This window comes from Cynocephalus volans, chromosome 8 (genome assembly GCF_027409185.1).
Source record: "Cynocephalus volans isolate mCynVol1 chromosome 8, mCynVol1.pri, whole genome shotgun sequence".
Taxonomy (NCBI): domain Eukaryota; kingdom Metazoa; phylum Chordata; class Mammalia; order Dermoptera; family Cynocephalidae; genus Cynocephalus; species Cynocephalus volans.
Window position 1 is genome coordinate 12,131,958 of NC_084467.1, and position 285,263 is coordinate 12,417,220.

Here is a 285,263-nt window from a genome sequence, read left to right on the forward strand (position 1 = left end):
AGAGACAGGGTAGTCATCGCCCAGGCATTTCTAGCCCTGGAACAGGGGGCCAACCCTGACGTTTGGCTGTCCATGCTTAAGGATTAGCCTGCTCTGACTCCCCTTCCCCCTTCCTGTTGGCTGGCCTCCCTGAAGCTTGTTCAGAGGAGTTCGCCCTTGCTCAAACAGGTCTATGTGTAACAACAGGCTCCAGTGTGTCCAGAGACGGGCAACTTCCCCCAGACTTGAACCAACCTAAGACATGGTGCCCGGTGGCGATAGGGTCAACCTATGACGGGTAAGGTCAAAGTCTGTGGAGGGACGACCTAGGACAGGAACGCTGGCTAATTTGTCCGCGACCGCCGAGCTTGTACCAGCCGCTTTAAATGATAAAAAAGGGGGAGATGTGAGGAGCTGCCCGAAATCGTCATTACAAGATGGCGCTGATTTCCGGTGGAGGGCAGGGCTGCTCGGTAACACGCCTGGGCCGATTAGGCAGCCACCAATAAGGTAGGAGCACGTCCTAGGCGAGGAGCAGTCTCTATATAAAGGGCGCGGGTTCCCTCGCTCGGGGTCTCCATTTTTGGCAAGCTTATGCTCTCCCTCTCAAGATGCATTAAAGCTGATCTGCAGAAGGATCCTTTGTGTGCCGCGTCGTTCTTGCTGGCGAGACGGTAGCGCGGGACAGCAAAGACTGCCTGTATGTGTGTATATTTGCACACCGGGTAGGGCAGAGGTTCTCTGCTGGGAAATTTTGCCTCCCAGGAGACATTTTGTAACACCTGGTGACATTTCTAGTTTTCACATAGGGTTTCCACTGGCGTCTAGTTGGTAGCTACCATCATCTCCTACATCGCACTGTCTCATGCCTGGCAAAGAATTATCCAGCCCAAAATATCAAGATTGCCAAGGCTGAGAAGTCCTGATCTAGGGAAATCTACTTTTCTCCCACATTTGGGTACTGTCATTTTTATGTCATTTTTTAATAGAACACCATTTCTCTAATAATGTGAGGTGCTACTTTTTTTAATCACGAACCAGTTTCCACAGAATGGTGGGCATGGGAGGAAGAATTTTTAAATGGCCTGATGACATCTGCACCCTTTATTCTCTGTGTCACCCTCTTCTTTTAAGTGTGGGAAGAATTTGTGATTTTTTTCAATCCAGTTGAATAGAGTAAAGCTGACAGGCTGCTACCACCATAAATCTGGTCTGTTGTATAAGAAACCATGGAGCAGCCTGGAGAGACACCCTCTAGCTGAACTGTGGAAAGTTTCATGAGGTGGGGAACTGCAGTGGCCCCTAGGCTGAGGGCAGCCCTCATTTGCCAGTCAGAAGCTGGAGCTCTCAGTCACACACCACCAGAAATAAATGATGCCAACACCCCGAGTGAGGTCAGAAGCCCATTCTTCCCTGGTTGAGCCTTCAGATGACAACACATTTCAGGTGACTACCTGACTGTGTCTGCTGTCATCACTTCTCACCCCTTCTTTTCCAGTGCAGGTACCCTTCCTTCTCTCCACGGCCTTTTCTTCCACCCCAGCACAGCCCAGCTGTATCGCTGCACCCATTACCAGGGCTTCCTGCCCCCCAGAAACCCCAGTGTCTGTGCACAAACACATCTCTATTCCCATCAATCTGGACAAGTCTGACATTTTTCACAGAAACATTCAGGGGGAAAGCTAAAATCACCACCAGGCAGGAGCCCCTTCCACTCTCGCCCTGTTCCTTCCCCCAGTCACTCGCCTATCCCCTCACCTCCTCTTTACTAGATCAGTACATTTCTGCTCAATCAGTTGTCTTTGGCACACAGCTTTTGAAATTTTGGGAAGCTTTTTTTTTTTTTTGGAGAGGAGAAAGAGGAAAAAGTGTGAATAATGTGGAGTTGTGTGAGTTCAAATTCCTTTAGTTTGAAAATCCAAAGAATTCCCATTGTCTGGATGAGAGTTTCCAGCTGGGTTTCTCTGAGTCCTAAGGGCTGCGTGGGACTGGGGAGAGGAGCTCTCATGTTGGTCACCTGGGCCCCATCCCCACTTCAACTGAGCAGCTCTGGTTTTAGATTTGAGATTTCAGTTGGGCAAAGAGTTCCATTGCTGTTAACAAACATTTGATAGTGTCCAAATGGCTCCAGCCTGTGCCTGACAGTTGGTAACACTGAATCCTGGGGCAGAACTGCTGGCCTAAGGTCCCAGAAAGACTTACAGGCCTCTCCAACCAGCTCATTGCAGCCTCCAGTGTCCCTGGTCCCAGTGACTTCCAGGCTCACTAATAAAGCAATGTTTAGCACAACAGAGGTCCCTTGTAGTCCCTGGTGCTCCTTCCCTGGTAGGGGGAAGTCCTCCCTACCTCCCAACTTCTCTCCGTGTCTTCTTCAGACAGTGAGCAGAGGTGCCTGGCAGGGTACAGACAATGGCAGAGAGTGAGAAAAATGTCCTAAATGGTGGCACTCCTGAGGAGAAACAGAATAATCTATGAGACGGAAAGCAGTCCCTGGGCCTTCCAGCTGTGGTCCCTGAAGGAGGTGGTGATGACACGGTTGGCCACACTGTGGAACTGGGTAATGGTGGTATGGACAGTTGGTGCCAGGTGCTCCTTGACCTTCTTGTTCTACTGGGACAAGGGGGAGCCCCAGTGGTAATAGGGCACCACTTTCTTGCATAGCCACTGGGGAGGAGAGCATTACAGGGGCACGGCCCACCCCAGCTCAGAATCTGCAGTATCCCACAGTCCCCTGGCAGGTGACAGTGGTCTGAGCTGGAGCTCAGGAAGCTGAGAATGTAGCTGGAGGCTTGTAGGAGTCCCTGGATTGGGTTCTCTACCCACTAAAGGCACTTGATACATGATGTCCCAGGCCTACCACAGCTGAGGAAGGGTCTGTAGCATTGTAGCCACGTTATTCTCACCAGCCCCACATCCAGAAACTGTCCCAGGCATGCACATCTCAAGCTGGCATCTTCCACATCCTAATGAGCTCTCTGGTCCATTTCTGCATTCAGATTCACATTCCCTTTGGAAGCTACAACTAGGGGCTCTACTTGGGCATCTGCTACAGGGTCTAGTCCACATCAGGTGTTAAATAAGTGCTGAAGCTGGTGAAGCCTCCTGGGAGGGTGGGTGGGAGAGACCCATGGACCTGCCTGCACCTCAGTGAGCACTCTCCATCCCCAAATAGCCCAGGGCCTGGCCCTGCTTCCCATATGTCCCAACTCATTTGATCTTCACAGTCACTCAGTGCACCTGGTGCTGTCAGTGTCCCATCTATACTGTTGACATGTGGACAGGAATGTCACAGGCATTATAAAACTAGTTCAGTTCACGTGGTTAGTAAGATGAGTAATTGATACTGGACCCAGATCACTGGACTCTGGTCAGGAATGGCTTGTCTGGGACAGCAGGTGCAAGAAGGACAGCCTGTCTAGGCCCCACCCTGCAGAGCTGAGCTGCTCACCGTGTCCATCAGAGTCACCTGCTCTGCCAGCAGCTTGGGAGAGAACGCCATGATGTCACACATGTCCACACTGGGCTGGTTCATCATATCACAGGACAGGGGCAGGAGGGCTCTGGAGATTGCTCAAGTTCCAGCTCCATCACTGGAGGTGACCACTTCCCTGCCCCTGGTGTGGGCTCTAAAGATGGTCATGGATCCAGTTCTACAGGTGACTCTGAGTGCAGAGCAGGCAAGGTTGGCTCTAGAGCCTGTGTGGGAAGTACCTGTTGCTCTGGAAATGAAGCAGGTGCAGGAAAAAAAAAAAAAAAAGCTTCATCAATATCACTTTTCACTGGCCTTCCCAAACACAGAAAAAATCTCACTGCATTAAAGGAAGATCTAGCCCCAAACACCACCCCTGAAGTCTTCCAGACTGTAATCATCCTCACCATCTGTGTCTGCCTCACCTCACAAAGAGCTTTGGACCCTCCAAGTTGGCAAGAAGAACATGCCACTGGGGACCCATGTCTGATCCAGGCCAGTTGACCTGCATGTGAGCAATCCTAACTTTTAATGATGGAAAGTGAAAGCACGCCCAGGGTCCTAAGGCAGGAGCCAAGGGCTGCACCCTCTGCCCAGAAGTAGGCAAGCAACAAAGCAGGCGTGGGATCCTAAGGCAGGAGATGAGGGCTGCATCCCCCAACCAGAAGCAGGCAAGGAGCATGCTGTAAACACCACTTCCATGTGCATAGCCCACCATAGCCACTGCCCCAGCCACAGCTGCTGCAAAAGCAGCTCAACACCAAAGCAGTAGCCACAGCCACCATGCAGGCAGCCTGACAGACACTTGATGGCATTGACACAAGGAGAGTCACCAGCAGAGACCAGAAAAATAAAAGGATGTCTGTCTCCTCAAAGCCCACTCCAGAGTAACAGAAAATGCAACTGCTCTAACAGCTGATGACCAGACATCAAAATAGAGATATTAGAAATACAAAAAATCCAAGAAAATATGACATCACCAAAATAATACAGTAATTCTCAAATACCAAACCCTATAGAGCAGGAAATGTTTGAAATGACTGAAAAGGAATTCTAAGCAACAATCTTAAGGAAACTCACTAAAATATGAGAAGACTCAGTTAGGCAACATAATGAAATGAGAAAAACAAAAACTCAGGATATGCAGGAGGAAATTTACAAAGAGATTAATACTTTCAAAAAGAGTGTAGCAGAACTCACGGAACTGAAAGATTCACTCAGTGAAATAAAAGGCACAACTGCCAGCTTAAGCAGCAGGCTAGACCAAGCAGAAGAAAGAATTTCTGATCTTGGAGATAGTCTTTTTGAAATAACCCAGATGGACAAAAAAAAGGAAAAAATAATTTTTAAAAATGAAGAAAACCTAAGAGAGATAGCTGACAACCTTAAGTGCACAAACATTCAACTCATGGGCATTACAGGAGGGGAGGAGAAAGGAAAAGGGATGGAAAACCTATTCAGAGAAACAGTAGTGGAAAACTTCCAAGGTATGTAGAAAGCCACAGACATTCAGATCCAGGTGGCTCAAAGATCCCCAAACAGATTCAACTGAAAAAGACCCTCTCCAAAATACATTATAGTCAAACTGGCACAGCTCAAAGACAGAGAATCTTAAAAGAAGAGAATAGTGTCAGGTAACCTATAAGGGAGCCCCTATCAGACTAACAGCAGACTTCTCAACAGAAACTCTACAGGCCAGAAGAAAATGGGATGATACACTCAAAATACTAAGAGAATCCTTTTCTCTTGAAGGAAAAACCCAAACCTCAGCTCCCTCATGGGAATTATAAGTTGTATGGGATTTATGGTTCTTTCAGTCTCTACCCAGACGTAGTCCACATATTACCCACCCACCCCCAATTTGGAGTACAGAAAGCTTTCTTTCTGAAACAAAACTCCAGTATTTTTTCAGTTGGACCTGGGGTCTGTTATCCTAGTCAGAATATGGGAGAATGCACATACACACTGAGATCATGAGGGCTTCCCATCTGACATGCTGTGGACATGACCCACTCATGATGTCTACTGGGAGTATCTGACTCCCTGACTAAAACTGACACCCAATGACTGTCTCCTTTGATCACTAAATTATGCCAAATGTCTAGAAAAGTGACTGTGCAAAGTAAGTTCATTAGACATGTGTCGAATGAGTAAACCACAACCAGCACCTTCCGAGACATCTCAGTGGTCCTAGGCCTCTCTCCCAGTGCCTAGGGACCCATTTTTCTTCTATATCAAAGAAAAAGACAAGCTAAAAAAAATTTCAAACCTCCTTTACAAATGGGAAACTGGAATTGCATTCTATGTGCTTTCCCAAACACAGAAAGGCCTCAGGCCATTGAGGCATGAGGCAGAAAGCTACTTTAGTGAGGGGGAGAGAATTGTAATAAACATGAACTACAGCACGTGCAGCGTGTGCTATACATAACTCCAGGCATTAGGTACTCACTTGTTATGTCTTATCCCATTTAGTCCCCACAAAAACTCTGATGATCATCTTTTTCCACTTTTCAGAGGAACAAACAGAGGCTTGGAGAACTGCAGTGACATTACACAGCTAGGAGGTGGCAGAGTCACCACCATGCCTTGGAGGAGTCAGATGCTCACCTACTGAAGAGTTGGTCCAGGAACTGTGCAGCAGTGGTGAAGTCCTGGTAGGAGCACAGGCAGGTCATACAGTAAGGGATGGTTCTAACCTGGAAGGCTGATCCCAGGAACTCCACCAGCTTCTCCCCTTGTGCCTGGCTGGAGGGCCCACATCACGCAGATCTCCTCTATGTTTAGGGCAGATGCACTTTCACACTAGGGCAAGGAGGGACATACAGTCAGTAGCAGCAAAGTGAACCAAAGATATAATTGTCTGTGGTGTAAGAGTCCATTTTTATTTTTTTGCGTGTAGATTTCTAGTCTCCTCAATGCCATGCATCAAAGTATTATTTGCACGTTATGTATTCTTGGCATTTTTCTCAAAGATCAGATAGATTTCTGGGCTCCCTATTCTGTTCCATTGTTTTATACAAAGCTACCAGGTGCCAGCACCATACTGTTTTGATTACTGTAGCTCTGGAATTAGTTTTGAAATAAGAAAAAAATGTGGTATCTCCAGCTCTGCTCTTCTTGTTTAATATTGCTTTAAATATCCAGTGCCTTTCATGGTTTTTTATAAATTTTAGCATTTTTTCTATTTCTGTAAAAAATACCATTAGGATTTTTATAGTGATTACATTGAATCTGTAGATGACTCTGGGTAGAATGGATATTTTAACAATATTAACTTTTCCAATCCATAAATCTGAATGATTTCTCACAGATTTTTATCTGCTTTAACGATTCCATTAATTTTTTACAGTTTTCAGTGTACAATTATTTCATTTGACTGTTAAGTTTATTCCTAAGTATTTTATTCCTTTTGATTCTATTGTAAATGGGATTTTCATAATTTCCTTTTGGGAAAGGTTATTGTTAGTGCATGGATATGTGAATGATTTTTATATTTTGGTTTTGCATCCTGCAACTCTACTATTTTGCTCAGTAGTTGGTATGGGTCAAATGTGTTCTCCAAAAGTTCATGTTTTGGAAACCTGATCCCTACTGTAACAGTGCTAAGAAGGTGGGAAATTCAATTATGATATCTGAAAGTTGGGGCCTTTAAAAGCTGAATGGATACTGAGGACTGTTCTCTCCTAAATGGATTAATCCATTCATGGAGTACTGATTTATAATGGGTGGGCTGGTGGCTTTATAAGGAGTACATGAGAGAGCTCTTGTGACTCTCTCACCATGTGCTACTCTAAGTTGCTATAGGGAGTCACCACTCAAAAACTGTTAGAACTAATAAACTCAGTAAAGTTTCAGAATACAAATTCAACATACAAAAATTAGTAGCATTTCTGTATGCCAACACTGAACTAGCTGAAAATGAAATCAAGAGAGTAATCCCATTTATAATAGCTACAAAAAAAAAAAAAAACCATAGGAATAAATTTAACAAAGGAGGTGAAAAAAATCTCTACATGAAAACTATAAAACTCTGATGAAAGAAACTGAAGAAGACATTAATAATGGAAAGATATCCTGTATTTATGGATTGAAAAAATTAATATTGTTAAAATGTTGATACTAACCAAAACAATCCACAGATTCAATGCAATCCCTTTTAAGCTACCAATGACATTCTTCACAGAAACAGGAAAAAAAATCCTAAAATTTGTATGAAACCACAAAAGTCCTAGAATAGTCAAAGCAATTTGAGTAAAAAGAATAAATCTGGAGGCACCACACTACCTGACTTCAAAACATACTACAAAGGTATAGTAATCAAAACAGCATGGTACTGGCATAAAAACAGACACATAGATCAATGGAACAGACTAGCGAGCACAAAATAAAACCACGCTTTTTTAATACTTGAGAATATTGTTTTTATTAATAACATTAGCCTGAGAAAAGTCCAGAAACGCCACATTTCTTACTCCTCTTGTAGAATTCTCACTAATTTGAACCTAATAGCAATTACATAGTAAAAATTTCTCCACAAACATGAAATGTCAGCATAGAATTTAGGAGAAAAACCGAGGAACAGACTTTTCCTTATTTCTTTCATCCACATCCAGACATACAGGCCTCTCAAAGAGCGATAAATAAAAACAACTAAATTTAAAACAATTAATTTGAAAAATATTGTTTGTTTTTCTTCCTTCAAAGGAATCCTAATCCATTTAGAGAAGAAAATAAATTAGGACTAGAGAGTATTTGGGATGACAAGTACTTGGTGACACATGGAGCCTTTTTCTGGTCATTATTATGATTGTGCTCACAAATAAAGATACTTAGCAGAGTGACATAAGATTAATGTCAACTTTATAATGTAGTGGAAAAAAGAATATTTTTATTGTTATTATAATAGCAAAGCTGAATTTGCCTATTATTGTAAAATAGGAAGCTAGATTTATATTAGAAATCTGTCTACAGTATATGAAAACCCGGCCATGGAGGTGATGGGGGGACATTCTCTTAATGGAGTAAGAATTCAGTTATGCTTTTTTTTATTAAATATAAAATAAACACATATCAAAGATTTTTATTTAAAACCACACATTTTTAGCTAACGGACTTTCAACAGAGGTGACAAGAATACTCATTGGGGAAAGAACAGTCTCTTCAATAAATGGTACTGGACAAAACTAGATATCTACATGTAGAAGATCAAAACTACACCCTTATCTCACTCACATCATATACAAAAATCAACTCAAAATGGACTAAAGACTTAAATTTAAGACACAAAACTATGAAATTACTAGGAGGAAACATAGGGGAAATGCTACATGACATTGGACTGGGCAAGGAACCTACCTAAATGTCCATCGATAGATAACTGGATAAGAAAAATGTAGTACATATACTACATAGACTATTACTCTGCCATAAAAAGGAAAGAAATTCTGCCATTCATAGCAACATGGATGAACTTAGAAAAAATTATGTTAAGTGAAATAAGCCAGGCACAGAAAGAGAAATACCACATGTCCTCACTCATAAGTGGTAGTTTAAAAAAGAAAGAAAGAAAGAAAGAAAGAAAGAAAGAAAGAAAGAAAGAAAGAAAGAAAGAAAGAAAGAAAGAAAGAAAGAAAGAAAGAAAGAAAGAAAGAAAGAAAGAAAGAAAGAAAGAAAGAAAGAAAGAAAGAAAAGAAAGAAAGAAAGAAAGAAAGAAAGAAAGAAAGAAAGAAAGAAAGAAAAGATAGAAACAACAATCACAATAATATGTTGAACTTTCAAAAAAAAAGAGAGAGAAAAGAGCTGTGGTTATTAGTGGTGGGAAAGAGGAAGGGGACGGGTTAGCAAAAAATTGGTTAAGGGTCACAAAGATTTTGTAAACATGAATATACTACCTGATTTGATCACCACATACTGTACACAGGTATTGATATTCAAATCTGTACTCCACAAATATGTCTGTTGGCCATCTGTACACCTTCATATGAGAAATGTCTGTTCAGCTCCTTTGCCCATTTTTTAATTGGGTTACTTGTTTTCTTACTGAAAGCTGGACTTCATACTATACTACAAAGCTATAGTTACCTATGGAGCATGATACTGGAATAAAAACAAACATTCAGACCCATGGAACAGAATAAAGAACCCAGAAATCAAACCACAGACTTACAGCCAACTGATCTTTGACAAAGGCAACAAGAACATATATCAGGGAAAAGACTGCCTCTTCATTAAATGGTGCTGTGAAAACTGGACATCCATAAGTAGAAGAAGGAAACTAGACCCGTACCTCTCACCATCCCAAAATCAACTCAAAATGGATTAAGGACTTGCATATAAGACTTGAAACTATAAAACTCCTAAAAGAAAACATAGGGGAAATACTTCAGGAAATAGGACTGGGCAAAGATGTAATGAATATGACCCCAAAAGCACAGGCAACAAAAGAAAAAATAAACAAATGGGATCATATCAAACTAAAAATCTTCTGTACAGCAAAAGAAATAATTAACAGAGCAAAAAGACATCTTACAGAATGGGAGAAAATATTTGCAAACTATGCATCCAACAAGGGATTCATATCCAGAATATACAAAGAACTCAAACAACTGTACTCCCATTTTTATTGCAGCTATTCACAATAGCCAGGAGATGGAATCAACCTAAATGTCCATCAGTGGATGAATGGATAAAGAAAATATGATATACATACACAATGGAATACTATTTATGTATAAAAAAGAATAAAATCCAGTCATTTCTGGCAGCAGGGATGAACTTGGAGAACATTATTTTAAGTGAAATTAGCCAGGCACAAAAAGACAAATAACACACTATCTCACTCACATGTGGAATCTAAAAAAAAGTTTTTCTCATAGAAGTACAGACTAGAAGAGTGGTTACCAGAAGCTGCGAATAGCAAGAAAGATACAGAGGAAGAAATGGGGAGAGGCTGGTCAATGGGGAAAAAGTAACAGTTAGAAAGAAAGAATAATTTTTGGTGTTCTATTACATACTAGCATAACTAATAATATATATAAAATATATATATATATAACATAGCTAATAACATTGTATATTTCAAGATAGCTAGAAAAGACAAACTTGAATCTTATCATCACTGAAATAAATGTTAAGGTAATGGATATGTTAACTATCTTGATTTGATCATGATATAATACATACATGTATTGAAACATCACACTGTACCCCATAAACATGTACAATTATTTTGTATCAATTACAAGCAAAATTTTTAAATGGTAAAAAAAAAAGGCAAAGAAACAAAAATAAAGCTCTAGCTGTTCTGAATGCAAAAAAAAAAAAAAAAGCCCTCTTTGGAAATAAGGCACGAATTGAACAACTAAATAATCATAAATAATTGAAGTATAAAGTAAATAACTATGTAGGTATAAATAATACCTTACACAAATATTCATAAATGTTTTAGGTATTTGGATAAATATGTTGGATTTTATTAGCTTTCCAAAAGCTTTTCTCTATTCAAAATATTTGGAAATTTTCCAAGAATTTAACTCCCACTTGTTCTCATGAGAAGCAAAATTAAATTAATTTTCTAAATCAATATTAAATTAAGTATACTATTTTTGAAGTCAGGATCCACCTGCACAGATATTAATGATGAAAATACAATAGAGATGGTGCCAGATCCATCCATTTTATTCACATCAAATGGCTTCCAAAAACAAATCACATTTTTATGTGCTGACAAGTTTTCTTATGCAAACTGTAGAATGGACAAGGATCCTGTCCAGTAACTCAATTACTGTGATTTTTTCATAAAATGTGGATAAATAAAACTTATGCAAGTAAAGTAGGTTTTATTGGAGTTTCTTAATATTTATTTTAGTAACTTAAAAACATTTGAAAAATGTAAGTTCCTACCAGTAACGTGACACGTTGGTTGTCGAAGGACCTTTGCAGCTCTTGCGATGTGTTCTATGGCTTCCCTGAAGAACACATGGAATGAGAAATTTAGTGGCGAAAATGTGACAAACTGTTTATTGGTATAGGTGCTTTGTGGTATTACATACAAGGATACAGAAATGAGAATGACCCCTTCTCAGAATAATTTTTTTTTTTTTTCTTAAAGATGACCGGTAAGGGGATCTTAACCCTTGGCTTGCTGTTGTCAGCACCACGCTCAGCCAGTGAGCGAACTGGCCATCCCTATATGGGATCCGAACCCGGGCCCTTGGTGTTATCAGCACCACACTCTCCCGAGTGAGCCACGGGCGGGCCCCCAGAATAATATTTTAAAATGCATAAAATAAAATACAAGAGTTACAAAGGAAATCAAATATACTGACAGCTCTATTTAAGAACTCTTTGAGGGTCTGTGGACCCTAGGTTAAGAACCCCTTTTATTGGAAATATCTTGCAGTTCCACTGACAATCTGAGAAAAAGAATCTTCCCTTATTCAACTGCTAATTACCACTACAGTTCTGCAAATTTCCACACCTGTTTTCCTGGTCCTCCTGGCAAACTCTTGCCTATTTTTCTTACCAAGGTCATGGGCTACCTCCTTTTTGAAGTCTGACCATTTCACTTTCCCTTAAAACCAGGTAGACTAAAATACTCTTTCCCTAATTGTTCCACACTGTGGTATGTGCGTAGGTTTGTCACAGCCCTTACAGAAGCATATTTCTGTTAGGTTGTAAGTGTTTGGAGTCAGAGCTCATGCTAATTTTATATAACCCTCAGCACTCACCTCACTTGGTACCTGGCAGTGAGCTAACCTGCTAGCCCCATTTCTCTGATTTTTAAGACCTTAAGTGTAGTAGGATTCTATTCCAAAATCATTAGTGTAAGATGTAGATGATGGTGACTTGGACTAAAAGTGGCATTGAGAAAAGAGAAGTAGAGGAATTCAACATATATTTGAAAAAGAACAGACTTTACTGGTAGAAGATTGGATGTGGGACAGGGGAAAATGGAGACAAAGGGATTGGAAGGAATCAGATGGGCTATCAGAGAGAGGCTGATGACAGAAAAGGGGTGAATTCAAGGATGGTTTCTAGGTCTCAGGCTTGAATAATTGATCTTATTTATTCAGATGAGAAAAACTTGAGGAAGAATCGGTTTGGGAGAGAAATCAAGAGTTAAGGTTGAGACGTTTATGAGACTTCCAAGTATATGATATATAGACATATACTTGGAATATAGTCATATACTTGACATATAGGCATATACTTGGAATATGCATTTGGACATATGAGTCTAATGATTAGAAGAAAGATCTGATATGGGCTTTTCCACAATTTTAACAACACATTAAAAAGATCATCCACCATGATCAAGTGGGATTTATACCTGGGATGCAAGGATGTTCCAACACATGAAAAATAATAAATGTGATATACCATATTAACAGAATGAAGGACAAAAACTCTAAGATCACCTCAATAGATGCAGAAAAAGCATTTGACAAAGTTCAACAACTTTTCATGATAAAAGGTCTCAACAAATTAGGTACAGAAGGAATATACCTCAACACAATAAAGGCCATATGTGACAAACCCCCAGCTAACATCATAATCAATGGTGAAAAGCTGAGAGCTGTGGCTCACTCGGGAGAGTGTGGTGCTGATAACACCAAGGCCACGGGTTCGGATCCCATATAGGGATGGCCGGTTAGCTCACTGGGTGAGCGTGGTGCTGACAACACCAAGTCAAGGGTTAAGATCCCCTTACTGGTCATCTTAAAAAAAAAAAAAAAAAAGCTGAGAGCTTTTCTTCTATGATCAGGAACAAGACAAGGATGCCCACTCTCACTACTTTCAATATAGTAATGGAAGTCCTAGCCAGAGCAATTAGGCAAGAAGAGAAATAAAAGGAATTCCAATCAGAAAGGAAGAAGTGAAATTGTCTGTTTACTGACAACATGATCTTGTATATAGAACAGAAACACCTAATGATACTATCAAAATCTGTAAGAACTGATAAATAAATTAAGTAAAGTTGTAGGATACAAAATGAACATACAAAAATCAGTCACACTTCTATACATGAACAATGAGCTGCCCAAAAACATAAGAACACAATCCCATTTACAATACCAGCCAAGAAATATTTAGAAGTAAATTTACCCAGGATATGAAACATCTGTATATTGAACACTATAAGACACTGACGAAAGAAATGGAAGAAAACACAACTAAGTGAAAATATATGCTCACATTTATAGATTAGAAAAATTAATATTGTTCAAATGTTCACAGTGCCTGAAGTGATATACAGATTTAATGCAACCCCTATCAAACTTCCAGTGTCATTTTTCATTTTTCTTGTGGAACACAAAAGACCCTGAATAGGCAATCTTGAGCAAAACAAACACAGCTGGAGGCATCACACTACCTGACTTCAAAATGTACTACAAAGCTGCTGTAGATTGAATTCTGTCCCTCAAAGTTCATGTAATAGAAGCTTAACTCCCACTGTGACAGTGTTAAGAGAGTGGGAAATCTTATTATGGTAACTGAAAGGTGAGGCCTTGAAGAGGTGATTAGATTGTGAGGACCATGCTTTAGTAAATAGATTAATAAATTGATGGTTTAATGGTAGTCACGGGCATGGTTCTGAGGGCTTTAAAATGAGAGCACATGAGGAGCATGCCATCTCTCTCTCTCTTGCTCTTGCCTTTCTCACAATGTGATACCCTGTGTCGTTGAAGTCACCACCAAAGAAGATCTTCACCAGATGTGTCGCCTGGACTTCGGACTTCCCAGCATCTGAAACTATAAGCAATAAATACTGTTTCTTTATAAATCACCCAGTTTTGGGTATTTCTGTTATAAGCAACAGAAATGGACTAATATAAATGCTATAGTAATCAAAACAACACAGTAGTAGAATAAAAACAAGCACGTCAACCAATGAAACAAAATACAGAGCCCAAAACTAAACCTACACACTTACAGTCAATTAATTTTCAATAAAGGTGCCAAGAACACACAATGGGCAAATGACAGTTTCTTCAATAAATGGTGTTGGCAAAACTGCGTATCCACATTCAGAAAAATGAAATTGAACCCTCATCTTATCTTACACCATATACAAAAATCAACTCAATATGGATTAAAGATGCAAATGTAACACTTGAAATTGTAAAACTACTAGAAGAAAACATATGGGAAAAGCTCCATAACATTGGTCTGGGAAATGATTTTTTGGATATAATCTCAAAAGCAGGGCAACAAAAGAAAAATAGACAAATGGGATTGCATCAAATTAAAAAGCTTCCGCACAGGAAAAGAAACAATTTTAGCAGAGTGAAGACACAATCTCTGGAATGAAAGAAAATACTGGCAAACTATACATCTGATAATGAAATAAGTATCCAAAAATATATTCAAAATCCAAACAACTCAATAGCAAGAAAACAACCCGATTAAAAAATGGGCAGAGTAATTGAATATACATTTCTCAAAATAAGACATACAAATGGCTAACAGGTACATGAAAAAATGCTCAACCTCGCTAATCATCAGGGAATTGCAAATTAAAACCACATTGAGATATTACTTCATACCCATTAGACTGGCTATTACCAAAAAGACAAAAGATAACTAGTATTGGCAAGGATGTGGAGAAAAGGAAACCCTTATACACTGCTGCTGGGAATGTACAGCCATTATAGAAAACAGTATGGAGGTTCCTCAAAAAACTAAAGATAGAATTACCATATGATCCAGCAATCCCACTTCAGGGAATATACGCAAAAGAATTGAAATCAATAGGCTGAAGAGATATCTGCACTCCTATGTTCACTGCAGCATTATTCATAATAGTCAAGATATAGAATCAACCTAAGTGTTCATTAACAAATGAACAGATAAAGAAAATGTTGTATACATACACAATGAAATACTATTCCGCCTTAGAAAAGAACAAAATTCTGTCACTTGCAACAACTCAGATGCATCTAAAAGACATCATGCTAAGTGACACAAGCCAGGCACAGAAAGACATACTCCATGATTTCACTTGAACGTGGAAACTAGAAAGGTCAAACTCATGGAAGTAGAGAACACAATGTTGGTTAGCAGAGTCTGGGGCTGACGGGGAAAGAGGGGAGCAAGGAATAAAGGAATATTGATCAATGGGTACAAAGTTTTACTTTGGAGAAATAAGGTATGGTGATCTATTGCACAGCAAGGTGACTACATTTAATAATAATGTATGTTTCAGAATTACTAAAAGAGTGGGTTTTCAGTGTTCTTACCCCAAGGGAGGAAGTATGTGAGGTCACGAATATGTTAATTTGTGTAACTTTCTCACTGCACAATGTACACATGTATGGAATTATCACATTGTACCCCATAAATATATACAGTTGCTAGCTGTCAATAAAAAATAAAAATTAGGGCCGCGCCTGTGGCGCACTCGGGAGAGTGCAGCGCTGGGAGCGCAGCGACGCTCGCGCTGCAGGTTCGGATCCTATATAGGAATGGCCGGTGCGCTCACTGGCTGAGTGCCGGTCACGAAAAAGACCAAAAAAAAATAAAATAAAATAAAAAATAAAAATTAAACTAAAATAAAAAGAAACACAGTGAAGTACCAGCATAAAGTGTACATCAGAGGAACAGAATTGAGAGTCTAAAAGTAAGCTCACACATCTATGACAACCGGATTTTCACAAGTGTTTTATGATCACAACAAATGGTGCTGAGACAACTGAATAGCCACATGTAAAAAAATGAAATTGAGCCCCTTTCTCACACTATACACAAAATGAACTCCAAATGCGTCATAGAGCTAACTATAAGAATTAAAACTATGGCACTCTTAAAACACAGGAATAAAACTTTGTGATGCTGGATTTGGTGACGGTCTCTTAGGTAAGATGCCAAAAACACAAGAACCTATATAAAGAAAGAGTAAATTGGACATCATCAAAAGTAAAAACTGTTGTGCTTTAAAGGATGCTATCGAGAAAATGAAAAGACATCAGGCTGCATAGAAAAAAAATATTTCCAATTCATAGATTAAGAACAACAATATAGAATGAACTCCTACAACTGAATGATCAAAAAGACAATTAGCCCAAATTAAAAAATGATGGTCAGAGGAAGAGTCGTCCAGTTAGCTCTGTTGGTTAGAGTGTGGTGTTCTGATACCAAGATCAAGGGTTAGGATCCCCACACAGGCCAGCCGCCAAACAAACCAACCACAAAACTGCTTGGATAATTCAAATAAACATTTCTCTAAGTGACATATACAAAAGGCCAATATGCACCGAAAAGATATTCATCGTCACCATAAGAAAATGTCTATCAATACCGCAGTGAGATAATATGTCGCACACATTAGACAGGCTGTAATCAAACAGACTGTCAAGGCAAAGTATTGATAAGGCTATGGAGATATCACAACCCTCATATATCGAGGGAGGGATTGCAAAATGGTACAGACTGTCAGGAAACCAGTTTGGTAGTTTTTCAAAATGCGAAATGTAAACTTACTATGTGGGCCAGCAATCCTATTGCGGGGTACATACCAATGAAAACTGAAAACATGTCCACACAAAAATTTGTACATAAATGCTCAGATCAGCCTCACTTACACCCGGTGGCTCACTCGGGAGAGTGCGGCGCTGGTAGAGCCGAGGCCGCGGGTTCGGATCCTATATAGGGATGGCCAGTGCGCTCACTGGCTGAGCGTGGAGCGGACCACACAGTGCCGGGGAATGCGATCCCCTTACCGGTCAAAAAAACCCAAAAAACACAAAGAACACGCTCAACTTGTAACGATGACGAGAACACCGCTCCCCGCCCTCCCCTGGTGGCCTCGTCCCCGCCGCCCTCGCACTTGCAGCGGCGTTGGCTCCCCAGGCCTGGGACCCGAGGCCAAAGCCCCGGGCCCAACAGGCCACAGCCCAGCTGCACCTGCCACTCCGGTCCCTCCCCGCGGGCCTCCGCCGCCCCTTCCCGCCCCACCCTCCGAGAGCACCCGAGGCTACTCCCCTGCCTCGCTCACCCGGGCCCCACCTGCTCCGCCGCAGCGCTCTCCTCGCAGGTCTCCTCAGTCGGCCGCTGCTGCCGCTGCGTTGCCCCGCGCTCCGGCCCGCGCAGACCGAGAAGCCTCTGGTGCGCCCTCCCGCCGGCGTCTGGGAGACGTGCGCGCTCCCGCCTCGCCAGGCCCTGGTGGGCGGGGGGGAGTCGACACCGCAGAGCGGGCAGCGCCAGGCACGCGCCCAGGCCAAGGCGGGTGGGGGCGGGGAGGCCGGGGAAGAAGGCCCGCGGGCGGTGGGGTAATCACTAGGGATATTCTATAAAGATAAACAGGTCATCCTGCAACTACACACAGTTTTATTTCTTCTTTTGCAAACAACGTGACTTTTTTTTTCCCTCAGCTTATTTCAGTGGCTAGAATTTGCAGTACTGTGATCAGTGCAGAGAGAGCAGGTATCACTGCCTTATGATCTTTGAGGGAAAGCATTCAGTCTTTTATGATTAGGTGTGATGTTAGCTATAGGTTGTTACAGATTTTTTTAAAATGAGGTTAAGGAAGTTTCTCTCCATTCCTAGTGTACAGATGGATGGATTTCGTGAAATGCTTTCTCGCATTTTTTCTTCTCGGTGCTATACACACTGGTCATTCTTCATAGAACATGAATTCCAGTCTTCATCTTTTTAATCATTCTTTTCCAGATACCCTGAAGTCTGGAATTTATTACACCCACGATGGAGGATTACTGACACAGAGTGCCACAGGCCACTCCCATGTTAGGTATTTTCATTTCTGTCCATTCATCTCAGTACATCTCTGGTCTTTTTAGTAGTTACTTGAGCTTGCAGTTAAATGAAACTGCTGTTTTTCTTTTACATGGAATGTTGGCATACCCAATATTCAAATTTTCATTTGTTCCACATCAAGAAAATAAATGTTTATTGAAATTAACTATATGCAAGACACAGTTTTTTGTCATCATGGGGGACAGATACAAAAATGGTTTAGAGTCACAGCCTGCCCAGAATACACTCACTGTGTAGTAAGGAAGATGAATCAGAAACAGAAGGCAAAGTAGCTATAGTATACAGTAGAACATGGTAATTTCCATAATTAGCTCACTGTTGTATTTTGTTGACGTGAAAAAATTGAAGAAAGTAATACAGACAGAGTAAAAATTTTAGAATAATTTTGAGGCAGAAACAATTTTGGCATTAAAAGATGAAGAGTATTTGGACAGGCAGAAAAATAGGAAAGGGTGCTAAGAGAGAGGAAAAAGCACAAATAAACGCTGGGAAAGTGGACTGCCTTGAGCACAGCTGAATTTGAGTAGAACAAGTCCAGCTAAGATTATTTAAAATCCAGATGTTGTTTTGATTCTAAATTAAATTTTAAAAGTTTTATGCTGATGTTTTGACTTTTTAACATTGAAAATTTCACTGCCTACTTCCCTGTGTGACTAATAGATATGCAGGTTTGTTCTTTTTATTTTTGCAATCGTGCACAAATGTGTGAAGGGCAGGAATCAGTCTCCATCCTGTATGCTGGTTCCTGATGCTTCCTCCGCCCTCTCGACTGTCCCATTTGCTGTTTAAATAACTAAAACATTCCATCCTGCAAAGAGATTTACACTTTGGCATTTTCTGGAAGCTACAACCAGGCATAAAACAGTGAGTGATAAGCCTATGCAAATACTTTTTGAGTTCATAAATGCACATAATGGACTCTATTTTACTGCAACAAAATGATAGGATTATAAAGTGTGTATCAAAAATAGAAATGTTTTACTTCCCACAATGGAAAGAGTTATGTCTTTGTAGCATATAGTTTACATTCATTAACTTTATTTCTGGTATTCATCTTTGTAAAATGTATGTTAATTGTAATACAAAGCAATATAATATTGTTTTTATACACTTTATTATTAGTTTCATAATTCATTCATAACGGTTACTAAAAACTGTAGGTAAGAAGGAAGAAACAATTTCCTATGGGCTGAAAATGTTTTCTAATACATTTGTTAGTATTTTGCATTTGCTTTAGAAATAGTAATATTAATATCTAAGAAAGGAACTAGCAATTTGTCAGTTGTTTATGATAGTTTGTGGATCATTTATATGGATTACACATGTATAATTTTCTGTTTTTCTTTTATAGTACGACGAAATAAAACAACAACAAAAAAAAGCGTCTAGTTTTTTTCTCTTTCTAATGCACAAACCTGGCTCCTAATTCTTGTGCCAAAGTGTACAATGATTGGTACATTTACTAAGCACATGTGAGCAAAATGGCAACTGATTGCACATTTTGTTTATATATAATCTACATTTCTTTGCTCACTTTTTCTTCTTTTGGCTAGTGATATTTTTATTGCTGATATTTACTTTCATCTGATAATTAAAATATTTAATATTTGCTAATTATTCTACTTATTAGAACTTCTAATAAAATATTTCCTGGAAAGGGAGCTAAAACTCTCAATTCAAATAGAAAATTCAAATTTTCTTTGGACTGTAATACTGAATCATAGCAGTCCCAGGAATGTAGTAATATGTTTACATTTCATGAATTCTTCCTTTTATTTCTTTTCCATAGCCTCCTGTTCTTCCTTAATGGATGTATTAACTTTTCAAATTCCTTAATATTGTTTTAAAGTTCTCTCTGTTCCCTGACTTATATTTGTTTCTTCTTTAATCAGTTATTTTCTGGTTCTCTATTTCTATTCTATTTTATTTTATTTTTAGTAGTAGTTTTCTATTCTTCATATATGTAGTGGTCCTTAGTTCATTTATATTTAATAACAGAAGACCGGTGACTGTTGTCACTTTTTTCTGCTGTGTATTTCCATTTTTCTGCTAGGTCTCTCCCACCAGTAAGACCAGGACTGGAACTCTAGTATGAAACATGCTTGTCACAGTTAGGGTGAGCAGACGGAAAAACCATTCTTTGAATGTTGAAGTGAGGAAAGGAGGAGAGCTTTACTCTGTGGCACAAGAAGCCATTCCAACAACTTCAAAACCTTAATTCTCCTCATGCAATTAATTAAAATTCTCTAAGAGTGCTACTTTTGGATTCCCAGGAGTATAACGCTGGGCTGCTTGTGCTCAGGGTTCACTGGAATAAGAAAGGGGTTAGAGGTGAAGTGGGTGTGGGGCACCTGACTAGCATAATATTTCATTAAACAGACTTTCAGTTCATCTGTTTTAGACATTGTTCCTATTCTCACCTTGCACTGTTGTCTCTGAGCCAGATTACTCACCAGGAGAAGGGCTGTTCTCCATCGCGGACTTTTCACGTGCATGCTGGGCTGCCTTGGCTGGCTCCGTTTAACCATCAGCATCTGCATTTGCTGTACTTTTATTGGGGACTTGGAAGAGAGGGGAGACAAGTTCTCATTTTTAATGTGTTGTTTTGAACTGGAAGATACATTTTCAGATACTTGTTTTAAAAGATCAATCTAGGACTTATATGGAGAATGGATTGTGGAAAGCAGAGGCTGGTATTAGGGCTCAGAAATAAGATAGTGACAGTATAAATGGAGATGAAGAGAGAGAAGTAAAAGGTGAAAAGAAGATAGAGTTCATAGCATTTGTTGACTAATTAGTTCACCACGTGCACAGGAAGAAATAATTTCTTCCCTTAGCATGACAAACGGACATAATTTTAATATAGATACTATCTGTAAACTCCAGGCTACATTCTCTTCTGAATTATTTTCTAATTTTATGATTAGATTCCAAGTTATTAAAATTTGATCTACCGTCTTTAATTGTTAAGTTATGTCTCTGAAATCTAATATGGACCCATGATGTCTGAATTTATATGTAACCAGTTTGGAAGAATTTATTGAAAAGTTAGAAGTTGTAATTCTACATCTAATTCTCTCTTTTTTTTTTGTTTTGTCCTTTTTTATAACCCCAGAAAAATAATATCTGAGGCTTATCCTTTTAACTCATGACTAATCAAATATCTATGCTTTTGAATCTAGAAGGACTACACCACTCTATCAGCATAACAGGTTTACCAGCCTGTTTTTGCATATTGCTCTCTGGGATTTGCTTGTGATATTTCCAGTAATGCTTCTGCAACAAAGTAAAATACTTCCCGTCTTATTGTGGCCTGACAGTGCCATCCTCTCCCAGATCCTCATGGTTGGTGATATTCGTTATTTATGTTAATTCCAAGTTATTTTTGTTACATAAAAAAAAAGAGAGAAGAAAAAACTTCACTTATTTTATCTGCTTCCTGGTTTTTCATTTTGCCCAAATGCATTAAATTAAGACCCTCAACAAAATCCATTTAAACTGCCTTCTCTAAGGTCTAGTAATATTCTAAGGCATAAGCCCAAAAAAGTAACCACAAAATTATATCTTTGTGTTAACTTACTGTAGTATTTAGCATGGTTAATTACTCCTTACTTTATAGAAATCTCTCCTCTTTTAATTTCTATTGCATCATACTCTGTTGTTTTTCCTGCTGTTCTCTATTCTGTCTTTTGTGGACTCTTCTTCCTCCTCCCATTTTTAAAGTACAGTGCCCCAAAGCTTCTTTGACCTTTGACACTCTTCACTTTTCATACTAATGTAGTTTCAATGAGTTATGTCGTGCACTCATGGCTTCAATTCCTAGGTTTAAAACTTTAAGCTAGAACATTTTCTGGGCTGGTACCTGCTAATTTTCTTCACTTTGATGTTCCATAAGCACCTCAAGACCAATGCATTAAAAAATGAAGGTCCCTCTCGCAAAATCTCTCCTTACTGCACTTCTTATGGGAGTGCAAAATAAAAATTACACTAAAATAAAAAGAAACACAGTGAAGTACCGGCATAAAGTGTCCATCAGAGGAACAGAATTGAGAGTCTAAAAGTAAGCTCATACATCTATGACAACCGGATTTTCACAAGTGTTTTATGATCACAACAAATGGTGCTGAGACAACTGAATAGCCACATGTAAAAAAATGAAATTGAGCCCCTTTCTCACACTATACACAAAATGAACTCCAAATGCGTCATAGAGCTAACTGTAAGAATTAAAACTATGGCACTCTTAAAACACAGGAATAAAACTTTGTGATGCTGGATTTGGTGACGGTCTCTTAGGTAAGATGCCAAAAACACAAGAACCTATATAAAGAAAGAGTAAATTGGACATCATCAAAAGTAAAAACTGTTGTGCTTTAAAGGATGCTATTGAGAAAATGAAAAGACATCAGGCTGCATAGAAAAAAAATATTTATTCATAGATTAAGAACAACAATATAGAATGAGCTCCTACAACTGAATGATCAAAAAGACAATTAGCCCAATTTAAAAATGGTCAGAGGAAGAGTCAGCCAGTTAGCTCTGTTGGTTAGAGTGTGGTGTTCTGATACCAAGATCAAGGGTTAGGATCCCCACACAGGCCAACCGCAAAAACAAACCAACCACAAAACTGCTTGGATAATTCAAATAAACATTTCTCTAAGTGACATATACAAAAGGCCAATAAACACCTAAGAAGATATTCATCGTCACCAATAAGGAAATGGCTATCAATACCGCAGTGAGATAATATGTCGCACACATTAGACAGGCTGTAATCAAACTGATTGTCAAGGCAAAGTATTGATAAGGCTATGGAGATATCACAACCCTCATACATCGGGGGAGGAATTGCAAAATGGTACAGACTGTCAGGAAACTAGTTTGGTAGTTTTTCAAAATGCGAAATGTAAACTTACTATGTGGGCCAGCAATCCTATTGCGGGGTACATACCAATGAAAACTGAAAACATGTCCACACAAAAATTTGTACATAAATGCTCAGATCAGCCTCACTTACACTAGTCAAAGAGTCAAAACCACCCAGAACGCCAAGAAAGAATTCTGAAAGCTGCAAGACACACACACACACACACACACACACACACACACACACACACACACACACACACACACACACACACACACACACACACGCTTACAAGAAAGTCCTAATACAGATTTCAGTAAATTCTTCAACAGAAAACCCACAGTCCAGGAAGGAAAGAGATGTTCTAGTCAAAGAAAAAACTAAACAACAACAGCAAAGTCTTTCAAACAAGAGTACTGTACCCAAGAAAAGTATCCTTCAAACGTGGAGAGAGAAAATCCTCTCCCAGACAAACGAAGGCTGAGAGGATTCATCACAGCAGACCACTGTCATCAGGCGCTAAAGAGAGCTCTTCCATGGAAAGATGATGCTGACATGCAACCACCACATCTGCAGGTATACAAGTCAATCAGTTTCCAACACTGCCGCATTGGGGATCAAATTTCCACATGACTTTTGGAGGGGACAACACATCCAAACTCCATCATTCACCTTCCCCATTCCAAGGACTAGGACCTTGGGTCTGAATCCTGGTGCAACACAGAGTACATCTTGGTTATGGGGATGTGATGAAGGTGTACTGTTTCTTGGGTTTCCTTTCTCTTAACTCAGGAGTCATTCCTCCCTCTCCCTCATCCTCCAACTCCAATTCCTTAGGAAGTCCCGGTGACTTTTCAAAATACCTCCCTAATCTACCTGCTTCTCTCTGTCTCAACTGTTACCTCTCTAGTCCATCATTTCTCCCACCTAGACTCTTGCTGCAGCCCTGTAAACATTTTCCTGTTTTTGCTTTTGCCCAATACAACCCATTCTCCACTCAGCAGCCAGTGTGAACTCAAAAAAATTTTTAACAGCTTTATGAGATATAAATCATATACCATACAAATCACCTGTTCAAAATTTATAATTCAGTGGTTTTTAGCACATTCACAGGGTTGCTCCCCATATACTGCCAATCAGCCATTACCCCCATCCTAGGCAATCACTAATATACTTTCTGTCACTATAGATATGCCTTTTCTGGATGTTTCATATAATTGGAATCATACAGTATGTGTCTTTTGTGGACGGTTTCTTTCACTTACAATGTTGTCAAAGTTTATCTATGTCATTATGTTGTAGCATATAGTAATACTTTTTTATTGCCAAATAATATTTCATTGTGTGGATATACCACATTTTATTTATTCATTCATTAGATGATCGATGCTTGGGTTGTTTCTAATTCTTCTTTTTTTTTTTAAACAAAGTCGGTACAGAACTATCTACTTTTTAACTATTACTAATAATGCTGCTGTGAACATTTGTGAACAAGTTTTCGTGTGGATGTATATTTTCATTTCTCTTGGGTTTATTCCTAGGAGTAGAATTGCTGGATCATATGGTAACTCTACATGTAACTTTTTGAGGAACTGTCAAACTGTTTTTTCCAAAGTGGCTGCACCATTTTACATTCCCACCAGCAGCGTATTAGGGTTCCAATTTCTCTACAGTCTTACCACCACTTGTTATCATGTCTTTTTAATTATAGCCATCCTGGTGGGTACAAAGTGATATCTCACTGTGGTTTTAAAATGTGCATTTACATTTAATATGCTCACAGATTCTGTGGGTCAGAAGTTCAAAAAGAATACAGTGGAGACAACTCTGTGATGTCTGGAGCCTCAACTAGAAAGACTCAAAGACTGGGAGGTGACTCCACAGCTGGGGCTGAAATCATCTGGAAGTGTCTTCACTCATATGCTTGGTGGCTTTTCCTGGTAATTAGCTTTGATCTCAGCTGAGCTGTTGCCTGGAACATCTACACATGTTTTCTCCATGTGATCTCACTGCATGGGGTAGTTTGGGCTTCCTCACAATATGTCTGCTGGATTCCAAGAGCAAGTGTCCTAAGAGAACCAGGCTGTATTGCTCTTTGTGGCCTAGCCTCAGAAGTCATACAATATCACTTATGCCAATCAGTCTGCCATGATTCAAATGGAGGGACATACACCCCACCTCTTAATGGGAATATGTCATGATCATGTTGTAAACAGGACATAGAAGATGGGTATTGCCATGTTCATCTTTGGAAAATAAAATCTGCCAGACCTGGGAACCACTAGGAAAAATATAATAGAAAAATTAACCAATTCATGATTCCAACCTCAACTGATTCCTTCATACCACCTGGCAACCCTACATCATCTCTCTGCTCAACTTGCTTCAACTTGCAATGGTTATTTCAAAACTTCTTTACTGTAGAAAGCACTATATATGTCTTACCTAATACTTATTCCTAACCCGTTTTTCCCATCATATCCTTTGAAGAAGCTGGAAAGCTAAACACTTTCCTAGCCTCTCTTCCACCTATGTGACACAGTTCTACCCAGTGAGATGTAAGCAAAAATCTGCTGAAGGACTTCTGGGCAAGCTCCTGCCTTGAGCAGGAAAATGATGCATGTAGTGGAGGCAGCCAGCCATATTGTGATCCTCAGGGAAAGTCCAAAAAAACTGCAGAAGCATTGGCCCTGATATCACTGAGCCACTGAACCAGTGCAGCTGTCTACCTCCAGGCCTCATATCCTGGGAGAAAATAAACTCTAGTTTACTCAAGCCACTGATGGTCAGGCTTTCTGTTACTCGTAGCCCATACAACCACTCTCCTCAATCCTCTGCTCTATTTTCTCTATAGTTCTCTCTTTTCTGCCTCCCTACCTAGCTACCACCTGCACCCATAGCCATCCTGTTTCCTCCTTCACTCCCGTTATAATAAAAAAAGGGGTGCATAACCCATGGATCGGGAGTTGGAGTAAATGAGGAGATGCTAATCTCACCTCCATTTTATAATCATCTTTCAGGTTTGGTTTTCTTACTCATCCTCACGTTCTGGGCCTCTACCACTCATCAGCTATGTGGCCTTAGGCCATCAAAGTAGTAAATATTTATTGAGTAGATTCTAAATTGTACCCGATAAAGGCACTGTGCTAGATGCTGGGGATTGCCAGGGCTAGGAAACAGACACAGTCCAAGAAGAGAAAAAACTATTTACAAGGCAGGGGAATGGAGCCTTGGAGGAAATGAGAGTGAGCATAGTGGCTGGAGGGCAGAAGGTGAGAAGAGCTCAGGAGGGGGGGCTGGAAACTTAGGCAGGGGCCAACGCGAGCTGGCTTCTTTAAAGTAGGCATGGGAAAGATTTTGGTCTGAATCCTAAATCACCAGGACGGGAAATGAATTAATCCCTTTGTGCCTCAATTTCTACCTCGAAAAATATGGTTTAGAACTATGCGCTTAGTTATCAGTCTCCTGTACTAGATTGAGAGTGAAGGGCAAGGACTTGTGTCTTTAATCATTTCTGTATCTCCAGCGCCTAGCACCTGGTAGGCGCTTGATAAATGCCTGATGAATGAAAAATGACATTGTGGAGTCCTCCGCAGTTTCACTTACAAATTCAACCATCTAATACATCTTTCTTCCTCCGCACTCCTTCCCTCCCCTCCTCTTTTCCCGCCCTTCCTCCCTCTTCCCTCCCACGCCCCCTTCCCACTCCTCCCCCTCCAATCCTCTCCTTGCTTCCCACCTCCCCTTCCCGGCCCCGCCCTCCCCCTCCCCCGCGTCGCGAAAGCGGCGAGCACGAGGCGGGCTTTACGGCAGCTGCGTTGCGGCGGGACGGGGCGCCAGGCGGCTGGCGCGCTTGGCGGCAGCGGTGGGAGGCAGGCCGGCAGGCAGACGGACTCGCAGGCGGGTGGCGGCGGCCGTGCCTGCTGGTGAGGGCGGGAGAGAGTGAGTCACTGAGCGTGTGTGAGGGAGGGAAGGAGCGAGCGGGCGAGCGAGCTGCCCTCGCCGTCCGTCCGCAGCACCAGCCAGGCCCAGCCGCCTCCCCTCTGCCCCGCGCCCAGGCCGGGCCGAGCCGAGCTGGGTCGGGCCCGGGCCATGCTGCTCACCGTGTACTGTGTGCGGAGGGACCTCTCCGAGGTGACCTTTTCCCTCCAGGTCGACGCCGACTTCGAGCTGCACAACTTCCGCGCGCTGTGCGAGCTCGAGTCCGGCATCCCCGCAGCCGAGAGCCAGGTACGCCGGGCAGCGAGCGGGGTGTCCCCCGGAGCTAGCCCTCCCCGCCTCGGGGCCTCACGCCCTCCCTTTGCTACTGGTGAAAAATTGGGGGTGGGGGGGCAGGGACGGCCATTCCCAGCTCGCCTCCGCATCCGGGAGGGAGCTGGAGTCGGGAGCTGCCCCCACACACCCCGAGGTTGGGGTGGGGTGTGAGGAGGGGGGGCGGAGAACCCCACCACAGACGCACCCTCTGCAGGGTGAGGGGCGCTGGACTGTTTGTTGGCAGCCCTCCCCACCCTCTGGCTCGTTGGCCTCTTCTCCCCTACTAATCCCGAGTTTGGGGTGTCGCCGTGGACCTAAGAAGGAGCTCTGGGTTTGTAAGGCTTCCTACATCCTGCTTCCCCAACCAGAAATTCCAGTTTGGGTCACTGTAGATGTTCATCTGCCTTTTTGAAGTGGGTTCCTTAAATATATGCAATTTACCTTTAAAGGTACAGATTTGTACTTTAGGTGAGGGGAAAAGTTTTCAGACTTGCACTACGTCGTTTTGAGGTCTTTGGAAATGCTCTTTTCCGTACTACTTGCGTTTCTGGTTGAATTCTTTTTTTTTTTTTTTAAAGTAATTATTCGGCCGGCCCGTGGCTCACTTGGGAGAGTGTGGTGCTGATAACACCAAGGCCAAGAGTTCAGATGCCTATATAGGGAGGGCCGGTTAGCTCACTTGGGAGAGCGTGGTGCTGACAACACCAAGTCAAGGGTTAAGATCCCCTTACCAGTCATCTTAAAAAAAAATAATAATAATAATTATTGGAACAGCTCAAGCTGTTTCTCTCGGTTCTTCCTTGGTAGTAAGCCAAAAACCCATTTCAGGTCACAGTTCAGAGTCTGAGTCAGTTTAAAGCCCAGTACTTTGTAAAGGATATTTGCTTGAAAATAGCCTTGTATCTTAGTGCAATTTGGTGGTTTCATTTCCCTACCTACCCTGCTTGGAAAGAAGTCCAGCCAATCTTACGTCTTAAATAAGCAAAGTAATTTATTCTCAAAGTGCTTTGGGGCTGCTACTGGTCTTTATCAACCAGAACGGGTGGCAGTAACTCTAGCCTTTATACTAAAACACTTAGATCCTGACTTGATAAAGTGGGCCTTGGAGGCCATAGTCTAAACATTAAGAAAATTATAGACGTCTTCCAAGGCCCCAGAATGTAAATCTTGGTTTCCTACTGCAGTTATGAAATAGTACCAAAATCTATTGCCCAACTAGTTTGTTCTGCCCTGTCTTATGGTAAACAAATGTGTCAGTATTTTGTTCAGAAGTGGGTATGATTCCTTTACACAATATGAACTTTAGAATCTTGATTGAAAGCTTTCAAAAATAATTTATTTCAGGGCACAAAGTGTCACTCAAATACACAGTCTGGCAAAAGCTACAAAGAAATTGACAAAACGGTTTTTTGGTTTTTGGTTTTGCAACTTCTATAAAAATTTAATACAGAAAAACTCAGGCACTAGTTCCTGTCAGTGAATCCTTCATGTGGAGAACTAGGAAAGGAGAATTTCAATAGAGAGGGAAAATCAATTCAACTTTTGAAGGTGGCTTTTTCAATTGTTCTTTTCCTCTAGTTGTTATATTACTCTGGTTATAATCACCAGCTAGTAGGGGAAATAAGAAAGTAAAATGCAAATTGATTGTTATTAGGGTTTGGGAAAAGAAAGACTGTTTCTGTTCCTGAACGTTTTGAAGTGGCTGTAACAAAAAAATGTAAGTAAATTAAAGAGGGTGTCAGATTGAAAGACAATTAATTAATGGTCAAGGCAGGCACTGTCCTCTGCCAGTTCAGAAAGTTAGGAATACTTGGGCCGAGCCCGTGGCGCACTCGGGAGAGTGCGGTGCTTGGAGCACAGCGACGCTCTCGCCGCAGGTTCGGATCCTATATAGGAATGGCCAGTGCACTCACTAGCTGAGTGCCAGTCACGAAAAAGACCAAAAAAAAAAAAAAAGAAAGTTAGGAATACTTTATTAATTGAACGATTAGGCTAACTCCCAATTCTTTACTGTTCATTATGTCATTGTTTTTGCATTTACTTTTTTCCTAAACCAGATTAGCATATAGAATCTTGGGCTCCCACTAGTGTTAAGCCTGTATTACATAGCTGTAAACAGCTCCTGTTTTTCAAGTTTGTTCTGACTCCATTGTAACCTGACAACACAGTATCTATTTTAAGACATCTGGTGGTCCATTTTCTTTCACTTGCTTGTCCATTAGGCAGGAACAGGATCCACCCTAGACACTTGAGTCATTTCCTTTCATCGGATCATAAAAGTAAACATCATTATAGTTTTTACCCACAGATAAATCATTTTCACTTACTTGACACCCCCCCCCACCACCACCATTTACCTCCCAGGGTTCTCCTATGTTACTCATCTTTCCTTTCTCTCATAGTTATGGTCTGTTTACCTCACTCCTCTTGTTTGCTTTTTCTATTCTCATTTCTTCACCTTCCATTTCTGACTCCGTTTCTTCAAGGGAATATATTTTTTTACGTTCCTGATTATTCTTTCCTGCTACTATGTGTCCAGACCACTGGTTTCCAAACTTTGTCTCATGTATTCCTATTAGTAAAATGTTTCAGAACATGCTCCTGTTATGTATATGATACTTTTAAAGTACATGCACTAGTATCTTATATGCATATATATAAGCATGTGTAATATGAGGGTACTTCAAAAAATTCATTGAAAGATTTGTATTCTCTTTTAATTGTTTTTCCATGAACCTTTTTTTTTTTTTTTAAGATGACCAGTAAGGGGATCTTAACCCTTGACTTGGTGTTGTCAGCACCACGCTCTCCCAAGTGAGCTAACCAGCCATCCCTATATAGGGATCCGAACCCGTGGCCTTAGTGTCATCAGCACCACACTCTCCCAAGTGAGCCATGGGCCGGCTCGTCCATGAACTTTTTGAAGTACCCTTGTACACTATATAATATATATAACTAATATGTTATATGCATTATATATCCATATATAATACACTGTATACATCAATTATGTTATAAACAGATATGAAATAGAATTTAAGGAAGGATGAACTAAATAAATGGGAATGAAAATTCTGATATTGTCTTTAAAGATGTAGGAAGAGAGTAGAATTGTCTTGCATGCCTGCCCCACATTGGGGATCGTTAGTATAGAATTCATCTTTCACATCAACATCAATTGTACATAAGCATACACATGGAAAAGGTGTTAATTTTTTAACAGCTCTAGTCTGATTATAGTAGTTACATTGCAGTGATAACAAATTTAGAATAGAAATTATCTCTACCTGTGTATGTGATTTAAATTGGTCATGTTCTGTCTTTTAATACATGTGTAGGCTTTGGAAGCCAGCTGTGGCTCTGTTGCTTTGGTGTAGACTTCACTGGGTGAACTTAACAGTTATCAGAACTTAGCTTCACTTTAATGTCTTTGTATTTTTATCTTTTTTTTATTTTTTTTTTTTTTGGGCGGCTGGCCAGCATGGGCATCTGAACCCTTGAGCTTGGTGTTATCAGCACCGTGCTCTCCCACTTGAGTTAACTGGCCAGCCCTTCCTATTTTTGAAACATTGTTATAATTTACCAGGTGGCATGTGGTAGAAGTGTGTGCAGTATGAAAAACATGTTTAAATGCCAGATAATAGCATAACCGTATGATCCTGGAAATGCAGACCTGTACACAGCATGCCTTGTGGTTTGTAAAACACTAAATCATTGGAAACTGAAATTTTCTATCATAGCTGGTTTTGGCATGTTTATTTTAGCAAGTAATTTTCATGAATTTTTTTTTCTGGTAAGTACTACATATGTACTATGGAAAACTTGTAATACATAGAAAAGGATAAAGAACAAAACAGTCATTTACTGTTATCATAACTGGGAGATAACTGAAGTTTACTTATTTGGGGAGGAGATGGCAGGCTGGTACAGGGATCTGAACCCTTGACCTTGGTGTTATCAGCACCGTGCTTTAACCAGGTGAGCTTACTGGCCAGTTGCTCAGTTTGCTTTTTAATGTATTTTGTTCTAAGTTTTTTTTACTTCTTATTGTGAATGTATCTTTTAAACATGATGAGGCCTGAACTATATAAACAATTTTGTGTCTTACTTTCTTCAGTCAACATAACGTTGTTACATGCTCACTTCTGCAGCACATACACTGAAATTGGAATGATACAGAGATTAGCATGGCCCCTGTGCAAGGATGACATTCAAACTGGTGAAGTGTTCCATATTTTTTTTTTTTTTTTTTTGTCGTTTTTTCCTGACGGGCACTCAGCCAGTGAGTGCACCGGTCATTCCTATATAGGATCTGAACCCGCGGCGGGAGTGTCGCCGCGCTCCCAGCGCAGCACTCTACCGTGTGCGCCACGGGCTCGGCCCTCCATATTTTTTTTAAAAGTTACATTATCAACATTTTCCCACAACACTTCAAATTCTTCAAGTATATATATGTTCACACACTTTTTTTTTTTTTTTTTTTTTTTTTGGCAGCTTGCAGGTGAGGGGATCCGAACGTATGCCCTTGGTATTGTAAGGCTGTGCTCTAACCAACTCAGCTAACTGGCCAGCCCCAAATTTATAATTTTTAATGGCTGCATAATATGCCATCATATAGGTGTACTGTAATTTATTTAAGTTTCCCTATTGCTGGGCATTTGAATGGGGGAATATTGGAAGCAGTTATGAGTAACGTTGCCATGAACATCCATGTAATTAAGGGTTTACCCCTCATTCGGATTATTTTTGTAAGATAAGTTCTTAATATGGAATTGTCAGGTCAAAGGCATAAACTTCTAAAAAAGCTTTTAGTAATTTGCCAGATTGCCTTCCAGAGGGTTGTAAAAGTCAAAGTGGCTATGACGTGGGATAGTATATGTAGATAACTTGGCATATAGCAGGTGCTCAGTTAATGGTAGTACTATTTTGAAGCCATTCAGATGTGATAACGTTGGTTTTGTGGCCAGTTCATGGTCCTTAATGCTAGAAATGTATTGTTAGGATTTCTGTTACCAGCTTGGGGAAGAGACCAAGTTTTAGAAGCAGCTTCTCCCCAATGAAAAAGAAATGAGACTGACGGTGTCCTGGATGGAAAGTGCAGGTCACAAATTTTGAGGACTAGCACATGGTATCTGGTTCTCATTTTTCCCTCTTTAGGGAAAGGGCTTCAAGCTAATTCTCTGGAGCCTAGTCACACTCAGAAGACCTCAGTCCTTTTGTAAAAACAGCATGAAAAAAAAAAGATTTCTTTTCTTTTTCAGAGAAATGAAAATTTCAGAGATCAGAAATGATTTGACTTCATGCTTAAAGGTTTTGGAGTTCTATTAATTCATCTGTTGTTAAATGTTGATTAAGATTAGAATTCAGTCTCTAGGGTGCCACCTCTGGAGTAAGTCCTAGCAGTTGTGCCAGTTCTGCTGATTAAGACTTGTAGCTGTATAAATTTTCTTGTTGTATATGTCCTTATAACTGGCAAAACTTGAATTTTGAGCATTGTAGCTATTGACTTGTGTACTGTGCATGGTGGATAGCATCACCAGTGCCATCACCAGAACTCCTTTTGTTTTGATTGGTAGAGATTCAAAGCTATTGGTCTAATAGATACTCATGTTCAGTTGGAAGATCACACAGATTTATTTAGGAACTTACGCTGCAAAAGAAAGACTCTTAAGATTATTTTAACAAGAAGAAATCAGTACTTTGTGGCAATTATAATTTCTGCTAAGCTTTAGTTGATCTCATTGTGTCCTTAGACTAAAATAGAGTACACCTGCTTCTTTGTCAGTGTGAAGAGTGTTTGCTCCTCACCTAAGTTCTCCAGTGTAGTATTTCTAAGAAATTGGGACAGATAGTAATAGTCGATATTTCACGTACGTGCTTGATGTTAGTGATTATCTGGATCTTACATATTTATTGTTAGATCATGATGCCTTCCTTTAAAAAATGGTATTGTCTGCTGACGAAATATCATGGCAACTAAACAGTGATGGATTGAGATGTGTGGCATCTGTGAAGTGGGAGTCCAAAGAGTGAGGAGGTGGTAGTGTTCCTTCATGTTCAGGGCAAGGGGAAACATGAACAATCATGGACAGACAGTATTTTGGACATAGACCCTTAGTGGCGATGGATGGCTTAGTAGCTCTTGTTAAAGTCAACCAGCTAATTTATGAGACCACTTTGGGGTTATGTTGGGGAATTATATAGTACTAGAGAAGAATACGGAAATTAAAATCAGGCAGATGTGGTTCCGGTCCCAGTTCTCTTCTTAATAGCTGTGCGGCCTCAGGTCACTGAACTGTATATATATATATCTGTTTCCCTGTCCATAAAATAATGTCTACCCAGAAAATGACTGCGAGACTTAAATGAAGGGATATGAGGATTAAGCAGGAGACTGTGAGAACCTAGCAGGGTGCTGACTCTTAGTAGAAGCTCACTCGGTGGTAGCTGGCAGCTATTTTAATTTGGCTTTCCAGGTAGTATTTCCACTTGGAGAGAATTCGATGATCTTGTGGATAGGATCATCCCGGTCCTCCCAAGTTTTATTCCTCGTTGTAAATAAATAAATTTTCTTTTGTAAGTACAAGTAGAATATGTCACTGCTCCAGGAGATTGATCGTGTATCTCTAAATATACTGAGAGTTGAATTTCTGAACCTGGAAAATTGATACCACCTTGTAAGAGCCTGCCTATCTGGCATTTCTCTTGGCATGGCACTTTGTTGTTGGACACCTCAACCTGTGACCCTTGTCACTTCTGGTTTATGGTTGTTTTAGTTATAATATGACTCTCAGTTGTTTTGCAAAAAATCTGTTTTGATTCTGATGTGCTTTCACTGAGGTATGTGCTTAAATAAAGGCATGTGAATGGATTGACAGAGTGACAGTTGCAGTCTGTTGAAATGTATTTTAACTGCAGGTTTAGGGTGAGAACTTAGAATACTTTTTCTAGTCATATATAAAACTTGTAAAGTATAATTGGACTTACAAGTTCTGTAAATCAATTTTTTGCTTATCCCGAGATGGATTTGATTTTGGAGGGAAGTAAATTCAGTTTCCTGTTCAGTTCTTCATGTCAGTGCAAATTCTGAGAGCAGATATGGCAGAGTCACTTTTTTCCAGTTTCTGTGCCAGGTATGAGAGCTGAGGACATGTGAGGAAATGATAGAATGATAGTGTAGCAGAAAGAACTGTAAGAGACAGCTGTAATGATTAGCTCCAACTGCTTGTTTGACAAATGGGAAAGGAGACCTGGACCAGCTGATGACATGCCCCTCTCAGTAAGTTATTGGCAGAGCCAGGACAGAACTCAAGTTCTTCAGTTTGAATGTGGCCCAGTGAAAAACGAATTGTTAGGGCTGGCCTATGGCTCACTCAGGAGAGTGCGGTGCTGATAACACCAAGGCCACGGGTTCAGATCCCTATAGGACGATGGCCGGTTAGCTCACTGGCTGAGCATGGTGCTGACAACACCAAGTCAAGGGTTAAGATCCCCTTACCAGTCATCTTTAAAAAAAAAAAAGAAAAACGAATTGTTGTGAAGAAAACCTTTCAAAGCCTGAGTTTGTTCTGAAAGCCCTTCTAGAGTATATATAATAAGGCAGGGCAGATTTTATCTTCTTTTCTGGTAAATTATAGTATGCCTTTGTGTGTTTTCTTCACATTATTTCATCTATTTTTGTGCTGTTTTCTTCAGTGCTTGATTACATGTTGTAAAAAATATTTTTGTTAGTAGTATACACCTGAGCCCTTTCCCCCCCACTTCTCTTTAATTGTTCTTTTCTGAATTTCTTTCACTTTTATTTCCACTCATAAATATAACAGTGATAAGACAGGGGATAGTGGAAGAGAAGGAAGAATGCAGGAAGGATGGTATTTGGGAACATTTTAGATCTGAAAAGTGTACACATTGTTTAATAGTACTGTAGTTAACATACCCAGAGTAAATCATTCCCATTTCCCTCCCTGCTCAAAATTTAATCTAAAATTATATCCAGTACTTTCAAAAATTCATTTATCCTTTAATTCAGCAAATATTTGAACATCGGTTACATAACAGTCTCTATTCCAAGCATTTATGATATGGTGAATGAAACAAAGTCCTTGTCATTGAGTAGCTTACAGTTTTTTACTGGGGCAGAAAGACCATAAACAGATAAGTAGGTAAATATATAGTATGTTAGGTGAGGGCACATTTTAAATAGGGTAATAGGAAAGGGCTCTGAAGTTGTCATGTTTAATAAGAGACCTGAAAAAAAAAAAAAAAAAAAACTAGAAGAGGACATTCCTCAGAGAGTAAGTGAAACAGCCCTGAAGGGAAAGTTGATCCCCGTTATTTGAGGAACAACAATCATGGTATGAGGTAAAGTCAAAGAGGGAGCCAAGGGCCAAATTGTTTGGGCCTAGTAGGTGATGGGAAGGACGTTGGGTTTTATTCCAGGTGTGATGGGAATGCTTTGGAGAGTTTTGACAGTGAGTGACATTATCTGATTAAGAGGAAAACTGTGGTCTTTCTTCTTTGTACCGTGTTATTTCTCAGTGTTTTATACTGTTAACTCTTTTCTTGTTGTAGATTGTCTATGCTGAAAGACCTCTCACAGACAACCACAGATCACTGGCTTCTTACGGCTTGAAAGATGGGGATGTTGTGATTTTACGACAGAAGGAGAGTGCAGATCCTCGACCTCCAGTGCAGTTCCCAAGTAAGACATCTCCTGGTGGTTTAGCATCTCCTAACACAGGCATCAGTAGGTAGCACAGCATAGTGTTTCAGGGTTTTGGATTCTCTTTGGGTTCAGATACAGGATACAGATCCTGACTGTGCCTCTTGCCTGCTGTGTAATCTTTGAGAAGCTGTTTAACTTCTCTAATTTGGTTCCCTCTTCCATAAGATAGAGTTGACAGGAGAATAAAGCAGGTAAAACCTTCAGCACGTAGCAAGCCTTCAATAAGTGTTAGCTTCTGTTGTTATCTATGATAATTGTACAATAATTTTTATCCTTGGGAAGGACTTGAGGATTACACAAGCCTGTGATTTCTGACTGACTTTTGCTACTTTGTGTCTGGTCTTGAGTGGCTAGTCTTTGTAGAATATTTTATAGGCAGCCAGGCACTGGTACCCACATTTCACATGATTTCATAACTTGGTTGTGGGGGAAGAGATTTCTCTGTACAATTATTTATCATTAACAAATGAAGCTCAGATTTTAAATGATGTCGTCAGAGTTACATAGCTAATAAGTGAAGGCACAGGAATTGAAACTTGGTGCTTTTTCCCTTATGCTGAACTTGATAAACATTAAGCAGCTAGGCCACCAAGTCCTGGTTCTTCCCTACCAGCTGTGTTAATCATGTAAAAAGAAACTGTTAGCTATCTTAAATGCTCCATCCGGAATAGTTGTTTATAGCCTGGAATCTCTGGTGGGATTTGAGAGGTTTCTGTGTCCCTGAATAATATGCAGAATTGTGTGGGTGTGGGCATGTGTGTGCATTTGGTTTGAGAGATGGTCCATCACTTTCTTCAGATATGCAAAGGGGTTCCTGATCCACAAAACGTTTATAAGGTCCTGATGTTGAACTCTACATGGTGAAATGTGTTAGTTTTTTTCCACTCCCTGCCATATTTTGGTAGATTTCTTCAAATAGCGTTTAGTCTCTAGGTCACTGCTTTTCAAGTTTATGGTAACAGATGATAGGTGTCTGGGTGATGACAGACTCCAGATTAAAGCTCAGTGCTTCCATTCAGCCTGAAACTGGAGCCATATGAGACCATCAAACACTGGCTCTACCAGATCTGTATTACATTACTCCCTTGGAGCTACTGCTAAACTTTAGAAACAGTAGTTGTTCAAATATGCCAGTCAATAAAAACCAAATCTTCCCTTGGTTATTTTGGTGAGATTGTTAGTTCTAGAGATTCACTGGTTTTTTTCTGTGCTGTCCCATGTGGACAAGAAAGCCAATAGATTGGGAGCGGGAGGGATCTGGTCAATAAAGTAAACAAGCTTTTCAGAATTATTCCGAAGTGAATGGACTCTCAAGATAATGTTTAAGAAGGTCCGCCCATATGTGTTTTGCCAGCTGGTATAGATTACCTCAGAGATCATGTCATTCACTGTACCATTTCATTGGTTGGGAATTAACACATACTCACTAGCTGCCAGCTGAAGTCCCTTTGAAGAAAGTGGATAGTTTGAACCTGTGCTAAGGTGCAGAAACCTTATGTCTTGAGTTTAAGCATTCCCCTTTTTCAACTTGAAGTCCAAAAAGCTTCAGGATAGTCCTAGATTTGGGACAAGCTTGACCATCAAATATATTTTGGGATTGAAGAAATATGGATTTACCCAGGGCTAGCCCCTCATTCTGGCTCTGCTTGTTTGCTTTTCTCTATTTCTTTTTCTTTTTAAATAACAGCTTTAGGGACCGGCCTGTGGCTCACTTGGGAGAGCGTGGTGCTGACACCACCAAGTCAAGGATTAAGATCCCTTACCGGTCATCTTTATGTGGTGGGCGTGCATGCGTGCGTGCGTGCGTGCATGCGTGTGTGTGTGTGTGTGTGTGTGTGTGTTAAGTAAATAAATAACAGCTTTATTGAGATATAATTCACATACCATACAGTTCACGCATTTAAAGGGTACTATTCAGTGGTTTTTAGTTTGTTCACAGAGTTGTGTAACCATCACCACAATCAATTTTAGCGCATTTTCATCCACTTTAAAAGAAACCCTGTACCCATTAGCAGTCATTCCCCATTTTCCTCTAAGCTCCCTAGAACGACAAGTCTGTTTTCTGTCTCTATATATTTTCCTATTCTGGACATGTCATATAAATAGAGTCATACACTATGTGGGTCTTTTGTATAAGGATTAAAGCTCCTTTTTATTTTCCTTTCACTTTAATAAGGTCAGCTCAGCCTGGAATATAGAACCTGGGAGTTGTAGCTTCTAAACCTGTGATAGCTTTTGGTGTATTCAGCACTGAGAACTTGTGCAAATCCCTTTTCTTCTGTTTTCCTGTTCTGTAAGATGATTACACCCGCTTAGCTCCCCAGGGGCATGAGAAGAGTTAGCAGTGATGCCCGGGTGAAATGGTACATTAAAAGAACTACTAAGAACCTCCCTTAGCAAATATGTTTAGCTCACACTTGTAGAATTTAACATCACTTTTATGCTGTTCACTTGATATGTGTAGTATTCTTTACCCCAAGTGTCAGGGTTCTTTGAAGCATGTGTCAAGCCACATAGGATTTTTCTTAAGAACCACATTCTCCAAGGTCCAGGGTCCAATACCTGTACCAGCCATCTGCCCTCCACACCCCCAAAAAAGAACAACATCCAGATTTATGCATTTACATTTATTGAGACCAGCTTTAATTTTTTAAAAAACATAAGTAAATAAAAATTTAATTCTGGAATATTTTATAAGCCAAAATTTGGGGTTGCTACTATTGCATGCCCCGCCTTCTGTTCTTTCCTATCAATCACTCTCAGACTGCAGTCTTCATATTCAGAGTGGACGTGAGAAAGAGCAGAGGAAGAGGCATTAGAGTGTCTACGATTACCATTTGCTACTATTACATATGATGTGTGAGCACATCTTCTGCTGTTTCCTTAAAATACTTGTTTTTAGGAGTCATATGAGTAAACTTTGAATTGATTTTTCCCAACAGATTTACCCCGGATAGACTTCAGTAGTATAGCTGTGCCTGGCACCTCAAACTCCCGGCAGCGCCAGCAAGCAGGAGCACAGAAGTCGCACTCATCCCCTGGAGAAATAGCCTCATCTCCTCAGGGCTTGGACGATCCAGCCTTGCTCCGAGACATGTTGCTGAACAACCCGCATGAGCTGTCCTTACTTAAGGAACGCAATCCACCCCTGGCAGAAGCTCTGCTCAGTGGTGATCTTGGTAAGCTTATAAATTTGGAAGGCTGTCAAGCTGACCTGAGGTGAAATAGTTGTGTCACAGTAAATGCGAAGAGACTCAAGCAACTGGTACATTCAACCCACTTTGTCACATGATTTTTTGAACATTTCAGTCAGTTGTCTGGGAGTGGTATATTAGTGCTAATGTAAAAGGCTCAATTAACATGCATTAGGGATAGAATTTTAGGACTGAAATCCATCTAGACCGTTTCCTCTGTTTACTTTTTTTTCTCATTGTTTTTAGCTGCACATACGCCAGGTACTGATATTTTGATCTATTTAATTAGATCTTTAATTAAAAAAAGCCAGCTCATCCCAGCTGAAATGCTAAAGAAATAGGTCCAGTGCCATCAGCCAGTATGGCAGAATGGAACTCACTTATCCCAATTCACCCCAGGTTCAGGTGGTAGCAGGGTTGCTGCCAGAAGTTTATTCGGAGCTCATTTGAGTGATTTTTTTTAAATTAAAACATTTACTTTTAGTTATCTTTATGAATAATTTTCTCTGTAAATTTCTCCTGTATTTATTCTTGGGTTTATGAAGCTTTACTGATTAAATTTTAAAATGTAACAAACACATAATAACTCATTCTTCAAGTAACATTTGCAGGATTTTAAGTATACAATTCATAGTATCATATTTTAAGTATACAATTCATTGAGTTTGGACAAACTCATGTAATCCCAATCACGATACAGAATATTTCCCTCCAGAAAGTTCCAGTGTGTTCCCTTCTAATCAGTTTCTTCCCTTCATAGGCTGCCACTGTTTTGATGATATTATAGATTAGATTTGCCTGTTTTTGAACTTCATGTATAAGGAATCATGGAGTCCGTCCTCTTTTTTGTTAGGCTCCTTTCACTTAATGTTTTTTAGATCCATCCATGTTGTATGTATTCATAGTACATATGATCATTGTCTTGGTTACTTTAATTTCTTATGTCAGCACATCTAATTGCCAAGACCATGATAATGGTACATTTAAGTTTACACATTTAAATGCACCACCAGGGCTGGCTGGTTGGGTCAGTTGGTTAGAGTGTGGCGTTATAACACCAAGGTCAAGGGTTCGGATCCCTGTACTGGCCAGCTGCCCCTGTCCTCCCCCGCAGACAAAGCACCATGATTTAAGAAATAGCAAAATAGATTCTTATTGTAACATAAGTCTTGTAGTGTTTTCTCTTTACTAATTTTCCTGCCTATTATCAATCAGGACACACAAAAAATAGGTAAACTAACAGTAGTTTGCACTTACTTTATCTGGTTTAAGGCAGAGAGTGTTACACAGAAAATGAAACTAGTAAGAAGAAAAGGGGGTTATGTAGCACTCTGTTTTGTTTCTAGGTAATAGGATAATGAGGGCAATGGGGAAGGGAAGAGTAGGGACATTTATCTACCACACAGATAGTCATTCCTTGCTGATTTAAATTGGAAAGTTATCTCTGAGTAGAAAGAGTGATGGGTAACTTTTTTTTTTCTTTTTTTGGTGGCTGGCTGGTAACTTCTTATGAGAATAAAAGATTTTTGTGAATACTTTGTTTCTTTACAGTGAATAGTGTAAATAGAAATAGTCTTGCCTCAGAGAATAGAAAGTGAATGTAATTGCTCATTTCAAATAATTTTTATTTTTAATTTTTATTTTTTTTAATTTATTTTTATTTTTTGGCCGCTGGCCAGTACAGGGATCCAAACCTTGACCTTGGTGTGGTAACACCGCAGTCTAACCAACTGAGCTAACTCTGGCTAACCTTCAGATGATATTTAGCCATCCTCTCTGCATCTATTACAATTATATTTTGAGAAATTGCTCACTGTGGAAAAGTACTGATAAAGTAATGAAAATATAGTGGTACTTAAGATTTTCCTGTGTTATTTTTGTAGAGAAATTTTCTAGGGTCCTTGTGGAGCAGCAGCAGGACCGAGCCCGGAGAGAGCAAGAAAGAATTCGTCTCTTTTCTGCTGACCCCTTTGACCTTGAAGCTCAGGCAAAGATAGAAGAAGATATAAGGTAATGTGCTATTCGCCTGAAGAGCAAGACTCAGAGACTCCAGATTTCCTAAACTGCAGGTCATCTGGCATTAGTTAGGCAGCTGCTTGAAGGTAGCTTTCTCATTTTGCAGTTGAAGTAGTAACCTCAGACTTCTAGGTTATTCTTTCCTCTTACTTTTTTCTCACAGTTTGATTCAGCATTACAAAGATACAGCTGCCTAAGTTAATGACTTACTCTTCTCCTAAAATTTTAATGATGAGTCCCTGACTAGCAGACATTATTAAAGCAGCTCCAGGTAGACGAGCCCAGTACCAAACAGAAGCCCCCATCTGGTGAGACATCTAGGCTGGTTGGTTACACAGGCTGATTTGAATCTCTTTCCTTAGACATATTGTGTGAATTCTGATTAAATCCAGGGCTTGAACATGATTGGATTAGAGAGACAGCTCTGCACAAATGGGACTCATAGTCCTAAATCTCTTTTCCTTCTGTAGTTCTTGTACTGGCCTAAGTGGATAAACTGACAGCTCCAATTTCTGTAATGCAGTGAGTGGTTTTCACCTGGGGCTGCATTAAAATTACATGAGAAGCTTTTAAAAGTGCAGATGCTTGAGCTCTTCTCCTGAAAGAATCTGGTGGATCAGAATCTTCAGGTGTGGAGCCTGAGCAAGTACAATAATACTAATGCCGGCCTCAGACATATCACAAACAAGATGCTGTTCAGTCATTCCTTTTGAATAAGACAGCTGCTTTTTTGGCCCCTAGATTCAGTTTTTGTTGGTGATTGTGAAGGCCTTTCTATAAGTAAAAACGTAATTGCAACAATACTACTTTTACATGGAGTAGCCTTTTAGGGGCTGTGTTAACATCTTTGGCCACTTTTTTTTTTTTTTTTTTTGGCATCTGGCAGTAGGGAGATCTGAACCCTTAACCTTGGTGTTATCAACACTGTAACTAACTAAGCTAACCAGCCAGCCCCCTCCTCATCTTTGGTTATCATGAAGCCTAACTTGGTTGTTATACTGTCAGCTTGGAAGTCAGATAATGCTTTTTTAATTTCTTATTTCTCTGACTACATTTGAAATCAAAGAAATGTAAAATGTGTGCCAGAATCAGTTGACATCCATAAGCCAATCACTTGTGTTCTTGTTGATTTAAGTGTTCTTATTTATTGTATCAGGTATTAGTGAATATCTTTGAGAAACATCTCACTAATTAAATCTTCCCGGAGAAATAGGAACATATGTGTGTTCTTTGAACTAGATCACATTGCAGCTATAAGGGAGAACTGACATAAGTTTCAAAAATAGTTGTATTCAACCTAGAAAGCAGGGTGGGGGCGGAGGGCATCATAGGCAAACCATAATACTGAGCTATCGAAAGAATAGAAATGAAACGAGCATATCCATATGGTTTGTTTCTTCCTCAGGGGAGGGGGTGGGGGGTATAAAGGGAATAGGGTAATGCATGCATGCTTTTAAAGGAGAAAAACTCGGGGCCAGCCCGTGGCTCACTTGGGAGAGAGAACACCAGGGCCACGGGTTTGGATCCCTATATAGGGATGGCCAGTTAGCTCACTTGGGAGAGCGTGGTGTTAACACCACCAAGTCAAGGGTTAAGATCCCCTTACCGGTCATCTTTTAAAATAAATAAATAAAAAATAAAAATAAGGGCCGAGCCCGTGGCGCACTTGGTAGAGTGCGGAGCTAGGAGTGCTGCGACGCTCCCGCCGCGGGTTCGGATCCTATATAGGACTGGCCGGTAAACTCACTGGCTGAGTGCCGGTCACGAAAAGGACAAAAAAAAAAAAAAAATAATAATAATAATAATAAAATAAAGGAGAAAACCTTGTGCCTCTGAAGAGATAATCTACAGAGCCCAGACTAGCCAAAGCTACTGGTGTTATCTCAAAGGATTTGGGGGGGAGGGGAGAAGGCAGCTGGTCAGTATAGGATTTGAACCCTTGGCTTTGGTGTTATGACACTGCATTCTGACCAAGTGAGCTAACTGGCCAGCTCTTTAAAGGATTTTTCTACTGAAACTTATTTGGGTTGAAGTCATTGCAAGCTCGGGTACACAGTTAATTTTTGGTTATTTCTCAATTTAATAATGTGTAGTAGGATAAAAGCTGTATAATTATATCAAATGTCTTTTAAAGTTTTGGGTTTTTTTAACTGCTTTATTATCTTTAATGCTGCATTTTCTAAAAGCCTACCACAACTATTTACCATATCAAGTTTCTTCAAGTTTTATTTGGCATACCATACCAGTGATTCCACAGGGTATGTGTACATTGATATTTGCCCAGCTAAATTAAGTGAGAGTGCCTTTGACTTTCTGAGAAGTTTAAATTTTATTACAGAATGATAAAGTCATGAATTCAGTTGAACTAGAGTATTATTACAAAAAGGTGCTATAGTTTTTTTATTTTTATTTTATTTATTTATTTTTTTTGTCCTTTTCGTGACCGGCACTCAGCCAGTGAGCGCACCGGCCAGTCCTATATAGGATCCGAACCCGCGGCGGGAGCGTCACCGTGCTCCCAGCGCCACACTCTCCCGAGTGCGCCATGGGCTCGGCCCAAAAGGTACTATAGTTTAGAGCAGGGGTCAGCAGACTTTTTCTGTAAGGGGCCAGATGGTAAATATTTTAGGCTTCATAGGCCATATGATCTGTGCTGCTCATGTTCAACTCTGCCACTGCCATGTGAAAGCAACTATAGACAGTCGGACAATATGTAGCTGCGTGGTGTTGCTGTGTTCCCATAAAAATTAATTTACACAAACAGATGGTGGGCTCAAGTTTGCCAAACCCTGGTTTATAGTGTAGTTCACCCCAAATCTTGGATCCTGTTCTGTTATTGTTTCAGTTTTCAGGTAAGTTGCCCAGCCACTGACCTGGTTTACATTAACGTTGGTAATGTATTTAAAATGAGATCGGGAATGAACATGTGAGATGCTGGAAGCTATAAATCCTTTTTTAGGGGGGCTGGCCAGTATGGAGATCCAAACTCTTGACCTTGGTGTTACAAGGCTGTGCTCTAACGAACTGAGCTAACTAGCCAGCCCCAGCTAGAATTCCTTTTTATGTGCTTTTCTCATGTAATAATTAGGCATGTTGAATTTTTTTTTTTTTTTTTTTTTTTTAAAAGATGACCAGTAAGGGGATCTTAACCCTTGACTTGGTGTTGTCAGCACCACGCTCAGCCAGTGAGCAAACCGGCCATCCATATATGGGATCCGAACCCGTGGCCTTGGTGTTATCAGCACCGCACTCTCCCGAGTGAGCCACGGGCCGGCCCGGCATGTTGAATTTTTGAAGAAATGATTTGATAGACCCAGTGAACTGTGATACACCGTATGTAGTTTTAAGTGATAGATGGATGCATTTTTTTAAGCATCTGCTCTTATGTTAGCACTGTATACTAGGTGCTTTATACTTCTCAGCAGCCCTATGATAGGAATTACTCTCATTTTACAGATTAAAAAATTCAGTCCTGGAGATGAAGCAGCAGGTTCAGTAGAAGCAGTTGAAATGTTTGTATATTCTGTTTGCAAACTATTTTTAATGTTCTAGGCATAGGAAATGTACCCAGATACCCAGTAAATCCTCAGTTTAAATTGGAGCATTCATGAAACTCTGATATTCTACAGGATAAAAAGGCATGTGACCCTTGCTTTCCAGAAGTTTATTTTTCTATTTCTGAGCTTGTAAAGGGAGCATAATTGTTTAACATGAGGGTAATTTCTGTCTTTAGACTTCCTGCCACCTGTGTATCTTGCTACCTCCTGCTAAAGCACCTATTGCAGGATAGAGCACCAGTTTCCATTTCTGTGACTCAGCTGCTGTAGTTGGGGCAAAAGATATGTACAAATCTGTTTTTAATATTGTGACTTTGAAACTGGTTTCTCGGGCCGAGCCCATGGCGCACTCGGGAGAGTGCGGCGCTGGGAGTGTGGCGACGCTCCCGCCGCGGGTTCGGATCCTATATAGGAATGGCCGGTGCACTCCCTGGCTGAGTACCGGTCACGAAAAAGACAGAAAAAAAAAAAGAAAGAAACTGGTTTCTCTTCATGGGAATAATGGTTTTGGTGTACCTGGTTTTGGTTTGTTACAGGCAACAGAACATTGAAGAAAACATGACAATAGCTATGGAAGAGGCTCCGGAAAGTTTTGGCCAAGTAGTGATGCTTTATATTAACTGCAAAGTGAATGGACATCCCGTGAAAGCCTTTGTTGACTCAGGTGACGTCTCTGTCTTTTGTGTCTCAGTCTCCCCCTCCAACATCCTGACCTGACATGGGAGAGTGGGAGACTCTAGTGTCTGTTCAGATGACTGTAGTCCTTTGGACTGCTACCTAACAAACCTGGGAGTTATTGTTTCACTTGCCAATCTTCTTGTTGATAGTAGGCTTATTTCTCTAATCATTTCTTACCGGTTTTGTATTTTGTGCTGTCTCCTTTATCTTCCTACCTCTCCTTATTTAGTATCCCGAATTACCTGGCTAATTCTGTAAGAAATTGGGAGTAAGGAGATTTAGAAGAAGGGCTGTGTCGAGAATAGGTCAAACATATTTCAGCCTGTTCTATGTGCCAGCACTTTGCCTGGAGCTGTGAAGAGTATAAGGATGTATAGGGAATGGTTCTTGCCCTTATAGAACTTAACAGCAAAGTAAGGAGACAGGGAGTTTCCCTTTTGAGGGTTCAGGCAATCCATGTACTATCTGGCACCTTTCTGTCAGTAACAACTCTTGCTTTTTAGTAGGACTACACTGTGCAGCACGGCGTGGGTGTGTGACTAAGAGGTCTTATGCATCTTAATTCTGGGTATCTCATTAAAAGCTGTAAGATAGGGTGAGTTCCTAGAGTAGAAAAAGCCCCTGCTGAAATAATATTTTCTTCCATTTGTTCATCAGCAAATACTTAAGTACATGCTAGGTTTCAACTGTTGTTAATTTGTATCTTCAGAGAGGGAGGGGGGAAGAGGAACGGATAAAGGGTCGTGAAAATCGACTACAATGTATATTGAGAAGTTAAAAAATAATAAATAACTAGTAAAGGTCTCACATCAAAAAAAAAAAAAAGAATTTGTATCTTGAGATGCATATACTTTTCCTGGGAGAAGTAAATCTGCTGATTACTCAGTTTTTAAATGTCTGTTGAGTGCTGTGTGCAGGGCCTTGTGCTGAATTCTTAGGGTTGAGACTTACTAACTGGAACTTTAGAAGGCTCCTGAATGAGTGAGAGAGACAAATACGTACGAGACCCTAATAAAATATTCAACATGTATTAAGCCCTTGCTAGGTGCTTAATATATATCATATTCAATTTCATTTCATCCTCAGGACATCTCTCTGAGCTAATGTTCTACTAGTATTCCTATTTTACAGGCAGGGAAACTTAGATGTAGAGAAGTGAGGTCACTTCCAGGTGTACAGAGTTTGTGAATGGTGAACTTTGAATTCAGCCCCAGGTCTGCTTGATGCTAGAACTCTTACATCACCTTACAAAAATCAGGTGAATGTTGGATGGACATAGAGACCACATTCTCACTCTGACTGGGGTGCTCAGGAGTGTCTTCTCAAAAGAGAGGGCATTTGAACTGAGGTGCCGCCACGGGCAAAAGGTTTGAGGCTTTGATCCAAAGCTTGAGAAAAGGCAGGAGAGCTGTGAAAGGGCCCTTCTCAGTCTGGGTTGCTTGCTTTCATTACAGCAATAACTAGCTTTTGTGGATTAAAGTGAGGAGGGAAGAAAAAAAGAGACAGTTGCCTTTCCAAGTTCCCTTTCCCTTTATTATTTCTGGGCCTTCTTGAATCTAACCTGCCTCTCAAATGCCAGGAGCTTTCAGTGCCCATAAAGTGTAGGGTACCTAATGAGTAATATGAACAGGAAGTGTTGGAATTGAATGAAAGATGAGATCACTGGGAAAGGGCAGTCAGTTTGGGAGGAGGTGGATCTTGAGCTGGCCTTAAAGCATAGGTGGAATTCAGAGAAAGTGAAAGCAGGGGAGGAGATACTTTACAGGAGGGTCAAAGTGAGTGAGAGGCAGAGGGACACATTCCTCCCGCCAAGTGGAAGGTTTAAAGTAGTCAGAATATGAGGATGGATATAAACAGGGGCCTGGATGAGGTGAGATGTGAAGCTATTGTGATGTGGTTTGAAACTAATTTTATAAAGATTAGAATCCATTGAGGACTTTTGAACTGATGAAGAAGTGATTTGAAGAAGGTAATATTTTAGGATCCTGCACCCCTAAGGATCAGAACTATTTCTTTGCCTTAAATTATACATCCACAAAATTGTTTGAAAGCCAGAAAAGTTGTTCACTTGCATGGGGATAGGGTGTGAGCTAGCCTGATTGCTAAGGTTAGAAGGAAGGTCAGAAGTAGCAGAAATTTTATAGAACTCATTTACAAGTTTGGGACAGAGTTCGAGAGCAGAGAGGCTAAGAAGAAAGGACTCAAGTGAATGTGCCCAGGTTTATGACTTCATGAAAACAATTCCATTGTCATAAGACAGAAAAATCCAAAGAGAATGATTTGGGGAGAGTTTTATACCTGTTGACTTTGAGATAGAAATGCCCACTACATGGGAATGTGGAACTAGAGTTTAACAAAGAGATTAGGACTGTAGATAAAGATTACAGAAGTGTTTGTCTTCTACACAGGTTGATTACAGCTGAGTACATGTAACTGGAGAGAAAACACCCTAAATGCCCTCATCTTTAAGGACAAGAGGGTGTAATTGAGGGAGCAGAATATGGGGAGTCCACTTCTAATTTTGGGGGAGACTGCAGGATATGTCTTTTAACTTGTGAACTATAATGTCCCAAAGTTTGAAATAAAAATAACTTGATAAGGGCTGGCCCCATGGCTCACTCGGGAGAGTGCGTCGCTGGGAGCGCAGCGGCGCTGGGAGCGCTGAGGCCGTGGGTTCAGATCCTGTATAGGGATGGCCGGTGCGCTCTCTGGCTGAGCGCGGTGTGGGCGACACCAAGCCAAGGGTTGCGATCCCCTTACTCGTCACATAAAATAAATAAATAAATAAGTAACTTGATAAAATGCTTAGAGATATTCAGTGAAAACTGCTCTTCGTGTAAAGTCGTGCTTGATTTGACATTGCCATATGTAGATATAGTGGTCATCATTTGAACTTTTGGGAGGTCTTTCCCAGGTAGTTTTGCATTTTCTTGGTAAAGTTTTAAAGTATTTCATTACTACGTTGCAACAAAATATTCTTTCCCTCAATGTCAAGTTTCCACACTATGTTTTAGATTCTAGTATGGAACTAGAAGTTGAATTAAGTGGAACAGGACACCTCCTATGTAGGAATGATTTTATAGAAACCAAAATTTTGAGGTATAGTAGCTTTCTGCCTTGTTATTAGGGCAGTATTTTGAGTCTTGCCACAAATGTGGATTTCATTTTCATTATCTGATGTTTCTCTCCCCCTCCAGGTGCCCAGATGACTATTATGAGCCAGTCTTGTGCAGAAAGATGTAATATAATGAGACTGGTGGACCGTCGGTGGGCAGGGATTGCTAAAGGAGTGGGCACCCAGAAGATTATTGGAAGGGTACATCTAGGTGAGCCAAAGGCCCTGGAAGAGTTGGTGTCTTTTTGTAGGGAATTTGTAGGGTTTTTAAGGTTTTGGGTGTTTTTTGTTTTGTTTTGTTTGTTTTTTAATTTCTTTTGTATTTGGGTACATCAGATATAGCAAGTCTAATTCCTAGGAATTTTAAATCCTATGTTCTATCAAAGTTATATGTGTATATGTTTTTACTGATTATAGAAAAACTAGTCTCCTAAACACATCTGTTTCCTGCTTCCCAGAGATAATCCCTTTCAATTATTTTAGCTGATTTCTTTTGGTATTTATCTCCATATTTCTGAATAACATGTTTATATTGCTGCTTACTGAAATGACTATGTAAATTCTTTTCTCAGAATTAATAATTGGCCCTTTTTTGGTCATTAGGTTTGTTATGTGCTGTTTATCCCCAAACACTTCCCTAGTTATATAAATCTCCTTTAAACATGTTCAAGCAAATCAAGTATTCTACACATTTTATCCTTTCAAAGATTCTTCTTTCTGAGCTAGGCCTGCTTCACAGCTGTTGTGAAGATTCCTTTCTCCTCTGTCTTGTGTTGAATTACATGAATTTCATATCTTCCTCTTTTTTGTCTTGTTTCTCAGTTTATTGGAGTGCATCTTCCAGTAACTTCCTGAGAAAAGGTGCATGGGAGTAAATTGAGACCTTAAATCTCTGAACATGTCTTTTTTTTCTTACAATCTACCAGTCTGGCTAGCTTGGAAATCATTTTGCTTCACAATTTTGAGGCATTGCTTGCCCCTTAACCTTTTCACTGTTAATGTTGCTGTAGGGAAGCTGGGTGCTATTCCGATTCTCGAACCTTCAGGTGGAAGTTTTTTTTTTTTTTTTTTGAAGCTTGTAGATCTTCTGATGTACTTGGATGTGGATCTCTTTTTATCTACTGTACTGGGTGCTTGATGACCTTTTAAATCTGGAAATTTATGTCCTTCAGGTCTGGGAACTTTCCTTGAATTATTCTATTTTTTTTTTTCCCCCTTGAATTATTCTGATGATGATTTCCTCTCCTCTGGAATGTCTTATTCAGCTAGGATAATCTCCTATGTTGGACTTGTCTTCTAATTTTCCTATCTTCTCTTTCTTTCATTGTGTTCTGATTTTTTGTGAGATTTCCTCAAGTTTGTATTCCATCCTTTCTGTCACATTTTATATTTATTTGTATTTTATTTTAGGTGGTTTTCAAAAATGTCTGGTGATCCTTGGCATCTGTTCATATTAAAGAGTGGGACACCAAAAAGCTGTTTGGAAGGTGTCTTGGATGGGGCAACCATGGCACTTGAGGTCTCCAGTGTAGGGAGGTCTGGAATTTAGCAGGGAGAAAAAGGCTGGAGTCTCAGTAAGCTTTCACTCCCCTGGTTTTCAATCAGGTGCTTATTGTTTTGTCCCTGTCTTCTTCCATGCCCACCTTTATTAAGAGAGCTTTTGTTTCACCTTCTCCAGAAAATAAGCCTCTAGTCTGCTGCTGGGGTGAAGGGTCACCTGGCCAAGAAGAGTGCAGAGAGAGATACCCCAAGGTCTAACTATGCCTAAGCAGACTTGGAATCAGTCTTCCTGCTTTGGGCCTACCTCTGCTCCCGATTGCAGAGGTTCTTGTGACCATTTCCTAGGCCTGTTAGGAGTTCTGTGATGTAAATTGGGTTGCTTCTCAGTTTTCCTCATTGTCATCTGCTTTTTAGTTCCAAAATTTTGTTTCTATTCTGTCTTCCACTATTTTAGCCTTAGGAACTGGTGCCTTGAAAAAAACATAAAACTTTATTATAATTTTTTAGGAGTAAAAATAGATAAATGTGTGTGTTTAATCCTTCATCTCTAATCAAGACTGTTGTTTACTTAGTTTATTTTTGGCAGCTGGCTGGTAAGGGGATCTGAACCCTTGACCTTGGTGTTATGAACACCACACTCTAACCAACTGAGCAGACCAGCCAGCCTAAACATCTTTTTTTTTTTTTTTTTTTTTTTTTTTTGCAGCTAGCCAGTACGGGCTCAAACCTGTAACCTTGGGGTTGGTTGTAAGGCTGTGCTCTAACCAACTGAGCTAACCAGTCAGCCCAAGATTGTTGTTTTTGTTTTCTTTCATTATCTATTTAATTGACGTTCAATGTAGAGAACTTTGAAAGTACAGAAATGTGAGAAAAAGCTAAAATCCCTTAAATTGCTTTAGGGAGAATCAACTACCAGTATCATTTGGGTATATCTCCTTCTGGTCTTTTTTCTGTGCATTTTTTCTTGTAAAGATGGTTATATAATGTATAAAATGTTATACTCAGCTTTAAGAAAAAGTAACATTCATAGCATTTACCAAGTGCCACTTTAAATTTCATAAGCATCATTTAAATAAATGCATAGCATTCTGTTATATGGGTTTAATGAGCAACTTTTGAGATATGTTTTCTCCCCGATATGTTGTCATTATAATGTGTCAGGTTTGTTTTTTTTTTTCTGTAGTTTTGTGCATATTTTGATTTGTTTTCCTTAGTCGAGATTTTCGTAAGTGAAACTACTGAATCAACAGTTAATGAATAATTTAAACCTCTTGATATATTGCTAACTTGTACCAATCTGGTTTATCCAGCACTGAATGAATATTCATCTTAATGTCCTATACTATTAACTGTTCTTAGTTTTCCCCTTAAATTTGCAAATAAAAAGTGGTTTCTTATTGTAAGTTATTTTTCTTTCATTGCAAATGATAGTTTTTCTACCCATTTTCCCTTTTCTTTCTTCCTTTCTTTTGAAATATATTTGTCTATTTATTAGGGTCTTTGTGTTTCTTTTATTGATTTGCATGACATAAGGGTATTTTGGATACCTTATTCTCATACTTTCCTAAACAGTAAAATTTGAGTGTTGGGCAGGAATACCACAAACTGGTTGCTTCAGAAGCTAAGTTCTCAGATTTTTCCTGGTTTTAAGTGAAAAAATAATAGAAGGAGACAAAATATGTACCATTCCCTTGTGTTCTTCCTTGTGGATAGACAAGGTGTACCATTTTACAACTTTGGCTATGATAGGCATGAAGAAAACCTTGTAACAATAAGGGAAATCTAAATGAAAAGAGACCTACATTATGGATTAGAAGACGTAGTATGTTGAAGGTGGTAATTCTCCCACATTCATCTACAGAGTCATTGTAGTGCCATCAAAATCCTAGTAGATTTTTTTGGTGAGACAATGTGCTGATTTTAAATTTTGTATGGGCCCCTTGTTAGAGTTGTCAAGACAGTCTAGACTAACTTCCCCTTCTAGATATCAAGACCAGACAAAACTGTCTGGAAGATATCTGTATAAACAGACCCACACTTTTATGAACCTTCATAAATGAGAGAGGAAGTCTTACAGGAAAGTTTCAGGAAATGCTGCTGGGACAACTCGGTATCCTTGTGGAGAACTGATTTGGTAATTGGACCCTGCCTCATACCACATGCAAAAAGTCATTTCAAGGCAGATTAAAGACCTAGATGTGAAAGGCAAAGTCAAAGCTTTTAAAAGAAAATGTAGAAGAATATATTGCAAAGGAAAGGAGTCCTTTAAAAGATATTAAAGAAATAATTTGATATATTTGGCCACGTTAAGATGAGCTTTTTTTTTTTTTTCTTTTTTTGGCAGCTGGCCAGTATGGGGATCTGAACCAAGATGAAGAATTTTTTTTTTTTTTTTTTTTTTTTTAAAGATGACCAGTAAGGGGATCTTAACCCTTGACTTGGTGTTGTCAGCACCACGCTCTCCCAGTGAGCTAACTGGCCATCCCTGTATGGGTCCAAATCCGTGGCCTTGGTGTTATCAGCACCGCACTCTCCCAAGTGAGCCATGGGCCGGCCTGAGATGAAGAACTTTTTATCGAAAGAAAGTGAAGAGGGGCCAGCCGGTTAGCTCAGTTGGTTAGAGCGCAGTGTTATAACACCAGGGTTAAGGGTTTGAATCCTCATACCGGCCAGCTGCCAAAAAAGAAAAGGAAGAAAGAAAGTGAATAAACGCAAACTGGGAAATAACTTTAGGAGCACATACAACTAACTAATAAAGGACCCATATTCAGAGTGTATGTGGGTGAATGGGGGTGTGGGTGTGGTGTGTGTCCCCTTCAACTCAATAAGAAAGACAGTATACAAATTTATAAAAATACTTGAACAGGCATTTGAAGAGGAAATCCAGATGGTTAATAAATATATGAAAATTTGCTTCACCTCATTATTAATCAGAGAAATGCAATATTACTTGCCAGATTAGCAAAGATTTAAAATCCAGTTGGTGAGAGTTCACGTTGGTGAGAATATGGAGCAGTGGGAACTCTTGTACATTGCTGAAAACATTTTGGAAGATAATTCAGCATTGCCCAACAAAGTTGAGCATAATATCCCCTAGAACCCTGTGACTGCACTTTCTAGAATAGACCTGAGAGAGACTCATGTGCACAGGAATGGTGATGATCCCATTGCTTATAACAGTGGAAACGAAGCTACCCAAGAAGTCCAGTAGCAGTAGAATGGATAAATCAGTTGTGATATATTAGACGCTGTAGTACTCTAAGGTGTGATTTAAAGTGAGAGAAATATAGTCACATGCATCCATAAGGATATATCCCAAAGAAATTTTTGAGTAAAAGAAGCGAGCCGTAGTTCAAAAACACAAAACTAAACAATATGTTGCTTAGCAGTATACACAAAACTGGTAAAAACTGTAAGAAAAGTTGAGAGTGATTAACACAAAAGCCAGGATAGTTGGGAAGGTTGAAGGAGGCAAAGAATAAGTCAGGATGAGGAGGGCATACAGTAGACTTTGTGTGTTTTAACCTGAAAAATAGATACATGGGAATTTATTTTTTTGTGCTTTATAGTATAATAAAAGTACTTTATTATACTATATTTCATACAGTTCTGTTTATAACGTATGTTTGATAATAACAAAGGTTTTTTTTTTTTTTTTAATCTGAATATTTGAAGAAAAGCAATGTGGGGAGGTTCCAAGCAAACCTAGACCTTGGTATTGTCTCTGGTTTAGCAAATAGAAACTTGATTATAGCAGGCAGTCATAAACAGTTTTCTTTTTGGAGGTTAATTGGAAAGCTTAAAGGTGTTCAGGTTTTATTTCTCTTTTAGAAAATCTTTTGTAAGTGTACAGGAAGCAAGTTGTGGCTAATATTAGAGGAATTCACCCTATTCTTTTTTAAATCCTTTAATGTTTACTTTCCTTACCAGCTGAGCATGTGTATTAATGGCATCAAATGTCAAGCCAGGTATTCTGGATAGCATTTTTACCTGACCCACTTTATGAGCTGGTGCCTTCATTAGCTTTTAAACTGATCATTGATCTTACCTGATTTTTATACTTAACTCACCTCTTTGCATGCTTTGCCTAGGCTTTGATTGATGGCAGGAAGCAAGGCACAGAATGCTAAGCACATTTCCAAAGCTTGTCTGGAGCTTTTGAAGTAAACATCAGTGTGATAGTCCATTTCTGTTGCTTATAACAAAATACACAGAACTGGGTAATCTGTAACAAAATGAAATTTATTGCTTACAGTTTTAGAGGCTGGGAAGTCCAAAGTCCAGGGAACACATTTGGTGAAGGCCTTGGTGATAGCAACAGTGACCCGGGGGTCTCACATGGCAGAAAGTGGTTGAGTAGAGAGAGACTAACATGTCATGTGCTCTTCTTTTAAAGCTCTCAGAACCACATGTGTGACCACCATTTTTAATTTATTCACTACGCATGGTCCTACAATCTAATCACCTCTTCAAGGCCCCACCTTCAGTTACCATAATAGGATTTCCCACCCTCAACAGTTACAGTGAGAATTAACACTCTAGTATATGAACTTTGGGGACACAATTCAATCAATCCACAGCAATCAGTAACCTCCTCTTCTTCCTGTGCTTTAGCTCAGGTTCAAATTGAAGGTGATTTTTTGGCATGTTCCTTCTCTATTCTTGAGGAACAGCCTATGGACATGCTTCTGGGACTGGACATGCTTAAACGGCATCAGGTAATTAAAGAACTTAACTTTCTTTTTGCATTTGCTCTTTGTATGTTACATGGTTATTATTGCATCATTTCTATTGGCTACTTATACTACAAAACAAAGAAGTGTGACTTCAAACATGGAAATGTCCTTAATTATGTTGTCATGCAAGGAAATAATGATGTATCAATAAAAATAGAAAATACAAAAAATAAACAGAGGGCCAACCCTGAGGCGCACTTGGGAGAGTGCCGCGCTGGGAGCACAGCAGTGCTCCCGCCGCGGGTTCAGATCCTATATAAGGATAGCCGGTGCGCTCAGTGGCTGAGCACAGTACGGCCGGTCACAAAAAGACAAAAAAATAAATAAATAAAATAAACAGAAATCTCTCTGTAAATCTGAAATCTTGCCACCTGCTTTGCGATTATAATGGGAAGTTTGGTTCCTTTGTGTAATTTTAAGATTCTGATCAGAACTCCAGTAGTTTTTTGGTGATTTACTGCAAGTGTAAGTTTAGTAAATCTTGTGATCGGATACTTTTTTTTTTATGGCAGCTGGCCGGTTGACGGTGTGTTATAAGGGCTGTGCTCTAAGCAACTGAACTAAGTGGCTAGCCCCTAAGTTTAGTAAATCTTTAATAATTCTTAGGTACTTGGGAAAAAAACCTTGTCTCTAAGGAAGGTATAATATGTTGAGAATGAAAATTGTTATTTAGTACAGGGAAAACAATTTGCAAATAATTTGTGGTGATATTCATATTTCTGCTCTGAAGCCTAATAATTTAAGATATATCCCCCTCATTGAAGAAGCAGTTAGTGTCTACTGCGTAATAAAAAGTTTTCACAGTAGGGTTTCATATCTAGTCAAGATTTTTATGTTACTTTTTTTTTTCTTAATATTAAATTCCTGTAAAAGAATTTGCTGGGCTGGCTGGTTAGAGTTGGTTACAGTGCTTCCTTGTAATACCAAGGTCAAGGGTTTGGATCCCCATACTGGCCAGCCGCCAAAAAATAAAAGAATTCTTATTGATAATAAAATATAGCATTCTAAATAGGATTGAGTGACTATGTATAAATAAAATATAATTTATTAACTTGTCACTGTCTTTCCCTGTTTAGTCATGGTGTAGACCAGCAGCCTCCAACTTTATAGATATAAATCATCTGTGTGTACAATTGTTCTATATTAAGTAGTTATAAAAATGCACGGAAAAGGAGAATAGCCTGAGTATGAAATAATACTTTTGTAGAGATTGCCTGGCACATCTACACTTTTAAGAACATTGGCATAGAGTTTAAATATAACTTGTACTTTATATAATTAGTAAAAGAAGCAAAATATAAAACTATAAATAGTATGGTCTCAATTTTATAAGAAAAAGTCATTTGTATGTTTCTTTGGGGGGAGTGGCTGGCTGGGATGGGGATCTCGGAACCCTTGACCTTGATTGTATGTTTCTGAAAGCAGGGACTGCTAATTATGCCTGGCCCTTTTCAAAATTTTGGACAGTGAACATGGTATTAAATTTATGATCAGAGATGAACAGATGTTGTAAAGACAAATAAATGTAAACTATATTATAAAAAGATTATTCTGAGGGGCCGGCCCGTGGCTCACTTGGGAGAGTGTGGTGCTGATAACACCAAGGCCATGGGTTTGGATCCCTATATAGGGATGGCCGGTTAACTCACTTAGGAGAGCATGGTGCTGACAACACCAAGTCAAGGGTTAAGATTCCCTTACCAGTCATTTAAAAAAAATGTATATGTATATCTGTTATAAACTCTGAATATTGAAAAACAATTCTAAATTAACAGTATTACCCAGATTAAAGTGTAAATACTCTCAGATAAAGTTTTTTGAACCATCTCTTTCCCTGTCAGTGTTGCTCTTTGTGAATGGAGTTTAAATTCATGATCATAATTTTTCTGCATGGCATTTTATTTGCTATCATTCTTTGGTTTCTTTCTTCTAAGTGTTCCATCGACCTCAAGAAAAATGTGCTTGTGATCGGCACCACAGGCTCACAGACCACCTTCCTTCCTGAGGGAGAGCTACCAGAGTGTGCCCGGTTGGCATATGGGGCTGGGCGAGAAGACATGCGGCCAGAAGAGATTGCAGACCAAGAATTAGTAGAAGCCCTTAAAAAATCAGCAGAGGATGCAGGTATTTGGAATGGCCAAGCTCTTAAATAATACTTGCGTTATTGGTGGGTGAGCTAGGGAAGTGTGAGCATTAGAGGAGGTAGGGACCTTTCCAGTGTGTAATCAGTCTCATTGTCCAGTAGTAGTTGTGTCCATTGTTTGTCTTCTTACCTCCTCCTCTCATCTCTTAATACAATGAGGAAAACTTTGTGTTCCAGCAGATCAAGAAACAACAATCCATTTCTATGTACAAGATAGATTGGGGAGTTAGTTGCTTAGGCATTTTTTTTTTTTTTTTAAGATGACCGATAAGGGGATCTTAACCCTTGACTTGGTGTTGTCAGCACCACGCTCTCCCAAGTGAGCTAACCGGCCATCCCTATATAGGGATCCGAACCCTTGGCCTTGGTGTTATCAGCACCACGCTCTCCGTAATGAGACATGGGTCTGCCCTTGCTTAGACATTTTTTAGGAAGCCTAAACTTTTTGTTAGGCTTTCTAAAAAAAAAAAAATCCTGTTTTTTTACTAAACAAAGTTATAACAGTAAGTAAGTAGACACTCACTTTTGAATTTAGCGGTATTTTTCTGAAAATTTCTTTTCTTTTCTTAGGCTCTTTTATTTTGTGTGTTTTGTTTTGTTTTGTTTTGTTTTTGGTGGCTGGCCAGTAGTACGGGGATCCAAACTCCTGACCTTAGTATTACAAGGCAGCACTCTAACCAACTGAGCTAACTGGCCAGCCCTGGCCAATTTATTTTGAAGGATAACATTGTCACTGTGACTAAGCAGCCCTAACTTTTAAAATATTTACTGCAAGTGCTTCCACCAAAGACAGAAGAACCAACAATAAAAGCATAATTGAACATTAATGAAAATATAGTATTTTATGCTGTTACTGAGGTCACAGTGGTGTCATATTAGAACAGTATATATACAGGGGCTGGCCGGTTAGCTCATTTGGTTAGAGCGTAGCCTTATAACCCCAAGGTCATGGGTTTGGATCCCTATACTGGCCTGTTGCAATGTATATGTGTGTGTGTGTGTATTTTTTTTTTTTTCGGGGGGGAGGGATATATATATATATATACACCAGATGGCTGGCTGGTATGGGGATCCATATCCTTGACCTTGGTGTTACCGACACCATGGTCTAACCAGCTGAGCTATCTGGCCAGCCCTACAACATACAAAATATTAAAATCGGGTTACTTAATACTTTTTTCTTTTTTAAAAAAGATGAGCGGTAAGGGGATCTTAACCCTTGACTTGGTGTTGTCAGCACCACACTCTCCCAAGTCAGCCATAGGCCAGCCCCTTAATACTTTTTTCTAAGTCTCAATTGTTGGAACCTGTTTACATCTAAAGACAGAGCCAAGTTTTCTGGATAAAATGGAGCAACACAGTTTTGCTGAAATCGCTTATTTGTTATAGAACAGTGACTCTGGGATGCATTTTCTAGAAGCTGAAAAGAATTAACTTTTAAGTTTGGGTTATTTTAACGTCTTAAGCTGGAATTATTCATCAGTATGACTAATATCACATATCACTTTTTCTAGTACAGTAAAATGTATGAGTTACAAGTTCAAAAAATAGCTTTCCCCTAAAGACAAAAGAGATGTGAGCTTTAAAAATAAGCAGCCAAAAAAATAAAAATAAAATGAAATAAAAATACTAAAAGAAAAAAGCAGCCAAGTTGTGCCACTGTTTTACTGGAGAACCCTTCAGATGTTCAGCTTTGAGCCTGTTTAGAATAGGTATAGATAACAGATGGAGTTTTCTAAGCTGGCCTTGTTCAAAATCTACTCCATCACCTTTGGGCTCAACTTTACATATAAAATACAGTTCTGATTGTGACTTATGTATTTTGTAGGAAGGGGAGAATTTTGAACAACACAGGGAGAGCCTACCTTAATAGTTGTTTTTTTTTGCTTTTGGAGTAGTACATTTATTTATTTTTTTAACTTAAATAGTTTTAATCTTCCCAGTAAGATAAGCATGAATAAGTTTGACATACCTACTTAACAAGGTTTTTCATTTTGGGGGTAATTTGTCATCTTAGTCATAGTACTATGTATTAATAAGAGGATATATTGCCATTTTGTGAAAAAAAAAATTTTTTTTTTTAATACAGTCTTTGTGCTATTATTTCGGAAACACTAGCTTATGATAGCAATGATGATAGCAATGTTTTCTAACCTACTAGGGACAGTTATTCTCTTTGAGTAATTACCTTAGTTTAATAAAAAGTTTAGGAGATTCAAATAGATGCCACAGACAGGTGTCTTCAGGCTTAGTGAAGGAGATGTACCAATTTTAAAGGATTAAAAGGAAATGACTTTTTACTCATGTAATCTTTTGTTACTGATATGTATGGCTTGTGCTAATTTTTGTAATGTTTAGATAGTGAAATAATTCTGCAACATCAGGTCCTATTTGTTTGGAACATTAACTTCCCAGTATCATCAAAATCAAAACTCTGGACACAGTAGGTAAAAGTATTTTAGTAAAAGCTGTTTCTTTGGTAGATACTTCATATCAAAGTATCTTTATCTTTTCTATCAATTGAAAAATAATTCGGAGTAGGAGCTTTATCTGATATGTTTTCTAAAAACTGATTAAAAGGTAAAGAAGATAAAACCAGGATAGAATTTAATCAGGTTTGGTTTGTTTTCTTCTAAAAGTGAATCTCCAGTGAGAAAGAAATTTGGAAAGTGACTGTTAGATATATGTTCACTCACCTTTACTTTATTAGAAGATTTTCTTATGTAATTCCATCTGATAGGTCTATTTTTTCATGTCTCACGTGTTTGCCAATGGATTCTCTGTGTGTAGATTTGTAAAATTAATTTCTTTCCAAGTTCTATTAAAAATCTTTTGAAGTTGACACATTGCTTTATGTTTTGTGAGAGAATTGAAACAACCAACAAACCTTTAGATGTCCAAACTACAGAAACATTCCCCAATTTTGACTCTACCAGTTCCTGATTTTAAAGATGGCAAAGGAGTGGAGACTATAACCCTGCATGCTGTGTGGTTTGCGTTGTTAACCCAAGTTTGCTTGTCTGTTTCCTAATTCAAACAGAGCGTCAGAAGCCATGATGCATGTAGTGTGTGTGTTCTGCAGCTGGAGTGGGCCCCAGACCAGGTATTTATAGACACCACCTTTAGCCTTCCATCCAGTTGTCATCTTTGGTCTGAAAGTCTCTATATCTGCAGCAGTTTTGGAAGTTAGCCTCTGTCATTCACCATTGCACCTTGTTTAATCTGGTTACAACTAGCCTGTATGTACATTCGTATATTGGCATACATACATATATAAGTATAAATTCCTGTTTAAATTTTTATCAATTATTAGAACAGTCCAAGGGAGAAAAAAAATCCTAATAAAAAGTGTCCATCATACCTACCACATCTGACTATTATGAATATCAAATTAAGAATATTGGCATCACAGCACTTTGTCATTGGAGGTAACTGCTTTTATGGATTTCGTAATCTCTTTCCTCTGAAAAACTGAAAGCTCTTTTTTCACATAAGGCACATGACTACCTAGAGTTATAGAGGGGCAGAAATTTTTATTCTTTGAAGAAGAAATAGGAACTTAGGCCAGGTGACTTGTCTAGGTCATAGAGTCAATAACATAGGCAGGACTTATATTTTAATCTTCCAACAACAAAAGCTGAGACTTTGCTTTTCCTTCTGTCCCTGGCCTGACAGATTTTCCCTGGGAGGTACTCTACTTCCATTTCCCTGTGATATAAATACGGTAAATGTCAGCCTGAGTATATTGGCTGATTCATCAAGAGGAGGAAAGGTGATATTTTAAACTACCAACCTAGGACTTTATAGATGTTTGCAGGCTGGTTGTAATTAGATACATAGCATTTAATTTATTTTTTCTTTTTTTTTTTTTCCTTGTAAGGATGGGATAAAAGCAGATATAATTTAATTATTCTTAATATCCATTATCCTTATCTCCTATCATCCTGTAGTGCTGACCCAGTCCTCCTTACATTTAGGACTTAGGTCAGTGAAACTGCCATCTCAGCTGCATGAGGACTATATGCTGCTTTCATAGTGAGTACAAAATCCATTGAGGCCGCATTCACCTTGACCTCATTTGGTTGTTTATAACTGGCGTTTCAGTGCCAGAAGGCCATTACCATACCTCTCTATGTTGCTAACGTGGATATTTCATTACAGTGCATTTTTTCTGTTAGCATTAGTTCAGAATTGACCCTAAGTCAGCCTTAGGGATTGATAAGTAAAACTAATAGCTGTTTCTAGACTCTAGTGGATATAGTTTAAACTGAAACAAATACTGTTTTCCTGTTTACCTCTAAACTATAGTAAGGTAAGATTGTTTCATAAGAAGTTAATTGCTTCCTGACATAGTGCTTTATCTTCTCGTGCTGTTAACCAGTGTTTGATTAGAATGATTTATAGCTGTTTCAATCATAACTGCATTACTGTATGACTTCCTAATTCAAATTAAGCCCTCACATTGAGTGTTAACATTCAGCATGAAGCATCCGAGTTGCATCTTCCCTAATAGATTGTATTGTGAAGTCATTTTTACCAGCCTTTTGACTTTTAATTAAAGATCTTAGAGTGAGTGCATAGAAACCAATTTTTAACTGGATCAGTGGCAAAAGGAATGTTGAAACTGATGTTTAATGATATCATCATGATGTTTACATTTAGCAAGTGTTTAAGTCTGCCATCTTGTTTGAGAGGTCATTAAGTTGCAATGAATTTAGTTATTGAAAAACTGTTATGAACTGTCTTCCTCCATTGCCCCCTATTCCCCTCCCCTTAAAGTACTTCAATGTTCTTAACTTAGTTGTACTCTATTAATGTAATAAAAATAACTGATAAACCTTTTAAGCTGCATCATTTGATAGGATCATGATAGGGATTTAATCTGTTTGATCTTTAGCTTTACCTTTGTTCTCTGAATTAGATGCTCAAACAGTGATTTTTGTAAAGCTGGGCTAGAAATAAAATAGGTAGAATGTTTGTTTCTCTCTCTTCTGGAAGTCCCTGAGCATTACATATATTCTTATTTTGTCCCAGGTATACCTGGTTTTAGACTTCTTATTTATAAATTCAGTGTTCACATTTGAAACATGAAAAGTGCACTGGCATGAGAATCATTCTAGTCCAAAGATTCCGAAGATCTGTAATGTGCTTAAGAATCACCTGAGGAGCTTATTGAAAACACATATTCCTGGCTTTACTCTCAAGGATGGTACTTCAGAGTCTGCATGCTTAACAAGCATCGCAGGTGATTTTAGTGGTAGAGAAAACACACTTGGAGAAACTATTCTAGAGCTCTGGACATACTGGGAAAAAAGATACGTAAATGTCCTTCAGCCCTGAGCACTAACCCAGCCTTATGTGAATGCGTGTTAATGGTACGATATTGAATTACAATATGCATGTTTTATTAAGAACATGCCTACCTCTTATTCTGATACTGTGATGTTAAGTTGTCTACCACAATGAGAAAGATTCTTGTTTTTTTTTAAATCAAAAAAAAAAAAAATGTGAGTATGAGAGAAACCAAAGTTTAAGGACCTGATTTTTTTTTATCCTGTTTAAATTTGTCTCCTCTGATAATTTAGAAGCCTTTGTTACCTGCTAATTAATCTTTCTTTCCCCTTTGTTCCATATAGAGAAAAGTGGTAAAGAATCTACCTCACTGGGAATGTCATCATTACCAACTTCAGATGGATTTAACCATCCAGCCCATTCTTTAAGACAGAGTCCTGAGATTGGTAATCCTATGAGTCTTGCTCACTCTGTCTCTGCTTCAGTCTGCCCTATCAAGCCCAGTGACCCAGATAGCATCAAACCTAATGCTGTGAAGGCTTTGAAGGCTTCAGCTGAGTTCCAGATAAATTCTAAAGAGAAAGAACATCTTCCTTTACAGGATCTTTTTGATCATGCTTCTTCAGCAGACCAGAGTCCAGCTATGCCTTTGCAGAATTCATTTGAAGAAGCAGTTGTTGCAGGTAATCTGGAGAAATCTGCTGAAAGAAGCACCCAGGGCCTCAAGTTTCTTCTTCACACAAGGCAGGAAGCTAGTTTATCTGTCACAACTACTAAGGTGCATGAACCAGAGGTGTTTCTAAGTGAAAAGGGTGGGCATACCGAAAATCAGAACCTGAGTCAAGTGAATGGCCTTCAGCAGCACGAAGAACCAGGGAATGAACAGCATGAGGCTGTACAAAACAATGTTCCATGTGACCTAGAACATCTTTGTGACATAGGAGACCTTGAACTTTCTGGAGAAAGGCAACAGAACCAACCAAGTATTGATTTGGAAGTTACGATGAAAGGAGAAGATAGACTACAGCAGAATGTGGATCTTCCAAGTACAGAGAAAAGTATTCTACCTTCAGGATGCTTTGGCTGCTCGAATTCAGAAACACTTATGGAAATAGATATAGTTGACCAGTCCCTCGTTGCTGTGCTTAATTCATCAGGCAATCAGAATGCCAATGTCAGGAACATTGGTGCATCTAATCTCACTTCAGATAATCCCTTGATGGAAGTAGAAACATCGAAATGTAACATTTCATCTGAGATTTTGAGTAATTCCATTTCCACTCAGGATTTACAGCCCCCAGAAAGTAATGTCGAAATGTCTGAAACAAGTAAAGAACATGGCAGTTACTCCCCACCTTTAAGTCTCAGTGGTAGCTGTCAGCCCTCTGTAGAGTCAACAGAAGAATCTTGTTCATCTATAACAGCAGCCTTGAAAGAACTTCATGAACTTTTGGTTATTAGTAGGAAGCCAGCTTCAGAAAATACATCTGAAGAAGTTATTTGTCAATCAGAAACAGTAGCTGAGAGCCAAACAGGCAGTAAGGACCTTTCTGAATGGTGGACCCCAGATGAGCATTTTACCCGGGATAAGCAGTGTCCACAAGTCTCCTTTCCTCAAGCCACATCTGTATCAGTGAAGACAGAAAAATCAACAGGGACTTTCCCTGGCACTGGAATTGAAGATGTAGAAAATATTAACTGCAGGGGTCCAGATGATGGCCTGTCAACTGATAAGGAAGGTGTCCCCAAATCTAGGGAATCAGTAAGCGAGAGCAGTTCTGTCACTAAAACCTCAGCTAAAATGTCTGATCAATTACGCCACACCTTAGGTGTAGAAATTTCACCCAGAATTTTAGCAGGTGAGAAGGATGCACTGAGTCAGACTTCTGAGCAAACTAAGTCTTTGTCATCCAGTTTCATATTGGTTAAAGACTTGGGTCAGTGCATACAGAATCCAATAATAGACAGGCCTGAAACCAGAGAAAATGTCTATCCTGAGGATGCAAGGCCATTTCTTGAATTTGAATCACCTGTCAGCCATTCATCATCAAGTCCCTCCATTCTTCCACGATTAATTTTTCCTGCTACAGATATTGACCGGATTCTCCGTGCCGGCTTTACTTTGCAGGAAGCTCTTGGGGCTTTGCATCGAGTTGGTGGAAATGCAGACCTTGCACTTCTTGTTTTGCTGGCAAAGAACATTGTAGTTCCTACGTAACTATCGGAAAGTGGACTAGATCATACTCCATTCCCTTAAAAAAAGCTCTCTCTAAATACACACATATGCACACTCACCACATATACAATATATGTAGAAACCTGCAAGCAGAATGTTGAGCCAGATTTTTTTTAAAGATTTTTTTCGGCCAAAGTAATCATTTATGATCTCTTGTCTGGTGAATTTGTCTATTCTACTTGTTAAAATTTGGGCCTTTTTTAATGTATTTGGCAGTATGTGCGTACAAAAGCTTTTTATTCTCATTGAGACAATGTATTCTGGAATAAAATGGAAGGTTTTGTGTATAGCATTACCATTTTAGAATGAGAGTGAATGCTTTTGAAAAGCAGAAGCCATGAGAAATCCCACCACCCATGCGGCAAAACACAGATCAACTTCACATCATGGCTGTGTGTCTGTGCAGTAGGCAAGGTTTGGCTTGTTGACTCAGTTGTCAGTTTAGAAACTATTGACCACATAGTTTGGTGTTTGGAATTATACCCAGTGCTCTGTGTATTATGATTAATTGATTTATAACAGGAAATTGAAGAATAATTGAATAACATAAAGTAGTATGTTTTTATTTGTGTGCTTAGGATTTGACATTTTCATAGGGTGAGTGGTGGGAGGATTTAAAACTTGGACTACTTTGTTCATCACAGGCTGCTGCATGAATCGCCAAATATCTTTTATTAGTTGGGTTGAATGTTGTGGGGAATTAACATTAGAGTGAAACATGGTGCTACCCAGATTAAAAAAGAAAAAAAAATAACCATAGTTCCATTTGCAAATGTCAAGAACTGTGATTGAAAAGTAATGGCCTGAACACTGGAATTTACTAGAGATTGGGTTTGTTAGCATCTCATTGATAACACCTCAACTTTTAATGACTTTAATGAATTTAAGTTCAGCTAATGAGTTTTTTGCCAGCTTATTTCCTTTCTAAACTCATCCTGTACTAGGAAGTTCTTTAAAAGCTCAGTGTGAGCTGTGAGATGAGTGAAATACTGAAGTGTGATAACCTTGTCCCTGGTTCATCTTGGTTCTTGGACAGTCGGTCTGTTTGCTGACTGTCCTTCATGGCAGTGGAAATAGTAATTACAGTTTCTGACTCAAGTGGCCTTGGTAGAGTTTTCCATCTCTTTCTTTCCTCAGGAGTTTCTTTTTTAAGCAAAATTCATTATATTTGTGTTTACCATGTCAAGTTAGAGTGGGGCATAATATATAGATGTATTTATTGTGGCCTTTTTTTATATAAGGACTAGCCCTTGGAAATCATTGTCCTGTGGGCCCCACTGTGCAATAATCCTATTGGATAGGTTTTAGATAATTCTTTCCTGGAAAATAAACTGCTCTCTTAGGTACCTAGAAGGAATCTGAAATCTTGGTTTTATTGAAAAGAATTCCTGATTCCAAGTTATAGTTTGCAACATGTTTGAAACAGAAGTTTCGAGAGTGATTTCTGAAATTAGTGTTAAATGATTTTGTCTAAAGTCTGACTCTTTGAAACCTTGTTCTTTCCACCAAAATTTAAATCATTGAGCACAATCAAAATGGAGGCTCATATCTCAGGAGTTTTTGATATTTTAGAGACATTTCTCTTCTACCGTATCCCAACTTGTTTCTTTCTCTTAACTATGATGTTTGTATGTGTACTACAGGACGTTAGTGATGTGATGGCAAGTCACATAGATTCATCATGATCCTTCCTGAAGTTAGGAAATGGTTGACGGAGGAGTTGTAGTTTACCACTTTCCAGAGGGCGCTCAGAACAGGTTAGCCAGGTTGTCTTTAAGATGTTCTTTTAGACAATTACGTGTTGTAGACCCTTTTGCCTGCCCTACACCAAAGATGTAAGATGCACTAGGAAACTACTTACAGGATTTCTGTCAACCAACTCGTAGAGCTGTGATTGTAATTAAGTAGTTGGTGCTATGACTGAAGAAAAATCTAGTAGCAATGCAATGTGGCCCTGTATTTGCTTTATGGGTGGTGGTTTGGGAATGTATTATAAGTTTATAAATTTTGGGGGCCATGGGGTGGGGTGGGTGGGGAACTCTTATCAATGACAATAAACTCCTCCTAAAAGACCACCTGTGTGAAGATGGGCCTTACAGTTTTCTGTGTGAGCAGAGCGACTTTGGCACACTGCTCAGCAGCATGGCCATTGAACTTTCACAACGTGGAGGTTCGGAAACGGTCCAATATGGGATACATAAAATCAGTCTGGAAAAGATTTCATAACAATAGCTTTTTATGTATGTGTTTGTATATTTATTTTTAGGAGGAAATTGAATAGGCCTATAGTTGTACACGTATTCTTGTTAGGAATTTTTTTTTTCTTTTTTTTTTTTTTTTGGTAGCAGAGGATGGTTTGAATCCTTGTTAGGAATACTTTGAATGAGCTTAACCCACTTGCCAAATATCCTTGTTCCTTTTTGTCATTTTTTTTTCCAACATATTATCGCTTTTGATTTTTAAAATCTTACTTCCTTTTCATCATTTATATAAAAATTAAGTTGTCAACATTGTTAGGATTTTCAATACTTTAGCAGTTCTAGAACACGAAGGGTATTTAAGGAATATTACACTAGTCAACCTTCATTGTCAGTTTTTATTCAATATTTAACACTTTGAGAACTCCAGAAGTGCAGATATTATAAATTGACTTCTAAGAATGAGAGCAAATCATTGTGAACTACTCTGGTTGTCAACACAACTGATAACAACCGGCCATAATTAGTAATGGGCAGCTTTACTGGACAGCTCCTTTACCATAAGCAATAGGGGGCAGTTCTGTGGTCAGCACTTACCTCCACTGGTGGTCTCTGTTTATTCACCAAAGAAAGGAGAGGATTTTCCTGTATAACCTGTGCCGTTTCTCTTGTTGGTTTCTGTGTAGAAGGATGTGCTTGGTAACCAGACAGCTATAGATAGGCTATAGATTTTGCTCATTTATGTTAAGAGCTATTTCCAAAAAAATAGCTATTTCCAGTCGTATCTGTTCAGGCCTCCAGATAGTCAATAGCCTTCATTCCACAGTTTGGGCTTAAGCTATTAACATATAAAGATAACCCTTTGCTTGGCAAAGGAAGCTGGATAGATGGTGTGTGTGTGTTAAAACTTGCAGCCTACAGCACTTTCTAAAGCTCCTTTCCATATGTACTAAAGGGAGATACAACCCTGGGTCTTTTTTCCCAAAGCATTTTTTTTCTAGCAAGAGGGTACATAGAAATGGAATATGAGACTTTACATCATTGATTTTATGATAACCAGTTAATGTGGAATCTGCCTGTTTTTCCCTTAATACAGCATTCTACTCTAGTGAAAGCCATAAAAATTTAGTTGGTTTAACTTTTCAGCTTATATCTATATCTAATCTATATCTATATATACACATATGTGATCTATCACATAGATATGGTGATTGACAAAGTTAGTTTTACATAGATTAAAAAGCAAGCAATTTTTATATCTACAGACATATTCTTCACTTCTGGTGGCTTTTATCACACCATGTGTATAACAAACAGCCTTGCAAATAACTGGCCCAGAGAGTTGAAGTGCATTCTGATTGCCTTTTCCTACCTGTTTACCACCTGTTTGCTCACCTGAGGGTGAGCAGGATGATTGAACTGCATATTTCAAACTTCCCATTGCAATGCATCATAAGAGGAAATAACTGGATTATGCTTTCTGCCATTCTCTAGCACAAGTACTCACCAAAAAGCCAAATTTCTCCTCTGGATTTGATAACTTAGTATATAGTCTGTGGCTGAACTAAAAAGACAGAGTTATCAAGACTTTCCCTTCCTAGCAGGTGAATGTTAACTTTCATGTTGAGTTCCATAAAATAAAAATAGCTTTTTTTCCCTGAGAATTAATGCCAATTCCTCTTAACAAAGTAAATTCAAAGCCTGTTCTTGAGAACTGTAAATGTAAAATCAGGGCTCAAGTTTTATGCCTTAGTGGTCCCTCAGTAGGTGTTACTAGGAGTTCATTGAATAAAGAACTTAGGGTGAACCTTTGATGTACTTGATTTTCTTTTGTGCCTTAATTTCTCTGAATAGCAGAGGCATCAAATTTTGGTGGAGAATAAAAGTGGGAGTATTAAGGGAAAGGTTGAAAAACAGCACTCGTGGAGATGGGAGGGCACTCAGAGTGGTTTCAAGGTCCACTTGTATTGAGTTGATTCAGAATTATCCCACATCAAATCATTAGATTTCCCTGGATAGAAGGATTGTAATACTGATTTTTGTATCAGACATACCAAAAAGGTCTCTAGATGTTTATTATCTTCTTTGTTGTACTATCAGTGTTATGATGGTCAAGAGAGGAAAAGATCAAGAAAATCTCATATGTATATGAGAGGAAATCTACTCTCTTGAAGGCTATGCAATATGAGTCTTTGAATAATAATTCATTGCTGCATTCATCAAACATTGTGTGCCAGGCACTGGTGAACTCTGGGGATGTATGGGTGACAGATTTAAGACCCTCCCCTGATAAGCATTCAGTCTAGTGGGGGGTATGGAACTAATTTTAGCTTCAAAAACAAGATCTGAGGACCGGCCTGTGGCTCACTTGGGAGAGTGTGGTGCTGACAACACCAAGTCAAAGGTTAAGATCCCCTTACTGGTCATATTTTAAAAAACACAAAAAAAATCTGTTTTTGCCTACTAGCATGCTTTTATTTAAAAAGTCATATCAGAGTTATTTGGTTCCAATTCAGAGCAGATTAAGAAAATCAGGCTCACAATGGATTCAGATGTTATGAGCCTAAAACTGCTCTGTAAAAAATCTATTTTTAAAAATATGGAATCAGAAACCAACAAAAAATATAACATTTGGTGGAAATACCTGAAAAGATCAGGTATTGAGAAATCCATGTGTAATGCTGGGGTGGAGGACAGGGAATGGGTAGGGTAGAAGTGCTGCAAGTAAATGGGAGATGACCCTAAATACATACCGTGACAGTCAACCTTTCCTTCCATCAGGATCTCCCGCAATGCGGAGACATGGAGTGTGCTGCAGTATCTTCCCTGCACACAACTCCTGTCAGCATGGCTGCTCTGGAGTTCTGACCATCTGGGCTAACAGGACTTAGCAGAGATCCTGCAGGATGTGCTATTTTAAAGCAGCTGAATGCAGCATGTGAAAACAGGAATCTAGAGCAGAAAGTGTAGCAAGCAATAGTTCTGGGACCAGATGGTGAGTAAGATTGATTTACAAGAGGATTCAGGGCTCTACTAAGTCTTTTCTACAGGACAGCTCCATCAAAGGGACATTCTTTAACCCATTACTTAAAATGTCACAGTATATGTTATAATACTGAAGCATACAGGTAGAATTTCTGGATCTTAACTAGTAACTTCTGAGGTTTATACTTAGAAAACTTTCTCAAACGTTTACCAGTTATGTATTAGTGATTGGTAATCTAGACCCTCTAGGGGCTGTAAAACTTGAGAGGACACAGCTGATAAGTTTTTAGGGCATCTTAACGAAATCTGCAAAGAAAAAGGTAAAAGGGCATAGGGGTTAGAGAATGTTTAAAAAAACTGCAGGAAGATCTGGGGGGGGTGTCATAGAATACAAAATTAGGACAAGTTTTTCAGAACTGTATTCCTTTAAATATGTACTTGAAGAAGGTTTTCATTAGCTAACTTGGGGAGCAGTCATAGTGGGGTATCTTTTCCTGGGAAAATGCATCTCTGATGGGAAATAATTTTGTTAACAAGAGTTTGTTTTACATGCAACTTTGAATGAATGCGTCTGTAGCCTAAAGAAAGGTAAACCTGTGTTTCCTGCCGGGGCAGGTGAGTTTGTTTCCAGATTCCTTCTGCCTGAGATTACCTGATGCTGACCAGACTTGTTTTTTCTTCCTTGAAGGCCCCACGGCTTTCTGAGTTTGTGCCACCCATCCAAGACTTCCATTTGAATGATTAGATTTCCAATCTCTGCTCACCTGATCATCCTTTTGAAATAGTTCTGGTGATACCCTCAGAGCAATTCAACATATTGATTGAATTTGCTTTTTTCACTGTGCACGTACAATGAAAATTGATTTGCTCGTTTTTATTCAAATCTTCATGGCAAGTTGGACTAATGGCCTTTGCACTCAAGAATGGTTTGTTTACCAGTTTTGTACCCATATTTGGCAAATCTTAGAAACCTCTTTCTTTCCCCATTTATTTGTTCTTGAAGTTGTTCATGTATTACAAGATTTTCTGGTTTTAAGTTCTGAGACTACTGCATCTTACAAAAAGAACTAGACTGATTAGGCAAATAGGCTTGCCAGTGGCTCATTCACTCTTGTAATTCTTTGGTTTTGAGAGTTGTGGAAAGTTTGAGAATTTAAGGGAATGAAACTCAGGAATCCCAAAGTTGGTTGCATTGTGCCATTGGTGTAGGGGCTGAACATAAGACCTGTTGCAGCTGAGTGAACTAGATATATTTGGGTTTGAATTTTTGTCACATACTGAAATGTAAATCAGCCCTAAATAATCAAAACACTTTATTTTATTTTTCTTTTTTTAATAGGAACTTTCTGAAGAAAAAGTGGTGTGTAAAACATTTGATATTTAAGACAATAAAGTTTTTATCATAAGACTTCTGTTTGATCAGTTTCTTTTAAATCGAGGTGGTCACTTTTGTCCTTGTCTCATCTCCCTGCCCCTTTAGATAACTTATACCCAGGTATGGTGACTTGCAGCCATGTGCCTGAACCCCAAAAGAAATGGGCATCTCAGAGCCATTAAATTAACTTCCAAGTAACCATTGCAGGAGGATGACCATCTGCTTATGTAAAAAATGTGCATTTTGTAATGTAGCTGTTGTGCAGTATAGAAATAACACTGGCAATATAGTGTGGTTAAGACTAGTCTAGAGGCAGACTTATATGGCTTTAAGTAAGTTGCCTAACATTTCTGTGCTTCAGTTTCCTCATCTGTAAAATGGGTATTATCAGAGTGGCGGTAGGGATTAAACAAGTTAATACATGTGCTTAGGATAGTACCTGGCACAAAGTGATGTGAGCTAGTAGTATTATTCATTGTATCACTTAAGGGGTTTGAGAATGCTAAATGGGATTTCCAGAAGTTGAGTAAACTCATCAGTCTGATGTGGGGAAAGGGCTCTGCCCCACGCAGTCAGTCATTCAGGGTCCTAGGCTGCCAGGGTTCTGCCCTCTTCAACATGTGGCTTCCAAGATTGCCTTGGGCCAGGGAAAGAGAACGAGGGTTGTTCACAGTTTTTATGTACCAGGCCTGGAAGTGGTGTATATCACTTCTATTCTCATATGTTACTGGCTGGAACTCAGTCACAAGATCACATCAAACTGCAAGTGGGACTGAGAAACAATGTACTTGTATACCCAGGAAGATAAGGGGCACGGTTTGGTGGTCAGCCAGCAGTCCTTCAACTTCACCTCATAGATCACACATACCCTTTCCCCAAAGGAGATGGCTGCATGTCCCATCCAGGTATTCCATTGACCCCAATGTCCAGAGTCCCCTTTGATGTCCTCTCCTTCAAGTCTTGATTGTGACTCCTTGTGGTCTGGCAAACTGAGCTTGGAGGTAAGTGATGGAGCAGGGACAGAATAAGTGCAATAGCAAATCCCACTTGGAAAAGGGAAGAGCAGGAAATACATGTCAGTGGCCCCAACAATGAGAAAGTCATGCTGGACAGGCATTGGAAGGGCTTTATTTAAGATTCTGTTTATAAAATAAATAATTTTTTAAAAGATTCTGATTATACCCTTTGAAGGAACTCCCTTGTCCATTGTCTGTGGCCCATCTGAGCAGGTGTGAGTCTGCCTTCCATGGGAGCTGCACGGCTTTCCTAACTAGTGTACTGCTGGTACAAGTCCACGGGCCTAAGGGCTGTCTAAAGGCTTGGAGAAGAATCGGGGCCTTTAAAATCTGGGTTTGTAGTGTCTGTCAAAACAATTTGCTTAGTAACACTTGGTAGGCTTCTGATTATTCACTTCCAGTCAGTTCTGCATGCCAGTAGCCACACTTGTAGTTCTCTCCTATACACAGTTCTCAAGCCTGATTCATTTCTTTGCTTTTGCAACTCTAGTCCACTCAATGGCACCTACCCTGAGTTCATCTGAAATATATTTGAGTGGGAAAACCTTAATATGATTTTTGCTGGAGGTTTGAGTCTTCTTGGACCTTGGTATTCAAAGCCTATTTCCAACTGGAGTCTAGGAGAAGGAAGTTGGTTTTTTACAAGTCTTCAAGGTCCCACATGATATGGGCTCTATGCCTTTTCATTTCTGCTTATAACCAGCCAATTCTTTTCTAAGCTTAGGTCCTTGTAATGTAAAAGCATGCTAATATAGAGACAGTTTTTCCAAATGTTTTGCCCCCTGAATAACATGGGTCTCCATTTTTCCAGCCTCCTATATTAGTTTCTTTCTTGATCACCAAATCAGTATCGTATTTTAGATTTTTGTGATGAACATCCTACTTCAGTACCACTTCTATATTAGGTAGGCTAACTGCTGCAACAAACCAACCCCAAATATCAATAATGTCATACAAAAAATCCTTGTTTCGGGCCGAGCCTGTGGCGCACTCGGGAGGGTGCTGCTCTGGGAGCACGGCAACGCTCCCAGCGGCCGCGGGTTCGGATCCTATATAGGAATGGCCGGTACACTCACTGGCTGAGTGCCGGTCACGAAAAAGAAAAAAAAAAAAAAAAAAAGAAAAAAAAATCCTTGTTTCGCCTTCACTAACAGTCCAATGTGGGTCCAAGTCAGGCAGAATTGGGGTAGGAGGGCTCTTCACCCTGTCATTCAGGAACCATGCTTCCAGCAGCTCTGCCATTTTCATGTTGCTCCAAAGGTTGCCCTGGCCTTCAGCACTCAATTGGAAGATGATGGAAGAGAGGAGAGTCAAGCTTGAGAGATTTTTATGGGCCAGACCCAGAAACGGTGCACATCACTTCTTGCAAAATCAGCAAAAACAATTACCTGGCCACACCCAGCTGATGGAGAAGCAGGTATATGTAGACTAGCTGGAATCCAATAAGGAGAGGTAGGCTAACTTAGTGTTTGCCTCAGAAAGAATGTCCATTTTCTGGGAGTAGAGTCTTGTCTTGACTCCCAGTGAAGTATTTACAAATAGAGACCCATAATTCTGAACTGTTTAGAGGCTTCCCTTATTTCTGAGTTTCAAGACGTCTTTTGTGGCCTAAATCTTCTAAATGATGTGTCTGTGCTTAATTCTTTTTAATTTAAAGTATTTTTAAATTAACTTCTTTTTTTTTTTGGCATCTGGCCAGTATGGAGATACGAACCCTTGACAGCAACTGAGCTAACCAGCCAGCCCCCAAAATTAACCATTTTAAGACTCTTGAGTAACTTAGAAACACCCTAAGTCGGGTGTAAACCAACGTACAATCATTGTTTTGTATATAGGTTTGTACTGTACATGGACCAGCTGGTTTAAACAGGGAGTAGCTTACACAAATCCCGCTTTGTTCTTTTTTTTTGACCGGTAAGGGGATCACAACCCTCGGCAGGGTGTAGTCTGCACCACGCTCATCCCTATATAGGATCCGAAACTGCGGCCTTGGCTCCCAGCGCCGCACTCTCCTGAGTGAGCCACAGGGCCGGCCCAAATCCCACCTTGTTCTGTCACACTTCCTTGCCTAGCTTAAAAGAATGATGACAGCAAAGTCTACTTCTAGTTGAAAGGAATAAGTATTATTTTGCCATTGTTCAGATCTCAATCTTTTGATATTCAATTTTATTTGAAATGAGATTTCTAATAACTTAATAGAGCTCTGATTTATGGTGGTAGAAATTGTGAGACATTAACTAGTTATTAGTGGAAAGAATTAGGGGTTCTTGACAGCAGAGAGAAAGGCAAATTCACTGCATCTTTACTAAAAAGAAAAAAAGACTATCCATTTTGTGTTATAACAGAAGATGAGGAAGAAGAAGGAGAAAATGTAAGAAAAGGGTAGAAATACAAGGAAATAGAAAAAAAGTTAAAAAGAACATAATTCTAAACCTCAAAATATGTAGCAAGCAGAACATGTGCCATCTCATATAAAAGGACTAAACTGTTACCAGATACTGCTTGCTTGTTCAGAGGTATATTAATGGGACTAACAAACGACCAATCCTTATCTATGGAGTTTGTCCTAAAATAGAGATCTAGTATGGCTTGGATCCTCCTAGAAAGTTACTAAAAGCCAACATTTTCCCTGTTTAGCCCCTGATATATGAAACTCAAGGGACCTGAGCCAGAGATTCTCCATCACCCCCAGCCTGCTCCTCTCAGTCTTCCCCTGAGAAGTAAATGACAACTTCATCCCAGTTGCTCAGTCTAACACCCTGACCCTACATCTTACCCATCCTAAATCAATCCTATTGTCTCCACTTCAAAATATATTAGCAATCTGATAATTTCTAGAACCATGGTCCAGGCACTGTTCCCTTTCACCTGAGATATTGCAACAGGTCTCCCTACTCCTTCCCTTATCTACCTACATTCTGGTTTTAGCACAACAGCCAGCATGATTCTACTGAATCAGATGAGACTTCTCCTCAAAACCTTTCAGTGGGTCCCCTTCTCAAAGTAAAAGCCAAAGTCTTTAATGTTTCTGAGGCCTCAGTTTACGTCTCTGCTCTCACCTCCTGCTTCCCTTCCTTTCCCTCAGCTCTAAGCCACCCTGGTCTGTATATTCCTTGAATATTCCATGTTTACTCCCATCTCAGGGGCTTGGTACTTGCTATTTCCTTAGCCTGGAATGCTCTTGCTATGAAAATACCTTCATAGCTTTCTCACTTTTTTGGGGGGGGAGGGGATAGGGTGGGCAGGAGGTAGCTGGCTAGTGCAGGGATCTGAACCCTTAGACCTTGGGGTTATAACACTGCACTCTAACCAACTGAGCCACCAGGACAGCCTCTCTCTCACTTCTGTGAGGTCTTTACTCAAATAAAATATCTGGCCTGTTAGCTCAGTTGGTTAGACCACGGTGTTGTAACATCAAGGTCAAGGGTTTGGATTTCCATACTGGCCAGCTGCCAAAAAATAAAAAAGTATATATATATCTATATATAGATAGATAGATATCATCTGTACCCCATAAATATGTACAGTCAATATGCCGTAAATAAAATATTTGATAATGTATTTAAATATGTACAGTCAATATGTGGTAAATAAAATATTTGGTAAAGTATTTAGATAAAGTAGCCAGAGAAAGCTTCACTAAGGTGATAATAAGTAACAGCATATCACCTTAGTGAGGCCTCCTCTGGCTATTTTATCTAAAATTGTAGTCATAGCCCCTTCCTACGACACTTCCCTTCTTCATTTTTCTCCTTAGCACTGACCACTACCTAACATACTGTTTCACTTATGTTCCTTCTTTATTATCTTTCTCCCCCATTTAAATGTAAGCTCCTTGAAGAGGGAGAGGGAGGTTAGGGAGAAATTGGTAAAGGGCCACAAAAAATGTTTACACTGTGTAACGATAAAATAAAAAATAAAATATTTAAAAAATAAAAAATTTAAAAATAAATAAAATGTAACCTCCATGAGGGTAGGGATTTATGTCTGCCCTTTTCTCTGTTATATCCTTTACCTAGAATTATGTTTTGTGCATAGCAGCCACTCAGACATGTTTTGAATGAATAAATCCATGAACACCATTATGCTGCCTCAGTTTCCTCATTTCAAAGGCACTGAGGAATTCTGCCATTAGTGGGTGACCTAGCTAGTGGTAGAACTGTACCTGACCCAGCCAGGTCATTGAGGTCCATTTGCAGGTTTAGGAATTCTAGACCAGGATGACTGCTGACTTTGAGTTTTATGTAGATTTAAGACAGATGGCATTCCATAGTTAGTAAGTTTAACAACATAGAATGTAAATAAATAAATAAACAAACAAAAAACAAAGTAAGTTTGCAGGCTTCTGTGTGAAGTAGTACTTTTTATTATACTCACACATCAGACTAAATTGAGACATTAGCAAACAGCACCTCTCTGCTAGTGGTTGTATAGACTTTTACTATAGTTCCTTATCCAAAGTCCCAAATCAGTTGTAAAGAGAAGCAACCTTACATTTGTCCTTTGTTCTCTTTCTGTCCTTTTACTTCAATGGCCAGGTAAAAATGTTTCTGCATCCCAACTGAATTGACAACTGATCAGAAAAAAGTGATTAGAAGATATTCCTTCAATAAACATTCAGTAGCATGTACCAGACTCACAGCACTGAGCTGAGCAAAGGTGCACATTCCCACGGAGCTTACAGTGTTGCAGTCTCTGGACAGTGACAACAAACAAAATGATGCCAGGTAGAGATAAATTCTACAATGAAAATTTAGTAGACTGACAGGCTGGGAATGAGCAGAGGCTACTACTGTTAAGTAATCAAGAAGAAAGATCGTCTGAGAAGGTAATATTTAAATTGAGTCCTGACTGACAAGACAACTCCTGCCAGGTGAGGATTGGGATGTATTAGGTTAGGCTAGGCTGAGGGAATAAAGAGGCCCAAAATTTCAATAATTTGTTACAACAAAAGTTTGTATCTTGCCTATGTTACAGTCCAAGGAAGATGTTCCTGGTTGATGGGCTGCTCTCCTCCATGCAGTGCTTCAGGGAACAAGGCTCCTTACACCTTGTTCATCCCACCTGGTGGAAGAAGAAACAGCATGGAAGAGGAATACTCACTCACTTAGAAGCCCAGCCTGGTAGTGGATCACTTCATTTTTGTCCACATTCCACTGGAGAGGACTCGACTGTATGTATAGCCGTGCCTACTGCAAAGGAGGCTGGGAAATGTAGTCTAGCACTGTGCCTGGCTACAATCCTACCACAATGGAGAGAGACCAGATTTTTGTGAACAGCTAGAGACTTCAGCCATGCTAAGGAGGAGCATTCCCAGCAGAGGCCCTCAGGTGTGAACAGACTAGCATGTTTGAAAAACAGAAGGTTGGTGCGGCTGGCACATAGCAGTGGAGAGATTAGATGAGTCAGGGAGGGAGGCTGGATCAGATCAGCTGTGGCCTTGGAGGCCAGAGAAAAGAGTGTGGATTTTATTCCATAATGCTATGACAGGAAGCTGTTGGAGTCTTTTAAAGTAGGTTAAATGATAATCTTAATTTTTACCAACCCATCTTGCTGACTAGATGGTAATGAGGAAGAAACTGGATGTTCCACACTTTAAAATAAGACCTCTTAGACTGGGGCAGACTTGTTAGCTCAGTTGGTTAGCACGGTATTGTGACCCCAAGGTCAATGGTTTGGATCACGATGCCCACCAGCCACACATACACTAATCACCTAGACTAAAGCTGCCTTGCTTTGGTTTGCCCAGTCCTAGAGTTGCGGATTGTCTGCACTCTTTCTAGGTGCTAGAGTTGAGATGTGGGAACCTGGGTTGCTGCAATTGTGTACAACCAGCCCCTCCTTTCTATCCCTCTCCAGATGAGGATCAAACAGCTTCACAAGACTGATGACCAAGAAAATATATGGGGGCTGGTCGGTTAGCTCTGTTGATTAGAGCACAGCCTTATAACATCAAGGTCATGGGTTTGAATCCCCTTACCGTCTGGCCACCAAAAAAAAAAAAAATTTACTCCCTCTTCCAGAAACACAAATATTTGCCTTGAGTTGGGGGAAAAGGGAGGAATTAGTTCCTTAAACCATCCTCCACTTTTTTTTTTTTTTTACAATACTGTCCAATGAATTTTAGGGGTGTGGCAGGATGAAGCTGCCAGAATTTTTCCTTCCTCTTTCCTCTCTGAGGCAGTACACATCTTTGGAAAGAAGAGTAAAGAAGACCTGGTGCTCCCTTCGATGGTCCTCCTTCCCAAATTCTTCCCTCACCTGATGGCATTTAGCACTATGAGACTTAGGTGAATACAATATCAATTAAAAAAAAAAAAAGAATAATTCTTCTCATGTTATTGATTTGGAAACTAAGGCAGAGTGACTTGCCCAAAGCCCTAGAGTGAGTCAGTGGAGGCTTTTGATTCTTGATGCCCTTTGACTCAGAGTCTCATGCACTTTCCATGAGATCAGCAAAGTCTTGTTCAGTACATAAATGGGCTTCAATTACAACTTAAATGACTCCCAGTAACAGGACTGACAGGTATCCTTGTTTTGGGGGGTTGCCCTGTTTTTGACAGGCAGGATGGACTTCACATTTCAAGTCCGTGCAAGGAGCAATTATCTTCACATGAACGCACACTTGGCTTCTTCCCTCCCTGCAAGAAGTCTGTTTTTCTGGCGGCTGGGTGGTATGGCTTGGTGTTACAACACTGTGCTCTAACTGAGCTAACCGGCCAGCCTCAAGAAGTCCTGTTAGATTAAATTTGCCTCTCTTCTCCCACCCATTCACATATCTGTGCAAACCTTAGGAGTATGGTAGGCTGTGAGACTGTATGTTCCTCTGAATGTTGTAAAAAGTTGAAAGTGACCATCCCCAAATTCATGCAGATGAAAACAATATGAGTGTAGCAGAAATGCCACCACTTTCTTACATCACAGACCAAGTAGTCACCCCAGGTTTACAGCCAAGTAATAAAAACACCCGTTGAATCTGTCATGTGTCTAAGCCAAGAATAGCATTTGTAGGAAGGCGGTACTCACCCCAAGATGGCTTGCTATTCAACAGCAGAGAAGAATCACAACCTTTATTGGTTCAACTTTGGGCTGAATGGATTCTCATGAGCCAGGGCTGCATCCGACAGGTTGGGGCCTGTAGGCACCCTAGGCAGGATGGAGTGGGAAGGGAGTGCACGGTTAGACCAGTCTTTCATCTAGGCTGACTTTCCTCCTACTTGCCACAAACACCTCGGGACACCAGGCTATTTCTTTCCTCATTCAAAATAATGTGTCCTCTGCCCTCAATCTTTTCTCTTCCTGTCCAGTGACTGAAGCCTTAATCCACACCTGTCCTTATTCTGCCTTACGCCTAGCTCCGCAGAGGCTGTTATCTCTTATTTTCCTGAACTCACTATGAATAAGAAAATGGCCTGGGTTTAGTTACCATAGAGACTTTGCTTCTTTCCCTAAAGGGTTAGACCAAGCTCCCATGAGATTGCCTCCCGGAATAGTATGCAAAAATGTTGAGGGGTCTTTGGCCCGGAAAAGGATACAAAGGGTTTCTGGAGTCAGATTCCCAGAAGCCCAGAGGTCAGATCTGGGCTTCATCACTTGCTGTAGGATTTTAGGCAAATTACTTAATTCCCATCCCTCAGTTCCTTCATCTGCACAAGCATGGTGTGAGGATACATGAGAAAAATGTATGTAAAGCACTTAGCTCAGTGCATGGCACATTTATACTCAGCACTTACCACCATCATCATCAATGTTCACTCTTGCTCTCTGTGCTGAGGTGGTAATGGATGTGAATCCCAGCTTCTCAAGTACTTGTTGTCTTTCCTTTTCCTGAGTTTATTTCATCCCCTTATTTAGACACAGAAAAACAAAATAAAACCTACCACCATTTTGCCTCTTCTTAGGAAACAGGTATGGGGAGGGATCTTTTGGATGTGTGTGGGGGTGGGGTCCCTTTTGGATCAGTGTTTCAGACAGGGTACTGAGGTGACTTGAGGGACGAGGTAGCCTGAGCAGAGAAGACTGGGGAGCAGAGTTGAGAACTGGGGTGTCAAAGAATAAAAAAGAGGGACTAATGGATGCATCAGGATATATTTATTTGGGTAGTAAATGAGGGAAGTGAGCCCAGTAGGAGAGTGAGAATTCTCACTGAAGAGGTCGTTAGGAGATGGTGAATTTGGGGAGCGGTGTGTGTGGGGATAAGGGGACTTGTTGTGGTGGATTCAGGGGCTGAGGGAGTTGAGGCCTCAGGCCATGTGGGGCAGAAGACCTGGGATAAGGGTAAGGGGTAAGAAGGGTATTAAGTCTGAAGGTGAAGGGAAGAGGGTGTGTTTTGGAAGTGGGGAGGGGCACCAGGGACCCCGTGGTGACCTGAAGTTTAGAATTGGTTAAGTGAGGGACTGAGGAGTGGAGGGGCTGGGGTCTCTAGGCAGGGCGAGGTGGGGGTGCTGGGTTCTCCAGTCTGCCAAAAGCTGGGGGTCCTGGGTCTGTACATTGAGGGGCCCCTGGGCTAAGGAAGGGAAGCCAGATAGAAGAAGTCTGTGGGCTGAGGGGGTGTCCGGCTGGCTAGTCGGGCTGGGGTCTTAGAGTCCCTGGCAGGAGGGGGTGGGGAGCTCCGGGGTCTCTGAAGAGGGTTGGGCCCGAGGTCTGTGCGGGTCTCTGGGGTCCCCAGTCGGTGGGGTGGGGGGAGGTCGCGGGAGGAGGTCTGTGGGCTGACGAGGGCCGGGGAGAGGGAAGGGGGAGAGGGGAGAAAGGGAGGGGGAGGGGGGAAAGGATGGGGAGAGGGAGGGGAGGGGGAAGGGGGAAAGGGAGGGCCCGGGTCTCTGAGGAGGGCCGGGCCCGGGGTCTGTGGGCTGAAGGGGTCAGAATCCCCGGGGTCTGTGGGTGTCAGCGGCGGAGGTGGGGAGCTCGGGGGTGTGTGGGGCGGGCCGGGGGCCCGGGGAGTCCCGGGCACAGCGCGGCGCGGCACGGACGTCCCCCGCGGCCGCCGGTCTTGGCGCCGCCCCGCCTGACATCAGTTCCTGCCGCCGCCGCCGCCGCCCACAGCCCGCGGCCTCCTTCCCCGCCGGGCCGAGGCGAAGCAAGGGCCCGGGCGAGGCGAGGGCCGGGCGGCGGGCGCCGGGCCCCGCGGCCGGCACGACGGAGCCCCCGCACGGCCGGCGGCAGCGGTTGGCGACGGCCCCGGGCCCCCGGCGCGGGAAGCGGCGGCGAGGCGGCGGCGGCGGCGGCGCCATGGAGCCGCGGGAGGTGAAGGACCGGATCCTGGAGAACATCTCGCTGTCGGTGAAGAAGGTGAGCGCGGCCTCCTCACTCGGCCCGGGACCCCCTGCCCCGCCCAGCGCCCCCTCCTGCCTCTCCCGCGTCGCTCGCCCGGGCCGGGGGCCCCTTCCTGCCACCGTGACTGGGGGCCACCGCCTTTCCCCTCCGCCACCCAGGGAGCGAGGGGCCGCCGGGAGCCCCGGGCCCGCGGAGGGGAAGCCGGGCCGCTCACGTGAGCGCCGCCGCCTCGGAGCTGTTTTTAAACAACAAAGTTGATGTCACGAGGTCAGCATCCTCAGAGCTTCCCCAAGCCGGGCCCAGGGCCCTGCCTTCCCGGAGAAGGGCCGCGACCCGCCGGGACCCGCACTCGGCGGGGGACCCCTCCTGCAGCACCCTGCGGAACCCACCGCGTGCCGGCTCGCATCGCCGGGAGGCTGGCAGGCAGGGGAAGGCTGAGTGATGAGCAACTCCGTCTGCCCAGTGGTGTGGCTCTGGTCCTGGGAAGTCCCCTGAATAATCTTGCTCAAGGATGGCAGATCCGGAGAGGCCAATGGCAGAGCTTTGACTGAACCTGAAGTACCCAGGAATTGCGTTTGGGATGTTGATCCGTGGAACTGGGTGACACCACGGACGCCTTGCTGTGGGACTTGCCGCAGTAGAGATAATTGTCCCGATTCTAGGTAGAAATGATTACCTGTCAGGGGCATGTATGTGTAATGAAGTCAGCTTATCTGAAAAAGGGTCCCCTGCTAGAAGGTGTCGTTAATTCATATTCACTGAAAACCTAAATGGCCAAACCAGAATGGATTTTTTTCCTAATCTGAATTCCTAGCTCACCTGATAATCTTAGAAACTGGGGTGGAAAATGACTCGGGTGGGGGAAAAACCCACTAGCTTAATTTTACTACTTCAAGGAACCAAAATGAAGAGAATTAATTAAATCAACCATTATAACTGTTTTTTTCCCCACTTAAATTCTTCCAAAGTAACAGACAAGCAATTTTACTTTTCATAAATATAAATGTAGCTTAAAAAGAAAAGTAGATCCAGAATGCTGTTACTAAAATGTTCCTCTAGAAGCACAATATTCCAGAGATCCAGCAAGAGTTTTGTTTATTTAGTTTTCTTGAGCTTGGCTAATGTAATGGGGTATAGTTTTTTTTTTTTTTTTTCTTTTCAAAGATGACCGGTAAGGGGATCTAAACCCTTGACTTGGTGTTGTGAGCACCACGCTCAGCCAGTGAGCGAACCGGCCATCCGTATATGGGATCCGAACCCGGGGCCTTGGTGTTCTCAGCACCACACTCTCCCGAGTGAGCCACGGGCCTGCCCGGGGTATAGTTTTTGATCACTCAAGGAATGCAGGATGAGCAATTACTTTGTTAAAAAGCAATACGTCTATTGTAATGGAAGAAAAAGGAATACTGCTGACCTTTCTAATGTAATCTGGGCTGATGACGGCTTGAGGTAGGCCGACTGTTTTGTTTTTGGATTTCAAACAAATAAATGGGGGAAAGTTGGGCTGGTCAGTTAGCCCAGTTGGTTAGAGCACAGCCTTATAACCCAAGGTCACAGGTTCAGATCCGCATACTGGCTAGCCACCTAAAGAAAAAAAAAAAAGTGGGGAAGTCTCCAGTAGAGAAGTGGTGGACATGACACTGACATGTGTGAACATGGGTCTTTTGAAGGCAGAGATGCACTTTGTAAATCAGGCTGTCACTTATGAAACAGTCGGGTGTGTTTGTCAAGATGCTTATACTTGTGTACGTTTGGACAAGCACATTTTATTGAGCTATAATGCACTCCAGAAAAGATAAGTCACACGCTAGAAACAGGGAACTCACCCCTGTATGCATCACAACTAAAGGCATGACTAACGTCAGTGGTAAGAACATGGAGTCTGGTTGCCTGGGTTGAATCTCCACCTTGCCAATTAATAACCCTGTACCTTGGGCAGGTTCCTTAACCTCTCCGTGCCTCCGTTTCCTCATCTGTAAAACAGGGATAAAATTAGGGTTGTTGTGAAGATCTAATGAAAGTATAGTGTTTAGCATGGTATCCGATCCAGTCTAAGTAAGTGGCAGCTTTTTTGTTTGTTTGTTTGTGGTAGAGCCAGTTCCTCTGTTTTATGAGATCTGAAGATGGCTCAAATGCTTTATCACCTGAAGGCTGTTATACAATACTGTTTGTACTTGTTAGCCAATTCCTTATGCTTGTTTCAGACAACTGTGATATAATTCTTACATCATGAAATGCATTTGGTTTTCTGAATCAGAGTATCTGCTTCTAATAAGAGACAGTTTGGCTATAGCAGTGGATATTGAGGGAGAGCAGTCTTGGGGTCAGATTTTTCCTTGAATACAAGTCTCACCTAAATTTGTTGTACAAAGGTACTTCAAAAAGTTCTCAACAGGGCTGGCCTGTGGCTCACTTGGGAGAATGTGGTGCTGATAACAGCAAAGCCACGGGTTTGGATTCCTATATAGGGATGGCCGGTTAGCTCACTTGGAGAGCGTGGTGCTGACAACACCAAGTCAAGGGTTAAGATTCCCTTACCAGTCATCTTTTAAAAAGAAAAAAAGAAAAAGTTCACGAAAAGATTTATATTATCTTTTAATTCTATTTTTCCACAGACTTTTTGAAGTACCCTCAGACAACACCTTGACAGTTGCTTTGCCTTTGTTCCATCCTACCACCAGTAAAATGGCCTTACCTGTCCTTTTATAAGGACATTGCATGAAGAAAATGAGATGTGTATTTTTGCAAAGATCCATTGTACATTACTATTTGCTAAGAGCTTTTTAGAACTTTGTATTGAAATATAGCATACATACAGAAAGTGCGCAGATTCTGTGTACAGCTTAGTGAGTTCTCACAAAGTGAACCCACCCCCTTATCCAGCACCAAGACCAAGAAACAGAACATGACCATCATCCCAGAATTCCCTTTGTTCCCCCTCCCAGAAACTACACCCTCAAGGGTAACTACTACCTTGAGCAGTGGTGTTGGGTTCAGCTATTTTCACACCTAGATTTTGTGATGGCAAACATACACTGTAACACCACAGAGGTAAAACCCCTGTTATCTCACCTGAATCCAAGGGGACCTGTGTTCTGATATGGAGACGGGATTCTTGGGGGTTAGCACTGGAGAGTTTAACAGTTAACACAATTGCATGAAAATGACAATAAAAAGCAAGCTGTCCCTGTTCCTGAAAGGGAACGTGTATAGCAGGCACATCCCAGGTGGTGTTAATAAAGCCTGTGGTTGTTGATTTGTTAATAGTTAAAGAGAATGTCCAAGTCATGGACAATGTTGGCATTTTGGATTGACATGTAGTTCTACTAAATAGCATCTTCTCCAGGGGAGGGAAGGCAGTGATTTTCATGAGTGTTGTTTGTTTGTTTGTTTGTTTGTTTGTTTGTTTGTTTTTTAAAAGATGACCGGTAAGGGGATCTTAACCCTTGACTTGGTGTTGTGAGCACCACGCTCAGCCAGTGAGCGAACCGGCCATCCGTATATGGGATCCGAACCCGGGGCCTTGGTGTTCTCAGCACCGCACTCTCCCGAGTGAGCCACGGGCCGGCCCCGAGTGTTGTTTGTTTTTAAGGAGCATGAGTGTCTGCTGCACATGCATGCAATGTGAGCAGAGGCTCTGTGCTGTGCGGAGCAGCCTCTGCCCTTCAACAGTTTGTGTATTGGTTGGAAGGAGAATAAAAGGAAAATAACTGGGGCAAAGAGAAGCCCTCAGGAGGAGGAGAGCTTAACTAAGTCTTGACAAATTGGTAGAATTCAGAGAAAGAGAAGAGTGGGCATTCAAGATAGAAGGAACAACCTGAGCATCCCCAAGGAAGTGGGGCCCTCTAGGTGGTCTTCTGAGGACAGTGAGGAGACAGACCAGTCTCAAGAGTGCTGAGGGTTCTGCTAGATGTGGCTAGAAAGAGCCTTCTGGGAAGCTGTGTGTCCTCATAGATACAAATGCAGGTTTCAGAGGTACACAGACCTCGGCCTGGGTTTGAATTCTGGGTTTGTCACTGACCATGTTGATCCTGGCAAAGGACTAGACCTCTGCAGTCAGAATCTACTCAGTGTTGGGGCCGGCCCGTGGCTCACTCTGGAGAGTGCGGTGCTGATAACACCAAGGCCCCGGGTTCGGATCCCATATACGGATGGCCGGTTCGCTCACTGGCTGAGCGTGGTGCTCACAACACCAAGTCAAGGGTTAAGATCCCCTTACCGGTCATCTTAAAAAAAAAAAAAGAATCTACTCAGTGTTATCATGAGAATTCAATTAACGTGAGATAATACACTTACAGCACTTAGTGCAATCAATACCTAGCACACAGTGAGGTCTAAATAAAATGTTAGCAGGTCTGGCTACTTAGCTCAGTTGGTTAGAGCATGGTGCTGATGACATCAAGGTCAAGGGTTCAGATCTCTGTACTGGCCAGCCGCCCCCTCCAAAAAAGAAAAATGTTATCTACCATTGCTGCTTGCAAGCATCTGTGTGGACTCTTCAGTTTACTCTTGAGCAGGTTTTCAGTGAAAATGTTATACTATACTTCTCTGTTTCTTCATGTTCAGGGTTGACGTGCTTTTTCTTAAAAGGCCAGATGGTAAATATTTTTAGGCCCGGTGGTCTTGGGGAAACTACTCAGTTCTGCCCTTGTAGCTCAAAAGCAACCACTCATGTATGGGTGTGGCTATGTTCTAATAAACCTTTATTTACAAAAATAGGTAGCAGACTGGATTTGGCCCACAGGTGGTAGTCCATATATGTATGGCTGTGTGTACATGAAAAAGTCCTAGCCAGGATAGGCCAGGGATCATTTTCAGAGAAATTGGTGTGACTAATCAAATCTCTATTGTAGCTGTTTTTGCATGTTATATCAGGCTTGCGGAATAAATATAGACTCTTGTAAATCCTGTCATGTGTCCATGTATTGCCCTTCAAAAAGTACCTTCCCTAGGTCCTTACGGTTCTAGGCCTGAGGGAGATGGTGGTGAATAGGCAGATAAGGTCTCTGCCTTCATGGAGCTGACGTTTTAGTAGGAGAAGATGGAGTAGATGAATACAGAGGTGGTTTCACATTGTGGTGTTACGGAGGCATTAGGCAGAACAAGGTGATAGAGAATTGGCATGGAAGTTTGCTTTGGAAGAGGTGGTTGTGGAAAACATCCCTAAGGCGGCGATGTGGCACCCAGCAAGGAACACTGACTAGAATGAGAGGATGAAAAATTCTTTTAAGAAAATAAGTAGTTCTAAATGACACAGATACGAGGGTCTTCAAAAAGTTCATGGAAAGATTCATATTATCTTTCGATCCCATTATTCCGTGACCTTTCTGAAGTACCCACGTAGCTCAGAAATCTGTAAAATGAGAAGTAATTGGTCACCTGTTCTCCCTCCGCTGAAACAGGATAAATGAATTGTAATAAAGTAACTGTCGCTCAGTGAATGTTTCCCGGTCCAACAACCTTCTCTGCCTAGGTCTGCCACCCACCTGGGTTAGGGCAGATATTTACTGCTCCGCTGGTTTCGGCTCTGAGCGGGGTGTATTTCCCACCGGGCACAGCCTGCCCTGCGCAGGAGTCTCACTGACGCTGGTGGCTGACTGCAGCTGCTGCTCAGCCCAGCCTGTCAGTACAGCTGAAAGGCTGCCTCGAGCGGTGGACTTTTCCCCATTTTTCTACTTCTTCCGATAGGTTAGATCTGCTGGCACATTAAAAAATTAGCCAGGGCAGCTCATTCCTGGAGAGGGACTGATCGATATTCGTGAGAATTATACTGATGTTTGGTTTAGATCTATAGTTTCGTTAACTTCACTGAAGAACTCTTAAAAGCTTTAAATGTTCTGAAAATCCCCAAGGATCTGAGTCACTAGGGCAAAGATCTAAATAAAATAATGGGCGTTTTACACACATTTTGTAAGCTCAGGTGCTAAGGATTGATGTGCCTTCTTCCTGCTTCCTCTTCCCCATTTCTCTGCTCCTTTCCCCTCTCGCAGAATAGAGGCTGTCTGGTGAGGGCTGGGAGGGACCCTAAGGCTCCCAGCCAGGAACCACATAACATGCACAGAGGGCTCCCGACCCCACGAGTAACCTCACCTGGGCCCAGGAGTAAATAATAGTGGGGAAGTGAAAACTGCTTTTTCTGAGCTTTGCCCATTCAGTCTGATGTGGTTCTCCTTTAAAGAAATGCTCCTCTGATGGCAGGTTTCTGTGTGAGGCCTTGACACTGTGGTCCTCTCCAGAACACCTGGGCCCTTTTACTCTCTCTGTGGCTTGGCTCTAGCTTAGTCCCATTTGATGACTGAGGCCAGGCAGAAGTTCACCTGTACCTGAGATTAGAGAGAAGCTGGTCACCATGTGGCAGCAATGGGCTCTTTGTTCAAACAGGGAGGACCACAGGTGATTCTCTGTGATCATTCTGTAGTCACTGCTCACACTCCAGAGTTTCAGATACGATTCCTGTGCGTCTCCCTCAAAACTCATCCAGCTGGAGCCTAGTGTAAAAAGAAATTCCTGGCAAAATTGAAACCTGCTGCCAGCAGACAAAGATGTGAAGTCTGGAAACCAACGTTGAGTAAGGGATGGAGTGGTCACAACATGTTTTAACATGGAAAGAAAGGAGCTGGTGTTCAGAGAGTGAGAGTTGCAAGGAGGAGAAAGCTGGCATTGCAGGTCCCGTGGGGCTCCTGGGTGGGTCATTTCCCCCTCTCCAGTCTACAGCGCTGGTCTCGGGCATCAGGCTTCACCACCATGCTAAGAGGATGTTGCTGCTGAGGCTGGCAGGGCCCTGATGTCCAAGGAGAGCAATGGGGCTTTTCTCCCTGTGATAAGAAGCTCTCTCGGGTGGCCTCACTGCCAATGAAGCGGGTTTCTCTGCTTGGGATGTGGAACCCTCCTGTGCACTATGGGCCCAGAGCACTCCTCGAGAGCCTCACCCAGGCAGCAGGTCTGGTTGGTTTGGGCGAACTCTCCTTGCCAGCCCTGTCCTAGAATTTTCATTTGAGACAAGAGAATAAGGTCGATTTCTGGGCGAGTCCTTTTGGCTGGAGCTGAAAGTTCAGGTCACTGATCTGTTGGTTATTTTATCCACTCGGGGTCCTGAGAGTGTCTCCTCTCCTCTCGCCAGTGAAGCAGCTGGCCCTGCCACACAGACACTCTCCCCCATTTTGTGTATTTGTAATTTATCTTTCTCCCCTTTGCTTGTAAGTGTTTCCAAACATTATAGAAATACAGAAGGAAGAAAGTATCTGTTTCCTTTAATCCCCCTCCTCCCCAGGTAACTATATTTAACAGCTGGAACTAACAGATTCTAAGAAACCCAATAATATGTGCACAAAATCCCCAAACTTAGTTTTCAGGAGTTGCCAACCTTCACTGTGCATGCATTTTCCCCACATTCTTTGGTTTTGGTGCTCACAGACTGCTGAGGCCTGACGTGCCCAAACACAGTGAGAGGAAAGGGAGTAGTACCAGCACAGGAATCCTTACATTTAATGTGTGCCAGGCACCACACTCAGCACGTGTACACGCACCTCCTCTGTCAACAGGATGGCTCGTGATGCCTGTTTAATATTTGAGGGAAATGAGGTTTAGAGAAATAACTTGCCTCAGGTTTTAAGTCTTATAAGGGCCAGAACTGGGATTGGAACCATTTTTCTGGTTCTTGCTCTTTCCATTTCTCTAGGCTTTTCTGTCTCCATCATGTCCATCTTGAAATTATAGCATATCATGCATCCCTGTGGGTGCAATCTTGTGGGCCAGTCCTCTGTAAAACGACCCATGCATTCAACCAATATTTGTTGAGTGACTGTTATGTTCTGAGCACTCTTCTGGTTACTAGGAATCAGCAGTGAGCAAATGCTACCTAGCCCCTGCCTCCACGGAGCTTACATTAGTAAAGGGGTCTTAACCCTTGACTTGGTGTTGTCAGTACCATGCTCTCCCAAGTGAGCCACAGGCCGGCCTCAGGAGCTTACATTCTAAAAGAGGAGACAGACATTAAACATATTTAATGGCACAGATGCATACCACAAGGACTCCCTAAGGACCTTTAATAGCAGTTATAACGTTCCTATCGTGCTTCCTAGCCTTATATTTACATTTTCAGCCTGCAAAGTATCTGTGTTGCATGGGCCTCGGAATGGAGGCAAGGGTCCTATTGGTGTCACCCAAACTAACATTGTGATTTAGACAGTGACTTGGTGACAGTTTCCTTTGGTAACTCACCAGTTGTCTGGGTGGTGGAAGCACTCATGAGGCCGTGTCATCAGCCAGCAGAGGAAAAGGGAAGTGGAAGATGAACACAGTACCAGCGCAGGCTCCATGCTTTGAAAGACCAGTTGAAAAAAGGCTCTGAAAAATTCCCTTCTGCTCCTGCCAGTGCCACACACCACACTGAGTGTGAAGTGCTCAGAAAACAGAGTGCAAGGTTTCTGCCCGCTCCTGCTTCTGTCCCAGCAGAAGAAGAGTGGAGTAGAAATGTGTGTGCTGCATGTCCTGTCAGGCCATTGGTGGCTCTTAGGTCTCTGGTGTTTGCCCAGGGACCTCTTGGCAGAGCTTCTTACCATTTTTCTCCCCACCCTGAAAGGTGTCCTTGGTTCTTCCGTAAGAGGCCAAGCCCTGTGTTGAGTTCCCAGGCAGAGGAATCATAGTACCTTGAGGCTTGGACAACCTGTCCCAGGAAGGAGAAGCATTTCACTGCTTTTGGAAGCCATATCCTGTCAAATTACACAGCTGTGCTTGTTCTTACACCCCAAAGAAAGCACAGAAAAATGAAATCCATGGATAATTCAAGTACCTGATTTTTTAGCTCCCCTGCCCCACCCCACATATCTTCCAGCAGTGGGCTGGTGAGCAGTGATTTGGGAGGTGAGAAAGAAAGCCATGCAATTGGCTGAATGGTTAAGAAGCATTGATTTCCCCAAACTTGCTGAAAGAACAATGAAAGCCCATGGTAAACAAACATTTTATGACAGCCCAACATGGAGGTGCCAGTCAGTCCAAGGGTGCCACCCAGCCTGGACACAAGCCTGTTCTGGGCAGGGGCACTTGCTGCCTCACAAAGACATTGCTGAAGGACAGCATTTTTCATACCAAGAAACTAAACTGATGATTTTTGTGAATCGCAGGATCTCTGATTGGTTCTTACATAGGGGTGATTTCTGGGCTCTCTAGTTCTATAATCTGCTGTAGTTCATTGTCATTGAGAAGGAAATTTTTTCCAGCCTAAGGTGGGATGGGATCTCTGGTTCAGAATTTTGAAATTAGGAGAGCAAGTCAGAAGCACTGCAGTCGCCTAGGGTTGGTGGAGCAGCAGACACCCAGCAACCTCTCTTGTCACTCTCATGTCATCTACGAAGAAAGCAACTAGGCCCTTCCTGACATTGTCCCCCAACCAACCCCCAACTCCATCACTAAGGACCTGGGAATGGCCCAAGGCCCCCGCTTCTCTGCCCTCCTCAGTAAGACGTCAGGATGAGCACTTCCCAGACGTTACACACCCAGGTGGGGTGGAAGCAGAAGGTGTCTGAGTGCATCTGAGCAAGACTCCGCAGTTAGGTAGGACAAAGCCAGGAGCACAGGAAGTGCCTTTACCTCCCTGGGCCCCAATCCTCCTGCCTCTAAAGTGAGGGTTCTGGCCAAGTGGTTTTTTTTCTGATTTTCAGCACATTCAGTAGTCGAAGTCTCATTCATTGACAGCGTTTCTCGTTCCTGCTCTCTCGCTGGCTCTTACTCTAACCTGCTTCACATGCCCTCCTGCCCAGAGCATTCTTACTGAATGGGAGGCCCCAGGAAACTCTGCTTCGTAACTGCATGATTTCTGAGGGCTCTTCTGCCCTTAGATTCTGAAGTTCTTCAGCCTTGGCCAGATCTCGGTGGAGATTCTCTACAGAAATACTGTTGGCAGTGGGGTTCCATTCCTTGGATCATGTGAAACGGGTTTTATTGTTCTAAGAAGTTTTCCTAAGACTTGAAAGACTCCAGCCTGCCTGCCTTGTTTATTTGTTTACGTGTTTACTTTTGAGGGGATGGCTGAAGAGCACCTGCCTTTCCCTTCCCGAGGCTGGGGCAAATTGCTATTGCCAGATCAGGGTAGGCAAGTTGTTGTGGTGGCCTCCCTGAAGGGACATTATATAGCCCTAGCCACACCAACCCTCTCCAGCTGTCACTGATATGAATGAGCCCTCTGGGGGTCCCTCTCTCTGAGGGGTTCAGGCATCAAGGTTTGGGGACAGCCCAACTCCAAAGGTAATAAATGATATCAATGGCCTGAGCTTTGCCTTTCCTCTGAGGATCTTCAGTGGAAAGAATGGAATGTCCGTGAAGACCAGAGGGGCAGTACTGTGAAGAGAATTCCAGAACGCAGGGCAGGCAGTGCCCCCTCACTTTCCATAAGACTCTCCCCTGCTGCCGTGCACCTGCAGCAACATCAAGTGAGAAGCAGCCTCATGGGCCAGGTGTGCCCACAGCAGCTAGGGCTGGCTCTGAGGTGGAGGTGAGCTCATTTCACTGTGGCCTTCATTGATTTAATTCTTAAAAAAGGTGATTTGAGGTGAGACAGCAGTGTACCCTTCCTTCAGTTGGGGTCTTTTCTGCTTTAGGATTTCACCTCCTAGACCTGGCCTGCTGAGGCTGCTGTAAGTGTCCTATCATGTGAACATATTTAGTCTCCATGGAGTCATAGGGAGGCTGCTGTTACCTAGCAACCTCCTCCCTGGGCATCAGCAGAGAGTCGTGCCTCAGGTGACACCGGGCCAGGTTTTTCCTGCATCTAAGGCCCCTCTGGGTGAGCAGGAATGGAGCAGGCGCAGCAGGGGAGCCCCATGGTGGTCAGGCAGCTAAAACAGGCATGTTCACAGTCCCGTGTCTGTCCAGCCTGTCCTGACGTTGTGAGAGCAGGGGTTTTGTTTTTTGGGTTTTTTTGCTGGCTGGTCCAGGGATCAAACCCCAGACCTTGGTGTTATCAGCACCATGTTCTAACCAACTGAGCCAACCAGCCAGCAAGAGCAAGGGTTTTTACCCTGCTCTGTGACCAGGGAAGTGTGAAGCCCCCGCCCCCAGTACAGCCTGTGAGTCGGAAGCAAAGTTAGAATCGAGATATCCCGTCTGTTGGGCAACCTCTCTTTGGTCTTGACTGACAGGAAAAAAGAAAGGAGGTCACCTGTAACTGTCTTATTCTCATTATGGCCATTTATAATCCATCACAGTTACCTTTGAGTTAACTATTGGGGACCAATCTGGAAGGATTTCTTGGTACCAACCACAGTACTAGAAATTGTTTTGCGGTTGTGTGTCTGAGAGAGAAGGACCGAGAGGGCCGGGCCATGGCAGCTCGGAGCAGAGAGTGGGACTCACCCTAATTAAAATGCTCTGAGTCGGGCATTTCTTGGCTTGCTGGAGTGTGCCGCCCACTTTTCCCTGAAGCCACGGGGTCTGGCGCAGTCTTGTGACTGCCAGTCTTCCCAGAGTGCTCAGGGAGCATTGTCCTGGCTTTGAGAGTCTGGGATGAGCTGAACCAGCTCTTCCTGGCCCTGGTGCCTGAGCGACCAGGAGAGCCACTCAGCCAATCCAGAGTGTGGCCTGGGAACATGCCTTTGAGAGGGTGGTCTTCAAGTTCATGGGCTTTTGGGAAACCATGGCTTAAAAAAATTACTTTGTCTTAATCCCTCTCTTCATTCTCAGCTGAACTTATTTTCTTCTGATGAGAACATTTTCATCCTCCCATCATCTGTGGCCACCCCTCCCCTGGGACAGCGGAGCCCATCCTGTCTTTCCTGTTCAAAGCCTTTACTCCTTTACTCCACCCCTGTATTCCTGCCGTTCTTTTGGCAAAACTGGTCGAAGGAGTTTTCTGTATTTGCTGTCCCCTCTTTCTCTTCTTCCTCTTCCCTTCTCTCTCTCTTTCCTGACCATAAATAGGTGAATGGTAGACTGAATTCCCATGGGCAGCTCTTGTCATCTCCTGGACTGTCTTGTGTCAACTCTACCCCATCCCTCTATTATTTTGAAACAGATTTCCAGACATCCATAAATATTTCAGTATAAATTGCTCAGAAATAAGGATTCTTTTTCTCACATAACCCAATATCACTATCAAACCTTCAAATAGTAATAATTTTTCCTATTATCATCAAATATCTAAGTGTTTTAGTTCCAATGGCCTCATCAATGTCATTTGTTAAAATATCTTGTTTTCTTGAAACAGGATCCACATAAGCTCCTGCTCTCCCTGACAGGCTCCTGTCAGCCTGTCACCTGTGCCCCTCACCCTAGTTGCTTTCATCAAGGTTCCCCACACCTCCCTAATCGTCCTGTCTGTTGTGACTTCGATGACCGACGGTACCCTCCCTTGGGAAACTTTCTCCGTTTGGCTTCCTGGGCACACGCTGTCCAGGTGTCCAGCTCGCCTCACTGGCTGCGCCTTCACCATCTAAAGCAGTGATCCCCGGCTCTGGCTGGGTGTTAGAATCACCCAGGCACTGTTTATTTTCTCAAGTTCCCAGCTGGTTCTGTTGTGCCCTTAGGTGAGGACCCTGGTCTAACGGTGCAGCCCCAGCAGCTCTGTTCTCAGACGCTCCTCTTCCTGCACTCCCAAGATGATCTTGTTTACGTCCACAGCTTTAAATGCCATCTAAAGGCTGATGGCGCTGACCTCTCCCTGAACTCCAGAACCATTCTACAACTGTCTCCTGAGCTCTCCACTTAGACATCTGACAGCTGTTTTAAACTTACCATGGCCAGAGCAGGTCTCCGCCTGATCCAAAAATGGCACTGCCATTCAGTTGCTCAGACCACAAGCCTTGGAACCAGGTTGGCACCTCCTTTCTCTTCTACCCCACCTCTAGTCACCGTCTTCAGAGCCTGAATCTGACCCTACTCACGTTCTCACCCCAAGAGCCAGCTCCCAGGCTCCATTTCCCCATCAGCACCAGTCTCTCTGTCTCTACCTCAGTGTTCCACGGCCTTCCATGGCCTTCCCTTGGCTGCCTTCCTGGCCTCGTCACATATCACTCGTCCTCCCTCCCCGAGCTCCAGCCGCTGGTGCTCCTGCCTCAGGACCTCTGCACCTGCTGTTCCCGTAACTGGGTTACTCTTCCCCCAGATACCTCCATAGTCATTTCCTCAAAGAAATCTTCTCTGGCCCCACATTTATAGCCAAGCTCCATACCCTGCTTTGTTTTTCTATAGCACTTATCATTCCCTGATGCCATATTATATTGTTGCACACAGTTTATCTCTGCCACCAGAATGTAAGTTTTACAAGGGCATGGACTTTATAGACTTCCGTGTAGGAATAGTATCTGATGTATGCATAGTGGATGCTCAGTAACTATTGGTTGAAATGTATGACTCTTCAAGGCTTGACCCTCTCCTTCCAGCCACTGCTGACCTGAGCTTTGAGCAAGAGACAGCTCCACATCCCAGTTGTCACAAATGTGCATTCCTGGTCACCTCTGCTCAAGGCTTTAGACTGGGGGTCAGCAAACTTTTTCTGTAAAGAGCCAGATATTGAATACTTTAGGCTCTGCAGGCTATACAGTGTCTGTCACATCTACTCAACTCTGCCGTCGTAGCACAGAAGCAACTGTAGATAATAAACAAGTGGATGTAGCTGTGTTCCAATAAAACTTTTTTTTTTTTTTTTGTCTTTTTCATGACCGGCACTCAGCCAGTGAGTGCACCAGCCATTCCTATATAGGATCCGAACCTGCGGCGGGAGTGTCGCCGCGCTCCCAGCGCCGCACTCTACCGAGTGCGCCACGAGCTTGGCCCAAAGATGATTTTTTTTTTTTTTTTTTTTTTTGGCAGCTGGCCAGTTTGGGGATGTGAACCCCTGGCCTTGGCATTACAAGGCTGTGCTCTAACCAACTGAGCTAACTGGCCAGCCCCAATAAAACTTTATTTACAAAAATAGACAGTCATAACCAATAAAAAAATAAATAAAATAAAATAAATAAGAGACAGGCCTTCTGGCCATAGTTTGCTGACACATGCTCTAGATTCCTACTAACTCTGAAATTTTCCACTTTTTACCCAAATCTGCATGGACAGAAAGGCAACACCCAGAGCCACTTGGCAGTCTGATCAGCAGGATGAACTCCTTCCCAGAAGTGGGAAAGCACCTCCTGTAGCAGCTCTGCCTTGTTTTAATCAAATAAGACACTTTCTCACTACTGGGGAGATGCCAGAGCAGGGCAAAAGGACAGAGGGAGTAATTGGAAAGCTTTCTTCTTAGAGACGCCACACTGGCTTCTCTCCTGGGTCTGTCTTCCAAGAAGCAGAACTGCAGAAGACACTGAGCTCATCTACTGTGGGCTTTCTAGTTCTCATGATTTAAAAGAGAGGGGACTGCATTTTTCTTTTCTGGGTTCTTCTAAAACATACTAGAAGGGATTTAAACAGTTGGATATTTTATATGTATTATTCATTCAGGGATATTGAACCTAGGTTTTCTGAAAAGAATGGGTTTAAAATATCACTGTGCCACTTACTAGCTCTGTGACCTGCTTTATGAGGTTGCTGTGCTGATTAAATTAGTGTTTGTGAAATCACCGTCGTCATCGTTATCATCATCATCATAGCTGCTAACTGTTAGAAAGTGTTTACGAGGTATCATGTACTTTGGTAAATACGGTATAAGTATTATCTTACCCCTCCTGACAACCTGTAGGGAGGGTGCTGTTACGCAGCCCATTTTGCAGATGAGGAAACCAAGTTTAGAGAGGTTAAGTAACTTGCAAGTGACTGAGGAGCAGAGTCAGCATTCAAATCAAGTTGTCTGACCCGAGTCCACACTGTCAACTACTCTGCTGCCTTCAGAGTGCACATAATAACTGCATAAATGATGGCTGTAATTACAGGTGGCATTAGCTCCACCGACAGGTATCAAATGCCACCGAAGAGTGCTTTGGCATAACAGATGGCACTTGTGTTTCTGGGCTAAGCAATACTCGTTATACTCATCCCATCAGTTCTGTTGTTCCGGGGTCCTCAGTGATTCCATGTTTGCTTTCCTCCCGCTCCGTTCTTCCTGAGCCTACTGGTCTTCCTGGTGTGGAAAGTGACTAAGGGACAGAAGTACCTCCGCTGCTTGTTTACCTCTGTGTCGCTTTGCTACGTAAGCGAGCTCAAGCTGTTGGCATAGCTCCTCAAGTTCTTGCATCATTGATTCGTAGACCTTCTTTTTCTTCTTCCTGTTCCTTTCAAGAACTGTGCTGGGATGTAGCACTGATTCAAAGTCTGCTTGTCTCCTGAGATAATGGGGAATCTTTATCAAACTCTTTCACAAAAGAGTGCTTGAAGAGAGGCTGTGGAACCTCCTGCTCGTGGCCTACTGAGCAGAATATTGTTATTGAGAGCAGAGTGCATCATTGCATCTCCTTTGCACCTGAACTTATGTTTAGCCAAGTGCTATGTCATTTGTTTGACCAAGAATATGGGTTCATTATTGTTAATAATTACAGCTAATATGGACTGAGCATTTGATGCTTACTAGGATCTATACATTTTTGCTTGTTTTTATCATTTGATCCCCTAAATCAGCACTATACAATAGAACTTTCTTCAATGATGGAAATGTTTCACTGCCCAATATAGGAGCCACTAGCCACACATGGCTCTCAAGCATTTGAAATGTGGCTAGTGTGACTGAAGAACTAAGTTTTTTATTTTGTTTCATTTTAGTTAACTTAAATGTAAGAAGCCACATGTTGACAGCTCAGCCGTAAATAGTCCTTTTAACCCATTTTACAGATGAGGAAAAATGAAGGTTACAGGGTCAAACAATTTACCAAAGGTGCCCAACTCTGTATAGCAGAGCCAGGCCCTGGGCCCATGTTTCCAGCCTCCAGAGCCCTCCCTCTTTACCACCATGGTATAATACTCTTTGTACTGTACTTTCTGCAGAAATTGTTTCATAATTGCATATTGTTCCCTAACTCATAATACCATGTGTAGGTATGCAACCCCCTTTGAAACAAATGTGCAAGACGTATTTTTAAAAAGCTGTAAAACTGGTTACCAAGGAGGTAAAAGGAGACCTGATAAATGGGGAGAAAATTTTATGTTCCTGGATTGGAAGACTCAATATTGCAAAGGTATCATTTCTCCCCCCAAATAACCTCTGCTTTCAGCATAATTCTATTCCACATCCAAAAGGGAATCGGTAATGAAATTTGAATAATTGGGGCAGGGGCTGGGGTGGACTTGTTCTGCCCATTTCAAAATGCTGAATAAAGTGAAAATAATTAAAAATAGGGAACTGGCACAGGTATAGACAATGGACCAATAACATAAACTAGTTGGGCATATTAAATCACAAATCAGTAGAGGAGAGGCTGGACCATTAATAATTATGAGGAAAATGGGTTATCCATCCAGAAAATAATAAAGCTGGATGATATAGTTTGGATATGTTTGTTTACCCAAAGCTCATGTTGAAATTTGATTTCCAACAGGGCAGTGTTGGGAGGTGGGGCCTAGTGAGAGGTGTTTGTGTCATGGGGGCAGATCCCTCATGAATAGATTGATGGCCTGAGAGGGGGAGAAGTGAGTGAGTTCTCCTTCTATTAGTTATTAGTTCTGTTAGTTATTAAAAGAAGCCTGGCACCTCCCTCGCTCTCTCCAGCTTCCTCTCTCACCTTGTGATCTGGCACACACCAACTTCTCTTCCCCAGCCTGAGGCCCATGCCAGATGCAGCTGCCCCAGAATCATGAGCCAAATAAACCTCTTTTCTTTGTAAGTTACCCAGTCTTGGGTACTCTGTTATAGCAACACAAAAACACACTAAGACAATTGATCCCTACCTCATGCCACAGTTAAAGTAAAGATTTAAACATAAAAAATGAAACCAAAATGTCCCAAAACTTTAAAAGAATAAAGGTACTTTTGTAATATTAGATTGGGAAAAATGGGAAACTCTAAAGGAAAAGACCAACAGATTTAACTGCATAAAAATTTGAAATTTCTCACTGGGGAAAAATAATATATAACAATCAACTGGGTTAAATCCTGAAACAAAGAGCTGCAACAAATCAATAAGAAAAAGACAAGCAGTCAATAGAAGATTGGGCAAAGGTTGTGTGAATAGGCAGTTCACAGAAAAAGAAATGCAAATGGCTAATAAGAATGTTCGACTGCACTTTCTTTTAATCAGAGTAATACAATTTAAAACAATTGGGTACTATTTTTCACCAATTAGAGTGGCAAAAATTAGACTAATTATATTCAGCATTGGCCAGCGTGATGGGAATGTAAACCAGTCCAACATTCTAGAGGGGCAAATGGCAGGACTCAAGCAAGTTGTAAATATGTATGACCCTAAGCTTAGCGGCTCTACTTTTATGCACTCAGCATACAGAAATACTCACACAGGAGGCCCGTACAGGTGTGTATTGCAATATTATGTGTTGTCAAAGAATTGGAGGCCATATCCCTATTTAACAATGGTTAAAGTTTGGTGCATCATGTTTTAGAATACAGTGGGTCTATGAAAAAGAATACAGCGGATCTGAATATAATGATATGGAAGTACGTTTGATACATCTTTAAGGCAAAGCAAGTTTCTGAACAATGAGTGTAGCATAGTCCTATAGTCCTATTTTCCTTTTTTTTTTAAGATCTATTTATATGAGAAAAGAGTTGGGAGGGCACAGGCACCAAGCTGTTGACAATGGGGAAGTGGGGAACAGGGGAGCAGGAGGTCTTTATACTGCATGCACACCTGCACGTTGCTTGCATTTTTATGACGAGCAAACGTTATTTTGGAATAATTATAATTTGAAGGTATCTTGGCCTGAGAAAGGAGTCTGAGTTCCAGCCATGGGTGCATCACTTAGCTAAAAAACATTAAGCAACCTAACCTCTTCGGCCTTTGCCACCTTATCTGTTTTTAAATAAATAAAAAAATACTTTACTGTGTTTCTCAAGTGTTATGGTGGGTATAGCTACTTTTATAATCAAGAAAATGACTAAGCCTCTGTTTTACTTTTTTAATGAGGAAATTGCACTAGATCTCTAGGATCCTTCCAGCTCTATCTAATATTTTCTGATCTCAGATTTATTTGCTTAGATTTTCAAATTAAAATAAAAAGAAGCTTGACACCAGTGTTATAGTACTTACTACCAAAGTGTGCAAGAATGCTTTCAGCCATTGTTAAGAGGGAGCTGCCTGGTTTTTGCAGGCTCATTTCTGTTTCTTTCTGCTATAGAAACCTTTTCTCCTGGTGCTCCAACTTGCCTGCCTCTCTGGGTGGGGGCTGGGGGTAGACCCCACAGGACTGAGGTCTGTTCCTGGTCAGCAGGGCTGCTGGGCTTGCCCTGGGCCACAGAGAAGAGAGGCTATTTTTGTTGTGGGAGTTGAATGGCTGGCCTCTCTCCAAGAGTATGTGCTTATTGGTGTGGTTGATGTATCTTGCCTGCTGCGGCCGTCTCTATCACTGCTTCCAGAAAAAACTTGAGGATGCATTTGTCCCACGAGCTTAAACTTGAGACCAGTATCCAGGGATAAGGGCTCTTTTCTTGCATTCTCCTCCCTTCTAACCATCGGAAGGGCAACAGCGAACCAGGGTATGGCTAATATGAACTTGGAGACACTTTTCTCCTAGGGCTTTACTTGAAAGCGGCCCTCCCACCCCTCCACCCCACCCCCACAGTTGCAGTTGCAGAGAACTCAGTCCAAGTATCTGGGCTTTCTTTGCCATAAGTAGGCTCATAGAGCTGGCTTCACCTTCATCAGTCTGGTGGGGTTTGTTCTGTGCTGCAGTTTGTCTCACCTACTGCCCAAATCTCCTTATATCAGTCTAACGGGAACAGTGTCCTTCTTGGTTGTAGGGCTTGACTTCAGCCTGGCATGATCGCAGATCCATATCAGGAGGAGCCTGGTCAGGTTCCTCAATCAAATCCAGTACCCCAGATCAGCCTCCAGCAAGAAGGCTGTCGGAGCAGATGCCCTGTCCATCAGCCCTCAGTGCATATAGAGAGCAGCTCCAGGCAGGGCCACTGTGTTGCACAACTCCGGGGAGTATGTGGCATTTATATAGGTAGCACTATATGTAGTGCCCCTGGAGCTGTGTAGTTCTGTGGCTCTGGCCCGAGATGTAGGCATGAACTGTGGATCCCTCGTCAGCATCAACTTGTCAATGTACAAAGCGCTTGCCAATGGCCTCTTGGTAACTGGGTTACAAGGATACAGCCCTCTAGGACCTCCAGTATGGGACAAGCGGCCGGGGCAGGGCTATTTGAGGTAGACTTCTCTGTCTGTCATCGCGGATACATCATTTGACTGGTTTTCTCAGCTCCCTTCTTGATTCCAGGATTTCTGCAGCCCTCCTTGTTATCCATGTCTGATTTGGAGGGGATTTTTTTTTTTCTTTCAGTTGCAGAGCTACTTTGCTGCGTGTGAGGATGAGACCCCTGCCATCCGGAACCATGACAAGGTGCTGCAGCGACTGTGTGAGCACCTGGACCACGCCCTGCTGTACGGGTAAGGTGGAGCAAGTTTCTGAAGACCACGAGGGGGCATAGCCGCGGCCGTGAGTAGCCTCCAGAGAAAGCGCTAGCCTCGTCTGCCTTTTACTTCTTCTTTGCCCTTAGCAGGAAGAGATTTGTTCCACTCAAGTGGGCCATAGGCTGTCTGTAGTTATCCCAGTAATAGGTCTCCGGGCAGGCAGAAATGACTGGGGGAGGATTAGCCACAGTTGAAATGATGGTGTGAAGGTGTGCTGTCGCCTGTGGTACCTGCCAGGAATCCATCGTCACCTGCCTGGGCTCACTGCTGACACCAAGCCTGCTGGGCCAGCTGACCCCGGCTTCTCAGTGTGGCCCTATTCAGATTCCAGCAGCTCCTGTCCTGTTTTCTCAGACTGCAAGACCTCTCATCTGGCTACTGGGTGCTCGTGGTGCATTTCACCCGGAGAGAGGCCATCAAGCAGATCGAGGTGCTGCAGCATGTGGCCACCAACCTGGGGCGCAGTGAGTAGTAACAGGGAGACACTGGGGAAGGGACCAGGTCTGCCCTCTCTGTGGGTAGCTTGGGGCTCAGGTTTGCCTCGGCGTCAGCCCCGGGAGGCTGATTGCCTTGTGGTATCCAGTGGCAGTGGGGTATTAAAATGCCAGCACCCTCCACGAGCCCTCTTGTCTCCCTGTGTATGACAGTCTGTTGGTGCAGCAGTGATGGGGTGAAGGAGAGTGAGGTGCTGAAGAGGGCTGGACTCCCCTTGAATCCCAGCCCAAGTGCAGAATAAGTGGATCAGTGTCAGCTGCAGGCTCAGTGCAGGGTCCTTGCATCTCTCAACCCATCTGAAGTGTGCAGTCTGCCATCTTTGTCAGAGCATCAGGCTAGGGTCTGACTAGGAAAACAGTTCAGGGGTCATGGTATCCCATCGAAGGAGAAGGCTGTTGGAGTACCCAGTCCCCTCACCTGCTCTCTTTTCCTTTCTGCCCTTGCTTGGCAAAAAAGGCAGCACCCTGACAGACCTTCCTTCCAGTTACTCCAGCCTTTGTTTGCAGGCCGGGCCTGGCTGTACTTGGCCCTCAACGAGAACTCCTTGGAAAGCTACTTGCGGCTGTTCCAGGAGAACCTGGGCCTGCTCCATAAGTACTACGTCAAGTGAGTGTCTGGAACGATCTCTCTCACCTAGCCTTAGAGCTCCTCTTGAGTCTCTTCACAAAGACTCATCATATACAGACACCACAGTGTGTCACATTAGAGGCCTGGCCTGGCATTGCACACTGAGGACACATCAGTGATGGCCAGAGAACCATCATAGCCTTGCAGGCACTCTGGTGGCTCTCACCAGGAGCACTGGTGTCCTACCTGGGTTCCTGCATACCATTTGGTGTGCTGCCGCTGCCTGATCCTCTGTCCAGGCCTCAGACCTTACCAGAATGCTCAGCCTTGGCTCAGCCTTTGCCAGGGTTGCTGCAGGAGCAGAGTGTTTGCAGCAGCTGCTGAGAGCCTGACAAGCCTCGTGCTTCAGGCCCATCTCCCAAGATACTGGACGGAACGTGCTGTGTGGCTCTCAACCCAGCAGGAAGATACCGCAAGGAGAGGGTGGTGATGGCTGCATCAAGCTGGGTGCTGTCCTGGGGGTGGGGATGTCACATGTCACATTTCAACACAGTTGGCCTGTTGGTGAGGTCAAGCCAAGCTGGTAACCAGACCCAGAAGCACCACGGTTGCTCCTTGTGTCTCACAGGAACGCCCTGGTCTGCAGCCATGATCACCTGACTCTCTTCCTGACCTTGGTGTCTGGGCTGGAGTTCATCCGATTCGACCTGGATCTGGTGAGACGTCACGACGCTTGCTGCTTGAGGGGGGGCAATGATTTCATTTTTTGAGTCTCTTTTGTGGAGCATGTTGGGTGTGACTGAGCTTGAGCAAAGCCTTGTTTGTTCGGGTAATGGGGAGGTTTCAGGGTTTGTGGAATTGAGTGGAAGTGGAGTGATTCCCTGTTGGCTTATTTATGGTAAGAAGTCCTGGTTCAGGTGACTTCTGCCCATCTCTCTATCCACCTGGAGAAAAGCCACACTGCCTGGAGGATCTAGCCCAGAAGGACTCGCCTTCACTGCCTGGAGGATCTAGCCCAGAAGGACTCGCCTTCACGCATGTCTGAGAGGGACCAGGCGAATTCAGCCCTGTGTTTCCTGGGATTCTGGCGAGTGTCATTGGCTCCATGCCCTTAGCCACTCGCTTCAGGTTCTCCAGCATCCCTCACCGTCACATGCTGTACAAACATAGTGCTGGCTCAGACAGGTGGAGCCGGAGAGACTCCAAAGCGCCTCTTGGGCTGGCCAGTTAGCTCAATTGGTTGGAGTGCAGTGTTAGAACACCAAGGTCAAGGGTTTGATCCCCGTAATGGCCAGCAACCCCCCCAAAAAAGTGCCTCTTGACGGGGCTTGTCAATATGGATGCCGTTGCCTGTCCTAATCGAATCACCTTCCCTACCCCAGCAGCACAGGTGGAGAAAGGAACGCAGCTGGTACTAGAAATTGGAGAAAAGGAGCGATTCTAATAGTAAAAGAGATTGAGGCGGTATCGGGGGGTAGTAGTGTTCTGACAACTCTGTCATCTCTGTGAGCCCAAAGCCCACAGCTTAAAAAGCCAGAACCATTAACATTACTCTTTTTATCAGCTTATCTCTGAGTTTACTACTTTAAGCCCATTGATTTCCCAAAGAAAAAATATCATGGAAGGGTGTGACAGAGGCCAATCGTGTCTCCCCACCCATGTTTTCTGGCCCACCGAGGCCTCCCACCAGATGTGCCTCTTCCATTCTCCTCAGGATGCCCCTTACCTGGACCTGGCCCCCTACATGCCTGACTACTACAAACCTCAGTACCTGCTGGACTTTGAAGACCGTCTCCCTAGCTCAGTCCACGGCTCGGACAGCCTGTCCCTCAACTCCTTCAACTCTGTCACCTCTACCAACCTGGAATGGGATGACAGTGCAATTGCCCCATCGAGTGAAGGTAAGTGGCCCTAGGGCAGAAGGGAGCCCAGCCTCGGCCGAGAAGCAGACTCTGGAGCCACTTCACCCTTGCTGCGTGACGTCTTTCTGGCTAGTTTTGGTCTGGTGGTTGAAATTTGCGGTTAAACAGGGCCGGCCATTTCCCAGATCTCTATTTCCTCAGAGTTCCTGTGGTGGCTTAAAAACAGATTCTGGGGGCCAAGCCCGTGGCGCTCTCAGGAGAGTGCAGTGCTGGGAGCGCAGCGACGCTCCCGCCGCGGGTTTGGATCCTATATAGGAATGTCCGGTGCACTCACTGGCTGAGTGCCAGTCACGAAAAAGACCAAAAAAAAAAAAAAAAAAGATTCTGGGCACAAAAAGCCAAAATGAGATTTTATGAATGTGAGACCCTCTTCAAGAAGGCTCTAGTCACATGCCCAGGGGCAGTTTTCTGAGCGAGGAATGAGGAGCATTGTGAGCTAGAAACTTGCTTGATGTGGCAGGGGTGGATGTTGCCTGCTGGAGGAGGTTGTCCTATGCCAGGCTCTGGGCAGAAAGAGGGTAGGCAACCCCCAGAAGGAGAAGAGAGAGCCAGGCAGGTCCAAAGTGTAGGGACAGCCTTGCTCAGGTTCTCAGTGTCCACCCGGTCCCTCCGAATCCCTCCTACGCTTTCTGGTGTGTTCGGATGGCTGCACTGCTGCCCCAGAGACTGAGGAAGAGTCTGTAGGTCATTCTGTTGTCTCCACCCAACAATTTCTTGCAGCAGCCTGTTTTTCTTTTAAACCTTAGGCCTGGTGTTCATTTATGAAACTGGCCATTTTCCCACCTTCCATCCCCTGTGGGAAACCAGATCTCTCATTTACCTCACCCCATCTCACCTCCAGGGAAGGGGTTCCTTAGAAGTGCCTTAGCACTGAGACTCTGACCTTGCTCTCTCTTGCCATATGTCCCAGGGAGAGGGAGATCACCTTCAGACTTGCTGTTGGCAAGACCTGCACAGCTCATTGCACAAGCGGGAGATGGTGCAGTCTCCTTGGGTTGGGCGCCTGGGCTGCCTCAGAGGGATGGGCCTTGAAGGAGCAGCCAAGCAGTCCATGGATGGGCTGTCCCCTGGAGCCTGCTTCATCTCAGCAGTTCAGCACCTTGAGCTGCTAGAGCAGGGTCTCATCTCCCTGCTAGGGTACAAGGGAAGAAGGTCAGGGGGCAGAAAACTATGTTAGCGACAGGGAGCCCAGGTTCTCTCTGCCAGAACCAGGTTCTAAGTTTGGAAAAAGATCTTCCCCAGAGGTCTTTCCAGCTGCTCATAGGCTACTGGGCCAGTGCCCAAGCTGAGAAGCAAGCAGGTCCTAGTAAGTTCCCCTGAGGTTGTTAGATAAAATGTAGAATGTTCAAGTTTCTCCTCTCTTGTTTTCTCCCCGTGTCTCCCACCCCATATCCCCTACCCCCTGTCCTTCCACTGCCTGAGTTTTCTAATCTTCAGTTTTGTCCCTCATTCTTATAGATTATGATTTTGGAGATGTGTTTCCAGCAGTGCCGTCTGTACCCAGCACAGACTGGGAAGGTGGGAGAGAGTCCGCTGTTACCCTCTTTTCCTTTTTTGCAACACTTCCATGCCAAGCTTGCTGCATGTTTCAAATTCAGTTCCTTATTATTTATAATAATGTCCATGATCATAATAAAGCCAAGTTTGGTGTTCTAATAGATGGAATTCTGCAGTAGGAGGACTTGACCTTTAGCAGGCGAGTCCCTTCTCCCAGTGCAGGACTCCTCTACCTTTGTGCAGTGGCCGTGTGCAGTCACTAAGTGACTGTGTTTTGGGGGACACCAGATCTCCCTTCTTCTTCCAATGCCAGTTGGTACACCTAAAGTACTCAGGGAGCTGCTAACTTTCCGGGCACTAGCGGCCTGACCCAGTGAGCGGAGACTTATTCTATAAAGCGATGCCTTTAAACATGTGGGCCGTAAGCTCCTTTGGGTCAGACAAGCATCAGGGAGAAGGAGAGAGGACTTGATCCTTTCAGTCCATTCCTAATGTCTGCCTCTCAGGTATTTTTCTAAAATATTGAGGTCCAAGTGAGGGAATTGCCCAGGCACAGCTGAAACTTCCTACAGGGAGTTTTCTTTGAAATTTTAAGGCAGATTAAAATAACATTTGTCAACCCTCCCACCTTGTCTCCTGGGCGCCAGCAGTGCTTGGGCGTTTTTCTGCCTGTAACCCCATTTCTGGGCTTGCATAGATTCATAAAGCTATTTATTCCCCAGTTGCCATGATTACTCAGAGCAAAGGTCATGTTTCTGATAAGGTGAATACTTCCTCCTTAAATCTGAGGCCATACCAGATGCCCCTTATTAAAGAGCCTCCTGCCCTGTGGCCACTTCCAGGCTGGGGGGCGGTGAGGACTGCCTCACCCTGAGGATGAGGAGCAGTTTGCTCTCCCCACGTTGTTAGAGACATGATCTCTGAGTAATGATGATGATTGATCTTTTCCCGAGTAATGTGGGTACAAAATACCCTAACTTTGAGGGAAATAAAATATGGCATTGGGAAAAATAAATTATGTCACTTGGCCAAGAGAGTAGCACTGGAGTCCCATGTTTTAGTTAAAATTAGCTTGAAATCCAGAATTCCATCATAACATCATATATCCTCTCAGCCTCTCTCCTTGCAGCACCCATGCCGGACATTGATTTACTTTACCTCTGATTCTAACAACTAATCCCCCTCCTGACATGCCTGCTGCAGTCACTTGACAAGCGGGGCCTGACCTTCTTCTGCAGCCTGTGGGCACTCCCGTGGCCTCAGAGCTAACAGCCCAGTGGCACTGCTTGCTCAAGCCGGGCTGGGCCCCAGGGCAGGGTGAGATTTGTTTCCGCAGTGACGTCCTGCTTTCCTAAGTCCCTTGGGCACTGGAGAATTCCTGAGCACGCTCTGGCAGCTCACCTGGGGAGGTCCTGTCTTCTCCGTGAACCTGGAGAGAAGCAGGACTTGATGGTACCTCCAAACTCAGGGCCCTGGGCAAGGATTTAGGGCAGCCTTTCCATGGTCTTGGCTTATTTACAGGACCTAGTGGGTATCCCAGCCTAGAAACCCACCTCGTCTGATGGGCTGCTCACTCACCTCTCGGGACTCTTCCCATGAGCTCCTGCAAGTGCTGAGGAGAGTCACAGGGGCTTTGCAGGAGCCTCTGTGAAGCTGAAGGACGTGGTTTTCTGCAGCTGAGAACTCAGGGAATCTAAAGAAAGTCTCATGTTTCTAGTGTTTTCCTGGCAGAGCTAGGGTAGGCATTGCTTTTAGCCCCTCCCTTCCTTCTTTCATGAAAAGACAGTGTACTGAAAAAAATAGATGGAGTGCTGCGTCAGCAGGCAGCTTCCCAGTGGTTTCCAGGATCCACTAGGAAGTTGACAGAGGTTAGGCCTTCCCATGGGGCTGTGGGGAGCATGTTTTCCATGTCTCTTCTGGGCAGATAATGGCCAGCAAGATGCACATGGGCCAGCAAATGCAGCGTGAATACCCTGTGTCTCTTGCCATTAACCCCCACCTGGGCGGTTCCACCAGCCAGGCCCCAGATCAGTGGCCTGGGTGCTTTTCCTGTGGGTGCTACCTCTTCTCCCTGCCCTGTTTCAGGAACCGGGGAGGGGTGTGTGGGGGTGAGGGGAGCCATTAAACTAGCTCCTCTCTGGAGGGGCAGCATTGTCTGCCCAGCTTCTCCCCAGGTGGGGCCATGGTGAGAGTGTGACCCACAGAGGACCATTCAGCCAGCCGAGGTTTGCATGCAATTGAGTTCTCAGCAGCGCCCTTAAAGGGGTGCCTGGTACTGCCCCCTGTCTCTTCTCCTTTGCATCTCACCCTCCTTGTCCCATTCTGTCATCTTGTTATCTCTGTTGCACTGGGTCCTTCCTCCTGCCTTTCCCTGTGCTCCTCACCCCTTGAGCTCCCCATCCTCCTGGCCTCTGCCCCCCAGCATGCCTCATTTCCTCTGATCTCTTCCTCTGTTCTTCTCACTTCCTTTGTGTCCTTTTTGTCTGCCTCTTCAAGGGACCCTTCAGAGGAATTCAGGATCTGTCAGCCCTGCTAGTGGTGTGTGGGGCTAAAGGGCTGCAGGGCATCCTCCAGCCTCTTCTGACAGGAGGGCTCTAAGGCTGGCTTGAGAGGTGCATGGCCTGTCTCCTCTTTGTGGCTCCCAGCCACCCTTGGAGGCATCAAGGTCGCCATCCCTGAGGGGCTAGAACCTGCAGGCTGCTAAACCTTGGGGCCCTTAACATGAACTCGGTTGTTGCAAATTCTGGAGGGCTCCCAGCACTAGCACGTCCTCTGAGTGGTTCCCAAAGCACAAATCGCACGTCCTGTTGGGTTGGGGCTTCTACTCTTGAAACAGGGCCACCTGGTCAGGTTTCTCTGGGAGGATCTCATCAGCCTCTCTCCTGAGATAAGGCTTACTTTGGGGGCCTGGGGGCCCCAAATGGTGTCTGATGGGCTGTCTCCTGTTTCCTTGTCCTCCCAGATGGAGATCTCACAGACACCGTCAGCGGCCCCCGCTCCACCGCCTCAGACCCAACCAGCAGCAAGGCTTCTACCAGGAGCCCCACCCAGCGCCACAACCCTTTCAACGAGGAGCAGGCAGAGACCGTGTCCTCCTCTGATACCACCCCTGTGCACACCACCTCCCAGGAGAAGGAGGAGTCCCAGGCCCTGGACCTGTCAGACGCCTGCGCAGAGCTCGAGGTCATCAGGTCAGCAGGGAGGGGCCCAGAGAGAAGTTGGGTGAGTGTCCTGGTTTCTGTCCTGTCCACTCCTAGCATCATTTTTAGTCCAGGGCAGTTGGGCATCCTCCTGGAGACTAGGAAGTAACCTCTCCCCACTCTTAGGCAGTTCTTTGAGCAAGAGAAACAGAAGGCCTGTCCTAGTCAGCTCAGGCTGCTATAACAGAGTCCCACAGACAGACTGGTGGCTTAAACAACAGGTGTTATTTCTCACAGTGCTGAAGGCTAGAAGTCCGAGGTCAGGGTGCAGCATGGCTGGGTGCTGGTGCAGGCTTCTTCCAGGTCTGCGGACATTTGTCTTCTCACTGTATCTTCACTTGGCGGACAGCAGAGAGAGCTCTCTGGGGCCTCTTTTATAAGAGCACTGATCCCATTCATCAGGGCTCCACTCTCATGACCTAATCACCTCCCAAAGGACCCACCTCTCGATACCACCACATTGGGGGTGAGGATTTCAACATATGAATTTTGGGTACACACATTCAGACCACAGCAAAGCCCAAGCCCTGGAGGCGGTAGCACAGGCAGCAACCACAGCTGGCTTCTGGGGCAGTGCTCAGACTGCTGGGGCCCTCGTCTGTCCATCCAGGACCAGAAGCACCTTCAGACTGAACTTACCAAGGAAGTTCTTGGAAGTTGATGTACAGTTTCTGAGATTTGTACCAATTCTAGTTCAGCCTGGTTCATTGAAAGAAAAGTATCCTAGGGCCGGCTCATGGCTCACTAGGGAGAGTGCGGTGCTGACAACACCAAGGCCGCGGGTTTGGATCCTATATAGGGATGGCCAGAGCTAGCTCACTGGCTGAGCATGGTGCTGACAACACCAAGCTAGGGGTTAAGATCCCCTTACCGGTCATCTTTATTAAAAAAAAAAAAAGTATCTTTGTCACATCAATGAGAACATAGAAGGGAAGGAAGAGGTGAATGACAAGTTGGGACTTTTGGCCAAAGTCCCCTCAGCTGACTGGCCTATGCACTGAATACAAAGAGAATTCTGTGTATATGTCAGACCTCTCGGAGGCTTGCTGGCCTGAGGTGGGGGGATTGCTCCCCAGCAACTGGAGCCAGGAGGCCCACCCCATAGGCTGGTAGAGTCCTGACCAGCTTTAATGGTTCAGACCTGGGGTCACTTAGCTAGGCCCACTCCAGCCAACTTGGAACAAAAGAATGGGTTTAGGAGTTTGAGACCGGGAAACTCTGAGTACATTTCAGGTTATTTATCTATGGTGACACCACATGGGAAGTGAGCTTGGCTCAGGGCCTGTTGCCCACATCCTTCAGGAAGGGCTGAGTGGAGGGGCCGTTGGTCTGACCAACAACAGCCTGTTTTTGTCTCCTAGAGCACAGCTAGCTCGGTTGTTCCATCAGGTGGAATTTGTAGAACCTGCTCAGGGGTTCCTCTGGCTGCTGCCATCTGTGTCTCCCTGTGCTGTCCCTAGCCCTTCCCCCTCCCTCTCCCTTTCTTCTGCCAGCAACGAGAGACACCTCGGGGCCTACACTTTTGCCTAGCACTGCCCAGGACCACTGAGTCTCTGCTGTGCCCTGAGAGGTCAGATGCCCGGGAGAGGCTACCACCTCTTTGACCCAGCCTGATTTCCCTCAGTTCTGGGCTGCTCAGGTGTTAAGTCTGTCCCCATTACTACTGTCCTAGGGTCACCAAGAAGAAGAAAATTGCTAAGAAGAAGAAGACCAGATCGGATGAGGATGCAAGTCCACTTCACCCAGCCTCTAGCCAGCAGAAATGTGACAGGCCGGAGGATGGTGACAGCCTTGTCAGCAGCCCAGGCCCAGGGCGGGACTCACCGGACACTGCCCTTGCTTCCCCCCAGGAGGAGGGAGAGGAGCCCAGCGGCACAGCCGAGGTCAGCGAGCGCCCGGAGCTTGGTGAGATGGGCTTGCTGATCCCTGAAATGAAGGACACCTCCATGGAGCGCTTGGGGCAGCCCCTGAGTAAGGTTATTGACCAGCTCCATGGGCAGCTGGACCCCAGTACCTGGTGTTCCCATGTCGAGCCCCGAGACCAGTCCTTTCGGACAGGCTCTCCCGGGGCTGCCCCGGAGAAGCCACCATTTTGCGACTTTGGTGAGGGGCTTCAAGCCCCGATGGACTTCTACCGCTTTACCGTCGAGAGTCCAAGCACTACTACATCAGGTGGCAGCAACCATGACCCTACAGGGCTTGGCCAACCGCTGCATGTTCCTGGTAGCCCTGAGGCTGCTGGCCAAGAAGAAGAGGGAGGAGGAGGAGAGGGACAGACACCTCAACCCCTAGAGGACACCATGGGGGAGTGTCAGGAGCTAGAGACCCAGTTGCCCCTGGTCAGCAAGGGACCTGTGCCAGAGCCGGAGCCTGGGACTCAGGAGGCTCTTTGCCGGCTCAAGCGAGACCAGCCCAGCCCATGTCTGAGCAGCGCTGAGGACTCTGGGGTGGATGAGGGCCAGGGGAGCCCTTCTGAGATGATCCATTCGTCAGAGTTCAGGTAAGTGAGACTGTTGCTGGCATGAGACTCTCCCAACCTTGAAGCAGCAGACGACTGGACCTCTGACCTCCAAGTAAATTAAGCGCAACTCCCAGAAGATCTAGCCCGGCTTAAACAGCCGTGATCCTCCCCTCCCCAACTGTCTCCTGGTGGGAGGTGGCGCCAGGACAACCTTGCTCTGCAGCTGCATGGCCTCTCCCACCCCGCCTGGCCTGACGCCTCGTCCTCCCGCACTTGTCCCTTTCACAGGGTAGACAACAATCACTTACTCCTGCTTATGATCCATGTGTTTCGAGAAAACGAAGAGCAGCTGTTCAAAGTAAGTCCTAGGAACTCAGGAAGGAGCAAGAGACACAGCAGGAGTGAGGTGGGAGGGGCTGCCCGCCTGTTCAGCAGGGAAGCAACTGTGGGTGCAGGCGGGGTGGGGGGCTGCGGCGGCGCCTGAGCTCTGCCTGCACGGGCCCTCAGATGATCCGGATGAGCACTGGGCACATGGAGGGCAACCTGCAGCTGCTGTACGTGCTGCTCACAGACTGCTACGTCTACCTGCTCCGGAAAGGTGCCTGCCGCCCCCTTTGCCCAGCCCCCCTCACCCTCTGAGTGTCCCTCGGCTACCCCACATGTAGTAACGTAGTGACAGCAGGCAATGGAAGCCCTGGCAGGAGCCTGGTGCCTCCCCTCTGTGAGCACCCTATGTCACTCTCCTACTCTGTAATTTCAGATTGCAGGGTGGGGAGGGATCCTCTCTGAGAGATGGGGCCAGGTCTTAGAAAATGGGGTGGGGGGGCCGGCCCATGGCTCACTTGGGAGAGTGCAGTGCTGATAACACCAAGGCCACGGGTTCGGATCCTATGTAGGGATGGTCGGTTAGATCACTTGAGAAAGCGTGGTGCTGACAACACCAAGCTAAGGATTAAGATCCCCTTACAAGTCATCTTTATTTAAAAAAAAAGAAAATGGGGCAAGGGAGGGTGAAGGGGCCAGTGGGGTTAATAGGCATTGGGGTCTCCTCTCTCAGGGGCCACAGAGAAACCATACCTGGTGGAAGAGGCCGTTTCTTACAATGAACTTGACTATGTGTCGGTGAGTTCAGGCTCTGTAGTTGGTGTTCCTGCCATAGGGGCAGGACTTCTCGGGCCACCCACCCTTAGAACTGCAGAGCAGGCACATCCCCTGACTTAGCCCCCAGGGTTGGACACCAATTTAACTCTCAGAGAGGCTTGTCTACATGATGCTGGGGATGAGAGGAGAGCCAAGCTTGAGGACCTCTCTTCTTGCGCCAGATTTCTGACCATCCCTGCCTAACTCATGCCAGGCCCCAGGCCTCTGGGGCTTTACTTCATGGCCATCGCAGGGTGTGTCCTCCCTCCCCATGCTGCCCCTGCTGCCAGGCACTGGCCGAGCCCCAAGTGCATATCAGAGTGTGGTTTCTGGCAGGTCGGCCTCGACCAGCAGACGGTGAAGCTGGTGTGCACCAACCGCAGGAAACAGTTTCTGCTGGACACAGCCGACATAGCCCTGGCTGAGTGAGTGACAACCCCTGCACCTCAGGAACACTGGAGAATCAGCAGCTGCCACTGGTGTGGCTGTGGCCTGGGGGTGGAGGGTAGAAGCAAGAGACACAGAAGGGGAAAAGAGATAAGTTCCCTCTGGAACCTGCATTCTGGTCAGAGGCAGGAAAGTAAGCACTCACCAACCATCTGACTCGTGGTCAGCCCAGGTGACCTCAGTCCCTCCTGACCTACAGAAGGGAAGGGGGCTGGCATGGGTTATCCAGCAGGAAGGAGGGCACAGGGTAGTGCTGCTGCTGTGGTGTACCCTGAATCCTTATGTGTGGGAGTTACGTGTGATAAGATCATATGCTCATACTGACGTTCATGTCCTACTGAACACCACCTGGTCCAGTCTTCCTTCTGTCAAAATCCAGAGCCTCTTAGCACTAGGAGTGGTCAGTCCTTTTCCTGCCACCGTGGACTCCCACCACATCACTGCCCCATCGTTGCCCTGGTCCCAGCCAGACCCCGCCCCCAAATTTCTGTGACTCCTCCCGGCCAGGACTCTAAGGACTAAGGCCTGTCCAACTGGGGCCCCGTTCCCAGGCCTCTGACAGCAAACCCCACTCCCTGTGCAGGTTCTTCTTGGCTTCTTTGAAGTCAGCCATGATCAAAGGCTGCCGGGAGCCACCCTACCCCAGCATCCTGACTGATGCCACCATGGAGAAACTGGCACTGGCCAAATTCGTGGCCCAGGAATCTAAGTGTGAGGTAAGAACCTGGGGAGGAAGATGGGGTGGAGCCCCTGAGATACCAGTGGGCTGGCCAGCCTTGGTATTAGGGTTTAGTGATGCAAACAGATGTCTTCAGCTTTTCTCACTCACCCACCCAGGAGGGGCTCTCCCACTCCGGATGCAGCCCTCCTTCCTCCTTGGGGTGTGTCCTGAGGTTAAAACAACCTTGTTCTCAGTGGCTGTTCCTGGTGCCAGGCCATCAGTGAGCCGGGTCCTGGCTCAGCCCCCTGCCTGGCCCGGACCTCCTGTGCTTTGTCCACTGCCCCCTCCCCCCAGGCGTCTGCTGTTACTGTGCACTTCTACGGGCTTGTGCACTGGGAGGACCCCCTGGATGAGTCCCTGGGCCCCGTCCCTTGCCACTGCTCACCCCTCGAGGGCACCATCACTAAAGAAGGCATGCTGCGTTACAAGGCGGGCACCTCCTACCTGGGCAAGGAGCACTGGAAGACCTGCTTTGTGGTGCTCAGGTGGGAGCCCCAGCTGCACCATGCTTCAGGCTTGGGCCCTGGAGGGTGCTGGGCCACCAGGTCCCCAGCAGGGACCTCTCTGAGGAAGGTCACTCCCTTTTCCACAAGAGCTTTAGATACTAGAGCTTCTCTGTAAAGCCAGTCACTTTGGGGCCCAAGGAAGCCCAGGGTGCCTCCAAAGACCTGGGCGGGGTCCCCCAATGAGACTTTCGCTGTGCCCTAGCTCTGCTGAAGGAGCAGTGTTCCCTGCTGTTTCTCTCCAATTCTTTCTTCACTCTCCCTTCCATAGAAAGCAGGCCCCTGGCCTTCACGGCCTAAGCTTGCATGTTGGGGGGATCCCTGGGACCTGGACTGTGCCTAGTCCCCAGGTCCATGGACAGGCCTCACTCCTGCCTATTGTGCCCCTACAGTAACGGGATCCTCTACCAGTATCCCGACCGCACCGATGTCATCCCCCTGCTCTCAGTCAACATGGGGTGAGTGTCCCAGGAGGTGGAGGAGGGAGCTGGCAGGTACTGGGGCCAGGAGTCGCTGCTGAAGGTCAAGGCCCTGGCTGAGCCCGGGGCCCAGAGCTCCTGTGTCCCCTGCTTTGAGATGGCTGTCCCTCTGTCATTTCAGCCTCTCTCCCTCAGCCCCACCCCTGTCCAGCGGCCCTGACTGGTGCCTGGCATTGGCCCGGCTCTGAGGGCTGAGAGGAGCCCATGGGAGGGAGGACGGAGGCAACGAGGGTCTCCTTGCCTGGAAAGGGACCACTCTGATAGGGGAGGCAGTCCCTGCCTGGGAAGCCCCGACCACTTGGAAGGAACAGCGAGCCGCAGGAAGAAGTAGGAATGAGTGCACACCCAGTGTGGGTAGTGGGCAGGCACCAAGTGCTGACTCTCCCCCCCACCTCCTGGCTATGTTTGGATATCTAGAAGAATTTTGCCATTCCAGAGATAAAAAGTGTTACACAGAAAGAGGTGGGGCAGCCGAGCTGCTTTGAGCCTCTCCTAAGAGCTGAAGGGTCTGGACAACCTAGTGTCCTCCAGCCCTCGGGCTGTGGGGAAGGCCCCCCCGTGTCCACAGGCCTCGAGCCAGCCCCAGGCCCTGCCCATGCCGCCCCTGCTCCCACCACGCTCCCATTTCACCCCTCCTCCTCTGGCCCAGGGGGGAGCAGTGCGGTGGCTGCCGGAGATCCAACACCACGGACCGGCCCCACGCCTTCCAGGTCATTCTTGCCGACCGGCCCTGCCTGGAGCTGAGCGCTGACAGCGAGGCTGAGATGGCCGACTGGATGCAGCACCTCTGCCAGGCCGTGTCTAAAGGGGTGAGCTCCTCCCGCTCTTGCTCTCACCTGGCCTGCCTGCCCCGACCAGCACCCCAGGATCCTGTCCCAAAATTCACACCAGTCACCAAGCAACCTGAGAGGACCAAGGTGGGACCTCCATGGGGCAGCCCAGGAACAGACTGTGGAGCTCAGGCCACCTACAGCCTGGACCACTCCCCTTTCCCTACCTGTACTCCAGAGGTGGGCAGAGCCTGCCTGACTCCTGGAGGAGGGAGGAAGACTGGCTGAGTTCTATAGTGGGGAGCTTGGGCCTAGACAAGCCCTCAGAGAGCCCCTCCCTCTCATCTCTGCCAATGCCCTCAGGTCATCCCCCAGGGGATAGCTCCCAGCCCCTGCATCCCCTGCTGCCTGGTGATCACTGATGACCGCCTCTTCACGTGCCATGAGGATTGCCAGACCAGCTTCTTCCGCTCTTTGGGCACAGCCAAGCTGGCTGACATCAGTGCCATCTCCACAGAACCGGACAAGGAGTACTGTGTCTTGGTGAGCTGGGTCGGGGGTGATGGCCCCAAACCCTGCAGAAGGAAAGCTGTGTCTGCTCACCTGGGGGCCCTGACTCTCCCTAGGAGTTCTCCCATGACAGTCAGCAGCTCCTCCTACCCTGGGTCATCTACTTGAGCTGCACTTCTGAACTGGACCGATTCCTGTCTGCACTGAACTCCGGGTGGAAAACCATCTACCAGGTACCTAGCTGCCCAGGGACCCTGTGGAATGGGAGCCATTACCTTAGGAAAGGAGTCTCCAGCTGGTCCCAGGACCTGGCCCTGCCCATAGTATCTTAGGGATAGCACCATACCAGTAGCTCTGGGATAGATACAAAAACCTAGGACCAAAGGGGCAAAACACTGACTCCCAGTGAGTCTAAAGCTAAAGCTGAAAATAGAACCCAAGACTCAATTCCTGACCTCAGTTCCAATCAAAAAGCACAAACTAAGAGCTTATGGTGGGCCTAGAGCTGTGCCCAGATCGTGAGGGCACAAGGTTGGAAGGACACTCCTCCTTGCCCTCTGAGCTTAGCTCTGGCATGGGAGGGTGCTCATTAACCCCAGGACAAACTGGCTTTTGACACATGCTGCACTCTTGGCCCGTGGAAGCTCTTGACTAGCCTGAGGCAGAGTTCAGGACAGATATTCTGAGCTGGGGGCTTCCCAGGAAGGAGGAGGGTCTCAGAGGTCACCACTTGAGAGCAGAAGAATCTAGCTGCATGGAAGTCATTCCTAGGGGGAGGGCCTGCCGGGGATGACCTGGTGCAGAGCCCCCATGGCTCCTCAGAGTTGGGATCCTACAGCCCTTACATGTCCCTGGCATGTCCCTGACACAGGTGGACCTCCCCCACAAGGCCATCCAGGAAGCCTCCAACAAAAAGAAATTCGAGGATGCCCTGAGCCTTATCCACAGCACCTGGCAGCGGAGCGACAGCCTGTGCCGTGGCAGGGCATCCCGGGACCCCTGGTGCTGAGCAGAGCTGGATGGTGTCCCTGGTGGGCAGGAAAGGGAAGTGCACTGACCAGCAGGCCTTCTGTCGTGGCTGTTGTTGTGCTGCCCAGGCCAGGCCTCCAGCCATTCTGCAGCCACTCCTGCCCCTGGTGGCAGAGCCACCAAGTGTGGCTTCAGACAGGGTCTGTCCACTTCCAGGGATCCAGAACAAGTGTCCCAGGACCCTGGGCATCTTGCCTGGCAGATGGCAACTGGAAATGGCTGGGGGCAGAGTGTCTGAGCCCTGGGGGCCCTGCAGATGCATGCCTTCCTCCCTGGGCCATCACCTCAGTTCATGCCACCTCTTCAGGATGGCGACAAGAATAATATCAATCTAAGGGGGAGCGAAAGGACTGAGGTGGGAGCCCCCTAGTCCTCTTCTGGGTCAGGAACCTGGGAAGAGGTTTGGGGCTGCCTGGGGGCCCTGAGTGCCCAGCCATTTGTGTTCATTTTTGAACACTTTCTTGGCTGTACAGGGAAGCTCGAACACTGGTGTCTGCATGTTTCCTCCTCCTCACTCCATCCCCGCGCACACAGCTGCCCCCTCACTCTGCAGAGCCTGGGCTATGGCAGGGCCAGCCCTCCCCGGCTGCCAGAGGCCCTGCATGCCCACGGACTGGCCCTGCCTCCCCCCAACCCGGCAGTGCCCATAGGACTCAGGGAGCAGGCATCTCCTTTTGCCAAGAGCAAAAGAGAGGGAGGAAGGACTCAGAGAAGAGCGGAGCCCACCAGCCTGTTGTCCACGTTGACATCTCCTGACTGTCCCTGCTTGGCTGGAGCAGGCCCTTCCCGAGAGCTTTGTCAAGAGCCCTCTCGGGAAGGGGTCAGGTGGTTTGGGTTTTGTTTTTTAAAATAAAATAGACCTGTTATATTGCCAAGACTTGTCACCGGCCCTTTTTGAGCAGGGTGGGGATAGAGTGGTCTCCAGCCCCTCCTCCCAGACCCCCTCCTTCTGCAAACATTTCTCCGTCATTGCTCTGTGCCTGACACATGGTACTCACCATCTGGTGGCACTCAGGCCCTGGGAGTTTGTTGACCTGAACTTTGCCCTCCCTCCTGTTTTCTGCAGTGGCTGGGGCAGGGCAGCCACAGGCTCCAGGCCCAGGGCATGTCTGTACTGCTCTCTCAGTCTCCAGGACAGGGCACTCCTGCCCCCTTCCGTCCCGACCCCCACCACCTCCACAGCTCTGGGGTGTAAGTGCCGGCTGGGAACAAACCCAGCAGAGTCCAAGCTGTCCTGTGGCCTGTTGCTGAGCTGCTCTCGGGGGGCTAGACAAGCCTGCTGGGGAGCTCAGGGCCCTCAAGCCACTCGGCACTGCTGTCTGCAGGGCTGCACACCTGGGAGGAAAGGGGTAGTGCCTGGCAGAGGTGGGTGCAGGCTATAAAGGCACTGGGCTCCAGGTAGGGTGGCTCGGCCTCTGAGTTTGACTGGGACTTGGGTGATTCAGGGCATCCTGGCAGGAGAGGGCTGCCTTGGGGACAGAGGCCAAGGTGGGTAGGGGGTGCTGGCCCCAACCCGAGCAAACCAGCACCTGACAGCAGTGCCCAGGGGTGGGAGTTCCCTTCTCCCCAGGCCCAAAGGGCACTTCTGTCTCAGGGCTGCCTCTCCTGCTCTGCTGTCCACTCCTGCAGGGAGGGCAGAGCCTGCTGCCCAACCCAGGAGGGGCTTCCACCAGGAGGAAGGGTGGGCCTGGTGAGCAAGTCCTTGCCAGGTGAGCAACTAAACCCACAAGGCCACTCCTCAAGATACAGTGGGCCTCGTTTTTCCATCTCCTACCTATCCAGGGGCTCTGAAGTCTTGGGGGGCAGTGAAGGGGCCCACAGGAGCCAGAGGCAGCAGGGGATGTAGGCCATCTTTTATTGGGCAAAGCACCGTGGTAGGCACGCTCTTCTCACATCCCCAATCCTGCAAAGAACCTTCTGAAGTAGGTAGGTCTCAGCGCCCCATTTTGCAGATGAGCCAGACTGAAGCTCAGAGAGCGTGACATGTCTGGGGTCACAGCAGCAGCACCTGTGATCTCAAGTCAGCTGCCCAGGGCTCCAGAGCCCATCCCTGCCCCTGCTTCTGCTGAAAGTGGGACCACAGCCTGTGAGAGCCAGATCAGAGACTGAGACTTGGATGTCTTCCTTGGTGGCTTAGTGGTTAGGATTCGGCACTCTCAGAGACTGAGGCCTGGAAAGGGGCGGTCCCACAGGCCGTGGCAGGATAGGGGTGGGGCTGTTGCTGAGTTGCCTGTGCACCCTGTGCCAGAACCTACCGAGGCACTTCCCTGTGCCCAGGGCTGAGCTGGAGCAGGACGGGCTAAGCCAGAGGCAGGGCAGGGGCACCAGCCCTTCGCCCCGGGGCCAGAAGGAGGGCAGAAAGACAAGAGAGGCAGGAAGAGGTGCCTGGGCTGGTTGGTACCTCCTCCCCACCCTCACTCTCCCTCCAGTCCTGAGCGACCTTTCCCCCAGATCCCAGGGTCCAGGCCCGCCCCAGTGGGGAGGTGTGGGAGACAGAGGCAGCTGGGATTGGTCAGACCTGGCTGGGGGCGTGTCCCAGACTCCGGCAGACCCAGTCGGCTGAGCAGAGCAAGTGGACTCCAGAGATAGACCAGGGAGCACCAGGCAGCTGAGGGCCTGTCCGTCTAGGACCCCTGCCCTTTAGACATGGCCCCAAGCCTCCTCGATCCCCAACACCATGGCCCTGCAGGGGTGCGGACAGCCTAAACGACACCACCCCAGGACTGGTGCCGTGCCACTGACCCGGGCACAGCCGGCCCCTGGCACAGAGGCCATGGAGACGGTACCCCCAGCTGTAGACCTGGTGCTGGGCGCCTCGGCCTGCTGCCTGGCCTGTGTCTTCACCAATCCTCTAGAGGTGGTGAAGACGCGGCTGCAACTGCAGGGGGAGCTACAAGCCCGGGGCACCTACCCAAGGCCCTACCGGGGCTTTGTGGCCTCCGTCGCAGCTGTGGCCCGTGCGGATGGGCTGTGGGGCCTGCAGAAGGGGCTGGCTGCCGGCCTCCTGTACCAGGGCCTCATGAATGGTGTCCGATTCTACTGCTACAGCCTGGCGTGCCAGTCTGGCTTCACCCAGCAGCCAGGTGGCACCATGGTCGCAGGTGCTGTGGCTGGGGCACTGGGAGCCTTCGTGGGGAGCCCTGCTTACCTGGTGAGTGCCTTTTCTCCATCCTCCACCACCCTGTGACCTACTCCCTGAGGGGCTCTGCAGCCTCCAGTGGCTGCACTCAGTGGACATAGGCAGGGAAGGGTAGGCTGGGTGGGACTGTTCCCCAGAACATCCCAGCCCAAGCCTGGAATCTGCCCCTTGGACCATGGCACCAGGGCCTTGCCCTGATCCTCACTCCCCCGGAGACCCTGCCATGCTGGTCCTGAGCCATGGGAGGGGGTAGCAGGTGGCAGGAGACTTGCTGGCTCAACTCATAGCTTGGTCACTTTTCTTCTTGTGTGGTCATGTGCAAGTTAAGAATGAAAGCTACCGTTGAGCAAGGGCTGGCCGCGTCCTAGACCTAGTGCTGTAGTCATCGTCTTACTTAATCTTCAGGACAGCTTCTCAAGGTTGCCAGAACTGAGGCCCAGAGAAGGTTAAGTGACTTGCCCCAAGTCACACCGAGATGCCTCCCCCTCAACCCCTTTATACATGGCCCCCTAAGCTGCAGACGTGGATCACGGAGCTCTGGGTTTCAGGTGCACTGGGAGGAGGGGCTCAACACACACAACTCATCCAGGCTTTCCCAGGCTCTATCCCCAAACTCTGTCCCCTCTGCTCCCACAGATCAAAACGCAGCTGCAGGCCCAGACCGTCGCCATGATGGCCGTGGGGCACCAGCACAATCACCAGGTGAGGGTTGCCACTCCCCAGAGCTCCCTGGGGGGCCAGGGCTGGACAGGCTCCCAGGCTGGGCAGCAACTGTTCAGTGACCCATGCCCTCTCCCCACAGAGTGTCCTAGGTGCCTTGGAGACCATCTGGCGGCAGCAGGGCCCACTGGGGCTATGGCGGGGCGTGGGTGGGGCTGTGCCACGAGTCATGGTGGGCTCGGCCGCCCAGCTGGCCACCTTTGCCTCCGCAAAGGCCTGGGTGGAGGAGCGACAGGTGAGGGACTGGGGACACCTGTGCCCATCCACACAGACACACGGGAGGCAGGAGGGCCACCTAAAGTCCAGGGGGTGGCAACAGATGGGGCCTCATAACTGTGCCCTTGCCACTGGGCCCAGCAGCAGGGGGAAGGGGGCCCAGCAGTGAACCCTGAGACTGTGAAGGAGCTGGGTGAGGGGCGGGAACGGTTGGAGGGGCCTCAACTGCTCCCTTTATCCCAGCCTTTCAGCCCCATGTGCAGGGGTTAGAGGGCAGGTACAGGGGTCAGCAGCCTGTGCCATCCCTGCAGTGGCTCCCGGAGGACAGCTGGCTGGTGGCCCTGGCAGGGGGCATGATCAGCAGCGTGGCCGTGGTTGCCGTCATGACCCCCTTCGATGTGGTCAGCACGCGGCTGTACAATCAGCCTGTGGATCAAGCTGGCAGGGTGAGCGGGGACAGGGGTAGGGGAGGACGTGTGGAACCAGGAGCACACCCCCCAACATGCACACACAGCCACAGACACATTACACACATGCAAACACGTAATTGGGCTTGTTTGCTGAGCACCTGTGTCCCAGGCATGTGCTAAGCACTTTCACATCTGGATTTTATTCCATCCTGACAACCACCTTCATTCTCCTGATGCGGAAACTGAGGCTCAGAGAGATCAAGTGACTTGCCTGAGGTCACCCAGCTGGTAAGTGGAACAGCCAGAACTGGAATCCAGGCCTGACCCTTGGCCTTCCTGCAGCCTGCTGGCCTCAAAAGATGTGCCCAATACAAGGGTGCCCTCCACAGGGTGAGTTAGGGGTGAAATCAACCCAGCTGCCACTAGCTAAGCTGAGTCCCCGGCATGGGGCTGTGGCTGCCTGGAGGAAGAGGCCCCTTTTCCAGTGTCACAGCCTAGAGGGCCACCTTTTTGTAATTTGCCCAGGTGGGTTGGGGAGGGGGTACCTTTTCTGATGTGCCAACAGAAGCCCTGAACACACAGACACACCTGATCGTGCCAGCCAGGGCCCCAGGGCCCTTGTAGTGACACCCACCCCATGTCTATCCCCAGGGCCAGCTGTATGGGGGCCTCATCGACTGTTTGGTGAAGATCTGGCGGCAGGAGGGCTCGCTGGCTCTCTACAAGGGTCTGGGCCCTTCCTACCTGCGCCTGGGCCCCCACACCATCCTCAGTATGCTCTTTTGGGACGAGTTACGGAAACTGGCTAGGCGGGCCCAGCACCAGGGCACCTAGGCGGTGTCTCTCACCCCCATATCCTGACACAGCTGGGCACTTGGCCAGGAGTGGCCACAGGTCCAGGGAGAGTATGGACAGCTCTGATGAACCCAGCCCACTCAGGGCCAGAACAACCACTCCAAATGACCACCAACGATTCTCCAGAAAGTTCTCTGTGCCGGGTTACCAAGTCCTAGAGGCTTAATCCTTGTTATGATAACTGCTGTGGGCACGACTGTCACCATGAACTGAGTGACACATGCGTCAGCTCGTTTAGTCCTCAAACAGCAGACGGACACAGGTAAAATCCTCTTTTACCGCAGGGAAGCTGAGGCTGAGACAGGGGACATAACTTTGACCAAAGCCACACAGCTCGGAAGTGGCAGTGCAAGGACTGGAACTCAGCTCTGCCCACCCCCAACCGGTGCCTTTGGCAAGGGCACGACCGTACAGGACCACGGTGCTGGAGGGCCCCTCGGGGATTGCTGCACACGTGGGGAGTCGCGGGGCATGGTGGCGACGTCATCCATCTTGTTTGCTGGGGCTACATAACAAAGTATCGTGGGCTAGGGGACTTAAACAACAGAAATTTATCTTCTCAGGATTCTGGAGGCTAGAAGTTTTAGAGACCAAGGTGTCAGAGGGGTTAGTTTCTCCTGAGGCCTCTGTTCTTGGCTTGTGGATGGCCGCCATCTCCCTGTGTCTTCACACGGTTGTCCCTCTGTGCCTTTCTGTCCTAATCTCCTCCTCTTATGAGGACATCAGTCATGTGGGATTAGGGCCCACCGTATAACCTCATTTTAACTTTATTACCTTTTTTAGAGACCCTCTCTACATATACAGTCACATCTGGAGGTACTGGGGGTTAGGACTATAACATATGAATTGGGGTGGACACAATTCAGCCCTTAACATCATCTAAGCACAGGCTTTTATTGAGGGCCTCCCAGGTGCCCTGCACTGTGCGCATTTGCACATACGCTGACAACTGTGAAAGGGAGCTCTGGGATGCCCATTGTTCAGATGAGGAGACTGAACCCAGGGAGGGGAAGTGCCAGGGTGAGCAGCACAGCAGAGCTTGCAATGGGGCTAAATGGCAGATCCTGGGCCCTCTCTCCAGACTGCAGCAATACTCCCGCCATGGCATGTCCCTAAGGGCCACACTGACCTTGGTACTACAAAGGTGAACACCAGCTCCCCGGGAGGGGTAGGACTGGCCTGGGGTCCAGCAACCCCAACTACCTCCCCTGCCATGCCGCACATCTGTGAACAGCTGCTCCCCAGAAACACCCTCCCTGCTGCACACTCCAAACCAATAAAGTTTTCTATTTTGTTTACTTCGACGACGCCCCTCCACGGCAGCCTCAGTCTCTCTCCCTGGACCCCCGCCCTTGGTTCACTGCTGTCTCTGAGACAAGAGGGCAGGAAAGGGTTCCAGCTGCGCAGCCCCACCCCGGCTGACCCAGGCGAGGCCTGCCACCTAGTGGACACAGGGAGGAACCTCAAGACAGGCAGTTCCATGGCTGCAGGAGGGGAGGGCCCAGGCTGGACTTAAGAATGGGCTCCAGCCCCAGGCTGAGAGCGCAGAGCCAGACCCTAGGCTATGGGGAAGCTGGATACCAGACCTCACGAAGAGGCATCAGTGTCTGACCTCTGGCTATAGGGGGAGAGGCCCCCAGACCTCAGGCTGAAAGGGCAGCAGCTCAGCTCTGGCTGTGGGGGGCATAGACCTCCCTACTTTCAGACCTGTGGCTGAGAGTGCAGAGCCCACACTTCGGGCTGAGAGAGGACAGCACCCAGGCCTAGGGCTGGGGCTTCAGGAAGACAGTGTGTTGTTCGAGGCCTCAGGGAGGGTAAGAAAAGTGGATGCCAGAGTAGCAGGAACAGAGACCGGAGACCAGCCCCAGAGATACCCCCTCACTCCACGCTGCCCAAATGGGGAACCGCAGGAAGCAGGTGGCTCCTAATGTCCCTTGTCCCTGGAGCTGCGCCTTGCTTCCTGGGGCCTGGAGAGGTTAAGACCTTGCCTTCCTCCCTCCCTCCCCTCCCCTGGGCCTTTGACCCCTCCCATTCCCTCCGCTCTCCTCCACTGACACCTTTGCCCTGTGACTGTGACGTTGTTGGTCTGTCCCTGTGCAGATCCCAGATCCAGCCGGAAGCTGGGGCTGGATCCCGGGCTGGGCTGCCATGTTCTCTCTGCCATCCCTCCCCTCCTGGCTTCCAGGCCTCCCCTCCCTCGAGTGGGGCTCCGGCCTTCTCGACTCCCTCCTGCAAGGTGAGCGCCTCCTCCCCCTTCCCACCACAGCCCTGCCCCCTCGGTGCCAGCTCTGTGTAGTGCAGGGTCTCCCGCCTCCTCGGCTGCCCCCTCGTCTAACTCTAGAGGCCTGCCTGCCCTCCTAACACCCCTGCACTCTGCATCTGCTGCCTCCCTCCTGCCCCTCTCAGGCCTCGTTGGGGCCTTCGGAGTCTTGGTCCTGAACAGCCTCCTGAAAGTTTACTTCTTCGTGGGCTGTGCCAAGTGAGTGCCCACTTCCTTGTCCCACCCTAAGACCCTTGCCAGGCCCCTGGGCCCTGTGCTGTGACTCTGGCCTCAATGGAGAGGACTGGGGGAAAGAGACCACCCCTGCACCCCAGGGAGTGTGGCTGGGGGCACCGGGACACCCTCCAGGGGCTGAGGCTGGTGGTTCTGCACCTCCACCCACAACCACTCTGCCTGCACAGTGACCCGGAGCGGCGGCCTGAAAAGGAGCGGCTGCAGGCCCACTGGGCCTCACTGGAGATGGTGCACCTGGCAGGGCTGGCCCTGTTCCTGACCGTCGTAGGGGCCCGGGTGGCCGCCCTCGTGGTGCTCGAATTCTCCCTTCGGGCTGTGTCCACGCTGCTGTCCCTGGGCAAAGTGAGACTGTGGGGAAAGGGGGAGGGGGAGTCACTCCCTAGCCCCAGGCCCCAGTGTTCACCCTGGGACATGGAAGCTGCCCCCAACTAGAGCGTCCCATCTCTTCACCACCCTATTACCTGTAAGACTAAGAGGAAAGGTTACAGATTGCTCCCTTGGATCTGGATCGCCAAAACAAAGTCTGAACTTGCAGCAGACACAGCCCTGGTCCTAAGAAAGTAATTGTGACAGCTCCCGTGTTTCGAGCTTCCCAAATGCTAGGCCCTGCGCTCAATACTTTGAGTGTGTTATCTCATTTAATTCTCCCAACCACAGGGCGTAAAGGTTTGCTTTCACAGATGGGGAAACTAAGGGTCAGAGGGAATATAGGCTTGTCCATGGTCAACAGCCAGCAGGGAGTTGAGTCAGGCTTTGAACTCAAGTCTTCCAGGCTCTGATCCACCACCCTTCAGCTAACTGATGGGTACCAAGTAATAAGACATGATTGAAATTAAGGCAAGAGAAATTACCCCATTAGGGCTCAACCTGAAGCCAATATTCCCTCTTTGGGAACAATCCCCAAGGTCCCTTCAGTCTCCAGCATTCCCTAGAGTGGAGCATCTGTACCATGACAGCCCACCATCATAGCCCCTCTTCTGCCACCTTCCCCCCAGGGCTCCCGGGGCACCGAGAGACTGCAGCTCTACATGCTGTGCCAGTACTCTCTGGGCTGTGGGCTGACCTGTGGCCTGAGCTTCCTGCAGGAGGGCGCCCCTCACCGCACGCTGAACCTGCTGCTGAGCCTTGGGCTGGCTGCGCTGCTGGGCACGGGTGCCCGACGCCTCCACCGCCATGTCTGCCACCTCTACGAGCTGCACAGCAGCCAGCACTACTGTGGGATCTGCCTGGGCCTGCTGGCTGGCGCTCACGGCCTCCCCCAGCTGCTGGGCCGTGCCCTGGCTGTGGCCTTTGCTGTGGGAGACCTGGCGGCTGTGGCCCTCATCAACCAGGACTTTCTGACCACCTCAGAGGCCATGCGCTTCTGGACACCCCTCACCGTCTGCTACACACTGCTGGTCATCTACATGCAGGGTGAGGGCCGCAGGTGGGGTCCTGGGTTCATTCCATCCGTGTTCCCACCCACTGTCTGGCCCAGGCTCTGGGGAGGTGACCACAGTCAGACCCCTCCCCTGCCATCTCAGAATGCCTGGTCTAGTGGCATAAGCCACACAGTGGGCAGCTTAGAGAAGGGTGTGGCTTGAGGTGGGAGCCCTGAGGAGTTGGCACTTGGATTGGGCCTTGAAGGATGAGCAGCCCCTCCCTCACAGAGGCAAGGGGAGAAGGGGACCGTGGGCAGAGCACCACATATGCCAAAGCCCACAGGTGAGAGAGGGGCATGGCTGCATCAAACAATTGGCACAAGCCCAGCGTCGCTGTCACTCCAAAGGCACAGGGATGGGATGAGGCTGGCCAGGTTCAAAGGGTCCTTTGTCAGCCAGGCTGGGCAGTCTGATGAGAGGCCATTGCAGGGTTTTAAGCAGGGGAGAAGGACCTGGTCAGATCTGGGCTCTAGGGGGAGCCTCCTGGCTGCACAGTGGGGATGGGGTGGAAGAAGCAGGGCAAGGAGGGGTGGTCTAGGCAGAGAGATCAGCAAGTGCAAAGGCCCTGGGGTGGGAAGGAGCTTGGCTTGCTGGAGATGGCTGGGGGTTGTGAGCAAGGAGGAGCGAGTCAGAGACAGGGGCGGCTGGAGAGTGGGCATGGGCTGGATGGGGCAGGACCTCCTCGTAAGGCAGGGGAAGTGTTTGCCTTTTACTCCAGATGCAGTGGGGGGTCCTGGGAGGTTTATGAGCAGAGGAATGATTTCACCCAGATGATGTATATAGAAGGTCACTTTAGTTGGTCAGCAGACACCGGACTGTAGAGTCGAGAATGGAAGCCAGGAGCTCCGCAAGGAGGCTGCTGCAAGAGGGGAAGGTGGCTGGGGCCAGGGTGGGGCAGTGGGAGTGAGGATGTGCATGACGGAGAGTCGGACAGAGCTCGGAGAGGAGTTGGGATGACTCCTGCCACTGGGGCTGGCAGGGCTCTGTCCTAAGCCAGTGGGAGACTTCTGGGATGGGCAGCAAGTCCTGGGAGACAGAGTGCCTGGCACCTTGTAGGTGCCCAGAGAGGAGGGTGGGGCCAACGGTCGGGGAACTAGGAGGTCCAGACCTGGCCCCAGCTGGACCTCCGTGTGGGGCCTGGGATATGGTGAGTAGGTAGTGACCAGGCGCCTGCGTCCTGTAGAGGAGCAGCGGCAGCAGCTCGGCATGCAGAGCTACGTCCAGACGGTGCTGGTGCGCATGGGTGGCCTCTTCGTGCTGCTGCTGACCGTGGGCTGCTGGCTGGATGTCCTGGGCGTCCTCATCTCGCTGCTGGGCGAGCTCTGGTGTCTGGCAGGCGTCCGCACCCTGCTCGACCTGTGCCAGATACAGGTGGGCACCCCCACCCCAAGCGACCTCCAGACACTGAAGCCCTGCTCCAAACAGCCCTGGGAGCCTCAAGAGGCCCATGTTTAAGAAGAGCTGGGTGACCTCTCTCGGGTGGGGGGAGCAGAGGGGACTGGAATCCCCTCTTCCACCCTCTCTGTAGCCAGCCCGCATTGGCCTCTAGGTCACTAGGAGTGGGGAGGTTGAGTGGCACCCTCCACCCTGTCTGCAGCCCACTCCAGTCTGCACCCCAGAGGCCCCAAATGGGAGGAAGTTCCCAGATAATAGGAGGCCTGAGCCCCCCTGGGGGTGGGGAAACGGATGACGTCCTCCGTCCTTGTCTCCCATTTTCCCTCAGGATTTTCCATCCCAGAGGCCTTCAGTGTCAGCCCCAAGCCAGCCCCAGGGGACGGCCCCCTCCTGACCTGCCTCAGGGAGCGCATGGAGTCTGTCTCAGGCCCACACGGGCTGGCCTGCAAGGCCTTGACCCCGGGACGCTGCCTGGAGGTGGAATGGCTGTGCTGGTCCCCACCTGGAGCTTGGGGTGGGCACAGGGGCCCTGGGAGGGAGGGGACACCTGGGGCCTCCTGGGTTAATCCTCCTTTTGTCAGGGTGGGCAATGAATACAGCCCCTCAGACCTGCCTTCCCGGGCAGGGTTGGGGGGCTGGGGGGAATTACATCCTCAGAACGGTTTTCTCGTTTACTGGCCTCCTTGCCCTCTCCACGGACAATAAAGATGATGATTTCTCAGCCTGTCCTTAGAATCACGAACACACCGAACACACCGAGAGGGAAAGAGGCTTTTCTGAGGCACAACACACAGCTCTTCCGGCAGGGTCCTGGGATATGTGCCTGAGGGCTGGCCCAGGCTGGGTCCCCTGGGGTACAGGGCTCCTTGCAGACAGAGAAAAGGAGTTCAGGGCCAGGGTGGGAGGGGTTTAGTATTGAGGTGGCCGAGGAGGTGAGGGGGTCAGGTGGGATGGACATGTGATCTAGCACCCACTTGCAGTCTTGGGTGGATGGTGCCATGTCCTGTCCCATCCCAGGCTGAGAAACCACGAAAGGGGGCATGATGCTGCTAACCTAAGTCCCTGGTGCTCCTGGGTCTCCAGCCCTTGACCCTGACTTGTCTAAGACCGTGAGGATCCTTCCTGTCTCAGCCCCCGTGGTGCTCTGATAAATGTCAGAATCCTGCTCACAGCGCCAATTGTAGAGCTACTAATCCTGCTCGTGACACCAATTGTCGAGCTAGGGCTGGGTCTGAAGCTCACGGACCCCTCAAGCCTGTTCCAGACTGGGTAACAAACCCTTCGTATGCCAGGCTGGGTCACCAGATCCCTCACAGGCCAGGCTCGGTCACCAGACCCTTTACACACAGGTCTATGAGCTAGGTAATAGGCAAACAGCTCCCTGGAAGCTGCAGATTGGGAAGGCGTGGCTGCTGGGGCGGTGGTGGCCGCCTGAGGCAGTAAAACACCAGCCAAATCGCGGAGCCGCCCGGCACCCTAACTCCACCCGCACACAACCTATTCACGGCCAATGCTCGGCCAGATTCTGAACATGTGAGGGCCCCTGACCATTTTCCTATATTTTCCCCACAGCCCCATTTCGCTTTGTATCCCCTGCGGGGCCCAGCTCAGGGATGCCAAAGGATCTGGTACCTACTCCTCGGCCTACCTTCTGTGTGACCCTGGGCAAGCCACTGCCGTCTCTGAGCCTGTTAGAAGAGTTACTACCACGTGTCGGGTGCTCACCATGTGCCAGGAACTTTTATTATTTCATTTAGATGTCAGCACCAACAGTCAGGTACTGTTATCTCTTTTTTTTTTTTTTTTTTTTTGTCTTTTTGTGACCGGCCGCACCACGAGCACACCAGCCATCCCTATATAGGATCCGAACCCGCGGCGGGAGCACTGCTGCGCTCCCAGCGCCGCACTCTCCCAAGTGCGCCACGGGGTCGGCCCCTGTTATCTCTTTTTACAGATTCAGAAACTGAGGCTCAGAAAGGTTATGTAACTTGCTCAAAGGCACACAGATGGTGAGTGGCAAAGCCTGGATTTGAATCCAGGTGGCCTGACCCCCAAGCTCAAGTGATTTTGAAGCTCCCTGCTCCTCTCTTCTTGTTGAAGGTTTAGAACCAGAGAGATTAACAGAGATGGGCATGAGAAATACAGCAGGTCTGTCCCTGGTAGGCCTTGAAATACTCTGCCACAGACACATTCTCCTGGCCCAGGCACCCCGTCCACCAGGGCAATTGAGGGCCCCGACTCAGGGCCCTTGGCCAGGAGAGGCCCCTCAGAGCAAAGGAGCCTCCCAGCCAATGGGCTTCCATGGGGTGTGAGAGTTAGGGTTGCCTGGGAGCAGCCTTAGGGAGGAGGTAAGGCCTGAAGAAGGTACTTGGAGGATTCCAGGCTCTGACAGATTCTTGCCTCTCAGCAAAGGCCACACAGTCATCCAAAGGCTGCTGCTTGGGAACAGCCTTGGATTCTCCACTCCCCACCCCAGAGCACACCTGGGATACATACAGGCAGGCTGGTTTCAGCTCATCCTCCCAAGAATGGTCTCCCTTAAGACCTCTGGAGCCCAGCCCCTGAGCCCTGCTCACAGCCCTATCACCAGGACAGGCCTCTCAGCTCAGAGTGGGCAGCTGAGGTGGGAGAAATGCCTGTGGAAGCCCCTCCCCCAGCACAGGACCCAGCCCACCCCTGCTTGGAGTGTGCTCTGTTCCCTCTGGGCAGGAAACTAGGCTCAGTTTCCTAGTCTAGGAGGAAATGGCTCAGTTAGGTGGGCACAGGGCCAGTGCTGTGCCAGACCCAGACTGGGCTCTGGGTTCCAACTGGGGCCCAGTGTTATTGCTGGAATGTGCCCCAGCCTCTCAGCCCCTGCCACAGACTGGGACCCATTGGGACAGGGCCAGAAGGGCATTGGACTTAGCAGTCCTTTCCTTTTTATGGGCACAGGGACTGTTTTCCAAACAAAAGTTGGGACATGTGGATTGGAATAGGATTCTTTTCTAATCAAATTTTTTTTGTGAAAAGTCTGACAAGGGTATAAAAATTAGATCACTCTAAGCGAGGCATTTAGCAAATCTCCATATCAAATGGCAGAAAATAGACCTTACATCCAGAGGGCATAGAACAATCAGAATTGTATGGTCTGGGTGAAGTACAGGGCTGGGACTAGTTCTCCCCCGGGGACCATGAGAGCCTGAACCCTGGGCCCTGACCTCCAGGAACAAGGTCCTGGGGCAACATTGTTCTGAAGAGGAAGAAGACCAGGGTCCCCAGTCCCTGCTTAGAGTGGACAGTGACCCCTGGGGCAGCTGGGATTGGGTAAGCCATCCTCCCCCATTCTCAGCCCCCGACCACGGGCTTTTGTGAGCTATGGCATTGTGAGTGTCCTGCGTTCCTTCCCTGTTCATTCATTCAGTGAGTAATCCCTGAGTCTTTGCCTGGGGCTGGGTACCTGGCTGGGCACTGAGGGGGCTGAGATGAGCAAGACTGGCCCCATGAGGTCGACCTGCAGCACAGGGGACAGACAAACCCATGTGACATCACTTGGCGACTAGCGCTGCAGAAAAAAATAAAGCTGGGTAAGGGGAGAGAAAGTGATGGGGGGCGGGGGGTTAGGGAAGGTGTATATTATCCACGGCCGCATAACGAATTACCCCCAGAATTTTGCAGCTTTAAACAACAGACATTTATGGTCTCACTTTTTCTGTGGGTCAGGAATCTGGGTGCATCTTACCTGGGTCCTCTGGATCGGGGTCTCTCCCAGGCTGCAGTGAACGTGTCAGCCGAGGCTGTGGCGACATCTTAGGGCTGGGGCCTATCTCAACTCCTCACCATGTGGGCCTTCCCACAGGACAGCTCACAGCATGGCAGCTGGCTCCCCTCAGAGCAAACGAGTGAGAGATGAGCAAGGTGGGCGCCCCAGTCTTCTTGTGACCTGATACTGAAAGAGACATCCATTGCTTTTACTGAATTCTATTGGTTAGAAGCAAGTCAATTTGGTTATGCAAGGAGGTGGGGACCCGTGGGGACATCTGAGAAGCTGCCTTTCACAGAGAGCTACCTTGAGGAGGGGACATTTGAGCAGAGAGCTGAATGGAGTGAGGGAGCAGGCCACACAAAAAGCTGAGGAAAAAATGTCCCAGGCCAAGAGAACAGCCCAAGCAAAGGCCCTGGGGTGGGAATAGCCGGGAGCATTTTAGGAGCATCACGGAGAGAATACAGTGGCAGGAAGGTGGCCACAGGGGTGGGCAGGGCCCAGATCACTCAGGGCCACAGCGAGGATCAGGATTTTATTCCCTGTGATGGGAGCCAGTGGAGGGTTTTGCACAATAAGCGACCTAATGTGACATACGCTTCTAAAGGATTCTTCTCGTTGCCGTTTTTAGAATACACCGTTTGGAAACAGGTAACCAGTTTGGAAGCCTTTGGAATAACCCAGGTGAGATGATAGGATTTCCCAGGCCAGGGGGCAGTGTTGAAGCCCAGGCTGGTCTTAAGGCTCCAGAGGGGACCGAGGGACTGAGGAAGAGTAGGTGTGAGTTGAGCAGAGGGGGCGAGGGGCACAGTGGCGGGAGATGCTGTCACAGAGCTGGGCTAGGGCCAGATCACATAGGGCCAGGGTGAGGGGTTTGGCATTGTCCCCAAGAGCAGCAGGGAGCCACAGCAGGGCTGTGCACAGGGAGGGAGAAGAGCACGCGCTGCTTCAGTGAGATGGTCTGGCTGCTGCGTGGACAGCGGATTGTAAAGAGTAAGAGGGGGCTGGATTCAGTTTTAAGGCTCCCTTTAGGAGAAAGAATACCAAATTTTTATTTATTTATAAGTGAATATTTGTTTAGAGTGACAGAAAAACACAACAAAGTACTGGAGACTTGGAGATTTGGGTCCATTCTTCTGACTTGGGTCTCTCTGGGCAGTTTGCAGGAATGCTTAATGGAAATGCTTCCTGGGCACGACCTGGCTTCCCTCCCTGCCTGGAACACTCCGTAACTCCCAGCAACTTGCAGCCCTCACAGGCGCCCTTGTGAATGAGTAGTCTGAGCAGAAGTTTTATTACCTTCACGGTAAGCCCACCTCTGGCTAAGAGAGATGAGGGGAGGCCAGCCGGGGGCTGTGGCAGGGTCGAGGTCACGTGATACCCCAGTAAGGAGGGGTCCCAGGGATTGGGAGTGCTGAGATAGATCTGCAGGGGTAGGGGGAGGTTGGGATAGATACTGCGAGGAGTGGAGATACCCCGTGGACTGGGGGCTCAAGGAGGGGGTGGGATCAGTGAGGGCTTGGGCAGGCTCGGGGACCCTCCCAAGTGAATGACGCCAGGATGTCCTCCTCTCCGTCAGCAGAGGGGCTCTGACCAGCAAGGCCAAGGTCGGGAAGGGCCCTCCCAGTGTGCTGAGCCTCAACCCCTCCTTGGTCCACCCCCTACCCCTCACCCCTCACTCTGGAGCCTGTGCTGATTGGCCAGGTGGATGGCCCGGCCGTGGGAACCAGCAGGCCTGAACCAGGAGGGGATTAACACCCAGACATTGTTGTCACAGTCAGGGCTTGGGAAGCTGGGGCCTGCCTGGGTGAGGCAGACACAGGCCTGGGGCATGAGAGTGGGGGACCCAATGTGGCTGTCACTGTGGCCTGGTCAGTAACCTCTTGGCTGTTGAATGTTTCTCTACAAACTTGGCTTGTTCAGTAAAGGGGCCTGGAGCCAGATTGCCAGGCTTTGAATGAAGCTCATTCATGAATGGATGTGACCTTGACTGAGATAGTCTCTGTGCCTCAGTTTCCCTCATTTGTTGAGAAGATTGAACAAGATGATAGAGGTAAGGCACTAAGCCCAGAACCTGATTATAGCCTCTAGTCCCCCCACAGGGGACTGCAGCCCAGCCTCAGCAACGTGCTTTGATATGAAGGGTTGACAGCACATCTGAATAAGAGGACAGGGAAGGAGGCACTGACCCAGGCAGCAGAAGCAGGAGCCCATCTCAGGGGAGGAGGGGAATGGAGAGGCCAGGCCCTCCTGTCTCCTGTCCCCTACGTCCCCTGTCTTGTCCATGAGACTTCTCCTTGGTAGAGAAAGATGAGCACATTTGCATTTTATTTACAGCAACTCTCTATTGAGGAATCACAACCCTGTGCTAAGCACTTTTCTTATATTCTCTACCCCCAGTCTTCAGGACAACGTGGTGAGGAGAGATTGTTGTTCTGTCTCCCCAAGAGAAAACCCAAGGTTAAGAAAGATTAGGTGACTTGTTCAAGGTCATAGGGCTAATGAGTGGGGGAGCCAAAATCCAAACTCAAGTGGGTCTGATTCCAAAACCCAAGCTCTGAGCACTCACTACCCTTTACTGCCTCCCACATGATTTGCATATCTAGCTACTGAAGACCCCATACTTGTTCATTTTGTAGCAATTGGGTGCTAGAGACACAGAGAGCAATAAGACCCAGCTCTGCTCCCAGTCTGGTGGGGAAAGCATATTGGTGCAACCCAGCAGCCTTGAGAAGTATCCATGGACGGACAGAACTCCTTAGCCTACCTGGAGGAACTGGCATGCTTCCCAAAAGTGGTGACAAGAGTGCAGTCTGCCAGGGGGCGGGATGCAGACCCATGAGTCTCAGCAATCTTTCACCATGACTCTTGCAAGCAACAGAAATACAATTTCAATTGGTTTGAGAAAAAGTAAGAAAAAAGAATGCATTGGCTCCAGAGGTCCAGAGGTAGGATTTCAGGCATGGCTGGATCCAGCAGCTGAAGTGATGAAATCAGTTATCTCTCCTCTATCTCTTTGCTCTGCTGTCCTGTGTGTTGGTCCAAGTGGTGACAAAAATGGTGCCAAGATTGCATCCTGCCAGCCAACAAACCCACTAGAAAAATACTGTCTCTTTCCAAATAGTTCCAGCCTCAGGCCTGGGGATGAAATTGGGCTCTCATCTCAGAACTAACAGCCACCATGACTGGCCAGACCTGGGTCATGTATACATCCCCAGAGCCAGGGGGTGTGGTGATCCCACCCAAACCCCAGGCACTGAGAGTACAGGTGAGGTTTCCCGGACAGAAACTGGGTGCCGGGCTGACAGGAACCATGAATGTCCCTTAGATTCTCCCGCAGGACCAAGTCTCTTCCTTACCTTCAGCACTTTGTCCATCTCACTACAATATCCCGAAACGTGTGTCCTCTATGTAGCGGGAAGAGGAAAGGAGCTCACCTCTGAACACCTACTACGTACCAGGCATTTTTATCCACACGTATCCCATCAAATTCTCACAATGAAACCACAGGGGAGTACCGCTGCCACTGGGTTGCAGGAGGAGACTGAGGCCCAGGGAGAAGGGCTTTGCCCAAAGTGACAAGCTGGCCAGTGGCAGAGCTGGACTCACTCACAGATACTGATGTTACTCAGTATGTCTGCCCCCGCCCGCCCCTGCCTCTGTGTGGGGGGCCCCACTTCTTTGTACAGCTGCCCCTCTGCCCAGCCCCCAGCACAGAGTCCCCCACAGCAGGTGCTCGGGAACTAAATATTGACCGACCTGGCTTCCCACAGGCAGGGTGGAGGAAGGGGCTGGGAGGCCTGGGGGCTTCTGAGGCTGTTTACCAAGGAGTGGACGCCCCCCCCCACACACAACTTCATGCAGCTGCACATCTGGGCAACCCCAGGCTGGGCTGGGCAGTTCTGCTCTGGCCAGAGAGGAGCCTGTTAAGGGAGGGACAGCTGAGTTGATGCTTTCCCCTGGGGTCTCCGGCCCCCTGTGAGCAGGGCTGTGGCTCAGGGAGCCTTGGAGGAAAATGCATGATCCCCAGCGAGGGGGATGCTTCCATCCCACTCTCCCCAGGTTTGTACCAGTTCCTGGATCTAGCTGGAGAGAGTGGATGGTGTGAGCAGAACGCTCTGGAAGCCAGGTGAGAGTTACATAAGAACAGCCAGTACTACCATTTGCAGGCGCTGACTACAGGCCAGGCCCTGAGTGTGCCCTTTCAGTGTCCACGTCCCCACAGTTCTGCAAAGGGACGCATACACCTCCTCCCTTCGTGGGCATCCTGTCCAGCTCCCCCATGTCGTGGTGAGAAAACAGAGTCATGAAGAGGGGAGGAACTTGTCCAAGGTCGCCAGCACGAGAGAGCAGGGGGTTACACTTGCCTCTGACCTCAAAGCACAATGTTTTGCCTACTGTCTCCTGCCTGGCATGTTCTCTCCTATTCTCCGGCTGTCATCTCCTCAGAGAGGCCTCCCCCACCTCCACCCCTTTTTCTTTCTGAGCCCCATATTCATTCCTTCACAACACGCTTTTTTTTGTGGCAGCTGGTGGGTATGGGGATCTGAACCCTTGACCTTGGTGTTATAACACCACACTCTAACCAACTGAGCTAACCAGCCAGCCCCCACATTTTGCTGTTGATAATTATTGTATTAATTTGCTTTATGTGTCAATCTCCGTACCTCCCTGTAAGCTCCATGGGGACCAGGATTGATCGGGTCTAATCTGTTTCCCATTATCTCCTTGCTCACGCCTGGCACGCAGTCAGAGCCCAGCCAGTCTGTTGAGTCAGGTGCCATACACCGCAGCAGACTGGGTAGCAGCAAATGGCCCCATTGCCCTGGATCTTGCTGCCACCTCTCTCTCTTATTCCTTTCCTGCCATCCAGGGTCTCAGCCGCCACAACTCTAATAGAAGGTTGTGCCCCTTAACCGCTGGGGCGTCTGTGGGGGGAGAAAGCTGGTCCGAGTCTGGCAGGGAGGGGCAAAGGGGAGCAGGGCCTCTGAGCTGGCAACAAAGGGCGTGTGTTCTTGACCAGTGCACTTCCTGGGTTCCCGTTGCAGGAAGTTTGGCACCTGCCTATCGGTGACACCGACACCCAGGCTGGTGTGGGAGACTCTTGGCCGAGACGTGCCCCTCTATCCAGGAGCAGTAGTGGAGGTGGAACAGGCGGCCAGGGGTGCTGGACTGAGGGTGAGTGGTGGCAGCTGGACCCCCACGTTCCCCTTAAACCATCCCAAGCCAATGTTAGCCAGAGCAGATGTGGGAGGCCTGGGTCCTAGACTGAACCGGTGTGACCTTGGACAAGGCCCCCAGTCAACCCTCCAGTGGCTCATGGAGATGAGGGAGGGCAACTCCGTTTTTCTCTGTCGTAAATAAGCTCCCGAGTCACCAGGAACTTGAAAAGGGGTTCTATAGCCAAAAGTGTCTGAAAACCCCCGGATTGCACCTTGCTCCTTCAGGTCCTTCCCATCTCTGGTGTTCAGGGGCTCCCTCCTTCCTCCCTGAGGAGAGAATAGGAAAGTTTCCTGCAAATACTGCTGCAAAGTGGGAGGCATCATTGCCAACCCAGGAACGAGCCTGACCAGGGGCTCAGGCACCCTCAAATTCCAGTCTCCCTCTGCCACATAGGTCTCTTGTCACCTCTCCCAGCCTCACCTTCCACATCTGTGAAGGGTGGCAGTGTTCCCTGTCCCTGGGACCAGCACAGCAGTGTGCTCAGGGGCACTTGCTGGTCTGATTTGAATCCAGCTCTGCCACTTGCCCCTTGTGTGGCCTTGACCCTCTCTGGGCCTCAGTGTCCTTGTCTGTGAAGCAGGAATAATCAACCCTGTGCACAGGGCTACTGTGGGGATTAAAAGTGTTGACCCAAAAAGAAAAAAAGGTAAAAGCGTTGACCTAAAAGAAACTGAGCAATAACACCTAGGTCCAGGGTTCGATCCCTCTACTGACCAGTCACCAAAAAAAAAAAAAAAAAAGAAAGAAAAGAAAAATAAGAAATAAAAGAAAACTGAGGCCAAACATATAAAGCATAGGATTTATTGAGCCAATATAACGACTGGAACAGAAATGTGCACTGAAGTGGGCCAGCAGATCTAGCATTTGATAATCACAAGAAGACGGAAGGGTCAAAGGAGAGAGAGAGGGGACGGCCACCTAGTCACTTATCAGTTGTACGTGACGGATAGATTCCGGATTGCTACTGAGTTATATCCTACGTGAAGGGGTCTAGGGTAAAGATTACAAGAAGCATTCTAGGTTATTCTAGGTGGCTTTCTGTTGCCATCATATCTGCTTCTAAGTAAAAACGGTCATATGACAACATTTTCCAGGAAAGGTGGACATGACTACTGACTTATCCCAGATCTCCCGAGGCACTACAGGTTAGCTGACCTGGTCAGAGCACATTTTTCTGGTATCAGTGGAAAGGTCCGTAGGCCAGGCCCCAGCTCACAGGAAGCCCCCATAAACAGCAGCTACTGTGACTGCTGTGTCTAATGCCCAGTGGCCGTGGGGCTCAAATGAAGACAGGAATGACTAGCAGGATGGGCGGGCAACGATCGGTGGGTGAGAGATTTAGGGAGGAGGGAACAGTGTCCAGGCACCCCCGACTGACCCCCCCAATGAGCATGAGCCCCTCAGCAGCAGCTCCAGAGCCACCCGGTGGGGGTGACTACAGCTGCAGGGGTAGGAGAGTGCCAGATCCTGCCTGGCCGCCCCCCAGATGGCACGAGGTCCAGTACTCCTCTGGCCTCAGCCACTGTGGCTTTAATCAAAAGAACAATCTGTTTGCCTCTGAATCAGACCCAGATTCCTTTTCCCAGCAATGATCCTGAGGCCTCTGGGGACCTAGGTGGCCCATCCCTGCCCCATCCCCGGCCCCAGAGCCCAGGCTCAGCTTCCCCCTCCTCCTCCATGTTCTTTCTAGCTAGTCTAGCTGGGAAGGGAGGGTGGGTACAGGAGGTGGAGGCGGGGGAGCCAGCAACAGGGCCCAGGGTGGCAAACCAGGTGCCCTGATTGCCAGCCGGGCCCTGCCTACCAGGCCTCCTGGAGGGGCCTGTCCCCCAGGACCCACTACAGACAGGTAGAGACTGCTCAGAATGGCAAATCAAGATGACCTGCCTCACCTTGGGCACTCCCTGAAAAAGCCCCAAACCCAGCATATATCCTTACTGTCACTATCACCTTTTATCCTCAGGACAACCTGGAGAGTGGTCACCCCCATTTTACAGACGAAGAAACTGAGGCTCGGGGAGACGGAGTGACTGCCTAGGGTCACACCCTTAGAGGGTGACCGTGGCACCCAGGTCCTCCTGACTCTTAGATTCCAGGACCAAACCAGAGTGTAAACACACCCCCGTCCGCCGCATGGCCAGGTAGGTCCACCAACCCAGGTGACCTCGGGAGGGCAAGGGTTAGGACCACTCAGGGTGTACAAAGGACGTGGGCCCGGGCCTAGCGGGAGGGGAGGAGTGGTCGAGGGAACAAAGGCAGGGGGAGGGGGCGGCGCGGGGCGCGGCCGGGCAGGTGGGGGGGCAGGTGGGGCCGCTTCCGCGGGGCGGGATCCGGGGCCCCCTCCCCCAGCCTCACCTTTTATGGTAACGCGGCGCGGGGCGCGGGGCGGAGGGAGCCGAGGGGCGGGGAGGGCGCCGGGGCGGGAGGCGCCGCGGCTCCGGGCTCGGCTCGCTCGGGCGTGCGACCGGAGGGCCCAGGTAAGCGGGCGCCCACCGGTGACAGCGCGGGCAGCCCTGGGCTGGGAGCCACCGCGCCCCCCAGCCGGGACCCCGGCGCCGGCGCTGCTGGAGGGGCCTGCGGGACTGGGGCACTGGGGGAGGGGGCGGCGCTGTCCTTGCGTCTCAGCCCTTCGGGCTCTGTCCCTGGCGCGGGGGGAGGGCCGGGGGCTGCGGCGGGGGTCGTGTCCCCGGCCGGGAGCTGGGCGCCGGGGACGCGGCGCGCGGGGCGGAAGCGCCCGCACAAAGAGGACGGCGTCCCGCACATGGATCTCATGAAAGTCCCCGGCGGCGCCCCACGGTGACCCGGCCGGCCGCCCCGCTCCGATGCCTGCGGGAGGGCGCCGGGTTTCCGGAGCTCCGTGGAGCTCGGGGCCCCTTTTCCCTGGCCCAGCCAGGGTCAGGCGAGGGGAAGGAGGGGGCCCGGGGCTGCCCCTCTCTGGGCCTCAAATGCCCGTCGGGGGCTGGGAAGGTGAGTGCTCTGGGGTGTTCTTGGCGTGGGTCCCCCTCCAGCCCAGGTCTGCGAACCCCGGGAAGAGGCTGGGACAGCGCCGATCCCTGCTGCTAAGTCCTGGTCTTCCCTGCCCCCCAGCCCCAGGGGAGCCCAGCCCCCAGGGGTTCCTCCTGCGCCCCTCAGGGGCTGAATAATCAGCTGCCCTTCTCTTTGCACCTACCAAGTGCCAGGATCTTGAGCACCCCCTGTGCCTGTGTCCGCTCACACACCCTTCAGGACAGGCTCATGATTCTCACTTTATGAAAAAAAGAGGCCCAGAGAGGTTCAGTGACCTGCTTAGGGTCATCCAGCAGGAAAGAGGTGGGACCCAGTGTGAAGCCCGCTCTGTACCTCCTCCGTTTCCCTGGGGCAGGAGAGAGGTCGAGGGAACCCGTCTTCAAGGCTGCAAGGCCTCCTGCGGGGGTAGGGGGTGGAGGCGCAGTCATCCGCCCACCCCCTCCCCCCCAGCAAAGTTTAATTCCAGATCCAAATGATGTAGACTGCTTTATGGCAGTATTTAAAGAACATAGGTTAGAGGGAGTGCCAGAGTGGTTTTTGGAGGAGGAATGAAGAGTAGGAAGGGGGTCAGTGGGGGTGGGGAGGCCCTCCCCCCCTCAGCCAGCCCAGGCCCTGCCCCTGGGCTGCAGCCTAAGCCAGGCTGGGCGGGCTGGTGGCTGGCTGGGTCTCAGCCTCCTTCCTTCCTCTTGACAGGAAATGACTTTCCTTCCCTTTGTTTCCACTTTCTCCGCTTACCCAACTGGATCTCTGATTCACCCTCTGGGGAAGGAAGGGTGGGGGCAGAGGGTCCTCTGGGGGTGGAGGGTCTGGGTGCCGTTGGCTGGGAGGCTGCCCCCCAGGGGACTTAGACATACCCCGCTCCAGGGTGACCTGGAAGCAGTGGGACCAGAGAGAAGCTGAGTCTCCCTTTCCCTGATGGGACTTGACGAGGCTTCGAAAATCCCCAGCTCAGCCCCTTCCCCTGGGGCCTGAGGTCCCTGCAGTAACCGCTTGTGAGGGCTGGGGGAGGGGGCTGCCCAGCTGTGAACATCTGGCCTCAGCACTGGACATTTTCCGAGAAATAAGGCAGATCCAATTTCCGGGAGCAGGGGTCAGGGCAGGGTGGGGAGGAGGCGAGGGGGCATCGTGATGGTCCATGGCAGTGTCTGGGGACCGGCCTAGAATGCACTGACCACAGGATACCCTGTCCGGATTGGGCCATTCTGGAGTGAGAACAGGCCTGGAAATTTGGGGGACCTTGTGACATCCTGGGGAAAAAAAGTATGTCATTTCAGGTCCGAGGACAGCCGTTGGATGTCCAGGGTGGGTGGTGCTCTGTTAGAATTCTGAGTCTGCCCTTGATGGCCTGGAAAAGTCACTTAATCTCTTGGGGCCTCACCTAGCCTATCTGTAAAGCAGGAGCATTAGGGGTGGGCTTCGTACAGCTGGGCCAGGAGTCAGGTGAGTTCTGAGGTGCAGGGAGGTGGGCACGGTGCCCGGCATGCAGCAAGCGCCTCACCAGCACGCCATTCATTGTTTGTTATCTCTTCTTTAAATCTCAGGTGCAATCTGAAAATTGTATACAAAAAATAGATTCTTTTTTTTTTTTTTTTGCTTAAAAGCTAAAGAATGAACAAAAATAGATTCTTATAACGAAGTGTAAAACGAAAGACTATGACAGCCAATATACGCATACATATTTCCAACCTTCACTTCCAAAGCAAGAAACAAAAGAGAAGTCCTTTTAAAGAACTTTTGAAGCTCTTTCCTAATACAGTATGTATTGGTTTCTTATTCAGAACAGATATTTTATTATCAGGCTGCGCTGTGCATTTTAACCAAACATATGAACCAAGGTAGGGGGGTTTGGGGAGCATTTGTTGCTTTTTTCGTTATTCTCCAGCCACCAAGAGAGCCCATGGTGACCACTGCACTTTGAGATGTGGAGGGAGGCCTGTGATGGCCACTCAGGTGCCAGGTCCACCATTAGGCTCCCTCGGGACCCCCCAACGCCCACCTTCCCAGCCCACTTCTTGAGGTTCACTCTCTCGGTCCCTGTTTACTCTCCTCCCCACAGAACTGGGCTGGGCTTTGGGGTCATGTCAAGGTGGCCCAGAAAGAAAGAGTCAGCTAGAAAAAACGGCACCTTTTTAGCCCTGGGCACAAGTGTTGGGTGCCTGGTGAGGGCTCCTGAGCTGGGTGTGGCCGACTCCACTGAGCCCCACCTCAGCCTTGGCTACTGTCTGCGGGAACAACCTGAGTGATGGAAAATGGCCTTTTCCTGACATTGGGGTGCCACCCTGCTCCCAGATCTGTGGTTTGATAGCTGCTTTGGGAGCTACTCTCAGCGCACACAAAGAACGCAGACATAGCCAGAGGCATACGTGGTTACTTGTGAGGGTCAGATATGTTGATAGTGAGTCAGCGTGTCCTGCCATGGGGCTGACAGTGTCCTGTGGAAACAGACAACTGCTCCAAGGAGAGAGCTGGGAATCAGGGGAGGCTTCATGGAAGAGGTGATGTTTAAACTGGGCCTCTAAGGGAAAGTTGAAATTCACTCTGCTGGGGAGGGGGAGGAAAAACAGGTGATAGGAAACTCCAAGGCAGATAAGAGAGAAAAACATAGTCAAGGAAAGGTGAGTGGTCCTGGGTGGTCAAAAAGAGGTTGAGGCCACTGGAATTTGGGCTTTATTGTGAGGTAGTGGGGAGCCATGGAAGGCTTTTGAGTAGAGGAGAAACAATCAGATTTATGCTCTAGAAAGATCAGGGTTAGAAGGTTAGGAGGTGGGATTGGAGACGATCGAGCCCCCCACTGCCTCCTGAATCAGGGCCGTGGTTTTGGAGATGGGTGCGAGTGAGATTCTGAGTGAGAGATTCTGGCAATAGAAGGCAGAGAAAAGGCTGCTTGTGAGCTGTGCTGAGAGAGGGCAGAGCAGAGCAGAGCGGCCAAGAGCAGGGGCTCTGGGTTCAAATCCCAGCTCTGCGGCTGTGTGACCCTGGGTGAGTAACTCCACCTCTCTGAGTCTGTAAGATGGGGCTAATCACAGTGCCTACCCCGCAGCAGCGTGGTGAGGATGAGTTAATGGGCATAGAGAGCTCAGGGCAGTGCGGCCGGGCAGGTCTTCGTAAGAGGTAGCTCTCACAGTTCTGCCCCCTGCGCCTCCAGGAGCCCAGCCCTGACACTGTGACAATTCCCATTCCCTTTCCCTCCCACAGCAGAGCTGGCCTGAACCTCGGGGACTTTGGCTCTCCCAAGAGAACCCGGATCCCAGGTGAGGGAGTTAATTTGGAGTGTGGCCCGGTGGGCGGGTGTGGCCTTGGGCTGGGACTGGCAGTCAGCTGTGCTGGGGCCGGGAGCTGGAGGAGCCGTTCCCTCCTCGTGTTTCTTAAATGCGGAAAATTAATCATTTCTGAGGTGAGCTGGGCAGGGCTGCTCTTTGCTCTCCCAGGTGTGCATCAGCGGGAAGGGCAGCCAGGACTTTTGGGTCCCATCCCTGTGGCCAAGTCACCTGGTGGGTACCTGCCCTCCTCCGCGGGTCATCCTCCACCCCTCTTTGGCTTGGCTGAGGCTGGCTGGGTCGCTGGCCCAGGGGCATGGCTGCTCCTACCTTGTTGGGAGAACGGAGGCCTCTGTGTGGAGTGCACCCCCTGTCCTGTGCCTTGCTGGAACCTGAGCCCCACTCTGCACCAGCCCCACCAGGAGCCGAAGCAATGGCCTCAAAACCTGAGAAGAGGGTCGCCTCGTCTGTCTTTATCACCCTGACACCCCCGCGCCGTGATGTGGCCGTGGAAGAGGAAGTAAGGCGAGCGGCTTGTGAGGCCCGGCGTGGCCACCCCTGGGAATCACCTGCCCCCATGAAGGCACCTGGGGTTGGCTCAGTGGGGAGGCCCAGCCCCTGGATGCCACCTGGCAGGGCTGCAGCCACAGTGCCAGCTGTGCCACCTCAGCTCTCCAATGGAGGTAAGACCAGGTCAGAGGCAGCACCAAGGTGGGGAGGAAAAGGCAGGCTCTGAAGTCATTCATTCATTCATTCATTCAGCACCTACCACGTGCCAGGAGACTCTGGAGCCCACCTGCCTGGATGTGAATCCTGGCTCCTCCATTTCTCAACTGTGTGATGTTGGCAGGCCACTTAAACCCTCTGTGCTTCAGTTTTCTAATCTGTGAAATAGGGATAAAGATAGTATCGTCCATCAATTATGTTTCAACTAAGAAAAAGAAAAACAGGTAAAAAAAATGATAGTGCCTTCCTTACGGTGTGGTTGTGAGGATTAAATGAGTTGATACATATGTTAGGTGTTTAACTCTGCATCCGTCATGCAGAATGCTCTAAATGTGTTATCTGCTGTTATTATTCTGGGAGATGAAAAGTGGAAGAAGGTTTTCAGCCTGCATGAAGTTTACATTCTAGTGGGTGAAACAAGAGACCATGAAAATACAATATTTAATGTTGGGTAGACACAAGTGCTGTAATGGAATAAGACATGATTATTGACCTAAAAGAAGAAACAGGCAAAAATGTAAGACAAAGTTTATTTGGGCCAAATTTGTGGACTGCAGTCTGAGAAACACAGATTCAGGATGCCCCGAGTATGTTCTCCATGCGGTAGCTGTTTTGAACTGATTTTTGCAGGAAGATTGGGCAGTTCCAATGTTTGCCAATAATTTACACTGGTTCACTCAAATCACATAAGCTTCTGATTGGCCATATGTTGCTCTTTACGTCCTAAATTTGAGGGACTTTGCAACAAAGAAAGAACACGGGTCACACTGTACAACTTGTGAGAACGTTTGGGTTATCTGTACAGCTTGTCTACTAAAAACATGTCGATTAGCAATTATTCTGGACGTGGACAAGGGGGACGTGACTGAAGTCCCAGGCTCATCTCTCTCCGGGCCTGATGAGTTTAGCAGACTTCAAATAGCTTAGATTGCTTTAAGCCGTTTTCCTTTCTCACAGTGAAGAGGTGAGAAGGTGTCGCTTTTTATGGGGTGGTCAGAATAGTGGTGACATTTTGGCAGAGACCTGAATGACAGGATGGAGCTGGCTAGGAGGAGGTAGAGCTGGAGGGGCAGTGGAAACAGTAAGTGCAAAAACTAGAATAAATTAACAACCACCACCCTAAAAAACCACCAATAAGTAAAATAATAATAAAGAAAAAGTAAAAAAATTATAAAGAAACAGTAAGAGCAAAGGCCCTGAGGCAGGAACGAATCTGGCAGGTTGAAGGATCTGAAAGGTGGTTTATTCTCTCTTGAGCTCTGCTGTTCACTTGCTGTGTGATCTCAGGCGAGATGTTTCCTGGCTCTGGGCCTCGGTTTCCTCGTCTGGAAAACGGAAATCCGGTTGTGTGTATGATGTGTCTGTCGCAGAACGGACACTTCATAAGCAACTGCTCCCTTACCTGTGCTCTGCCTGAGCTGGCCCTGTTGCCATGGTGACAGGGAGCCTTCTGGTCCTCTTTCCCTGCCACTCCCATGGAAAGTCTCAGCTGTTGTGCTGAGTAGGAATGAGGAAGGGTGACAGTCCAGGGCCCCGTGGCAAAGGGATGGCTCATTGTCTGATGGACCAGCTAGAACATCGAGGCCTGAGACACTAAGGCTGAGGGGCCAGCCCAGGATGCCAGCTGAGCCCTGGAGTCCTCAGGTGCCTCATCAGGTGTCCTGCTGTCCCAGAGTGAGGCTAGGGCAGCCCTGTCCATCCATCACCATGGAAACCACCTAGAGACTGACAGGAAGTGCCACTTCTGGGAGGCCAGAAAGGGGCCAGGAGAAGGGGTCACATGGGTACACATAGGAGAGTACGTGGATACTCATGGGACGTGCTGCTTTGTTATGACGAGATCCCCTGAGTTGATCTTTCCTTCCTGGCCATACATCCCAAGGACACGGGTTCCTCCCAGCCCTTTTCCATAGAGGAGAACTGGGACCATGCTGACCAAAATTCACACATGAGGATGCATGATCTGATGGAGAAAAAAAATTAGGTCATTTCTAGTTGGGTATAAACCATGCCCTCATATAGTTTAGATGCCAAAATGCCAAAATTTCCGGGACGTTTTCATGGGTTCCTGGAATTATGGACAGAAGATCCTGGAGTGAAAAATCAGACTTTCCTTGGACAGGGGGGTGGCCTAACAGTTGCTGGTCAGCATGGCCAGTTTGATGCCCTCGAGAGGGGGATGTTGGGGCTCTGTCTCGCTAGAGAGAGGTAAGTTCAAGGTGAGCAGCTTGGACATGCATCAGGTGGTAGGTCTGACCACAAAACACAAAGGTTGGCCCTGGCAGCTCCTCCGGACCCTGGGGACCCTGCTGGCTGCTTAAAGCCATCTCTATAGTAGGCTGCCATCTGATGGCTCCACTAGGGCTTCTGCCCTGTGGCCTCAATGCCCTGTGGCCTCAAGTCCCCAGTTGCTCCTCTCTCTTGAATTCTCACCCACCCTTCCCTGCCCTTCGCCCTAGAACTGGAAGGCAGCACTGGGAGAGGCCGGGCCCCTCCGATCTGGTTGCTGACTCATGAGCTCATCCAGAGCCTCGTTCTCATCCTTTGGCTGCATCAGCATCCCTGGGGACTTGTTCCAACACAGCCCGCTGGGCCCTGCCCCAGTGTTTGTGATTCAGCAGGTTGGCCTGGGCCCAAGGATTTGCATTTCTTATTCCTTCCAGGTAATGATGCTCTCCGCTGCACACCACACTTTGAGAACTCTCGGACTACACTTTGAGAACTATCATTCTAGTCCAAAGGTGTCAGGCAGGTGGGACTTTTGGCCTAGAACAGTAGGTTTCAAAGTGTGGCCTTTAGACCAGCCGCGTCAGTGTCCCCCGGAGCTTAGCAGAAATGCAAATTCTCAGAGCCCCCCAATCACCTGCTCCAGTGTGGGGACCACAGGTCTAGAACAAAATCTGTACAGTCCCTTTAGCCCTTGGGAGGAGAGGGGAAGGTGGTGTTACCTTTATGGAATGAATGAGAAACCTGAAGCCCAGAGAGCTGTCCCAGCAAATGAGCTGGGAACAGGGCTAAAGCCCAGGTCTTTGGGCTCTGGCACTTTCCATCGGCATCTCGGGCTGTCTGAGCTTGCTAGAAGATGGCCTAACTTGTGCCCCAGTGATAGGAGATGGGCAGTGTCTCCCATGCCCCTTTCTCCCTGGGCCTGGCAGTGGGCAGAGGATTTTCACAGGCATGTTCCCAGTCGCTCTCTGAGGCTCCCCTCTGGACCCCCTATTCACCTCCTCCAGGGGAGCTGGGTAGCGCCTTGTTAGGGCAGCCTGAGGGGTGGCAATTACACAGTAGTGATGATGGTTCTGGATAAAGGAAGGAGACGGGCTGAGGCAGGAGCTGGGTGAGCCCCTCCCCGCCTTCTTGTCAGGAGCACCTGAAGGTCTGTGCCCACTGACTACTTAGGATCAAGGGCCACTCCCCTCGGCCCCACTCCTGTCCCCTCCCCCTCGCCAACCTCACATCCAGCGAGCAGGAGTGAAGCTGTGCTAAGAATGGAAATGATTGTGTGCCAGTGTGTGTGCGCGTGCGTGTGCACGTACATGTGTGCGCGTGTTGTTTTATGACACTTTCAAACACACGGAAGGAAGTAGAGAGAACAGTACAAGGAACCCTGTGGACCCCCCCACATCCAGACTGAACAGTTATCAAGATTTGGCCACTTTTGTTTATCCATTCCTTTTTTCTTTCTTTTCTTTTTCCTTTTTGTTTTTGTGGAGTATTTTAAAAGAAACCCTAGTAATCATGGCATTTCAGCTCCACACTCCTCAGGGTGCATCTCTAAATATAGCCATTTTCTTATGTAACCACAATGGCAAACAATCAACACGAATGCATTATGATTATCTAATACTTTGTCCATAATTAATTTTCTCCGATCGTCATAAAAATGCCTTTTAACTGTTGGGTTGTAGTGGGATGAATGTTTTACGTAATGTCTGGTCTTCCTTTTGAGCTGTGTAATTCAGTGAAATGTTTAGCTTTCCCTCATCTACAAAATGAGGACAGTTAAATGAAATGATTAAACCTTTGAATCAGGATCCAGATAAGGTTCCTATCGACAGCCCCACGTGGCTGCTGGCCACTGTAGCGGACAACACAAACATATACACTGCATGTGCCCATTTTTCTCTTAAGTCTCTTAATTCCAGGAAGCTTCCCCTTTTCTCTCTCATGCCATTGACTTGTTGCAGAAGCAGGATCAGTTTCTGTAGAATAAATGGAAGTTAATTCTAGAGATATGATTAGATTGGAGTGTTTTTAGTTTGTTTGGGGTTTTTTTTTGTAAGAACAATTCATCAGTGGTGCCATAGCTTCCTGTAATGTCACCTGAGTCAGGACACTCCCCGATGTCTGCTAAGGTTAATCACTGGGTTCAGGTGACGACAGCCTGACCTCTTTTTAGAAAAGTTCCTCATCAACCTTTCACCTAATGTTTTCATCACTTGATGGTCATTACCTGAACCTGTTATAATTTCCTGAGGGTAGCGGTTCCCACACTTGAGCAGCATTAGCGTCACCTGGACGGCTTCTTAAGTGCCACATGGCTGGCCCCACCCGCAGAGTTTCTGCTTCTGCAGGTCTGGGCTGGACCAAAAAGTTGCATTTCTAACAAACTCCCGGGTGATGCTGATGCTGCTGGTCCAAAGACCACACCTGGGGAACCACAGCCTTAGGGGTAGATACCGTGGTAGGGGAGGCTGTTACAGGGGCTTTCACAGCCTCTGCTCTCTGAGCCCTTGCCGTGGGGCTCTCACTCTCCATCATCTCATTTAATCCCCACGACAGCCCTAAGTGATTAATGCCCGTTTTCCAACTGAGCAAATTGAGACCCAGAGAGATTAAGTCTCTTGCCTGAGGACACGCAGCAAGTCAATGGCAGAGTCAGAGGTGGAACACAGGTCTGGGTGAGCCCGGACCCGAGTCCTTAGCTCCTGCTGTACAGCCTTCTGGGTAAGTAGACACCTCCTGTGTCCACCTACAGAGACCCTGGCCAACCCTCTCTCCCCTTCCGGTTGCAGGATGCTCCCCGCCTCCTCCCACCCTGGATGGCGAGGACTCACTTGCCGACCTGGACCTCCTCCCACCACCTCCACCACCCCCACCGGCATACCTGCCTCTTCCTGATGAGGCACCCCCTGCCTCGATGGGGGTGTCACTCATTTCAGACTTGGAGCAGCTGCACCTGCCGCCACCCCCACCCCCACCACAGGTACTGCCAACCCCGCCAATCCCTTGGTCCCCTGGGTCCCCTGGGCCAGGGGAGACAAAGTCTGCACCTTCTGGGGGTGATAAACCAGGAGGTGGTTTGGTTCATTTTCCTGCTTGAGGGAAGACCCTCTTCCAAGCTCTTTCCAGGCAATAAAAATTGGCTGGGTTTTTCAAGGTCCCTGGAGAGGGGCTGTCACACCCTTTCCCCCTCAGGAGCCCCCTTATCCCCTAAGGAAGACATTTCCCTGCATCTGACCTAAGATCCCTTAAGTTGCAGAGGAAACCCATTTTTAATCCTCTACCTTTAACAGGCCATTGTACAAATGGGCAAGAATCCCAGGCCAAGGGCTGAGTTCACTTCAGTCCAGTGTCCAAGGGACAACCTGATTCCAAAAGGTTCCTTAGAAGTAGGAGTAACTTTGACTGGTTGAGGGAACCCAGGGCAGGGGGTTGGGAGGCCCAAGCTGTAGCTGCCACTGTCACTTCCCCCCTGAGTGACTTTATTTATTTATTTATTTATTTTATAAAGATGACCAGTAAGGGGATCTTAACCCTTGACTTGGTGTTATCAGCACCACACTCTCCCGAGTGAGCCACGGGCCGGCCCAGCCCCCTGACTGACTTTAGATAGGTCACTTTAGATAGGTTTCCCCCTGAGCGACTTTAGATAGATCACTTATCTCCTGAGCCTCGGTTTCCTCCTCTATGCAATGGGGCTAATTGTGCCTGGTGCCACCCAGATGAGGAGCAGAGAGGAGAGGGCTGCATGGGGTTCCTGCTGATGACTCCTCTCCTGACTGCCCCCGACCCCCCTGCATCCCCACAGGCCCCAGAAGAGGGACCTCCAGTCCAGTCTCAGCCCAATCATCTCAGGCCCATGAAGGAGGAGCTGCCGCCTCCCCCAGAAGAGCCTGTCGGCTTCCCTGAGAGAGAGGCATCCACAGGTATGGGCACAGGGCTGGAAGGATTCTGGGGTGGTCTCCAGGGGCCCCGGGGGGGCCAGCATGGGCTTCCGGTTGGAACTAAGAGAGCGGGACGTGTGTGCTCCAGCTCACGTTACAGTGATGGGCTTTATAGTGGGGCACCGTTTTAATTTTTATTTTCTTAACCTTTTTTCCTTTATGTCTAAAATCCATTTAAATGTTAATCTGAACAGTTTGCAAATAGCAAACATGAGTTGAGTTTTTTCTCTCTATTTAATTTTTTGAACACCTGATACCTTCACATTGTACAAAACAAAAAGCATAAAAGGGTACACCCTCTGCCCCATCCCTGTATCACCCAGTTTCCTTCCAGATTGGCAACCTCTGTTCCTAATGTCTTGCATGTATGTGTCTGCCACCCTCCTCCCCAAATAGTAGCAAACTTGGCTGCACTGTACTTTGCTTTCCTTCCTTCATACATCACAAAAGTGGTTCCACATCAGAACATAAAGTGGCTCCTGTTCACAGCTGCATAGTATTCCTTAGCAGGGACTTGACCATAATGCATCCAACTAGTTGCCTATTGATGGATACTTAGGTGCTTTCTTGCTGTAACAAATAATGCTGAGACAAATCCCCTTGCATGTAAATCATTTTTCCCATTTGCAGAATTTATCTGAGATAAATTCCTAGAAGAGGAAATACTGTGGTCAAAGGGTAGGCGCATTTGTAATTCTGGTATTTTTGCCAAATTGCCCTCATTAGTTATCCCAACCCACACTCCCACCAGCAGTGTCTGAGCGCTTGTTTCCCGCAGCCTCTAGGGTGCTGTGTTACTTATTTAATGAACAGCTACCAAGTGCTGACCACGTGCTAAGCCCTGCTGCAGGCTCTGAGCGTACGAGACTGAGTCCTTGTCTGTGATATGAGCTGCAAATATTTTTCCAAGTTCATCGTTTGTCTTTTAACTTATGGTGAGATTTGTCATCTATAAAATTTTGATTTTGGGCCGGCCCGTGGCTCACTCGGGAGAGTGCGGTGCTGATAACACCAAGGCCCCGGGTTCGGATCCCATATACGGATGGCCGGTTCGCTCATGGTGCTGAACACACCAAGTCAAGGGTTAAAATCCCCTTACCGGTCATCTTTGAAAAAAAAATAATAATAAAATTTTGATTTTTATGTAGTCCAGTGTATCAGCCCTTCCTTTTCTGGCTTCTGGATTTTATATTATAGTTGGAAAGGCCTTCTCTTCTCCACAGTTATAATTCTCTGGTTTTGTCCAGTATTCTTATGGTTTCATTTTTTACATTTACATCTTTGATAAAGCTGGAATTATCTGAGCATAAAGTATTGCTATGGAGCCCCCTCCCTTATTTTTTTCAGCTGACAATCCAGTTGCCTGACATTGCATCCTTGATATTAGCTTTTCAAGGGATGGTCATCTTCCTTTTTAATGCTCCTCGCGACCCTCGGTATTTATCAGATGAGGAACCCCAGTGGGTACGAGGCAGAGCCCTGGACACTCTGGACCTGTTCTGGGTGGTGACTGAGTACAGTCCTAGCAGGCTGGACGGCTGATGGCCTGTCTCTCCTCTACCCCAGATGTCTGTGCCTTCTGCCACAAGACTGTGTCCCCCCGAGAGCTGGCCGTGGAGGCCATGAAGAGGCAGTACCACGCCCAGTGCTTCACTTGCCGTACCTGCCGCCGCCAGCTGGCTGGGCAGAGCTTCTACCAGAAGGATGGGCGGCCCCTCTGCGAACCCTGCTACCAGGTAACCCCCTGCGCTGGCCTCCGGGTGCCAGGCACTGAGCGGGGCACTTAGAAGATGTTATATCATTCCATTCCCACTACAATCCTGGGAGGTGGTGCAACTGACCCATTTCACAGATGAAGATGCTTGGACTCAGAAAGGAGAAGCAGCTGAGCCAAGGTGTATTAGTTTCCTGTTGCTGCTGTAACAAATTGCCACAAACTTGGTGGCTTCAAACATCACGCAGGTGTTTTCTACTTCTGGAGGTCAGAAGTCCAAAATCAGTTTCAGTGGGCCCAAATCAAGGTGTCGCGCTCCCTTTGGCGGCTGTCAGGGAGGATCCGTTTCCTTGCCTTTTCTGGTTTCTGGTTCCTTTCATCTTCAAAGCCAGCAGTGAAGCATCTTGCTTCAGTGGTCAATTGCCGTCTTCTGTATCAAATCTCCTTTGCTTCCCTCTTAGAAGGACACTTGTGATTACATTTAGGACCCACCTGGATAATGCAGGATAGTCTCCCCATCTCAAGAGCCTTAACTTAATCACATCTGCAAAATCTTTTATTTATTTATTTTTTTAAAAGATGACCAGTAAGGGGATCTTAACCCTTGACTTGGTGTTGTCAGCACCACGCTCTCCCAAGTGAGCCAACTGGCCGTCACTGTATAGGGGGATCTGAACCCATGGCCTTGGTGTTATCAGCACCACACTCTCCCAAGTGAGCCACGGGCCGGCCCTGCAAAATCTCTTTTTTGACATACAAGGTGACGTTCACAGGTTATAGAGATCAGAACTGGATGTCTTTGGGGACATTCCTTAGCTACCACAAGGTCCCACTCCTAGAAGCTCCTAGAAGGCTGAGGAGCTGGGATTCCAGCCCAGACCCATCTGGTTTTGGCGTCTGCCTTTGGTCTTGCTGCTGTCCCACTTAGAGCCACGAGGTCCGCTGCATGGTCTTAACAGAGGAATTTATGCCACGTTTGTGCTCCAAGTGCAGTCCGGGAGAGCTGGTGTGGACACCAGAGTATTCGAATGTCTAACTCTTCGCTGGTTGGTGGTGGCGTGTTCAGTGTGGCGGATAGACCACCCATAGCCACATCACCTGGGTGTGCATGTGCCTCATCTTGTCTCATGGGCAGCACCTGGCCATCTGCATGTTTAACCAGTGTCACAGGTGATTCTGATGCACATCGAAGTTTGAAAAATGACTGATCTGAAGGGTTAGAATTTGGGGAGTTGGGACTACCCAGCACAGTCAGCACAGTCTCATCACAGCCTCCCGACTTTGCTCCAGCCAGCAGGGCGCTGTGGGGGAGAGGAGGCAGGCCCTCCCCACCCCGTCCCTCTGACCCCTTCCACATGACAGTGGGGGATGTCCCTCATTCCTTCTTCCCTCAGCTTGAGGCCAGGTAGGGGTGAGGCAGAAGGGGTGAGGGGGTCTCACAGTGGCGTGCTGGGGAGAGAAGGGCTGTCTGTGCCTGGGAGTGGGAGGGGAATGCTTCCCCTTTCCCCAAGTGCATCTGTCCAGGTGGAGTCAGGTTAGAATTGACAGGAGCACAGCCAGGAAGAGGAAGAGACATGTCCAGGAGAAAAGGTGGAAGGGATCAACGGAGACCCTTTGCCTCTGTATCATTCTTATCTTTTTTTTATAAATCCCTCTTCATTCGAGAAGGGATTTGAGGCAGCTCATAAGAATTTGAGCATGGTACTAATAACACCAAGGTCCAGAGTTCGATCCCTATACCAGCCAGCTGCCAAAAAAAAAAAAAAAAGAATTTATATAAACCTATAGTCAACAGTTAGTTAAGAGGGTAGATGTTACATTAAGTGTTCTTACCACAATAAAATAAAATTTTTTAAAAAAGAATGCATATAATACTATGAAATATAAAGTAAATAAAGAAATCCAAACAGAAGGAAAATTAAAGTAGAAAGTGAGATGAGACCAGGGGGAAGGTTAGTACCCAAAAATGTATGATGATAGACCCATATGACTGTTCCTAGAAATAGAACATGTTTAGCTCCCTTGGGAGCGTGTGGTGCTGGTAACACCAAAGTCATAGGTTTGGATCCCCATACTGGCCGGCCGCCAAAAAATTAATTAATTAATTAAAATTAAAACAGAAGATGGAATTTGGCTCTGAGCTTCCAAGTGGACAAATGCAAAAGGGAGAGAATTTCAAGGTTTATTGTTTATATGATAAAAGCACACCAATCCCCCTGGGAATTCCTCTTCCAGACTCTGAGGTTTAACAGCAATGTTTCCTATGAACTCTGGTGGACCCTGGCCTCAAGTATATCCCAGTAACAAAAAATGTAGTTGCAGCTTCAGGGCAGTACTCCTCTCTGTAAGCCAAGGGTACTGTGCCAAATTTAATCCGTTATAAGCAACAGTGGAGGTTTTGGAACAATAGTGACAGAGTGATCACATGCCTCTCCTGCACTCCGGGCCTCCTGGGCCCCTCTGGGTAGCTGGCCAGAAGACCAGCTCGTGGCTTGGGATAGGTCTGAGGCAGTGGCCCTTTGTCCCAGGACACCCTGGAGAAATGTGGCAAGTGTGGCGAGGTGGTCCGGGAGCACATCATCAGGGCCCTGGGCCAGGCCTTCCACCCCACCTGCTTCAAGTGTGTGACCTGCGCCCGGTGCATTGGGGATGAGAGCTTTGCCCTGGACAGCCAGAACGAGGTGTACTGCCTGGATGACTTCTATAGGTACGAGAGGGGTCTGCACACTGGGTGGAGTGGGGAAGACGGGGTGGGGCCCAGGCAAAAAGAAGGAGCTGAGCTGGAGTGCCAGGGGCTGGGCCAGAGCCTCCTGCAGCCTCTGGGCCGGGGGAGACCAGCCTCCCTGATCCACAGACCACGTATCTGACTGCACCCCTGCTGCCGCTGGCACCGTGTAAGCACTTACACTGTGTAGGTGCTTCTCTGGAGTGAGCCCAGTTAATCCTCCAAACTGTCCTTATAGGTAGGTACTCTTAAGGGTTGCATTTTACCAAATGTGGAAACCAAAGCACACAACACTTAAGTACCAGAAGTCTCCCTGCTGGTAAGTGTTGAAACTGCGACTCAGTCCCTCAGGGACCAGACTGTAGGGCCTGGCTCTCGGGCCTCAGACCAGACAAAGCAGTAGGGACACAAATATTCATGAGGCTCGGTCCCTTCCCCCGTGTTGCTCCACACCCAAGAGTAGAGACAGCTGTGCCTATTAAAAAAGAAAGGAAAGAACTAAAAAAAAATAGCAATCTATATAACACAAGGCAGGTGAGGTAGGTCCCGGGCCCACCAAAGGAGCACACTTCTCACAGTCAGCATTCCCCGTCACTTCCTTGCCTCGAGCTAATTACACCCTGGGAAGCTGGGTCTAATTACACAGGTCTCTGCATCAGCTCCTGCCAGGAAGAAAGAGACGGTTTGTGGTTGCAGCTCCAGGTGCAGTCACATAGCAACGGGTCTGAAATAGCTCTGGGAGGTTCTGCCAGCTAATTTCTGCGGTGGTGGGTGTGAATGCCTCCCGAGCACGGGTTCCTTTCCCTCTAGGAAATTCGCCCCCGTGTGCAGCATCTGTGAGAATCCCATCATCCCCCGGGATGGGAAGGATGCCTACAAAATCGAGTGCATGGGAAGAAACTTCCACGAAAACTGCTACAGGTGCGAGGTGAGTGGCGCAGCGTGCGGTGATGTGACATCGTTCAGTCACTGCTCGAGTCCTGCTGAGAGCCTGCTGCGGGCCAGGCCCTGGGCTGGGCTCTGGGATGTGGGGATGAGTCAGGCTGGGGGCTCTGCTCTCAGATTGCTGGCTGTCCAGGAGCAGAGACAAATCATGGAAATAATTACACATACAGTCTACTAATAGCCCTCTTTAGGTTAATGGTAGAAACCGAACTCTGATGCTTTCCGTAAGAAAGGGAATATCCGTTGGCTTATGCTGGTGATATCATGATGATATCAAATGATAGCATTGGGGCTCTCTCTCCATCTGTTGGTTCTGCCTTTTTTTGTGTGTTTCCTTCATTTTCTCTTCCTGTGGGCTGTCATCCCCTGTGAGGAGGGGGACACGGTGCATGGGCATAGGTGGCCCAGGTTCATATCTTACCAACTTAGGAATCCCCAGGGGAAAGAACGTACATACTCCATCCAGGAAAGCCATACAGTCCCAAGAAGGCCTCTGGCCCAGCTTGGGTCACGTGCCCATTTGGGACAATCACTGGTTGGGATGCTAGGATTGACAACCCTGGGGCCAGGGAGGCTGAACCATTTGAAACAGAGAGAGGTTGCTACAACCACAGGAAGGGAAAACGGCATGCTGGTCAGGTCCACACCACGGATGTCCTTTCTAGGTGCTGGGAAAGAGCTTTGCACCTTTGGAGCAGAAAAGGCAGTGCTGAAGTCTAACCAGGGTGGTAGGATCAAAGGCCCTCTTGCAGAGGAAGCAATGCCTAACTTGGTTCTTACAGGATGGGTAGGAGTTTGCCAGATATTGAGAAAGGAGAAAGGAAGTCCAGAAAGAGGGAAGGAAAAAACCAGTGCAGCATGAGCAAGCCTGAAGGGTTGGAGGAAATGGAAGCTTCTAGGTGTGTCTGGAGTGTAGAAGGCCAGAGGCTGTGGTCAGTGATGTGGCCAGAGAGAAAGGAAGGGCCTGGCATGCAAGGCTAAGGAGTCTGAGCTCAGGCTACAGGGAGAGGCAGGGCTGAGCTAGGGAGCTGGTTAGAGGATAGTGCCGGAGGCCAGCAAGAAATGCCCAGGGAGTCTCCACACTGGTCCAGTGATCTGAAGGGTCCCACGCGTGCTTTATAGCTCTGTTGTTGCCATTTTTAAATTTTTAATTTTTGAAGAAGGGACCCCGCATTTTCATTTTGCCCTGGACTCTGCAACTTACGTAGCCTGACCTGCTGGGGAGGCTCCAAGAACGCTCTCCCACCCTTTCCCCTGCCAACCCTATGTCATTGCATTTTCTCTTCTCTGGTGATGGTGACAAAAGTGGCAGCTTTTATGGGTATCACCTAAGTAGGGATTCCCAGAGCACATCTCTTTATCAGCTAATGAGTAATTCTAAACATTTATTCACTCACATTTACTTAAACAGATACGTGGAACCAAGAGGCTGTTTTCACTGAGGGCGTTGGGGGAGCTGGGTGGAGAAGTTGATAAATTGCTTCATAAGTATGTTGTCTTTGTTGGTTATAGTTCAAGGTCCAGCTGATAATGCCTCCTGAAAGACCAATGATGAAATTCAAGTGCTGTTAGTACCAGCATAGCCCTAATAAGCTCCAGTGGTGATTAGCGTTTTCCTGATCCTGCCTAGGAACAAATAACCCCCCTGCTTGGCCTTGGTGAGCTTGATCAAGGCTGCTGTAGAAAGTCAGAATTTGGATTCTAGCTTACGTGTCTTGAACCTGCAGCCTGGGATGGGGTTAGGGGGCTGTTTCTCTAGAAAATGGGTTTCCAGGCCCCGCCTGCACCCCTGCCTCACTATCCCTGCTTGCTTTGTGGTCCGTATTATTTATTACCATTGTTGGAAGGGTAACATTACTTTTTACATGGGTAATGTTCTTAAATGTATAAAATGCTTTCATGGACACTGCCTTATTTACTCCTTACAACAGTCTTGCGAGATGGGATTTGTTGTCCCCGTTTAAGATGGGGAAACTGAGGCTCAAAAAAGTGGTTTTATGCATGTATGGAAACATCACTCTGCACCCCATAAATATGTACAATTATGTGTCAATTAAAATTAATTTTTTCATCTAATTTTTTAAAAAAGTAAAAATGGAAAGTGAGTCCAACTTGTGTTAGTCTGGGCTGGGTCCAGCCAGCTTTCTGCCACCCCACAGCCCCTTCGCAGACTTTGTAAGACTCGGCTGTAGTTGATGTGTTTGCTCCACTTGATTCTAATTTAGGAAGGGTCACATGTGCCTCTTTGGAACTTTAGGTTTGGCACTTGGTACTCTCATAATGCCAAACAAGCAGCTGTTATGAATAACACAGGTAGTGGGATTAAGTAGCCCGGAGTCCACTTGAGACTCAGGGTGGAGTTGCAGGGAAGAGACACATGAGGGCGCCCTACCCGGCTGGCCCTGGAGGAAGGCAGATTGCACACTCTGGTCCCTGCAGGGTCAGCATGGTCACCTGTGACCCCAAAGTCGTCTCTTTGCAGGGCTTCCAAAGGGTGCCAGCTGTGCCCTGAACCAAGCCTCTGGACGTTAATCATTCCCATTATTACTTCAGCATGTGCCCAGGTGAGGCCCAATAAACTGTGGGCCTGGGGCACAATGGTGAACTTGGCCAAGTTTGGGCCCAAATCCCCATTCTCCTTGTTCTGAAGTCCTTTGGTGATTTGAAAAATTGGAGATAGTAAGTTTGTGCCATTGTTGAAGCTGTGCGGGCAGTGGGTGAGCGAAAAGACCCCTGGACTCAGAGCCTGGAGACTGGTGCAGCCCCAGCTCTGGAGTGTGCTGAGTGACCTAGGATAAGCACCGCTCCTCTTTGGCTCAGTTTCTCCACCTGTGACTCGACTAGATTCAGTTCCTCATTCTGCAAATATTTACCGCGGACCCATCGTATGCCAGGCTAGCCTGGGCTGGGGATCTGGGTCTGGTGGTAAAGGGGGTTCCTGTCTTGCAGAACTTAAGGGGCCGTGGGAGGTTGTTAAGGCCCTTTTAGCTCCTGCTTTTCATGATCCCTCAGGGGACTTATCCAAGTGTCCTCAGGTGTCCCCACGGTGACTCTGCTGTCCTCACTCATACCTCTGTGTGGATTAAAACCCCTGTTTGCCTGTGTTTGGACTTCCCTATGGAGACCTGGCCCAGGTTTGTCGGGAGGACAGGTGCGAGGAGCTGCTGTCCTCACCCTTAGGGCATGCGTTCACTCAGTTGGCTTGTTCCACAAAGGCCAAGGGTGTCCCCTCACCGCCCTATGCGAGCTCTGTGCTGGCAGCGCCTGGCCTGGGGTGCATCCACGTGTGCCTTTGTCTCCTCAGGACTGCAGGATCCTCCTGTCTGTCGAGCCCACAGACCAAGGCTGCTACCCACTGAACGACCGTCTCTTCTGCAAGCCATGCCACGTGAAGCGCAGCGCCGCAGGGAGCTGCTGAGACCACCTGCCAGCCCCAGCCGATCCTCTCTGACCCAGCTTCCCTTCCTGACCTGCTCCTGCACACTTTCTGTCTGAGCCTCAGTGGACACCAGCCTGCAGCTCTGCCCAGTCTGTCTGGGACGCAGGGGGCTGAGCCACCTGGGCTGACCTCCACCCAGCTCAGAGGAGGGTGGCTGGTGGATAGCACCCCAGATTTCCAACTCCTCTTTCTGGCCCTGGGCATTGGAAGGCTCCTGGACCATGAGTGTCATGCCTGGAGTTCCTTCTGGCCTTTCTTGAGCACTGGCCTGACCCATATCCGGGGGTGAGTCTTCAGATGGCACCTGTGTCCCCAGCACTAACACTTTAGCTGTCTGTCTAGTGTGGGGAGCTGAGACTAGTCCTGGCTTGCAGGGCTGAGCTGTCTGAGGAGAAACTCCAAGGTCCCTTAAAAAGTGCTTTCTGAAGATTTTGAGGTTTAAGTGATGGGAAACAAAATTCTTTGGATTTGGGGGAGAGAAATCTTAATAGCAAACATCTCCCCTTGGTCCATACATGTACAAGAATGTGACCTAGTGGTGGCATGGCCATGGACTTCCCAGCTCTGGGACGAGTCATGCTGAAGTGGGGCTTGGCTCAGGACCAGGATGAGAGGGTGGTCTGCAGACACGCGAAGACGTCAGCACCTGCTCCACCTGCCTTCTGGCGCCTCCTCCTGTGCGCCACGGCAAGGCGACAGACGTGGATTGAGTGACTGTTGTATGCATGGGCTGAGTATTTCATGTAGCCTTGACTGGGACCATGCACATACCACCCCCCCGACACACACACACTCCTCTAGGACGGTGCCAGGGCAGGTGTCCGTTCAGCCCCCTGGTTGTGTCCCCCAAGTCGCACTCGGGCCCCCTAGCCCAGGCTTCCCCATAGCCACTGTCTCCACAAGGCCACACCTAGAAGATTCTTCTTTGTTTTGAAGGAAAATCACTTTTGTGGCTTCATAACTCCTAAGACATTTTGTAGGACATGAACAAATTCAACAAAGTGTTCCCCCTGGGGGCTTCTCGATGTACCACGTGCTCCTGTGGGAACCCCATGGCTCCGAGCACTGGGTGGGTTCCCTGGAGATCCTCGAGGGGCCTCAGACCAGAGCACGGCTTCTCGCCCTAAGCTTAGAGCAGCAAGTTTCAAACGTCAGCATTCACATGTCCCCTCCACGACTTACCATAACCGAGGACCTCTTGTTCTCCTTTCCTTTAAATCAACATACTAGTTTTACTCACTTTCAGTTTTAGCCTGTGCCAAGCGGTGTATCCATGCAATCACGTGTTGATGCACTAGTTAGGTTTTTCCTCTTATACATGAAAATAAATGTGTAACTATTAGAAGTCCATCTGTGTCCCTTCTAAGGTCTCACACAGGTCAACATGGACCTTTTGTAGAAGTACTGGAAAGATGTTTATTGGGCATCCACTCGCAGTGGCTTGAGTGTCCAGAAAGTGCCTGCACCTCTTTCCCCAAGACTGGGGCTCAGCTTAGCAGAGGAAGGAATTCCTGCCCAGCACTAAAGACACACTGGCCACTCACAGGTGTGCTTCTCCTGGACACAGGCCACCAGCAATGGGCTTGCCTGCAGGGGCCCTCTAGGGCCACCAAGTCCTTTAGAAAAATCAAACCCCCCTTCAGGGCATGCCCTCTGCACATGCCCAGGACCGCTCTCCCTGTTGGGCTTGCTTGGAGAGAGGGAGCAAGTCAGGAAAAGCGCTGGATTTGGGGAAAGACGACTCAGGTCTCAGTCCTGCCTCTGCTAGCAATAGGGTGGACAAGTTGTTAACCCTCTGAGCCTTGGTGTCCCCATCTGTCAACTGGGAACAATATCTCTCTCCTTGAGGGTTGCTGTGATGGAAAGTGAGGTGTTGGGCTGGGGAGGTCTTTCTGGCCATTGAATCTGTGCTCAGCATTCCCCAGGGGTCATGTTGATGCCTGTCAGTCAGACCACAGGGAATGTGCCTGTTGTCAGCAAAGCTGGGTTTCTTATGCTTGCTGCAGCAAGGGGGCTGCACAGTGTGGGGAGCCCTGGGGCGTCTCAGCAGCAGGGGTTAGGAGAGACTCAGAGCTCAGGCTGGTATTGAGGGATTTGGGGAGGATTTAAGGAAATAGGGGTTTGCTCTGGATGTGTGCTGTCAGGAACCAGGGATAATTCTGTGCTTGGGTAGCTTTGTTCCTCTGTGTCTAGGTTGCAGCTGTGACTGGAAGGGAAGCAGAGCAGTTCGGTAGTGTAGGAGAATGCAGGTCGTTCATGCGGGTGTCCCAGAGGCACAGTGCTCAGGTCATCTGCTGAGTGGTGTTGCTTTTGACCTTGACTCACATCCTCATGGTCACAGAGTGACCTTGCCCGATGTGTGTGAACTGTGAGATTCCACAGCCCAGCTGGGAGGGCCAGGCCAGCTCCTGGCTCTCAGGGGCCACATTTCTTAAAGTCACCAAGTTTGGTTTATTTTGTTTTTTCCTATCATTAAAATACAACCTTGTACTGTGATTCCTCATGTCCCAGCTTGTGTCTGGTTGGTTGTGTTTGGAGGGGTATTACCTGCATGAAATTCTGGAAGATGCCATTGCTTTCTGGGCTGCACATTTACAAATCACTCCCTAAGGGGGCATTTCTAGGGAGATTTCTGCAGGGTGGTTATCTACCTGCCTCCTGCAACTCTCAACCCCGCCAAAACTTCATCCATCTTTTCTTTCTTCTCTCCCTTCTTTCTAGTCTTACTTGGTGGGCTTCTGCCAAGTGCTAGGCACGGACAGAGCACGCTGGGCAAAGATAGATAATTTTCCTTCCTTTTCGGTGAAGTCCACTGGCAGAGATAAAATATATTGTCTAGTCTCAAGGAGATATTTGTACACCCATGTTCATAGCAGCACTAGTCACAGTAGCCAAAAGGCGGAGCAACCCACATATCCATCAGCAGAAGAATGATTAGACAGAATGTGCTGTGTCCACACAATGGAATGTTACTCCACCTTAAAAGGAAAGGAAATTGTGACACACACTACAATATGGATGAACCTTGAGGACATTTTGCTAAGTGAGATACAGCAGTCATAAAAAACCAGTCTGTATAATTCCACTTATATGAAGTTATCTAGAGGAGTCAAATGCATAGAGACAGAAAGTGGAGTAGAAGTTACCAGGAGCTGGGGGAAGATAGGAATGAGAAATTATTAAATGGGTGCAGACTTTTAGTTTTGCAAGATGAAAAGAGTTCTGGAGATGGACAGTGGTGATGGTTGCACAATAGTGTGAATGTACTTATTGCCACTGAACTGTACCCTTAAAAATGATTGTTACGGTAAATTTTATGTTGTGTATTTTGTCACGCGCGCACACACACACACACATACATACATATATCTGACCTAAACTAGATGTGCTCAGAAAGGGAGCGGAGCTGACCAAGTGCTGAAGTGCTGTAGGTGTCCTGAGGGGGACGCTGGGAAGGCTGCCTCTGGGGTCTGCCCTGGACCCCCTAAAGGCAGGTGCGGCTCACGGCCACTAGAGGGCAGCACGAGCTAGGGGACGGGGAGTCCAGCCCGGGCACCAACGTTCTCACGCCTCTCCCCGGGTCCTCAGCTTCTCCAAATGCAGGATGAGAATGATCATTCCCACCTGCCCATGGCACCTGGTTGCAGTGAGGCTGAGAGGGGAAAATGAGTGGCAAAACTGGAAAATGAGTGAAGTGGCTGTGGAATTGCTGCAGCTGTCCCGGGAACATGCCTTCTTGGAGGGAGACCTCAGTCAGTAGACTGAATTCCTCCCTGGCCCGAACCCCCACCTGCTAGGAGGGGCCCTCGTGGGAGCCCCCAGGCTGCTACACTACAATTCCATGCCTGGGAGCCTGGGCTCAGTAAGCACGGAATCAAAATCAGGACAAAGGACAGCGTGGGGTTGCTGGGTAGACCTGAGCCTTTCTGCCGGTCATCCTTCCTCAAGGCCACCCTTACCTGAGACCACACCCAGGTGCTTGGAGGTGTGAACGCTACCCAGCATGGGCCAGCCCCTCCGGAGCAACCAGATGCTGCTCCCTACCCTGCTAAGGACACAGATGGTGGAAATGGAGAATTAATGGAGAGCAGAAGGGATGATGAACGTTTTCAAAGAAAAGGTTTTCTCAGTTTAATATACAGTTCACATAAAAAAAAAAAAGCTATGAAGTGGGTAATATTAACATCCCCAATTCAAAGACGAGGAAGCTGCACATCAGAGAGGTGGTATAACTACCCAAGGCTGCACAGCAGAATCAGGATCCAAGCAGGTACAGTGAAAACTCTAGGCTTCCACTGCAGACCCACCTCAGAAACACCCATGTTGTAGAATGTTCCAGAGCCCATCGTGTAACACAGATGCCAGAATCCAACTGAAATAAATCTTTAATGTCTCAGCTCTTCATCTTAAGAGCTGCTGAGTTTATACTGCAGGCCTCTTGCTTGCAAGTGAGATATTTCCCTGACTCATCTGGAAAGGATGTTGCATCCTGTGCATGAATCATACCAATTCTCAGAGAATGATCAGCAGGGTAGAGACTACGGAGTATACCCTGCTCATGACCTTCTTTCTGCAGGGAAAAAAAAAAAATTGTGTGCTTCAGCAGAAAACTATGTACTGTCTACACACAGCACACCTTTCTGTGTTATCAGATTCCAGCCTTTCACTGTCTTTGAGCTATTTTGCCACTCTGTAAATTATAGGTAAATGATAAATTCTGCCCTACCTGGTAGAGATTCCCCCTCACCCTCTTGTGGAAAAGCTGGATTCACCCTCCATTTGCACATTTATTGCAATATTCCGGACCTATAAATGTGAACGTTCTTCAGCTGCCCTTTTGAGCTGATTGTAACATCCACCTGACTCCCTTATGTGTTAAATAAAATGTTTAATACATGGTCATTTTATATCCATGTGAGAGTCATGATTTTACCTTTAACACTTCTTTCATCAGGTGTTGTGAATAGCTCCTTTAGGCCAGGGGTGTGGCGAGGTCCCTTGCACAGTATCCTATTAAGCATAGTTAAAAGCAGCGGGCAGGAGTCCTGTGTCCCTCAGAGCAGTCTCCTAATGGGAAGGGAGGAGATGGGAGGAGGAGAAAGGGGGGCTCTATTCAGGAGGATGGGATAAGGTCTCAGCAAGACCTAGTTTCTCCCCCTGGTGAAGCTACTTGACCTTGAGACGCAACCTCTTTAAGCTTTGAGGGTAAGGAAGGGCAGCGGAAACTGGAAACTGACATTTATTTCCTGAATTCTTGCTTGGGGTGAGGCTGGAGAGGGCAGATGATTGATTACGCCCAACAGGAAGCTGGGTTTCAGCAGGGTTAGGTAGCCTGCCTGGGATCTAGGCTCCTTAGAAAGGTTGACACTGACAGTAATAATGATGACAACAGCAGCTACCATTTGGTGGGCCTGTACGAGGGGACTTCAAAAAGTTAACAGAAAAATAGAATTAAAAGATAGTACAAATCTTTCCATGAAATTTTTTTTTTTTTTTTTTTTAAAAAGATGACCGGTAAGGGGATCTTAACCCTTGACTTGGTGTTGTGAGCACCACGCTCAGCCAGTGAGCGAACCGGCCATCCCTATATGGGATCCGAACCCGGGGCCTTGGTGTTCTTAGCACCACACTCTCCCGAGTGAGCCACGGGCCGGCCCTTTCCATGAAATTTTTGAAGTAGCCTCGTATATGCCTATATGGAGAGGAAGAACAAGGTCACACCACTAGTAGATTCCGACTATAAACTTAGCTGAGTCCTAAACCTTTGCCTCCTAGATGTGACGGGGGCAATTCTTCGTCCCTCTGAATCTTTTTCTTCACCCATAAAACAGAGACAAGCACTACTTCCCCTCTTCACATTTATTTATTGATTGATTTGTTTATTTACTTTTTCCATCATCACATTTAAAAGAACGTGATAGCGTATGACTCAATGCAGTGTGGTTTCCTGAGTCAGATGCTGGAACGGAAAAAGGACGTAAGTGGGAAAACTGGTGAAATCTGAATAAAGTCTGGAGTTTGGTAAGTAGGATTGTACCAGTGTTGGCTTCTTAGTTTTGACAAACACGCTGGAATCGTGTGAGAGGTTCACAAGAGGGGAACTGGTGAAGGGTGTAGGGGAACTCTCTGTACGATCTTTGCAACATTTTTGTAAATCTAAAGTTATCCAGGGCTGGCCCGTGGCTCACTCAGGAGAGCGTGGTGCTGATAACACCAAGGCCACAGGTTCGGATCCCGTATAGGGATGGCCGGTTTGCTCACTGGGTGAGCGTGGTGCTGACAACACCAAGCCAAGGGTTAAGATCCCCTTACCGGTCATCTTTAAAAAAATAATAATAATAAAGAAAGAAAGAAAGAAAGAAAGTTATCCCCCCAAAAAGGTTTATTATTTTAAAAAGGAATAGGTTTGGGGGGAAAGGCTGTGAAGCTGAGCTCCGGACTTTGCTGCCTTTCCCTGATGTGAGGACAAGAAGAGGCCGTCAGACTCTTTTCTGCTAATAGGACGAGTTGGGCTGGGGGGAGAGTAAAGTCTGGAAGGTGGGGGGGGGGGGACTCACTGACTGAGGAGAGGGCAGATAAGGGGAGGTGGTGGACCTGACCCAATTTCTATGGATTCCTGCTTGTTCCTAAGACTGAACTGAGGACCTTGTAGCCCCGGCTGCAGCCAGTGTAGACAAGAGCTTCGGGGCTGGTGTCCCCTAACCTAGGAGGCCTCCAGGAGCCTGGGAGTGCTGGGTTCCCTTCCATCGCAGCAGCCATATGATCCTGGGAGACAGATGCTAAGTGGCCGCGGGGGTGGGGGGAGGGAGGGGTGGGGCGGTGGGGTTGGGGGAATGGCAAGGGGGTCTCAAAAGATCAGGGTGACCTTTAGCTAGCGTGGGAGTCGGGTTTATTTCCTCACCATAAACAGCAAGGATTCCTTAGAAAACACAATACAGCCCAGGAATTTTGAACTGGTCCTTTAAAGCCAGTGGGGAGGGACTGACTGGAGCAGGAGAGAAACCCAAGAGGGGTCACTCTGAGGTCCTGATCAGAAGACAGATACAGGTGGGATGGTCATGAAGAATTAAGAAAGCTGTCTTTGGGGCCTGTGAGTCATGGGCCTGGCATCTTCGGGCTTCCTGAGGACTATACAGACAGGCTGTGGCACGGCAAGGAGCTCAGCCGGAGCCTCCCTTGCAAATCTGCACCCATCCCCCACCACCCCCTCCTTGGCAGGGCAGAGCTCCCTGTCATTCTCCCTGGGATGGCTTCAGATCAGGTCCCATGGGCAGGAAGCAAACAATGGCTCCACTCCAGTGTGCCTGGAGCTCCCACATAATTCATTTGTTCATTCATTCATTCATTCCTAAAATAATATTCATTGCCCCTTCTGTACACCAGTCCCTGCTTTTGACACAGAGCTCAGTTAACTGGGAAGAGAGAAAGAAAACAGCCTCTGCCAGGGGACACACACAGCTGGCAGGCTAGGAGAGGCAGGCCATGGAGAAGGTGACGTCCAGGCTGGGGCCCAAAGGGTGAGCGGTGGTCAGCCAGGTAAGGTGCTGTGCAGAGTGTTCCAGGAGCCTGCTCTCTGAGCTGGAAGCAGCTTAATGTTGCTGTGGGTGCGGGAGGTGGTGGGCATGAGGCCCAGTCTCGGGCAGGAACCAAATCTACCAGGGCCTCCTAGGCTGTATGACAAGGTTGAGACTTTTTCCCTGAGGGCAATGGTGAGATGGAAAAACCCCAAGCCTGGTAGAATTCTAGAGCCGACAAACCTGTAGGACATGGAGTCCAGCTATCCATAATCACAGAAGTGGAGACAGGCATCCAGAGAGGGTGCGAGACTTGCCAAGATCACATGGCTGGTTAGTGGCCAAGCCCCAGGTGTCATGACTTCCAGAACAGGACATTTCCCATCCCTCCCACCATCTGTTATGGTCCAAGACCTACTTGTAGACACAGGCTGGCTTCTGCAAACATCTCAACACCCCCACGCTGAGGAGGAGGAATGAAGGTGAGCAGGTGACTCAGGGTCAGTGTTATGGATAGATTGACCCAGGGCGGGATGATCCTGTGGGTCGGAAGGAGGGCACACTTCCTGCAGGGGTGAGAGTTGACTTGCTTCAGATGGATGGAGTGAGTCACTGGGGTGCAAGGTTCACACTTCCTCCTTTCTCTGGGCTTTGATCTCAGTTCCTGCAGAAAGGTGCGGCCTGGATTCCTGGGGGCGGAGGCCATCCTCCGCTCCCTGCTCTGCCCTGTGGGTCCAGACTGGGATGCTGGCCGTCTGCACCCCCCTCTAAGCTCATTCCTCCTTTCTGAGGCTCTGGTGAGTTTCCATCTGGGCCCCACGGTCTGAGTCAGGCGTGACCGTCACCTAGGACATTTGCTGCAGGAAGTTGTAACCTTCCCTGTCCTTCTGCCGAGCTTGGAAATGCATTCCACAGCACTGTGCGCATTCTGTTCTCTCTCTCTGGGAGGATAATCAGATATAACAAAGAACTCATGCTGCCCAACCAGTGGAATGAAATAAATGACCTCAGGGTGGGGCTCCGAAGAGACAAAGTCACCAGGGAGCTCCTGGACTGAGGACCAGAGAAAATAACCCAAGTGGCTACCACCAATCAAGGGCCTACTATGTGTTAGGTACTGACACAACAGCCCCAGGAGACAGAACTATTATTGTCCCCATTTTATAGAGAAGAAAAAAGAGGGTGTGCAATGGTCACAGGGAGAGTGAGTGACTGTGACATCCACTAGGGCCCGCTTGGGCTTCGTGTCACGAGTTTAGAGGGAGAGGGCTGACAAGGTGGTGGTGTTTCCAGCTATGTTTAGTTGCCAGGTGTGGGTGCAGGTGCAGAGTAGGTGGAGATTTGGGATTGATCAGTGTTGGGGTTTTGCTGGGTGTGACTGACAGTGGGGCAAGAAATGCAGAAGGGAGGGAGATGGAGACTGACGGTGGAACTTGGGCTGGGCAGGAGGGACAGTGGAGGGGGCTGAGGGACTGTGGAAAGGGGCAGCGTCCATGGATTGCTGGAGTTGAGCACTTAGAGAGAAGGAAAGGAGATGAGGGTCAGAGAGGTCAGTCTATGGAAATTAGGAGGTACAGTGACTGGTCGAGGGGTGAGTTATTTACCTCCCGCGGAATCCTCAGCCCACAGCCTGCACAGAACAGGCCCCAGTGAATATTCATGGAATGAATGAGCAGCTACAAAATTCATCTTTTTTTTTTTTTAGCAACTGGCTGGTGTGGAGATTTGAACCCTTGACCTTGGTACTTGGTGTTATCAGCACTGCTCTAACCAAATGAACTAACTGGCCAGCCAAAACTTACCCTTTTAAAGGGTTTTTGTTTGTTTGTTTTTTACCAATAGTTTTTGGTATATGCACAGAGCTGTACAGCCATCACCGCTATCAATTTCAGAATATTTTGATCACTCCAGAGAAAAACCTTGTGCCATAGCAGTCACCCCTTAGTCCCCCACACTCCCCACTGAAATCACAAATCTACTTTCTGTTTCTGTGGATTTGCCTATTCTTGACATCTTATATAAATGGAATCACACAATACGTGGGGTTTTGTGTCTGGCTTCTCTCACTTAACATGATGTTTTCAAAGTTCATCCATGTTGTAGCATAGACCACAACTTCATTGCTTTTTAGTGTCTAATAGTACTGCATTGTATGAATATACCCTGTTTTGTTTACCCATTCATCAGCTGATGGACACTAGATTGTTTCCATGTTTTGGCTACTATGAATGATGCTACAATGAACGTTCATGTACAGGTTTTTGTGTGAACCAATGTTTTCATTTCTCTTGGGTATATATACTTCAAATGGAATTGCCAGGTCACATGGTAGCTCCTACCATTTTTGTATTGTTTGAATTCTTTACAATAGGCACGTAGTACTTTTATAATAAGCCAATATATTTCCCCAAAATCCACTTTTCTAAAAAGATTAGCTGAATCCATAAGAAAAAAATAATGGACCAAAACTTGAGATAGAAAACAGATAAGGACTGGCTGGGAGCCAGGACTGAAGTCACCACTGGGTAGGCGTGTGACTTTTAGCAAGCCACTGCCCTTCTCATGGCTTCACCTGTGATGTGGGGGTGGGGCAGGGGTGGGCGGGGCAGCAGCTGAGGATTGAGCTGGAATGATGAAATCTCAGGCCCCTCCCAGCCCTGACAGCTCAAGATCTTGAGGCAATCCGGATTCCCACAGCTGGATGGCAAAGCAGATTAAGGAAATGATCTGGTCTTCTGAGTTCTCTCCCTAAGAGGATAAATGCCATAATATTGGTAGTCCAGGCAACAAAGCCCAATTAGACCCAGAAGGATGTTTTAGGTCACACCCTCTCCAATCTCTAATGGAGATGAGAAGGTACTTAACTCCTCATCTGCCATTTTCTCTTCTACTTTAAACTAAAATAGAAAAAACTATGTGCATACAGACCACCCGGGGATCTTCTTAATAAGCAAATGCTGAACCATCAGGTCTGAGATGAGGTCCGAGATTCTGCAATTCTAACAAGCTCCCGGCGATGTCAGTGCCGCTGGTCACTAGACCACAATGTAAACAGCAAGGCTCTACCCCTTTTACCAAAGGATGAAAAATATATGTTTCTTCACAAGTTTTGCTATTTACTTATTAGGAAGCTCCGTCTCTGTTGGATGTATTTTGATGGATCTCTCACAGTTGTTTGATGAGCAGATGAATGAAAGAACGGAAAGCTTATGCCTGTTCCAGGAAGAACGTGAGGCTAAGTGATGTCACTGAATCCTTGCAGTAACTGTGAGATGAGAAGTCTCAGGGAGTGCAGGCACGTGGCAGAGCTGAGGCTGGTTCTTTGCCCTGACTCCAAACCTCGCTCCCTACACTGCAGCTCCCCCCTTCTGTGTTCCCCAAGTCCTGATGTTCTCTGGAGCTCCCTTTCTTCCTTGGATAGGGCAAGGGTTGCTAGCTTTAGAAAGAAAAGGGGGTTAAGATACCTATGACCTAAGATCTGCTCTTACAGACAGGTAAATTTATGTGACAAAGCAGCAGTGTTTGTCACGGAGAAAATCTGGAAACTGCATTGCATGCATGGAATTACTAAAAGATGACATAAAGCCATACAACCTGCCTTCCTATTAACTTTTGTCACCTGTCATTTTCCTCTTTCATCACTACTTGTTTCTGGTCTACTGTCTGTCTCCCCACCACCAGAATGTAAATCCTTTGAGAGCAAAGGACCCACTGCTGAGTCCCTAACTTCTGAGCACAGATTTAGGGGCTCACTAAATATTTGTTGAATGAATGAACGTAAACATTTCGAGATAATAAATAAAAAAGCAAGTTGCAGAATGGTATGCATAGAATGATTCGATTTTTGTTTAAAAAAAAAGTTTGAATGCAGGTAGAAAAAAATCTATAAGACCAAATATTAATTACCTTGGGGTTTGGAACTGGGATTTAGGTGTGGGCGATTCTCATTTTTTAGTTTCATTCTGAAATGTGCATACATTTTTTTAGTAATAATATATTTTTAAAAGAGTAGTCATCAAGACTCTTCTCTAGGTATGCAAGGATGGATGTATAAGGATTCGACCATTATTTATAATGGTGGAAAAAAATGGAGATTACCATTTGCCCACTTTAATATATATATTGTTTTAGGGCCGGCCCGTGGCTCACTTGGGAGAGTGTGGTGCTGATAACACCAAGGCCGCGGGTTCGGATCCCTTTATAGGGATGGCCAGTTAGCTCACTGGCTGAGCGTGGTGCTGACAACACCACGTCAAGGGTTAAGATACCCTTATCGGTCATCTTTTAAAAAATAAATAAATAAAATAAATATTGTTTTAATTTTTTATAATGAACGTGTATTTGTACAATTGGGGAAAAAACCAAAAAGCAAATAGGAGGGTGATGTGCAGGCTAGCCAGCTCATAATAACAAAGAGAGCAGTCAGCACAGGCTTTCCCTGTGGCCCACAGTCCCAGTGCCACTGCACCCAGCTGAGCCTGTTTTGTCTTTTCTTCTTCCACATGCCACATGAACAGTGGAAACAATGTCTGGCAGTTGAGACCGGGAGTGGAAAATAGGTGATCTGCCTTAGAGACCCAATGTCCAACTCTGCTGATTCCCTAACCCTGTGAAAAAGTCAGAAGTCTGGTGAGATCAGGAGCTTGTCCCTCAACTCGATCCATCACCTCCCAATGTATGGGCTTGTCTCTGGAGGCTGGGGCCTCTCTGGGTCAGATGGCTTGGGCTTTCAGCTCAACTGACCATACACTCAGAACAGGGTCAATAAAAACAGTGGACAGAAAAGGCTAGCATGTGTTCTTTGAGCCCATACGTTGGAGAGCCCATACGTTCTTCTGTTCTTTTGTTCCTGTTTGAAAGCCTTATCTTCCTTGTCCAACTCCTCAGCCTGCTTCTTGGTTGTTTCAGGGACCTCCTCTTGCCACCTTTGCAGGGGGACGTGGTGCCTGCCCCTTCCCCCAGACTTTTTTTTTTTTTTTTTTTTGCAGCTGCTTGGTGAGGGGATCCAAACCCATGACCTTAGTGTTATAAGGCAGTGCTCTAACCAGCTGAGCTAACCGGCCAGCCCCTAGACCTTCTTTTTATTGTTACTCCCTTGGTTTTGGTAGCTGTCCAGTGCAAGGATCCAAACCTTTGACCTTGGTGTTGTCAACACCATGCTCTAATCAACTGAGCTAACAAACCAGCCCTGTTATTCTCGTAAAAAAATTGTTTTTATAATATACGCTTACATACTTAATCAATTTATTTCTGAAAATTCATCACAATGTGTACCTGGTAAGAGAGGTGGGGGAAAGGCTGCGGACCAGTGGCCTTGAACTCTCCTTGAACTGCCACTGCTAGCATGGAATTCCAAAGAGTCTATGCATTTTAAATTTGAACCTGGTCTTCCAAGTTACTATGAAGATGCATTTGTCAAGGGCCGATCCGTGGCGCACTCGGTAGCGTGCTGCGCTGGGAGCGCAGCAACGCTCCCACCGCGGGTTCGAATCCTATATGGGAATGACTGGTGCACTCACTGGCTGAGTGCCGGTCACGAAAAAAAAAAAAAAAAAAAGATGCATTTGTCAAGGTGGAAGGATAGAAAATATTTAACAGTTAGCTTGATTGTAACTTTTAAATATTTGGACCTAGGTATATGTGTTTTCTCTGGTATTCTTGTTCCAGGCTCTCAAATGTTAAGGGTGAGGCTGTGCCCACGGCCCATTCCCAGAGTGGATTTTAGATTTTTCTAAAAAGCTCTTCAGGTGATTCCCATGTGTAGTGCCATGGTCTGAATGTTTGTCCCCTCCTAAGATCATGTGGAACTTAATCCCCAAAATGGTATTTGAAAGGTGGGACCTTTAAGAGGTGATTGGATTGTGAGAACTATGCCCTCATGAGTGGATTAATACATTCTTAGACTAATGGGTCAGTAGTTTAATGGGTCATCAGGGAGTAGACTGGGGACTTCAGGAGAAGTAGAAAGCATGTAAAAGCACTCTTCCTTCTTGCCATGTGATACCCTCCACTGACTTGGGACTCTGCAGAGAGAGTTCCAACCAAGAAGGCGACCCCCTTCAGATGTGTCCCTTGGACTTCCCTGTCTCTAAAACTGTAAAAAATAAACTTTATTTCTTCATAAATTACCCAGTTTCATGTACTCTGTTATCAGCAAGAGAAAATGGACTAATAAATGCAGCCAGAGTTGAGAACCTCTGTTTTAAGATGTCTTTTGATTAGTTTTTCATTTTTTTGGTGGCTGGCTGGTATGGGGTCCAAACCAGTCACCTTGGTAATTACAAGGTTGAGCTCTAACCAACTGAGCTAACCAGCCAGACCTTGATTAATTTTGAAGCTAATGTATCAATTTTTCCTTATGGTCTGCATTTTTTTTGACCAGTAAGGGGATCACAACCCTCGGCATGGTGTGGTCCACACCACGCTCAGCCAGTGAGCACACCGGCCATCCCTATATAGGATCCGAACCCCTGGCCTCGGCGCTACCAGCACTGCATTCTCCCGAGTGAGCCACAGGGCTGGCCCCTGTTCTGCATTTTTTAAAAAGACTTTTTATTCATTTCTGGTGGCTGGCTGGTAGGGGGATCCAAATCCTTGACCTTGGTGTTATATGTATTTTTTTTCCTAAATCTTAAGAAACCTCTCTTTACCCTGAGCTCTTAACAATCATCTTCTGTATTTTTCTTAAAGTTCTGCTTTCATATTTAATATGTAGATTGATTTTTTCCTAGGTAGTTAAGATCCAATTTTCTTTCTTTCCAAAAGGGTACAAATTACCCTGCACCCTTTACTCATTAGTATTACTCATACTTTGACCCCAGATCAGCAAAGCCACATCAAGTTTCCGCACTGGTGTGCATCTGCCTGGGGCTTTTTTTTCTGTCTTGCTGGTTAGGCTTATCTTTCTGTAGTTAATATTTATTGCTTATGCAGTGAGTTTTATTTTTCCATGGAAGACACATACACACTACTGTCAGGAAAAACTCTGAAACTCATTTATCCAGATTTGTGATTGCTAATGGTGTTAAGATGGTATAACTCCCAAGGCTTTTTTGAATTTAACAGGGCTCACACTTAAAGCAAAAGGAGGAAAGCTCTACCTCAGGTGAGACAGCTGTGGAGTGGGCGTGGTATGGGGGAAGAGCCCCTAAAATCAGACCACCCGCAAAGCAGCGCTCATTGACATCAGGCCAGTCCTAGTACACAAGTAAACATTTCAAAGAATTGGGGTAGGATATTTGAGGAATTTATTTACATTTCTAATGGACAAAAGAGGAGTGTGGTGAGGGGAAGACCGGAGAAGTATTTGTTTGGCCCATTTATCCTGGGACTCCTGGCATCTGAGGAATCTATATCCATACTGCTGTGGGTTGATGGAATTGTGTCCCCCAAAGTCCATATATTAGAAGCTTACTTCCCACGGTAGCTGTTGAGGGTGGGAAATCCTATTATGATAATTGAAAGGTGGGGCTTTGGGGGCTGGCCTGTGGATCACTCGGGAGAGTGTGGTGCTGATAACACCAAGGCCACGGGTTCGGATCTGATATAGGGATGGCTGGTTCCTCACTGGCTGAGTGTGGTGCTGACAACACCAAGTCAAGAGTTAAGATCCCTTTACCAGTCATCTTTAAAAAAAAAAAAGAAAGAAAGGTGGGGCTTTGAAGAGGCGATTAGATTGTAGGACGGTGCTGTAAATAATGGGTTAATAATAGTGGTCAGGGGTGTGGTTTGGAGGGCTTTAAAAGGAGATTGAGGGCCGACCTCGTGGCGCACTCGGGAGAGTGCAGCGCTGGGAGCGCAGCAACGCTCCCGCCGCGGGTTCGGATCCTATATAGGGATGGCCGGTGCGCTCACTGGGTGGCCGGTCACAAAAAAAAAAAAAAAAAAAAAAGGAGATTGAATGAGGAGGTCTCTCTCTGCTCCACCATTTTTGCAATATGATACTCTCATCACTGTCCCCACCAAGGCTCTCACCAGATGAGTTCCCTGGACTTTGGACTTCCCAGCCTCAGAAACTGCAAGCAATAAGTTTCATTTTCTTACAAATTACCCAGCTCTGTGTTATTTTGTTATAAGCAACAGAAACAGACTAATACACATACCAGTAGGTTGACCCCGATTCTTTTTCCAGGGCCAAATTCAGCCTTTACACAACAGAGTGAACTCTACTTGGAGTGGCAGGTGTATTTAGATAAACAACTGTTTAGTTTAGTGAAAACAGAGCACTAGACTTTTTAAAGCCAGAGACCTGAGTTTGAGTGCTGGCTCTGCCACCTAAGGATTTAGTTGTAGTCTCAGTTTTCCTCTCTAAGAAAGTTAGTATAATACTGCCTACATCAAAAAGTTCTAAAGAGCTGAAGTATTGGAAAGCGCTTTGTATGGCTTTATGGATAAGACCTCTGACTAGCCCTCTATACGAACATTATCCTAAATGATTACTCTCCCTAGCCTTTCCTAGGGGAGGAAAAGAGAGATATTTGTTTTGTAATTCGCTTATCCTAAATAACAGTGGGCAAGAGCTGAATTACAATGCATGAACTGCAGCCTGGACATAAGTTTGTTGGGAACATTCTCCAGCATTTTTAGCCAAAAAGCTGTTCAGTTCTCAGTGTTCTGCCTCTTCTGCATGCTACACCCACCCAGCCAAGGACAGATTCAGTCTTAAGGGAGAAGTAGCCTAAATTCAGCAACATTGTATTTAGCATCTTCTTATATTCCTCTGCTGAGCCAGTCTTCTTTAGGTAGGGAGAGCCCTAGAATTAGAGGTCTTCAAGAGACCGAATCAGAAGTTATCAGACACGTTGTAAAGGGGACTCAGACATTAGGTGAGAGGTTTGGACTAGATAAACGCTAAGACCCCTTCCAACTCTCAAGTTCTATACGAAAGAGTTCCTGCCCTGTAGAAGTGTACCATATAGCAAGGAGGTAAGTTATGAACAGCATGAACATGTGCAAAGGCCAAAATGAGTGACAATGAGGAAAATGCTTCTTCATACAGGATCTCAGAGACCAGTTGGGGCTGGACAGGGATATATTCTTGGAGGTGAATCTTCAGGTAGAGCTGGAAGGATGGATAGTATTGGCAAGGTGAAAGGGAAGAGAAAGCACATTGTGGGAAGTGGCTATGGAATTCAATTCAACAATTCGCTGATTGTGTCTCTGAGGTAGATACAAAGATAAACAAAAATTTCAGTCCTCAAGAAGTTCTGACACACCATGTCGGACATGTCAGTCAAGTGACTTCCTCTTCTAGCTGAACTGGTTGGTTCTCCAGGCAACAGGGCAGGGCATTCTTTGCTCCAGGGCAGCTACCCAATGGCCAGGATCTGAGCAATGAAGGCCCGTCAGCGTTGTAAGGGTAGGCTTCTGGACTCTCTCCTCCTTTCGGTCTTCTAGCCCTTTCAACACTTTTGCAATTGACTGCCTACATGAAATTTACTTCTATTTGAACTACCTATTTTGTTTTTCATAACTGTTCTGACATAGCATCCAACAAACAGGTAATTTAAAAAATATGTGGTGGGCCAGCCCGTGGCTCACTCGGGAGAGTACGGTGCTGTTAACACCGAGGCCGTGGGTTCGGATCCCATATAGGGATGGCCAGTTGGCTCACTGGCTGAGCGTGGTGCTGACAACACCAAGTCAAGGGTTAAGATCCCCTTACTGGTCATCTTTAAAAAAAAAAAAATGTTGTATGGAGGTAGAAGCAGTCACAAGGTACCCAGAAGAGGCCCTGGTCCTACACGAGGCATGAACACTCACAAGGGTAAGCACTGAGCTTGGACTGGCTGGAGTAGGAATGCTCCGTGAGGTGGCTAAGCTGGGAGTGAGAAGGCTGGGGAGAATCATTTTACTGAGTGCTTATTGCCAGACATTCTTCTAGGCACTAGAAGTTGGAGACGTAGACAAAAACAGGTAAATGGGAGATTGCAGAGATAAATAAGTACAGGGAAGAAAAATAAAGCAAGGGAAAGGTAAAGGGTAATGGTGGGGCGAGGAGACTTGATAGTCAGAAAGGGCCTGAGGAAGTGATGTCTGAACGATATTAAGCAGCCTTCCAAGTGTAGATCTTGAGCAAGAGTGTTACAGGTGGAGGAAACAAAGACAAAGTCCTGAAGTGAAACTAAGCATTACACATTTGAATAACCACTGCAAGGAATGGTGACTATTTTTCAACCAGGTGAGGCGTGTGGGTTTAATCCATCTAGGCACTCCCTTGGAGCTGACTATAGGACAGGAATGGCTTAATAAAGTCAGCCTACATGACATGAGACAACTAAAGTTGGGAGGCTTGGACCCGCTGTCACTAAAGAAAGGGTGGGTCCTTGGTGTGCAATTGCCAGTCGGAGTAAAGAGATTTTAGGGCACTAGTGACAGCAACATTGAAGCTGAAGGTACAGCTCGCTAGTCAGTGTGAGCCTAGAGGCAGCTAGTCTATCAAGACTAATGCTTCTCACATTATGGACACTGCTAGGGCACTGCAGAGCTCACAAGCACTCACACGCTTTCCTAGTTCTGCGACATATGCAGAATAATTTTAATCCTCATACTGCAGATGAGGAAACTAAAGTGAAATGACTTACTCAAGTTATACAGTAAGATAAGGTGGGGTAAGGCCCAGTTTTCTTGATCCCTAATCAAGTGCTCTTTTCTTAAAAAGACTGTCATGTGAACCCCAAGACATTAGGGTCAGAACTCCAAAAAGTTAATGAGTAGTTCAGGCTTATCTCACCCCAACTTTATGTATTTTGTCTTACTTCTACTCCCCTTCTTCCATTCACAGACCTAACACAATTTCTGATCCTCCATTCCTCTCAAAATCCATGTTCTTTTTTTTTTTTTTTTTTTTTTTTTTTAAAAAAAAGATGACCGGTCAGGGGATCTTAACCCTTGACTTGGTGTTGTCAGCACCACGCTCAGCCAGGGAGCTAACCGGCCATCCCTATATGGGATCTGAACCCAGGGCCTTGGTGTTCTCAACACCACACTTTCCCGAGTGAGCCACAGGCCGGCCCCAAAATCCATGTTCAATTTTCTGTCACATTCTCATTAATACTAAATGATAAAATTATTTCTACCAAGGATATTGCATTTAAATGAGGGACAAAACGATCAGTCAAGCAATGGAGCCAAAGCCCGGGGTCCTGAGGCAGGGTCTGTAGGCCTCAGCCCCGCCCCCTACAATATCACTTTAGAATGTGCTTACTAACCGCGTGTGTTTCTTTGGGGTGTGTGACTTATCCGCTCAAGTCCTTCACCAAATTTTTTTTTTTTTTAATTTTAAAAAGATGACTGGTAAGGGGATCTTAGTCCTTGACTTGGTGTTGTCAGCACCACGCTCAGCCAGTGGGCTACTTGGCCATCCCTATATAGGATCCGAACCCATGGCCTTGGTGTTGTCAGCACGGCACTCTCCCGAGTGAGCCACCGGCCCGGCCCCTTCACCAAATTTCTGCTTAAATTTTTCTAATTCATTTTTAAGAGTTCTTCTGCATTAAGGATATAAATCTTTGAGTTGTAAATTTGTTCTGTATCAATTGACTTCAAATTAAGAAAAAAAAAGTCTTATATTGAAATTTTTAACCTGTCCTCCACCTCTGCTCCCAAGGGTACCTCTCTGTTATCAGGCCTACAGATGGCTCTCAATAAAAAAAAAGTTGGATTAACAAATAAATAAATAAATGAATGAGGGACAACTTTTTTTTTTAGTAGATGACAGATAAGGTCATCTTAACCCTTGACTTGGTGTTGTCAGCACAGGCCGGTCCGAGGGACAACTCTTTAATCAACGAAACAGGTAATCTTCCAGAGTAGTGCTGTCCGATAGAAACATAATGTAGGGCCGAGCCCGTGGCGCACTTGGTAGAGTGCTGCGCTGGCAGCGCGGCGACGCTCCCGCCGCGGGTTCGGATCCTATATAGGACTGACCGGTGCACTCACTGGCTGAGTGCCGGTCACGAAAAAACGACAAAAAAAAAAAAAAAGAAAAAAAGAAACATAATGTAAACTACATACGTAATTTAAAATTTTCTAGGGAGCCAGCCCATGGCTCACTTGGGAGAGTGCGGTGCTGATAACACCAAGGCCATGGGTTCAGATCCCTATATAGGGATGGACGTTTGGCTCGCTCTCTTGTGAGAGCGTGGTGCTGACGACACCAAGTTAGGGTTAAAATCCTGATGGAGTTTGGATGTATCATCCCCTCCAAAACTCATGTGGAAATTTGATCTCCAATGTGGCAGTGTTGGAAACTGATTGAGTCATGGGGGTGAAGCAGATAAACTGGTTGCTAAAGACATTATCTTGGTGGTGAGGCAGCCAGATGCTAAGAACCAGGAGAATGGAAAAAATGCCCTAAAGGCATTTGAGAAGTCTGGAAGTGTGCCCCACCCATCACAGGCCCTGAGGTCTAGAAGGACTGAATTATCCTGGAGGACAGACCTGGGGCACAGCTGCCCTCTGGAATCTGCTCCCTGCATCCCAGCTGCTCCAACTGGAACGGCCCCAAGTGTGGTTTGTGCAGCAGCCCTGGAGCATAGAGGCCCGAAACCTCGGTGGCATCCACGTTGTGTTAAGTCTGCAGGCCAGCAGGACACGAGAGCAGTGGAGGCATGGCAGCCTCCACCCAGATTCCAGAGGATGGATGGAAAAGCCTGGGGACCCAGGCAGAGACCTGCTGCAGGGGCGGAGCCACTGCTAAGGCCATCTACTAGAGCAATGCCAAGCAAGAAAGTGGGGTTGGAGCCCCCACAGGGAGCCCCCACCAGGGAAATGTCTAGTAAAGCCAAGGCAGCGGGACCACCATGGAGACCCCAGACTTATGGAGCTACCAGAGTGGAACACCAGCCTGGAAAAGTTGCAGGCACCAATGTAACCCACTGGGCTGCACCTGGCAGAGCTGTCGGAATGAGGCTGCCTGATGCTTTGGGGGCCCAGATGCCCAATTGTGCCCAGGATGCAGGACTAGGAGTCAAAGAACATTATTTGGAGCTTTAAGACATAATGTATGCCATGCCAGGTTTCAGACTTGTTTGGGGCCTGTTTCTCCTTTCTTCTGGTCTATTCCTTCCTTTTGGAATGGGAACATATACATAATATCTGTTCCACCATTGTATATCGGCAGTAGATAAATTTGGTTTTGTTTTTCAGGTTCACAGCTAGAAGGACTTTTGCTTTTGGTCTCAGATGAGACTTTGGACTTTTAAGTTGGTGCTGGAGCAAGCTAAGACTTTTGGGACGTTGGGATAGAATGATTGTATTTTTTTTTTTTTTTTTTTTTTTTTGTCCTTTTCGTGACCAGTACTCAGCCAGTGAGTGCACCGGCCATTCCTATGTAGGATCCGAACCCGCGGCGGGAGCGTCGCCGCGCTCCCAGCGCCGCACTCTCCCGAGTGCGCCACGGGCTCGGCCCTAGAATGATTGTATTTTGGTTTTTTTTAGATGACCGGTAAGGAGATTTTAACCCTTGACTTGGTGTTGTCAGCACCACACTCACCCAGTGAGCTAACCGGCCATCCCTATGTAGGATCCAAACCCGTGGCCTTGATGTTATCAGCCCCGCACTCTCCCGAGTGAGCCACGGGCTGGCCCTGAATGATTGTATTTTGTATGTGATAAGAACACGAGTTTTGGGGGGCTGGGGTGGGATGATGGAGTTTGGATGTGTTGTCCCCTCCAAAACTCATGTGGAAATTTGATCTCCAATGTGGCGCAGTGTTGGTAACTGAATGAGTCATGGGGGTGGATCCCTCATAAATTAATTAATGCTCTCCCTGGAGGAGGAAGGATTAATGAGTGAGTTCTGAGTTCTCGCTCTATTACTTCCCTCGAGAGCTCGTTGCTTAAAAAGACCCTGGCACCTTTTCTCTCTCTCTCTTGCCTCTCTCTCGCTTCCTGTCGCCATGTGATCTGCTTGTACCCACCGGCTGCCTGCCACTTTCTGCCATGAGTAGAAGCAGCCTGAGGCCCGTGCCAGACGCAGCTGTCCCAGAATCATAAGCCAAATAAACCTCTCTTCTTTATAAATTACCCAGTCTCAGGTAATTCTGTTATAGCAACACAAAATGGACTAAAACAGATCCCCTTACCAGTCACCTTTAAAAAAAAAATAATAAAATAAAATTTTCTAGTAACCACATTTAAAAAGTAAAAAGGGACAGGTAAAACTAATTTTAATATTTTATTTAATTCAATATATCAAAAATATTGTTTAAAACATATAATCAATATAAAAATATTAGTGACAGTTTAAATTCTTTATTTAAACTGTCAAACTCTGACATATATTTTTCACTTATAGCCTACCTCAACTTGGATTAGCCACATTTCTTTTTTTTTTTTTTTAAAGATGACCGGTAAGGGATCTTAACCCTTGACTTGGTATGGTCAGCACCACACTCTCCCAAGTGAGCCATGGGCCGGCCCCAGATTAGCTACATTTCAACTACTCTTATAATGTCTCTCATCTCACACGAGATAAGCACATATTAGGTCACCCCCACCTCCCAAAAAAATAAATGAGAGGGAAATATAGTTAAGTCAGCTCTTAAAATTCTCTAAGACTATCTTGGAAGGGCCCTTTGAGATTAAGCAGTCTAGAAGTTGGAAACTTTAGCCCTGGGCCAAATCCAGCCCACTGCATTTTTTCTATGGCCTGGGAGATAAACATAATTTTTACATTTTTTAAATGGTTAAAAAAAAATCAAAAGGGCTGCATGGTTAGTTCAGTTGGTTAGAGTATGGTGCTGATAACACCAAAGTCCAGGGTTCTATCCTTGTACTGGCCAGCTGCTCCCCCCACCAAAAAAAAAAAAAAAAAAAAAAAATCAAAATACTATTTCATGACATGTGGAAATTATGTGAAATTCAAATTCAGTGTCCATAAAAATAAAGTCTTATTGGAATACCACCATGCTTATTTGTTTACATATTGTCTATGGCTGCTTCTGAGCTACAAATGCAGAGTTGAGTAGTTGCCACAATCTGGCCCACCAAAGCTAAAGTATTTATCACTTGGCCTTTTACAGACAGTTTGCTGACCCCTGGGCTAGGCCAGTAGCTCCCATTCTATCAATGGGGAACTTGAGGCACAGAGGGAAAATGACTGGCCTGAGACTACCTACTGGGGCAATGGTAGAAATAATTCTGGCTCCCTAGTAGTCCTCTTTTCACCTCATTACCATAAGAAAGCAGACAAGCAAATGTTTCTCACTGTATCATGACAGTGACCACTTGGTCCTTATCTCTGCTCATTCTCACACTAGTCTAATCTAGGTTCTAGTAAGAACAGCTGCATCTGCAACCTCAAGAGGGCAACACTGGTTAAGATAAGTCCAAAGTCCAACCGTGATCCAAAACAGAATCAATATATTGTTCTGTCCTAAAAGAAAGAAAAAAAAAAAAGGGGGGGGGGGTCAGAAAAGGCCTGAATTGCTTTTGATGATGATATACGCATTCATGCTAGCGTAAATGGGTTTTTTTTGGTTTTTTTTTTTTGACAAATTGCCAGTGGTGAATTCAAGCACAAAAAATCCCCACATTTAGCATTTAGCTAGGCAGGAAGGCACAGAAGCCAAATCTATGGCAAAAGAAAGCTAGGCATTTCGGAGAAGCACTCACAGATACTTTTAAGTGTTTCCTGAGTAATGGGGGAAGTTAGAGAGAGAGGAAATTAGTTTTCACAGAGCCCAAGGGACAGTTACGGTTTTTTGTTTTTGGCAGCTGGCCAGTAAGGGGATCGGAACCCTTGACCTTAGTGTTACGAGCACCACTCTTCCCCCATGTGAGCTAACAAGCCAACCACCAACGGCCAGTTTTTAAGTAGGTGAGTGGAGCTGGGCTCATGACCCAGATTTGTCCTTGTTTTGAGTAGACTTGAGAAGAGCTTCCATCTCTTTATTTTGGGATATGCAATCATAAAATGGGGTTAGTAGGGCTTGCAGCCTAGTATCAATGAGGTATTTATGAAGAATAATTAATGTTTGCAAAGGACTTTTGAGATCCTTCAGATTAAAAAGTGCCCAGTGCAATGTACAAGATAAACTGGTGTTACTGCAAGGGCAGATATACTTTGTGGGTGTCACCACTGAGGCAGTGGGGGAAAAAATAGGTTAAGATCATGTGGATCAATCCTTCAACATGACCCAGAAGTGGGGCACAGGAAACTTGCACGGACTATCATCACATCAGATGGTGTGGAGAAATTTCACTGAGAATGTATAAATCCCCAGAGGCAGAATGGTTAGCTTCATGATGCACAATCATGCTTAGAAAAATCTGGTGGGGCTAATTAGAAAAACCCATATGGTACTTCCAGCTTTACAAGGAAGGGGACTGAGTTGCATTACTCAGCAAATATCTTTCTTCAATCTGAACTTGGCTTCTGTGATTTTCTGAGAATTGAACATTTTTTCCTAAGTAATCTTGAAAGACCTGGTGCTGGGTAACAGCAGGAACTAGGCTGGTTGCCTAATTAAGCATCCCCCTATTCTAACACTTAAAAACATATATGGGAATCCCAATGAGTTCCTAATTTAATCCTAAATTGTTTACTGAATCCTCTTGTATGACCTTGGCTAATTATGTAATATCTTAATCTCCAGTCATAATGATGAAAAATGTGAAAATGATGGCATGAGTTTATTTACTTCTCCTTCCAGATACTCCATTAGGACCAAAGATAAGGGCTTTTCTCCCAAGAATAAAACCTCAGCAGGTAAGAAATTGCCTTCAAACTTCCGCAATCAAGTATATTACTTACTCTAGCCACTGGAATACATTAGAAAATGGAAATACACTGAATGAGATTTTTTTGCCTTAGTTATCAGCCAGAACTTTGGTCCAGATCAGTCCTATAATATTTGGGAAGACCACATTAGATTTATCATGAAAATAAATAAGTGCAATTTCTTGGGGTATAGCTAGTTAGGAAGGAATTAAGGAATCTTCAGCAGAAACATCCATATGCTTAAAACTTCATTCTTGGGCCAGCCCTGTGGCTCACTCGGGAGAGTGCGGTGCTGGTAGCGCAGAGGCTGCGGGTTCGGATCCTATATAGGGATGGCCGGTGTGCTCACTAGCTGAGTGTGGCGCAGACAACACCGTGCCAAGGGTTGCAATCCCCTTACCAGTCAGAAAAAAAAAAAAAAACTTCATTCTGTTACCTAGGCTTTTCTTTTCTTTTGTTTTGTTTTTGGTAGCTGGCCTGCACAGGAATCTGAACCCTTGACCTTGGTGTGACAACACCATGCTCTAAATGACTGAGCTAACTGGCCAGTTGTTTTTTGTTTTGGGTTTTTTTGATGGCTGGCTGGTACAGGGACAGAACCCTGGACCTTGGTGTAATCAGCACCACTCCCTAACCAACTGAGCTAACCAGCCAGCCCTTTTACATAGAAAATTAAATGCACAATTCCAGTACTGTATTTTCTTTGGAAATTATAATCTACAGGAAAAAACAGAAAGAAAAGAAAAAAAGTAAAAGAGGTAATATTAACACTCATGTGCCCAGCACTGTAAATGTTGGAGTAAGCAGGACTGAAGCCATGTTGGGATCTAAAACTGCCTGAGCTTTAGGAAAATTGAAAAATTGAAAAGACACAGTTTTTTTTTTTTTTTTCCCCTTAGCATGCATTTCTCTGAGTTTCCTCTTTTCCCATGGTTACTTGATATTTTGAACCTTGGTTATGGGGCAGGATAACATTATTACATAAGAGAACAGCAACAGCCTTGAAAAACCAAGGAAGACATCAATAAAGCTATCCTGACTCCCCCCTGAAGCAAATTAAAATCAAGCCAGATGGAGCCTTGATGAGAATTTGCACCAAGCCCCTTACACATCTCCCCCTCTTTCTTGTCACTCCCCACTTCTTAACCCAAAAAAACCCCTTGGTTAGCTCGAGAATATGAGATGAGTTAACACACCATCATCCACTTCCGGTTACCAGTCCTGAATAAATCTGCCTTCCCTTTTCACCAACCATTTGACTTTTGAGTTGTGTTTCTGTTTGCTGGCAGGCAGGCAGGCAGGCAGCCAGACTTGGGTACGGTAACATAAATGCAACTTGGGACTTAATTTATGCCATTCACATACGCTAATTGACTTAGATGGTTTTCTGGCCTTTGTATACTTCCATCAGTTCTGTAACACTATGTGTTTTATAGGGCCAAATATTTTGTGAAATTTATTCCATTCTGAGTTTCAAACCAATTGACAGAATCTTTAGGTCTTGGTATATGCCTCTAAGGAAAAAAAATCCATTTAAGGAATCAAAAAACTCACTGGATTTTATCAACTCTAACATAAACAGATTTGAATAGCATTTCTCAGGTTATAAAGCACTTTTACATCTATTATCTTGTTTGACTGGATCCTCAAAACAGCGCTGTGGGGTAGATAAGGGCTAGCTACAGGTTAGATACAGTATAGTTAATAGATTCATTGCTAAAATTAATTCAATGAGTATTATTGAGCAACTACTGTTTGCCAAGCACTAGTCTAAATGACGACCATCAATGAAAAATAAAACACACAAGATCCTGCTAAAAATGTTTATGTAACTTGCCCAAGAACATAGAAATGGAATCCAAATCCTTTCGACTGGTGTACTGTATCCTACCTTAAGCTGGAAAAATGAAGTTAATTATCTCAACTCTGTAAATTAGTGTCATTTCTTACGTGGACTCACTCAACCACATCTGCTTGCTACCATCTGCGCCCACAGAGTCTGTCTTGCAGACCTCTACTAGATGAACTATTTATACTCCTATCTAAAGCCAATTCCTTCAACTATGTAGCCCCTCTCTCCTACCTAAGGACATGGATCATCTAGTCAATTCTTTCTATTCGCTCCCACCCACATCAATTCCCTACTCCATCAGCAGTGTTGTGCCACAAGTGTTGTAATCTCTTCTACCTTAAAAACAAACAGCTGGATAGTTAGCTCACCAAGGTCAAGGGTTCGGATTCCCCATAGAGGCTAGCCACAAACTTCTCTTAATTTCATTTTCCCCAGCTACTCATCCCTTACCAGCTTCCACTTCATTTTTCATGCTCTCCTTTTGCAACAAACTTCTCCTATTCAAATATTTACTGAACAAATGCAGAATAGATGAACCAGGAATGTTTAGCATACAGATAAATTTATTTATTTTTTTAATTTATTTTTTATTTTTTATTATTTTTTTTTTTTAAAAGATGACCGGTAAGGGGATCTCAACCCTTGGCTTGGTATTGTCAGCACCACGCTCAGCCAGTGAGCAAACCGGCCATCCCTATATAGGATCCGAACCCGTGGCCTTGGTGTTATCAGCACCGCACTCTACCGAGTGAGCCACGGGCTGGCCTTACAGATAAATTTAAATTAAAATAGAGAACTTGTCACATACACAAATGCAAAAAAAAAAGAAAAACTGGTTCTATTTCTTCAAAAGGCAGAACTATAACCAATGGTTAGAAATAAATGTCCAGCATGATATTTGTACATATGGTTTCAAGTTCCACAATATAATGGATACCACACTTACTTTTTCATCTTCTTCTGAAAGGAGAAATAAATCTCTTTTTTTCAAACACATTAAATATATTTATTCATATTCCCACTGTTTTAAATGTATACTTATGGACTGTCCAAAGGTAATTATTTCAGTACTCCTCAGGCTCCTAGAAATTTTAAATGATCCAAGCAACTCTTACGAAGATCAAATTCTCAAAATCCTCACCAAGGATGTCCTTAAAGTCACCTCTGTGCTCCCAGATGGTATTCAGCTAGCAGGTGTCTATGCTTCAAGCACCCATCTTTCACCTGCAAGGATGGTGATACTCAATTCAATTTCCACCAAGTTTTGCATCTGTGAACAGTTGTGATGCTCTTCACCTTAAATGGCACTTGGCTTCTACAGAGTTACTTTACAGTGGAGTAGGGCAGGCGTAGGGGCAGTTACACGGCAGGGACCTTCCCTCTTACACACAAAAAATCTCCGCCTGTATTAAAAACTTCCTAGCACATAGTCAACGATCAATGAACATAAATCCACCTAAACTAATCTCCCCATTTCCAGGCAACGGAATGCAAGCTGAAGGCCTCCTTGGGCCCTCCCAAAGTCCCTCGGAGAATGTGGCCGAGGCTAGGCCGATGCACTCTACACATTCACAGCCCGGAACTCTCAGACCCAGCCCAGCTGTTGCTGGCGCCTCACCAGGCTCAGGGCGCTAGCGCTCCCCTGCCCGGTGCCCCCGCGTGGGAGGGCACGTGGCCATGAGACCCAGCCACCTGCCAACCCTGAGCTTGCAGTGCATCACCGACACAGCGCGGGAGGCAGGAAAAACAGAAATAAATCTTTTAAAAAGATTCTTCTCTTGGGGGCCAGCCCATGGCTCACTTGGGAGAGTGTGGTGCTGATAACACCAAGGCCAAGGGTTCGGATCCCTGTATAGGGATGGCTGGTTAGCTCACTTGGGAGAGCGTGGTGCTGACAACACCAAGTCAAGGGTTAAGATCCCCTTACCGGTCATCTTTTTAAAAAATTAAAAATTTAAAAATTAAAAAAAAATTTAAAAAAAATTCTTCTCTTAGACCTCTCAAGGAAGTCGAATTTTCATACCATCAGAAATACATTTCTGGGCCGACCCCCTGGCGCACTTGGGAGAGTGCGGCGCTGGGAGCGCAGCGACGCTCCCGCCGCGGGTTCGGATCCTATATAGGAATGGCCGGTGCACTCACTGGCTGAGTACCGTCACGAAAAAGACAAAAAAAAAAAAAAAAAAGAAATACATTTCTCCCCTTATTGGCCAGCTACCAAAAAAACCCCAAAACGAACAGCAATACATTTCAAGTTAAAGAAATGGTCTTTTGTTTCTCAGCTATATTTTAAGTTCTACACCAGTGATTCTTAGGAGGTATGAGAAAGTCCCTCAAAGTAGATATTTCAGAATCCCCTGGAATTCTGATATTCCATTCTAGGGAGAGTCTTCCTTATCCCCCAAATGAGTGACTATTAATACGAATCAATGTAAATGATGGAAGTATAGTATGTTCTGGGACAAGGGAAAAACAGGTGAAGACTTCATTCTACATAAGCGGGAGAGCAACATTTCATGGGTAATTAGAAAATGTGAACTTAACTGTATAATACTGCTAGGCTTTATCCAAAGTGATAAATACTACAAAATAAAATATTGTTTCAACAACTATTCAGCATAAATATTTCAGAATAAAATATACACAGTACTTTTTATACAGTATTTTATAAAATGTTTTACCAAAGAATGATAATGTAATACATTGAAAATAAAAATTTTGACTTTTGACTGTATTTATCAGTATATAAGATTCCGAAGGTGGAATCTGAACCCAGAGTGATACAGTTGTTTTCAAATAAAGCACACAGTCAACCTGGTTAACCACTGCTCACTGGGAATTGATGGAACTAGAGCAGGTTCCAATATGGGGGAAGAAAAGCTGTTAAAAGGAAAAATACCATAACTCTTTGGGCATTATCATTCTTGTGATGGAATCAGTGTGCCTTTGTTGCTCTAAAGCCTTTCAAGGAAGTCCAACTAAATGTACGAAGCCATCAGTCATGACTGAGGTGTATGCTTGAGAAGGGTAAAGTCTGCTTTTTTCTGCGTCTCTAAGCACTGCCATGTCTGCCTGAATCACCTCAGATCACTGGAGAGTGCTGATGGTTACATAAATTCCAGGAAAATCTGTTAGATACTTTGTCCTACTGACCAAACTCCAAGTTCAGAATCTGCAGATTTTATAGGAAGTACTATCCTTTTCCAAAGACACAGGCTTTGAAGAAAAGAAAAAAAGTAAAAGAGGTAATATTAACACTCATGTGCCCAGCACTGTAAATGTTGGAGTAAGCAGGACTACAGCCATGTTGGGATCTAAAACTGCCTGAGCTTTAGGAAAATTCTCAAGCCTCAATTAATGTTTCAGCACCATTCCACAGCTGATCACTTGCTCCTCCTTCATTTTCTTCACTTGACTTCCTAGATGCCTCCTCCTCCTGGTTTTCCTTCTACCTGACTGGTTAGAAGGAAAACCTAACTGGCTGCTCCTTCTTAGTCTACTTTGCAAGTTCCTGTCTTTACAGACTTCTTAAGCATGGAATTCCCCAGGACTTCCTTGATTCTCTTTCCTCCTATATTTACACTGGTGATGTCATCCAGTTTCAGGCCTTAAATGCTACCTACAGTCTGACAACTCCCCAAAACACACACACATATACACGCAAAATACACATGTACACATAATATATATATTTCATACATAATATATAAAAGGATATATATAAAATGTATCTCCAGAACTTCCTCCTTAGCTCAAGACTCATATACCAATAGCTTAGCTAGAATCTCCATTTGATTATCTAATAGACACCTCAAATCGAACATGCTCAAATTGAATTTCTGATATTCCCCCGCAAATCTGTTCTACCCGGTCTTCTTTGACTGCAACTCTTTCTAGTTGCCCAGGTCAAAAACTTTGGGCTCATCATTCTTGACTCCTCTTTTTATCAATCCCACGTTCAGTTCATCATAAAGTCCTTTTACATTCACCTTCAAAATATATCCAGGATCCCTTGGTCATCAGAGCCACCCTCACCTTTCACTCGGATTAGTCAAATAGTCTATGCACTAGACTTCTGCTTCTACCCTCGGCCTCTCATTCTCAACACTTTGAGCAATCCTCCTAAAACTCAAACACCACGTCCATGCCAATTAGAAGTCAAAGTCCTCTCACTTCGGCCTACAAATTTCCACAGATCTGCCCCCCAATACCCTTTGCCTCCTTGACATCCATCATCATATCCTATACACTCACCCTTGCTGTTTAAACCACACCCTTGCCCTTGTCTTTTTTTTTTTTGGAGGCTGGCCAATAAGGGGATCCAACCCCATGACCTTTTTTTTGGAGGCTGGCCAATAAGGGGATCCAACCCCATGACCTTGGTGTTACACGTGCTCTAACCAACTGAGCTAACCAGCCAGCCCCTTGCTCTATTTCATATCTGCCAGTCATGCTCCTACTTGATGACCTTTGCACTTGCTGTTTCCTGTCTCGAACCTCTTCCCTAGATATCTACATGGTTTGCTCCCTTAGCTCCTGCAGATCTTCATAAATATCTTAAGGCCTATCCTGACTACCTCATTTAAAATTGCAAAATTGCAAGACACCCTTCATCTTTCTTTTCTTCTTTTTTTTTTTTAAAGATGATCAGTAAGGGCCGGCCCGTGGCTCACTTAGGAGAGTGTGGTGCTGATAACACCAAGTCAAGGGTTAAGATCCCCTTACCGGTCGTCTTCTAAAAAAAAAAAAAAAAGATGACCGGTAAGGGGATCTTAACCCTTGACTTGGTGTTGTCAGCACCACGCTCTCCCAAGTGAGCCACGGGCCGGCCCACACTTCATCTTTCTTATCCTTCTCTGTATTTTCAACATAGCACTTACCACTCCTATTATTGAATTTTCTTATTTACTGTCAGTTTCCATCTATCCTCCACCAGGATAAGCTCCATGAGGACAGGGATCTTTATTTTTATTCAGTTAAGCATGCAGAATAGCATCTGGCACATGGCTGATGCTTAAAAATAGTTAAATTCAGGGGCCGAGCCCGTGGCGCACTCGGGAGAGTGCAGCGCTGGGAGCGTGGCAACGCTCCCGCCGCGGGTTCGGATCCTATATAGGACTGGCCGGTGCACTCACTGGCTGAGTGCCGGTCGCGAAAAAGATAAAAAAAAAAAAAAAAAAAAAAAAAGTTAAATTCAGGGCCGAGCCTGTGGCGGCGCTGGGAGCGCGGCGATGCTCCCACCGCGGGTTCGGATCCTATATAGGAATGGCCGGTGCACTCACTGGCTGAGTACCGGTCACGAAAAAGACAAAAAAAAAAAAAAAGTTAAATTCACAGAGAATAAAAATCCTGAACTTTTGAAGGCTTTTTGATGTATTATCTAATTAGGTCATTTGAGCCATGATGCCAACATTATAAATCTACAGATTTGATATAATCCTTACAGTTGTCAAGATATAATTTTGCTTTCGGTATAACCATTTGTACTCTGTAGGACAAACAGATGTTGGGTATCCCATGAGTATTTTTTACGTTTATAGATGTGTTTCTACTTTTCTAAGGATACCATTAGCTGCAAGAATTTGCTCCTTGAACTCCAATCCTTCTGAAATGCAGGGGAAGCATTTTACAACTAACTACCTGAATGTTTTGCCTCAAAAGGGAAAAAAGTATTACAGTACGTGGGAGTGCTAACTGCTGCCAGAAATATTTTGAAGGACTTCCCATATTGCCAAAGTCTCTAAAGGAGCTCATTTATCTTTACCAGGAAAAGGTTATTATTATTGTTCTAAATTCCCTCCTGTGCCAGAATTTTGCATGAAAAGCTGTCCTTTCCTGGTACAAATGGATAGATATACTTAGTGTTTCCATCTATTGTTCAGAAAAGTAGCACATGAACTTCACTAAATACCAAAAAATAAATACAAAGGTATGAGCCATAGGGGGCCCAGCACATACCATTTCTATGTTGCACTGACTCAAGGATCTGGGTGTAATCAAAGGTTCTGGTTAACACCCACCCTGTTTTAAGGGAAGACAAATGTGGTTTAAGTTAATTCAGACACCTCAGTTTTAGAATAAGAAAGAAAAACTACAAGAGCAATGAACTGGCTATTCTAGAATTCCCTACTTCTGTCTGGCCTAACAAACTCAAATGAGACCTAGGACTATGTATACAAAGGCCTTTTCATCTCTGGGTCAAATCATGAGATTGTGGTGATTGGAAATTTGTTATCTGAACATGGCTCTCTGCACATTTAAAGTTCACTGTTCAACAGTGTTTGGAATTTTCAGTTTAGGAAACTGGAAAATATTTTGAGGACAATATTAGGGTGGGGGAGCAGGTTTTTCCCGAATTTCTGTTCAGCTGTTTTGCAAATGTACACCATTGGTCATAATGGAGAGGTTAACAGTGTAAATACCATCTACTCTTTAAAAATAAAAAATACAAATTGACACCATTTTTGTACAAAAATGGATGTACTTTTTGTGTTCAATGTAATGGTTAAAAGTGTAAAGTATGGGCCGAGCCCGTGGCGCACTTGGGAGAGTGTGGCACTGGGAGCGCAGCAACGCTCCCGCCGCGGGTTCGGATCCTATATAGGAATGGCCGGTGCACTCACTGGCTGAGTGCCGGTCACAAAAAAGACAAAAAAAAAAAAAAAAAGAAGTGTAAAGTATGTGTTTTATAAATAAAAACAAACCCTAGGAATCAGAATTGTTTAAACAGATCCTTCTAGCATGTATAAAGAAGTGTTGGGCAATCATTCTCTGAACTTCAACTGCCCAGCTAATTAAGGGCACAATATAAGAAAACAGCATCAAAAAACACTTAACATGTAGTTAATTTCAAAACATTTACAGAATCTTGAGATATAGTAAAAAATATTTAAAGCTCTATGCAATGCTTTTAGCCATTTGGAAATAAGACAAAAATTGGAATTTAAAAGCGTCTTTTCAGATATTTTTCATCTGGAAGCCATCAAATGCTGATCGGTTCCCTCAACAACAACTACTTTTTTTACCTTTTCATCTCATTATTACGAGCTTTACCCTCCTATTACTGAAACAGATAACAAACTCCCTATAATTATACATAGTTAAAAAAAACACACAAAAAACACTACTGTTGCTGAGACACCAATAGACTTAAGCCAGGAAGAGCTGGCTCACTGATGAACTCCCGCCGTTGTGAAGAAAAACAAACTTAAAAAAAAAAAATTACACAAAAAAACCTTGCACAAAATCAAGGCTGGAAGACAAATTTAGCAGCATTACTCTTGAATTTCCTGGCTTTGTTAATTCGAGCCATAGCGTTAACATTAAAACACCAAGACTCACATTTAACTATTTCCTTTGAAATCAGGAAATTGGCTCTTTCAAGATGTGAAATGACGCTGGAAGGGACATAATAAAATTTTATTGAATCAGTTTGTTATTTACATACTCATGAGAAACTTTAAAAAGAAGTTAAATGGAAGATGTTCTCAACAGACAGAAATAAGATATTCCAATCCATTGTCCAACTTCACGACTCAGATATTAAAAACGGGCCACAAAACCCCTCTCTGAAAATAGTTTTTTTTGCAGGGCGTGCTTCAGAGCCAGCCAATGGAAAGCAAGGTCTCCGTTCTCCGCCCTGCAGCACATGAAAGAGACACCACCTTTACTTTCAGAGACCAACCTCTCGGCTGCACGGGCTTTAGCGCCTGTTGGGTCCCCCGGCAGCTCACAAGGCAGGGGCGGGGTGGGGGGCACGCTCTGCAGTTTTTATTTGCAGAGCGCCATGAGGTAGGGCTCCAGGCATGGCAGGCAAACGGGTTTGCTGCTCCACCAACACAAGTCTCCAGAAAGCAACCCCCACGCTGCATTCCCTCGCAAAACGTATTACTCCCGCGCCGCAAGGGTGGGGTGAGCTATCCCACGCTCGAAGGCCTTAGAGGGCCCTCCAGCGCGCGTCCCGGCTGCGCTTCAGGGTTCACACGGCGCGCGCAGCCAGCCCGTCTCCGAGGCAGCCCGTGGTAGACACCGGGCCTTGAGACCAGAAGGAAGAACAAAGGGGCCGCGCCGCCGCCGCCCCAGCCCCGCCCCCTCGCGGCCGCGCGAAATGGCGGCCGCGCCACAAAATGGCAGCCGGCCCGCGAAGAGCGGGCGCGAGGAGGGAGCACGCGGCGCCGCGGACCCCTCCCCCAGCACGGCGACGCGAGCGTGGACGCCGTTCTGATCGGGTGCCGGCGGGAGCCGGAGGCCTCCGCGGTGACCCGCCAGGCGCCCGGCCTTCCCACGCCGCCCCGCCAAACCCGCGGCTGCTCCCCCAAACTGTCCCCTCTGGAGAGTCTCTGTCTTAAAGGCTTTACCACCGGAAAGAAGGGAGTGCCGCACACCTGGCGTCCCCCGCCCAGGACGCCTTCCCAGGCCGGGGGAGGGAGCTCCCTGTCCCTAGGGTCTTCACACAACTCGCAGTGTTAGCTCCAGGTCACCAAGGTGAAGAAAGGCGAAGGGGAATCAGAGATCCTCCCAGCTGAGGGGAAATTACGGAACAGGGGGTTGAAGACCCCTCCCCACGCCAATGCTTTGGCAGCCACGTTAAATCCAAACGTACTGAGCACACACGAGAGGGCAGCGAGGAGCCCGGGGCCACCGTGCGCAGGCGGCTCCAGAGGGCGGATGGCGGCTTGCTCTCCACCTCGCGAACATCCAGGGAGGATCTAGGCTTTTCATCGCTCCCCCCTGCCCGCTCCCCGTGGTGAGGGGCCGCGGGGGCTGGGCACAGGCCGAGGAAGGAGCGGCTGCTGCGGTCCCCATGCTTTTTCCCCTGGCGTGAGGGTCTCGGTGGGCTTGGGCTCTGCTGTGGCCGTGACTTGATGGTTGGAGACGGGGCAGTAGCGGTGTGCTTTGGATTTTTTCGCTTTCTTTCAAAAGCTGGCTTCCCTGTGCTCCCCATCCCCCAGCTTCCCTTTCGCACCGTCTTTCCAGAAACTTCTCAGGGAAACTCAAACAAAAAGCCGCAGGCTCCGCCACCAGCTCCTTCCCGGCGCATGCCCAACAGACAGGGCGGAGAGTGGGTGCGCGTGAGAGTGTGAGAGTGGTACGTGCGCGCGCGCGCACTCGCCGTGCGGGGGCGGGTCTCTCTCACAATGAAGGGAACAGGTTTCTCCCCTCCCCCCAAATTCCGTCGTTGCGCAAGCGCGTTGGGGGCACTTCCCTGGCCTTTGAGGGTAGAGGAGTGGGGTAGTCCCTAAGCGCTGCAGGTGTGGCTCCGCGCGCCTGCGCACGGGGTTGTCCTCTCCGCGCTGCTTATGGTAGCATCTTTGATGTGAAGTACGTCCTACTAGCTCGCTTCTGCTCTGCTGTTGCCTCAGCACCCACTGGCGGAAACTGTAGCCTCTTGAGCGGTTATTGATTCTTTTCCAAGGGTTGCTGGAGATTAGCCTTCCCTTTGTGCCCAGGGGCTGAGGTTGTGTCGCTGGCTGTCCTTGCACTCCTGTCTCTGCCATGTTTAGAATGGCTCCTGACTGGATTGGATGACTGGGGTGTGATAGAGCCTTCGTTAAACTTGGGAAAACAGACCTGGCCGAAGGACTGGGTGGTGCTCAGGCAGGCTTACGTCAGGCGCTGCCCAAAGTTCTTGCTCATTAAACCAAAATAAAGGTGTCCTCTCATTGGAGCGGCCCTCGGTGCTCCACGACCCTCTGCTCAGGCCGGCGGGGCTGGCCCCTAGGTTCGTCCTGGGTGTGTGGGTGCAAGCAAAGAGGGATTTGGCGCCCCGCTCCGCTCCCTTTGCAGAGTTGAGCTTGGACAGTGGTAACCGTGATGACTGTACGTATTCTTTTTTAGGTGCCCTTCCCTCCCTTTACAGAATTGAACTTGGACAGTGGTAACCATAGTGACCACGTTTACTCTTTCTTAGGTGCCTCCCCACCTTCCCCTTTCCTTTAGAAGTGTGGTGGAAGTTGTCGCCAGGGTTATGGATTCTTAAAAATACAAAAAGCCAAACCAAACCAACAACAAAAAAGCCTCTTTACTTATCTTGTAACCCATTTGCATTCAAGCCCGTGACTCTTGCAGCAAGAGTCCCTTCACAGGGAATGGAGGCTTGCCACTTCCCCCCGTCTGCACTTGTTCCTTGCCACACTTCCTTGGGAAGCACCTTCTTTTCCCGGGTGGAGTAATTGCCTCCCCATATGTGACGTACCTTCAAATCCTCATAGATGTAGGATTTTAAAAAGAGAGCTTGCTCCTGAAGAAAGCACATTGAGGGGCTCCTACAGACTGACGTGGCAGTTGCAATGTGGCATTTTGGGGTGGCTAGCCGCATTTTGGCTTGAAGTTGGGGGCGGGGACTAACTTGCCTGTAGGTGTGTGTGCACGATTGACCGCCACCGAATGCCAGGTCAGTCCCGGGCCTCGCTCTGGGCGGAGCCACTCAGTCGTTCCTAACAAAGGGACATCTTTCTTCCTTGTGGGAATTGGGAGTTGGTGCCAGATTCTTACCAGTTATCTTGAGGCATTTTCACCCAAAATATTTTCCAAATATAAGTCGGATGGTTCCCAAGACTTTTGTAGTATATGGCATGAAAAAATTCTGTCTATATCCCCTCTATCAAAATACTGAAATTTAACTTTCTAAAGGCTTAAAAATAAAATAATTGTAAATAAATAAAATGATTAATTCAGAAATGCATCTCGTCCTACCTAGTCTTTATTTTTATTTATTTATTTATTTTTTTTTTTTTAAAGATGACCGGTAAGGGGATCTTAACCCTTGACTTGGGGTTGTCAGCACCACGCTCAGCCAGTGAGCTAACCGGCCATCCCTATATGGGATCCGAACCCGTGGCCTTGGTGTTATCAGCACCACACTCTCCCGAGTGAGCCACGGGCTGGCCCCCTTACCTAGTCTTTATATAGAGCGTGGTTTGAAGTCAAAAGATTTCACCTAACTGGAAGATTATATAAAATTAGCAATCATTACTATCCTGCAGATTAATGCAAAAATTGAGGCTATGTGATTTAAAGAAGCATTATTGTTAAATAGCAGTAATCTAATTAAAATTAAAACTGTTTAAAAACATTTTGAGGCTGAGCCCGTGGCGCACTCGGTAGAGTGCTGCGCTGGGAGCGCGGCGACGCTCCCGCCGCGGGTTCGGATCCTATATAGGAATGACTGGTGCACTCACTGGCTGAGTGCCAGTCATGAAAAAACGACAAAAAAAAAAAATAAATAAAATAAAAAAAATAAAATAAAAACATTTTGAATGAGTTCATAATTTTGGGGGCGAAGTGGGAGTAAAAAATAAAGTTTCGTTCGAATTTTTTCACTTCAAACTACAGAGAGGAGCAGTACAGGAGACAAAACCCTAAATCTACTGAAAATTTCACTTTAAAAAAAATTTTTTTTGATTTTTTGGTGACTGGACAGATCTGAACCCATGACCTTGGGGTCATAAGACTGTGCTCTAACCAACTGAGCTAACTGGCCATCCCTTGAAAATCTGAATACATATGTAAGAAGTTACTAAACAAATTTTTTTGGTATTGTTGTTTTTAAGTTTTAAAAATTTAAAATTTTATTTGGGATTGTTGTTTTTACATAACTGGCCAGTGTGTGTGTTGGGGGGGGGGATCCAAACACTTGACCTTGGTGTTATCAATGCCTCACTCTCCCAAGGGAGCTAACTGGCCATCCCCAGTCCTCTCTGAGTTAATCAGAAGTCTTGATTTGCATTGTTTATGTTCTGTCTGCTTCCTGATGTTTTAAAAGTTACAATCTCCCAGACCTGGAGTGTTTTGTCTGATGTATATCACTTATAGTGAAGAGGTTAAGTTTTTTCTCAAATGGGAATTAGCAGCAGGACGTAAAAAGTTGAATGAAATCTCTGAATTAACATAGAGTGTAATAACATTTTGTTGATGTGGGATCTGTTAACATAAATAATGCTGATTTAGGGCCAGCCATGGCTCACTCGGGAGAGTGTGGTGCTGATAACACCAAGGCCACGGGTTTGGATCCTATATAGGGATGGCCGATTGGCTCAGTTGAGAGAGCACAGTGCTGACAACACTAAGTCAAGGGTTAAGATCCCCTTACGGGTCATCTTTTTAAAAATAAATAAATAAATATATATATATATATATATATATATATATATTTATATATGTTGATTTAAAGTAGTCAGGTATCAGCAATTCAGAGGAACCCTTAACTAAAGTAACCCAGATGCTGACTTCCAAAAGTAATTTTATTACAACTTTTTTGTAATTATAAAAGCAATACATGTTATCCAAAAAAAAGTTTAGAAAATATACAGGAATAAAAATTTTTTGAAAAATTCAAATTCTACTACATAGACATTAATCATGATTAACATTTGCAAATATCCTTTCAATCTATTTTACATTCAAATTCCATTCAAATATTAGTAAATTCCATTAATAATTCTAAATATTAGGTATGTTAACAGTATTTCCTCACAGAGGGAAAAAAGGTTACTCTCAGCAACTTTCCAGGGATAGAGCATGGTAGAGACTTAAGAATTGATTTAAAATATATATCAACCATTACATTCATTTCTGGAAAACTAAAGACATTGTGGAATAAATTATTTAGCTTCCACAGAGGATTGAACAGTAAAGTAGGTTATGAAGTGCTAGCTTGCTGAAAGAATGATCTAGAGGACTAGCTAGCTAACATTGTTTGACTTTGGAGTATAGATAATTTCACCAGAGTGAGCTTGCTATATCAATATAAGTCTGTTAATAGACTGGTCTCTCTTTTACCTTTTGACCCTCAGAAACAGCAAGATGTCAAACACTCTTTGATAGTAATATAGGGTATTGTCTGTTTTATTTTCCATTATTTTGAAAAAAAAATCTGATTCTAATAATAGGAGTTTGTTAATATTGTGAAGTTCTCGTGTGATTGGGGCTTTGGTCATTTTAGACCTAATTAATATATCTTTATACGATGCCTTTAAGAAGAAATGCTTATATTTTAAGTGCATATTTTCTAATGAAAACAGCTTAATTTTAATAGGTTGGGACCCGATTTGTAACCACGTTTTTGGTAAATATCTGGTAACTATTCTGTCTTCCTGTTTAAATGGCGATATTAGTTTATCTGCTGTAGTTGCTGGGTTAGCATTCAGAGCTCGAGTCTGAGGTTCAGATGGTTTCCCCATCTGAGCTTCCATTACGCATGACTGAACTCTTTGAGCATGTCTAGAGTACTAAATACAGCAGCTCCTCACAGTGTGAAAATAAGACCTGATTAAAAACAAGTCTATTTAATTCCCTTTTGCAAATGGCTCTGCTTTAAATGTAACCTTTCTAAATTATCTTTAATACTCGAATGAAAATATTCACTTCACCATTTATCATAAACTGAAACCTACTTTTTCATCTTTTTCAATGAGCATCAATTATGAATTGTTAAGATAAATTAAAAATATCAGAGACTAACAGACTGGGTTATCTTTCTATTGAAAACATACAAAGATATGTGCTTATGAAAAAATTCTGCTCCTGTAAATATTTGTAACAGGAATAGAAATGTAGGAAAGCTTTCCCAGTGTTTCTTGATGCATTACCAGCAAAAATGAAAAGCACTGAGAAAATCAAACTCTTGATGTGGGGCTGTGTAAAGGGCATGTACTTACCAGTTTTGTTATTGTTAAGAGCTTTTGCAATAGAAAAGGTCAGCAAAAAAAAAAAAAAAAAAAAAAAATGAAATTCAAGGAACTGCATACTTGACCTGTAATTACTAAATATTGATTTGATTACAGGACCTGGCTATAATCATGAAAATGTTATAAATGGAAAATGTGTTTTTAACTTCAACTGATGCTTAGATGCTTACTTTTGATATTAATGTGAAAATAACTATCAATTTAATGGTATTCAGGATATTTATATGGTGTGTTACTTCCAAACATTTTTACGTACATTATTTCATTTGTTATTTCTAGCAATCTTACTAGATAGAGAAAACAGGTGTTTTTATCCTTATTTTGTAGATAAGGAAATTGAGACTTTGAGGATTTAATTGACTTGCCTAGGTCATATAGCCAGTGACAATATTGGAACTGTAATTTTTTACTCTTAACCCAGGGCTTCCATTACACTATAATGTCTCTCATTCACACCATCAGTGTTTTTTTTAGTATCTCACAAAGTTCAAGGTTAAGTAGCATTTGTTGTGCTGAAAGAATCAGTAAGGAACATGGGCATTACTTTTAACCTGGAGATATTAACTTTTATAGAAATGGGTGTAATTCCCACCGGAATTGCTCATTTTAACCCAGCATCTATATGTGAAATATTTTTCCTTCAAATGTATTTGCTTATTTGAAATTAGGTAACATTTTTTTGGCACCATAGGAACACATTAAAAATTTGAACAGAAGGGCCGACCCCGTGGCGCACTTGGGAGAGTGCGGCGCTGGGAGCGCTGCAGCGCTCCCGCCGCGGGTTCGGATCCTATATAGGGATGGCCGGTGTGCTTGGTGCGGCCGGTCACACACACACACACACACACACAAAAAAAAATTTGAACAGAAAAAAGAAAATTTGTCTTACTAATTAAATAATATGAATATCTATTTAAGCTGATGTCTGTTGACATTTATTACATTGAGAATTCACTCTTGTTTTTTTGGTGCTGGCTGGTATGGGGATCCAAACCCTTGGTGCTGATGTCGTAACACCCTGCTCTAACCAACAGAGCTAACTGGCCAGCTGGAGAATGCTCTTTTGAGAAGTGTAATTGCATTAAAAAACAAAAAACGAAAAACTAAACTAAACTAAAATGAATACTTTTGTTGCTATTTTTGGTATCCCTAATGATCTGAAAACAGGTATTTTGATGAGACTAAGACTTCAAGAAAATCTGAGTAAGAGGTGCAATAAAATGATGTTTAATGGAATTTTGCTTGCCTTTAAATTGTTAGTTTCTCAGTTGTTTGATGAATCTCTGGTAAAATGGTTTTTGTTGTTGTTGTGTTGTTTTTGTTTTTTGGTTTTTTTGGTGGCTGGCTCGTAAAGGGTCCAAACACTTGACTATGGTGTTATCAGCACTACACTCTAAGCAAGTGAGCTAACTGTCCAACTTTTTTTTGAGATAGTATCTTAATTTGACATTTGCTCCTAATTTTCTTGACATTCTATGATCTCTAAAGATATTAGGGAGAACTTTTAAGCTTTGCTTAACAATTTGTATGTTAGTAATTTTCTACAGCAGTTTTTTTTCCCTGCTGCTCCCCAGAAGGTAGGAGGCTTCAAAATATTTATAAACAATTTTGCCCATTTCAAGTTAATTTATGAAAATGAAGTATCTACTCTGCTTTTTACATGGGAAAACAGCATTATTGTAGCAAGACCTTTAGGTTAATCTAGGAGAACTACATTTTTTTACAAATTTAGTTGCAAACATGATGCTTTTTATTTTCACTTAATGTCTCTTTGTTCTTGTGCCCTGGATAAAGTATTATAAATACTTGTTAATTGGTTCTTTTTTGTTCTTACCATATCCTATCATTGCTGTGTAGATACAAAATACCGTATTTAATCATTACTTTAACCATTCTCTGTCCTAATGATTTTGCTTTTTAGCCTTTACGGTTTTTTTCCCAACCCTTGAATTTTTCTTTAGCATGATTGTAAATAAAGGCTGTATTTAAGGTGAGATATGCCCTTTACTTCTAATTGCAAGATACCGTTTTCTGAATCCTCTTCTTGGTCAGTTGCCCTTTTTAATGCAAATGAGGTGAGCCTCTTCTGTTCTACATGATGACACCTTGGTCTTTTCCAAGAGGTTTCAGCTAATTCAGAACCTATAAGGTAGTAGTATCAGCAGTCTACATCGTATTTATTTATTTATTAGTTTTGGTGGGTGGCTGGTATGGGGATCCGAACCTGTGACCCTGGTGTTATAAGGCTGTGCTCTAACCAACTGAGACGACCAGCCAGCCCCCTACATCATATTTTAAAATGTGCCTCAAACTGTGGGTGCTTGTATGAAAATTCATGCTTCATGTAAAAATGCATGTCAGCACAAAATTTGTAGTATGAAGTAAAGTACAAAGAGAATGAAGTCGTTTTCTTTGTTGAAGCAGATATATGGGTCTTTCTCTAAAAGTTTAAACTTATTAAAAGAATATTATTTTAACCTTTTTTCTTTTTTTAAAAAAAGCATGTCAGTTCAACACTAACTGCAGCCACTAGATATGTATAGTTCATGAGTTTTAGGTAGTAGTGTGCTGGCCTGACTTTCCTTATGTCATGGTTGTTGCGGCAGAGAAATGGCCGAATGTAAATGGCCAATCCTACCTATTAATGTAGGTTGATTTGCTTTTACTGAGAAATCAATTCCATAGTATTTTCAGAAGCAAAAATTTCTATTTACATTTAATGACTGATTTTCATGAAGACAAGGTCAACCTCTCTATCTAGATGCCTTAACTAAATTATGAATGAATGCCACTATTGGTCTAATCCCTTACTCTGCTTAAATATTAACTTATGGTAGATCCTCTGAGGGGAACAATATCAGACTCCCAAGTGTCTCATTTCAGTTCTATTCCTGTATACCGTAGCGATCAGTAACGATATCTTGCAAAAGGTTTCGCAAGATCCTATATTAAAAAGTTGCTTAATGTTACAAGCCAATGATTCTTGGGAGGGATGGGTTGCTGAAGTCGTCATTGCTTAGCTGGGCGGTGAGAAGGGCGGCCTTGTTCTGACCACTTTCCCAAGCGGGCGGGGATCCCAAGTGCCCGGAAACGGCCAGGAGCTGGCCGCAGGGCGAGCAGGGCAAGGGGTCCTGGCAGCCACTTTGACCCGTAGCTCTGTCAAAACCAACCCCCTTTCTCTTTTGCCTTCCACCAGGACGGCGTCCGGGACCCCTGCCCGAGGGGCTGGAGGTCCCCCCTTCCGCCCCTCACCCCGCGCCCTAGGCCTGACCCAGCGCCGCGGGGTTGCCGGCTTGCGGCGCGCCTGCGCACGGGGGCTGAGCGCGCGAGCTTTCCTTCCCGGCCCCGCGTTCCTCCCTCCTCAGCCCGCCGGCTGCGAGCAACTCGGCGTCTCAGCCTCGGCGGGCGGGCGGATGCGCGCGCGCCCGCGCTGAGGGGAGGCGGGCAGGCGGCGGGAGGCGGGCCGCGCGCGCCGGTGGGAAGCGTCCGGCTGCCACAGCGCCAGCTCCTTCGTAGTCGCTGCCGCCCGGGTCCCGCTCGCCCCTCCTCCCGCTCCCCCCGCCCGCCTGCCCGCCGCCGCCCGGGCGCATGCGCCGCGGGAGCGCGAGGGTCGGCTTCGGGTGTGTGGTGGCGGCAGAGCGGAGCTGCGAGGCCCGGGAGTCAGAACCTGGGGGAGAGGGATGGTCTCTGCACCGGGGGGAGCCGGAGGAGCCGCCGCCGCTGCCGACGCCACCGCCGCAGCCGCCGCCGCCGCCGCCCCGGCGCCCGCCTCCCGGCGCTGACGGTCTCCTACGAAGCCGGCGAGGGGGAGCCAGCAACAGCGGTCGCCGGCACGCCGCCCAGCATGGTCCGGGAAACCAGGCACCTCTGGGTGGGCAATTTACCGGAGAATGTGCGGGAAGAAAAGATCATCGAGCATTTCAAACGGTGAGTGACACGAGGCCCGGGGCCGCGCTCGCTCCTCGGGCGCCGCTTCTCGCTCCGGCCCGTTGCCGGGGGCCCCTCCCCGTACGCGGGACGGGTGAGGAGGACTCCGGCCCCAGACCCACGGACGGGTGCGGGGGGCGCGCGGGCTGCCCTCGCTGCCGCTCAGCTGGCGTCGCGGCGCTGGGCCTCGGTAGAGCGGGGCCACCGTCGAGGAGCCCGCGGGGCCCGGGATGCCGCCTGCCTGCCTGCCTGCCGCGGAAGGAGTCGGCTGTGCTCGGCCTCCGCGCAGCCGGCGCCCCGAGGGTGCCCTCGCATCGGTCCGGGAGCCGCGTCCTTTCGCGCCGCTGCCCGGCTCCGAGCAGCCGCGGCTCGCCCTGGATCCGATCCCGTCCGACAGCCCCCCGGCCGGCGCGGCGAGCTCCGGGGTCCCGCAGCGGCTTCCACCCCGCGCCCTGCGGACGCCGGGAAGTGTCTTTGAGAGGTTTCTGTGCGAGAGGAAGGGTGGTACAGAGACAGAAGGCTCGGGAGCTGGTGTGGGCGCCTCTCGGAAGTGGGAAGACACCGCTAGGGTCTGGGGACCTCCCACGGAGGACTTCCAGACTGGACAGCCCGTGGAGAGGGCGGGCGCCGTCCTGCTTGTGCAGCCCGGCCGGAGGGGCAGGTCTGAGCAGAAGTTGATGCGCCCGGCCAGCCCCTGGCTGAGGATGGCGGGACTGGGGCTGGCGACGGAAGGTGGGCTCTCGCAGGGGGGCACCGCCTCAGGATCACTCCCGCGGCCGCGCCGGCCTTGTCACCGAGTGGCCTTCTGTAGATAATGGTGCCCCCGCCCCGCAGTCGCTAGTCAGATGGTTACGAAATGCAAGCCTTTTACGATGAGAAGGTGTAGCTGGGTTTCAACTTCCCTGCGTATTTTTTGTCTGTGAAATGTAAGAGTAGATGTTCTCGATACATCTTACCTATTTAGTAACATTTAGCGCTGTGTGCTTTGTGGAGTGCGTGTGCACCGTCCCCGACAGGCCTCCGTGCAAAAAAGGCTGAGGATGACGCCTGGCTTAGGCTCGGGGCTCGTGGAGAAGGACCGTAGCAGATCTGGCTTTGTGTCTAACGATATTCAGGACGCTGAATGGTTTTAAGTCTGGTTCGCTCTGAATTCCTCTTACTATCTAGCGAGTGAAGGAGATTATGGAGCGTCCTTATTAGTGAGTCACCATGGGAAAAATAGATTGCGTCGCTCGCTGTGGAGCCGCTGGGAGAAGGAAATGGAAGCGGCGGCGGCAGAGCTGCGCTCTGACTTGTAAATGGAGGATCATTGATTCTGTTGGTGGTTGCTGTTACCGGGGGTATTAAATCTTCGCCGCTGGAGCGCGCGGCTGCGCGTGTCCGCGTGTGAAAAGGAGCCGGGAATAGTGAGGCCATTCATAACCTGCTAAAGCTGTCCTCGGCAGGCCTGGGGGAGGTGCGCGCTTCCAGGACTCTCCCGGTGTTTACTACGCTGTGCTTGAGAAACCAGCAGATAGGAAGGCAGGGAGCACACGTTCGCCTCCGTGCCCTAGGAGCAAGGGGAGACCTCGGGCTGAATTGGGAAGCAAATGGGAACTTTCTCTTCTTGGAGCTGCTCCACCCCTTACCCGCCCCCCACCCTCCTCCCCAATATCTTCAGTGTTTTTGGTGAAGTCATTTAGGTGCAGATTATTGGAGTGGAAAACCCACTTAGATGCGCTCACTTTAATCTCCTTGTGGACTTTCTCTTTAGGTCTCTGCATGGGAAATTCGTATGCACCGACGTGCAAACACGTGCATTGCAGCATTCGTTGTGCTCGTCTGTGTTCTGTGGCCAGACGTGTCATTTCGCATTATGTAGATTCCAGAGACATTGCATGCCTGTGGCACGGAGTTTGACCCCTTTGCACGATGAAGGGTTAGGGAGAGGAAAGAGGAAATCGTCCTAGGCAGTTTCGGAAGGTTTTCACATGGATGGTTCTGCGGTCCGGCTTGTGTGAATGACTTTCTAAAATGGCGGCCAGGACCCACTTTATGTGGGAATCGGTAGAGCAGATCTCAGAATGCACAGGGGGAGGAGGGGCGGAGGATGCGAGCTGCCTTGGAAAGCGGCGGGCTGGAGGAACATTAACCGTATTAAGGAGGGCTTAGCTGGCACATTGCTCACGACTGCATTTAAAGGAGTATTTTACCTACTGCAGAGCAAAAACAGATGTTCCTGATATAAGCAGGTTATTTTTAAATTAAACGGACCCGAAACTCCTTTAATTTAAAGGTGGCTTTTTAAAATCTTCGAATAAATTTATTTAGTTCTTTGAAAAGATAGTACATTTTTATGGGTTCAAAGAGTGGAAAAAAAGAAAAATCTCCTCTACACTCCTGACCCTGTTATTCCCAGTTCCCATACTCCCTCCTCACCCCCCAAACAGGTAATCTCTATTTCTGGTTTCTTGTTTGTCTTTCTGCATGTACAAGAAATGTTCCTGCTGATCCAGCTGTGGAGCTGAATGGACCTTGTTTGGAGGAATTCAAGGCCTTTTATCCCTATTGTGGAATATGTTTTGTAAAATGTGTGATTGTTACTGGGAGGGAAAACTAAATCTGAATAATTTAAGTGAAAGGGATAAAGATGTAGTTGTACCAGAATGATGGCTGTGTAAGGAAACTCAACGGTATTCATCTCTGGCGTCTTCTAGAAATGAGAACGAGAAAAACCATGCAATACCTGTATTAAAACTGAAGTTTAAGTGCCTACTTTCACCCTTTTCCCTAGTTGATTACAACATTCACTAATAACTGTTTTACAGGATTAAGAGGTGTACACTGGGAATACATTATATAAAATGTTTTCGAGATGAATGTTCTAATAGTGATTAGGCTTTTTGTAGAAAGTGTTTGGATTATTAAAAAAAAAAAAAAAGGAAAGAAAAGGCTAAACCAGACAGCTTTGGGGACAGGGCAGCTCAGAGACACTTTAAGGGGGGAAAAAGGTTAGAGTCAGTTCTTTTTTATTATTATGTATATTTTGATCAGTGTTTTTGGTGGACAATAGATTGAGGGAAGGATGCTGATTTGGCTTTTTTCCTTCAGTGCCAAAGAAAGACTAAATTCTTAAAACATAATGAGAGCATTTTCAAAAATTGTCTTTACCTTCTTGACAACAATAATAAATCTATTGTGTTCATTGTCTTTACAGCTCTCAGTATGATGATTTAAAAAAATTAAACGGGGACTATTTCTGAACCGGGTTTTAGTTGACAAAGATTCATTACAGAGGCACAATAGAGAAAGTCCTTTCCTTTGTATGTTAGCTAGGTTGAAGGGGGAAGGGAGGAGTTATACAACAATTGGTTGCTGTCTTTTAGTTGTGAGAGGGAGAGAGGTGTGTACAAAGGCGACTCCTTGAATTAGAATGGGTAAATGAATAGAACCCTTTAAAGATTTAAAATAAATTGTGCCTTATTTTCAGATTTTAAGTAAGTCACATATTTAGATTTCCATCCATCCCCCAGTTTTAGAGACTAGGTTGAAGATTATGCAGAGGTTGAGTGAGGTAGTCCCTCATGTAAAAATTTTATCAAAAAACGAGACCCATTTAAAAACGTGTTTTGTTTTTGCTAATTTTAAATGTTTTATCAGAGTGGTTTTCCTGAGTTTAAACAGCTGGAGTAAATGTTACATGCTACCTACACTCAGATATCTTTACTTCTGGGACACAATATAAAATTATATGGAAGTTTCCTTGTCCTTACTAACTCAGTAACTAGAGATATTTTTAGACTTAAGCAAATTTGGCTCAGTATAGTCCACATCATTGCTACACGGTATTATTTGAGACCAGAAGGTTTTTTATGAAACGACCTCTGTTTTTGTTGTTGATCTTTTTTGTTTGTTTTTGGCGGCTGGCCAAGGACTTCTGGTTTTGAATATTTTGATTTTGAATATTTATTTTTTTCATAGGTTTCTGCTCAATATGTTTATTTTCATGATAAGCTTTTTTGCACATTTAAACAATACTGTAAGAAAAAATATCAGTTATCTTGAAATAGCATGAAAAATTAATGCACTTTGTTCCTTCCCCACTCCTACTGCTTCATTTGACTTGAAAAAAAATTAATACAGAATGCTTAAATTGTTTTATCTTATTTCCTGAGAAGAATGGCCTGGCGGATTGGAGGAAAATATCGGGCTCAGTGCTGGGAGGGGAGAATGATGGTGTTTGACTTGTGTGGAGGACACCTTTTTCCAACTACCTTTGTTATAGACTCTTGATGGCTTGGGATTGTATCGTTTGGTATGCTTATGAAGAGGTTTCAGGCTTGATTTATGAGACATTTTAAATTCTGTGAACACTAATGCTTGAGTGAAAGCCTTTCCAGATAGTTTTCCAAGTCTCTCTTTCCATTTACTTTGAAATTTTGCTTTAAATTTTAAAATATTTGAAATATTTCATGAAAACTTGCATATCCAATTGGAGATAAATTTATTTTTTTAAATCTCTAGTGTTAGTTTGAGCTGTAGTTAACCAATCCATAGTATTTAGAGTAAATAATGTACTCCGAAAACACCTTAACCATACCAGCCAGTTGCCCCCGCCAAAAAAAAGATAAAATGAAAATACCTCGAATATATATAGTATTCATTAAAATTGAGCTCCTGCATTTTGTTATTGGATGATTTGAAGTAAGTGCTATTCAGCACCTTGAAACAGACATATATTAATTAGCCTGCTGAACAAGGAGACTAAAGTAACATTTATCTGTAGGTAAATTTTCAACCTTTTTTACTATTTATTTAAATTTTTTATTCTCATCTGCCTTATAGCTAACACATATTTTGAGTGAAAATAGTATACTCTATTGTGGAAACCAATTGGAATGTTAATTATATTGTTAGAAGTCATGTAACTTTTGTATGATATAGCTGGCTTTTAGTGTGTGGAAATATGCTTTGCAGTGAAAAGATGTTCTGGGCATGCTTTTAAAGTATTGTGATATTCTGATTGTTCGCCACACATGTGTCCCTGTCTGCCAAGTTGAAAATTACAAGCATCTAAAAAAAAAAAATCACAGTGGAATGGCTCTATAAAATCCTAACTTAAATTTAGTGAATTCTTAGATTTAATTACTTATGATTTCATTCTGAGTATAGAAACGAATTGAACTCTAGCATATTTGAGGATTTTTACTATATAATACAAGGAAGGAACTGCTTCAATCCTTACAGTTAAGGAATATTTGTGGGAAATTCAAGTGGGAAACAGTATTTCTTGTCCTATACACCTGGTGCTGGGTTTTTCGTCTAGCATTAAACTCTAGGGGTATGTGTATGTGTCTTTATGTTTTTGTGTTAGATATGCATTACTTGAGAACAATGACAAACAAAATGAAGATTTTCTCATTATACCAGGTGTTGATTTTGATTTGTTACATTTCTGTTATGTTTACACATAGCATATGCACTTTTATATGTAAGCCATTTTTAATTTCTTTGACTCTTACAATTGTTTGATTCAAAGTGATTTTATTTTTATTTACTTATTTATTTTTTACATTCACCCCATCATTTTATTCCTTTTGTTTTTTTTTTGAGGCTGGCTGATCTGAGTCATTTGATCCTTTTTAAAAATTGGGACACATGTACTCTTCTTTAAAACATTTTGTATTTTACAAAATTACATTTGACATATAGTGATCTATGTCTTTTATAAGTCAATAAATTGGTAGGTAGTGGACATTTTTTTGTCTCTGTCATTAATTTTTTAAATTATGCTGTCTGCAAAAAAGCCTCTTTTGCATTCAAGATTATTTAAAAGTCACCTTGGATTAAAAGAAAGAAAATAAAAGAACAATTTATTTATTTATTTTTTGGGTGGCTGGGAGGTAAGGGGATCTGAATCCTTGACCATGGTGTTACAGCGCCATGCTCTACTAACTGAGCTAACTGGCCAGCCCTAAGAACAGTTTACTGCTTTATTAAATCAAAAGGATGTTAGAATCGTCACTGAAGATTATTACCATTTAGATCAGAATTCAGGAGAAAGTACTAAACTTGGATGGGAAGATATTATCTTTATTTTCACTGACCTCATATTGGAATCTAGTATTTCCTTTAATTGTAATATAGGGAAAAAACCAACATGGTAGTATGAATAATACCTGTGATTTTGTCACCAATACAAATCTCGTGTATTTGCAAATTTTACATTACGGTTGTTGCATATATCTCATTTATGCTCATCACAATTTGGAAATTACAGTCGTTCTTAGATCTGCTATTACTTTTATTTAATGCGTTAATAAAGAAGTATATATGTTACTATATAACCAACTTGTGTTTCAGATATATTTTTAAAATGCTATCTTGGAGAATTTTGAACATACACAAAAGTAGACAAGATAATAAATGAACCCCAGGTACCTATCATTCAGTCACAACAACCATCAACCGTAGCCTGTCGCGCCTTATGAGGAAAAATAAAGCAAAGGAGGGGGATAAAGAGTAATGGGAGTAGGAGTGAAAAGATGAACTTCTTTTTGAAAAGATGCCATTTGATACACCAGAATGAAGGCCAGATCTATTTCTCTCCTCTCCTTCCTGTATAGTTATTTTTTTCATTAAAATTAAAAACTAAACAAAACAGCATTCATGAGTGGAAGAACTCCCACATCCCCTTCTCCCAAATTCCCTAATTGTTAACATTTTGTCACATTTGTTCTCTTTTTCTGGAGTGATGTCCTTTTACCCTAAATTCTCTTAATGTGTGCCTCCCCAAAACTAGGACATGTTCCTGTGTCGATTGCCACCCTGCAGTCCTCCCAGTTGGGAAATCAACCTTGATACAACACTACCAACCAGTCTATAGACCCCATTCAAGCAATGCCAACCATCCCAACTATGTTTCTTTTTTCTTTCTGATTCCAGGATCCTAGCCAGTACCACATGTTGCTTTTGGTTGTGCTTTCTCATCAGTCTCCTTCAGTTTGGAGCAGTTCCTTAGGCTTTCCCTATTCTTATGTGCCAGAGAGTTTTAAAGTGCATAGGTCTTTTGTTCTACAGGATGACCCTCCACCTGTGTCTGTCTCGTATTGCCTCATGACCAGATCAGGTCATGCGTTCTTGGCAGGAATACCACAGAAGTGATGCCATGCCGTTTTCTGAGTATCATATCAGGAGGCAAATTACTGACCCATCTCACCACTGGTGATGTTAACTTTGATCATCTAGTCCAGTTAGTGTCTCTACCTTTGTATTTGATTAGCATTTTGTGGAGAGATATTCTTTTTTTTTTTTTTGTCGTTTTTTCGTGACCGGCACTCAGCCAGTGAGTGCACCGGTCAGTCCTATATAGGATCCGAACCCGCGGCGGGAGCGTCGCCGCGCTCCCAGCGCAGCACTCTACCGAGTGCGCCACGGGCTCGGCCCAGAGATATTCTGATATTACATTGATTAATCTATTCTTCATCAAGCCTCTACCCACCAGCCTTAGCATCCATTGATAACTCTTGCCTGTATTACATACCACTATGATTATTACCAAATGGTAAATTACCTGTTACTATGATTCCTTCTACATTTATTTTACTGTAGCAAGTCCTTTCTTCATTCGTCCATTGATTCATATTAAAGAGTAATTTTTTCTATTTTTTAGTGGGTTTTAATCCAATGTTTATTTATTTTGATCCTTAAATCATCCTGGATTTAACCAGCGGGAGCTCCTTCAAACTAGATACTGTGTCCTTTTGATGTCTCTCCATCATTCTTTATGTACATATTTCTGGCACAGTAAAGGCTTGTTTTGTACTTTCCCTATCCCACTCCTGGAATCAGCCATTTCTCCAAGAAGCCCTGGTTCCTTTTATTGTAGGCATTTAGAAAGCAATGTCTGGGTGCTTGATTTTGCCCATTGCTACAGAGCTGAGATGTGTGTTATGTGTGTACATGTGTATACACATGAACATATCTCTATGTCATATATTTAAAATTTTGGGGTTCACGTATGTTCCCATACCTGAGAATTCTTTTTAATCTCCCCTCCCCATTGCCATGTTTATAAATTCCTTCTCAGACAGTGAGAAACCTGACTCCCATTATTCTTGATACATTTACTTATTTGCTTGATTAGTTATGTGTTCAGTTTAAGTAATACTCCAACCACTCTGCCTCCTCCACTTCTGTCATCTCTGGGCACATTGCCCCTGTTGCCTCTGCCTGGCATCCCTTTCCTCTCAACTACTCTTTTCCTTGGAAATGAACATAGAGAAGGGGGCAAGGAAAGGAAAGTGGGATTGGAAGTGACTTGCATGTTTTTGTCTTCATTTTTTTCTCTCATAGGAGAGACAACTTGTTAATAAATGGATCACCTGCCTCTGGTGCCGCCAGCCCCCCTCCTCCCGCCCCGCTTTTTTTTTTTTTGGAGGCTGGCTGGTACAGGGATGGAACACTGGACCTTGGTGTTATCAGCACCATGCTCTAACCAACTGAACTAACTGGCCAGGCCCCGGTGCCATTTTAAAGCAGATTTAGAGAAACCTCACTGTGAAAATTTTAGTTCTGGTTCTACTTGCACCACTGACTTTTCTGTGTGGCATGAGCTTAATCATTGGATCAGTCTGAGCTTTATCATATGCTGAGTCATGCAAAAGAGGTGGTAATGAGAAGGGAGTTTGTTTTTCAGGAATAATTTAGGAGTCATTGCTCCATTTATTTTGGTGTCAGCCACTCAGTTTATGCGGTATCTCAGCAAATTTTTGTCCTGGCCCCACCTCCCCAAAACCTTATTGACCTGAATCTGTTTCTTTTTCTCCTCTGTTTGCACTGCTCCTGGCCCCCATCTAAGGGTTTATTAATGAATTAAGACCCTTATTCCTTGGCATAAGCCCCAGAATGCTGGAGTTTGTATAAATATTATTCGGAAGTAGATTTTAGACATCTATTTTATCCGTAAATATTTCTGTATTTATAAAAGATAAGGACTTTTAAAAGATACACAACAGTGCTGTTATCACACCAAAATAACTAATTCCTATTTTCAAATATCCAGTCAGTATTCAAGTTTGTAATTTTCTTGTCTTTTTTTTTTTAACCTCAGGTTTTAAATAAGGTACACAAATTGTGATCAGTGATATGTCTTTAAAAAAACTTCACGTATAATTTTCATACAATGAAACCTACTCATTTTAAGTGTAGAATTGGTTGAATTTTGAGAAATGTAGTCATCCTTGTAACCACCACCACAGTCAAGATGCCACAATTTGTTTTAAGTCTCTTTTAATCTATAGGTTTTAATGTCTCTCTTCACAGTTTGTTGGAAACCAGGTTGATTGTTCTATATAGTTTGTTTCTCACAGTATGGGTTTTGCTGATTGCATTCCTGTTCTGTGGTATATGTTAATATCGGCCTTTTATCCTTTTTCTGTCCCATACATTCATAAGTGGACCTATTCTTAAATATTTTGGTAATTGTATTTCAGGTTTTCTTTGTAATCCTGTGTATTTTCTTTTACTCATTTAATACTATTTTAAGGAAGGGCTTATAGATTTCACCAGACTGTCAAAGCAGTCCATGGCACAGAAAGGTTAAGAATCACTGGTTTAGACAAACCATTAAATTAAGAATAGAAGGCCAGAAGCCTATTTAAGTGCTGATTTTAGCTTTGACATGTAAAGGTTGAAATAAGAAAATAAAAATCATGGGGCCTGCCCGTGGCTCACTCGGGAGAGTGCAGTGCTGATAACACCAAGGCCATGGGTTCGGATCTTGTATAGGGATGGCCGGTTCGCTCACTGGCTGAGCATGGTGCTGACAACACCAAGCCAAGGGTTAAGATCCTTTTACCGTTCATCTAAAAAAAAAAAAGAAAGAAAGAAAATAAAAATCACTAAAAAACTTAAGGCTAGAAACCAAAGATAGTGCCCTGTGAATAGCTTGATTCCCTCATGCTTCCTTTTTTTCCTCAGTGTAAATTATATGATTAGCACTACTGTAGTAGGAGGATTTTATTTGTTATTATCTCCCCACTCCATATTATCCTAGAAATCATGGAATCTTTAGTTTTGAAGGCTATTTTTTTAAGTCAGCTTGAATTCTTTCAATGAAATGAATTTCATGCTTAGAATTAAATGGCTTAATAGGTAATGACTTCTAGTATAGAGTTGGGCCCAGAGAGCTCCTAAAATTCAGTCAGTATGTGATGCAGTATAGAAAAGAAGACACTTTAAGTCTTGATCGACACATGTATTATCTAAAGTGGGTACCTTTAATTTCTCTCATAAATTAAGGGTTAGACTGTAAGATTTCTAACATCTTTTCAGTATGAGAGAACTTGTTATAGCTGTCATTCTCATAGCACATCATAGCACATGCCATGAAGATTAAAAAATGAGTATTAATGATCAGTTGGATTTTAAAAGAGCTTAAAATCTTGATTCTATTCTATCTAATCAATCATGTATTATGAAATAAGGATAGTCGCTAGTTAAGTGAAATATTAGAAGTATTCATAAATTTCCCAAAGATTTTTTTATTTATTATTTTATTAAAAAGTAAGTCATAAGGATAGAAGTTAATTTCCTTCTCAGCCACTGTGCTGTAGATAACAGTTCTAGTAAGCCTGGTAGGTAGCAGCTTTTCAAAGTCCTTTGCATTTGCACCACAGACTCTTTATGCGGGTTTTTGCTAATTTATTATTTTGTCTCTTGGCTTTGGCTACTTCAGCTTTTGTTCTTTGCAGCCTTCCCTTTTTGATCAGTTTGCCTTGTATGTTTTTTCTTCATCTAACTGCTTTGTTCACTGCTATTATTTTAAGAAATGATCATTAACATTCTATTTATAATTATAGTTGAGTTCTTCCCAGAAAAATACCGTGTAAATCAGACACATTTATGAAGTTATTTATGAATTATTGTGAGAACAAATGTCCAAATGTTAACTTAATGGTCATCATATCTATATTACCTATATTCCTGCACTACATTTTTTAATTCTTGCAGTACAGACTCCCCTCTTGTCCTCTTGGGGAAAATATACATTTCTCCTAAGATTGTCTAAAAGATTCAGGCTTCCTTTCAGTGGACTTCCAGGGCAAAAAAAAAAAAAAAAAAAAGATTCAGGCTTCCTGTTTGATCTAACCAGTAGCCTGTAGGATCTAAAGATTACAGAGTCTTTGGAATTTTTTCTCCTAATAATTGGACAGTCTTTTCAGAGCTTTGTCAGTTGCACTTTTGTTAAAAGTTAATTTTACTTGGTAGTTTCTCATTAGATCAGCGTAAAATAATGTGTGTGTGTAAATGATTTTCTTCTCCACTATAGTAATGGTGCCTGTAATAATTCCAAAAAATTTTCACATTCAGGGCTTTACTGAAAACAGATGCCTTTCCCCCAAGAGATATAGTTATCAAGTTTTTGTGTATAGGAGTCTAGGCACTCACCATGGACTCAATAAACAGAGAAGGGTTATAGTTTTATTGGTTAAATTAAGATTTTCCTCACTCTTCAAGTTTTCTAAAACCCTTTCTAATTAGAATCAATAAATAGTTTTTCATGTAAAAAAAAAAATCTGTTATGTTTATAGCAGCATTATTCACAATAGCCAAAAGGTAGAAGCAACCCTAGTGTCCATAACCAGTGAATGGATAAAGAGAATGTGTATATCAGATGTATGATAAACAGAATACATACAACAGAGCATTATTCAGCCTTAGAAGGGAAGGAAATTTTGACATGCTACAACATGGATGAATGTTGAAGACATTGTGCTAAGTGAAATAAGCCAGTCACAAAAGAGCAAATATTGTGTGATCTACTTGCATGAGGTACGTAGAGTAGTCAACTTCATAGAGACAGCAGGTAGATTAGTGGTTGCTTTGTTTTTCTCACTGTTATAAGCAATGTTGTAGTAAGCAAAATTTATAGTTTGCAGATATGCAATTATCCATATTTGATAAATTCCTATGACTGGAATTTCTAGGCATGTGCACTTAGTTTTTAATAGATACTGTTAATTATCTTCTTCAGAGGCTTCTATAATTTATAGCTGTACAAACTGTTATGAAAGTGCCTATTTTCTCATACTCTGTCTAAAACCTAGGTATTATTGAAATTTTAGGTCTTTGTGTTACATGGTACCATTTTTAAAATCTGAATTTTCAAAATTTTGAGTGAAATCGAGCAGCTTTTTTGAGTATGTTTTGTTTACCATTTTTGTGTGTATATTCCTTGCCCATTTTAAAAATTGGATTACTTCTGTTGTACTTTGTTGAGTTCCTTATCAGATAGATAATGTGCAAATATCTGGCCAGCCACCAAATTAAAAAAAAATTTATCGTTATTATGCTAGCTATTTGGATTTATCTTTGACTTGCTAGTTAATTCTTAAAACTTAAGTTTTACTTTTGATATTTAACTTAACTGATACGAGACATATGACATCACAAATATTGCCATCTTATTTGATTATGTCCAAATTGTAGGAGTCTTGTGAACTGAGTATATAATTGTCACTTATACACTGCATTTAGTATGTTGAAGTATGGGAATATCAGCAGCTGTGAATGAAGTAGCTTTAATATCTACCTCTGTTATGATGACAAATAATAGCTTTGATTAGTTTTAAAAGAGTAAGAATTGTGCACTTAAAACTGGTTAAAATAACAAATTTTATGCTATATTTTACCACAATAAAAAAAAATTTTTTTTAAATCTTGAACTTTGATGGTATAGAAAAAATGTGACTAGCTCTAATTTAAATGCTATTATAATACATTATTTAAATTTCTAGGGATTCTGCCTCTTGGCATACTTGAAGTATTCCCAATCACTGAAATAGGAAATAAAATAATGGTCTGACACAGAGGGGAAACCAGTCTTTTGGTTTAAATATAAAATCAGGTGGGTTGAATTATAAATTAGTAGGTCATGGGGCCGGCCCATGGCTCACTCGGGAGAGTGTGGTGCTGGTAACACCAAGGCCATGGGTTCGGATCCCGTATAGGGATGGCTGGTTAGCTCACTTGGGTGAGTGTGGTGCTGACAACACCAAGTCAAGGGTTAAGATCCCCTTACCGGTCATCTTTAAAAATAAAATAAAATAAAATAATAATAATAAATAAATAAAAAATTAGTAGGTCATAAAATTTGTTTGCTATAAAAAGATAAGTGTTAATGTTACTGCATTGTTCCAGATAGTTTGGTGGTTGTAATGGATACATTTATTACCTGAGTTCAAAAGAGGAATGATTTTTAATCTTTTTATAATGTAAAACACAAACCATTTATTGTCTCTACTGTTGTAGGTGGCCCAACCAAACTTTTTTTTTTTTTTTTTTTTTTTAAAGATGACCGGTAAGGGGATCTTAACCCTTGACTTGACTTGGTGTTGTCGGCATCACGCTCTCCCAGTGAGCTAACCGGCCATCCCTATATAGGGATCCGAACCCGTGGCCTTGGTGTCATCAGCACTGTACTCTCCCGAGTGAGCCACGGGCCGGCCCCCCAACCAAACTTTAATGTTCACTTTACAGGCCTTTTTTTATCCCCTGCAGAATGCTCATTTGCTCTTCGCTTTCTGTCTGTACCTATTGATCTTTTGCTTTTGAATATGAAACAACTTGGTGATACTGGGATGGAAGGGTATAAACGTGGGCAGTACACACAGAGCCATTGGTAGCTTGATAAAATATGTAATCTCTGGAAATTGATACATTGGGTTTTAGATGCGTAGGTGGCCAAGTTAATTACTTTTGTCTTTAAAGGGGTTGATATTCTCCTCATTTACAATTCTGTAATTCTTCCTCACATAGCAGGATTTTGAAACTTTGAGAGCCCCTGAAGAAGGGATCTCTTTACCTGAGAATAGAGCAGTAATGTCAATGATCATAAAAGATTTAGATGTGGTCTTTTAACTTTAGGAGTTAACTGGGCAAATGGGATTAGATGTAAACTTTGAATATGTTATTTTTGTTAGTAGGGTTTAGTTCTGTTGTCAAGTTTCAAGAATGACTCAGGGAGGATTGTTCTCTGTGTGAAAATGAAGTATGTCACAATTCTTTGCTAACAGGTTAGTTGCAAAAGCTGGGATTAAAATTAATTATTGCATTCCTATGATAACCCAGCCAATAAAGGTTGAATGCAATTCCTTCTGGAAAGTAAAGGGTATTGAGAGAATTCGCTGGGTTTTTAGCATACTAATGATCTTTAAGCTTTGTTTAATGGATGTTGCTTTGGACATTGTGAAGTGAATATTCTTGTGGAGAATAGGAGGGTTCTTCTTTTCACCTATCAGGAAACTGGAAATCGTAGATAAATTAGGCTATGGATCTTTGATTTGTTCCCTGATATGCAAGTGTCTAGAACAGCACCTTTTAAAACCATATAATTAATAACTGAGTCAGGATCAGGACCCTAGTCTCTTTTCTCATAGTCCCATACATTTTTTCCACCATGTAATTTTGCTCTCAAATGTAAAATCTGAGGCCATTAATATACTGACATTACACTCTCAGAGAACTTCTAAGGACTGTCTTGTTATGTAAATTGTCATATAAATTGTTATATAAGTTGTGCGTGTTATATAAATTGTCAAATGTTGAAAGGAGATCAAACATGCAGGAAACCTGGCATTATTTTGGGTAATTTTTTGTTCTGTCTTGAAAACTTAGAATATAGTGTATGTTGATCAATTTAATATTTTAGTGATGGTGAAGATTTTTGAACAAGCAAATCAATACTAGTACTGTTTTATAAATTGTTTTTAAAAATCTATTAGATTGTTTATATTACAGCTTGTAGCAATCAAATATAATTTCTTAGCTTTATGTTCTCACGGTTGTTTTTTAATTCAAATTTTCTTAATTCTTTTTTTTTTTTTCTTTTTTGACCCGTAAGGGGATCGTAACCCTCGGCACGGTGTGGTCCGCACCATGCTCAGTCAGTGAGCACACTGGCCATCCCTATATAGGATCCGAACCCGCGGCCTCGGCGCTACCAGTGCCGCACTCTCCCGAGTGAGCCATGGGGCTGGCCCCAAATTTTCTTAATTCTTTAAAAATTACAAATGAATTAACTTATTACCATAACCAGTGCCCATATAATTTTAGAAACTCATATTTTGTACTTAACTACTGGAGACTATGCCATAGTTTCTCCGGAAAGCTGTAGCTAAGGCTTAATGTTATTATAAAAGGAAATGTTTGAATATTCTTGCTCTTTTTTAGTTAGTAAATGTCAGGTAAATGTTTCATCTTGAATACCTTAGGAATACTTGAATACCAAAAGAAATGTGTTTTTTTTTTTTTTTTTTTTGGTGGCTGGCCCAAATGGGGATCTGAACTCGTGGCCTAGAGGTTACAAGGCTGCACTCTAACCAATTGAGCTAACCGACCAGCCCAGAAATGTGTTATTTTGGAATGAGCAGACAATATCTGGACATCTCATTTACTGGTTGGGTTTTCATGGATAAGAAGATTTAAGCAGCGTTTTTAAAATTAAAATTTGGGAGTTTCTAGTCTTCTCACTATAGAAAAATATTGTAGATGTGTGATAACTGACCAAGTTCTCCTTTGTTAAATTTGGAGATAAATTTGTATTTTGTTTCCGAAGTGTACTTTCCTTATATAAAAATGCAATGAACAATGAGGAAGAAGTATGCTTTAATTGTGTCCTGTGTACATACATCTATTCATTGAATGTTTTGTTCTTCATTTTATATGCATTCTATATGCATTTAGTTCTTTATTATTCAGGATTTAAGTTTAAAAATTTGTTTCCCTTGTTGCTAACTGACTTTTTTTGGTGGGTAGTTGGTTACTGCCTCCTTCTATTTTCTTATTCTTATATTTTTTATTTTTAAAAAGTTTAATTAATTAATTAATTTTTTTGGTAGTGGTTGGCCAGTACAGGGATTTGAACCCTTTGGCAATATTCCATGTTCTAACCAACTGAGCCAACTGGCCAGACTTTTTTTTTTTTTTTTTAGGTAGGAGAAAAATCTATATGAATTTGGGTTTGGAGATAAACTCTGTGTGTGTGTATAGGGAGGGTGTAAAATATACATACTATAAAATTTTTCATTTTAACCATTTTAAAATGTACAATTCAGTAGCATTAAGTATATTCACAGTATTGTGTAACCATCGTACTATTTCCAGAACTTTTAAATCATCGTTTACAGAAACTACCCATGAAGCAGTAACTCCCTATTCCTGTCCTCCCCCAGTTCCTGGTAACCTTTATTCTGCTTTCTGTCTGTATGAATTTGCCTATTCTAGTTACCTCATGTAACTGGAATCATATACTGTTTGTCCAGTTGTAGCATGTATCAGAACTTCTTTCCTTTTTATATCTTAATATAATATTCCCTTGTAAGTATATACTGCATTTTGTTTATCCATTCATCCATTGATGGACGTTTGGGTTGTTTCCACTCTTAACTATTTTGAGTAATGCTACACTGAATGTTGGTGGACACATACCTGTTTGAGCCCCAGTTTTCAGTTCTTTTGGGTATACACCTAGGAGTGGAATTGCTGGGTGATATAGTAATTCTATGCTTATTTTTTTTGAGAAAATGCCAAACTTTTTCATAGTTGCTTCTGCACTGTTTTACATTTCCACCAGCTATGCATGAGGATTTAAATTTCTCCACATCCTTGCTAACGCTTTTTTTTTTTTTTTAGGATTTTGGGTTTTTTTTTTATTTTTTTATGTTTTTTGTTTTTGAAATAGCCATCCTAGTAGTGTGAAGTATCTGATTTTGATTTTGATTTGCATTCGCCTAGTGACTAATGATTTTGAGCATCTTTTCATGTGCTTGTTTGCCATCTGTGTATCTTTGATAAAGCGTTTTGCCCATTTTTTAAAAAAATGGATTGAATTGTAAGATTTCTTGTATTTTAGTTACAAGTCTTTTGTCAAATACATTGGAAGGTATTTTGTGTTTGTATAGAAAGAATTATTTCAATTTCTATCAGTTTTTTTCTAAATTAAAAAGTTCCTTTCACCAATTAATTTATGCCAAGTAGTTTTGTTACTTCTAATTCAGTTTCCTGATGAAACTTTGTATGTTTCCTTTGTAAGAGGTGGTTACTTAAATTTTACTAGGGGATATAAAAAAAAGTTCTGCTTTCTGATAATGTCAACTTCTTCAGGGGAAGTATAAAATTATGATCGTGGATTGTCAGCAAATAGGAGTGCTATATTTAAAAGTGCTTGTGCCTGCCTGTCTAAAATGCCAAATTGCAAGTACATGAAATATAATTATTAACCATAATGAAATTTACAGAATTTTCATGAATTTTTCTTAGTGGTTCTAAATTTTATTTCTCATGTGCATGCTTCAAAATATAAATGGTGTCCTAAAATTTTTCTTTATAGACTAGTACACATTTTTTTTTTTTTGGAATAAAAATTAGGATGTATGGTCTAGCAAAGATTTTCTCAGGTTTGTTAATTGATATGAAAAACTATTTTAATTTTGCCTCAATCATAATTTTTTTTTTTTTTTTGTCTTTTTCGTGACTGGCACTCAGCCAGTGAGTGCACCGGCTATTCCTATATAGGATCCGAACCCGCGGTGGGTGCGTCGCTGCGCTCCCAGCGCCGCACTCTCCCGAGTGTGCCACGGGCTCGGCCCCTCAATCATAAATTTAACAGTTTTCTTTTACCCCCGGGAAAAAGAAAGATAGCAAAAAGTTACATTAAAAAATTAGACTGTCACTTGCAAACGGATGCACAAAATATTTGAATTTATTTTTGCTTCTTTAAAGAGAGTTTGAAAGCATCTCATTTTTTCAGTAACATTGTCATTTAATTAAAATGAAATATGTAAAATATCTAGGTATAGTTACAGTTTTTATTTTAATAGAAGTCTTTTAAGATTTTAAAACTACTTTGATTCTATCATAGGTTCAGGAACATTTTTTTGAGTGTAAAAATGCCTAAAAACTTCAGAGAGATTTATTTCAGTAAGTGTTCTGGAAAGTTTAAGGGGAATTTAGTAAATATTACGTTTAAGAAATGAGAGTAATATAATAACATAGTGCAAATATTTGCCACAGAGAGGAAAATATAAGTGTAAAAGAAGAGTCATTTTAAAAGTCACTTTGCAACCCCTTCCCCATACACACATAATGTAAATATCTGTAAAAATAAATATTTTAAAAACTCATTTTTGAAAATTATTCATATACAACAATAATGTTGACTTTATTTTTTCCAGATATGGCCGTGTGGAAAGTGTCAAAATTCTCCCCAAGAGGGGATCTGAAGGAGGAGTGGCTGCCTTTGTGGATTTTGTGGACATCAAAAGTGCACAGAAAGCTCACAACTCAGTCAACAAAATGGGAGATAGAGACCTGCGCACGGATTATAATGAACCAGGCACCATTCCAAGTGCTGCTCGGGGATTGGATGATACAGTTTCCATAGCATCTCGTAGTAGAGAGGTTTCTGGGTTCAGAGGAGGTGGGGGAGGGCCTGCTTATGGCCCTCCACCATCACTTCATGCACGAGAAGGACGTTATGAGCGGAGACTTGATGGGTAAGTTCCAAGGTTTCTGTAGGCAGGTATTTTGTATTTGATATGGTGAGAAACAGAAACTCATATTTAGGGGCCCCAGATGGATTTAAAGTTTTGGGCATTCTCAATGTTTCCTATTTTGGGTTGGAAACGGAAGTGATTTCTATCCCAGTGGCTGGTATCTCATGGAATCGTAGAGGATATTTCCTGCAGCTGATTGGATATCTTACTCCTGAGATATAAAACGGTGGAAGATCTATGGCAGCATCATTTTTGGAGTTACCTGTCTTCTAGAATTAATTATTCCTTCTCTTGGATAATGTTAAGGCCTTCCTTGGATATATCCTTTCTATCTGATGGAGCTACTTGGCTACAGTTTTTGTGGTTGTACTATATGGAATATTTCTGGAATATTAGAGCCTACAGATTCTTTTAGAAGTTGATATCTGCTTCTCCATTTCACTATATAAAGTGTACAAATAAATTGGATTGTCACCAAAAAATCTAGCAGATCATAATCATTCAACCACTTGGATTCTACAAACAATACTTTTACATGGAAATGCATACTTGGATGAAGAGGAAAGAAGTCAATGTTTGATTTTTCCATTTTGGATCTACACAGTTTCGATATTGTTGGAATTATACTCCTTGATGGAATGGGGGAAATTGAGATGATGGACAATCCTAAGTCCTGGAATATAGCCATTATTTTCTAATTGCTGGAATGTATGGGATGTCGTATTGTCAAGACTCCATTAGCCCAGGGAAGAGGATTACTACCTCATTTCTTAAGCAAGCTGCTGTCCAATTAAAGGTACTTTAGCTTTGAACACATGGTGATGATCAGTTGTGGATATAGCAGTCAAAATGGACTGGGCTGGATGGCTATAAAAGTGAACTATTGGAGAACAACTGTGCCTTCCTCATTTGTTGGAGTTGTAGAGAATGTTTCCTCTTCTGCCAGCTGCCTGATTCATACTTAGGGCTGGAAATTTTTATGAATGTGGATCAATTTATAATTGTCTGCTATCTCAAGAAAGAAGTCTGGGGGTTTGAGAGTTACAGTTTGTCTGGGACTACTTGCTTCCAGTGGAATTATTTTGTCTGGTCACTAAGATTTTTTTTTTCTTGTGGTTCATCTAAATATCATTTGACACCCTTGCCCATTAAGAAGGTGGATTACCCCCATAAGAGGGGCCAAAATTGGGGAAGTTATGTTCACAATTCTCTCCCTAGATTTAATTGGGATTATAGGTCGTGTTTCCACACTTGGAAAAGGTTGGTATGTCCTGACCTGTGTATATTAGCCCCTCTCCTAACCCAAGTCAAACTCTCTCTTTTTCCCCCCACTAACTCTAGAAGTATTTAGTACTAATAGATGAATCAAAGAATAGCCATTAGATTTCAGCTCTGCTAGCTCTTGTGCCTGCCTTCTGTATCTTCCTAATGGTTAAGAACTTTGCATATTTATAAAATGTCAGCTGTAGTAGTAATTCCAGAACTTTTGCCTCTTGCTTTTGTTATGTCATTAATAATGGCTTTCACTGATTAACATTTGATAGGTTTCTAAATGGATTATTTATGACATTTTCTGTTAAGTCTCTCAAGAAACCCTCTTATTTGTTAGACATTGAAATATCCATATTGCAGAATTATGCATGAAAAAGGAGAAAGTTATTTAATACATTTAAGTAGGAAAGATAATTGAATTTTTTGCCGTGCTAGTTGCTTTTCGTAATAGGAAAAATAGCCTAGGAAGGTGGGGTTGCTTCTAAGTGAAACAGTTGTGTGAATGAATTTTAGTGAAGAGATTTGGAATCTAGGTATATATTGGGAACATATTAGTTGTTATGAAATTTTACCAAATATTCTTCATTGGAGAGAGTCTAATTCTTTATTTTTCATGATTCCTTAATCCCTTTTGATAGAAGATAGATCCAAAGATGAAGAGAAACTCAAGTGAAATGGTCTTTTAGGAACTCAGGAGCTGAGTTTTAGTTCCCTATAAAAGTAGAGAACTTAAGATTTCTTCATAGGATTAGAATTTTTTATATTAACATATAATTGCATGTGTTTAATTGTACATGCAACACTTTTTGTGCTCTTGGGTTGACAAATATTCACATCCCACTAAAGTATTTTTAAAATTAATTTAAGCCATTGCTAATAGTAGCCTTAGAATATCTTACAGTTCCCAACATTAACTAATTTTATCATGGGCAATTTAAGTATAGCTAAAAGCCAAGAGAGCATATTTCCTGTAATCATTAAATATATACATTAACAAACCGAATCATGGAATAGATATTTTAAAAATTATGTGGAATTTGATAGCATAAGAAGATAACTTTTATTCTTAGTTAAATTTACATAGAATAACATGTGGTGACCCAATATTTCGAAATCCTAAATTTTTTTAATTTTGAGATTCCATTTTTATTATTAAATGTAAGTGTTTGGGCACAGCAATTTTGTAGTGTAGTAATTTTTTATAATGACCCAAGCAGTCAAAAGTTAATGAGAAAAAGTTGCATTTAAAAATTTTTTTCTGAACTTCTTTGAAAAGTCCTTTGTATTGTGGGACATGCACTGCAGCAGGGCTTTCATGTCTATGTTAAAGTGGAAATGTGGCCTATAATAAATTTGCAAGTAAAAAAAGTTTGGTACATATTTTAATCAGATGAAAGTGTAACAAAAGTTCATATTAAAATTAGTCTCTTCTTGGGCCGAGCCCGTGGCGCACTTGGTAGAGTGCTGCGCTGGCAGTGCGGCGACGCTCCCGCCGCGGGTTCGGATCCTATATAGGACTGACCGGTGCACTCATTGGCTGAGTGCCGGTCACGAAAAAACGACAAAAAAAAAAAAAAAAAAAAAAAAAAAAATTAGTCTCTTCTTGCTCCATTAAACTTAAAATGAAAAGGAGATGGTATATTATATTTCTCTATGCAAGTCAGCAAATCCCTAATAAAATGAGCAACTGACCTGTGGAACACTAGTCATGAAAGCCCAATATACAATTAAAACAATGATTGCTCAGCTGTGAAAATACTTTTTTTGAGTCAAGTAAAATGGTAATCTTGTTAGTGTTTGCTTACTAAGTAGGTTAATGCTATTTAGAAAATGACCATTTGCTAAGACAAAGACAATGCTCAAGTGAATGTTTGCATGACTTGCTTTTTGTTTTGCTTGCTCCTTTCTGATTAAATATTTTCCCCCCTCCTAAATGCAGGGCTTCAGATAACAGGGAGCGTGCTTATGAACATAGTGCCTATGGACACCATGAACGGGGGACAGGAGGATTTGATCGGACAAGACATTACGATCAGGATTACTATAGAGATCCTCGAGAGCGGACTTTACAACATGGGCTCTATTATACTTCTCGGAGTCGAAGTCCAAACCGCTTTGATGCTCATGACCCCCGATACGAACCTAGGGCTCGGGAGCAGTTTTCACTGCCCAGTGTTGTACACAGGGATATCTACAGGGATGATATTACCCGGGAGGTACGAGGCAGAAGGCCAGAGCGGAATTACCAGCACAGCAGGAGTCGGTCACCTCATTCATCCCAGTCTAGAAATCAGTCTCCTCAGAGACTGGCTAGCCAAGCGTCTAGACCCGCAAGGTCCCCTAGCGGCAGCGGCTCTAGGAGTAGATCCTCCAGTAGTGATTCAATCAGCAGCAGCAGTAGTACCAGCAGTGACAGGTAGGTTAACAGCCTTTTGTTTTAACAGACAAGCTGTTAAATAAATTCTCAATGATCAATGGTAATGTTTTTTAGCATAGTAATATTTTTGGAAAGAAAGCAGTCTTGGCTCATATATGTAATGAGTAAAGAAACTTTGATTACCATGTGGCCATTGAATTAATCATTCTGTTAAGTATTTGAAGCTAAATGATGATTTGCAGATGCTGTTTCATTCTCCAGATGCTCAATATTAAAATTAAATTGCCGAAAAGGAAGAGAAGTGATGACTTTAGCTGTGTGAGGCTAATCTTCTGACACTGAAATTGTGGTATCTTTTTAAAGTTTTTTATTTCTTAGGTGTATAATACCAATTTATTCATATTATTTTGGTTGTATATTTGTAAAAGCTATTTGGTTGTATGTATTGATGAAATATATTGTTGACACTTATTATCAAAGACTAAACATCTTTTTTTTTTTTTTCCTTTTTTCCTTTTTTTAAAGAGATGACTGGTAAGGGGGTCTTAACCCTTGACTTGGTGTTGTCAGCACCACACTCTCCCAAGTGAGCCATGGGCCAGCCCTAGGACTAAACATCTTAAGAGTACATTTTAACTAATTTTAACTTCAAGATGGTAGCCAGTTTATATAAACCCAAGTGGAAAGGCTTGCTTTAAATGCAGGTTGTAAGTTTCCTGTTGGGCTGGCCAGTTAGTGCAGGTGGTTACAGCATAGCCTTATAACACCAACATCACAGGTTGGGATCCTGGTACTGGCCAGCTGCCAAAAAGAGCCCCTCTACCCCCCCAAACTTTTCTCTTCTCTAAGGCTGAATAACCTCATTTCATTAGTTGTGAAACTTTTTTTTTTTTTTTTTAACAAAGGAGTTTTATTCTAAAGGTTAAAAATAATAAGTGGAAGATAATCTTAAGGAAAAACTTAGCTTAGAAGTTAAGTATATGGGTTTTGAAATCACAGATCTAGAAAGATGGTATAGATTACTTTATTTCTTAATTTTTTTTTTTTAAAAGATGACCAGCAAGGGGATCTTAATCCTTGTCTTGGTGTTGTCAGCACCACACTCTCCCAAGTGAGCTAACCGGCCATCCCTATATAGGGATCCGAACCCGTGGCCTTGGTGTTGTCAGCACCACACTCTCCCAAGTGAGCCACGGGCCGGCCCTGGTATAGATTACTTTATAAATATTGGACAAGTTAGTTAAGCTCTCTAGGCCTCAGCTTTCTCATCTCTTATAAGAACCTTACTTCATAAAGTTATTGTGAAGATTAAAATGAAAATTGCATGTAAAGTGCTTACCTTGATACCTAGTACGTGTTAAATAAATACTGCCCTTAATAATTGCTATCTGTTATTATGATGTCAGATATTAATAGTCTTTGGACATTTCCAATTCTCAGTTACTATTCAACATTTATTATTTTAAATTTATGGGATACAAATTCTTGAAACTGATTAAAAGGCCCAGATTATTTTTTCTTTTAGTATTGCCTGCTGAGAATTAATTTAAGAAAATAAATGGTAATGTAAATTGAATGGTTCTTTTTAGGCTTCCTAAGTTTTCTAATTCAAAATAATAAATGGAAACATCATGTATACATATCTGCCTATCTAGGTATAATTGAAACTTTCTGAACAATGTTGCATATGAAAATGAAATAGGCACTTAGTTTAGGAAGTCAGGAAAGTTAGGTTCTGGCTCCAGCTTTGTGACATGGATGAAAACCCTTAACTTGTCTTGATTTCATTTGGCATACTGTCTAGATAAATGATTGACAAAATTAATTTGAATCCTATATACTAATTATAGACTCTTGTTGTATTTCACTTTCTCCTGCATAGAATTGTCTAAAATACTCAAATTTTTGTTATTTTCCCCAAACTACCTCATTAAAGGGATGCCATTGTTTTCCATTGGATCGAGACTTATCAAAAAGACAATCTATTGTGGTGGTGTTGAAGTTAGAGGAGAAACAGTGATACAAGGCCTTCAGAGTGGCATTATACTTTGTTGGAAATTACAGTGGTTTGGGATCTGGCCCTCAGAATTGTAGGCTCAAAAGCTCGAACCCAGAGAAGATCTGATGAATTTCATGGAGCTAATCTTTGCTTACATAATTTAAAAAAGCAGCTCTATGCTTCTGAATATTTACAGTCAGAAAGATAACTGCCATAAAGGCAGAGTGCACTTGGAGAGCAAGAGGACTTTTGATGATTACTATATTAAGTTAATAGTAGATAGATTTATCCACTTATACCAAAGGATGCAATCTGGAGGTTTGGAAGGCCACATTTGACCATCAGACAAGTTTAATTTGCCTTGCATTGTGGTTTAAATTTAAATTATTGCCAGTGTTTACAAATCTGGAATTTCTCCTAAGAGCCCAGATTTGGACTCTTTGTGTGTTCCTTCCCTCTGATTTGCACTGTAGAGACATATCCAACAAGGAGGTAGGGGTACTGAAATTTGCTGGTTGAAGGCAACTTCTTCCTGTGAGCTTGAGGAAGAATCACTAACAGACTCTTGCTCTGTTTCCCCCTTTCCTTTGTCTGTTTAGATTCTTTCTTCTGTTAGAATGTTTTTTTTATTCCTGAGAGGTTATAGCACATTTACTTAGGTTATTGGTTTCCTTTTATATATAGTCATATTTTTTAGACCTAACAGATTTCAACTGTATATTTACAGGTTTCTTTTAGTTGGCTACTTGAACCTCATTCATTATTTTACTGATTCCTTCTATTTATTTATTTACTTTTTTTGGTCTTTTTTGTTTGTTTTGGGTTTTTTTCCAACTTTTTTTTAGTTATTTTTTCCCCCTCTAAATTTTGGGTTTTTTTTGTTTTTGAATTTGGCAGCTGGCCGGCAAGGGGATCTGAACCTTTGACCTTGGTGTTATCAGCATCATGCTCTAATCAAATGAACTAACCAGCTTTCCCTGATTCCTTCTAGTTCTACCCATGTGACAACTTTTATGTTTTTATGTAATGACAGCTTTTGTATCTCTACAAAAAAGAACAGTGGGGGCTGGCCCATGGCTCACTCTGGAGAGTGTGGTGCTGATAACACCAAGGCCATGGGTTCAAATCCCTATATAGGGATGGCTGGTTTGCTCACTTGGGAGAGCGTGGTGCTGATAACACCAAGCCAAGGGTTAAGATCCCCTTACTGGTCATCTTTAAAAAAGAAAAGAAAAAGAACAGTGGGAGAACAGAAAGTGAATTATTTTGAGTACTGGAGAAATCTGAGAGGTAGCATTTGTTTGAACTATTAAGGGTACATAGGACTCCAACAAGAAGAGAAAGAAGAGTTTTAAGCTAGATGGAACATCTTGGGCAGAAGAAACAACCTGAAGGAATACAAAATAGGTAGAAGAATATTTTGATAACAGCAAATAATTTAGAATGGTTTAACCATGCTAATGATTTGGGGTTTTATTATGTATGACAGAGATAAGTTGTTAAAAGATTTTAGAAAGGGGATAGCTTGTTGAGATCTGTGCTTTAGAAGGGCAACTGTGACTTAGAATAGGAAAGACAGAGATTATGGTTAGGAGGCTATTTTAGTACCTTGGAGAAGGAAAACTTGGACTGTGAGAGTACCTAACTTGGGACAGGTGGGAGAGACATTGTATTAAGAATGAGATATGCTGATTTCTGAAAAACAGAATGGACTTTTTGGCAACATGACTGGATGATGGGCCTTTCAATGCTATCCTGTATGAACAGGACCAGGTGGTCTTTGCGCATATCACAGAACCTAATATATCGTCTTTATTAGAGTATATGTTCAATAAATAGTTGAAATACTTAGATACAATTCTTAGTTAACAGGAAGGATAAAGTAAAATTGAAGTAGATAGGTAAAAGACTGATCATTAAATTGTGATTGAAGCAAGGACACAGAAATAAAATCCTCTGGTGTTCAGAGTGTATTCATTGTCCTTGGGTTCAGCCTCCCTTTTATCAGATGTCCTTTTCCTCTATAATTATATTGAATTCAAAGTGTAATATTTTGAGATGGTATATAAATTCAGAATGTTTAATTTCCTTTGGAAAGAATTAAATTTTTTTTTTTTTTGTATTCTTATGATTGTGAAACTGACATTCCTAAAAGTCCTTTAAAGATGTTTAAAATTAACACTCTGTGATGAACAAAATATAGCTTGGTTTTTACCTATAGAAACAAGTTTCTCTTCTGTCTCCATGACTGACTGGGAAATCAGTCACCCTCTATCCTTCTTAATTGTTATAGCTTTGGTGAACAGATTCCTAGCATTGCATTTCAAATGAGTAAACATGGGATTAATAGCAGTCTAGTTATGAAGTCCTGATAAATAACACACCTACTGTTTCTGCAAAACTATTCACAGCATTTAACTGGTGAGCACTGGGGCTTCATAACATAACTTTTCCCGTGTATTCCCCTGTGCTGCTGTAGGTCTCTTTCTTTCTCTGTCATGGCCATTTAGTGAGTCACTTTTCTTTTCAACAGAACATTTTAAACGCATAAATTCTACAAAAGCATTTATTTTAAAATTCTTTGATTGAGGTTGAACATACTTTCTGTAGTTCCCTATCATTGGATTTTTTTTCCCCTATGGTTGTAATTTTCTTTAATACAAGCTAAAAGAATTGATGTATTTGTTGAGGTTAAATAGTTTATAAGCCTTTCTAATATCTGAAACTAATTTTAACTGAGCTTTGTTTTCCAGTTGTTCACTTTAAGCACAAAGATCAATTGGGCTGGTTTAGGGGGTCCCAGAACGTGGATAGGGAAAAACTAAATTACAAATTTTCTCTAACCTATAACTGAAATTAAGCATTTCCTTCCATTATGAAAGTGGGCAACAAACCACAGTAGGGTTAACAATATGAGTTACTTTATTACCAATATAAATCCACAGGTATTTTAATATTATTATGGTTGCAAATTTATATATCTCAAATTTGGGCTTATATTCATTGTTACTTTGAAATTAAGATAGTTATTAAATCCAGTGTTAGGTCTTGTTATTTAATATTAAAAAAGACGTATATTACTACAGGTTGAATATCCCTTATCTGAAATGCTTGTTATCAGAAGTGCTTTGAACTTCAGATTTTTTTGGATTTTGAAATATTTGCATTATATTTACTGGTTCAGCATCCCTGATCCAAAGATCCAAAATACTCTAATGAACATTTCCTTTGAGTACCATTCTGGTGCTCAAAAAGTTTTGGATTTTGGAGGATTTAGGATATTGGGATTGGGGATACTTAACCTATATATCACAAAAATTTAAACATTTTAAGAATTTAACATAATTATTTTACCTTTTGTTCCTATTTATTTTACTTTATGCATTTAAAAGTGTTATTCTGGAAAGTGGTCCATAGACTTCACCAGATTGCCAAAAAAGGTCCCTGGCACCTTTGTACCTGCAGTTAGTTCTTGATTCTTTACTCTCTAAAGCTTTACTGAATGAATGGTGGGAAAATGAATGAAAGGGTAATGATAGGGAGTTGAGATTTGCATAATTCAAAACTTCTTATTGTTCTATCCCGTCTCCACTAGGTTACTTTCCAGATCCTCTTTTTAGGCTAAAATTAACTTGAGTTCACATTCAGCCATCCATTTAAATAATAATGCCTTTTTTGTGCACCAAATTTATGGAATAAAATAGCTCAGTGGCAGGTTGTATGGAGCCCCAAGAATAGAACCAGTTTGGATTAAATATTAGCTAGGGCTAATCCAAAACAGAAATTCTATATGTCTGATTAAGAGTTAACATATATTTAAGTTAATCTGGATGTCTGTGGCTATGTGCATCTTTCTAGCATTACCAAAAGTAGCCCTGTTTTCTGCCCCCCTTAAAATATTTTTTGTCTTCTGAACAGCCTTTTCCTCTGAACCTGTTGGTTTTTCTGAAGGAAAGTATGTCAAGTAACTACAAACTTTTACTCTTTCTAGTTATAAAAGAAATATTTAGATGGAAATTCTTAAGACAAATATTGTAATAAGCCCAAAGAGAACTACGTAAAAATAAATGTAGTGAGTGACATCTGATTGTCTTTATTGTCTGGCTTTCAGTAAGCCATGTGGGCTTTATCATGCTTAGATATCTGTTTGAAGAAATCAGAATTTTATTGATTGATTGATTGATTGATTGATTGATTGTCATTTTTTTCATGACCGGCACTCAGCCAGTGAGTGCACTGGTCATTCCTATATAGGATCCGAACCCGCAGCGGGAGCGTCGCTGCGCTCCCAGCGCAGCACTCTACCGAGTGCGCCACGGGCTCGGCCCAGAAATCAGAATTTTAGAGCAAGCTTTCTTCTTAAACAGATTTTAAAAATGAGAACGAGTTAGTTTTTAAAAAAATGTATTTGATTAAATTTCCTCAGAGTTTCATTTTATACTTGTTACATTATTAGAATTTCTTTTGAATTGTAATAGCTGGAAGATATAAGGGAGCAACTTGGGGACAGGAGCGAGGAGAGAAACTCTCTCTGTCTCTCTCTCGTTCAAGCAGACTTTCCAGCTCTTTTCGCTAATATAATAAGCTTTATGTTAGAATAGTTTACTTTATATTGAAAGGGAAATGAAAATATTTCCCCTTTTTTGGCAGCTGGCCAGTACAGGGATTGAACCCTGGACCTTGGTGTAATCAGCATCACACTCTAACCAACTGAGCTAATCATCTAGCCTGAAAATATTTATTGCTGGTGATATTATTTGCTGAACTTGTCTGTATATTTCTTTAAGATTACATTTAGCATAAGTTATTTCAAAAGTTGTCTACAACCCCAGTACTTTTTTTCTAATGTTAGACAATTTATAATTGTAAACACTAATTAGAATATTGACTGAATTCTGATATCTTCTTTTTTTTTTTTTTTTTTTTTGGTGGCTAGCTGGTAAGGGGAACCGAACCCTTGGCCTTGGTGTTACATGGCTGTGCTCTAACCAACTGAGCTAACCAGCCAGCCCCAAGAATATTGAATGAATTCTGGATTTTTACAGCTAGACATAGATGGGGGTTATAAAAAGGAATGTGACAAAAAAAAAAAAAAAAAAGGAATGTGAACCTTTTAACTCAGAAAAGTTGGCATGAAAGTCCCTAGTCTCATAAGCATTCTTTTCTATAAAGTCCACATCTGCAAATCATTTTGTAAACAATCTAGACATTATAGATTAGTTTTTTCCATCAAGGGAGAGTTTTATCCAGATATCCCTTTGTCTTTATGAGGAAGTGTGTAGTTCATTAATTTTAGTTGTGAGATATTTTTCTTCCAAGTTCAGATAGAAATTTTTTCAGAATTGCTGTCAGCTTTGTGAAAGAATATGGATGAGGCAGAAAAGATAAGGAAAACCATTGGGAATGGTGACATTGTGTTATGTCTGAGTGACAGTGTATCTTCCATTTCTCTCTTTTTTTTATATATAGGTATGCTTATTCAGGTGTTAATTGGGGAGAAGGGGGCTGGCCACTTAGCGCAGTTGGTTAGAATGTGGTATTGATAACACCAAGGTCCAGGGTTTGATTCCTGTTACCACCCAGCCACCAAAAATAAAAAAATAAAATAAAATTGGGAGAAAGAAGCTCATTTCACTACCTGGCTATCCAGTTTTCTGTGACATGTATTGGAAACTGTCAGATATGGCAGCAGTAAAAGTCAGTTTCTTAAACTATAAAAGGAATTAATAATTAGTTATTTTTTGGTGATGTGTTACAGTGTTGAATCACATAAAACATTTGTCTGAATTTTTGTCATCAAAAGTGATCTGATCTGTAATAATGAATAGGCAAATAATTTCTGGATTCTTTTGGAGATAGAATTTTGTTTTGGTGCACTGTGCTTCTCAGATATATTTTGTGTGGTCAAAATAGTTTGTATTAATTGATTTTTTTTCTTTTTTCTTTTTTTCTTTCAAGGTCATCTTCTGTTTTTCCTTTTTTTTAAAAAAAATTCTTTTTAACAAGAAAGTCACTGGCACTAAAAATAGTGCCTTTTAATCTCAGAAAAAATGATGTAACTGACATTAAACCTTATTTGGGATGTTGGCAATTAGAAACCATGATTTTTTTCCTGGCTGTTCTGTTTGTAGCTACATAGGATTGAAGTGAAAGTAGAAATTAATTAAGTTGGTTTTATTGTACAATACCAACCTTTCTCCCTTTGCTACTCCTATTACACATGTTAGTTTGAGATGAATCACTTAAATTGAAATGGGTTTTTTTTTTGTTGTTTTTTGAGTGTGTGAAAAGAAGGGGCCGGCCCATGGCTCACTCGGTAGAGTGCGGTGCTGCTAACACCAAGGCCACGGGTTCGGATCCTATATAGGGATGGCCGGTTTGCTCACTGGCTGAGCGTGGTGCTGACAACACCAAGCCAAGGGTTGAGATCCCCTTACCGGTAATCTTTTTTAAAAAAAAAAAAAAAAAAAAAGAAGATACCTGTGCTAAGAGGCCATTGGAAACAAATTATTTGTCAATTAAAAAAAAGAAAACAAAATTACACCAACATGAAAATCAGTGATTAGGTGGATATTGCTTTTTGGAATAACTGTGTTTTGGGAGCATTAAGAGAATTTTCAAGGAGGAACAGCGAAGGTTTAGTAAAGCTTTTAATTTGTGAGGCCAAAGTCAAGAGTAATAAATGTACTTGGGAGGGATGTTTCTTAATTTATCTTGTGTTCCTTATTTTCATTTACAAGGAAAATATTTGCACCTTATTTTAAGCCTAAGTAAAGTACTATGTTTGCATTTCAAATAGCTGATTTGCTTCTGGCTTTTGTAACCATTATTTGACTTTTTTTAGTTTGTTTTTCTACCTCATTTTTTATTTTTATTATTATTATTTTTTTTTACCTTTTTAGATAGTTGAAATTATCTGAGGTTTTGAAAGGGAGAATGTCCTGCTGAAAATCAGTGTTATTAATAAAATGTATTCATTGCTCTGGACCTTTCCAACTGTTAAATGAAGTTTTTGTTTTGAAATTTGCACCTGTTATTTGTGATGTAGTTTTATTGACTGTATCATTAAATAACTCTCTCTTCTTGAAATACTGGTGTCTAAATTCTTTAAAAAGTTACCTACTTATAGAGGGTTTGGTGGATAAAAAAGAACAGGCGTATTGGTATATTAATGTGTTTGTAATCCTTGAAAAATATTAGGTCTTGCCACATTTGTAGTGGCTGTCTTAAATACCCATTACTTTCCAAAAGAATAATATTTATTTGCTCATTCCCTGCTTAATGCAATTTTGGGGTTGTTTAGTGGCATGAAATAAATGTTTAGCAGTGTGTGTTCTGCAGAGAAGTACACCAAAAAAAAAAAAAAGTTTTTTTCCATTCCCATGAGTAGTAGACAAACTGCAGAGGTCACTGAAGAGCTCATATTTTTGAAACACATTCCTTTTTTGGCTGCTGTATAGTTTGCTTTGTTATTGCGCAATAAGCTACACACCCTCTGTCTTTTGGGGTCATATTAGCCAGCCAAGCCTTTTATGTGCTAAATATGGAAAGTGTCTGCTTACTAATTGCTCTGGTGGGCTTAGCTCTCATTATAGAGATCTGTAAACAGGTCTGTTTCCTTTCTGGTTTTCCTTTTTCTGTCAAGTACAGCTTTTTTTTTTTAAAGTAAGGTTTTTTTTAAAAGAAAAAGTGTAGATGTTGTCAGCAGTAGGGTCCTGTATGGAATGGACGCTCTATTTTGGAAACAAGGCTGGGCTGACCCGTATTTGCTCGATATTGGGAACCTTGCTTTTATTTAAGATGCTCCGCTGCTAGAGAAATGAGAACCAGGTAGGCCTCGTTCTGAGATCAAACCGTTTGTGCAACCCCTGTATCTGAATGTGGTAGGGGAAGCTAGGAACTGCTTGTTTGTGACTCGATCCAGCCTCAACTGGAATCATCCAGTTTGAGTTGGCTGCTTGCCACCTCCCGGAGGCTTCCTTGTTTTGCCACGCCAGGGTTTCTGCCCGGCCCTCACGGGGCCGGGGCTGGACGAGGCTACAGGACCCGGCAGTGACTGGGCAGGAGGTGGGAGGGGTAAGGTGGCGCTATCCGCACTAGCTTCCCAGTGGCTGCCAGTTAACCGGGGTTTGTCCTGGGTAGGAAGTGTTTCAGATTTAGCAAGCGTGAACGCCCAAGAGTAGAGGCTGGTGCGAACTCTATTTTCAATACATCTTTAACCCCTTGCTTTAATAGTAATTTGTCCTCTGACCTTTAGAAGCTAAGGCTTGAAAAACTGCCTCTGCCGTACCATGGCTTGGCTATATCACAACATGGTCTGCATTTGGTGACAAGGAGTTTATTACCAAAGCCCCTAGGAACTTTGGCTTTAGTTATGTTTGTTTGAAGAACTGTCTCTCCCTTACCCCTTTTCATTTCCGCTTGAGTCGTGCTGGGGTTTATTTTGGTTAGTTAGGTGGAAGGGATTAAAATAGGTTTTGGGGTAAAATAGTTTCTGCTCTCTTGTGGGTTTTTATTTAATCTTTTTTTTTTTTTTTTTTTTTTTGTGGTGGCTGGCCAGTACAGTACTCTGAACCCTTAGTCTTGATGTTATAACACTGTGCTCTAACCAGCTAACCTAACTGGCCAGCCCCTAATTTAATTTTGATGTAAACTTTTTTTTAATGTTGCTTTAATAATTAACAAAAAGTAATTCAGCAGATTAAAGTTTTAACCAGTGAGTTTTAAAATTGAAAATGCTGTAATAAGTTGTATCTGTTTGACTTGGAAGCAAATGTAAAATCTTAAAAAAAAAAAGGAAAAGAAAAAGAAACCCAGTATTACACTTAAGTTATGAGTTTTTGATGTCATGGCTGCTTTGTGCACAAAAGGGGCCTCTTTCACAGATTGCCTCTTTGAGAAATAAGGGAGTTAAGTGATTAAACATAGCCTAATTAATGATCAGAAATTATTACAATTGGGGCCTGCTTGTGGCTCACTTGGGAGAGTGCGGTACTGAAAACACCAAGGCTGCAGGTTGGGACCCCTATATAGGGGATGGCCGGTTAGCTCTCTTGGGAGAGTGTGGTGCTGACAACACCAAGTCAAGGGTTAAGATCCCCTTACTGGTCATCTAAAAAAAAATTTTTAAAAAAGAAATTACTAAGATATATTAGAGTAAAGCCACAAGTCAAGGAGTACATTAACTTTTGTCTCATTAGATGCCAGAGCAGGGCTATATAGGACATGTAAATTTCCATAGTTTTGCTTATGTTTTAAATTTTTGGAATGAGATTGAAACCTCTGTTAGTCATTTTGAGTTAAGGTAAAACTTTACTCAGTGCACTTTTGGTGATCTTGTTCTCTTTTACCCCTTTGGGTTGTTTTCACGTGGAAGGCTCTTTTTAATCTGTCTTAGAGTACAAAGTGTGTGATTACTTTTACCTACAAAGATTTGTGAGAAAACTGAAAGAGCGCCCTCTGGCAATTTGCTTACTTAAATTGTTAGTCATTTGTTAAATTATATGCTATTAGAGTTTACTGCTGCTAGAAATTGTATAAAGTTCTCTCTATAGGACATCTTCCTTAATCTGCTTTGTACAGTAAATTAACTCTTTCTAGGCAGACAAAATATTAAGTGAAATATCTTAAAAAATGTCTTTGTAGCGTTAGTTTTCTCTTAAGAATCTCAGACTCATACTCTAAAAACTTTTCTTTGGTGTGGAAGAGATTAGAAATATATGCTAAGATAATGGTAGTAAAACATTTTCTTACAAATTGGTGGGAAAACATTATTCAATAAAATAGGATCAGGCATTTTTAGAATTTGGCTTGTTAATAACCATTTGACTTCCTCTTAATGCCATTAAATTTAAAAAACATTTTTAATGTTTGGAGTTGTAAATACCCCCAGCACTAAGTTCTATTTTTTATTCTAGCAATTCCTTTCTGCTTTTAAAGTGGAAATTTATGCTTTTAAGAATAATTTTGCTCACTTATTGGAGCTATTTGGTGTTACATTGTGAAATACATGTGGAGACTTTATCAAGATGACACCATGGTGTTGGTTTTTCTTAATAGTTTTAATACTATAACAATTATTTAAATGTGCTAAACCTCTAAAGTTTTATACCTTTCATTAATGGCATTTCTTTATTAAGCCTGCACTCATATATTCTGGGCTGTGGTTAGGCATTGTTTCAGCATTGTAATGGCGTAATGTTGTCTCTTATTTAAAGGATGATATGTTTGTTTACTGGGGAGGTTTTTGCTTCTAGAGCTAGGCTGCCCAATACTATAGCTACTAGCCACATGTGGTTATGGAGCACTGGAAATGTGGCTATTCTGTGCATACTGATCCATACTGTAACATGGATGAACCTCAAAAATATGCTAAGTAAAAGAAGCCAGTCACAGAAGACCACATATTATATGATTTTATTTATATGAAATGTCCAGAATAGGTAAACTATAGAGATAGAAAGTAGATTAGTAATTGCCTAGGGCTGAAGGTGGAAAAGAATTCAGAGTGACTGCTAGTGGGAATAAAGTTTCTTTGTGGGGTCATGAAAATATACTAAAATTACGTGATGGTGATGATTGCATAACTCTGTAAATATACTAAAAACCATTACTTGTCCACTTTTAAATGGGTAAATTTTGTGGTATGAAATTATATCTCAGTAGAACTGTTTAAAAAAATACAACAAAATTTGAAGACCTGGGGCCGAGCTCGTGGCGCACTCGGGAGAGTGCAGCGCTTGGGAGCGCAGCAATGCGCTCCCGCCGCGGGTTCGGATCCTATATAGGACTGACCAGTGCACTCACTGGCTGAGTGCTGGTCACGAAAAAACGACAAAAAAAAAAAAAAAAAAAAAAAAAAATTGAAGACCTGGGTAAAAAAATGTTTATTAATTTTTGCATCTTCAAATATTTTGAATATATTAGGGTAGATAAAACAAATTATTAAAATTAATTTCACCTGTTTCTTTTTACTTTTTAATTTTTTGGCAGGGTCAGTATGGGGATCTGAACCCTTGACCTTGGTATTACAAGGCCATGTTCTTCCCAGCTGAGCTAACAGGCCAGCCCTCTTTTTACTTTTTAAAATATGGTCATTTGAAAATTTAAAATTATATTTGTGGCTTAATTTTCTATTGGACAGCAGTGTCCTAGAAGCAAGCTTTATCAAAGCTGTAATGTCACAAAGTAATTTGTGCATCAGTTTAGTGCTTTTTGTTTTGTTTAAAGACAGAGTCCAGGGCTGAGCCCGTGGCGCACTCGGTAGCGTGCTGCGCTAACAGCGCGGCGACGCTCCCGCCGCGGGTTCGGATCCTATATAGGAATGACTGGTGCACTCCCTGGCTGAGCGCTGGTCACAAAAAAAAAAAAAAAAAAAAAGACAGAGTCCATTATTTTCCTTTCCTTCTTTTTTAATTCTCAAAACCCTTAGATTTTCTTGGAAATTATGGATCACTGGGAAAGGCTTTTGGGACTCTTATACCTAAAATATAAACTGAACTACTTTCAGATTTCTTTTTCAACAAATTTAGTATAGGTCAGGCTAAAATGCATATTGGATTCCAGGGTGGCCGAGAGAATCACTCAACTCATGAAAAAAATTTAATTTCTTAGTCCCCAAATAAATTACTTTAATTCCCCAAGAAAAAAATTAAATCATCTTAACCAGTGTAAAATAATATTTTTTATTTTAAAAAGAACTTAAATCTGAAGGTAATTGGGGGTAGGGGGTGCAGCTGGCCTGGACAGGGATCCAGGATTTTAAACAACTGAGGTAATTGGCCAGCCCCCCAAATGTCAGTTTTAAGTTTTGGCAAACACTTTTGATAGAGGTTTAAAATGTGTCAATTAACACACAGTGGAATTCTGGTGTTGGAATTAGTAGACAAACAATAAACATCCCTGTTGTTTCTAGACCTAATTTATATGATCAAAACTAATTCTTTGTATGTTATTTTCAGTTGTGTGGTGGGGGGCAGACTAGCTTCCTGAATATGCTGTGTCATGGTGATTGGAACCATTTTGGACTGTAGGTTTGTGTTTATCGCTGGGAGAAACTGCAGAGAAGTTGCTGTATTTAAGCAGAACAACTTTAGACTGGAGTTTCTGACTAATTTGTAATCATTTATAAATTAACAAGTGCACCAGATAGTAGAGGGCTTAGGCTCCTGGTGGAGAGTTAGGTGTCTTTTTAACCTCTTGGCCCTGTAAGTATCCAAATAGAGAGTTTAGAAATGGGAAACAGCAAACTTCTTTTTTATTCTGGATAGGAAGGAAATGTAATTATAATTAGCACTAAAGTCAAAAGGCAAAATCTGAAAGTTCAAATTTATGTGTAGGTTTGTTAAAGGGCACATTAGTTGTATGTAACCATTTGGAGTAAAAAAACCACATTTCACTTGATCTGTATGCTTTCTTGGCTTGTGCCTTTTAAAACATTTTAGTTCATACAAGAAGTATATCTGATTTTATATACTATGTGCTTAAGGGAATGAGAAAATCGATGCGTCAGGCCAGCCTGTGGCTCACTCGGGAGAGTGTGGTGCTGATAACACCAAGGCCATGGGTTCAGATCCCATATAGGGATGGCTGGTTAGCTCACTGGGTGAGCGTGGTGCTGACAACACCAAGTCAAGAGTTAAGATCCCAGGCCGGCCCGTGGCTCACTCGGGAGAGTGTGGTGCTGATAACACCAAGGCCCCGGGTTCGGATCCCATATACGGATGGCCGGTTCGCTCACTGGCTGAGCGTGGTGCTGCCAACACCAAGTCAAGGGTTAAGATCCCCTTACCGGTCATCTTTTAAAAAAAAAAAAGAGTTAAGATCCCCTTACCGGTCATCTTTAAAAAAATAAAAATAAAAAAAATTGATGTGTCGTAATTGACGTTTATATTTTTTCATCCATTTGTCTTTTGACTAAGGCATCCCTTGGATGTTCTAAAGACTTTGCTGCTATGCCAAAGGTTTCTTGTTCCTTAGACAGACATGTTATTATCTCCTTATTACTTTCAGTGAGCATGCATGTTTGATGCTTTTGCTTTAAGTTACTTGAACAGGAGTAGGTTTTCTGAGTCTTAAGGGATTGCCAGCAATGTAAGAACTTGATTGGCCCAGCTTCTTTGGAATTTAAAAGTACATTAGGGCCAAGGTTCTTTTGGAAAATGTAGAAAAGCAATTTTTTTTTTCACTTTACTCACTATAAATTTTATACTTAGCATCTGTTTGTAGCAGAATCTGATCACGTATCTGACAAAAAAGCAATCTGAACATAAGATAGTAAGAAATACTTGGTAATGGAGTCTGTGCTAGATGGTGATGTTATGATTCTTAAAGTTAACTAAAAAATAGTAAGAAGTACTTGGTAATGGAGTCTGTGCTAGATGATGATAATTCTTAAAGTTAACTAGGGAATTTTAGGGCCCAGTAAAGGCCACCAGAAAGTAAGTCACATGATTCTTAGTAATAGATTAACAAAAGCATAACCTCTTTCTATTTTTGCTGTCATTATTAGAATGGTAGATTCTGAAACCACCATATTATGTTTTTAATGCCAAAGCTTGTAAGACTTCAAAAAAAAACAAACAACTTTTAAATAATTATGGTAAAATATACACAGCATAAAAGTTACCATTTTTAGGTGTATACTTCTGTGCCGTTAAGTGCATTCACATCGTTGTGCAACCATAGCCACTATCTTCAGAACTTTTTCGTCATTAAACAATAACTCTCTCTGGTAACTACTATTCTACTCTCTGTCTCTATGAATTTTTGACTACTCTAGGTACTTCATATGCGTAGAATTATGCAACATTTATCCTTTTGTGTCTGGCTTATTTTTTTAGCATATTATCAAGATTCACCCATCTTGTTGCATGTGTCAAATTTCATTCCTTTTTAAGGCTGAATAATATTCCTTTAACATTTTTTGGTAAGCTTTAATTGTCCGCCAGTTATTCTATAGATCACTACGAGGGTACTTCAAAAAGTTCATGGAAAGAATCATATTATGTTTTAATTCTATTATTCTACAAACTTTTTTTTTTTTAATAATATTTTTTTTTAATCATTCTTTTCACTTTGGATTTAGTCTCCTGACCCAGAAACCATCTCACTTCATTTAGTTCTTAAAGTTTTTGATGAGCCATTGTTACTACACCAACATTATGGTCTTGAGTCCGGGCATCTCCTTGAGATAATACAAAACTTTTTGAAGTAACCTCATATTTCCATCATATTTCTTTTATTTAACTCTACCCGAAGACAGTAATAAACTTAAAAATATTAATTGCAGCTATAATTGCATCCCAAGAATTACTTGAATTTAACCTTTTGTGAGAAAGTTAACCACATACAGCATATTTAAACTCAATTTTAAACAGCATTTTCTGCCAAACTAAGGCACTCTTTAAAAAGTAGTCTTTGAGGCTTGACAGTTATAAAAAATAATAAAATAAAATAAATAAAAAGTAGTCTTTAATGATTTTCTTTTTTCCCTCTAATTTATGTAACTGTTGGACTTGAGAATAGGAAGATAAATAAAGCAAATTATTCCATTTTCTGTCTCTATGAATTTAACTATTCTTAGTATACCATGTAAGTGGAATCATACAATATTTGTCTTTTTGTGTCTGGATTTTTTCACTTAGTGCAGTATCTTAAAGGTTCATCCATATTATAGCATATGTCAGAATTTCCTTCCTGTTTAAGGCTGAGTAATATTCCATTGTATGTATATACAACATTTTGTTTATCCTTTCTTCTGTTGATGGACCCTTGGGCTTCTACTTTTTAGCTGTTGAATATGGGTGTACCAATAGTTATGCAAGTCCCTGTTTTTTGTGGAGGGGGGGTTGCTGGCTGGTATGGGGATCTAAACCATTGACGTTGGTGTTACCAAACGCCACATGCTGAGTGAGCTAACTGGCCAGCTCTGAATTCCTGTTTTCAGTTCTTTTGGGTATATAACCACAGGTGAAATTGATGGATCATATGGTTAGTCTTAGTTTATTTTGGGAACTACAGTGGCTGCACCATTTTACCTTTCCACCAGTAATGCACAAAATAAAAAACCAGAATGTACAAGGGTTCCACTTTTTTCACATCCTTGTCAATACTTGTTATTTTGTTTATTTTTAATAGCCGTCCTAATGGGTGTATAGTAATAGCCATTCTCGTGTGGTTTTGGTTTGCATTTCCCAGATGGTTAGTGATGTTGAGTATCTTTTTGTGTGCTTATTGGTCATTTGTATATCTTTGGAGAAATGTCTAAGTCCTTTGCCCATTTTTTGTTGTTGAGTTGTATCATTTTTTTTAAGGTGAAGTTAAAATGTCTTAAAATTATAAAGCAAAGTACCCCATTAATCTCTTTATGCAAAATAGAAGTTTTACTGATTTCTTCTGAACATTGTACTTTGGTGAGGAAAAATCTAATTGTGATACTAAACTACCACCTTAAATCCCTAAGTTGAGGTTAAAAAGAAAGCTGTTGCACTAAGAATTCATTTTAATATGAGTGGAATAGTTTTCATTGATGTAAACTTTTCTAGATTATGGGTAGCAATACTGTATATCTCACTCACTGTTTAAAAATTACAAACCTGGCGGGGAGAGGAGGGAAAGAGGAACGGGTAAAGGGACACAAATCAACTACAGTGTATATTAGGAGGTTAAAATAAAAAAAAAAAATAGATAAATAAAATTAAATATCATTGAACAGAAAAAAAATTACAAAACTGTTTTGTCTACAAAGAACTTTGACCTTAGTATTGACATGGCAAAAGTATACATTGTAAGAAGCTGTTTGTACTTCACCTTTTTACAGTGTTTTCCAAAATCAAGTGATGTCAGAGTGTTTCCAATCCCAGCTCCCAACCCTCCAACCCTGCCCGCCCCTTTTTTTTGGATGGCTGGCCAGCATGGAGATCTGAACCTGTAACCTTGGTGCTATAAGGCTAACCAGCCAGCCTCCCAGCTTCCCCTTAAGTAGTGTAATTTCCAGAAATTGACATTTCTTCTTCTTCTTTTTCTGTAAGTTTGGGAGTTACTCAAAGATTTTTATGAAATGATGCATCAGTAATAAGTAAGAATAATCACTTTAAGGGTCCTGTGATTGGATTGCACTTGAAACTAGCATGTTGGTTTTTCAAAAGAAGGGAAAGCCGTCAAAGAAATAATGTAGGCCAGGGTTTCTCAGTCTTGCCACTATTCACATTTCAGCCCAGAGAATTCTTTGTTGTGCAGACTGTCCTGTGTACTGTAGGATTTTTAGCAGCAACCCTGGCCTCAACCTCCTAGATGCTAGTACTAGCCCTCTACCCACCTGTAACCACCAAAAATGTCTCCTGGGCGGCGGGGGCAAAAGTTCTCCACTATCCCAGCCACTGATTGTAAGTATTTATAACTATAGGATCTGTGAATGAAGTAGAATAATCACCCAAAGACTCTGGTCTTTGTCAGACATTTAAAACCTTTTTTTGCATGTGTATTTTAATTGTGCCACTGCCTTTTTTTTTTTTTTTATTTTTAGAAATAAACATCCCAGAAAAATGTTTATCTCTTAAAATCATCTTCCACAAAGTTCTAGATAACAGGATCCATGAAGTGTTTTTTTGTTTTTATAAATATCAGTAGTTTTTCAATGAGGTTATTAATCATTTAAAGTCTTGGAACAGCCATTATTTTTCCTGCATAATTAATGAAATATCAAGAAAAACGTTGTAGTTTCTAACCAAGTAATATTTTATCAGAAATTTTCATTTCACTCTTAGATATCAAGTTTAACACCCTCCTCCATTTTATTGAGCTTGATGTGCTTTCCTAGGCATTAATCTCAATTACTTGCACAATTCTAATCCATAATTTCTTTCAGATACAGGTATTACATATCCAGTACCATACTAGGTTCTGTGTTTACAGAGATGAATCCAGTATTAGACTTTCAAGAAGGCTGGTAAATGAGTCATTATAATACAGAGTGAAAGGATTTAAGACAGTCATTGTAGTAAGAGTCCTAGGAACGCACAGCTAAGATACCAATAAATTTTATGGGATGGGGTGGGTTGGAGCGGGGATGTCAGGAACAACTACAGAGCAGGAATTTAACATTGAAGCTAATCCTTGAAGGCAGGCAAGGAGAGAGAGGAAGGTGCCTTCAATGGGAGTGGGTATGGACAAGAATTTTCATTTGCTTGCTATATGCTAGGCAGAGTGCTGAGCACTTTATAAGCATTAACTCATTAAATCCTCAAAATAGCCCCTCTCAAGTAGGGGCTATCACCATTTACATACAAGAAAATTAAGGATTAGGCACAAAGTAATTTAACCAAGCATTCATAGGTAGTAAGAAAAAAAGGTACCATGGCTGGTATAACACTCCGATGTGGATAGATCATTATTAGATGGGGTTTGGAAGGTCATGAGAACAGAATGAGGAGTGGCTAGAAAATTATTTTGGGTCCAAGTTGAGGAATATGGACTTTATCCTGTAGATATTTGGGAGCTATCAGAGATGGAAAATTGGAGGTGGGTAGAGAGTCATAGAATCCTAGAGCTGGCAAGGGACCTTTAAAGACTGTGAGGTCTGATAACCCAGCAGGGAAACTGAGGTTTAGAGAAGCAAAATGAGGCGCCTTACCAAGCCACCCAGCAGAGTATTTCTTTCCTATTTTTCTGACTTTAAAAAAAATAGAGGCCAAATGCAAAAATTAAAAAATAAAACAGAGAGGCCGGCCCGTGGCTCACTCGGTAGAGTGCGGTGCTGATAACACCAAGGCCACGGGTTCGGATCCTATATAAGGATGGCCGGTTTGCTCACTGGCTGAGCGTGGTGCTGACAACACCAAGCCAAGGGTTGAGATCCCCTTACCGGTCATCTTTAAAAAAAATAAAATAAAATAAAAAAATAAAAAATAAAAAAAAAATAAAACAGAGGCTTAATTCAGGTTACATCAGAAGTGGCAGTTGAAAATGGTAGTGGAGTCAACATCAGACTGTCTACTAAACTAGGGGTTGTTTTTTTTTTAACTCTCTGGACTCAGGACCCTTTTGCTTTCTTAAATTATTGAGTTTTTGTTTATCGTGGGTAGTATCTGTTGACATTTGCCATATTGAAATAAAAACTTTTAATTTAAAACTTTAACATATTTTATATTAAAAATCAGTGAAAAGAGTGACATTGTTTTATCTTTTTGCAAATCTCTTTAATGTCTAGTTTACTTAGATAGTTAGATTCTTATAACTAACCCTGTATTCATACTGTGGTCATCAGGTTTTTTTGGGTGAAGTATATGAAGAAAATCTGGCCTCATAAGATATGTAGTTGAAATAGGGAGGACTTATTCAACTGCATACCCCCTAAAAGGTCTTCACACCACAGTTAAACAACTGCTGCACTAAAAAGATATAATTTGGACTTGTAAGAAATAGGATATAGAGGGATTATTACCTGGTGCAGTGATGCATTCCATTCAAGAAATTAGGTTTTTTCCTCATTCGAGGAAAGCACCTTGGACCAGTGGGCACATTTTGAGCCTGAGGGAAAATCTGCATTTTGCATATTTTTCTTCTTAACCCAAGCTTATATATTAATTATGTGGAGTGAAAAATTATTAGCTATCTGATGGGAAGGGAGGTTGTTGGAAAATTATCACTTGAGAATATATCTGCTTTTAACAAATGGTGGACCCTCTTTTAATTGCAGAGTTTTATAATTGCTTTAATTGCTCCTTTTGAAAAACATCTATGCCAGATATTTCTCAACTTAATTTGGTTAAATGCCTTTTAATCTTTCGGCTTGAAAACAAAAAAACAAAAACATAGGCTGGCTGGTTAGCTCAGCTGGCTAGAGCACAGCCTTACAAAACCAAGGTCATGGGTTTGGATCCCTGCACTGGGCAGCTGCAAAAAAAAAAAAAAGCCTATTTACATAATTAAATGTTTACAAATAATACAGGGATATAGAACATAGAAGTCAGTCATTGGATGTCAATTTTGTGTGTGAACAAATATAGCCCTGAGTCATCTTATAAATAATATACCCAGTGCCTTGACATTTCAGTGATGAGTCAGATGCTCATATAGTTTTGTATATAAAGTGTAGGAACAGGAATAGTTGGTTATCTGCTGAGATGATTTGATTTATAAGAATCCTAGCCTTCTATATTTTATTTGCTCATCAAGAATTATTATGTAACCAGTTGCTTATTATATTTCTCCATTATGGACATTTTGATTAGACCTGCTTCTTATTTTTGTTAATAATCTTAATTATAAGTTATAAGCAAATATAAGAAATAATTCAGCCTTAATTGTCTTTGGAAATATGCTTAGGAGAAGTGTAACTAGATTTTTTAAAATTGTGTTTCTTTGTTAGAGCATGGTGCTGATAACACCAAGGTCAAGGTTTGGATCCCCGTACCTGCTAGCTGCCAAAATAAAATTTTAAAAAACTGTGTTTCTTTCAAATTTTTTACCATTTAGAAAGATACTTTTAATTAATGTTGAAATTGTAATGTTGATGTGGCCAGGTAAACTTAAAGTCTACTTTCTTAAAATTATTAGTCAATACACCATTATTACTACTTCATTAAGACAAATTAGACTGGAATAGATTCTTAGTAACTATTTTTTGCTTTTAAGAAACAACTAAATACTATATGTGATGCACTTTGGTGAACTGTTGTGATTCTTTAGTTTTAACGAAATTGTGACAATAAAACTTTTTTAAAAATTAAAATTGACAAATTCTGGGCATTTGGGCTTTCTGTTTAGTAAGACTGAAAATTATTTGGGAGTCTAAGTTTGTGCCCCTACAAATCTTTAGGATCGGGATCTTTAAATCCACAGTACATTTGATGTACTATAATTGAGATGCACATTATGGTTTAGGTTAGCATATCAAAATGCGAACTCATATCTCTTATCATTTTCATAATTCATTTAAAAACCTGTTCCCTTTCTAGTTACTATTTCAAATTGGTGTGGTACGTTGATTCACCAAAAGAAAGTGTGATGAAATTTATAATCTAATTTCTATCACTATTTTGTACTTTATTTTAAAATCATTATTACCATCAATGGATCATCTTCCTCTCCATTTTTACAATACAGATTTGTATATAACTTTGTTTTTGTTACCTTATTATTTCAATAGCCAGAAATTCTGCTCTTGCCCTTGTTTACTTCTCTACCCACTGTTGCTAAGGAATTTTGGTGTATATAATATTGGTAGTATTGTAATGAATATATTTTCCTTAATGGTTACTTTTTGATACATCAGAATTTATTAGGTTGATAAGTCACATAACATTGTATACTGTAGTCATCTGGTGGCTTTGTTAATAATCTTGTATTACTTGGAGTATTTAATTCATGTAATAAGTATTTATTTACTTCTGTGCCCAAAACAGAAGATTAATTTTGTTAACCTTTAATTTCAATGACAATATAGTATCCAGTCGGGATACTGTTTACTTAGTACTAGTAAGACTGCTTTTGCTGGATGATGTTTAAAAAAAAAAAAAAATCTTTTTGTAGATGGGAAAACTGAAGCCCAGTCATTTATAGGAGGCTTGGTAATGACCTCTTGTGGTTCTGTCTCAAGGTTTTTATCCCTACTAATTTGTATTTTGTAGCTTAGCTATTCCCTTTTGGCTCTTCTTGAGATAGGTTTATTTCCCTGTATTTCAAACTGCAGAAAGTTCTTGATAACCTCATTTAAGTTTTCATCTTTTGCCTTAGCATGTGAGAGCTAAATGAAAATGCTGTATAAATTCTTAGTTTTCTAGAAACATCATTAATTTTCTACAAGAAAACATCATAGTATTTTTTTTTTTTTTTAAAGGCAGCAGCAAAATTTTTTAACTTAGGCTTGGATGCATTTGTCTGGATGGAGTAGTGATTGTCCTGGATGTGAGATCTGTAGTCTTAGTACAAATGACAAAAACTACCATGGGTCTTTTCCTCTCGCTAGTGTGTTTAAGATTGATTACCCGCCCCCCCCCCCCCCCCCCCCGAGATATTTGCTTGAAAGATAAGGCTTCCATAATAGGGATGCGAGTAGGAAGCAAAATTTCAGAAAGACAGCAGCATCTATAAACAGCTTTTTACTAACCTACTTGAGAATGCCATGAAAGAACTAAAACCACAGCAATCTTGCACATCTAGCACTGAAAAGGCAATTTTCTGTTTCTCACATAGTTCTTAGGCATAATAAATTTATTTCAGTATTTCCTTTTCTTAATCTGACTGTGTAGGTAACATTTTCTTCATGTCTTTCAATTGACTGTCTCCCTTTGAGGATTTTATTAAATTTAAGAGTAATAAATTCGATTTTATTCACTTTCACTCCCACATTATCCACAGAGAAGAGAGCCTAAACTAACAAAACTCAAGTAACATATTACTACTACTAATAGTAACAGCAGTGCTGCTTCATATATTGAATGCCTGTCATATTCCAAACTCTCTAAACCTGTGGGATATTTTATTTAATTATCAATCATGTGAGAATGGTACTGTTAATCATTATTTCCATTTTGTGGATGTGGAAAAACTGAGACTTAGCAACAGGTTAAGTGATTTGTCTAAGGACACATGCTATATGTCTGAGCCAAGACTTGAATATAGATCTCTGAATCCAAAACCCGTATATATACTATTCTATTATTATTATTACCCTAAGTGAATTGCATTATGAATTGCAAGTGAATTGCATTATGAATACTCTAAGTGAATTTTATGTCATTTGAAAAAAAATGGTTCAGATTATTCATAGAATGAAATATTTGCCTTTACGTGTTATGCGGTAGTAAAAGAATGTTACTTTTTCTGTCACATACTTAGGTTAGTGTTTACTGTCTTCTGCCATCTGTGAATGTAGTGTATGAGATAGATGTGGGGAAAGTAGGGCCTACAGAAATCACAGTCCTAAAGTTTGCACCTGTTAATTATTGCCACTTGTCAATTTTAAGAAGTTCTATATGCTACTCATTTCCTGTCTTTTCACTAAAGATTGTTTTGTTTTTTGACCTTCTGCAGCAGTGATACTAGCAGTAGTTCAAGTGATGACTCTCCAGCCCGATCAGTTCAATCTGCAGCAGTCCCAGCACCCACTTCCCAGTTGCTTTCATCTCTGGAAAAAGATGAGCCCCGTAAAAGTTTTGGGATCAAGGTTCAGAATCTTCCAGTACGCTCTACAGGTAAAATTGTGTATGACTGTGATTTCTTCTCTGCTACTATTGGGGAATGAGATAGACTGGGCAACTTGAATTTCATACTTTGTAGTAAAAACAATTTTTCCTTTTGTGGTTCATTAGCATTATATAATGCCATATAAGAAAAAGCATGTGATTATTATAATTTGATGTAGTTTAAGTTTTAGTTTGTTACCCATGCACATATATAAAGATTGCATGGTGGATGGTATTTTATTTATATATATCTCATTTGCATGTTATTTATATATTGTATGCATATACATATACAAGGCGACTTCAAAAAGTTCATGGAAAAATAGAATTAAAAGATAATACAAATCTTTCCATGAACTTTTCGAAGTCCCCTTGTATATATAAAGATTGTATGGTGGATGATATATAAAGGAAGCATGGTTTATTTTTGAATGAGTATGTTTCTGGATTAAATATTTTGGTATTGGGGGAATTTGGTATGATGAAATTTTAGAAATACTAATATTTTCAGTTAGATTTATTACGTTGGCCTGAAGTCCTGTGTTATGTGAAATAACTTTGGTTATAAAATGGAATGCCTTTTGAAAATACTAACATTTTAAATGAGGAAAACCATGAATAATGGAAATGTCTAATTAAAAGCTAGTCTGTAGTCTCTTCTTTATTCGTGGTATTTTTAATCGACAGTTCACCGTAATATACTGTTTTCCTATGTCAGGCATTGAGTATGTAAACAAGTTAAAGCTGTTAGTACATGGTCAGTTTAACAAAGACCAAATTAAGTATTTCTTAGCTAAGAGCATTTCAGTGATTGCTTAAATTATTTACTAAAATAGCCTATAAAACTTAACACTAGGTTTGTGATTAGATGTATTGAGACACAAATATTGATAAGCCTTTGTTTTTGTTGATACGCTTTTGTTTTTGTTGATAAGCTCTTTGTCCATTTCTAAATTTAAACTTAGAGATAGATAAAGAGGTAACTTGGCTTGCTTTTTTGTACGTCTTTTATTTTTATAATGAAATAAATTAACACAAGAACCTCAGATGGTATGATACATCTGTAAAAGGTGTTAAAGTTGTTTAACATGTTACATGTTACTTTCCATACAATTTTATCATTGAGATGATACTTAGAAAGCTAGAAATATGGCTTTTCTTCTCAAATCTTTAGAACTTTTGTTTATTTATAAATATATGTATAAAATTTTTATTACAAAAAGTTTTAAACATATGCAAAAGTAGAAGGAATAGCAAAATGAACTCCCGTTATACCATACCCCAGATTAAAAAATTATCAACGTTTTGCCATTCTTGCTTCATCTGTTTCCTTTCTTCTTCTGTTTTTTTGGTTTTTTAAAAAAATATATTTTAAAGTGAATCCCTGATGTCAGTTCATACCAACTTACAGATGTATACTTTTCATATGTATCTATAAAATATAAGGGCATTTTTTTGGATAATGACAATACCATTCTTACCTGACACATAACCAATAATATTATCAAACACCCAGTTTGTTTTCAGAATTGTACACTGATCTCCAAAATATCTTTTTAGGGTTACTTTATTCGAAAAAATAATGTTTTAATGCTGATAAAACTTCAGTCACAAACCAGGCTAAAGATTCAGTGGCTTGCTTATTGAGTTGTAATTAAATTAGAGAAATAAGTAACTTTTTATTGTTTGGGGATTTAGATACAAGCCTTAAAGATGGCCTTTTCCATGAATTTAAGAAATTTGGAAAGGTGACTTCAGTGCAGATACATGGAGCTTCAGAAGAGAGGTATGGTCTGGTATTCTTTCGGCAGCAAGAGGACCAAGAAAAAGCATTGACTGCATCAAAAGGAAAACTTTTCTTTGGCATGCAGATTGAAGTAACAGCATGGATAGGGCCAGGTAAGAGACAAGGAAGCTGAGTTTCAGTTACAAGTTATGTACATCTCATTCATATTCCACTTATGAGCGGGCAGCGTATTTTCCTGAATGGAGACACTATTCTAGCTTTATTTATTGACGTACTTCCAGTGACTTCTATTTTAAAGGGTGGCTATACTTATTGTTCTACTTAATAAAAAACATTGTTTTGGTTAGGAAGGGTGAAGATTTTCCTGTTTCTATAATGGAGAAATGCTGACTTTTAACTGTGAAAGAGCAGGCTTGCTGGTTAGCTCAGTTGGTTAGAGTGGTATTATAACACCAAGGTCAAGGGTTCCAATCCCCATACCAGCTAGCCACACACACACACACAAAAAGGCTCTGAAAGGAAGAGCTTTAGACCCCTGTTGAGTCCAGCCTTCCCAAAAGGATTGAATTGGTTGAGATTGAAAGATAGTTCCTAGGAGAATAGAAAGCAAACTGCTTGTTAATGCTGATTTGAGGGACTGGTTGGACTGGTTTCATTCCCATTATGCCCAGCGCAAATTGCATCTCCCATTCTAGCTGGTATGACTTTGAAAGCTAGTGACAGAGATGAAGCACCAAGCCTTAAAGGTATGATGATTCATTGAGAATTTCAAGTAAACCTTTTTTTTTTTTTTTTTTAGCTTGAACCCACCTGTAATACCTATTGTAAGGTAGACATAGCTTGGGTCAGTGTTTCTCCTGTTTCAGAACCACCTGCAGTGCTTATTTAAAAATTTGGACTCTGACCCTACACCAGCTTACGATTCAGAATTCCCATACTCAAGTTTGGGAACCTTTGATTTAAGGCAACTTGTGAGTAAATTTATAAAGGAATTAAATAGAATTGTTAAAATCACAGTCACCTTGTGAAGGTGAGACAATTGAACTTTAAGACTTTGAGTGGAATTTATATGGTAAACATGCATATTCTTGGAATATTGATTTTATTTGACAATTAAGAGGAAAAATATAATTTCCCTGATAAGAATGTATAAACGTTATTTATATATTAAAACAGGCACAGAGTTGTTAGAGTGAATACTATAAAATGTGCATAATTTTATGATGAAATGCAAGAATTCAAAGGAATGTTATCTTTTCAAAGTAATTATAGATTATGCCTTCATATTCCTTTCTCTACCAAGTTTGAGATTTACTGCCCTAAATTATACTGAGCTAAGAGCAACTCAGGAGTTCTTTTATACATTTGGAACAGGTCATAAGTGCTTGAGGAATAATACTTAGAATGTTGTATAGTCTGCATAAAGTTTTCGCGCCTATCATATTTATTAAGTAATGATCTATTCCAGGGGCGTCCAGTAGGTGACTCCGTGATCTCCAAGTGGTAGGTCTAGCTTGAAATTTACGGTAAAATAACTTTTTACCTGATTATTTAGCAGCCAGGAAATAGTTGGTCTTTAACCACCCACCTGCCAGTGAAGATTTTGAGAAGTTTGGTTGGTTCAAGCATAGGAAAGCTGAAGGTACTTTTCCCAGATGAGACAACATTAAATACCAGTTTAATGGCATATTTGAAACAGTTGAATCTGAGTGTGGAGACTTGGTTACATTTATGCCATGGGATGGTTAAGTCATAAATGTATTGAAATGTGTTGAGCTGATTGCTTAGGTCAAGGACTTTTTTAAAGATCCAAATTCAAGAAACCTAACTTTGCAGATAGACTCCTGGTGGCTTCTAAGATGGTACTGTTTCTTACTCTTGTACATAGCACTAGAATCCCCTAAATATGAAATTACAGGATAAAGGAGTTTTTTCCAGAGTTGTATAGGCATTAAGACGTAGACTGGTCATTAAGTTAAGTAGACTACATGTGGAAAACACTCTTTATTTTTCCTTTGCTAAACTGAATTTCTGATTTTGAAAGTTTACGAAGTTATTTGGTAGAAGTGAAGCCATTACAGATTTTAATGGTTGCTAATCATGCTTTACCCTTCTGATTCTGCCATTCAGAGTACAAGTCTTAGATATATCTGAATTTTTTTTTTTCTGTTTTGAAATATTTCTAAATGTCTGCTCTCTATTACATAGTTTCAGGAAGACCAAGTTGAGTTCAAAATGAGATATACCCCTGTGAGACACACTGTATATATGGAGACAAGTATTATGAGCCCTAGGTGGTTTCTAGGTGTACCTGACTCTGTGAAAGTACATATGCTTTGTTGAAACTGGTAAGATTAAGCTGAGCTATCATTAGAGTCATCAAAGTGGGATGAGGTATATTCTGGCTGAATGCACTCAGCATCTCTGAAGTTGAGTTTTTTAAATACCAGTGTCATTGATATCACCAGTAATGTTCAGTGGCTGGCACGAAACATTTTGTTTCAGTAAAGTTGATTAAATATTAATTTTTTTGGATGGCTTTGTTTTACATTTTTAAAAAAAGATAGAGCATACAGTACTGTACTATAATTGTTATCAACAAAACCTTGAAAGTCCCTGCCCTAAACCAAGCTAATAAAGGAGCTTCGGAAAAAGGCTGTGATTGAATTAGAAATTAAGCCAGGGTTTTTGGTCATAAAAAATAGAAACCTTAAGGATTATTTAGCCTCTTTCTGTTTGTCATTGGGGACCATATAATACCAAAAGAAGATATTTCATAATTGTTGCTTCAATAGTTTTCTTACAGTTATTCTTGTTTCTAAAAATTCTTCATTTAAACAGTGAGGTTATTGTGTTAATTAGGATGACAAATGTGAAATGTTAAATATCTTATAAAATGTTGAGAAGTAAATGAAATTAAACAAAAAATGAAGCTAGACTATCTTCAGCTGAGTTTTTATGTGTATTTCAGAATGTAGTTTTATAATCCACATTGAGAGCCTGCTACATAATTTTGGAACCCAAGATTAGGTTCAAATATGCACTATTTTGGGGCTGGCCCGTGGCTCACTCGGGAGAGTGTGGTGCTGATAACACCAAGGCCACAGGTTCAGATCCTATATAGGGACGGCCGGTTAGCTTACTGGGTGAGCATGGTGCTGACAACACCAAGTCAAGGGTTAAGATCCCCTTACCGGTAATCTTTTAAAAACAAAAAAAAAAACAAATAGTCACTATTTTTGTTGGGGTTTAAAATCTTTCTGGGACAGTGATTATTTTAAAAACAAATCAACTTAGATTGAAATGCAGTTCATTTTTCTATTTTAAAGTTTAAACAAAACATTACTTTGCCCTTAATTTTTTTTTGACAAGTTTCTTTAGCCTTTGTATTCCTCTTTTGCTTTGGAGTTAACAAAGGGCAACTATTTCTAAAGGTGTTTATAACTTTCAGTTTGTGAGTATTCAAGCCCATTATTTCTGAGATTTAGTATTTTAAATGTAGATTTTCCCATGATGTATAAATACACATTAAGACATTCTCTTCTCTTTTTACTCTGTCCCTATGCCATTTACAGAGACAGAAAGTGAAAATGAATTTCGCCCCTTGGATGAAAGAATAGATGAATTTCACCCCAAAGCAACAAGAACTCTCTTTATTGGCAACCTTGAAAAAACCACTACTTACCATGACCTTCGCAACATCTTCCAGCGCTTTGGAGAAATTGTGGTATGTTGCTTTTAAAATAAAAACAACTTTAGATCTTTTTCAGAAAACATAAGGTGTAGTTATGTTTGGAAAGGTGATATTTAATGGTGAAATGTATATTTTTCTCATTACTCTATGTGTTTTTTAAGTCCTGTTAAAAGATAATCTAGGGGGAAAAGAAAAAGATGATCTGGAGAAGCCCATTGGGTACTGTCCTTTATTTGTATGTAATATACATGTGTATTTGTCTACATGTATACATGTAATATACAAGTGTATATAGAAGTTATCTACATGTATACATGTAATATACAAGTGTATTTGTCTATTTTATTTACATTTATATTTTTTCTTTTCTTTTCTTTTTTTCCCCCAGTGGCTGGCCAGTACAAGGATCTGAACTCTTGACCTTGGTGGTGTAACACCATGCTCTAAACAGCTGAGCTAACTGGCCAGTCCTTTTGTCTTATCTATTTTTATCTTTCTTTGTTCATTGGTTTCTGTTTTAATGCCATCTCCAGTCCTGTGGGTTGAAAGGAAAATCTGGATGACATGTTTGTAAAAAAAGAAGCAGCACATTAATGTATGATTATTGTGTGATCAAAATGCACATCAGAAGTACAATAGGGATTATATTAATTAGAATCCCTTTTTATATTATGCAAGTCATTATTAGATTCAGGGATACAAGGATTTTTCTGTTTCCTGTGACTCAAAACTTGAGTCAATTTATAGTGAAAATAGGTTGGTTACAGCTTTATACTCTTGAGGTATATTATTTTGTTCTGTGTTTGAAAAAAACAAGGAGATTATTTCTGTCTTTCCAAGACTCTCTCTTTATTAATAACACTGAAGAAATTGCTCTCCTATATTTAGGCTTTGGAGAGTGAAAAATGTTTTGGGTAGGAACAGCTGTTGTTAATCTTTCAGGAGTATGTGTGTGGGTATCTTCATGTGTCTGTTCATCCATCTATTCATCCTTATTTATATACTATTGCTCTAAGCAAGAGATCCTTGTTTTTTTAATGACATAATCTAGTCTTGTGAATAAAACATTATTTGTGCTCATGGTAGATCTAAACCTCATCTTGTAGGGAGTGGGGGCAAGATATAGAAGTGGTTGGTAGAAAAGAGGGAGAAAACAGAAAAGCTGTATATCTGTTTAGAGAAATAGACCAGCAAAACATTGTTCATCTTTCTTTTTCAGTTATTTTGATATTTTAAGTTCTTTTGGTTTTGTGAGAGTAACATTTATCCTAATTCCAGATCTGTTGCCTACCTAAATGAGTGGCATGGAGTTCACTTACTATCTGGGCTCCAGCTTCTTCTGTCTTTAGATAGTTATCTGTTTAATTCACTGTTTGACATTCATGAGTCTGTGAATTGATAAAATTTTCAGACATAATTTTTTTTTTTTTTGCGGCTGGCTGGCATCAGACATACTTTTATTTGAATATAGCTGCTACCTTAAGTTTCTGTGCAGTGTTAAAATGTGTAGTTGGACACATGGATACATTCTCATCACCAGAATTGCTGAAAATGATTGTTGTGTTTTAAGAGCTATGGTTCTCAATAAGGTGGACATTTCAGTATTCTGTTTGAAAACCATAATCTCATTATGTTAACAATTGCTGGAGTTACTATTTCAAATGACACAAACGTTGGAAAAATGGTCTACTGCTTATTGATAACAGATTATGCTATAGCCAGAAGAACTTATTTAGTGAGTCTGCCCAGCAGTATTCTTTGGAGATCATTTCTCTTAAATGGAGTTATCCTGGAATTTATATTCTACATAATGGTGAAGGTCAGCTCCTGTTTACCATTATTTTGAATGATTTTGAGTATAGATTGCTTTTTTAGGACCCATGGAATAGCTCTTTAAATGCATTTCTCATTTTGCTGTTTCAAGTTTTGATTATTGGCTTATGGCCCCTAAGGAGATTTATATACTCACAATACTTATGCTGTAATACATGACCCTGATCATTATTGTTTAAGCACAGGTTTTGCCATCTAACTGTCTGGTTTCTCTGGATCATTTTCATGTCTAAGCCATGTTTTTTTCAGCACTTCCTACTGCCTGCTGAAGTAGGCAGGACGGAAGTGTCAGGTGGGACTACAGATTTTGACATTGCAAAGAGATAGGGGTGTACGTTTATAGAGTGTTTCCTTAATCCAGGAATGGTGTCGTGGTGCATCTTCACGAAGTAGTTCAGGTATTTATATATCCATTCATTCTGGATATGATAGATTATTACCATATTTCTCAATTACCAGTCTTGGTTCAGTTGGATATACTAATTCGATGAGTCTTTAAATTCAGGATTGCATGTTTTAAATTGCTTTTTGAAAACTTGATTTTTTTATCATTCTTATTCTTTTTAGATATTATGTTTTCAATGGCCTGGCCCTTAATAAGGATTTTAGATACTGCAGAAGGGAATTATTTCTTCGGATTTTATTAAATAAGCTAAGCTACCTTTTCTTTATTGTCATAAATTTCTCTTAACACTGGTATTATAGATTTAAAATTTTGAGATGCAGTGCAGTTGCTTTTCTGCAAAGAAGTTCACATCGGAAGGGTTTCATGGTTTGTGATTATAAATGCTGTGTTGTACAGTTTTTTAAACTAATAATTTACAGTTGTATTAAGATGTATAAACTTAACTAAGAAAATGATTATTGAGAGTGTGACTTTTTTGAGAAATAAACACCCTATATGGACTTGTTTTGTTCTGAATTCTTGTTGGCATATTGCTAAGTGATATTGATGCACTTTTTTAGGATATTGATATTAAGAAAGTAAATGGAGTTCCTCAGTATGCATTCTTGCAATATTGTGATATTGCCAGTGTTTGTAAAGCTATTAAGAAGATGGATGGGGAATACCTTGGAAATAATCGCCTCAAGGTAAATGATGTCTTATAAATTATTGTGCATTATGATTTGCTTTGCTTTTTAATGTCTGAAGATTGCACTAGGACAGTTAGATAAGCATATAAGTGATACACTTCTTTGCATCCTCATCCTGTTATACTATTATCTGAGTACTTGATTAGCTAGGCAGGATTGCTTTTTGGAGATTTCTATTTGATTTTAACCAGATGGTTCCCACTTGAGATGTTGATTTGATAAAATTTCCTAACAGAAGACTACTTTTCTCAGAATTCTGTAGTTGAATTGTAATTGTGACTTTACTAATAGAAATTTCATCTTTTATATTTAGCTGGGTTTTGGAAAAAGCATGCCTACAAACTGTGTATGGTTAGATGGGCTTTCTTCAAACGTGTCGGATCAGTATTTAACACGACATTTCTGCCGATATGGGCCTGTGCTAAAGGTAGGTGGGAGATTTTGGTGTGTGGTTCAACTGACTTCTGACTCCCTTTCCTTGGCATTCTGTCCTTTCAGTCCCAGTTTCTAATGCTGCCTTTTCCTTTTCTTTCATAATGTGAACATTGAAATTCTCTTTGCTAAAATTTGATTTACAAGGGCATTTGCTTATGACACGAGTGAGTATTTTGAAAACCTGTTTTGAGCTGGATAAGACAATTCATTTTGAAACTATTATAGTACAGTTAAATATGAAATAGAATGTTTCTTAGGGACTTTTAAGTTTATGCTTTTAAGTTTCTTAGTAGACTGTCTACTTGTATAATTATTCACATTTACACTAAATATGTAATTAGACTTGATTTTTTAAAAATGATGATGACTTTAAAGGGAAGTTCACACAGAATACTCATCTAACTAGTGTTGGTTATGATGTAACACACCCATGAATGAGGAAAGGGGTCTCCGGACTGGATTCCATTCTATGAAGGTAAAGCTTTAACTCTTTAAAAACATATTTACTCTGGTGGGTATGTTGCATAACTTTGACATTTCTCTAAATGTAGCTTTTGTTTTTTGGAGAAATACATATCTTAAAGATTGCCTGTATAAAAATTCAGCAGCTTTAAGAAAATAGTGCTATTTATAACCAAAAATCACTGAAATTCTTTATTGATTCAGCATTCTTTTTTTTTTTTTTTTTTTTTTAAATTTTTATTTATTTATTTATTTATTTTGTCGTTTTTTCGTGACCGGCACTCAGCCAGTGAGTGCACCGGTCAGTCCTATATGGGATCCGAACCCGCGGCGGGAGCGTCGCCACTCTCCCAGCACAGCACTCTACCAAGTGCGCCACGGGCTCGGCCCGATTCAGCATTCTTTAAATTTTTTTTCTCCCTTTCAAGGGTGTTGATTTTTTTTGTTTGTTTTGGTTTGGTTTTTTTTTTTTTTTTTTTAAAGATGACCGGTATGGGGATCTTAACCCTTGACTTGGTGTTGTCAGCACCACGCTCTCTGAAGTGAGCAAAACGGCCATCCCTACACAGGGATCTGAACCCTTGGCCTTGGTGTTATCAGTACCACACTTTCCCAAGTGAGCCACAGGCTGGCCCTTAGTTTGGTTTTTTGAGCCAAAACTAGAAGAATGCTTTACCATCAGTGCAGTAGTCAGTCAACACAGAAAACAAAGTAAAATACAGAAAAACAAGATAAAGGCATAATATACCTCAAGCCACAATATCCACAATTATGAGCAGTCCCTGCACATTTTATTGTATGTTCACTAAAACGTGCATCATCAGGAAAAGCCTGACAATTTTTCTAGAATAAAGTAAATACAAATATATTTTTCTTGGCAGTATCCTTGTGACTTAGGATTTTGTTGGGACTGACACTAAGTCCAGTGGATGAGGCTCTTATTTGGTTTTTGTTTTGTTTTTTTGTTTTTTACAGGTGGTGTTTGATCGCTTAAAAGGCATGGCCCTGGTTCTCTACAATGAAATTGAATATGCACAAGCAGCTGTAAAAGAGACCAAGGGGAGGAAAATCGGTGGGAATAAAATCAAGGTGTGCATAATGACTTTTAAGAGAAGCAAAAAAAAAATGTATTTAAATCTCATCCCTTTAGTAACTGGCATTTTTAGGTTGCCAGCAAAGGGAGTAGTTTACAGGACATGTATTATGTCTCCAGTTTTTAAGGGGAATATTACAATTTTTATATGCTCAGCTACCTGTAGGCACAGGGTCTTTTAAACCATTAGTCACAGATCCTTCCCTGAAAATTCTCTCATTCAAAGAAGTGCTTCTCAGTGCTCTTGGTACCTCACGCTCACTGTACACTCTCAGTGCAGGCCCGCCCACAGTTACCATGGGTATCTGCACACCCAGGGGTTCGAAGTGTCAGTCCAGCTTCCTGAATGATCCTGTCTTCTTCTTTCCTCTTTTCCTAAAGAGTGGGTAACCATTGAAAGCATGAATTTTTGTCTGGTGTATTTGTTTAAAAACTTGGCATTCGTGGTAGTTTGAAGGAATTTATGCAATTAATAACTCTGATGGCTAGATTGAAGCAGGTATTTTTAAAATAAAATGATAAGATATTGATAGCTGATGAGTATCAAATGCTTTAGTGACTTTAAGGCCCAGCTGTGAGTCAAGTTTAAATGTTCTTTTATATTTTGTTTTATGTTCTAATAGTGGTTCCAGCAAATTTACGCACAACAGAGATTTCAGGATTTAGTTGATGTGATTATTTATTTGCCAACCTAGAATCCTGGTAGGGATTTGTTTCAGCTTTTCATTTTGCTTTTTCCACTCTTGAGGATTGGGCTCTGGAACCTTAAATTATATTATTTTATCAAGATTTATGTAGAATTTGAGAGATTTCAGGTTAACAAAATACAGTTTCAGTTATGGGGACTGTTTTACTTGAGGTAGATTGCTCTTTCCTGAAATTTGTCCAGAAGAGCTGTGTTATAAAGAATTTTCAAGTTTGATAACATGTTCCTTCATTAAAATCTGAACTTGCATCAAACACCTACTATCCTTTTTTTTTTTTTAAGGTGGATTTTGCAAATCGGGAAAGTCAGCTGGCATTTTATCACTGCATGGAGAAATCTGGTCAAGATATCAGAGACTTTTATGAAATGTTAGTAGAAAGAAGGTATGTATTTTAAACCTATCAGTGTACCTTGAATTTTAATACATTATATATAAACTTTAGATGGAATTAAATTTTATTTTTCACTCCTTATGCCACTCCCATTCCCCGAAAAACTCTTCTCTTTTATCATTTCATATGGAAACACAGGTTTATTTTTATGAATCCGTTTCATGTGGCTCATCGGGGTAACCTATCTATATTTCTTACTGAATGCTCCTACAATTTGAAAGAGTTACTGTTTTGCCAGATTATCACTTTATGTACCATTAATTATGAATACAAGTCATCCTGCCTAGCAGTTTTAAACTAAATGTAATAACATACTAGAGTGCATTATAAACTGTTAAATGCCTTACATATGTAGCAGTGTGACAACATTCAGGTTCTTACTTTGCATGTGCTAATACATTTAACTAAAAAGCAAAACACAGCAAATTTCTGAAAGAATATCAAGAGCTTTATTTTAAATTTGTATGTCTTAAATACTTTGTGAATCAATAAGCCAAAGCATATATAAACTGGTAACTTTAGCAATGTGAATGGTAAATCTGATTTCCCCCTAGTTAATCTTTTTCAGTCACGGTAATGAGTATTTGATATTTTTTCTGCTGAATAGACTGACTATATCAAAACTTCCTAACATACTACTACCAGGTTCTTTAATAGATTTTGTTTGAAAAGGGACACTGTCATTCATAGGATCAAGCTGTTTGTCCAGACATGCTTCTGTGATTAAGTTTCCTGGAATGTTACCACTATATCTCCTCCTCTGTACATGTGTGTTAGACAAAAGCCTTTGTATGAAAAATGCCCTTACACACCTAAGTTCAGGTGTGAAAAGGGCTGTTTGACAAGGATGAACTAAGTCCTGATTGTGTTGGCCAGAAACTGGTTGAGTGTGTTCCCTTTCTTTTTTTTTTTTTGTCTTTTTCGTGACCGGTACTCAGCCAGTGAGCGCACCGGCCATTCCTATATAGGATCCGAACCCGCGGCGGGAGCGTTGCTGCACTCCCAGCGCCGCACTCTCCCGAGTGCGCCACGGGCTCGGCCCTGAGTGTGTTCCCTTTCTACTACCTCTTCTTGCCATTTCATTTTTGTTTAAATCATTGAAAGTATATATCTCTTCAAGTCATTTCCTAGTGGAATGTTGTGCAGTACTTACTGAATATTTGGAGGTTTTTAAATGAAAAATGTCCCCCACGGCCAAATTCCCAAAAGATCAAACTTGTAAGGTTTTATGGTTTCTCATTAGTAAATCAGAATCTAAAATGAAAAAGATCAAAAATCAACAAACCTCTAGTTAGAACAGTCTGTCAAGACTGACTTTCTGTTTCATTCTCACGTGTGTGTAAGAGTGAGAGCAGGTGTGAGATTGTGTGTGCACATGCAAGAGAATGTATGTGTCTATTGGGAGAGAAAAACAGTTCTTGATCCTGGCTCCCCATGTAGCGGTTTGGAGTCATTGTTAATGCTATTAAGTGCTTACAGGAATTCTTACCCATGAGTGCATGGAAAGTGTGTTGGGGGCCCTCTTGCACCTAAGACATAAAAAGTCCATTAAAATCCTCTGTGCGTACATTAAATATTTTTAAAAGAACAGTGTCTTGTGAGGGTTGGATAATGTAGTGTGGGTGTTAATTTTTTTATATTACTACTAAAAATTCACTCATTTAGCGATGATCTGGCTCTAGCTTTGTTCTTTAGTTCTTTCTCATGATCATTTATCCCTGTCAGGTGGCATTTATCTCCTAACGTAGGAAGCAGGAGGGTGTGGGACTTCTCTGTGACCCAGATTTGCCTCATCTGGTTTCAGGTGGCAGTGCCTATGGAAACATCCCTTGCAGTAGCACTTGAGGATCTTTGCTTTTTCCATGGAGTGGAAAGAAGTCACCCCACTGAATAATTGATGCGCGAATGAAAAAAAGGGCTTTACCTCTAATGATAAGGAATGTTTAGGAATGCAAATAACTGTTTGCATAGGGTGCTGTCCCATTTTATGGAGGGAACTGAAGATCAGATGACTTTTATTGTCACAGGTTACTAAGTGGTTGGGCTGGGGATAAACCAAGGGTTCCTACATGCTAGTGCATTGAGCTTTACACTTTAGCAAAGGGATTCTCAAGATGAATTTGCAGGGTCACATTATGATTTAGATGATTTTTCCATCTACTTATGGCAGTTTGGATATTGTGCAGTTATGTAAACAGAGTTCTCTCCAAACCTGACTTTTTGTAGTTTCTCAGTGTCCCGGCACATACCCCTGCCATGGTCCAAGTGCTCAGCTGTGTTGTCCCCTGTGTAAGTTGTTGAGTTCCTTGAGAGCAGAATGGATTGCTCATTTCTTTTTGTGATAGGGCCCAGCAAAATAAGTATTTATTAAACTGAACTGTGCTCCAGCACAAATGTTTACACATACACCTCTGACTTCTACAACATTTTTCATATGTTTGAATATAGTTTTAGTTTGCTTGGTTTTAAAAATATCTGCATGTTGTGCTTTTAAAATATGACTCAGGCCTACTATTAATATGAGCAAGAAACTAGTGACCATTCTAGGTGTGTTATTCACTTTATAATATTAGAAAACATATAATATATTCACAGGAAAATGATACCTCGTTGCAGTATGTATTTATGGTGGTAATGTTAAACTAACCTAATTTTATGCCTAGTAACATTTATTTACAAAATGGCTGGTCGGTATTTAGGCGAAGAATCTGATATCTATGGAGCTGCTGAAGGATCATCTTGAATCCATTTAAACCAAATATGATAGATCAGTTTTGTATAAATACATGTAATGTGTTATTGATGCTTCCAGTGTTTGCATGTTCAGTCTAGATGCTTCATTTGCTGTTCAGAGAGGTTAGAATATCACCTAGTGGCAGCTTTGACATATTTTTCTAAAGTTCATTCTTTCAACAAATGAGCCAAGCACTGTTATAAAAGCTAGAGAAATTCTGGCCAAGATGACAAAACCTGTGCCTTTAGGGGGCCTAAGTTCTAGTTTCGTCGTGTTTCTTTTGGTGAGCTGCTAATGGCAATACTGTCTAGAATGAGCAAGCCCTACCTACGTGAGAGAATAACAGTTTTTGAGAATGAACGATAATGAAGGAATTGATTGGCCCTGATACAGATGTATTTAATTTTGTATGACATATGTGTTCTTTTGTGTAAGTTTAATTCTATTTTGAATGCATTGGTGAGGTCATTGGGAAAAAACCCATGGCAAGTTTCTTTACAATTGAGGAGTCCTCCCATAGTGCTTGTAGCTGTCCCTGATTTGTTAGTTAACAGTTTGGGGAAAGTGACATTTACTGAGGGTCAAGTATGTGTTTAGAATTATGCTACGAAGGTTTTTACATATGTTAATCTTCTTAAGAATCTAATAAGGAAAAGGTGTTATCATTTTACAAGTGAGGAGATTGAGCTTAGAGAGCTGAAGTAGTCCCCCAAATATTTTTTTAAATTGTGAATTGAGATAGAGGTGTTATCAATATCATATAGGTCACATAGTTGGAAAGATTTTAATTAAAATATCCATTTTTCCAAACAGTGCATATTATCCATTATTTCCCAAGTTTTGTGGTAAGAATATCTTTTGGTAGAAAAATAATTATGAAAGACTTAGAAATGTGGGGATGTGATATCATTTAATAACTAGTGTCTGTCACTATACCTGAGTTACCAAAAGAATAAGAAAAAGGGCTGAACCCACTACAAAGAAACATAATGCAAGTTACATATGTGATTTTAAATTTTCTAGTAGCTGTGTTAAACAGTAAGAAGAAAATGTGAAATTAATTTTATTCTACTCAATATGTCTAAAATATTGTTTCAGCATATATAATCAGTCTAAATAAATTATTGAGTGTTTTTTTTGGTGGCTGGCTGATTCGGGTATCCAAACCGTTGCCCTTGGTGTTATAAGGTTGTGCTCTAACCAGCTAAGCTGACCAGCCAGCTGAGGGTTTTTTTTCTGTTTTGTTTTTTTTTAAACAATTCTACAAAATCTGAATTTTATACTCCCATATCAATTTGGACTAGCCAAATTTCAAGTGCTCAGTAGCTACACCTGAGTGGTGGTTTTATTGGACAGCAAACTACAATTTAATCATTTAACAAATGATTAATGTTAGAGATTTTTAGAAACAGGATTTTCTGATCTCATACCTATATGATCTAATGCATAAGCGATGAGGAAACAAAAGAACTAATATAATGTTTTTTATTTTTTGGCAGAGAGGAACGAAGGGGATCCTATGACTATAACCAGGATCGTACATATTATGAGAATGTTCGTACTCCAGGCACATATCCTGAGGATTCCAGACGGGACTATCCAGCTCGAGGGAGAGAATTTTACTCAGAATGGGAAACTTACCAAGGAGACTACTATGAATCACGATATTATGATGATCCTCGAGAATACAGGGATTATAGGAATGATCCTTATGAACAGGATATTCGGGAATACAGTTATAGGCAAAGGGAACGAGAAAGAGAACGTGAAAGATTTGAGTCTGACCGGGACAGAGACCATGAGAGGAGGCCAGTTGAACGAAGTCAGAGTCCAGTTCACTTGCGGCGTCCACAGAGTCCTGGAGCATCTCCCTCCCAGTCAGAGAGGTTGCCAAGTGATTCTGAGAGGAGGCTTTACAGCCGGTCCTCAGACCGGAGTGGCAGCTGTAGCTCCCTCTCCCCTCCAAGGTATGAAAAGCTTGACAGATCTCGTTTGGAGCGCTATACAAAAAATGAAAAGACAGATAAAGAACGAACTTTCGATCCTGACAGAATGGAGAGAGACAGACGCTTAATACGGAAGGAAAAAGTGGAAAAGGACAAAACTGACAAGCAGAAACGAAAAGGAAAAGTTCATTCCCCTAGTTCTCAATCTTCAGAAACAGACCAAGAAAATGAGAGAGAACAGAGTCCTGAAAAACCAAGGAGTTCTAATAAACTGAGCAGAGAGAAAGCTGACAAAGAAGGAATAGCAAAAAACCGCCTAGAACTCATGCCTTGTGTGGTTTTGACTCGAGTGAAAGAAAAAGAGGGAAAGGTTATAGACCACACTCCTATGGAAAAGCTGAAAGCCAAGCTTGATAATGACACTGTCAAGTCTTCTGCCCTGGATCAGAAACTTCAGGTCTCTCACGGTGAGCCTGCAAAATCTGACTTGTCTAAACCGGAATCTGTTAGAGTGAAAGTGACAAAGGAAAAGGGACTTTCAAGCCACATTGAAGTGGTAGATAAGGAAGGCAAGCTTAAGCCCAGAAAGCACCTGAAACCAGAGCAGACTGCTGACGGGGTAAATGCTGTGGATCTGGAGAAGCTGGAAGCAAGGAAAAGGCGTTTTGCAGATTCCAATTTGAAAGTAGAAAGGCAAAAATCAGAAGTCAAGAAAAGCAGTCCAGAGATGGAGGATGCTCGGGGGCTTTTAAAAAAGCAGCCTGAGGTGTCATCTAGAGATGTCATTCTGCTGAGGGAAGGAGAGCCCGAAAGAAAGCCTGTGAGGAAAGAAATTCTTAAAAGAGAAGCTAAAAAAATCAAACTGGACAGACTTAATACTGTTCCCAGCCCCAAAGACTGTCAAGAGCTTGCCAGTATTTCTGGTGGGTCTGGCTCAAGGCCCAGCTCAGACCTACAAGCAAGACTAGGAGAACCAGCAGGTGAGTCTGTGGAAAACCAAGAAATCCAATCCAAAAAGCCCATTCCCTCAAAACCACAACTTAAACAGCTGCAGCTATTAGATGATCAAGGATCAGAAAGAGAGGATATTAGGAAAAACTGTTGCAGTCTTCGTGGTGAAACACCTGAACGTAAGTCAGGACAAGAGAAACCACATTCAGTAAATACTGAAGAAAAAATTGGCATTGACATTGATTACACGCAGAGTTACCGAAAACAAATGGAGCAGAGTCGTAGAAAACAGCAGATGGAGATGGAAATAGCCAAGTCTGAGAAATTTGGCAGTCCTAAAAAAGATGTAGATGAATATGAAAGAAGGAGCCTTGTTCACGAGGTAGGCAAACCCCCTCAAGATGTCACCGATGATTCGCCTCCCAGCAAAAAGAAAAGGATGGATCATGTAGATTTTGATATCTGCACCAAGAGAGAGAGGAATTACAGAAGTTCACGCCAGATCAGTGAAGATTCTGAAAGGACTGGTTGTTCTCCCAGTATTCGTCTTGGTTCCTTCCATGAAGATGACGATCCCATAGGCTCCCCTCGGTTACTGTCAGTAAAAGGATCTCCTAAAGGAGACGAAAAAGGTCTTCCCTATTCTAATATAACAGTCAGAGAAGAGTCCTTAAAATTTAATCCTTATGATTCTAGCAGGAGAGAACAGATGGCAGACATGGCCAAAATAAAGCTGTCTGTCTTGAATTCTGAAGATGAATTAAATCGTTGGGACTCTCAAATGAAACAAGATGCCAGCAGATTTGATGTGAGTTTCCCAAACAGTATAATTAAGAGAGACAGCCTTCGAAAGAGGTCTGTACGAGATCTGGAACCTGGCGAGGTGCCTTCTGATTCTGACGAAGATGGTGACCATAAATCCCACTCACCCAGGGCCTCTGCATTATATGAAAGTTCTCGATTATCTTTTTTATTGAGGGACAGAGAAGACAAACTACGTGAGCGAGATGAAAGACTTTCTAGTTCTTTAGAAAGGAACAAATTTTATTCTTTTGCATTGGATAAGACAATCACACCAGACACTAAAGCTTTGCTTGAAAGAGCTAAATCCCTCTCTTCATCTCGGGAAGAAAATTGGTCTTTTCTTGATTGGGACTCCCGATTTGCTAATTTTCGAAACAACAAAGATAAAGAAAAGGTTGACTCTGCTCCAAGACCTATTCCATCCTGGTACATGAAAAAGAAGAAAATTAGGACTGATTCAGAAGGGAAGATGGATGATAAAAAAGATGATCATAAAGAAGAAGAGCAGGAAAGGCAAGAATTATTTGCTTCTCGTTTTTTACACAGCTCAATCTTTGAACAAGATTCCAAGCGATTGCAGCATCTAGAGAGAAAAGATGAAGAATCTGACTTCATTTCTGGCAGATTATATGGAAGGCAAACATCTGATGGAGCAAACAGCACAGCTGATTTAATTCAAGAGCCAGTAGTCCTATTCCATAGCAGATTTATGGAGCTCACACGCATGCAACAGAAAGAAAAAGAAAAAGACCAAAAACCCAAAGAGGCTGAGAAACAGGAAGATACAGAGAATCATCCCAAGACCCCAGACTCTGCTACTGAGAATAAAGAGTCAGAAATGAAAACTGCATCTTCAGTTGGGCCTTCTAGTGTCACAGTTGTGACTCCAGAATCAGCATCGTCAGCACTAGAGAAGATGACTAGTGAGAAACCAGTAGAGGTGCCTTCAGTACCAGAAGAAAAGTCTGTAGAGCCAACCTCCACATCAGAAGAAGCAAAACCTGTGTCTGACCTGTGTACTCTCCCTGTGGAACAACCTGAACAAGCAGACTTGTCCCCAGGAGTGGACACCAATAAAGATGCTGCTGTGACTCCTTCAGTGTCTGAAGAAAGTTCCTCAGTTGACCAGCAGCCTCATCTGGACGCCAAGCCTCCAACTCCTGGGGCCTCATTTTCCCAGGTACAGAGTAATGTAGATCCAGAACCTGACAGTTCCCAGCCACCTTCAAAACCGACTCAGAAGTGTGAGGAAGCCAATGAACCCAAAGCAGAAAAGCCTGACTCAGCTCCTAACGTTGAGCCTGATGCAAATGAAAAAGCTGAAGTTGTTCCTGAAGTTCAGCCTCAAGCTTCTGAAAACTCAGAGGCTGATCCTCCAGTTGCTGCAAAAGATAAAAAGCCAAACAAAAGTAAGCGTTCCAAGACCCCAGTTCAGGCAGCTGCAGTAAGTATTGTGGAGAAGCCTGTCACAAGGAAGAGTGAGAGAATAGACCGGGAAAAGCTGAAGAGGTCCAGTTCCCCTCGGGGAGAAGCACAGAAGCTTTTAGAGTTGAAGATGGAGGCGGAGAAGATTACAAGGACTGCGTCTAAAAACTCAGCTGGGGACACTGAACACCCTGAACCAAGTTTGCCTCTCAGCCGAACAAGGCGCCGGAACGTGAGGAGTGTTTATGCAACCATGGGCGACCATGAAAGCCGCTCTCCAGTCAAAGAGCCTGTCGAGCAACCACGAGTGACCAGGAAGAGACTGGAGCGAGAGCTTCAGGAGGCTGTGGCAGTTCCCACCACCCCCAGGAGGGGAAGGCCTCCGAAAACACGCCGTCGAGCTGATGAGGAAGACGAGAACGAGGCCAGAGAACCTGCAGAAACACTCAAGCCAGCGGAGGGATGGAGATCCCCTCGATCGCAGAAGTCGGCAGCTGCTGGTGGCCCCCACGGGAAAAGAGGGAAAAATGAACCAAAAGTTGATGCTGAACGTCCATCAGTGGAGGCTGCCACTGAGGGTCCCCAAATAAATGTGAAAGAAAATACAAAACCCAAGGCCGATAAAGAAGCAGCAGCAGGTGAGCAGAAATGCGATAGAAGAGAAACCAGCACAGACAAAAACTCCCCTGGAACTCCCCCTGCTGAAGCAGTGGACAAGAAACCAACACCTGAAAAAAACTCCAAATCAAAGAGAGGAAGATCTCGAAACTCTAGGTCAGCAGTGGACAAATCTGCAAGTCTGAAAACTGTGGATGCTACTGTCAGTTCTGGTGTGGCTGTGGGGGATGTGGAGCAGGCAGGGGAGAGGGAAGCTGGGCTTGTGGCAGTTTCCCCCGAGAAAAACGAGAGTCCCCAGAAGGAGGGTAGTTCATCATCCCAGTTGGAAAATGATCCAGTTGATCCAGACAAGGAACCAGAGAAGGAAGAGATGTCTGCCTCTAAGCTGTCCCCTGAAGCCACTCAATTAGCCAAGCAGATGGAGCTGGAACAGGCCGTGGAGAACATCGCGAAGCTCACTGAGACCTCTGCCTCTGCAGCTTTCAAGGCGGCAGGCACAGATGCACCAGAGGGCGTTGCCACAGAGGACAGGGACAAGCCTGCACACCAAGCAAGTGAGACAGAGCTGGCTGCGGCCATTGGCTCCATCATCAATGACATTTCTGGGGAGCCAGAAAACTTCCCAGCACCTCCACCTTATCCTACAGAATCTCAGACAGACCTACAGCCCCATGCACAAGAGCTGCAGCCTCCTGAGGAAGGAATGGAGCCCGAGACCAATGAGGCTGTGTCTGGCATCTTGGAGACTGATGCTGCTACAGAATCTTCTGGGCCACCAGTCAGTGCCCCTGACTCCTCAACAGGACCAGCAGATACCAAGGAAGCCAGAGGGAATAGCAGTGAAATCTCCCACCCAGTGCAAGAAGCCAAAGGGTCAAAAGAAGCCGAAGTTGTTCTTGTTCGGAAAGACAAAGGGCGCCAGAAGACAACCCGATCACGGCGCAAACGGAATATCAACAAGAGAGTGGGGGCTGCTGCAGAGACCCACGTCTCCGAATCTGACCAAGCTCAAAGCAAGAGTCCTGCTGCCAATGAGGGGATGACAGCACAACTCCCAGAAACTCCACAGGAAGAAAAACAGAGTGAAAAGCCCCATTCCACTCCTCCTCAGTCATGTGCTTCTGACTCAAGCAAGACCCCCTCCATGGAGAATTTGTCCCAAGAAAGGACTGTTGAAGAAAAAACTCCAACCAAAGTGTCTGTGTTCCCAGACTTTCCCTCTCCTCCTCAGCCAACACCAGTGGACGATGAGCCTCAAGCCAGGTTCAAGGTGCATTCAATCATTGAAAGTGATCCGGTGACCCCACCCAGCGACTCCAGCATACCCACACCCACACTTCCTTCTGTAACTGCAGCAAAGCTCCCACCCCCTGTCACCTCTGGGGGGATCCCACACCAGAGCCCCCCTGCTAAGGTAACAGAATGGATCACAAGGCAGGAGGAGCCGCGGGCTCAGTCCACTCCGTCTCCAGCTCTTCCCCCAGACACAAAGGCCTCTGACATCAACACCAGCTCCAGTACACTGAGGAAGATCCTCATGGACCCCAAATATGTCTCTGCCACAGGCATCACTTCCACAAGTGTCACCACAGCCATTGCAGAGCCTGTCAGTGCTGCCCCTTGCCTGCAGGAAGCACCACCTCCTCCAGTTGAATCTAAAAAGCCTGTTTTAGAAGAAAAAGCAGCAACTCTAATAACAAACACTTCTGACACACAGGCCTCAGAGGTTCCAGTAGCCACCGACAAAGAAAAGGTGGCCCCAGTCATTGCTCCCAAAATTACTTCTGTTATTAGCCGGATGCCTGTCAGCATTGATTTGGAGAATTCTCAAAAGATCACCCTGGCAAAACCAGCTCCTCAAACCCTGACCGGCCTTGTGAGTGCCCTCACTGGCCTGGTGAATGTCTCCCTGGTCCCAGTGAATGCCCTGAAAGGCCCTGTGAAGGGCTCAGTGGCCACACTGAAAGGTTTGGTGAGCACCCCTGCTGGGTCCGTGAATGTCCTGAAGGGGCCTGTGAATGTTCTCACGGGGCCAGTGAATGTTCTCACCACGCCAGTGAATGCCACAGTGGGCACAGTGAACGCTGCAGCAGGCATGGTGAATGCAGCCACGGGTGCAGTGAATGCCGCCACGGGAGCAGTGAATGCTGCCACGGGAGCAGTGACAGTTGCAGCAGGGGCAGTGACTGTTGCATCTGGTGGTGTGACTGCCACGACAGGCACAGTGACTATGGCAGGTGCAGTGATTGCACCTTCAGCCAAATGCAAACAGAGATCGAGCACTAACGAAAACAGTCGGTTCCACCCTGGGTCTATGTCTGTGATTGACGATCGTCCAGCAGACACAAGCTCTGGTGCAGGGCTGCGTGTGAACACTTCAGAAGGGGTCGTGCTCCTGAGCTATTCTGGGCAGAAGACTGAAGGCCCACAGAGGATCAGTGCCAAGATTAGCCAGATCCCGCCGGCGAGTGCAATGGACATTGAATTTCAGCAGTCGGTGTCCAAGTCCCAGGTCAAACCTGATTCTGTCACACCATCACAGCCTCTGCCCAAAGGTCCTCAGGCCCCTTCAGGCTATGCAAACGTGGCCACCCATTCTACTCTGGTACTGACTGCCCAGACGTATAATGCATCTCCTGTGATTTCATCTGTTAAGGCCGATCGTCCATCCTTGGAGAAGCCCGAGCCCATTCACCTCTCTGTGTCCACACCTGTCACTCAGGGTGGCACAGTGAAGGTTCTCACCCAGGGCATAAACACACCCCCAGTGCTGGTTCACAACCAGCTGGTCCTCACCCCAAGCATAGTCACCACTAATAAAAAGCTCGCTGATCCTGTCACCCTCAAAATAGAGACCAAGGTCCTGCAGCCAGCTAACCTTGGGTCCACTCTCACGCCTCACCACCCTCCTGCTCTGCCCAGCAAACTGCCTGCAGAAGTGAACCATGTCAGCTCGGGGCCCAGCACCCCAACAGATCGAACTGCCTCCCACTTGGCAGCCACAAAACCAGACGCACATTCCACTCGACCTAGTGGGCCTGTACCATCGCCATTCCCGAGGGCGTGCCACCCCAGCAGCACCACATCCACAGCTCTTTCTACCAATGCCACCGTCATGCTGGCTGCAGGCATCCCAGTGCCTCAGTTTATCTCCAGCATACACCCAGAGCAGTCAGTCATCATGCCACCTCATAGCATCACTCAGACTGTGTCTCTCAGCCACTTGTCCCAGGGCGAGGTGAGGATGAACACACCCACACTGCCCAGCATCACCTACAGCATCCGACCAGAGACACTGCACACTCCTCGGGCCCCCCTGCAGCCCCAGCAGATAGAGGCCAGGGCCCCACAGCATGCTGGAACACCCCAGCCAGCCGCAGCTGGGGTGCCTGCTCTGGCCTCCCAGCACCCTCCTGAGGAGGAAGTGCATTATCACCTCCCTGTTGCTCGGGCCGCAGCCCCTGTGCAGTCAGAGGTGCTGGTCATGCAGTCTGAGTACCGGTTACACCCATACACTGTGCCCCGGGACGTGAGGATTATGGTGCACCCACATGTGACGGCAGTCAGCGAGCAGCCCAGGGCAGCAGATGGGGTGGTGAAAGTGCCGCCAGCCAGCAAGGCCCCTCAGCAGCCAGGGAAAGAAGCTGCCAAGATGTCAGATGCTAAAGCTGCTCCTGCTCCTGCCCCTGCCCCTCACAGTGAGGCCCGCATCCTCACAGTCACACCCAGCAACCAGCTCCAGGGTCTGCCTCTGACCCCCCCGGTGGTGGTGACTCACGGGGTACAGATTGTGCACTCTAGTGGGGAGCTGTTTCAAGAGTACAGATATGGTGACATTCGCACCTACCATGCCCCGGCTCAGCTCACACACACACAGTTTCCTGCTGCTTCCTCAGTTGGCCTGCCTTCCCGGACCAAGACTCCTGCTCAGGTGAGAAAGCCGGGGGTCTCGGCAAGCTGTTGGCCCTGAGCTTGGGGGCCTCGGAGGGCTTTGGAGCAAAGATGTGTTAAGAGATCAGCCTCAGGGCTGGCTGCTTAGCTCAGTTGGTTAGAGTGGATTCTGATAACACCAAGGGCAAGGGTTCGGATCCCCATACTGGCCAGCCGCCAAAAAAAAGAAATCAGCCTCTTGAGTCAAGGTAGCAGTTGAGGTACAAGGGAACTGGTCAGATCCTCCCTAAAGCATGTTGGCCTTTTTGTGGATTTAAAGAGCTTCCTAAATTTAGGGAGAAAAGGGTCAGATCACGTCAGGAGAGCTCCAGATATGAGGCAGGAGCTCTCCATGGAAATTGTGGGAGTTGTGGTTCTTTCTACAGGGGTGAGGAGGGAGGTAACAGGTCACCTCTTCTTACCCACATCCCCAAGAGCAGCACCACTGGAGCTGAGCAGAGCGAGCGTGACTTACAGGAGATACCCCACATCTGACCCTTTCCCTGTGGTGCACCAGCTCATTTATTGGGGACGGGCTTGTTCACAACAGACTCTGACTCTGTTCTTCTGCCTTCCTTCCCAACTCCAGGGCCCTCCTCCTGAAGGTGAGCCCTTGCAGTCCACTCAGCCCTCACAGTCTACACAGCCTGCCCAGCCTGTGCAGTCCACACAGCCTGCCCAGCCTGTGCCACCCTGCCAGCCCTCCCAACTCAGCCAGCCCAGCCAGTCCCCAAGCAGCAAGATGCCTCAAGTCTCCCAGGAGGCAAAGGGGACCCAGACAGGAGGAGTAGAGCAGCCTCGCCTCCCAACTGTACCTGCAAACAGGCCCCCTGAGACTCACGCACAAGTGCAAAGGGTGCAAGTGGAAACAGGCCAGACTTCCTACCCCTCCCCTGTGTCTGTCTCCATGAAGCCTGACCTCCCAGCCCCTCTTCCCACTCAGGCTGCCCCAAAGCAGCCGTTGTTTGTCCCCTCAACCTCAGGCCCTAGCACCCCACCAGGACTGGCTCTGCTGCACACTGAAGCCCAGCCAACCCCTAAACAGGATTCCTCTCCACACTTGACTTCTCAGAGACCTGTGGATATGGTTCAACTTCTGAAGGTAAGCATGGGCAGGGGCCACCCCAAATGTCCCCCAAATTTCCTGCTATGTTAAATGTCCCCAAATTTTGTCCTATGTTAAATGTCCCAAGATTCCCCAGTTGATTTCGCCCAGCAAGCTGCTGCCTACGGCCATGTCCAGCATGGCTCAGCTCTCCAGCTGGGAGCTCACTTCCCATTTGTTTCCCCATAAGCAGAAGTACCCCATCGTGTGGCAGGGCCTCCTGGCCCTCAAGAATGACACAGCTGCTGTGCAGCTCCACTTTGTCTCTGGCAACAATGTCCTGGCACATCGGTCCCTGCCCCTGTCTGAAGGAGGCCCCCCACTGAGGATTGCCCAGAGGATGCGGCTGGAGGCCTCACAGCTGGAAGGGGTTGCCCGAAGGATGACGGTAAGACCCTTGGGCCCCAGGTGAGCAGCTGCCCCACCCATGGGGAAGAAAGTTGTAGGGATCCCCTGCCAGCCTGTCTCCCTGGTGTGTCATGGGACACAGTGATGGTATTCTTGAAGTTGTACAATGAAAGGCATGTTCTTTTCTACTTGGGGGTATAAACTGCCTTTAGACCCAGAAACAAGGCTTTTTAAATTCAACAAATATTAGGGTAGACTTTAAAGTCTTCTCAGAAGTGGGGGTTTTGTGGAATAATACCCTAGGCTGGACATGGGCTGGTTTTGGCTAGGAAAGCCCTGGTCACTGACAGCTGGCCTCTGTGCCCCAGGTGGAGACAGATTACTGTCTGCTGCTGGCTCTGCCCTGTGGCCGTGACCAAGAGGATGTCGTGAGCCAGACCGAGTCCCTCAAGGCTGCCTTCATCACTTACCTGCAGGCCAAGCAGGCAGCAGGGATCATCAACGTTCCCAACCCTGGCTCCAATCAGGTGGGTCTGGTGTCCTTCTGCATGTGCGTGCACAGGTGGGGCTGGGCTAGGGCGGGTGGTCTGACTACTCTGGTGGCAGGGATTACCAGTGCCAACCAGAGTAGTCCACGAGTTTTCAGAGGAGGTGGGGAAAAGGGTGTTCTGGGTACAGGAGGGGCTGCCATTGCCCATCCTGGACAGATTGAGGGTAGCAGAGGCTTTTCTCGAGCTTCATTCACGTTAATGGTTTTCTGACACCTGTTTTCTCCTGGCGGACATAGTCACGGAGATGCTAGCTGGCTGGGAAACTGACCTAGCCTGGCCCTCTGTGTTGTGCCTCTTCAGGGCCTCCAGTTGGAAATGTAGTTTGTGGGGGTGGTGAAGACAGAGGGTTCTACTTTCTTTCTTCTCTCGTCCTTCTCCAGCCCGCCTATGTGCTGCAGATCTTCCCACCCTGTGAATTCTCTGAGAGTCATCTGTCTCGTCTGGCCCCTGATCTCCTTGCCAGCATCTCCAACATTTCTCCCCACCTCATGATTGTCATTGCCTCTGTGTGAGCCACTGCATGGTCACACCCTCGGTGTATTTTCCCGAGGTTCTGCAGCAAAAAAACAACAGGACAACCCAGCCAAGCAGAGGAAGAAGCTGCCAAAGGGGACAGGCTCCACTGCCAGACAGCCAGCCTCCCTCCTGCCCGCTTGACACAGTCAGACCGACCTCCTCTAGGCAGTGGTGCTGCTACCTTGTATGTTTACATGACGCTTTAGCCCAAGGACAGACCACCACCAATGGACTCGCAGACACCTTGGGGCTGGGTTTCTTTCTCCTCTTTTGGAGAAAAGGAACAGGGCCGTGGAATTAATTTGTTTTTGTTTTTGTTTTTAAGAAACAAGAAAACAGAACTGCCTTTGCACTAAATTAGTGACTTGGACTTTTGCACAGTGAAAACAGGCTGTGACACTCTGGATGTCTTGGTGTATGCGAACACATACTGCAGACTTTAATGCAGGACTTCGAACTTCTGTGGAAACCTTGGGGTCAAGGAACATTTCATTGGGTTTTTTGGTCACCCCCCTCTTCCCCTCGCTCATTTGGATGTGTCACCTTTCTTAATTCTCCTGCTGCCACCATCTGATTCACCGGAATGTACAGTTTACAGTCAAAAAAGCAAACAGGATTTTCTTTCTTGGTGGGATATGCAGAACTTGGGACGTGTGTATATATAAATATATAATATATATATAAATATATATAATACTGACTTAAAATCAAATTCCCCCGACATACGTTTTTTTTAATCTGTGCCAAAAATGTGTTTTCAGAGAAAATCTTATTTTCATACTCAGACTTTGTATTGTCACTCATTTGTATAAGTGCACTTCGTCACAGCACGGGCCCTCCTGCGACGTGGAAGTGTCACACAGCACCTGTACAAAAAGACTGGCTAATCCCTTCTTCTATTACCTTGACCTCTTCCTGCAACTTCCTAACACTTATTAATTTATGAAACTTTTTCTCAGCGCAGTTTTGTTTTGTGTGTCCATTGGATTACAAACTTTATTAAAAAATACAAAACACATCATGTGTGAATGTGATTGTCACTTGGGTGGGAGGGCCGAGGGTCCTTGGCTTAAGGGTACAGCTAGGCCTCATCCCACTTGTGCTTCCCCCTCCCCCAGGTGTGAACGGGGGACAGTTTCCTTTCTGATACCTAATCCTCCCCAGGGATCATTTTATCTTGCGCAAGAGATTTTTGTCACAGATGCTAAACTTTAATCATTTTTCAATGTTGTGGTGTAAATATTTGTGAAACTTCAACCTGATTGGTTCTTAGGTAATGTGGAAGGCACTTCAGATTTTGGTACGGAATACAACTACCCTCCAAACTCAGAAACATCTAAAGCAGGTTTTGGTTTCTTGTTTCTTGCCCCTTCCCTTCCATGGGACAGTGCAGGCTCCTGCAGAGGTAGTGGGTGTAGCCTGACTTGATGGTCCTCCTTGGGGCTCGCTTAATCCTGCACCTGCCTCTGGACAGGAGGATGGGAGGGGGTGGGCCAGGCTTCCTCTGCAGATGGATTTGGAATTGTGGTGGGGACAGGGACATGGGGACTGCAAAGTTGGTGGTCTCACTTGCAATATCAATGAGGCTCCTAAAACTAACATACTTTTGGTGTAAGATGCTATCTTCTCTGAGTGAGGGATCACGGCTGCTGGGGGTGAACTGTGGAAAAGGGACAGAGATGGCACCTTCTAGCTCCCTGCTGATTGACAGGAGTAAAAAGGCTGCACCACTGGCCCCTCTGTGCTGTGTTCCCACCTCCCCACCAAAGCCATCGGCTATTAATTCCATAGACTGCACTGATTCAGAGCAAGTGAATGTTCCCAAAAGATGGCACTGGCTTGTCTGCAGTCCTCAGGTCAGGGTGACTGGTGATGCAAGTGTGGTGCCCTCCTGCTTCCCCAGGCCCAGTAGGACCTGGCTGGTGGCCCACTGGACCTGGCGCTCTTCCTCTGCCTACCTTGCTTCTCTGGCTGAGAGGACCACCGAGCCAAGTGTGGCCAAAGTGGCCTGAGCTGAAGGTGGCAAAGACACTGTGGCCTTGGGGCCAAGCTCCGAGCTGCCTGGGTCCAGGTAGGCAGTTGTGGCCAACCCCTGCTGGCCCCTTCCCCAGCTTCCCCACACCCGGGCACAGGAGGAACAGGATCACAGCTGTGCTCGTTGCGGGGAGAGGGTAGACTGAGTCCTAACATTGAACAAGTGAGAAGCCTCCAGAGAGGAGATTGGATGAAGGGGTGAGCACATGGAGCTGCTGTCTCTCCGGCTCTGATGTGCTGCTCACACCAGGCCTCACCAGTCTGGTTCTAGACAGGTCCCAGGTTGCAGTCCCATTCTGCAGGAGGGACAGACTGGCTTTGCCTGGAAGGCTGGTTCCTGGGTGCTAAAGCCCTTCCAGGACTTCAGCCATAGCTGCCAGCTCCCCACCCACCCCCAGAGGGACCTACAAGCAGCATTAGAAAAAATCAAATTTATTCTCTCTAGGGAAGAGACTACCCTTCTCAGTTCTAGGGTGCCATCTGTCCTTAAATAAACAGGAGAAGGGCCACCGGTTCACTCAGCAGGCGGTGGACATTCAGAAGCTGAGGGGGGAGTCTCTGCCAGTGTGGGCTGGCCCTCAGCCCCGTCCCGAGTGCGGAAGACCAGCTCCCCAGCCTGCAGCACTTGCCCAGCTGGCCATGTGCTGCCTGGCCCATACTGCTGGTAGAAGTCTGCATCCGTCTGGAACATGACCAGTGCCTGGGCCGTGTGGATCCGCACGTGCTGTGCCAGGCTGTTAGCATCCAGGAATTTGTCCCCACAGGAGTCACAGGCGTAAAGGATGTGGGTGTTGGGGTCTGTGGAGGTGGGGGCTGTGGTCAGGGTGGGAAGGACCCTGGGGTTCACCAGTGTTCACACCCTGGGTGGCCCCTCTCACCTTCTTCCTGCACTTGCTTCACAGCTTTGCTGATCTCAGCTTTCAGGACTTCCGTCTCATCGGCTGTCACTGCAGCCCCTACTGGCACCACTGTGGGCAGAATTATCAGGGCCTAAGTGTTGGTCACAGGTACTGCCCCATCATAGCCAACCTAGAGGCAACCCGCCCGCCCATGACTCCCTTCTGCTGCCCACAGCCCGCACCTGTGAGCTGAGTGACGGCTGTTGCTGCCAGTGCCTCGGTGGCCAACGTGACCATATCATCGACAGTGACCACGCTGACCTCACCACCCTCCTCTGGCTCCAGGATTTTGATGCCTGCCTTGCCCTGGTGCACGGTTTTCACATGGGAACGTAGGTTGTCCACCCGGTTGAAGCCACGACCACACTTGTCACACAGGTAAGGCTTCTCTCCTGGGGGGAGGCAAGGTTCTCTCCTACCTTTAGGGGAAGGGGCAGCCAGGGGTGGGGGTGGGAGGACCTCAGTAGCCTCCAGCTTCTCCAGCATCCCTGTCCTTTTCCAGCAGGAAGTACCCTGGGGTGGCCACCACAGCTGCAGATGCCTCCACTAGCACCTGCACCTCTGGAAGCTCTAAGAAAATGTGGTCCTCATTTGAACTGAACTGCCCTCAAGGCCACCTGCAAGTGCCAGCACCCCATGCTGGGATCTGGGGTACCTCCTTTCCCACCCACCCCCTGAGAGCCGGGCTGGAGGGGACGCGTACAGGTGTGTGGGCACACGCTCACCAGTGTGGATGATGATATGCTTGGACAGGTCCCCCACATTCACAAAGGCCTTGCTGCACACACTGCACTTGTGTGGGCGGATGTTGTCGTGGTGGCGAATATGATTGGCCAACTGGCTGGACTGGACGAACCTGCAGGACCACAGAGGGAGGGGCTTGTACTGAACTGCCCGTGCCTGGGCCAGGGGAACGGGGCTGGGGCCTCCTGCCGCATCTAGACTGGAGAGGGCCCTGGGACCAAAGCCTGAGGCTCGGGCGGCCAGCAGTCTGCCCAGTTCCCCACCAAGAAACCAGTTTGTTTTGCGGCCCCTTCACCGTGCAGAACCCTTGGGCATGAGGGAGGAGGCGGGACCTCTTGCCGCAGCGCTCGCAGACGTAGGGCTTCTCGCCGGTGTGCTGGCGCACATGCGCAATGAGGGAGCTGGCCTGGGTGAAGGCCTTGCCGCACATCACACACTGGCACGGCTTCTCACCTGGGGACGGAGAGGCGAAGGCGTTGGGCCCTGCTCCTCCTGAGCTCCTCCCCAGCACCCCCTCCGCCTGCCCCCGCAGTGCAGGACGCGCTCGCCCACCGGTGTGGATGCGGACGTGCCGCTGCAGAGCGCCAGGGTCTGCGAACTGCCGCTGGCAGTGGACGCACACGTAAGGCTTCTCCCCGCTGTGGATCCGCAGGTGCCGCTTGAGGTTCCCTGTGGTGAGACCGAGGGTGGGCCTGGCGGGGGGCACCACTAGGTGGCCAAGGAGCGGGGCGTGAGGGCAGCCAGGCAGCCCTGGCCCTACCTGAGGTGGTGAACTGCTTCCCACACTCTCGGCATTTGAGGGGCCCGTCCGCGATGTGGATCTTCAGGTGGGCCTTCAAGTTCCCCACCTGTGCCCAGGCAGGGGGTCAGAAGGCCACCCCTCGGGCCCCTCCCCATCGCCTCCCACAAGGGGACAACTGACTCTCGGCCTCCCAGGGGCCTGTGGATGGCTGCATCTTTCCTAGAGACCGATGGAATGTTCCAGGTCCCAGCAGTGCAAGGCAAAACCACTCCCACCGCAACCTGCCCTTCCAGTCGCCTCAGCAGAGCTCCACCCCGAGGCACAGCCATTTCCCACTGACACAGTGGCTGCCTCTCCCCGTCCCGCGGCATGCAGGGATGACCAGGGCTGGGGCCCCCGGCGCTGGCTCCGGGAGCTCGTGCGCACCTGGTTGAACTTCTTGTCACAGTGTGGGCACTTGTGCTCTTTGTCAGTGTCGTGGGTCTCCAGGTGGCGCATCTTGGACGTGGGGTCGGAAAAGGAGCGACCGCAGTAGTCGCACTGGTAGGGCTTCTCGCCGCTGTGCACCAGCTGGTGCCGCTTGAGGTTGCCCGAGGTGGTGAAGAGCTTGCCGCAGTCCTCGCAGCGGTAGCGCGCCTCGCCCGAGTGCCGCTTCTTGTGCAGGTTCAGCAGGCTGATGAGCCGGTAGCTCTTGCCGCACTCCTCGCAGCCGTACGGCTTCAGCGGGCTGGGTGGTCAGAAGGCGACAGGGAGAGGTGGGCTTGCTGGGGCCCAGAGAGGCTGGGGCCTGCAGGGGCGAGGAGGCCGGCCTCGGGCCAGTACCTATGCGTCTTCTCGTGGGCCTTGCACGCGGCTGGGTCGGAGAAGGCCTTGCTGCACTCCCGGCACGAGAAGGGCTTCTCGCCAGTGTGGATGCGGATGTGCCGCTTGAAGTTCCCCGTGTGCGTGAACTCCTTGCCACAGTCCTGGAGGCGCAGAGGGGAGAGGGTGTGTGAGGGGCTGCTGGGGGCAGGGAAGGGGAGGGCCAGCACCCCCTGTGACCCCGCACCTCACACTTGTGGATGACGGAGCCGTAGGCCTTGGACTCTGTGCGGTCGCCATAGGTGCCTGAGCGCAGGCTCCGGGCGTCGGTGCCGAGCTCCTGCCCAGAGTCTGTGCCCGCGGATTCCTCGTTCTCCTCGGTGGCCTCTCCGTTCTCCAGCAGGGGTCCCTCTTCCTTGACCACAGCAGGCCCTGTGTCCTCCTCCTCTTGCTCCCCCTCCCCTTTCCTAGCCGGCTCCACCTCCATTTCTGCAAGAAGGGCAGGCACTGAGGCAGGAGGGGGTTTCTGAAGGGACTGAGCTCAGAGCATCTCACAGGTCAGGCCCAGATCTGTCCCACCTTGCACAGCCCCCCATCTCCACATGAGCATCCGGTAACATCTTGGGGAGACTCGTAAACGGCCCTGCCACTGGCCAGGGAAAGCACCAGGGGGGCTATGAGCTGGGTATTTGCCCCAAGGGGGTGTTGTGACAGCAAGGCACACCCTGCATGGAGCTGAGGGCTGGGAAGGAGCCCCAGGGCTCTCAGGAAGCTTCTAATGCATGTGCTCACAGAAACATGGCCAGGATGTACAACCAAGGAACAGAGAGCTGAAGTGTTGGTGGCCTCAAGTGGGCTCAGCTAGGGGTAGGAGGGAGGGAGGTCCTGTGGGCGGTGAAGCTGGGCCCTGGGAGCACACGGGAGTGAGGGCCTGGCCCTGGCTGGCAGTACCTTGCTCCGAGCTCTCTGACAAGGCAGCCTCGGCTTCCGCAGCAGCCATGCCACTTGTGGGGTCCGACTTGAGCTCCACAGGTTGGGGCTCCCGAGGGGCATCAGCCTTCTCTGTCTGCTCTGCACCTGGAGTGTGAGAGGGAGTGCCAGGGCCTGGATGGGGACCCTCTGTCCAAGGGCCAGGTCACCCTCCTGGACCTGGCCCCGATGGTAGCTGTGTCCCAGTGGGTAGGCCCCAGCACATCCACGCTCAGGCTGCTGCTCCCCTGTGCTGGCTGGAACAGACTCCCCAGAACAAGCACTGGGTCTTTTTGGGAAATGTGAACTCAAGAAGGGCAGGTGCCAGTGCCACCTACTTCTCTGCCACAGGACCCTGCTGAGGCAGCCCCTCCCTACATTGGGCCCAGGCTGCTGCCAGGCGATGGAATGGGCATTCTGACTTCCCACGGCCCACCTCCTCCCTCCAGGACAGCCAGCGGGTCCTCAGTATTGCCACTCACCACTGGCCACACTCTTGGCCTGGCCACCTCGCTCCTCTTTGAGATCCCTCCCTGGGCCTGTGGGTGGACTGCCTCCCGCTTGATCCAGCCTGCTCAGCGTGGTGGCAGCAGCCTTCTCCTCTTTGGCTCTTTTGTCCCCTCCTAGAGATGAAACAGGACAGACCTGCCATTTCCCATCAAGTGCCCACCAATCGGAGTGGTGAGGTGGCCCAGAACTTGCTAGCTCTTCCGGATCCTCCCTGGGGATATAACTAAGTAGTGGTTTGTTGGTTTGTTTGTTCAACAGATTATTCACAGGGCACCTACTCCAGGCCAGGCTGTCTGCAGGGCACTGGGAACACAACAGTGACATTCCTGCTTCTGTGGGGCACAAAGATTGATCAGGGAGATAGACCTCACATGTGCAATGAAGAGGCTGCTCAGAGGTCAGTGAAAGGAGAGGAACACGGTCCTTTGCAAGTGTGCAACAAGGAATCTGGCCCACAAGGGCTTCTGAGGAGGTCAGGGGAGTGGCAGGCCCCTGCGCATGTGCACAAGCACCAAACCAAGCACAGCTCCTGAGCCTCTGCTGTGAAAGGTGGGAAAGGGACAGGCAGGAGGACCTTTCTCACACTTCACTGCAGCCAACCCTCACCAGCATCCCACAACAGAGACAGGGCCAGATGAGGAAACTGAGACCCAGAGAGGTGATCCAGACAATCAGAGGCAGAGCCCACATCAAAAGCCGGGGTCTCTGTCACCTGCTCAGGAACAGCCTGCCAATAATCTTACCTTCCATGGCTGAGGCCTCCGCATTTTCCCCGGGGCTGGCAGATGGCTCAGTGAGTGATTTAAGGGCATGGCAGGCCGTGATGATGTCCTGCATCTGGAGGAAGCTGGCCACGGCCAGCACATCGTCCACGTTCTCAGGGCTCAGGCTCAACTTGGCTGTGTACATAAACTCCAGCACCTGCCCCAGGCCTGCCAAGGACAGGACAGCCATCACAGACCCACCTCAAGGCCTGGCACCAGCAGCCCACCCCACCACTCCACCCAGCAGCAGGATCCAGAGAGTTAAGGCCAGCCAAGTGGCAAGGCTCCATCTCCCCATCTCCTGTGCTAGGGGAGAGGTGGGTAACCTGGGGATTCTCAGCCCAACCAACAGCCTCTGAGAAGATGATCACCCACAGAGGACAGGGGATGTGAACGCCAGCCCTGTACATATTCTACCCAGCCACTGCACTTAACAGCGGAGGACACTCCAACCCAACTGTATCAGCACTGGCTTTCATAGGGCTCTGCTACCAACTCTCTACCTGACCTCCAGGCCAGCCACCTGACCTCTTTGGGTCTCAGTTTCCATATCTATAAAGTGGGAGAAAAACACCTTGCCTGACCAGTAACACTGTTTGGAGTTGGGAGCCCAAATTCAGGACCAGTTCTTTCCTCAATCCCAAGGCCTCCCTGATACTACTCCAGCCCCCGCCCTGGCCATCTCCATCATCACTCCCCACGTTCCTGATTAGCACTGGAATAGGGGATTTAGCACTGACTTGGCCATGGAAAGGGGCCAAGGGGCACACAGCTGGCCCACTCTCTGTCTCTCCTAACGAGTCTTGTCTTATGCTTTCTGGGCCTAGAGCTTATCAGGAGTCCTTCCTATCAGCTCTCCCCTTGTCACCTCACTCCCAGTCAAAACAGGACCCCAAAAGTGGTAGACCTTGGTACCCACATGCCATGCATGGCCTGGGGCTTGTGTGGGAGGCCTGGCACACCCCACAGTTTGCATGGCAGAGGTCAGCCATGACCCCAAAGGGGTACCTGCCGCGTTACTGATGTCCAGGTGCACCACGTCCTTCTGGTCCACAAAGAGCATCTTGAGGTACTCACTGCAGGCCGCCAGCACCGCCTTATGGGCCTTAAAGTCGACACCGTCAACCACAAAGGTGCAGTCACACAGAAGCCCCAGCTGCCTCTGCTGGTTCAGCTGCTCCAAGACGTGCTGGCTGTGCTGGGGGAAATCCATGGCTGTGGAAAGCCCGAGGGCCTCCATATGAGCACAGAGAACAGGTGTCAGCCGGCCTTGACAGCCAACCCCAAACTCCCAGGTGAGAAATGCAATGGGACAGGGAAGATTAAGATAAGTGCAAGGGCTTAAAAATAAGCAAGGGCTGTCCCGTTAGCTCAATTGGTTACGGCGTGGTGTTGATAACACCAAGGTTGAGGGTTCGGATCCCCATACCACCCGGCTGCCAAAACAAACCAAATGAGACACATTTCTGCCACAAAAGGGCAGATAACTCTAGATACCTGCTGTAAGTCAAGACTGACCAGTGGCTCCTAGATTCTTGGGTCTACTGGCCAGCAAAAGTTCCCCAAACCAAAACCATCAAGTAACCAACACAAAACAGCTATCTTTGTATCTTGCCAGGAAATGACATATAAAAGTCACAAAAGCAAACAGACAAACATAAAACACGGATTACTGTCATCCTTTCAAAAAAGATGGGGTCACTTTAACATTTTTTTACAAAAAGAATGCATGACATAGATTAAAGGACAGATTAATTGGACACATCTGGCTTTACAAAAACCTTTCTGTTTTTCTCATTCTGTCTTGGACAGGTGAAGACAAGGCAGATGTTTCATCACCTGGCATTTTGGAACTCCGCCCCTCCCCCGCCACACCCACAGGCTCTGTGCAAGTTCCCTTGTCCTGCGAAGCCCTCAGAGGTGGGGATCTCTCTTTCTCTGATTCACGGGTTCAGGGAACTACATAAAGTTGGGGAGTCCTCTGCCTCCAGAACCCTCTGCCCTGGTGGCTGTCCCAGGAGAAACAATGAACTCTGATCCTGATTTCAAGAGCTGCTGGCCTGGCTGCAGCTTCTCTGTCCAGGGCCTCACTTAATGCCTGGAAATCCCACAACTGCCTCAAGTGAAAATCCTCAGAAAAATTCCATGGCCTGATGCCGAATAATCATGAGCTGCATGAGCCATGACTAAATAAGTATCTAAAACAGCTCTCCCTGCCTGCCCCAACACCACTCCAGAGGCAGTCTCAAGATCCACAATTTTCTAGGGAAAAGAAGCAGGCCCTTCCTTCTAGAAAGCACCAGTTTCAGAATGTTTCAAAATAAAAATCAATACCCACTGTCTGAGACCACATTATACAGATCCAACAGGGCAAGGCCTGGCCCAGAATATGAGAAGCAGCAGTGGGTTCTCCGCCAGCTCTTCTGGAACCGAATTTGGACTTGTCCTCTGAGGCCTGGGTCTGCACAGAGTTGCCCCAGGCTGGTTCCAGGCAGGTGAGAGGGACCCTTGGGGCTCTGAGCCCCAGGTTTCAGCAGTGCCTCCCTGGCTATGGCTGCTCCCCTGTTCCATCAGCCTCCTGGGGATGAGTCACTGTGCTGCAACTCTGGGGCTGCAGTGACCATGTATGGCTGTCTGGCTGTGATGAGCCGCCATGAATGCCACGCCCCTCACGCCAGCACAGGTCAGCTGTGAAGGATGCCAAGTCCGTCCACCCCAAGGAATCTGGAAACTTTTCAAAAGGGGGTTATGTATCTGCTGTGCTGAGGAAGTCACCCAACAAGTAAGGGGGAACGTGGCAGGGGCAACAGGCCAGGAGCCACAACATGTCAGCATCTGGGCTGTGAGTTTGCAGTTGCTGCTGCCAGAAACTCAAAAACACCCTTTCCCTCCCTCCACACATCCACAGACAGGCTCCCAGAGGCACTGCTTCTCGGCTCCTACAGTTGTATTCATAAATGCCTGTGGCTAGAGCTCTCAAGCGTACGCAGGGGAGAGCCAGAGGCCAGCCCTGGAGCAAGAGGTGAGGTACTGGACACAGTTGGCCCCTCTGTCTGCCACCTAGAGCAAAGGCTGCTGCTAACACAGGACACCTCACAAAGG

At 44.3% G+C, this 285,263-nt stretch overlaps 6 protein-coding genes, 2 long non-coding RNA genes and 1 other non-coding gene across 27 annotated transcripts in view; 6 read left to right on the forward strand and 3 right to left on the reverse strand.

Moving 5' to 3' along the window:
• Nucleotides 1–304: 304 nt before the first annotated feature.
• On the reverse strand, nt 305–17,560 carry LOC134384501 (uncharacterized). The gene is made up of 5 exons (XR_010024241.1): nt 17,456–17,560; nt 11,351–11,415; nt 6,056–6,250; nt 3,428–3,698; nt 305–2,371 (listed from the first exon to the last, which is right to left on the reverse strand). It is a non-coding gene; the product is annotated as an uncharacterized LOC134384501 (long non-coding RNA).
• Nucleotides 17,561–26,962: 9,402 nt separating this feature from the next.
• LOC134383180 (protein DDI1 homolog 2) lies at nt 26,963–66,547 on the forward strand. 2 transcript variants are annotated; one of them, XM_063104040.1, is made up of 9 exons: nt 26,963–27,320; nt 35,916–36,045; nt 39,012–39,248; nt 41,147–41,273; nt 45,373–45,500; nt 48,712–48,840; nt 54,744–54,847; nt 56,800–56,989; nt 62,645–66,547. In XM_063104040.1, the coding sequence occupies exons 1-9, from the start codon at nt 27,183–27,185 to the stop codon at nt 64,516–64,518; spliced, it is 3,057 nt and encodes a 1,018-aa protein (XP_062960110.1). In that variant the 5' UTR covers nt 26,963–27,182; the 3' UTR covers nt 64,519–66,547. The 2 variants fall into 2 exon arrangements, with proteins under 2 accessions (XP_062960110.1, XP_062960111.1); XM_063104041.1 differs by lacking the exon at nt 62,645–66,547 and adding an exon at nt 60,049–60,111.
• Nucleotides 31,480–31,583, forward strand: LOC134385317 (U6 spliceosomal RNA). Its single transcript, XR_010024309.1, has one exon. It is a non-coding gene; the product is annotated as a U6 spliceosomal RNA (small nuclear RNA).
• A 9,942-nt stretch (nt 66,548–76,489) lies between the features above and the next one.
• On the reverse strand, nt 76,490–81,859 carry LOC134383211 (uncharacterized). 2 transcript variants are annotated; one of them, XR_010024177.1, is made up of 4 exons: nt 81,773–81,859; nt 79,844–79,955; nt 79,137–79,256; nt 76,490–77,174 (listed from the first exon to the last, which is right to left on the reverse strand). It is a non-coding gene; the product is annotated as an uncharacterized LOC134383211 (long non-coding RNA). The 2 variants fall into 2 exon arrangements; XR_010024176.1 differs by lacking the exon at nt 81,773–81,859 and having other exon boundaries at nt 79,844–80,694.
• On the forward strand, nt 81,148–117,501 carry PLEKHM2 (pleckstrin homology and RUN domain containing M2). Of its 3 annotated transcripts, XM_063104106.1 has the most exons (20): nt 81,152–81,398; nt 100,755–100,861; nt 101,240–101,349; nt 101,887–101,986; nt 102,576–102,663; nt 103,662–103,848; nt 105,328–105,387; nt 108,329–108,557; nt 110,239–111,066; nt 111,316–111,385; nt 111,535–111,625; nt 112,085–112,149; nt 112,504–112,592; nt 113,198–113,330; nt 113,630–113,820; nt 114,231–114,296; nt 114,967–115,126; nt 115,451–115,630; nt 115,714–115,830; nt 116,469–117,501. In XM_063104106.1, exons 1-20 carry the CDS (start codon nt 81,339–81,341, stop codon nt 116,604–116,606), a joined length of 3,069 nt encoding a protein of 1,022 aa, XP_062960176.1. In that variant the 5' UTR covers nt 81,152–81,338; the 3' UTR covers nt 116,607–117,501. The 3 variants fall into 3 exon arrangements, 2 of the variants coding, with proteins under 2 accessions (XP_062960178.1, XP_062960176.1); XR_010024175.1 differs by lacking the exons at nt 115,714–115,830; nt 116,469–117,501 and having other exon boundaries at nt 81,149–81,398; nt 115,028–115,126; nt 115,451–115,540; XM_063104108.1 differs by lacking the exons at nt 114,967–115,126; nt 115,451–115,630; nt 115,714–115,830; nt 116,469–117,501 and adding an exon at nt 114,439–114,638 and having other exon boundaries at nt 81,148–81,398.
• A 1,261-nt stretch (nt 117,502–118,762) lies between these two features.
• On the forward strand, nt 118,763–128,018 carry LOC134383605 (solute carrier family 25 member 34). Of its 3 annotated transcripts, XM_063104826.1 has the most exons (10): nt 118,763–119,777; nt 120,402–120,467; nt 120,568–120,720; nt 121,013–121,147; nt 124,067–124,202; nt 124,373–124,445; nt 124,649–124,823; nt 125,477–125,894; nt 127,086–127,273; nt 127,626–128,018. In XM_063104826.1, the coding sequence occupies exons 1-10, from the start codon at nt 119,304–119,306 to the stop codon at nt 127,689–127,691; spliced, it is 1,884 nt and encodes a 627-aa protein (XP_062960896.1). In that variant the 5' UTR covers nt 118,763–119,303; the 3' UTR covers nt 127,692–128,018. The 3 variants fall into 3 exon arrangements, 2 of the variants coding, with proteins under 2 accessions (XP_062960896.1, XP_062960895.1); XR_010024190.1 differs by lacking the exons at nt 124,373–124,445; nt 124,649–124,823; nt 125,477–125,894; nt 127,086–127,273; nt 127,626–128,018 and adding an exon at nt 121,763–122,228 and having other exon boundaries at nt 118,768–119,777; nt 124,067–124,147; XM_063104825.1 differs by lacking the exons at nt 124,067–124,202; nt 124,373–124,445; nt 124,649–124,823; ... (1 more) ...; nt 127,086–127,273; nt 127,626–128,018 and adding an exon at nt 121,763–123,270 and having other exon boundaries at nt 118,768–119,777.
• Nucleotides 128,019–136,151: 8,133 nt separating this feature from the next.
• On the forward strand, nt 136,152–160,738 carry FBLIM1 (filamin binding LIM protein 1). 8 transcript variants are annotated; one of them, XM_063104163.1, is made up of 10 exons: nt 136,152–136,214; nt 138,220–138,397; nt 142,458–142,513; nt 142,933–143,202; nt 148,261–148,451; nt 149,277–149,394; nt 150,979–151,148; nt 153,655–153,833; nt 154,662–154,779; nt 158,101–160,738. In XM_063104163.1, the coding sequence occupies exons 2-10, from the start codon at nt 138,390–138,392 to the stop codon at nt 158,212–158,214; spliced, it is 1,224 nt and encodes a 407-aa protein (XP_062960233.1). In that variant the 5' UTR covers nt 136,152–136,214; nt 138,220–138,389; the 3' UTR covers nt 158,215–160,738. The 8 variants fall into 8 exon arrangements, with proteins under 8 accessions (XP_062960233.1, XP_062960232.1, XP_062960236.1 ...); XM_063104162.1 differs by lacking the exon at nt 136,152–136,214 and adding an exon at nt 137,988–138,105; XM_063104166.1 differs by lacking the exon at nt 136,152–136,214 and adding an exon at nt 137,988–138,105 and having other exon boundaries at nt 142,942–143,202.
• Nucleotides 160,739–201,616: 40,878 nt separating this feature from the next.
• SPEN (spen family transcriptional repressor) lies at nt 201,617–275,703 on the forward strand. Its single transcript, XM_063103752.1, has 15 exons — nt 201,617–201,942; nt 220,158–220,478; nt 223,690–224,166; nt 248,162–248,322; nt 250,012–250,212; nt 253,636–253,787; nt 256,554–256,679; nt 256,996–257,109; nt 258,555–258,668; nt 259,661–259,761; nt 264,004–272,179; nt 272,768–273,280; nt 273,477–273,671; nt 274,000–274,158; nt 274,563–275,703. Exons 1-15 carry the CDS (start codon nt 201,860–201,862, stop codon nt 274,692–274,694), a joined length of 11,025 nt encoding a protein of 3,674 aa, XP_062959822.1. The 5' UTR covers nt 201,617–201,859; the 3' UTR covers nt 274,695–275,703.
• A 1,445-nt stretch (nt 275,704–277,148) lies between these two features.
• The window catches only part of ZBTB17 (zinc finger and BTB domain containing 17), a 29,819-nt gene continuing 21,704 nt past the window's right edge, over nt 277,149–285,263 (reverse strand). For 3 of the 6 annotated variants that reach the window (XM_063104656.1, XM_063104658.1, XM_063104657.1), the window contains 14 exons: nt 283,170–283,376; nt 282,141–282,329; nt 281,370–281,510; nt 280,870–280,995; nt 280,166–280,407; nt 279,940–280,082; nt 279,544–279,844; nt 279,136–279,223; nt 278,928–279,044; nt 278,708–278,828; nt 278,357–278,487; nt 277,814–278,050; nt 277,611–277,700; nt 277,149–277,530 (listed from right to left, as the gene is read on the reverse strand). In XM_063104656.1, coding sequence (XP_062960726.1) covers nt 277,247–277,530; nt 277,611–277,700; nt 277,814–278,050; nt 278,357–278,487; nt 278,708–278,828; nt 278,928–279,044; nt 279,136–279,223; nt 279,544–279,844; nt 279,940–280,082; nt 280,166–280,407; nt 280,870–280,995; nt 281,370–281,510; nt 282,141–282,329; nt 283,170–283,374 — 2,415 coding nt within the window. In that variant the 5' untranslated portion in view covers nt 283,375–283,376 and the 3' untranslated portion in view covers nt 277,149–277,246. Of the gene's footprint in view, nt 277,531–277,610; nt 277,701–277,813; nt 278,051–278,356; nt 278,488–278,707; nt 278,829–278,927; nt 279,045–279,135; nt 279,224–279,543; nt 279,845–279,939; nt 280,083–280,165; nt 280,408–280,869; nt 280,996–281,369; nt 281,511–282,140; nt 282,330–283,169; nt 283,377–284,499; nt 284,691–285,263 lie in introns of those variants that run through there. The other 3 variants (XM_063104659.1, XM_063104660.1, XM_063104661.1) reach the window with 3 other exon arrangements.

Bases quoted from the DNA above. Each gene is read 5' to 3' on its own strand.
- LOC134383180 (XM_063104040.1), top strand. From the start codon at position 27,183: ATGCTGCTCACCGTGTACTGTGTGCGGAGGGACCTCTCCGAGGTGACC. The intron at 36,046-39,011 runs GTAAGACATCTC...TTTTCCCAACAG, and splicing joins ACCTCCAGTGCAGTTCCCAA to ATTTACCCCGGATAGACTTC. The intron at 45,501-48,711 runs GTGACGTCTCTG...CTCCCCCTCCAG, and splicing joins GAAAGCCTTTGTTGACTCAG to GTGCCCAGATGACTATTATG.
- PLEKHM2 (XM_063104106.1), top strand. From the start codon at position 81,339: ATGGAGCCGCGGGAGGTGAAGGACCGGATCCTGGAGAACATCTCGCTG. The intron at 103,849-105,327 runs GTAAGTGGCCCT...TCATTCTTATAG, and splicing joins AATTGCCCCATCGAGTGAAG to ATTATGATTTTGGAGATGTG. The intron at 111,626-112,084 runs GTGCCTGCCGCC...CTCCTCTCTCAG, and splicing joins CGTCTACCTGCTCCGGAAAG to GGGCCACAGAGAAACCATAC.
- LOC134383605 (XM_063104826.1), top strand. From the start codon at position 119,304: ATGGCCCTGCAGGGGTGCGGACAGCCTAAACGACACCACCCCAGGACT. The intron at 124,446-124,648 runs GTGAGTGCCCAC...CTGCCTGCACAG, and splicing joins TTCTTCGTGGGCTGTGCCAA to TGACCCGGAGCGGCGGCCTG. The intron at 125,895-127,085 runs GTGAGGGCCGCA...TGCGTCCTGTAG, and splicing joins GCTGGTCATCTACATGCAGG to AGGAGCAGCGGCAGCAGCTC.
- FBLIM1 (XM_063104163.1), top strand. The intron at 148,452-149,276 runs GTACTGCCAACC...GCATCCCCACAG, and splicing joins CACCCCCACCCCCACCACAG to GCCCCAGAAGAGGGACCTCC. The intron at 153,834-154,661 runs GTACGAGAGGGG...CTTTCCCTCTAG, and splicing joins TGCCTGGATGACTTCTATAG to GAAATTCGCCCCCGTGTGCA.
- SPEN (XM_063103752.1), top strand. From the start codon at position 201,860: ATGGTCCGGGAAACCAGGCACCTCTGGGTGGGCAATTTACCGGAGAAT. The intron at 253,788-256,553 runs GTATGTTGCTTT...GCACTTTTTTAG, and splicing joins AGCGCTTTGGAGAAATTGTG to GATATTGATATTAAGAAAGT. The intron at 257,110-258,554 runs GTAGGTGGGAGA...TGTTTTTTACAG, and splicing joins GATATGGGCCTGTGCTAAAG to GTGGTGTTTGATCGCTTAAA.